We start from the raw sequence: 288,358 nt of genomic DNA, 5'->3' as shown, positions 1-288,358 counted from the left end.
TTTTAAATCACTAATGATAGACATAGCAATACATTATAGAGATTAAACAGTGGTAGGAGTCCGGAAATATCACTGATCCCTTTTTAAATAAAAATAACATGGAAATGTTGCTACAGATGCTGCTGTGTTGGGAGTAATTCTGTAATAAGAGTAGAAGAGGCAGCTTTATTATACTCTTATTTCCAACACTGATGGTACTTGTGAAAAGTAAGCAAGGAAAATGAACTTTTCATGACTAGCTGTAAAATGATTATAATGATGCCTCCAGTGTTTAGAGGATCTCATAAGATTGAACTGTCTTGGGACTTCTGGATGAAAAGCTTATGAAAAACAGCCTTTTACTGGACACATGTCATACAAATGAATATATTTCATGAACAAATTACTCTGTTTACTATTTTGTTTATTTTGGAGGCTGTATCTTAGATGTAGGGGTGCAAGAATTTTATAGGACAGCCCTGACTGCTTTTTAGCAAAGTGAAATAAAAAATTGCTTTACTAATGCATTCAGGGGAATTAAAGTGAGGAACATTTTCTGTTGGGATGTAGCTAGATCTTTGCAATAAAAGCTGTAGACTCTTCAATGAATTTAAGTGGTCAATGGTATGATTTTTCCATTGCATACTGAAATCTGGCAGTGCATTGTCCCTTCTCAGGGGTCATTCAGTGGAGAGAGGGCACCAGCTGTTGAATCATGCAAGCAGAACTCCCTCTATCACCTAAACTGTTGCTGACAATCAACAACAACCTGTTGCATAAGTGACTTCATTTGGGACTACTGGAACATGTACGGTGATAAAAACAGTTGCTCATGGTAGCACATGATGAAGATGACAAATTGCTAGTTCTTGAAGACAGTACAGTAGAATGTACCATACCTCATTTTGTTTCAAGCCTGTGTCTAGGGGATGAGGGACTAGGGTAGAGTAGCCAGAATCCAAGAAAATGCCTAAATTTTTGAGGAAGTGTCCCGCTTATGTAAATCTGTACGGACTGTGACAATACAGGAGGATGGTTCTTAGCTCCCTTTAGTTATTCAGCAAATAACCTCAGTGTTGGCTAGCAAAACTGAGAAGCTTATAGTGTCTATATTAGAAAAGCCATCATATGGGTATTCCAAACATCAAGGAAAAGAAATCAATTGCGGGTCTAGTTGCCAACTGACAACTGAAAAATCTGAAAAACTAGGCAATCATTTTTCAGTTGTATGGCATCTGTGTCAGTCAGATGTTTCTTCAGAAGATGGAATTTATTTTACATCACCAGCAATGGATGATTTCAACAGAAGCTCAATGCAAACTTCTAATTCATGCTACCAATAGTTCACGAAAAGATAATTCAGTCTAGACTTCGGTACAGTTTTAATTGGATTCCACGGATTTTAGATAAGCCTATGGCTGGAAGCCTAATTCTAAGAACCCTTAAGGAGTAGGAAATGGTAACTTTTATTTCAACACCTGCTAAAGAATGCCTATGGAGAAACAAAAAAATTAAATTCCACATGTGTCTTCCACATGTGTCTGGCTGGAAAAAACGAAGATATCCAAATGTGGCCTAATGTTGTCTTGCTTTTGAATATTTTGAAATGTGTGGAAGTCCACACGAAGGTTTTCTGAGGTATCTCTTGTCCATCTCATTGCTTACTTTGCCATAGTGCTGATTTTAAATTCAAGCCTTGAGATGAAAGGACGGAGATCAAAGTCATTCGTGGTAACTTACTGGGTGACCTTATTCAGCCTCTAATAAATGAGGGAGGGAAGGACATTTATTTTACCTGCTGGTAGCTTAAGACTGACTGTTATTTCTTAGCCATTTTCATTGTAGATGAAACCTTCTAGGTTTTCCACACACTAGCAGTATTTATCTCCTCCAATATATAAGGGCACAGTTATCTAGAATGGGGAATGTAATTTGTGGAAGGCTGCTGAAAGAGCAGGTGAGCAGTGAGTTACTGTGAAGACCTGTGCTATCTGATGGCAAGAAGTGGGATGGGGATTCAGGAGACTTGTCTATTCCCAGCTCTGCCTTGTGCCTGTTGAACGACCTTCAGCAACTCACTTTCTCTCTTTTGTCTCAGCTATCATTTTATCTGTTAAAATGTGATAATGAAACACTTTTTTTTATTATTTGTAAAATGCTAGGTGCTGATGAACAGCACTGATGAAAAGTACTGTAAAAAAGCTAAGTGGTATTGAATATTTGATTACACTTGGCTTCATTGAATTATGACTGATAATACAGATACTGACCAGCAAGTAGCTTTATTGGTCCAGTAGATATCATTATATATCTATCAAATTTTCTATCTGTCTACCTTTTTTAGTCTCAAAAATAATGCTTCACAGATGACGCTGATTGTGCTTTCTGCTGCAGTCTCGCAGTGAAGATAAAACTTTAAAATCTTTTCGTCAGCATTTATTCTGTTTGCTGACCTTTGTAGGGGATGGAGCTCAAGATGCCTATATGATTTAACTAGTTTAAGATTAGTCAGTAGTAGGCCGAGGAGTCCAGCAGACTTGTATTTAAGTGAAATTTCTTGTGCTGTGCAAACACAAGACATACAGTTTCTTCCAGTCTTGAAGCAAGTTGCTCCATTGCTCTACCTGACCCACATGTTGTCCTGGGTGAGTGGGAGCCCGGCACTGTCCCCACCAAGCTAGAGGAAGCAGAAGTGACTGACGTGCTGGCTGGGTCACCCTTGCTTAGAAGTGGTAGGCAGGTTTAACACACTTTTCTGTTTCTGCGTAATCATGCAAAGGCCTGCTAAAGACTAGAGACGGATAACATTAAGGTAGTTCACATGTTTTGCCAGAAATCTGTGCTGAAATAAATGTAGCTAAAATTTAGGGGACTGCTGCAGGCCTCTTAGCAAACCAAGAAGACCAAAAACCCAGGCCAAGGACCCATCATACCAGTAAACAAGAATATTGCTACTAATCTCAAAGGCTTTTTTGTTTTAAAGGGCTTTATCCTGGTGCAGTTTTCCTCTGGCATTTAATTTCATCCTGAGATTCTCAGCTGTGAGTACGTTGAGGGTCTATTTATTCCTAACAATATCTGAAGGTTTGGTAAAATTCAGCCCTAGAATACCAGCTACGTGTTAGTGTTTCTTAATACTAACCTATATATTTTCAGTAGTAAGGTACTATGGTTATTTTATTAGGGGATTTTTTCAGAAATCCAGAAAACAAAAAGCTTCATGTGTACTTCTTTGGTGTAAAATTTGTACTCTGCTATTTTCAGTTCACTTGCTGAATTATGGGGTTAAATTTGTTTAAAAAACTGTCCTTCATATGTCTGTATTTCTCTGAAACTGGTATCTTGGACTCTTGGATCCTATCTCTTGACTGGGTGGTCAGCAGTATAACTTTAACTTTGGACATGATACAGTAGGGAGATACAGACTTCTTAATCACAGACAAATGATAGGACTATCCTGAAAAAAGGTCCAATAGCTCTGAAATTACAAAGTCATAAACCTGACAAGAAAGAGATATTCAAAAGCTCAAATAAGTAGTAGGTGCTCAGAGTCCATCTGTTCTCAGTGGCAGGTAGAAGTTTATCACTCATGCCTTTGAATGTCATCTTTCCCTCTTAGAAATAAAGATTGCCCTAAGGGATCTGTATTTTAGTGTTTCTGTCATAGACAAGATGAAGTTGCTTCCCTAGTTATGCAGTGTGCTGCAAGAACTAAAGAAATGGAGACACTGAGTATAATAAAAATAGTGAATCAATAAAATATGAGGCTCTGTTAATGCTGGTTCAATCATGAGAAACAGAAAATTCCATAAAAACTACTCATGTATCCGTATGCTTGAAAGGTGTGATTTTAAAATATTTTCTTCCTGTAGCTAAATGATGAAAATCACCAGGATCTAAGACTGTCTTATTTCCTGTCTTTCAAATACGAAGTATCCTTATAAGATAAAGGGAGTTTTTATACCAATGCCATTCTTTTAGTTTTTGTCTCTGTCAAGAAAAAAACCTAAAAGTATATACACACACACACACACAATTTGTCCCCCAAGCATAAGAGCATGAAGTTTATTCCCTGAGTTTATTGCACACCAATGTGCAAAGATAAAACTGTCTCCCTGAAAGTCTAGCCTGAGCAGAGGGAATTCAGAAAATTAATGACTGCTGACCACCTAATTCCCTTGGGCTCCTCTTGGCTTTTGTTGTTATAGATTATTTTCCTAGTTGTGGAGATATACATTCAGAAGCTGAACTCCTTTACTTCTTTACTTTCCCACAAAAATTCTTATTTTCTTTGCAATCTCAGCCAGCCAGTGACTTCACAACAAATAAGTATACGAAATCCGATAGAGTGATTCATCCTCAGCTGAGTTAAAGACTTGAAGCCATTGCAAAAATGTATTATTTTTAACCACTACTATTATGCATTTGCACTATAGTAAGAAATGAAAACTGTCCAATATTGGGACGCCACTCAACTAAGGCTCCTTTAAACACTTAAAAAGAGATGATGCCTGTCCCCGAAAGCTGGCAAACTAATACACTGATTAAATATGATCTTGAAAAATATTGGCACTAAAGCTACTTTTAAGGAAGGGTGATTTCTAATTTTACTTCTCATTTTATCAAATGGTTTACTACATGCCTCTCTCATACCTTATTTGGTGATGTTACATATGAATTTTAATATATATTGTGCTTTCTGCAGTTTAGATTTGTGGATTTGTGTAGAGGCTGTACTAATTTTGTGGAAAAGGATAAAAAGAAGAGGTATTTGGATTATTTGAAATTCTTAGGCTTGCATGTAATTTCTAGTATATGTGCTACAGCATTCAGAGACCCCCTGGGCAAGAACTTAGCATATGGATATAAATGTATGTGTATCTACATGTATCTATACTATACCAGCTGACTTCTGTGTTCACTCAGGATTTCATTTGGGTCTTTGCTACACTAAATTTACAGGCTCTTTGCCATGCACAAGGTTTTAAGGGTTTTGTGAAGGTGCATGGGTTACATCTCAGTGGCACCTGGGGCAGCCGTGGGCGCTGGTGCTCGCTGCCCCCTTTGCGAGGGCAGAGTGCGGGGCTACTCCTTGTATTGCACCCCTTGCTCCCACAGCCTCAATCTGCGAACCTCTCACCTTCAAGCCACAGCATGAAGTGTGTCACTGTGTGTACACGGGCTGACACCGGGAAAGTCATAGCTGCCTGTAGGTGACCTTCCTTCACCTCCTTTTCCAAGAGGGTGAACTGAAACCAAATGAAGCTGAGCATTAGCCAGCAAACAGACTACTCTGCTGTTCTGACTTTTAGATGTGCTATTTCTTTAACCTTCTTGCTTTGAACTGAGAACATTTTATGAAATAGTCATATTTTTCTCTAGAGCCTCTTTTGTTTACTTTTCACTCACAAACTGGTGTTATAAGGAGCTGAACTGATATCTGCCATCATTTCCCTACCTCAACAGAACAGATGCACTCAGAGCAGAGTGCAGCAAAGAAAAACTTTTAGCTTTATTATTCAACAAAGCAAAGCTAATCTCTTGATTAAAACATCCCTACCATAATAATTAATTTATTTCATAGCTCTCCCTCCAAGGCCTGCCTACTTCCTCTGTTCTTCTCCCCCCCCCCCATGACTTACTTGTAGATATGGCCACGAGGAACCTCGTGGTGCAGTTGCGGCACAGATGACATGACTGCTTTTGTAGGTCCATTACTACGAGGCAGCTGCTAGTTCCAATTAACTTTTGAGAGATAAGGACTCAAATTAATACAAGTTGACCAATACCCGGTAGTGGCAGGAGGATGACTGTTTTGATTTATATATTGTTACATTATGATCCAGCATATATTACTGGCTAAATGATCTGTCTCACAAAGGCCATGCATGGTAATACATCCTCAGGAGAGTTATCTGCTGCAGGTGGTCACCGTGGCAGTAAGAGCAAGAGGGACAGGGGCCTCCACCTCTGTTGGGATAGCCAGGGGGGGCTTGAAGACACTGTGTGCAGGAATAGGAGATGCTAAGTGGTTTTGTGAAGGAGGACAGTGCTGTCAACTCATGGATGGTGGTAAGATGATGCTGGGAGTGTCCAACCAGTTGGAAACTTCTTGGAATTGTTTATAGCCTTCTGTGTTTGTTGTTCTTAGCAATAGCTCTTCCTCTGCTAAGAATTGTATTATTAGGGAAGAATCTTGTTTCCTGGTGTAGGGCGGAAATGCAAATATTCATAGTGGTAGATTCCAGGTATTCCCACATGGGAGAGTGGATGCATTTCTTCCACAAAGGTCCATGAACCAGGCAGAGTCAGTGCTGCTACAGACTTGGTTTCAGTAAGCAAAGAAAGTACTACTTTTGAAAGGAAGTATGAGAAATTATTGCTGGGTTAGGAAATCCTGACTTGCTTTCGTTAAAATCAGCTAAAAGAGTAAACACAAATGGTCTTGTCGTTATCATTAGCTTGTATTTGGAAATAAACTTTGTTAAATTTAGGGAGATATTATTCAAGTCCAATGAACTAAAAAGACCAGAAATTTTAATACAGAGGTCATGCAAAACCTGTTTGTCAGTGATGTAAAGTCTGTCTGGAACTTCTATTTCTAGCAGAGGAAAAAGAAAATATAGACAAGGGCTCCAGATCCAATGAGAAATGTATTCATTTCTGAAATTAAATCGATAAACAGAAAGCCTGAGAGCAATTTTATTAAAAGAAATCTGTCTTGTAGTTCAGAAGGAGTAGGAATATATTGAGAACTTCCAGAAGTCAGCCAAGTTTGACATGCAAACGAGAGTACAACAGCAAGAAGAGCTTTTTAGCTGAAGAAACGAAAAGACTAAGAAAAGAAGAGGGGCTTAGAGAAGAAATGCATGAAGCTGGATATCCTTCCCCCAGCCAGCCACAGTCCCCTTGTCCCTCACAGGCACCACACTACAATTCTCCTGACATTGCTGGTAACAAAATGTCTCAATGTAGAATGGGGAGAGAAAAGAAGCCTGAATTACAAGAGAAGGTTACCAAGATGGGCTTTCTCAGCATCCCCCCTTAGCTTTAAATTTCTCTCCATAAATATATTGTGAATACATACCTGGGTTAGAAGGAACAATTGAAGCTAAAGGAAAATACTGACTAAAAGTGAATGAGTAAAAAAGTGGACATAAACAAATGTAGGCTGAAAATAAGAAGGTGAAGCTATTATAGCAGTGACAGTCATACAGCTTCTCTCCTCCTATTTGTATTAAAGCTTGACTAATTTTGAGATAGAAATGCACAGTTTTTAAAGTGGATTATATGGGATGGTTGTTAGCCATAGCAAGCCACAGACCTGTGACCCAGACCGCTCCTTCCAGAGTCGTGCATCAGAGCCTTATCCAGCAGTAAAAATGCAAACCCATAATGTTGATTTTTGACTAACTGATAATCAAAATGAAACTGGGAAATGAGATGATTGATGTCTGACCTGCACCTGAATATCCGAATAAAGTAAGTTAAGCTTCTTAAAATTGGCATAGATATTATAGGAGGATGTTTGGTTCTTGCTTCAGTTGACTGCAGAGCATGAAGAGGAAATTTAGGTTTTTTGAGCTGCACTGGCATGAGCTCTAGCTCTTTTTTCACCTCTCAGCAAGTCTGTGGCTTTCTGTCTCCAAATTATGTATTTCTTACTTAGTTTTCTCTATGCTTTAGAAAGCCAGAATTTCCATTATCATATTGAAAAACTGGACTTGTCATTTTGTCTTTACTCTTTTGGCTACTTAGAAAAATTATAGCAAACCTCCATCTGCAAACAAAGGAGCTAAAGAGAGTTTGTCATCCACTTCATGTAAAAGCGTACGCTTCACTTGTTCAATAGATTTATTTTCAGTACAAGCTCTGGACCGTCAAATTGACATACAGTAATTGGTTATTATTTTCTTCATCTTTTGAAATTTGGCTTTTCTTCAGTGTCAGTTGCGGTCTTCTGAAAAAAAAAAAAATCAGGCAGCCTTAGCTTGAATCATATGCATTCACTAGACCAGGAAACAAGAATTATGACATTGCATATCCAGCTTTTGGACATGGCCTCTGCTTTTAAGACATTAGTTCTGTCTACCTCTGTAATACAACCGTGCTGATACCTAGATAAACTATGAAATCTTTATGGAATCTCATCAGTAATGCAAAATGTTACCTTTCACAATTTTCAGTGACAAGCAGTTACTGTGTATCATTCATTAGGCAATTTTTAAATGATGTTTTTGGAGCATAAAGACATCTATTGAAATAAGACAGTAATGTAACCTTCATGGAGATCTGCTTCCTTTCTCTGTTGAGGTTCTCTGTTCTGGCATCCCTAGTTCAGGCGAGACCCCCAGTGCATTTCACCAAACACAGAATTTGCTTTGTATACAGCAGAAAGTGACACTGTTGAGGTAGTTAGACACACGTAATTGAATAACAGTCCTTAAAGCTTCTAGTGTCCAGTCTATAGCTATCCTACTTGATCTCCATATATGGTTTTCTTTCTATATGAATTTAATTTTTTTCCACTTTAGATCTATGCCTTATGCTCCTATAGTTTTGCAATATTTTATCTGAAAGAAAGAATAACTCATGCCTGTGGGTAATTTGTTGACAGGACCTGTGAAAATGAGACATGCTGAAAACTATTGTTGGACATCAGTAATATCAAAATGGGAACTCATTAATTCTGAAGTTTACTTATGTTCAAGTGGCCTCTATAGACACAAAGAAATGAGTGCACAGCCCCAGATTTAACTTTTAAAAAATAAAACCAACCTATGATTCAACAAAACCATGATTCAAACCCAGTGTACTGTTTCAGTCTTCAAGGCTTTGCCTCTAATCCCATAAGGCATTTCCTCCTGTAGTCTCTGATCACCTTTTCTGGGCCAAAACTGAAGGTCTGGTTATTTTCTCATCCTCCTTCATCAATTTTTATATCAATAGGTTACTCCTTCCTTTCCTTTTTTTCTGCTTTTAAGGTTCATTCCTCTTACGAATCTGTTCACCTGACAAGCCTGTGTTCAATATTTTACTAGCCACACTTGCATTTCTGTCAGAGGCCTAGTGTCAATTGCACATGCAGCATAAATGCATGAAGACCAGAGGGAAATGATGTTTAATTGACCACAGTCTGTCAGATCTGAACAGTTACCTGGGATTGTGTTCACCAGAAAACATTGAAGTTGGACAAAAAATTCCTGAGGTATCCAGGGAGACAAGAAACTTCTGTAGAAAGGCAGATAAGGACAGAGGAAGCTAATCATCTAAATACAGCAAAGAAATTTGATTGATACCTCAGCTTGGAAGTAATTGATTTTATAATTCTCATCTTACTAGCAGTTAGAATGATTTACCAAAAGTTAGAACAGCCACAGCCCCTCAGTTAAGCTCAAGGCTAACTTTAGTTACAGGACTCTGCTTTTAATCATGATCAACTTGTTAGTCACCACCATATAGCGCAGACCAATTTCCAGTTCTGGAAGATTGCTGTAGTCAGTTCATAAATATCCACATTTGTCAGAGAAATTGAATATCAGATAATATCTGAAGTGGTGAAGACTGAAAATTAACGTCTTCATCAATTCTGACAGCATCTGGCATTTAGTAACAGCTACTAATATGTTTTAAATGTAGGGACTATCAGAAAACGATGCTGTAAGTGGACATAATTTTAGTTCTCTATTTTGTACTGAAACATAATTTCGGTTCAAAGCAAGGCTATCACTAATGGTTTTGTATATAACTATAAACTTAAGATAGTCTTGAAACAGGTAATTTACGGATGACTTGTTACAAAGGAATTAATTTCAAGATATTTTTAACTGACAACATTAGAATTATTTCAAATATATGTAATTTGTTACTCTTTAGAAACTTGCTTTGTACTATGAGTAATTTTGTCCAGTTTTGATGAAACGAAGTAAGTCAGTTTCTGTTCCATACTTAAAGTTTCCTTTACTTACGCAATTGCTAAATATTTTTGGTGAGGACTCTTTCTAGACCAAATGGACAGGAGTTTTCAAGCAGCTGAGTGCTGCCTTGCACAGACATAGATTGATCAAGGTAATGATTTTTTAAATGTGCCTTCATACATGTTATTTCACAACAAATATTTCTCCTCCCATTAGGACTGTATGAGTATGTTGTATGTCTTGTTTCCTAAGTCATCCTTATCTCAACTATTCTGTTCTCCTTGTGCATTTGGTTTCCCCTTATTGTTATCCTGGGACGCTGCAAATCAAAGATTTTTTCCCTTGAGTCTGATATTCTAGTTTCCACATCTTCCAGTAAAGACAGATCAAGTTTGATGGCAGTATTGTGTAATCTACTGCATGCCAGGAATATCTTACATACAGTTCTTTGGAAGGACAATCTGGTAATACGTGTCACCACGGTGTATTTTAAAGATGATTAATGGGCTTTTAAATGATTCCTCAGGTGAGCTGTAGATCTTCATTATCTTCTCCGAGGACATTGCATTGGATTTATTTGGAGAAAATGAAATTAGGGTCATGAACTTTCTTAAAAGGCTAATTTATATCTTCTGAAATATTGAAAAACATTACACTCTAATGATGTGATATGGTTGTTGATATTATAAAGACAACTGTCAATAACATCCAGAAGATAATTGTTATTTCTTATTTAACAAATTGGGAAGTTGCTCCTGTCTTCAAAGCTATTTTTAATAGCTGTGGTTCCTACTTCAATATCATCTGGAATCACCTGAATTTTATCTGACTACCCAATAATTAGCTGCTGTCAATCCAATCAGTGTAAGATTGGCTAAGCTCTTTTTTTCTAAAATGCAAAAGTTGACACAACACTGCTTGACAATATTATGTCATGATGACGTTAGGTACTTTGCCACCTCACCCACTGCATAATGGCTGATTTGAGTAATATTAATTGAATGATAGGATTTGGGATTTTGATGAACCAGAATTTGCCTAAAGAAGTCTTGGCACATAGAATATTTGTATGTAGTTTATTGAGATGAAGAACATCACAAGGAAAAAATTCTGTCATTTCCTATTGATATATTAAACCCTTCCAAGTAAAACAGAACATCTAGATCTGAAAATAGCGTCTCTGGCCTATTTTGCAAGCTCCTCGTTAGCTGACTGGGAGTTTAAGTAGAGAGGAATCTAAGTGCTTGGGTTTTTGATGCTCTACCGTTATGTGTGGCCGTATATTTAATTCTGTCAGGGGTGTATGGAAAACTTTGCACAGCAGATGCCTTGTACCTCCATGATGTTTGGGAAGTGGGTGGTTTGCCTGGAAGTATAATTCTGTTTTTAAACTTTTCTGCTGATCTTTTGGGTTCTCCATGGTTTTCTTCGCTGCAATGATCTAAACACTTCCAAAAAGCTATGTTAGCTTTAACTGGTCTTTAGTGGTCTTAAACATCCTCTGGTGGTGTGTAGAGGCTCTGCTATTTGGATTGCAATCTTTTAAATACCCAATACATATGTTTTAATATATACCTGAGATTAAAGAGGGTTTTAGCTGTGGACTGCTGATTAAACTGGCATGTTCTAGAATTTCTGTATGTCACCACTCAACAGTACAGCTCCAAGCACAAGTCAGCTGCTTGGAGAGAGTGGATGTTCTGTGAAACTCCATTGATCCTGTTCAAACTGAATGGCCTTGTCTCTGAAGAACCACAAGCACCCATGGAAACCACTGGTGCACCTAGGTTTAACCATGTTGCCCTCTCAAGGCTGGAGTTAGTGCCTATCACTTGCTTGCAGCGCACAGAACGTCTTTCCTTTAAAGACTGGCAGCTCTGGCTGTGTTTATATAATGGGACTGTCAACCCCATAATAAGCGTCATCGCACAGTGTTTTGGGCGAGGAGATCCATTGTGTGAGCACAATGTCTGCTTGAGGTAAATGTTCTTAGTGCAATGGCTGTCAGAAGAATAAGTGTTATCTCCTGGATACTGGCAAGCACTTAAAGGTCAGTTTTTAGGTTTTCAGATCCACAATGGTGTCTTGCTAGGCATGGACTGTCGGTAGCACATGTAACTCTTTCAGCCAACCCTCTCTGAAGATGGCTTATTGCTCTTCACACACATAAGATAAATCTACACCCTCACTCCTACACGACGGCTTTCACGGCTCCTTCCAAGTTTGATCCAGGTCCCCTTCCTTTCCCAGGACACATCTTCTGTGTGGTCCCCTACGAAAAGAGCCTGAGCAGAGGAAGGCAGCATGAACTATGAGCATGCTGGAGCCAATTAACTTTCTGTTCCCTTTATGTGTGTATTTCTGTTTGGTTATAAAGTCCTCAGAAATATTAACTTGAACTAATCCCGTCATCTTTGACATTTCTTTTTAAACTGAATACAATCAGTTACCCCAGCTTACATCGTTTGCTGATTAAGGAAACTGGATAGAGTACTACAGTATATATTTTTCACCTGAGGTATTTCCAACAGCCCTTAACAAAGAGAGTTACTGTGGTGAGTCTCAGCGTAGTGAAAAAGAAAAAGACAGACATTTTGTGTACCACTGTAGAATAATCGTGGTAGAACAAGAGCCGAGCCGCCCCCCTGTATGCTGCTGGGCATGTCACTGCCTGTGATTTAAAGCTCTAGAAGAAATGTACAGCTTTTTGCTGAGCGACTCAGCAGCAATGGTTAAAACACCCTCATACCGCACTATCACTTTCCTTTTTAAAAGTCAAAACAGGTCAGCGAGGGTGACAGAAAGCTCTTTCTCCCTCTTGCCTTCATTAAGCTTCTGCTCAAAAAAAGAAGAGAGAAGGGACTGAAGCATGCAGCAATTGCTTCAATAACCTTGCACAAAGTGCCAGAAAGTTTTCCAAGGCTTTCGTGCAATTGAACCTGGTGAAAGGAACCTACTCCCCTACTCCAGCCCACAGCCTTCCTTAATAAAGTTGCTGGAAGTTGGTTTTTTTTCTGAACACTTAATTGCACAGGTCTTCCAACAAACCCGTGCCAGCCTGAGAGAATCGGAGCTGACGTTGCTATTGGGGAAATGAAAAAGCCGAGCTGAAGGAGGACGCTCAGGGGTGCATGGGAGACTGGGGATCTGCAGTCTCTGGTTTCTACTGCCAGCCAGCTACAGAAGTCACTGGTTATGATTGGGTTACAGCTCATGGCTATTTACACTTGGACATGGACTTGAAGCCACTTCATGTCGGTACAAAGGGAGGAATGTAACAGTGCCAGGGGGGAAGAGATTTGTAGGTTGGTATGTGACCTTCACTGCTGGCCCATGCAGGTGCTGTTCAAAGGCCCTCCCCATTCAGCTCTTGATACTGATACTAGATTAAAAAGAGAGAATGAAAAAAGTCGTTGTTAAAAACGTTCCTCTCTGTTTTTTCCCTTTATCTCTGTGAACAAGTTGTCTTTTGATTTGCTTGGGTTTGTGGGTTTAGGAGGCTGTTTTCCTTTCAAGGACTTACTCTTGTACTATGTATTTTTTCCTTCAGTGAATAACATTTAACTCAGTGAAAGAAGATTTGTCTTGAGGCAATTCTTGGGTCATTTAAAAAAAAAAATTGTTTTGTGCTCATGCTGTTTTGTCACACCAGTTTTTTACACTTTAAATTGGAGCTCCTTAATTTATACCTGTATTTCAGTGTGTGTGTTAAAAGTGTTGAATCAAGGAAAAGAGAATCATGCAAAGCCAGCAAATTCACATCACCAGGGCAATTAAAACAACAGCTAATAATAATCTTACTGGCTGCCGATCAGGGAAGGGACCAGCATCCTCTCTGGTCTCTGGCACCATTTTCTCAGCATCAGTTGTATTTCCGAACAGCCCACTGTTCTGTGCGCTTGGGTAATTCACGGTATTCAAGATGTCTTCAGAGATGACGTGTTTGAAAACTGGTTAGAGAATGTGCTATGCTGTCCTGTAGACGGAAGCAGAACAGATCAGCCTTCCTCACCCTGCAAAGCAGACGACAGCTATCAGCGAAGGAAGACTTTATTTAGTGCAGATGTTTGGGACTGACTTTTGGACTAGAAAGATCACAAGGTGTCTGAGGAGCTGAAGTGTGCAACAGAGCAAAGTTTATGTAAAAGTCTTATGCTAGTGAGTGCTTAGGTCAAAATTTTTCTCTAGTCCTCTTTGGAAGGCTGCAGAATTATGATGCCCTCTTTTAAAGACTGTTCGTTTCCTGTATGCGTGCTAAAAGGACCAAAATACGTAGAACAGAATTGCTCCCTCTGTTTCCAAACTCCCTCTGTGGAATGCTACGCAACAGAGCAAGCCTGCCCAGCCTTAGCAGCAATTTTTTCCTAGCCCTTGTAGGATTTTCCCATTGAAGTGGTTCGTATAATTAAGAAGCAACTTGGCCGCTGTAGATTTTCTTTGTTTTATATTTACTGAAGAAAACCACTGGGTTGTTGTTTTTTGAGTTTTATGTTATTATTTAATTACATTGATGGACGATTCTGCATTTTGGCCAATTTATTTTGAGTGCAACATTTTCCAGGTCCTTGTTTAGTTCTAGTATTAATCCCTTTCCTTCACAGAAGTTTGCATATTGCTTTGGATTATTTATACTTCACTGTGCTTCCAAATCCATTATTAATCACACAGGTATTGAAATACATTTCACAGATAATACTGGACATACTGTTGTATTGTTTGCTCACATAATAGTCATGCTTTCACTCGGCAGGTTTCTCATACATCAAATTATCATTAGATAAGAAAAAATGTTACGGTGAAGGTTTGCCAACAATTTAATGCTGAATGCTCAAGCAAAACCCTGATGTTCCCGATTCCAGGTGATGACTCCTGGGGACAATAAATGAGCAGATGCTCTAGTTAGATGAGAGCATATCACCTTCAGGGATGTGAATGGTGCAAGGTTCTGCTCAGTGGACTTAAAGGAAACCTCTTGTTCATTTTTTCTCCGGCAGCAGTCCAGATGACTAAACAAGAGAGATTTCTTTTATGGTTGCTTTTTAGTTAGTATAGAAAGGGACCATATTTTAGTTTTGAGACTGTTCTGCAGCTATCAGTGACTGCAAGCCTTAGAATGTAGGGCTAGAAAGGGCCACCTGGGTCATGGTGTCCAGTTTCTGAGTCATCCAGCCTCTAGCAGCCCAGAGGCTGCAGACCATGCTTCCCCAGGCTTGATTGAATCATTACAACCTCATAGTAAAAACTCAAAAACCTCAAATAAAAAGAAAGAAAAATCAAAGGAAAAAAGCAAGAGTGATCAAGAGTTTTAGCAATACTCTAGACCCCTACAAGAGGAGAAAGTATTTGATAAAGCTCCTTGATGATCCCAGCAGTCAGCCCTAGCCTACTGAACAGATAAAGGCAAATTCCTCTGTTCCTTGTTTTCTTTGCAGGCTTTTCCACCTGAACCCTTGAGTAAAAATTGGTTTAACCCTGAGAGTTGGAATAAGTGCATCAGCCAGCTCTGGGAGATCTTAACACCACTGGGAGCTGCAGCAGTTTTCACTTTGTGCATAGTCACTGTTTACTCGCCACACCAATGCAAGGTGTTTTAGAGGCAAATGAGAGCACAACTTTGCACATTGGAGACAGCTAACCCATGAGGGTGTTTGCACCGTGCAGAATAAGGCTGTTTGGAGGAAAGCGATGCACCAAAGTTGCATAACATCGAGGTCCAGGTTGGGTCCCTGAGGCTGTTTTTCCATGCTTAGTCTGGTAGAGATCTCAGCTGTGGTGCTGCACGGCACAGACTCAAAAGCCTTTCTCAGCTGGCACTGGTTTAGGATACTTAAAACTGGGCATATATACAATGCAGGAACTAGTGAAGAGCACATGAAAATTGGAGGTCCCAGTGCTGTTTCAAAGCCAGAGAAGAATCTTCAAATACCTCTGTTTTTCCACTTCTACATCTATACTTAAGGGAAAGTAATAGCACTTTGACATAAAAATGTTTTTCTGGTCCTTGAATGGTTGATGCTGACATTAAGATATAAATCTGTTAAAGCTGAGGATTGGTTAAACAAGTAAAATACTGTTATTACAGCAACTCTCTTACCTGTTCAAAATGACCTTCAACACAAGTGAAAAAGGGATAATTATCTTCTGTCTGCCCACACAGTCAGGCACACGTGAAGTCCTCTGGGTTTATCAGACTTCACAACAGAACAGAGGGGATCCACTGTGTCATCCTCATTGGTTTCTGCAGGGTCTGGCTTTTTTTCAGTACAGTAAAAGGCCAGTTTCTGTAGACAAATAGCAACAATAGTGTCTACATCATTTAAATAGGATCTCTTATCTGAAATTCATAGGAGTAGCAACACAGGTTTACAGGTTTTTTCCTTCCATTCATCTCAAAGGACTCTGCAAGTGGAACAAAAAAACTCAAAAAACCCACCTGCCACTCAGACATTGGGCCCCAGAGAAGTGTGACTATTTTGCAAGTGGCAAAAACATGTCACAAGCAAGAAGTGATTCATCAGATACACACAGGAGAGCTGGGGCACAGCAAAGAGCAAAAGAACTAGACTTTGTTGCCTGCCTGTGCTAAAACCTAATCTTACAAAAATGGATAAATGCATAGAGTAAAAATGGGGATTTGTTTCTGTTGCTCTTTGAATTTCACTTTAAGTCCTGTGCAGATGATTCTGTATCCTTCCCTCTAGTGTAATATCAGCTCTAATTTGGCTTAGCCTGTGGGAAGGATGTTTGATTGGCTGAATTAGAGAAGGAATCTCTGTGCTTGGGCAACTCTACCGAAACCATCTTAAAGATTAGCTTAAGTTCAGCCCATTTTGGGGACTCATGAAGTCTCTTTATATGGTGATATTTATAATTTATGTGAAATGATCTTAATCTTCATAATTTATATAATTACAAAATATTAATGTGGTTGCTTGAGATTAATTTTTCTGCAGACAAGCACCACTGTGCTTCCCAGTGTACAGAATTACAGCTGGGCTCGGGTAGGATCCTCTAACCTGTCACTCTTCTAGCTCAGAAACAGTTGAAAGCAACAACTTCAGCTTGCCTTTATGAGTTTCTCAGTGCATGGTTTTTCCTCCCAGAACTGTGTATGAGCTCTCCTTGTTTTACTTGCTAGTTCAAAATTCTCTACACTGCCTGCTTTTAGACTGTTAATTCTGGACTCAAAATAATGGGTTTGCACAGAGGAAGCAAAGGGTTTCTTGGGGTGGAATGGTGTCTTCAATGCATCTAGATGGAGAGCCTTCTGGGGACAGCACCATCTTCCTGATTTGTCTGTTGAGTGCCCAGCTCGCTAGAGGACCTACTCTGGGGCAAGAGATCTTGCCAAAAGGCAATTGGGTGCAATGCAAGACAGCTTTAGAGTAAAAGAGCTCAAGAGTTTGTTTCCTGTACGAAGGGAAAAGGTTATCAAAAGGAAATGGAAAGTTTTACTTGGGGGGAGAAGGTTGATGGATTATTATGTTTAAAACAGCAACATCATGACCCCTTCTCTGTTCATGTGTCGATTCTACTGTGAAAATTCAAGCTATCTCCTCCATGTTCAGGTTTGCAACATCAAAAGAACCATAGAACAGACTTCTTTGATGTTAAATTTTTCTGCTGATGCCGTCTGTGGTCAGGTAATACCGCATGATTAATGTGAAAAGATTTGACCTTTGCTTATTTTCCCATGTTCACTAGCAGGGCAAAGATGCAGTGCATCAGTTGGATATGAGATATAGTCAATCAAGAAATTCCCTAGTATTAGAAAACATATTTTTAGCTTCCTAAAATCAAACCCGAAGTATTTTCTTTGTGTTTGATTCTTTTTTTGTGTGTTTGCATAATTGTTTAATATTAAAGAAAGGGAGTGTGGTTTGGTCATTTAGTTAGTAAAATCAGGCCTTAGGACTACCAGGATTGCAAAGAGCTGGCTTCTTTCGCTCTGCTCACCTTGGCTATTGGCCAGCCTAAGCAAGTCACTTTGCCTCTTTATAAAATGAGGATGATCATTCCTCCATTGTAAAGATGTGAGATCTACTGCTGAAAAGCTGTATGAGAGTTAGGTAATATTATTTCTGGCTCTCCTACAGATGTGCTTAGTGTTCACTTTTCCCATCTGTAATGTGGAGATGTTAGAACTAATCTACCTCCCAGGGTTGTTTTGCTTAATTCCATAAAGTACTTGAAAACCTCACATGGAAAGAGTTATAGGAGCACAAGGTTTCTTAATAAAGCTCATTCATGAGTAATGTATTTTTGAAGTAAGTGACTTGAACCTTCACCCATAGTTGGAAACCAACATGAGCCAAGTCTTCTTTGTTGTTCAGCAAAGGTTGGTTGATATTTTTTTCCTTATATATTTAATTCTCATAAAGCTTCACATTTCTGGTTTCTGGCTATGATTGAAAGCAGAAATGCCAAAATACCACAAGAGAAGACTGGAGTTTTTTACTTTTTTTTTCCCGACCCTCTCAGAAGCTGGAAGTTTTGAAACACAGAAGAGTCTTCCCCATCATCCCCAGTTCTCACTTTCCCTCTGCAAAGACAGATGTCTGAAGTTGTTTTCTCTGAAGACAGAGATTTACCCAAATGCAGTTTGTACCCTGCACCTTTTGAGACCTGCCCAGCCATGTTGAACATGATGTGCAAATGACTTTTAGGTGTATCAGGGCTGCTCTGTTCAGAATAACCACTAGGTGCTTTATCAGCATTTATCTACCCTGCCTTAAGCTATACAAGACCACATTCAGTCTCATCCACTGCACAATTATTGTTGTTGATTATGGCACAGGGCATGGTAAGGATCTTCTGAGGTGCTGCATGAATGCCGAGGCTGAGATGGTCTTTATATCAAAGGGCTGTAAGAGAAAATCAGCCAAAACTCATTTATCTCAATGTCAAAATTCCTACTAACTGGGGAGGAAACAAAGTTGGACCAGCCCGGGAGGCTTTGAGAAAGCCTAGCCTTTGCACTGTGGGATGCATTACAAACCCGGATTTACAGGATCTCTGCCTGCAAATAATCCATACTCGGAGTGCTCTGAACATATCATTTGATGTGTGTAAAAGAGGGATCGTGCCAGGAGCACAGAAGCTGACTTGGAGCTTGGGGAAGTTTTCAATCGGTTTTGCCAGGGTTTCCCTACGTGGGAAGGCACGGACGGCTTTCTCCTGCCCCCTCCTGGTGCAGCCCTCAAAATGTGGCTCTGCAAGCACAGCAGGCGATGAAGAGGCTGAAAAAATGGCACCTTCATTTTTCAGGGGATTTGCACCTGGAGTATATGGTAAATTTGGTCTGTTTTCATGGCACAAAAAGGAGATGTGGTTTTTTGGGTTTTTTTTTTTTGCTTCTTGGCATTGTAAATCCACTTGAATGCTGTGACAGTAAACCGAAGCTGGGTCTGGTTAATACACTTCCAGTCAAATGAATAGCAAAATTAAGAGTCTTTCAGGTGTATGATGTAATGCCCTTCATCATGGGAGTACATTGTCTTAGGAAATATTTTTTTTTTATTTCTTTTTAAGCTGGTCTGATGCTTAGCCACCTGAAGAACAATGTAATGCAAATAAATTACAGAGGGTAGATAAGAATATATAGTCCTCCACCAAATGTAGGGACTTCATTCTAGGGGGTAGCTGGAGCACCAAAATTTAACCTCAGGAATAAAACTTGTCAGTTCCCAGTGTGCATTTGAACAAAAGACAGCCCCTAGGCACTGCACTACATGGAGAGATAGGGCTGCTTGACGGTGCGGAGGCTGCTGGGGTCTGCAGCACCACGGGGGGTATTTCAGCACAGTCGGGTGGACAGACCAATGTACTCTTCTAAGTTTTGCAATGTTTGCCCACAGAAACAGTAAATCAAAGCATAGTAAGTCAAAATAGCTAATGTATGGCGTTGTTCCACACTCAAACCCTTTAGCCTTTTGGATTGAGTACAGATTGAATGCAGTTAAAACCAAACCAAAATAGAGCTCCCTAAAGGTGGGCATCCTAAATCTGGGCTATCAATCTTCATCTCTGTATTAAGTTATTCCACTTTAAAAATTATTATCATTCACCAGAACAGAAAAACATAGTACAAAGACTTTCATGCCTTTTGGTTACTATATTTGCTTGAAATAAAGCTAAATCTTCCTGTCTCTGGACTAGAAACTCTGTTGTGCTCTTCATGCAAGTTCCCTTGACACCAACATGTTTCTGCAAAAAACCTTACTTTCACAAACTTAGACTTTTCTAATCACAGCAAAAAGAACTGATGAAGAGTTTCTGACCATTTTGTTAAATATCTGTCCCCTTGTCACGCCTAAGATATGCCTGTTGCAGAGGTTGAGTCTTCTTCATTTTCTGACAGTTTTGTAACACTTTTTTTTAAAAAAAGTACATTTCAGCCAGCTGTGATTGTGTTGCATTTTCAGAGGCTGTTTTATATTTCATGGGAAGGTATTGAACTTTCCATCAAGTCCCATGTGTTTGTCCAAACTGGTGGGAGCACTCTCTCTGCACAGCTATATCCCAAGCTGAGCTGAAGCGGTAGGTGTTGACTAGGGTATTACCTTTCTTCAGTATATGTGTTTGAAAAACATGTCTTGCAGTATTATATGGACAAGTCTAATGATATGGATACCTTTCTATGAAAAATAACATCTCTCTTTTACATGTTTTGGCTGAGAAATTTCTATATGAGGTCTTTCAACTTATCTCCCTCTGGATACCGGGCCCTCTGTCCAGTAGTTAGAGAAAGGTGGGTGACAGGCTTCGTGGTCCTTGTGGCTGTGTAGCTGCAGCACTGGAGGGGAGACAGAAAACAAAGTAATTCCCACTAAATAGACAGTATCAGGGAGGAGAAAAAAAAGGCAGGACTTTCCATTTTCTTTTAGTCATGTCCAGTAGTTTTAAGGAGAAGGTTTTGCTGCACAAAGATCTTTCTAACTAAATGGTGTTTTTTAGGGAAATTTCCAGAGATTAATTCCTTTCATTCAGTTTCTCTGGGCTTTTCCATTGCAGGGTGTATCTGGCCAGTTTTTGAAGGGCCATGACTCTCTGGTTTCATTTTGATACTATCTGCATCCAGCAGTGTAGCTGGTGAAGCTGAAAAGCATAGAAAGGTCTGAACAAAGCTACAAAAATTTTGGGGGGTGAATCATTTGTTCACCACTCAAAAAATCCATTATGGGTTGACTTTTCAAGAAAATTTTCCATAAATGTATGTTTATATGCAACAGACCACAAAGATGAAAAAATTTCAAATCAAATGAAAGAGTTTAGTGAGTCTGAAATAACTTTTTTTTTTTTTTTCCATAGTTCTTTCCATCAAGAAATAGACATGAACTTCACTTCAGGGCAATTTGAGTGTTTTTTCTCCCTTCAAGTTCACCTGGCAAACTGAAAAATTAGTTATTTGTACAGCCCTGGTTGTGAATCATCTTGACTCAGATGTGTCCCTGCTGGGGAAGACACGTTAGCCCCTGCCATCTTTACGTGGTGCTTTTGATTTTCTGCTTTTCAAGTTCACCATGATCCAGTTTGGCCTCAGATGGCCTGAAAAACATCATTTCTCAAAAAGCACTTGAACAGCTACAGGGCTTCAGGGCAGGTAAGTACCGAGATAGGTATTAGATAACCAGAACCTCCATTTCTGATCTTTCCCAGACACTAGCACATCCAAAGACTAATAAAAAAGCAGGCAGACTTCCTTTCTAGATGGAGTGATTCAGATATGGAAGTTTTGTAACATCACATAATGTTATGTTCACATATTCATTCAATTAGACCTTCTGCATAACACAGGACCTATCCCTCCATGTTAGTTTTATCATCATGCCTGTGACTTTTACTTGAATCGTAGCACAGAAATGATAGCAGTAGATGGGACCTTAGGAGGTAATCTAGTCCTATCCCTGCCCTAAGCAGAATCAGTGACACTGAATTGAATAGACTAGACTATTTCAGTTGGAAGGAACCTACAACAATCATCTAGTCCAACTGCCTGACCAATTCAGGGCTAACCAAGAGTTGAAGCATGTTGTTAAGGGCACTGTCTAAATGCCTCTTAAGCACTGACAGGCTTGGGGCATTGACCACCTCTCTAGGAAGCCTGTTTCAGTGTTTGACCATCCTCTTAGTAAATAAATGCTTCCTAATGTCTAAACCTCCCCTGAAACAGCTTTGAAACATTCCCACGTGTCCTATTACTAGATCCCAGGGAGAAGTGCTCAGCACCTTCCTCTCCACTTCCTCTTCTCAGGAAGGTCTAGAAAGCAATGAGGTCGCCCCTCAGCCTCCCTTTCTCCAAGGAACTGAAAGTGTTCCTCACAGAGATTTGTGTAAACAAGTCTGAAAAGCTCCAGTGATGGTGACTCCACAATTTCCACAAATAATTAATCTGTGATGCTTACAGCTAGAAAAGATTATTTCTCTCTCTCTCCTGTTTGGTTGTTTTTTTGGTTTGTTGGTTGGTTGGTTTTTTTGGTAAGAAATGCAGCCCAGATGTACAGTTGTTGGAGTTGTAGCACCATCAGCATGTCTAGTAGTTAGAGTAATTTTAATATTTTTAGCTCATTTTCAAGTTTGGTTTTAAAATCTTTTTCCCTACTGGATTGCATTGCTGTATCAGATTAGAGGTATCATTCCTGCAGACATCCAGAGCTGCTGCAGTCAGAGACGACTGTTCAGTCATCACTTTTTCTCTCCTACATGCCATAGGCTTTTATATTTCATGCTCTTACCCAATACTTTGCATTTAAATTAAGTATAGCTTTTATTTTGGCTAAAATATATTTTCTGGAAAGGCATCTGATTTTGTTACGAATACATCAGGAAATGGATAATCAATCATTTCCTATAGAAGTTTGTCACAGTGGTTAATTGTCGTCACTCTTTGAAAAATTGTGACCATTTTGAATTTCAGATTTCAACTTCCAGTCACCGGTTCTCATTATGCTTTTTCTCTGCCAGATGTAAGAACCCTTTAGTATCTACTACGTTCTTGTCTGGGAGTAACTATGCAGTGCAATCAAGACATTACTCATTTTTTACTTTCTAATAAACTCAATAGATGGGTCTCTAAATCTCTCATGGTCAGGTGTCTCCTTCATTCTTCAGGTCATTCTAACACTTGTTCTCTGTTGCCGTTTAAGTTGTTAATAGAGATAGGTAAAAACGGAACTCCAGGCTTCTGTAACAAGTACTGTGAGGAGGTAAAATCGAGTTATTGCTCACTGCTCCCTAGTTTGTAGCTGTGTGGATCATGGGAAAACTTGCCCTTTTTTTAGTCTTTCTGGAATTAGTAATTTCATGCTGCCTTACTTGCCCACTGTGATTCTCAAATCACTCTCCAGAATCACAGCTTTCCAGGGTCCCATCGGCTTTATTTTGTTCTCTGCCTTACAGATCACATTTGTACTGACTGCATTTTGTTCAAATGGGCTCCCTTTAACAAGTGACCCAAAATACTGTCTGTGTGAGTATTTTCTCCTCATTGTTATTTACCAGGCTGCTAATATTTGTGTCAGCCATCTGTCTGTCAGTGCTGACTTCATATTCCCTTGCAGAGCATCAGTGAAAATGCTGAATAGCACTGAGTATACTTCAAAGACCTGCAGAAAGCCAGTAAAGCATCCTCATTTGATGATGGTCTGATTGACGCAGCTGGGTTTTGAGTTATGCTAAACAGCCATGTCTTAGCCATTTAACATAAGTTTCCTTGATGTTATATAGTGTCTATCTAGTAAGTGTGTCATGCACTAAGTCTAAAGCCTTGAGAAAGCCTGCTACGTCTGTACAGTTAGCTTTTTTGCAGGCAGAACATGAAACCACTTTTATTTGAGAGGAGCTATTTTCCATAAACCCATGTTGACTGGCAGTAATTAAAACTGTGTTCTTTCATGTTTTGGCAGTTCAATCCTGTCTCAGCTTTTCCACTATTTTACCTGGGATTGATGTGAGATTAACTGCTCAATAACTCCCCTGTAATTGCACTTGATTTCCTGTTCTCCCTCTTCCCCTCCCTCTATCTCTCTCTCTCTTTTTTTTTTCCAGTCTACTACCCTGCTTCTAGTCACTTGGAATCCCTCTGATATTAAAATTTATTAAAAATTAACATTAGCAAGCCAGAGTTCTCCTCAGTCAAATATTTTAGGACCCCTGGGTGTGATTAATCCAGGCCTGCTGATTTAAAAATGTTTATCTCTACTAGATGATGTTTAACATCCTGCTTATTTCCTAATGGGCTGGAAAGTACTTATTCAGCCTTGATCTCATATAAATACCACCGTACTATTACTCTCCAAAATACCAAACAGAAACATTTCTTGAACAAGTCTGGCTTTTTGTATTGTTGTATGCAATTTTACTCTATGCAATTTGAACACTCTCCAAAAGATCCTGCTTAGCATTGCCACAGACTGATTTTTCACAATCTCTTTATTTTCCGATAGCAGTTTCTTCTACATCGTAACTCTGAACTTCAGATAGTTGCTGTATTTTTCCCATTTGTTGAATCTTCAAAATACTTTTGGTTTACCACTGAAGTAGCTGGGCCTTAGCCAGTCTGTTCTCTATGATGCTGATGGACCGACTGTAGTTTGAAAGAACTTCTGATTTTCATTCATGTTTTCCTCTCTGATTTCTTCCTCCCACTCACTGTTTCCTCATAATTTTCCTCAGCTGGAGCATGTAAGCCATCGGGAAGCACCAGCTACAATTGTAATCATTTTGTCCACTTTTAATTACAAGCTCTTAGGATAATGTCACTTTCCAGCTGTATGACTGATATACTCTTTTTAATCAGAATGAGTTGTGAAATAAGTAGTTCGTGTTGGATGTAATGTCTTTTCCTTATGTAAATGCGTAAGCGCATGTTGTCATCAGGTCACTTCCTCACTCTCATTTCGATGAACTGCATTGCATCCAGGATTAACGAGATTATTAAGATTTCTCCAGAAACATGGGGCAGATCTGGGAATCCCTGCACCGCGTTCAAGCCTGAACCTCAGCTTTTCTAGGGGATAGCAGACATCAGACTTGACTTTTCATTCTGGCTTTATCTCACATTCGGTTCATTCCTCTCTGCCTAAAGTGCTCCATATTCTGATGCCTTCCTCAGGGCTCACTGCTGCAGATGGTGTATTTATATTAACTTAAAGATTGCATTCCATCTTTCAAATGAGATTAATAAATTTTTCAGACCATTGTGGTTACCCGACCTGACCTCCTATAAACGCAGCCTATAATTCTTCACCCGGATTCCAGCATCTGGCCCTATAACTCATACTTTAAACACAGCATATCTTTTTTTAGAAATGCGTCTCGTGGACATGTAAAGCCTCTGTCACTTGTACATTTTTCCTTATTTAGAATAAAATCTAGTATCTTGACAATGTATGGACATCACAGAACCTATGGCTGTTTGTAAGTGTGTGACAGCGACATACTCCTAACTGTATTTGAGTACCTACCATCTCCCTACCTAAAAAATTAGTTTCTTTCAAGTGGATATTGTTCTAGGCATGAAACATGGGTTCTGAAAGCCACTGGGAGTTACAGATGGTTAATGAAAGATGCATGATAAAACCCAAAATAATCCATTTACCTATGGTGATGTCCTTCTTAGACACACATGCAGGGGTATGTTGACTCTCTGTATTTCTTTGATTGCTGTGTTTTACTCTTCTATAACGTCTTTCAGATGAGGATGAAGCAATAGCTACTGGAATTAGAAGGGCACTGCCATTTGCTCTGTGAAAAGAACATATCTTTTTCGTATCTATGATTAGTGTCAGAAAGCCGGAACTAGGATAGAGTGTTCAACCTCTTACCAGCACTCCTGGGTTTCACACTTATTTTTTTGTTTCATTTAATTTCTTCTTCTATGGTGAGATTTTACACTGAACCCTAATATACTTCTGCAGAATGACATTCTCCTGGGCCTATTTGAAATTCTTGATCTTTTCTGCATCTGTTTAAATCCTGCGTTCATGCACGTACAGCACAAGGTCAACCCTTTTGTTTGTTATTTTTATGGAGTTTAAAGAAAGTCCAAATACCTGACCGAGGTACCTGTCTGGTGCAGCCTTGTGACAGTTGCAAAATCTTCAGACTCTGAGAGTCACATGATTAACTGTTTCATGAGGAATACAAGAAACCACAAAATCGGTGGGTTTGCCACATAAAGGGTATGCGTTACAGCTAACGGGTATTTAGGGCTGGCTCACCACTGATCAGAATACAGAAGGTGGCGAATCCTATGATCAAAGGAAACCAGCCAAGCAATATGTTGCTGACTCATGCTCCAAACAGAGCCCCGCATACAGGGAGGTTAACAGCTTACAAACAAACCACAAAGCTCAGCTCTTCCTTAGACTTATCATCTTCAGATTCAGTCTTACCCCACAGCATGGCTAACAAGCTTCAGAGATCAAAGAATATACAAGTAGAGATGATCTGCCAAGAACATTTTGTATTATTTGTGCAGAAGTTACACTTGAGTCTGGTACCAGCACTTTGCAAGTCAATATTGAATCAAGACACCAGACTGGCGTTATTAGAGGTATCGTGCTCCTAGGGGGTTGTAGTTCATCTCAAATACAAAGCTGAGCTGCCTGTTGTGGAATTGCCTGCACTGCTGAAATCCCAAGAAGTTGCTCATGAAAGGTGTCATTTTGGCATGGCTACAGTTAGCCCTGAAATTATAATTACTTTCAATTTTTATCTTTTTTTTTTTTTTTCTTCCCGAAAGATAAACTCCCTTTAGACTTTTGAAGGGATTTTTTTATGTTTCTGCTACATTTTATTGGTGTGAATCTTTGGGGAGAGGCTGATGTCTAAAGGAAATTTATTATTAAGAACTAGCTATACTGTTTCCCAGCAGTGAGCTTGTAACTGCCACATCTTTGCCTAAACTCTATAATTGGTAATTATGTTTGTCTGACCTACATTCTTCTGTGTAATTGTAGCGAGATATGGTATTTTTCAATTCCTCAGTAAAAATGTCCACAGCAGTTGTGGAGTGTTGCTGGGCAGAAGCTTCCACCCTCAAAAGGCAATAGCATTTTTGTGGTGGAGGATGCATTTTTTTTAACGTATGTAGCATTAGGATCCTATGGGGGTAAAAGCAATGTAGAAATAAGTTAGATATAATGACATGATTTTTCAGAACCTAGGAAACTAATGGTCAATTAAATCCCAGTGGAGGGTGCGTATTAGCTTCCTAATTTGTTTTGGACCTATGACTGGAACGTGTACGCACATGCTATTCAGTCCAGAGCATTCATGTGAAAGATCCTTTGGGTAATTTAGCAGCTACAAATGGCACTTCCACTTAAAATTGTTATTGTGTTGTGTTTCTGCACCAATTGAGTCTTCAGTAACAGATCTGATGATCAGGTTAGAAAATTGTCTCTCTCCTGCTGATTTTATCATCTGAAAAAGGAAAATTCAGATTCCTTCTGAGGTTCTTCAGAGGATAAAAAGCTTTCCTTTCCACTTAACAAATAATTTTTGATTTTCCATAAATAATATGAGAAATACCTTCCCTACTGCTTCGCCTCAGAAGTTTTCAAAATTTTGCACCCATGAAGACTGGAGGATCTAGCGGATCGTTAGCATTTCCCAGTATGTGGACTAGATAATCTGACCACAAACCTTGTTTCTGAGCCTTTCACTCTCTGGCTTATTGACCCAAAAGTTTTTCATCTGTTCCTTGGGGGCTACTGAGAATTCTGATATTTTCTCCATCTGTTTCTTGAAATTTCCCCTGTGAGCACTCGGCATGTTTCCCTGTTCCTTCCAGATGACCCTCTCTTGCTGTTCCCACTGGGTGTCATAAACTCCATGACTACTTCCAAGAAATGTTAAGGTGAGTCGCATTTTATTTATTGTGCTGAGTAATGCCATTAACACGTTTCAAATTGATCCATCAAAGAAGTCAGCCTGGAGAGCCTGCTCAGTGGCAACTTCAGGTCAAATATTTAGGTGGGGCAATGCTGTTCACCTGAGCACTACACGAAGCTGTTATTGAAGTATATTGCCTAAAATACCCCTCTGGGCTCTGCTGGAGATGCTGGCCTATTCCATGAATTTGACCAGCTGCTTCTTTTAGAGTCCCCTTCTGAAATGTGTACACAGGACAGTGAAATTGCTGTCCCGCTGGATCATTCATCTGGAAGATACATTATTAATAAGGAGCGATAGATTTCCCATTGAATTGGGACAAAGGTATGTTTATTTTATCGGTGTTTTGTTTTCTCATTTATTGAGCCCAGCCCTGAGCAAAGCCTGGCTGAGACTGGATCTTGCTTTAGGGGAAGCTCACACTATTGACACTTCCAATGGCTGCAATGAATGTTGGCAAAAGCAGTCCCTTCGTCTGAGGGAGACCAAAGTAGTAAAAAAAAAAAACAGGATCAGATATTCCCTGTGATGCATTAGAGATATGAGGGCTGCTGTCTGGAGCTTCTCAGAAATTGCTTTTTGGTCCTCAAGCTGTCTATGGGGAACAAGGAACAGCTATTTGTTTCCTAAAACCCCCAAATAGATTCATTTAAAAAAACACAGTCTTTGTACTAAACCTATTTCTCCTTATGTACTTTACCACGCAGCTTCACTGAAACTGTGTTGTGGGTTCTTATTGATTCTGTTCTCTTCCAGCTGTGCATCCTCTTTGGGCTGCACATACCACGATGTTTCATGGTCTGTACTTTGGGAGAAGGGGAAGCAGCCCCTAACAGGAGTCCCAGCCACAGAAGTGCTGGGCAAGCAGGAAGCCTGGCACATGGGGAGAATGGGAAGAACAAGACCACAGAATGACAGTGTCCCTGGTTACCAGGGAAACACTCCTAAATTGGAGTGCTTTTTATTTCAATCAGAATATTTGTTTTCATTTGAAATGTTTTTATAAGGGTTCTGTTTTTCGATTAAAAAAAAATATTTTTCAGGGTAAAATCTGTTTTTAAAGTCTTAACGTTTTTTTAATCAGTCTTTTTAATATACAGATTAGATTTTTAAAAAAATATGGTAAGTTAAGTCATCATCATCTTTTCATAAACACTTAACCTTGTACATAACTTCACAGAAATACAGACACCATTGATGGAGCTGGAGGGACTTAGAGGGGTCCACTGGTACAGAACAGGATCAGCTACATTTGAATTTCCCCCAACAGATATTTATTTAATATGCTTGTAGAGAAGTTCCCATTGTGGATATTCCCCAGTCATCTTAGGTGATCTTACAGTTTCCCTACCCCTACAGTTAGTAAGTTTTCTCCAATATCAATCTACATTTTTGCCACAATTTTAAAGAAGATAAACACAAATTTTGACTTTACTCTGTAAAGCAATCTTTTGCATGCTTGCCAACTATCAGGTATCCCCAGCCTCTTCCAAATACAGTAATGTCAATATTACTTTCTTGGTCAGAGGTCTATAATCCATGACCTTTCATGTTTATTCTCTTCAGATTCTGTATCTTTCTTGAAGTGTCATGCCCACAGCCTACATGAATGGTTTTATCCCAGCATGCACGTTTCTGATTGCAGAAAGGATCCTCCTTTTTAAGCAATATCTGCATCTTTTCCTTTGAGCTGAACAGATATCTCACTATATCCAAAACTGTGTGTTTAAACATATTTTACCCTTCATGCCTATATAACAACAATATTTTGACAATGTAATTCGTCAGTAGCATCCTCCTGTTAAGAGCTATCATCTATAATCTGAAGAAGTGATACAAATCTTAAGTACTCATAACCCTCTTGACTTGTTCATCGAAGATGATCTTACGTAGCCTTCACACCTGCCATTTCTCTGGCATTTTCCTCCACAGTATCCATTTGATGCTCATTAGGTTTTCAAGTTATTTTCCCAGCTTTTTAACTATGTGTGCAATCTTGTATTCTAAATAGGGTTGTTTATGCCCCATGTGTTTCAGTGAGTATTTTGGTAACAGTACACATGCAGGCGATATATTTGTCCTACACATCTTTGTCCCAGCATTCTGCAGTTCCTTCCCACTCGTGCCTGAAAATTGGAGTACACTGTTTTTTTCCTTCAACTCATCATTGTTGTTGTATTTTTTTTACCCTCTAGCATTTTTAGAACATAACATATTTTCATGTAAGTAGTGTTAATTATGTAACATCAATTTATCTCAGATAAGATCTTTTATTTTTGTTGCAATTTGGCAATTAGAATGCAGAAAATTTCAGGCTTTGAACCCTGCCTTTTATGTCAAGTTGTCTGCCCACAACTGATGAGTCTAAGTATCTTATGCGCCTCAGAAAAGGAAGTGAAAAAAGTACCATCTGCAAATTTATTGGGAATTTAAATATCTTGGAGGTATGGCTGAAGGAATAACTCATGGAATAGTCAAAGTGTTGCTCTGTAGTAGTGACCACAGAATACTTCTGTTCAGTACTGTAAGGACCGTTATCAACAGGCATCAAGAACAAAAGCGGATCTTGCTTCAGACACGTCAGAATAACTGGCCAGTGTCTGATGGGCAGAGAATTGTATGCAGGGGACCTAAATGAATCTTTTTTGCTCATGCATCACAATTTACTGGTGTTCTTTGAAGGGGTCAGCAAGCATGTGGGTAAGGGAAAGCCAATTCATATAGACTACCTGGATGTCTAAAAACTATTTATAGTGCTTTTGTGGGAACTGAGTAATGGTCAGAGAAGAGGAAAGGCTACTGCATGAACTAAGAGAGATTAAAATGTGTAAAATAGAAAAGTAAATAGCAAATCTCACAGTGGACTACTACAGGGATCTGTTTTGACCTCTGATCCAACACTGAGCTTATAACCACTCTTAAGTTCTATTTGGTCGATGCACTATGGGCTTGATCCAGGACTTTTGACTGGATGGTAAGTCTGACTTCATGTGTCCTAAATATGTTGATTCCACACCAACTCCTTTAAAGGGACTTCACCTTTTTTTGTTAGGGACCCGAAACTAGTGAGGACTGGGTGTTGTATCATCTTTAGGACATGGATGTCGCATTAAGAGACCTTGCTGCAGTGTCACAGAGCAAGCATGCTAGGCTTCCCAGTACTGGTGGTCTTCCCATGGGAGGAGCTGTAGTGCTCTGCTTTAGTCTTTTAATCTTATGGAAAGCATCTCTTAGATATTAATCTGTCTCTTACCATCCCCCAGGGTACCTTAGTGACACAGAATTATCACAATTATGGATCCTAATTTAAGTATTTTTTCCATGTTGGTAGAACACTAAATTCCATGTTCTCTATGAACTGCCATGGTGCTTCTGGGCTATGGAGGATATTCCTCACTCTGGTGTATCTATCACTGACAGATTCGACTGTTCTCATCAATCGATCAGCTGACAAATAGACTGTATTGCCTTGAACGTCAGAGTAGATTTTTCTAACTAGGTCTAGATACTGAGCATATGCAGGAGCCAGAATAGCAGTTGCCTGCCTTTATTTCATCCTCCTCCTCTGACAAAGCTAAACTAGCTGATGTTCCCTGCCCAAGATGATCTTTCAGGCCTTTTAGCATCCTCTATTCAAACAACTTCTAATGCTCTGAAAGAGAAATTGTAGACCCTTCAAGCCTGCTGGGTGGGGATGATGGAGAGGAATGACCCCAGGTGGGTAGACACTTGTGCATATGTGACTCAAAGGATATCATGTATTTCCAAGGCATATATCCTCTAGACAACTTCAAATATATACCTTTCTGACCTCAGATGTCCATAGATAAGCATTCTTGTGATGCTCTAGGCTGTTCATCTAAAAAGAAGTGTAACTTCATCAGAGTCGACTAAAGAAGAGTCTGCTGTTGTTTTAAATGGGCTAGCATTGCTGGCTCTCTGCTGATTTGCAGAAGAGCTTCCCGGTGTACACAAAGTCCTAATGACACAAAGTCCTGATGACCCTCACTCTTACGCCCTAGCAGTGGCAAATGCTGCTCAGCATGGCAAGAAGGCAAGTTTTTGTTTTGGGACCTGCATGAGTTGGAGAGGAGGACATTTCCCAGGGATACACAGTGCTGAAGGACATGAGTGCACTTTCACTGGGTACTGCAGTGCTGTGAAGAACATACCTATTTGGTATGTTTTCCTCATATAGCCAGGTTTAAATCAGTCACTAGATTTGTGCTGAGGGAAGACTATTTCTACAGCAGGTACCAACATCTGTCTCTCTTCTTCCTATTGTTTTGTCCTTTTCTGCAACACGGGGCACAGTCCATTTCCCAAGGACTGTATGTCACAGAGCTTGTCTACTTTATCCACCTGTATTAACTGGTCAAACAACAGTTATCAACAATACTGGTCTAAGTTCACCTACACATTTTCACCCACAAACACCTGTGAGTCACAGTGTCCCACCCCCCACCCCCAAATGGCTATGTCATTAGTTTATCCTATTCTTGTCCTCTTGCATAGTTCAGGCTCTGAAGCTTTTGATCTTTGATGCTGAAAGTCTAAAATGGATATTGAGAACTGTTTTGTGATTAGAGATGTCTAGGGCTGGGGGGAAGGTAAAAGAAGAATATGTATTTCTTTCCTTACTAACCGTTCATATATGGCAGCAGGGACTATAGAGACCTGGTCCTGATGACCCAGCTAGACTGTTCCAATTCTGTTTTTCCTCTCTCTTGAAGGACGGTGGTTCTTCGGCAAAAGGTAAATAACCCTGTTTCCTCTGACCCAGAAATACTTATATGAGTCATAATGTTCTAAATGTGCTTGTCGGTGTAAAACTACATGCCGACGCGAAATTCTTCTTTGGGTTTCAAGGTTGTTTCAGAACAAAGCGGATTTTAATTCTTCACAAATGGTTTGCTTCATTGTGCTTAGAACTGGGGATGAAGTAACCTGTAAGTGATTTGATCAACATGGAGCAACTATATGACTTCTGATCTTGTAACTAAACCCTAGTGAGGAAAGAAACAGGAGATGAGAAGAAGAGAGGGCAGAGATTTAAGCAATTCTGACAAGGACAGAAAAGAAATCAGTGCTTCTAGAGAGTCTCTGTCTCCTAAATTTTTCTGTAGTGTCTACTGGACCATCCGTAATCCCCACAGAGCAGGATTTTCAGAACTATTGGAGAGGCCATAGAGACTTGAAGTCTTTTATAAGAGATTCCCCCTCAAATACCTTAATGTTATTCAGCATAAGGTTATTCTGACCCAGTTAGGCAAAGGGAGCTAACCTTCTAATGAACTCAGGTGGACAAAACACTATAACTAAAACTTGCTCTTAAAACTTAAAAGTTCCTCGAAACAAACTCCTTTCTGAGTGGAAGAGGAGCAGGAGAGAAGGGGCAAACAAAACTGAAAAATTGTGGGGAATATGAGAATTATATAGGGCCAATAATGAGTTTATCAAAAAGAAGAGCTGGCTAAAAGCTGTAGGAGGACAGTGACAGCTTTGCCAGGTTTTCTTGCATTTTTTTATCACTATTTTAAAGCTTCACAAAAATGATCTGTTCTATAGAAATAATGCTCTGAGATACTTTAAAATATATGGTAGCCAGAAAAGCCTCTTGCAACTCTAGAAGTGTTGCTTTCTCTCTCTGGAGAAACTGTAACTCTGCAGGTCTCAGGTGAAATCCCCTTGCAAGTTTTTTTGTTAAACAGTACAGTCTAACATGGGCATTACAGAGTTGTGAGATGTTTAGCTAAGTTTGACAGCCCAGATCTGAACCTTGGGTGACTGCAGAAGGGAGAGTAAAGGCAGTGAATGGCACTGTCATAGTCATGCAGCAGGTATTTAAGGTAGTGCTATGGAATGTGACTCTTTTGCCTTGTGCTCCCCTTTGTAAATAAAGTGATGAAGACAAGAATTCCTCATCCTGCTGCAGATCTAATGTCGACTTACGACTACAGGTAAGCAAAGTGCAAGGCAATATCTGGTGCACCAAGAAATTAAGACTGAATGAACACCTGGATCATGACAGACCTCAACAATCACAAGCAACCATGTTAATATACATCAGCGTTTTAAGGGTCTATATATGCCTCTTTCTCCTGTATAGAAATCCACATCATGGGACATAAAATACTATAAGAAACTTAAGAGCAATAGTAAAAGATGAAAATAAAACTATAATATATTGCAGGATAAGAGCAAGAAAGAGACAGTTCTGCTGATGTCCAAGGTCTCTGTGATAGCTAGAAATCTCTGTCAGAGAAAGCTCACCAACAGCTACTAGAAAGCAGATTACAGTCCAGGGTACAGAGAAGGTGAGGGGGGAACCCGATGGCACCTCTCCCAAAGAGGTTCTCTCCACATCCAAATCTGGTTGGCTGTGTGCATGAATACCCTGACTATGCACCAGATTTAGTGGTTGGGAAGACAGGGGTATGGGATGTAGTGATCTGCTCCAGGCATGAAGCAGAGACATGAGGAGATCCCAGTTCCCATCTCTTGTACTGATTTTTTGCAATGGTAAATTCAAGAAGAAAAGAGAAAAACTTTGATCACAGAGAGCTGTGATTTTGTTCACACCTGAGCGTGCAGGGATCTGGGTTTTACTATGGTGAAATGATCATTAACAAAGATGTTTTTGAGCTCAGATAAGGTCAAACAGAAGGGCTGGAAGCAGTGACAGCAGTGTGAAATTTGGGGGTTTTTTGCCTTGTGACTGTTTTTGCACACACTGTAACTGCTGTATATTGGTGCCATCTACTGCCTGGCCTGTGGCTGTCCCTTTCTGGGCCTCCATGAGCATCACCAGAGCTATGTGTGGCAAAAGGGCAACACAGGTAGGAAAAATTCTACAATTCTCTGTTGATGCCCTGGCATGAGAAGAAAAATTGTAACTATCTGTCATGATGATAGCAGCACTGATTTAATGAGAACAGACCTGTTAACCAGAAATACAGCTTACTGGCTTTGGAGTTAGAACAGAAACCATGGGTGAGCATCCCTTTGGCCTGGAGGAAACAACAGGGAATCAATTGCATTCCTTAACTACGCCCATGTGCTATGGCATGGTAAGTCTCATCTGATCCCATAGCAAACACCACCAGCAGTGAGACAGTACCCCCGACAGACAGGGAAGGAGGTGCTGCATTGCAAAAGGCTGATGGTATATGGCTGCTTCCCCAGTGTCAAAGCAGAGGCTCATGTGGCAGGAGCCAGACACCAGAGGATAGTCCCCAGCTCACACCCCACAACTGCTGTGGTTGTCATGAGCATCAGGCAGCTCTGCACCTCTGAAACCCCTCTTTGCGTGCCAGGGCTTCTCTGTAGTTCATGTCTCTTTTAATGTCATTACAATAACCCGCTCGTAAAGCTTTCGTAGTGATCCCTTAAGCTGCTGTTCATGGCTGCTGTGAAATGAACACGTGTGAAGGATGTCTTGATCTACTGGACTGAGCTGTACAGCACAGTGCACATCATTACAGTTAACTTGACTGAGGCTGTTCCAGAAAACATTGTGTGGACGGGAGGTGGGAGAATGTTGTTTAAATGTGAAAAAGAAGGAGTTTCTGTTTGTACATATGGTTATGCTATCAGGGGACTGAATAATGACTAGACAGCTCCTCAGATATGTTGCCTACTTAAGTAGCCACAGAAATTGTAAAACCTCTTTTAATCTAGCACAATTATTCAGAATAAACTTTAGTAATATACGCATGTATATCGAGTTGATCTACAGGATCCTTGTTAAGAGCCTGCACACTGCCTCACATTCAGCTATAGCAGTGTCTTCAATGAGTAATGGCATCTAACAAAAAATCCAAAAAATATGACAAGGGCAGAGGGAAGCAGAAGGAAAAGTTAAAATGTCCCAGAGGAAGAAGGGTCTGACATAAACAAATGGAAATTCAGCAGGGTGTGCTTTGTGCCTTGTATCCTCAGAAAAACCTAAGGAGGAACACTTCATAAAATTAAAGGACAGTAAATTTAAAATCTGAAAAGAAATGTCTTTACTTCACATATTGCTGATGTAACTCACTGTCCAAAGAATTGGCTGAGAGGGAGAGGTTATGACTGATGGCCAAATGACTTTGACACTCAGGAGCACACTGTAGCATCCAGCTCCTGAGGAGCTGGTTGGGCTAGTAATGGTGTGCCCTTCAGGTGGGACAGCTGAAGGGACCAGGAGAGGGACCTGGCATCCTTCCCTCAGAGACCAGGAATAGGGTTAATGTTCCTCTCAATCCATGGCATTTGTTGTTCTTAAGAGCTGTCAAACTGAGTATTTACAAGGTCCTTAGCACCGCTGTGGTCAAGGATTTTATCATATTCAATATACTGTGCCCTCTTTGTGAGTGTGCTCTCCTCCTTTTACAGGCATTAGCAGCCAAAATCCTGAATCCCAAGTTTATGACGAGCCACCAAGTCAGCACCCAAGAAACAAGAGCGGTGGCAGCAGCACAAGCAAATGCCACCTTCCAACAGAAGACCTGCCCAGAGGAAAAGGGAGAAGAGTGCTTGAAGACAGACACAGTGTTTTCCTGACTCACAGTTCAAGGTGAAGTCTCATTTAATGACACAGGTCTCCATGTTTACTTTGTCTCAAGAGATTGTCTCAAATGTTTTCAACCTGTGGGTAAATGCTGACTTTTCTAATGTGTCATTCTGAAGCCCTGCTTAATCATTATGATTACAAGGTAGTAAACTCATAGCCAAAGGTTCTTTTAAGTGCTTATGGAGAGCCTGGGTTCAAAAGGATCTGTCTCACTTTCTCTACTCAGTTTCCTCTACTTCAAAAGAAGATCAATATTAATCATAAATATCCCAAAGCCAATTCCTGTCCATGGTTAAAATATTTTATATAAAAGATTGTATATTTTTGTTATTATGGAAATTACCATTTAAAAAAAAAACCAAAACAACCCACAAATAGAAGGGGATTTATTCTCCTTTTAAGAGGGAAATTCTTTAGAAAGTACTCAAGATAACCTTTCTCGATAATTCAGTTTTATACAAATTTAACATAAACTCTTTCTGAGAATATGAGAATAAAGAAAGAACATTTTCTCAGAGCTGTGTATCAGTGGAGACTGCCTTTCAGAAGAAGAAACTTGAGTTTCCCACTGGGAGCTGATCCCACACATGACTTTCAGGAAGACCAGCCGTGGCCACCAACAGATACACCATCAGAGCCAAACGTAAGCATTTGGGGGAATGTGATCTGACAAGCAGCTGCCACTGCTGAAAACTTTCTTTGTAGACCCTGACATCTGGCTTCTTCAGCTGCCAAGCTTGGCCTCCTCCAGGGTGCCACAGGAGACAAGTCACTGCAGCAGGTAGGAAACTGGGAGGACAAAGATCACAATTTGATATGACCGGGAGGTAGGAGTCAAGGTTGTGTGGATGTAAGGCACTCATTTGCAAGCCCTTTGTGACTTCTTTTATTTTCTACTTGTTTGCTCACGACTTTGCAGTTCTAGATGCATAAATTATAGTAGTGGAAGAAGAGAAAGGTGAAAGAAAAGAATGGAAAAGCTTGCACTAGAACTTTTAATCTATGTCCGCATGTTCAAAAGGTTGGGATAATTGTGGCTTCAAACCAAAGCCCCAGATCCAAGTGCCTCGCTACATCTGAAAAGAACATGCACGGCAATATTGAAAGCGTCAGCAGAAAGAAGTAAGATGGGGCAAGTAGTCATGCATTAGTGATACCTAAGTGTTAGACAGTGAGGATGAAAATGAAGGTTGACAGGGTGGTGGTCTCTTGAGTGACCCTGGATATTTGGGACCTGGTCACTTGAGACTCACCCAAGCTTGACATGTCATGGCAATGTTCAGGTCTGTGTCTGGAGCTCAGCTCCCTACTGGTGTACAGGTTTTTCGTTTGATGCACAGAGCACCAGCACTTCAATCCTTTTTCCAGTGCAGGTGAGACCAGGCCAAGGCTTTTTCAGATACTGAATAAGCCAAGATTTCATTTCAAGAGGTGGTCACTTGAGATCTGAAAGGTGAGACAGGGTGAAGGGAAGTTCATGTTGTTATGCTAGGTGTGACTACATTGTCACGGTGAAAACAAGGTGTTTGTTTTCCATGGCTTGCCAACAGCTGGCTGTACAGGGAGGGAGGAAAAGACCAAGATGAGTCACTCTGAAAGCAGGGTTTCTCACTCCTTTCTCTGAAGTATCTGGTCCCACTGTGGGAGACAGGCTAGGTCACTGGTTTCAGTGAGGATAGCACTTCGTATTGCCTCTTGGCACTGTGCAAATATTTGTTTCCCAAAAAGTTTAAATGATTCTTTGCTGTACAGTAATATTTGCATATAATTGACTGAACTGCTTTGTTTAAAACTTGGCTCCTACTAGACCTCAGTGAGGAGGAAAAGAAATTGCCCGAGTTTAAATGCTCCCCTGCTTATAATCCAAACACTGCAGCATGAGATCTGGGAAGTGAACCTGACTACAAGCCAGCTCCTCACAAATGTGAAACAAATGTCAACCTTTCGTTATCCAAGACAAAATGTAAAGCAAACAATTACAGAGGCAATTCACTTTTTAACCTATGTCATTGAAGGGTGGAGGTATTCCTAACAATGCAGAAGAGTGTCTTTACCATAAATATTTTAGCTTATGGGTCTTTAGCAAAAATCTGTAATAGCCAGTATACATACTTATCACCAGAATTTATTAAAGGTTAAGCAGTACCTTTTAAAATCTACCACGAGATGGCAGAGTTGGACTTAGAACGATTACATTTTTGTGTAAACGAATGACAGAAACTTCATTCCATAAAAATGTTTTTGCGTCCTGCAGAGAACAAACAAAAGCCAGTCATTAAAGAAACATCTTCCCATGGCATAGAACTGCACATCTGTATAAAAACAATAGCGGCAAACAAACTAACTGGCTCTGTCAAGACCTTAAGTCAGACACAGAAATGTGGGCTCCCTTCCGAATACCCCTGGCCACAGTGGAGGGAATTACCTGGATCATGACATATAAGAGAACCGAGGAGTGATTTAGTGGTACCTCTATTTTTTTCCAGGGTCAGGCAAAGCAAAAAGCTAGCCAACAGCAGCTGATAGCTGATTTCCAAAGATGCCAGAAATGCATGTGATGGCCCACAGCTAACAGCCAATGTTACTGTTAAGCTTCCATGAATACATTCACCATAAAGAGAAAGTTGAACACTTCCTGGAAAGTGCTGACCCTTAGAGATTGTCCCTGTTAAGCAGATCCCTTCAAAAATAGTGTCTTCCCACAGCTACAGTGGTGTTTCCCACACAGTGAAGTCGCTGTCTTGAGGGGTATCCTGAGAATCAGATTTCCTGTGCTTCAAAATGGTCACATGATCCCCAGCACGCTGATCACCAACGCGTTGTTCACCAGGTCCCTGCTATTTCTGCATGCCAAAGTAAGGTAGGGACAGGGTGTGTGGAAGTGATGGAGATACTTCACTAGTAGGAAAGAAGTTAGCAACATCTACCCAGGTCTGCTGACAGTAGAACAATACAGGCTGCTATGGGGAAATCCGACTCTGTACACCTTAGGACTGCTCTGAAACCATGTGCAGTTTCCCTTAGCTGTGTGAAATTCTGTTGTTGGATAGCTAGAAGATAACTTAGGCCATGCTCAGTTACCACGTCGATGGGATGGGATATGATGACTTTTAATAAACTTCTGGCCAGTTATATTGTAAACATGCAAGCACACATCCACACACACAAGTAATGTTGTGAGCACCATACGTGGTACAAATACTTTATACATATATGTTTAAATTTCTGACCAGATACACTGTTCTTTGGAGACTGAAGTCCCAATCTAGGGTTATTTATCCACAGGTAGCCTTGCTTGTGCATCTCCTATCTTTCTCAAATAGCTCATTCCAATCTTCCCAGGTTTTGGGAATTTTTTTTAGCACTTTCAGCGCCTGGTTGAGTGCGATTTTCACTTTTCCACTAGATGGCAGATTGTCATATTTGAAATACTCGTTCGTGTCTGTTAATGAGCAGTGTCTACTCACCAGCTTTGTAGTTGAACTGTTTCATGTACAAAGAAAACATTAAAACCAGAATAGATGTGGTGATGTGCTCTTCAGCAATTTGTTTAAAATTTGACAAGTTTGTTTGCTTATTTATAGAGCTTACTATACATCAGCCTGACATTTCGGTACATATGCGTGCTTCCTGAGAGCATCAGATGTAAGCGCTTTGCAGCATCAAGTACCTGTACAGCTACTTCGAGCCTATTCAGAAAGCAGTGTGTTGGCCAAACCACTTTTGTAGAGATCTAGGACATGTGTGCTGTGGCTTTCTGGGATTTCTGGACATAGGGCATCTCAAAAAGTCCAGCACTATGACATAAAACAATTTTTTTCCTTCCTGAACCTTAAAGGAATTTAACCCACTTTCTAAGAGCTGATAGCTCTCCTGGTTGTATATTGCAGAGTTTTTCAGTGCCCTTTTCCCTTGCAAGTGGTGAGCTTCCTTCGTTAGAGCAGGTCCAGGTCTTCAAAAAGTGCCAGTGATAAAATCTGCATTCTTGATGCCTCTGTACTTGTGTGACGTTCTCCAGGCCTCAGTTCTGGCTTCAAACTCTACTACAGCTACCAATTTTTCCTGTTCCACTCAAATCCGTAAATTGTTACAGACCCCTGGAACAATGACCTTGAGTCACAGGACTATTGACCTGGGTCCAGGTTTTCTTCTCTGGAATTTGTTATTTAGAACCTTAAGAAATTCTGTGGATGGGCTTGTGCTAGTGTCATTCAGTGAGTTTAATGGATTTGTTCCCGCTTTACTTTGGTGTAAGAGAAATCAGAGTCGGTCCCATGGATTTCTCCCCTACCAATAACTGAGTTTGCTATAGTGCTCTCCTGACTTCGCAGTCAGTGCCGAGGAAGTAGATTAGCTGTTTCAGTGTCAAGGCCTCTCCGTCTAAAACCACAACACAGAAGACTTCACATGCCCAGCTCAAGCAGCGGTGGGAATTTGAGCTCCATTAGTCGTGAAGCAGCCACTGGCAGCTGAAATTTCACTTCTGAAGGAAGATGTGTGAGCTTTGCATACAAAAGCAAATAACAAATTACAAGTGGAAGTGTCAGGTTTGTCACGTGCTGTTGCCTCCGCAATGGGGGCCTTTTAACAGCCCCAGGGAGGTGCGATGTACTCACACCTATCTGTATCTGTTTTCCTAAGTCCAGTGCAAGTCTTTCAAACTTTCACTTGGGAGGATCAGTGTTTCCTAATAGGTTTTCAAAGGCTTGGAGCAATCTCCCACTTTCCTGTGACCTAGGTAAGGACCCTGGCATCTTGCAGTGCTAAATGGAGCCTATTACAGCTGGACTGACCCATTGGACTGTGGCAATGTCAGGCAAACAACGGTTACCCAACCCTTTTTTGGTTTTTTTTTTTTTTTTTTACAAAGGATGCCCGGAGGTGGCCGTGTCCTGGAAGGTGATGATCTCTCTTCTTCACACATTTAATTTGAATGATTCCTGTCGTAGTGCATTAGCACTGATTGGACATAATAATCAGGACAAACCTGCTGCCCTGTGCTGCTGGGAGCTTCCTTATCCCTGTTACATGGTAATCTTTTCCATGCACTTTTGTAGATGTCAAGCTGCCAAAGCAATTCTCTGGGTTTGTTTGTTTGTTCTTTCTCTGCCCCAGGATCCTACTAGTTTGTTAATATAAAAGGTGGATTTACAGATCCATCTCTTAGGGAGGGTTTGGCTCCTCAGAGAGCTGTACAAGTCCAGCAAATACAGCCGTGTGGAAATTCTTCATTTTCCCCAGATGTAGCCATTCCTTCAGGCTCACAGCCTGTTTCAAGCCCATTCTCATTTGTGTCCATCTGTAACGTGCTGCAAGAGTCTTTTGTTGCCAAATATTGTTTTGACTACACACAAACAGAAGATCCCTAGAAACTATCTGAATTGATCTAATGGAAATCTGAAGACCTACGGCAATGAAAAGACCGGTTATACGGCAGTGACAGGTTTTCTGTGCCTAAAAATCTTGTGATTAGAAGTCCCATACTTCACAGACTGCAGAAAAGGGAGCTTTATATCATTTCCAGCTCACTAATAGTGTTGCCAACTCTCATGATTTTATCATGAGTCTCATGATATTCTTCTCAAAAGCTTAGTTTCTGGAGTCAGGCAATTACATGAGAATCTTTCTCTCTCTTTCTCTCTTTTTTTAACATTCTTTTCTTAGCAGCAAGTTTCTAGTCCTGCTGCTTCCAAGGGGGGAAAAAAAGGAAAGAAAAAAAAAAAGAAAAAGTTTTAAAACATGACCAGGGTTTTTCCTGAGGACTCAAAAAACCCAAGAATGCAAACCAAAAGAGGTACATAGATATCACTCTTTGCTTGTTTCTTTTTAATCTTGTGGGTTTTTTAAAGTCAACCTCGTGCCCGACTCACGATTTTGAATGCTTGGTCTTGGCAACATTATTTTGACAGACCTAATACGTATGTGTAGCACTGGAAGCCTTGTTGTGGCATTTATTTTTAGAAAATCTATTTTAGCTCATTTGGCACATTCTTTACAGCTCCATCTACCTTGTGTAGTTAGACTCATGGGGCCAGATCCTTCACTGGAGCAAATTAGAGCAAGACCAGTGATTTAAACCATCTGGAGATCTAGCCCATGGTGCAGTCATCTGGCTTTACTGGCAAAGGGATTCAAAATGTAGTCCCAATAACATTTTTTAAAACTCCATAAAATGTGCCTAAAATAGTCTCCCGTCATTCTGGAGCAGATGTGGTATACACAGAGAACACAGGATGGAAAGCTTCAGAGGGTTTTCTTGCTGCTTATCTGAGAGCATCCCCGTAGCTCACTCCATCAGATCTGCCTCTTGTGGGTTTTGTACTCTTCCCATGCGCTGCACCACAACTGAGCTGCTGCTTAAGCATGTCTGTGCTGGGTGCCATAAAATCATCTTCACGTGTGTGATTTGCACACTAGGGAGTTACCTACCGTGATTTGTTTTCTTCATAACCTTTTACCTATTGCAGTGAAACCATGCAGCTGAGCATGCATGAAGGAGCCCCTCAGAAAATAAGCCACACTCAAATCTCTTTGTGCTGGGCTCTCAAAAGTCCTCTGAGGTCAGACAAGGTCAGTGCCGCTCTGGGGTTAGATACCTCAAGGACCACAGAGGAGCTGCAGGAAGCGGTCTTGGTGACTCAGCTGATGGCAGTCCTCCCACTGGTTCAGCATCGAGATGGTGCCCCAGCATGACATGAGAAGGCAATGTTTGCTTGGACATCCTTCAAAGTGAAAGGTGGGGACTCTGACCACTTTGTTTCCAAAAGATCTCACAAATCTTTTTTTTGTAGGAACAAAAATTGGAGTGTCCTTTCTGGAGACTGAAGTGGCCAAAGAAATGTGATTGCTAATTTAAATCTAGGGAAATGTATTTAAAAAAAAATATATATAATTCATTCCCAGCTCTTCCTCCAGATGTTCTGCAGTAAGAGTCCCCACAGCATCATGCAGAGCTCCTGAATGTAACTAAACTGTTCCGCTTTGCTGGCTGCACTTCATGAGACTGAGTTTCCTTTGCTGAACTGTTACCAGTGTTTAATTAGAGTTGTTCAAAGCTGCTCTTTGACTTTAATTTCTGTGACTGTATTGTTGGCGCTGCATTAGAAGCATGTGAGCCCCTCTCCTACTATTCAGTAATTCCAGCGACAATCACCAGAGGAAATTAAACATTAGTTCTCTGAGCCTCTGTAGTACCTTCTGTTCGGCTATTTCAAGCCGCTTCATGGAAGCCAAGTGTTTTGCAGCTCACAAAAACCCTCTTCAAAGATGGTGGTAGAAAGGAGACCTCAGCAGCTCAGTTTCAAATTGTGCAACGCCCTGAACCACACTTGTGGCTGGAGCAATTTGCTCCCAGGAAAGCGTTGTAACTAGGATGGCCCATTTCCTCGGGGACAGTACCCATGCAAGACCCAGGGCTCACTGTGGTCTTCTGAACTGCAGGTTTTGTTTGTTGTGGGCTTTCTTGTGATTCTGCCTGCGTCACTCCTTGATTGATTTATTCTCCTACAATACAGTTTGGGCCCTCTACCTTTTGACCACAGGGTATACGCTGTCTCATGTTACGTCAGCTCTCCCCTTTTTCTTTTTCCATGTTTGCTTTGGGTTTTTCTCTGGACTCATCCAGAACCTGATTAAATAAATTTGTCCTGGGCAGTAAACCGTTTAGAAAAGCTGGAGAAAATGGTTATTGGCCAGAGAGCATTTGGAAAGAAACACAAAGGTGGGCTGTACGTAACATCCCCAGGAGTGTCAGAGATCCAATGCAGGCTGATGGAAAGCACTGTAATACTCCATAGACTCACTCTCGTCTTGTCATGGTCTTCGAGGCAATGCACACTTGGGGCAGTAACAGTGATGTTCTCTGAAAACCAAAGAAAAGGCTGGGCAAGCACAATCCTTCAGGGTATACCTGATTGCTTTTACCATTAATATTCTTTTGTGGTCAGAAGGGGAAAACGTAATTTAGTGGCATAAGAAAATGTTGGCCGGCTTAAATATGTTCAAGTCAGAATATTGTACATTTTTCAGACAAGTTGTGGGAGTTGTGTTGAGAGAAGTCTCAGGATGGGGCAAACTGTTGGGCTGCACCAGGATCCTGTGAGTTACCAGCCCTGTTCTGGGAAGACCATATACTGCTGCTTAGGGGTGCTATGACCAAATGACAGAAGGACCTTAGACAGTATTGTTTCTGATACTTGGAATTTATTAATGTCAGGACTACTGGGCTGTATTCGGTGTTTGTCAGCATCTTGAGATGATCTTTGCAGAGAAGAATGTAGTCCTTTGCATTGATTACAATCTGCGTGGTCAGTACGGAGGTGTTCACACTGTAAGCACCTGGCTTGGGGAAGCTCAGCTCCCCTTGGGGCTGCCTGGGCGGCTGGGGGGAAGCACACCTTCTCCAAAGAGGGTTTCACAGCAACAGCCTGACTTACATGCTCAGACATGACTTGTGCACAGGTCTCTCCCTCTGCATTGATACACAGGAAATCTAGAGCAATACCCTTCTAGATTAGATGCTCAGCATGGTGCCCACATTCTCTGTCATTCTCACCATGTTACAGTTAGTTTTTAGGTTATGTCATATTGGCTCTGCCAGCTGGAATTGAGAATTTTGCAGTGATGCTAGAAGATTAATTGGCCTATTAATAGGTCATATTATCACAGAACCAGATGTATCCCACATTTTTATAGCAACATAATATCATGGTTTTTTCCGTGTCTTATGTTAAACAATTTTGTGACTGCTGATTCTGAGGAAATCAAGGATTAACAAACTATATATTAATAAACATAACCTCTCTTCTCCTTGCATGTAAGATTAATACTACAGTATAATTTCTAGGATATGTCCACTCCAAGTTTTGGAAGTCTCTAGGGATGGAATTTATTTGGTCTTGGTTTGTTTATTAGTATAAATATTGCAATTTTCATTCTGCTTTGGATAACTCTGTTTGAATCCATACGTTGGAAACAATGGATTGAAATGACTGAACGGTTAGAAGGTGGTAGAAATGCACTTCAGACTTTTGATGAAAGTTTATGTGGTGCTTGCTAGCCACCTTCTGCTGATGCCATTGTTCTAGAAATATATTAACAGATCTAAACTGTCTCAGATTATTAAATAGCTGCTGCACTTAAACCAAAGACACTTACATTGCAGTGGTGCTCAATGTGATTTTAATGTATAGAAGCTGCATGTTTATCTTGTGTGTGGCTGCATGATCTAGTATATTATCTACCACTGAGGGCTATATCCCATCTGCTTAGCCTGTAAGACATGCACAGATCACCTCCTGTATGTAAAGCCAGCAGGATTTAAGCTCTATTTTGGAAATGTTTGGGATCTTTCTGGAAGAAAGGAATGATATTAGCATTATAGAGCTGCCTATCTGTACATATTGTCCTCAAAAACAGTAACAAAGAAGAGAGAGAGAGAGAGAGAGGAGTGGTTTAGCTCTGTGGAAAGGTTTGATGCTCTGCATTTCAATGGAAATAACTTTTGTCTCTGTGGATCTGTAACTTTATAGCATTGGTTTCCTAAGTATATGTAAAAAGTATTCTGCCAGTAAACCACTTCTGTGTAGTCAATATGCATATTTATTGTTAAAACATATGCACACTGGCATCTGTCAAATGTTTTACGTTACCCAATTTCAAATGAGTAGAGTAAAATAACTGCGTTGGGCTGCAGTATACTGGTAAAATATATCTGTTTCCCTACCATACAAGGAAGTTCTGAACCTCACTAGTGATTGTGGTTCGTAACACTAAACCCTATTAAACAGGGTATAAAATCTTGCCACAGTGGTAGTCTGGGTTCTGTTCCCTTCATGAGGAGAACTGAGCAACACATTAAGTTCAGCAGAGAATCTAGAGAAAAGGGGTATCTGAGCATTAATCATTCATTGCAATGCTTCATAAAAGAAATCTCGGTGAAAACAAAAGCAGGAAACTCAACTATTCTGAGAAGCACTTTAAAGTAGCACTAGTTTCAGCTACCAGGTATTTGCACTATCAATCAAAATATATTTATTTATCCATTGAATCATATATTAAAACTCCAGGCTATGCAGAATAAGAGGCAGAAGAGAAATATTGGATGTATACATACAAAAAATACTGAAGCCTACACTTTCTGGAAATAATACATAAATGTCATTTGCTGACAGAAAAACAAATTGTTGTAAAAGGAACTCCAGAAATGACCTGACATCAGAATCACAATTTCCTGTGTCACAGGTTAGTGAGAAATTGCTTCTTTACAGCCTAACAATTCAAGGAATAATGACCTAACATTGTTCCACTGTGAATTGGGGCCAAGAGATATATTTTTGCAGGTAGCAACAAATAAGAACAAACCTTGCAAAGAACTAGAATGCATAAATCCTAAAGCACACCAGAGAATTCACCAGTTTTGACATAAGCAATCTATAAACAATATAACCGATTTGAAAAATATTAGGTATGATTGCAAACATTACTGATCTCTTCAGCAAAACCAGGCTGGACCTCTGTGGGCAGTACATAGGAGGGCTATTATTTAGGGATTTGTGGTCCTTCTGATTCCAGATGTTGATGTCACTCATTTATTCATCAAATGTAATGAAAATTCACATTGGCTTGATAGAGTTTTTAGACACATCATGCTGTTCAGCCACCAGTTTCATACATCCATGTCCACATTTTTTGCCCGTCATCATAAGATATTTGTCAAGATTTACAGTAAAGGATTGGTATTTTGCATGCCTCACAGACACCTGGCTTTCAAAGAAGGTAGGCTACCTCTGAAAATTTGAGTACTGAAAATTAGGAGTCCTTTCCAAAACTCTCAGCTTTTATACAGCTTCGGCTGCCATTCTGCGCCCTTAGAGATGTTGTCTTGAGAAAGGGGCCCTCAGTACACAAGAATTCTGAGATGTGGATGATATGGTCATATTCTTGTTTCTAAACTTTTTATTCCTTTACAGCCTCCTAAAACTAGGACTAGTGCAACAGTCCATGCTTCTGCTGAAACACCACCTAGAAGATTCGTAATTCTGCTGAAAGACTTAGAAAAAGTGGCTTACAAAAGCAAATAAGGTAAGGTGTTTTCAAACACTTTAAATACTCTGAAAATCAGGGTGGTGGAAAGAAGACTAAGCTCCGATAAAGGATTTCTTCTTGAGAAGACACTATCTATTAGCCTGAATTTGGGTCTAGGAACTGGGATTTCCTTTCCAGGTTTATCAGGGAGTCTTTATCCGGCCTTGGATGAGACAAGCGTTAGATATCTTAATTAATGCTTATAGAATCATAAAGCTTAAATGGATAAAGTTTTTTTGGCTGGGGGAAAGCGCAAAATTTTATTAGAATCACTGGTCACTGTAGATCACGTTTCAGCAGTCCAACCTCAGGGAAAATCAGTGCAAACTATTCATCTGTGTATATACACTGATAGACATGCAATATCGTACAATGTGTAAAGCACCAGATTATACATTGTGTATTGACAGGGAGTTCTGTTTTTCTGCAAAACCCAACAAATTTTCTCTGCCTGGAGTGAATGAAAAGTCTTCTCCTTAGTTTTCCCTAGTGAAAGATAAATACCGCTTCAAACAAATGTTGTTAACTTCGTATCAATGGCCAAGTTTTGCTTTCTGTGTGTTATCAACTCCAGTCGTTTGCAGTTCTTCACACAATGCCATGTGCAGGTACTCCAGTTACTATTTTCTGCAACCCACCTCCTGCTCTCCTCTCCTCCCTCTAAGGAGACAACACACTTCAAGTAACCCAATCAACCGTGGACAATAAAATTGCTATCTGGCTCCTCATCAAATCAAGCATTTTGCTGGGGACAGATAAAGTCCAGAAGGAGCCCCATGAGGCTGGTGTGCTGCCCTTCTCCTTTCTCAAACCCCCCCAGCTAGGCAGAGTCCTGTAGCCCATCCAGTAGCTGGCAGAAGGGGCTGCAGTTAGAGGGACAGGGAGAAGAGGAATAAAGAACGAGAAGCTGCAAAGGATGATGAGAAAAGACTGTCCCTCAGAAGCTGTGCATTTTGTTTTCACATCCACAACAAAAAGCAATGCTTCTGCAGTGTCACTTATTTTCCTTTACTCACATAAGCACAATGTACTGCTTATTTTCTACAACTGGAAACACCATGAGAGGCATAGACCCGAACCCAGCTTTTCATGTTAAACTTCCTGCAGTTTGGGTGCTGGAGCTGGGAGTTCCTACCCTTAGAGCAAAACGTACTTTTTTTCAAATCTGAATGGGAGAAGGGAACAATCACTGTTCAAGGACAGGCTGGGTCTCGCAAGAGCAGCAGCAAGTGAGACACTTCTTGAAAACTGTGAAGACATGAGGGGCTCTGTTCATTTTGAAGAAGCTTTTGTCCTTCTGCTAAGACAGGTAATGGATGGCACGTGTATTCCTATTCATGGTGAGTGCACGTTCAAATCGTTTGTTTGTCATTTTACAAGCACTAATTTCAGTGTATGTAGTCATGTGAATAAGGTCCTGTCTTAGCATGGCATTTCATTTTGTGTTTAAAGTTGAATAAGACCCTATATGCTCTCTGTAATGAAAGGCAGGCTTCCACGCCAGTTTTGCAGTAAATAACAGTACCACCTCCTTTGCTGATGTAGCATGGAAGCGTCCTTTCGTAATTATGGAAAAAACATAGAAAAATTTATGGCATTAGCTCAATATTCATGATCCAATATAGATGAAACCTGGCAAGAATGGATCACTCCAGTTAAAAAAAAAAAACAAACCCACAACCAAACCCCCCCCCCCAAAAACCCAAAAAGTTTTCAGGAAATTATCATGGAAGTTGCACTTTGGATATACTTTGGACAGAGGAAAAGTAAAACAAGGCTTCATCAAAATGTAGGATGCAGGAACATGGCATCTGCCTCAAGGAACTTACCACTGAAGCTTCAAACATGAGAAAACACATACGTGGAGGCAGATAGGAATCAGAGCTGCATATCATCCTGATGAGTATTGTCTCATTGTCTACCCACAGTTACAATTTCCCCCAGGAAACAGGGCTACTTTAAAAAAAAAAGAAGGGAATGTATTGTGCCAAAAAATCTTTCCCATTCTCCTAGCAAATTCTGAGCCAGCATTGCACACCACATTGTTAATTTATTAAATATCATTGCAAGTAATTATATTCTATAGATATGAGGTGCATTCAGACTCGGTGCAACTTCATTGACCTCAGAGCTGGTACAGCTGTTTAAATCAGGGCAGAACTGGTCATGTACTGCTTCCCACTTGGACTTAAACCAGACATCATAAAGATATGAGTTGCATGAAACACAATTTTAGGCCTCTATCTCCTAGTGATCATCCCACGTGTAATTATTAACTTCATTGTAGAAGAGAAGCATATTTAAATGTGATTTTTTTTCTGGTACCTTCTACCTGTGAGTATCCTTTGGAATACTCAAATGGGCCTTTCAATTTTCATGAAGATCTGTGAAGATTTATAGAAATAAATCCCATAGACATGAACAGAACAGAATGGAGCATCCCCCATTGGATTTCCAACAAGTTTCTTTAAACACCTTCTCTAATAAAAAATTACAGTCTTTCAGAACTATATCAAACATTTTAAAAGGCACATTTGTGCCTTTTGAGGCTGGTCTAATGTCCTCTGTGGTTAATCAGATTCTTTCCATTGACCTAACAGAAGTGGGACAGACCCCAGATTAGCAATCCTGGACTGGTGGTATGTCAATCTTTCATCATTGTGAGAACTTTTTTTAAAATTGTGATTAAAAAACCATCTTCCCTCAGTCCAGAACATTTTTGAATGTGTCCTCTATATCCACACATTCATGCTACAGCAAGGTACAGCAAGTGTACGTTGTCATATATCTTTATATCCCTACTTGGTTTCATCCCCATCAAGTTGTACAAGAGCAGGAGGGAAGACCAGAGGGAAGAGCTGCACTTTGACCCCTTGTTCATATTTTGGTTCTTTTATGTATACCAAATGTCAGTCATTCTGTCATCTATTTAATCTTGGACACCTATGGAAGATTAAGAGAGGGCAGTTCAATGAGCAGAGCAGGAGAGGGAAGGATGGATGAGCTACAGCAGTCAGATAACGTAAAAGCCGACTCAAAGTTCTCAAAAAACTCCAGCCGTTGCCAGCCACTATCCTTCTGACAAAAAGGAGGAGTTTCCATTCAGGCTTAAAAATCACCATCTTCTAAAGGATTCATATATATAAATTGTAGAAAGGAAAACTGTCTTTAACTACACAACAGCTCTGAATTAATCCATAAAATCTTCCTTCTTTTGGTTTTAAAACTGTTCTTGGACAGCAGTCTTGGATGTACATGTGTTTGTAACTATGCAGAAAGAATTTAGGATTTATCTAATGTTAAATTTTTGCCAGCTTCTCTTTTTGGTCCATTCAAAAACCTTTTATTCTAACCCATCTCTGGAGCTGCCATGCCACCTTTCCCCAGTAAAGTAACTTGGGAATACAAGTGGGCATTGTTTTCTGGAGATCAAAGATTTAGTTTGTTCCTACTTTTGGTAACCAAAGCCCCCGTCTGCGTTGTGTGGTGCTCTTCAGTAGTAGGTGCAATGCAACTCCTGTCAGCACAAAATTATCCACCTGCATGGGGCAAGGTTGTGCTGCTGTGCCAGCACGGACTGCATACATACCATGGGGAGAGGAGGGAATTTCTTTGGATGAGAATAGTGGGTGCATGCTAGTGCTAGATTTTGACAAAAAAAAAAAAAAAAGTTGAAATGTTGTTGCTTGGCAAAATAACCTGTTGCCTCATAGTCCTCCCTAAGCTCTCTGAATGGAATAAATGGGATTTGGGGGTGCATGCCAGTTGTCACCCTCAAATATCAGCCTTCAAAAAAAAAAAAAAAGGGAGGTGTGCACAATTTCAGACAGAAGGCACCGAGATTAGTAGCAGGTTTTTAGGATTAAAATTGTACTATTGAACCTGGGGTCCAGCCAGGTTGCTTTGCACAGACTAGAAGAGGAAGGTTTCTGAGTGGCCTAAAGCTCATTTTCCACTTGCCCGGACTTGGGCTGCGTGTCGGGCAAATCCGCGGGCAAATGTTAACGCTGCCCAAGGGACTGAAAGTGAAGCTGGGGGCTGATGTGGCATGCGGTTGCCATGGTACTGGCCATAATCCTGCCGGAGTCAGATACCCTGATGATACGGCGAGTTTCAGCTTGCTCTCGGGTACAGAGCTGTGACCCTCCCCAGCAGCATCTGGTTGTGTTTTAAACTTTTGATAAATTCCATAGCCAAAGAAATCAAAACAAATCAAATAACAAGCCCAGGATGGCTGAAGTCCAAGTTAAAACTGCTCCATTTCTCGTTGATATTACTTGTTAATGCACCAAATCAGTGCAAAAGCGAAGATATTTGGGGTTGGAGCAGGGTGCTTTTTGGAGATTCTTTTTCCTCTCCTCGTAGTCTCGGTCCCAAACTACGAAGACTAAACTAGATTATCATGTGAGGTTGGTTGTAGTGTTCAGGGAACAATCTTTACTGGAGGCTTCTCCCACCGAAGATGTTCCTGGAGGCTAAAGCCGCCCGTGTGCCGGCGCTGGCTCCTCGCCGGGTTACGGCCTCAGCCCGGGCCGGGCTGGCTGCGGAGATGCTCTGCGGGGCGGGGGTTTGAAAAGTAGCGCAAACTCCCGCGGAAAAAAAACAAAAAACAAAACAAAAAAAAAACAACCCACCCACAACAAAAACCAAACCAAAACAAAAACCTAACCGCACCAAAGTTGGAGGAAAACCACCCGCCGGCTCCATCCCCCGCCTCTGCGAGAGTGGAGCTGCGCAAGGCCAAACTTTTGTTGTTTGGGGGAGGAGGGGGGCTACTTTCCCCGAAGAAGGGGGATTTTTGTGGTTTTTGTGGCAGATGCCCTTCAGCTAAGCGGGGGGGCGCGGGGCTGCCGGCGGCTCCGCTCCGGAGCGGCACGGCGGGGCCGGGTGGGGGAGCGGCTCCCACCCCGGCTCCGAGACAGCCCCGCACCCAAAATGGTGCGGTTCGCCGAGGCGATGTAGTGATCCGGGATGAAGGGGGATGGGGGGAGGAGAGAGAGGGTCTGGAGCAGCCTGCTGCTCCCGCGCTGAAAGGCTGGGAAGGTTTTGGTTTCCCTTTTTTTTTTTTTTTAAAAGGCGGGGGGTGGGGGTGTGGAGCGAGAAAACAGACCCTACAGCCAGTTTTCCTCTTGTGTCAGGGCTTGAAAGCACTCCAGCGTCTTCCCTGCAGGCTGCTCAACTTCAACCCGTGCGTATGTGTGTGTACACGTATATATCTATCTATAAAAGTATGTGTGTATGTGCGCGCCGTGTCCCGCCGCCGGCCCGGGCTGATGGGCAGCAGGAGCCGCCCTGCAGCCGCGGCGCTCCGCACCTCTCCAAACTGCCCCCGGCCCTCCCTCCCTCCTATCATCCCTCCCTCCCTCCCTCCCTCCCTCTCTCTCTCCCTCCCTCTCTCCCTCCCTCTCTCTCTCTCTCCCTCCCTCCCTCCCTCCTCCCTGCCCGCCCGCCTCCGCGGAGCTGCTCCGCGGCAGCAGCCGGGCAGAACACCGCGCTGCCGCCGCCGGGATTCGCGGCAGCTTTTGGCAAGGAGCGGAGCGGAGTGGGGGGGGAAGAAGCACAAAAGGGAAGGACGGAGGGAAAGTCCCTCCCACGCCCCCCTCCCCCAAGTTTATGATGGGGGTCCGGAGGAGCAGCGCTGCTCCGTAGCAGCCGCTCGCCTGCTGAAAACTTGCTGCTCTGCTTTTTGGGTAAAGTTGATGCTTATTGTGTCTTTTTATTGTGCTTTTAATTTTTTATTTATTTTTTTTTCCCCGTTTCTCCCGCCTTTGTCGGAGATGCCCTGCGCCGGGGTGGGGTGAGGGAGGGTAGAAATTTTGCGTGGGGCTCTCCTCTCAGCGGGTGCCCGCGGGCGGGGGGAGGGGGGGGGATGTCCCGTCCCGTCCCGTGTCCCCCCCGGCAGGTGAGCGGGTGGATGCGGCTGTGTGGGTCCGGTGTGTCCCCCCTTCTACCTCCCCGGGTCCGGACCTGGACCCCGCCGGGACCGGGCTTTGGGCCGTTCCTCCACGGCCATTGTGTTTCCCGGGGGGTGCGGTGACAGTCCCAGCCCCGAGCCGCTGCCGGGACCGCCTGGCCCCGGAGGACAGCCGGGGTCGCCAAAGCCAGCAGTGAGTTTGCCTTTTATTTTAAAAAATGAAGTTGCCCCCCCTCCTTCTTGTCATCTCCCCCCCCCCAGCAGGGGCAATCTTTCGACAAGTATATTTGCTGAGGAATTTAAAAAATTCCCTGCTGCAACTTGATCCCTGTGTGATGAGGAGCGGCTTGGAGAGACCCGGGCTCCAATCCTATTAAGGACTTAGAGAGTTGAGAGTTTTTCCCCCGGACTCGATGGCTTTAAAACAATCAGGGAGGAGGGGAGGGAGATGGGCTCATCTAGATGCCTATTCTGCTTCCAGTGATTGCCATCATTTCCTGGGAAACCTGACTTTTCCAGCGTAGGGACTTAGGATGGTTTATCAGCGGTCCTGCCGCTGGCCCTGCTGCCGGCTTTTACGACGGTTACGGGAGTTTATAGATATATTTATATTTATTTATTTATTTTGCTAACCTGCAGCCTGGGCTTCAAAATTTGGCGGGCCGGGGCCGCGCCTCTGCCGCTGGTGCGGTGGCGGTGCGCGCAAAACCGTGTCCCCTCCGCGGGGTCGGGACGATCGCACCTGGGTGAGGCAGGGTCGGGGCCGGGGCCTGGCTTGGCCTCCTGGTACGTGCTGTGAGGGTGAGCAAACGTCCAGGCGTGGGGGTCACCGCGGGCTGAGCCGGCGAAGCTGGTGCCTTCTTGTAGATGCTGCGTTTCATACAGCTCCCGGCAGCGGAGACCTGTGTGCCCACCTCGCGCGGATAGAAATTAGAGTTTTATTGGCACACCGTGTTTGTGTTTTTACAGCCACAGATAAAGAGGCTAGTTGTAAAACTTTGTCTACCCCCTGCCAACCCCCTTCACTTTATTTTTTTTTTTTTTTTTTGCAACTGAGGCTATCGGGATGTATAAGAATTTGAAAGTAAACGTTTGACTAGCATGCTGCATAAAACAGCATTTAAACAAATATTGTATTGGCATGCACTGTGGAGTTGGTGCCAAAAAAGTAAAGTAAATAAGCCATGAAATTCAAAATATACAGAAGTAGAATAGACTGATTTTTTAGAAGACTTGCTGATTTGATCTGTTTGTTCTAGCTACCTTGCTTTTTTTTTAAAAAAAAAAAAAAAAAAGTTTTGGGTTTGTTTTTTTAGTTCTAAACCAAATTCACTTCCCTAGAAAAGAAACTACATTCACCTGGAAAAGAGGATCCTGCTAAATAATTGTTTGTGCTCCTGGGATGTTTGAAATGCGTGGTAACTGCTGCACACAGCAACTACAGTTGGTGACTTGGTGTGGTTCAACTTTTCTGATGGGCGGATATGGTAATTTGTATTTTGGCTGGAACTTCAGGAAATGTTGACACCTGTCAAACTTTGAATTGCAATAAAAATGTCGTATTGAACGTTATTGCAAAACTGACAACTTTTAAGAAGTGAATGAAATTCATTATGGCTTTTCCTCTGTAAACAACTCTTGGAAATTTGTCACTTGATTGAAAACATGACCTATCTGTAGCACTGAAAAGTGCCTGATCCACTGAAGATGAACTGTTGATCTACGGCTATGTGTATATCCAAGCCTCTGGTGTATGTTTGTGAAAGAGCTAATCTTTAAAGCAAGGTGAGGTAAGATTCACTTGATCTTGAATGTTGTTATTGCTTAAAGTATGTGACTTTGAAGTGCCCAGAAATGCAACTGCTGTTCTTCAAAGAAAAACAGATCTCGAGGACTGTTTCCAACTTCCTTTCAATGTCTTTTTTTCAGTGTGTCAAAGGGGATGTATACAGATGGACAAATACTGTTTGTGTTAGGTCATTCATTTAGAGAAAAATTAGAGCCATAGCAGAATTTGAACTAGCTGCATATGCCAGAATAAATCTAGTGTAATTTCATTGAAGCTACTCCAGCTTATACTTGTGTAAAAGAAAACAGAACTTGACCTCAGATATCCAATACACAGCAGACTGCATTCCCTAACGTCACACTGATCACTGAAGGCATGTTTAGAAAAGACTGCCTTTTTGTGATATGTGTGTGTGTGTGTGTATGTGTGTGTGTGTGTATATACACACACGTATGATGATCAGGGGTTTTGGCATTGTTTTGAAAACTAGTTTAAACTTTCATGGAAAAGAACCATTTCTGACTATGGTTTTGACCGTGATTCTAATAATCTCAAAGGTTTATACCACAACTTCCCTTTCAGTGGCACATTTGTATAGAAGATGTACAGGCTCTGGGGCTATGCGAGCAGCTGTATAGGGGAAGGGTTATGTGGTCAGTATAGCATTGTATAACTTGGAAATGTTTTTCAGGATCCTGATACTTTTTTTTTTTCCTATTTAGAAAGTTTGGCTTTTTCTAGCAAGTTTTCCAGTCCTCTGGCCCCATCTTTTTTGTTTAAGGATGTGGTAGAGCATCTGACCTAATATCAATAGCATTATCCTCATTCTCTGCTTGTAAGTACAGAGGACACTTGGTTAACTGCCTGCCCCTGGTTTTGGTGGCCTACTGTAAGCCAGTTGTTTGCCCTGTAGTCTGAAAGGTACACAGATACTTCATGCTTTTGTATTCGGAGAAGTGCTCTGTTCATAGTGAAGTTTCCAGTGCAGATTAGCGAAGGCCGTGGATTCAGTAAGCAGTCACCAAAATCTGTATGTATTTGTGCAGCAAACACCTATCTATTGCTCCGTCACAAAGCCTCCACTTAATAATCTGGCCAAGGATTTCAAGGCAGCGAGTTTTTTCAAAGAAGCTACTTAGGAACATTAGATGCGACTATAGCATCAAACTAATTAGTTGCCACTCCATTTCTATGAAGCTTCCAGGGCCTTATAGAAATGCGTTATTTGCACTTCTCACTTGCTGCTGAGGCATTGAGGTTAAGCAGTCTCTGCTTTTTGTCTGTTTTTTTGCTGATGGGAAAGATTCCAGGGCATTGTTCGAGAGCTGCACGACCCCCTTATATACCTGGGTAAATATTTTAAACAGTTGCGCATTTGGACAACTTGCCACAAAGCATTAAGTGGTATTTAGGGTTTGGTTCAGCTCTGTTCCCAGGGCCCTTTTAAAGAAAACCAAAACAACAGGAGATATTTGGGAATTAATTAAAACAACACTAAATAAAATAATAGTAAAGAATGAAACCTATTATGAATGACAGCAAGAAAAATTTGTGTTCAAAGGCAAATAAAACATGTATGCCTATGCATCTCTACGTGGATGTACACACATATGTGTGTATGTATGTAATATGTACAATTCTTGACCCATATATACAGCAGATCCCGTATAAGTGCATCTTCTAGAAATGAACTGGTATTTGATGTACAAGTAATGAGAGTTGGATATTGCATGGGTAATCTTGATAGTTAAAGAGGCAAAATTGCAGTTTTCCCTTGTGAACGAGTGACTGGAATGGAAATATTGGGTAATCAGGTCTAATTTTCTGCAGGCCGGTTCGGGTTAGAAGTGAATACGTGGTAGATGTGTATAGTTCAGGAGAGACCACAGAATTTCTCTTCATTCATGCTCATCTACTGTAAAACCGCACCCCATACCCTTTAACTTCTTATAAACAAAACAAAACCAAACCAAATAAACAAAAGCTGAAATGTGTTGCACAAAGGGAACAGGAAAGTTATTGTCCTGTAATTCAAAAGTTCAGAGCTGTAAAAATTTTTTTTTGGATTTGTGAATATTCAGTGCCATTGAAAAAGTGGCCTTGGTACCTGGAAGTGGACACCTAAATTAGAAAACATTTGAAAATAGGCTCCTTTGGGCCCCCATTGTAATGAATGAAAGCGTTTCTGGTACTGTCATGGGCATGGCTGCCCAAATGCATTAGTCACTGGTGAATCTTTTCTCATCGTTTCACAATTATTTGCGATTGGCTGTCACGTTTCTGCAATTATAAATATTCTGGGAGGAAACAATACAAATTAGAACTGTAGGTACCAGGATCTTTGTACTGGATGTATTTCTTTTTTACTTTCTAAGTGTTCTTTTTCATATGAAAAGAGTTTAACAGCTTTATCCTTATTCAAGTCTTTTCTTTATTTATCTGCTGGGGAGAAAACCATTAATTTTGAGGAATGGTGAGAGTAAGACTTAAGCTGTCTTTGACATTTTAGTTTAACTTGAATAGGTTATTTTTTTTTTTTTTTTTAAAGAAAACAAGTTGGTGGGAAGTGTGTTTTAACTGTGAGCGCCCGATTTCGACCATTAGCATAAGAAAAAAAGTTTTAGTGCATTTACTATTGTATTGAATGAAGAGTTCCAACAGTCAGGGAAAAGAAAGTAAAAGGCTGTAAAGAAATGATGGTCTATTCAGATTATTCAGCAGCCCAAAGCTCTGGTCATCTGCCTCTGAAATCTGTGATCGGGATATCACTTTTATCTTCCTGTGCCTTTCTCTCGCCTTTTTCACATGTTCACTTTTGTCAAGGTTTATTGATCACGTTTTCTTCTCTGCAAATCTGTGGAAAATTTAATGAACCAAAAACAACAGAGAAATAAAAGGAACTTTTTATTCATTAGCACTAGATTGAATTTTGTTCTATAGTTACTACCCTCTTGCCTCCCATGTGCGTCATTGTGTCACTCCTGCAGCACTTACAGTACATACAGTGGGGATGGCTGCACTATTTATTCTCTTCCAGGGAAAAGTTTGTTTAATGTTGTGATCTCATGGCAGATCCAGCCCTGCTGCTTGTCCCTTCTTCTCTGCCCTCCTGACATTCAGATTCTTGACTGTGGTGCTTCTGCCGCTAAACACCTTGAAGTGTGTATTCTGCAGAGCATTTACCTCTTCAAGAATGAAATGTATTTCTGCCTAGCAATTAAACCCAAATTTAAATGATTGCAGATTAGTAGTAGTTATTTACAATCCTGATTGTTTTGGTGCTATGATCCTTGTTCATTACACATCTGCTTTGCCGTGGTGCTGCCCCAGAGCGCTTTGTGATGCAAATGCTTTTGTTAACTTACAAATAGTTTCAGTATCTAGATCATCTCAGGTGACATATTTAAGTCTCTTCTTTTTTCCCAGATGGACTTAAAAAGCTGTAATTAAATGTGGCTTCCAGTATGATTAAGCTTTGCTAACATTTTCCATGGAACGATTTATTTGAACTCTGGCACTTTTTGATCCTGTCACTGGAAGATTTTTTCAATAAAGGCCCTTTTTAACATTAATTTCATTTAATTTAGTGCAGCTTGTAAGTGTAGGGAAATGAGTTAAAATGGAGCGTATATCTGCCTGAGAGATTTCCTTGGTGTTTCTTGATTCCAAAGAACTTCACTGCTACTCTATGTTAAATGCTAAGGTGTAAATCCCCAGGGGAAGGAAAACTATACAGTTCTGTAGAATAGTCCCGGATACTCTCGTAATGAGTAGTACCATCAGTGCTGATACTTTAAGGGGTGAGCTAAAAGCCACAAAAAGGCATCCGTACCTGAGCTTGTAGTTTCAGCTACAGTGATGGTACATTTGTGACTGCATCTGTTTTTCTGTGCACTGTGACTCGCTGTTCTGAAGGAATACACACCTGCAATCTTAAACTGCCTCTAAATCTACAGAAAGGACTTCGTGCCCATCAGAGTGAACCCTGCTGAGAAAATCTGGGCTCATGTTGGGTTTTTTTGTTTGTTTTTTTTTTTAAAAAAAAAAGTAATAAAAAAAGTCTTCTATCCCCTGTGAAATGTGGGATTTTACTGTAGATAATTCATTCAAATGAAACTAATGAAAACTCTCCAGAGGAACATGCCTTCTCTGGGATGCTCTGCTGCACAGCAGAAGCCACTGTGGGTCCGGCCACCCTGCGGTCACAGCCCCTCACCCCTGCCATGAGGTGCCAAGTACCCCCAGTGGGGGACCGACTGGTCCTCCCCAGGATCTGCAAGGAATGGTCAGCTGCACAGCTTAATTCCTGCAGTAGCAGTGGAAAAACTTGCAGTGTTACAAATGCAATTCAGATGAGTAGGAGATGCTGTAATATCACAGCACTGGGGCTTATATTCATCACTAGGAGCTCTAAATACCTAGTCTTTGGAAGTGAATTTTTTTTTTTTCTTTAAATGTCCTATGTATTTAGTGATTATATTCTCTTTGAGCAAGTGGATCACCTGGAAGTTGTCTAGCACTATGTAGAGCAGTTTGATCCTCTTACTAAAATTCATTGAAAACCCCTTGAAAACATCGCATCTTTTTTTTTTTTCAGCTTGAAAAATGGCATCCCTAGCTAAAATCAGTATATTCCTTCCCTCCGTACTGACCTATGGAGTCCTATTAGAGCCCCTTTTATCATACCTTCTTTAAAAGCAAGGTCTGTTGATTGCGACGGTGTTAAAAGAGCATCAGTTCCCAACACCAAGATAGCTCCTTTTCAGAGCAATACTCAGCAATGCCTCTTTGTGAGGCGGACAATGCAATAAGTCAGACAGGACTTTCTGAGCCACCTCTATAAGGAACTGTAAGGGCTGCTGAAGTACACTTGTGTTAAGTTGAATTGATGGAAATTTAATGGCTGTTAGTAGCTATGAATGGCAATGATTTTCTGGAGTATCTTCACCATGCTTGACATTAATAACTGGAGAGTGTGTATGTGTGACTCTAGCGTGTTACTCATTTTTAAAGATGCTTTCTCCCAGCCCTCTTTCCCATAATTTAGTTGTTTTGATACTTCAGAAAAAAAAAAATCTTCAGCTTCTAAGAGCACGTACATCTTGTCAACATAATTTTGTGCTCATGATTTTTATTTTTTCCAATTCCAACATAAATCAGACTACAATATAGTGAAAGTGATGAATTTGTTTTACATGCCATCATGAATTAATGTTATGCAAATAGAAGCTTTACAGGTGCCATGATTTACTTAATAATTTCAAGTTCTAATATTTAAGCTCATTCATTATGTTTGAGTAAAAAAAACCCACAGCATGTTCATATTTTTAAACGTGAAATGTGAGATTTGTGTGCATTTGCTGTGTGTAGTTGCTGTGTAAGCACATTTGATGGCTAAGAAAGAATCAATCAGTGTTTGCATTCAGCATCTTATTCCTGTAGATGTTACAGAGACATTTCAAAGAGAATAATCAAATATTTGTCTGTAAGGAGAGGAAGATGCTGGTAAAACATCCTTCAAGGACATAAAGAAGCAGAAAACTGCCAAAATAAAGTTTTTGGGCCTTTAAAAATCGAGCCAAGCAGCGTGTTTTTCTATGCAAAGTGTCCTCTATTTCTTCCTGAACAGCTCCCTTCGAGCTGCTCCCAGACCTGCCATCTTCACCGTACGGTGAGGACGAGTGGAGGAGCTAGTGAGAGCTATAGGCATCCTGGGTCAAAGGTGAATATGAATGTGATCGCAGGGTTTTCAGGCTTTGACATCATTTTTAGTGTGCTTCCCAAAGGCTAAGGACAAGGGGGAGAAAGTTTGACACATAAATACATCTTGAATCTCTGAAGATAAGAATAGATTTTGACTTTATTTCTCAAAAAATTGAGGTCACTGTGGTCTGATGACAGGCTGAAAGCCCATCACTCAATATTTTTCTTTTTCTTACTTTTTTTTTTTTTTTTATTTTCCAAATGAACAGACAGAAGCTTATTTTGATACATTGTACACATTGAGTTAGTGACAGCATATTCAGGTTTTGAAGTTTGTGGCCCCAGGGTCAAGGTTTAGTATCAACATCCAGGCCTTCCTGCCCAGGTAGTAAGAGTTTTACTGGTTATGCCACAAAAGAATCAAACCTCTTAAATTTGGTAACGTAGATGAATTAAAAGTGAAGCTTTAGAAAATGTGTTTACTCCACGCAACAGGACCATGTGTTTCCATAATTGCTACAGTCATTAGTCATGGGAGCAGCCTCAAGAATTGGTCCTTGACCTCTTCAAGCCCAGGGGACCGTTGGCCAGGGAGCAGAGTGGTACTTGGCTTTTAGTAATTTTGACAACTCCTTCTTTTGCTGCGTGTGTTCTTGAAGAACTCAGAGGAAAAATTCATCCTGATGCGCTATTCCAGCCAAGGATTTAGCTGGGTGTTAAAGGGCCGTTTGGGAAGTGGTGCACAGTGTATGTACCGTGATCAAGTTAATTATGTTGCTTTGGCAACCACAGCTTTGGTATTTCCTGACAGGGCTCGTTGATGGAGTCATATTCCAATATTTGGCGTCATCAACACTAAAACCTCTTGCAAATTCAGGTCAGTTTTGTCAAAAAGTGGCAGAAAAAAAAGAAATGGGGGATTTTTCTGACAGTGTTAAAATTCAGTTTTTTACAGGGTTTGTGTTGAAATAAATTTCTATTTAGAATTTTTAAATATAGTTCCATTGTAGGAAATACAGTAGCAATACAATTGATCTTCTAGTAGGCTCCAAGTGATTGTTTTAAAAATTCCTTTTGTGGAGCAGCATTTTGGGGTTTTGTTCCAATTCACAGTAAGTCAGATTTTGAAATCTTAAATTCCTTTGTAAACTGCAGTAACTGTATTTCTAACTTTGCTTCTTAGAACTGTAAGGGAATACAATATGTGTGTTACTGAACCATGTCCATGGCTAAATTTTTTGACTTCGATTTATTGTGTGTGTTGGTAGGGTCTTTTCCTCAATATTTTTTTTTTTTTAAAGAAAAGGGAATGAAGGGGAAAACATTGCGCGTATTGGGGTTGCGTTGTCTCAGCAAAGCCTGCACCTAACAACTGACCCTGCTTGCAGCACTCTTAATCTCTGTTTTCTATATGAGAAAATGTTCCTATTTCTGCATTTTACTCCAAGGCCTCTGGCAGGGCTTGCTGAAATTTAAACTATGCTTTGGACTTATTCTGAGAAATTCACTGGTGCTGGAGATGAGTTCATCCCTCTGGGACAAAGCACATGGTGGGGAGGTGGGCGGTGAAAGGCAGGTCTGGATTTGCATCGAGGGGACGGGGATGAAATGGGGCAGTGCTGGCAGCTGCTGGAGATTGCACCATTCTCCCAGGAGCATGCAAGGTGAGGGATCCTCCTCCTTTGCTTTCCAGAGGGCATTTCCAGAGGTGCAGATGGCAGTGAGATCTTTGCCAAGACATTAACTTCCTTTAATCTCCTCTCAGGGTAGAGATATCCGAGAGCTAGGCGCCATCCAAGCTATTGAAGGTGGGAGATGAGTAGGGCTTTCTTGGTGCGGGGAACTCGCTGATAGTGAGCTGGTGTTGCTGTCTGCTGCCCATTCTGTGCTGACCCGTTTCAGGTCACCTTGAGTACCTCCACACTGCTGGGTGGTTTGCTGGGGAGGCACTGCCTCAGATTAGGCTGGAAATTTTTAGTGCATTGAGTGCAGTCAGCTGATGACGTGCTCCAGCTGTCAGGCTGAAAGAAAGGAGCACAAAATAACTTGGGACCCCTAGCCCTGGTCATTTTGGTGTCTTCCTCCTTTGCTGTTGAAGATGCAACTTTGCAGCCTAAGCAGACCTCTTGGCTTCACCCCAGTCCCCCCCCCCCCCCCCCCCCCCCCCCCGTTGCTGCATGTGGAGTAACCAGCACATTCATGGGGTTTACCGGGAGCAATCTTATCAGTGCAGTGTAGGACCCTTTGGTGGAGGTGAAGAAAGCAACCACTCAGGATGTCCTCTTCCAAGTGGCTTTTCCTTCTTTTTCTCGGCTCCTCTTTTCTCCTGGTATGGTGTGGCTGAGGGGCTGACACCCTGGGGATGGCTGGATGTTAGCCCTCCTGTAATGAAGGGGGAGCAGTTGGGTTTTTTCCCTCTCTTGCTATGTGTTGCTAGGATGAGGTCTGTGCTTCTTGTGCGCCAAACAGCGTGCCTTCTGGGTGTACTAAATCACACATCCCCATGAACCTCCTGTGTAGGCTGGACCAGGAGCCGTTGGTGCAGCAGTTCAAACAAAGTGCAGTGCTGCAGGTGCTCTTTTGCTGGCTGATTGCTTCAGATGTCACACCTCCCCTCGGCTTAACGTCTACGCTATTTCAACATCTCCTGTGAGCTAATGGAGTTTAGACATCACCCATTTCACCCTCTCTCCCTGGAGGTTGCAGATTTCCAGACACCCTTGAGATGGAGTTTTAAGGTCATTGGTGGCATTTTTAGGTCACGGAACTGCAGCAGCCTGTCTTCTAGCCAGCTAATCAAATGACTAATTAGTTCTTATATCGCTGCCGTTATCTTTTTCTCTAGCTTTGGTTCAGCTTTGCAGAATGAAGCCTGCTAGGAGACGACATTTGCGAATTATTTGATTTGAAACTTAGAGGCAGATATGGTCAAGAGACTCCATATGAGCAATCATTGGTGCCTGTGTTCCTCTGCGTACCTCAATTCATTCTTGTATATTAAGGCATCCGTTAGAGCACAGTGTGTAAGAGCCTTCCTATGATTATGGCAGTGAAGATACCAAATACACAGCACTTTTAATTACATTGTAATTTGAGTTGTTTCCACAAGATTTTTTTAAGAAAGGTAGCTGTGTACGTACGTTTTATTTTAGTGCACGTGCATTTTTGCATCAGGGCACTTTATCATGTACCTCCAAAATGCTCATAAATAAGGACTTGGGCAGTGCAAACCTTTGTGTGTATTACAGCCACATTAACCCACTTTATTTCCCACTTTTCTCAGGTGTTGATGGCATCTGGTTGTGACAGATGCTTTCTGATAAAGCCTTCAGTTCAACATGCCTTTGGAGACATCAGTGCTCTGTGTTGGTACTTGCAGACTGCTGTATCCAAATACTCTTCTTTAATTGTCTTATTAAGTAGAGAATTAAGCTCTGTGCTTTGACTGTTTTGGTGCCAGTGATTCTTATTGCAGGCTTTGGCACGGCACCTCGTTGTGTTTTAAAGAGACAGCATCACTTTAATGATGTGGGAATTGAGTTGGAGGATAGAAATCCGCTGAGAACAATGGCTGACTGAGAGTATGGTATGTAAAATCTGATTTTATGTTCTTCCCTTCAGACTATTAGGTGGGGGGTTTAGTTCAAATGCCTGCAATGATTTAAGAAATAAAAAGCAGAAATTCTCACTGCTGCCAGACCACAGGCTCCTCAGCGCCAGACTTGCAGACGAATGTCACATGTTACTGTATGTTTTGAAAGAATACCATGTGTTATTCTTTAGCCGTCTCCATCCTCCTCCCAGCTATATCATCTTCTCCCTAGCTGATCTCATAGAAAAACTTCAAATGAAATAAACTTTCCTTTTTGTCCCCTCCCAGGCAGACACTGGGATGTGTTCCACCGTACCTGTCACTCCACACAAAGGTCTCCGTCCACAAACTTGCAGAAGTGATTGTTAACTTAACTTTGTGTAACTCTGCCCCTCATGCTTTAAATCAAGCACTTTTTGACACTGATATTGCAGCTTATGTTGTGTGTGAGGATCAAGAGCTCACAAATGACTAAACATATGGTTAAAACATTTTTTTCGTGGAATATAGTATGTTTCAGTTTAACTCGGCTGTGGGTCTAGATAACGAATGTTTGCCATTAGAATCATTGCGTTTCCAGAAACAATTTTTTACTTCATCTTTTCTACTGTCTTGGATTAATGTTTCCTCCAGCTAATGACAGGACCGGACATGCAAACTAGATTAGAGCATAGTGTGAATAGTACGAGCTGAAAATGCTGGCATCTCACTTTATTGCCTACAAGGTTAAGCGGTTTACTGCGGGGTCGCAAGAAGTAAACTGAAAGCAAACAGGCAAATTAATCCAGATCTCTTGGGTCCCTCCCATGGCGAGAGCGGCTCCCAGGGGATTTGCCTCTAAAATGTTCTTTGAACCTTCCCCCCTTGCCCATCCCCCCAGCCCGCAGCGATAGAGATTTCCCCCTGATGGCCAAATTGCGTACAGACGGGAGGTCAGAGTCCGGCCACCCGTGGGATACCTGGGTGTCGCTCCAGCGGCGTGGCCACGGGATGCTGATCCTCCTCCTGATCTGCAGCGCCAGGGTGAACGTAGCAGAAGAAGTGGTGGCAGCAGCAGCCCGGCGCTGAGGCTGTCATGGGTGGTAAAGGCTGCTTCACATTAGAGCTGCTCCCCGGGGCTGCCTTCCGCAGGAGGTCTGCTCCTGATTTCAGCAGGGGCCGGAGGCAGCCACCGCCTTCGCTCAACATCTCTATTAAGTTCGCTGCACCAAAAAAACCCCGCAGCTTGGGAAAGCCTGCTGCTTGGGTTCCTGCACAAAAGAGTTTGATTTGGTCCAGCAGTAGGATTTCAGATCTCATCTCTGATAAGCAAGAAACTGTTGGGGAGTTATGTTAAAATAAAGAATAGATGGTGAGGGCTAGGAAGACCAGAGCAGCCGGTACGAGGGATCACACATGCATACCTACAGGTGCTAGCTGTAGGTATGTTCTAGACCACTGCTGAAAATTCATTGTATTTCATTTGTATTCCTTCTGTGTTTCCTTTTTTTTCTTTTTTTCTTTTTTCCTTTTTTTCTTTTTTCTCCTTTTTTTTTCTTTTTTTTCCTTTTTCCTTTTTTTTTTTCTTTTTCCCTTTTTTTTTTTTCTTTTTTTTTTTTCTTTTTTCCTTTTAAACACTGCCATGAGTGGGATTTATGTGAGCACCTGCATCCAGCTGTACCTTGTAACTGCAGGTGGTGTTCCTGCCAGCCTAGGACCTTAGGTGCTGGGTATGCTAACTGATGTCCCGGTTTGCAGCCATACTGGGGATGGGATGGGTCTGCATACTTTTTCTACTCAAAAGCTAAGATTTGAATCCACGTTGAGAGGCTGGATCCCAGCCTGTGTCTTGGGTGTCAGGCTTAGAGTTCTCTCTCCAGAGAAATGAATGATTTATTGGTTTTCTATGAAAACCAGACAATAATAGAAAGTTTGTGTTTCACATTTAGGTGTAATTACGAGGGCAGTTCTTGAATGATGAGGTGTACAGTGTTCAGAAAAAAAGCTGGCAGCATCCCATGCGACTGCAGGTTTTCCACCAGACTGTCTCTGATGGATTAGTCTGACAAGTCCCACTGTGCCTCGGACCTCCTCTCTTACCAGTTCCTCATGTTTATTGGGGAACTGCAGTGCTCAAACTGAGCTCAGCAACCAGCTGTGTTATAGTGGCAGATACACTGCTGGGACATGGCAAGTGCCCATACTGGGCCCACCAGCCTAAGGGAGAGCAAGTGCTGTGTCCTGCCCGGCTGAAATACATAGCTTGTGTCTATGGTGAGGAAGAGGAGGATCTTCATCTCCCGCAGGGATATCACATGGGAGACTGCAGGAGGACAGAGGGCAGATTGGGTTACAGTAGAGTGAGGGGACCACATGGAATCGAGGTTTAAAAAATGACAGAAAACTATGAGAAAGTGGGAGGAATGATACTTCTATTCTCAAAACAACTTGCTATTTTTTAAGTGATTTTATTTCAGTTCAGGACTGAGTTGTGTTGCTTGTAGCAAGGCTCTAAAACTGCTTGATCTTAGCCTTGTGCTGCTCACTGAGACAAGGTAGGGGAGAATTTGGGCCAAATTTGGAGCTAGGCCAATTTTTTGTCCTAGTGGATAAAAGAAGTATCTAAAAAAGCATTTTAGCCTCTGTCAGGGTACAGTTTTCCAAATGTGCAAGTCAGGTGACACTGGTTGACTTTATCAGTAATTTGTAGGGATCTCAAGAAAAGATTTCTGTCTGCTGCCATCCAAATGTAGCCTTCCTCCCTTGTGAGAACTTGCAGAGGAAGGTGGAGGGTACAATTCCCAGGCACTTGGAGTCCTCAGAGATATGGATCCGAGATGAGGAGTTGGAGCAGAAAACTCTGCTGCTCATATGGAATAGTTGCCTACATCTGGCAGCAGAGTTGGATGAGAAGTCAGTGCAGAAGCTGTTAATGCGAGCCCACATTTAGCATCTCACAGGATGGTTTTGAGCTCTCTGGCATCATTTAACAGTGCTGGCTTAGTCTCATTTTCTGCAGAAATCCCAGAGGTACAGTTTCCCAAACATTTCTGCTCCCTGAAGAGACTCTAAGGAGCAGTGCTGCACGTTGCCCTCTCCTTCCTGCTGCTCTGGGCTGCTGTGGGTAATGGTGTTGTATAGGGCCATTTGGAGCATGTTTGCAACACCAAAGGCATGAAGCCCTAAATCAGTATCTAACATATCTTTCTAGAGGCAGGATAATGGGTGACCAAGTGTTTTCATAAGATAGGCATGTGAAAGAGGGTATCTTGACTTTGTTAGAAATACTGGTGAACGTTGCCCGTCTGGCACCCTGATCAAGGGAGCATGGCTGCTTTTTATAACACAGGTTCATAACAAAGAGCCACCTAGTGATGACTGCTTTGTGAGATCAAGCACGACCAAGAGGGCTTTCTTCCAGACTCATGTATGTTATTGTTTCCCTCTCACATGGACCCCTGTGACCTGTTTGTACTAATGTGTTAGACATGGAACTTTGCCTTGAAACCATCCAGAGCTTGTGCTAGAGCAGAATGGCCACTTACCCTGTAGCCCTCCCTAGACAAGTGATACACGTGTTCTCTAGCATGCCTTGTCTGAGTACAAGTATGAGTGCAAGTGTCTGAGTTGTTCAAGATAACTGCTATAAACTAGAAATGTCCACCAGGTTTGGGACTTGCATTGCTGTGACATTTCTTTTGCGATGTAGTCATGGTGGCACATGAGAAGCTACCTGAACTTGATAGCTCTGATTTCTGAAAGAGCTGGTTGTAAGTTTCCCGTGGAGCTTCTCAAAAAACAATGTTTTTCTTGCCTTCTCCTTATCTGAGAAAACTTTTCCTGTGGTCTGCAAAGATCACCTTATCTTTCAGGGCATTTGTGGGGCACATATGTGGTACAGCTCTGGTTGGTAGTGATGCCTGTGTGGATTATCTTAGGCAGAAGAACTACTGTATTATTATGTGGGAAGTTCATAGACTCTTTACAGTCTGTTTTTTTCAGGGAGATTTGCTTAAATTCATTGATCTTCACTGGATAAGCCAGTGCCCCATAGAGGAGAAGGCTGGAATGTGAAATTATCAGCTCTCTGCTCTGCTAGACCTGTGGGCTAGTGCAAAACCACATTTAGCTCCCAGCAAGCTAGGGCATGTGCTGACTCTTGGCTCGCGTGTAGTTAAGGGACATGAAGAAGTCCCAAAGAGACAGGCTCCCAGACAACCTGCTGGCAGCTGGGGTAAGTACCCTTGTGGAAAGAAGGAATGTAAGACACCAAACATGTAGGAAACCAGTCTTCATTAGTTCTGTAACCTGTCAGGCAATTTGCATTCGTTTATTAACTTTTTATTACGGCAAAAGTGACTAGAATAAAAATAGTCTAGGTGCCAAGGGGATAAACAGTGAATTAAAAGGATTAAGGTCTGAACATTTTATTGCTTTTAGAATGATGTTATTAGATTTACTAGCTTAAGCTAAATTTACATGACTGAATTACTTCAACTTAGTAATGAGTTTTGTGGGGAAAAACCCATCTGTTTAGGTGTTTTAGGAGGACTTAATCCAGAATACATCGTAACTCTTTAGGCCATTGTGAAAGAGTAGAGCAGCTATCCTTTCTGTCGTAAGCTGAATGGATGCTGATTGGGTATTTGAGTCTTCTGGAAGTCATTGTGACCCGCACATTGTGTACAAATTGATAGCAGCTCCAGTGGGTAAGATAGCAAGGGAACTATTTTCAATGTTATGCTAATCGTATTGCCAACTACGATATTTTAAATTATTTCAGATTTCATGAACTCTTGAGACACTTTAAGATAACTTGGGTTTTTTGAACATATAAAAGCCTTTGTTTTCTGAACATAGTTCATGGCAAATTGCTGACTGACAGTGGTGATTCTGTTTGAGGTCACCTGCAATAAACTTCTCTCCTGATACCTGTCGACACAGTGAAGTCCAGCCAAGCTTCAAACTCCTGCACTTTAGAAGGGTTCAGGGTTGCTGGAGCTGTATGCGTTGGCTTCCCTGAATCTGCAGTGCTTGCGTGTGGCTCTTTTCCCCCCAACAGCTCCTCACGCAGCACACTTGCATGTTGGACAGAGTCCAAATTTCCTCCCTCCTGGGGATTCCTTTGCTGTTAATTTAAGTGATGGCAAATGCAAACTTCTTGCCAGAGCTTGCTGTGTGTTTTTGGATGCTTTTTTTAGCTGTTCCCTGAGGGGTCAGCTTTTGTCCTTCTCCACCATACTTTCTGCTGTAGGGAGAGAGGCCTTGAGCTGGAGCTGATCTGTCCCACCTGGCTTTGAATGCGTCACTGACATGGTTTTGGTACCTAAGTGTTTGTCACAGTTTTTGAAGACTTTTGCTTTGTTGTCGTCTGCTGGGCTTATAATAAAGTGAGTGTATATGTAATCTTTAGTTTAATAGCAGAATAAATAATTCATGCCTATAATAGAGTGTGTCTAATTTCCTATTAGATGCTTGTCTGCAGCATTATGACTTTATGATTTTTGATGCTGAATGGAAGTTAAAATTAGGGGCAAAAATGACTATTTTTAATAGGTATGCAAAATAGCTTTTCTCTTCAAAAGTCATGTGGTGAAGACATGGTGTTAATATGAGACAGAGTGAATGTGTTGAAGACAAGTGAGCGCCCATCTGCTCTAAGTCCAAACTGAAGATTTATGGGATGTCTTCTCAAACTGGGGATGTGCAGATAGATCAGACCATGGTCTGGAAAAGCACTCAGTGGCCACAGTTTCCTTCTAGGTAGATCAGCGGTAGCCAGGAGTATGTGCTAGCTGGGAAAGCTGTAGGGCAGCTCTTCTATTTGAAGTCCTCTGTGCTTTTGCTCACTTCTCTCTGAGGGGTCTGCCCTTGTCACCGGAGGGGGCTTTGGCGCCTGCTCGCGCACTGAGCTCTGCTGCCCAGGGTTATTCTCCAGGGCCTTTGTCCTGCTGTGAGGCTTGTGCTTGCACAGTCGAGTCGGTTCAGTTGTGGTTTTACCCCCTGTCAGCTATTTTCAGCAGTCCTCCTCTTATTTGTCCAGACGGTTTTGTTGGAGGAACTGTGCAGCAGGACACGTTCACAGGACAGGGAAGAACAGCACTGGCTTTATGATGATGCAGGTGTTCAAGCAATGTCATCTGTTTACGCTTCGTTTTGCACTGGGCTTCTGCGGGGCGCTGCATCTTCTGTGACCATCCAGGCTGTTTTTAAAAGCAAAGCATTTGGCTTAGCACAGAGGTATGCGACACCAGTCAGTGCATAGGTGGAAAGGCCTGGTGCAGTCTCCCCTTTCCTGGTGGGTTGAAAGTCCCTGGTGGAAGAGGTGGTGCATAGAATTGCTCTGATGGCGCCTGGTAGGCAAGTGGAAATGATGATGAGGGAGTGCTCCAGCACGGCCTCCCGGGTAGAGGGATAAACCCTTGAGACTGTGAGAAGCATAGCAGGTGGACTTGGCATTTGGCAAAGTTACCAGGTGACTGGTGGAGAGCACACAAGCAGCAGCACAGCACTTCAAAATGGGATTCAAGTAAGAAAAACACCTAGACTGCCTGGGGGGAAAAACAGAGGAGTAGATGTCTAGGAAGAAGCATCTGAGATACCAGTATCCTCAGGAATCAATGGCTGAATATGAAGAGGCTGCAAATTTGCCGCTCTTGGTAACCTGAAAAGACCTGAAGAGAGTTAGGGTGCTTGTCCTGCGCTGAGGAGGCAGCTGGGACTGAAGATGTAGCACTGGTAACTGCAGGAAGCGTAATGCATTCAGGTCTGCTTCACTCCATTACAACAGAGATTGACAAATTGGAGGGAGTTCAGGAGGAAAAAAAAAATAACATGAGAGCTTGAGGGATTGACTTATGAGAGAAGACCAAAAGAGCTGAATATGGATAACTTGGCTAAAGGATGACAAATGGGGTGGTTGAGGTATAAATCTACAAATATCTGAAGGGTGTAAACACCAAGGCTATGAAGAATTATTTAGAGTGGTACAATGGGGTGTAACTAGAAGTAATGGGATTAAATTTAAGAGAAGGCAAATTTCAGTTGAATGATGGGAGAAGCTTTTTGACAGTGTGATGTATTAGGCCACGGGATGCTCTTCCAGCAGTAGTCCTATTTATTGCTACTTAGGGCACAACCCTGTTTATTAAGAAGCCAGAGTTTTCCAGAGTCTTTATTAAGGACAATTTCAAATTATGTCTTTTGTATTTTATGTATTTGATGTGGAGGCATGCAAACCATACACCAAAACTGCCATGCCCCTCAACACATGCACTGCGTCTGGGTGTGATGGAGCGGCTCTTGGTATCGCAGCAGTGGAGGAAAGGGCACAGGTCTGAGCAGCCCCTTGAGCCGCAGCTCAGCCCAGATGGCCCCACTGGCATGGAAAGTTCAGCCAGGTCAGTAGTGTCTGCTCTTTGATCAGGACCTCCTTTTACCTCCTGCACTTCTCTCCATCCGGGTGTTGTAGTGTTACCATTTGGGGGTTAGTTCAGTTATGGTCTCTGGAATAGACATCAAAGTTACACTGCAGCTCTGTGTGAAAACTGAAATCTCCCACTTTGCTTCAAAGAAATCAGGACAAACAAGATCCATTGATGCACATGGTCTATGGTCTTTTAGAAATCTATAATACTGTACCTTAACTTTTTCTTTAGAAACTCCCATTTCTTCTCCTGCTTTTCACTTCACTTGAAATGCAAACGAAGGTCAAAGGATCACTTTCCTACTGGCAGAGCACACTGCATTGTCTGTCATTTTAAAATGTCCTCCACAGTAACTGAGGAAAGGTTCATTTCTCTACTCTTTATGCTTAAGAGTGACTCTCTTGAATGTATTTTGCTTTTCCTTATCTTGAAGGGCTAAATTAGAAAATTAGGTAAACTAGCTGTGTAAATCAAGTTAGAGCATCTCAACTAAAATGGTAGTTTATCTTCAGCATGGGGAAGATGGCAGATTCATGTAATTAGAGAAACAAATGCAGCTGTAGCACTTAGCATACACTGGCAACTCAGCTATTCTGTTGAAGAGAGGGAGGACAGAAAACTTTAAAGCATTGGCATGCTCAGAGCATAAATGAGACAAGAGCTGAAAGTGTCTTTTATAATTGTTCTTAAATGTGTTTTGTATTGCTCATGCTGTCCCTGAAGAGGTCTGTGTCTGTATGCTTCAGGGAAAATTCTGAATTATATCCTCTCTCAGTCTGTGGGAAGAAAGAACCGCTGAAGGGTTTCATTCTCCTCTGTATGGGGATGAATATTTTCTTTGCTGAAAAATGCAGTTTTGGTCTCCTCAGAACTGGATTAATTTGGTGAATGCTTTTTATAGGGAATTTTGTATGTGGGGAAATGTCAAAACAATTGTGTCTTCGTTGCAGCCCTTCCTGTCACTGAGGGCTGTGGTGAGAGCACACTTCTGGATAGGAGAGCTTTGCTTTGAACCACTTTTCATATCCAGACCAAGGGTAGATGTGTGCTCAGGCCCCCTTGTCTCAAGAGAGCAGCATAACCACTAAGCTGCCTCAAGTTTGCCACCTTAATCTAAGTGGTTTCCATTCAGCAGAAATAAATCATTTATGTCAGTATGACTCCAGAATTATTTTTTAAAAAATGTTTGGTTTCACTGCTGTGCAGGAGTATCAATTATTCTCCCCACCTTATTTCTGAGGTGACTTTAAAAAGGAATCTTAATTATGAAGCTGGGGGTCACTAATAGCGTTTGCAGGAAACTTTTTTTTTTTTTTTCCGGAGTTTGATTCGTGATACTTTTGCACCTCTATTAGTAGACTTGGGCCCTACCCATTTACAAAGCAGACTTTCCAGCCATGCACTCCTCACAAAGAGGACAGGGCAAGCATGGCCAGGTTTCTTTTAACTGCTGTCACAAACTCCTCTGAACCCTGTTATTGAAGTACATCTTTGCAAAGCCATGGCCTGGAGCACACTGAGAGAAGTGTTTGTGGGTCACGACTGTTTGTGGGAAAGGGCACCTCAGAATAAACTGCAGCAAGTTTTGGGGTCATCACAGCAGTCTAGGCCACTTTCTTTGGTGCCTGCAGGTGTGTCTGTACCGGCCAGTTCCAAGGCTGGTAGTTTAGAGATAATCTTTCAGAGCAGGGCTGGATCATGACCTGGAGCGTTTGGAGTATTTCCACCTTGTTGGTCTACGTTGATTATCTGCTGCTGAAGGGCCGGGGAGATGGTTGGGAGCCATGAAGTCCCAACAGAAGCTGCAGAAATTCAGCTCCCAGAGGCCTGGCTTGCAAAAGCCAACCTGTGCAGTGTGGCAGACTATAAGGCACAGTAAGAGCACTTTTATCAGTATAAGGAAGAAAAAAATGTTGCCCTCCCTCCTTATCTGTTGAGGGCAATGAAAAGTCTTGAGCCAGCTCGTGGTGCAGTGAAAGGATTAATTTGCTGTGGACATTTGATTATAAAGCAGTAGTTTATCTTCTTACATTTCCCCATAGCAACTGCAAAAGAGTTTCAGATGTGCGTGGCCTTTCCTGCTCTCCTCCTACTGTGAAACAGATGTTTCACTGATTGCCCCTCAAAAGGACAGACCAGCACCCAGACCCACCTTCTGGCAGGATATGAAGAGAAGCCCAAATGGAGGGAGTCACCCTGCGTGCAAGGAACACACCTTTCTTTTTATTCTGCCACATGGGAAAACACATAAATCTGTGTACACGAAAGCCATGTTATGGGATCAGATTATTTTGACTTGCAATACACTATTCATTTTCTTCAGCAGCATTTAAAGGCTGGAGAGTTTTTAGCTTATTGTACTGGAGGATTGCACAGTTTGTCCGCTGCCTTTTCCTGGGCTTTTATCCTCCACTACTCCCATACTAGTGCCTTGCCTTTATCTCCTTTAAGTCCTGCTCCTCAGCCCAGCACTGAGGGCCTCTGAGAGTAAATGTTTATAATGTTCGTTTAGCTTTCGGTGAAATCTCTTCCAACTTTCAAAGAAAGCTCTTTAGTTTGATCTGCACAGATGTAAACTTTCAATAGGAGAAATTCCCTGGATTCAACTAATGGCTTCAGGCTCCAAGTGCTGCTGATGTGCTACAGTTCAATGTCCTTGTAACGCCATGTAAAATTGTGTGCTACCTCTGATTTTGAGTTTAAGCACTCCACGAGAGTGGATTTATGCTTTCTATACTTGCAGCATACACTAATAGTACCTATTTTTGTTTACATATAAATAAGATGCCTCTCCGCAAGATCTGTCAGAGGCCAAGCTTGGGGTTTAAAAAGGAATAAATAAGCAATGGAAGAGTTATTCTGTCATAAGGTACATTGTGTCAACAGAAGGTTATTTTATTTACCTGTTAGAGTAGGAAGCGCTCTGACTTGTTACAGTTTGTTATTGCTTTCTGTTTTGTTGGGTGCTAACATGGCTCTCAGTCACTTTTGTGTTCTGTTTTCCCAGGAAAAAAATTAGATCAGCTTCTTTTTACAGTTATTTTCCTTGGCAAAAGTTAGTATTTTATTTATTGTTAGCTGCCACAGGCTACAGATGAACTAGCTCATCCTTGGAGGTACATAATTCACTCATTTACTTTGCACATTTATTAAAAAAAAATGAGAAGGTAGCGCCAGCCATAGGTGATGGAAGTTTTTCCCTTGTTGCATTCTCATTTCACAACAAATCCAGAGCAGTAGTGACTGAAGGTTGTGATAACTAAGGGCTGTTCACTCTGCCCACTGATTGATACTCACACAAATACTTTCCACCCATACCTCTCAAAGCGCTTTTAAAAAACGCCTGGACATTATATGCCGGATGCACATGTTAAGAAGCTGAATCACAGCTGGACAGTCGGGGGTATGAGGACACTTGATAATAGTGTCTGGGAATGGGGACCCTTGGCTCCCTGTCCTGGGAATCGGACCACTGCTTCATGGCACTGTGCATTGAGTTTTCTTTGAGGTCAGATTCTTGGTGACTGATGGTCCCCACCTGTGTCCTGCCACATCCTGCAGAACTTGGAGGTACATGTCACTTAAGGTCTCGGCCACCTGCCAGTGTTGTAGGGTACTGTATTCTAATGCAGGACAAATTTCCCAGGATTTATTGGGATGTCCTGAAAAATCAGCTGTCTTTGCAGTACATCCACCCTGGATGAATGATTTCTTGTCACTTTTCTCTGACAAGACAGAAAACTGAATGGCCGTGACTGAGCTGTGTCCTTAGTGTCTCTGGTGAGGGCCAGGAGGAAAGGGCAGCACTGGAGCCGGGCTCCATTGGTCTGTGTCGTGTGCTGCAGCGCAGCTCCAGCACCTTTAAGTTAACATCAGATAAGCGAGCAATAAGGCAGGTTTACAATGTCCTGGGAGCTTGCTGACGAGGTCGTGCAGCCTAGTACTGGGCTGCCTTGGACCGGAGAGCCCCAGCCTGGAGATGTCTGACATGCTCTGTTCACGGCACAAACATGTCTGCAGATGACTTCCAGAGCTGCCAGGTTGGGGGCTTTCTCTGGGCCAAAACTCCCTTGGAAATGTAGAAATGGAGGTGAAATAATTAGCAATCAGCCAGTGCTGGTCCCCTGAACCAGTCTTCCTTTGCTATGGTTTACACCCATAGGTACTGATAGCTATTGTAGGGGTGTGTGTGAGAAGGGAGAGGAGGAAAGAACTGCCGGTATTTATCAAACTGGATCTTAAACTCTGGTTTGTGTTGAGCCAGGGGGACTTAATCGTATATATTTAACATGCAGTGAAAAGCAGCATGGGACTTGGGTAAACCATGTGTATTAGTGCTGCATTGGGATGACTGAGAGCTGCTGAGCTAGGCTTTAGATTTTGGAGATGCGATTCAGACACAGAATCGTGCTTGTGTCCCTAAACTTTCATTTTGAATAACATTTTTCTAGCTGAGGTTTTGCAAGTATGAAGCCTGAAGCCAGCTTAAGGAAACTTTATGATGTGAAAATTAAGTTTTCTCTAGTAAGCTGCAGTTTGTCAAAACAACAGCACACATTCCAGTTGGGCTACAATTTGGCAGGATGCAAAGATTTCATCTCTCCCTTTGAATAGCCGAAGAAAATGGAAACCTGGCATCTTAGTGCTGCATGGATTTCTACATATCCCTTTCAACAGCTGGGATAAGCTACTCTGCTTTATCACACATTTCCCTTGTGTTATGAATCACCACCTTCTCTCCAGGCAGTTCACATGTAGGATTCTTCAGTCTTTGCAAGCTCATGTGTTTGGCTAAGGGGAACAAAAAAAGGTTGTAAAGGGACTTGCCCAAGGATAAGATGGATCTCAAATTTGGTAGTCTGACAAGAAAGGGATTGTCATATAATTGGAGCTGGTGTTAACTGATATTTCTGCTTTTGGAGGAAATATTTTGGGAAAATTCACTCTGTTTCCCAACAAGGCTCTTAAGTGTCTCATGGAAAGGAAATTCCATACGTTTTTTTGCTCTTGAAGCTAAAAAAAAAAAAAAATTTGTTTTTAGCTGATTATTCCAAAATGGAGAGCAGCTGTCTGCCCTGACTCGCAGAGCAGGGGCTTAAACCCCCCCTAAGCTTTATGTAGAGCTTGGACTCATGGAGCTCACAAGTTTTCTGCTCCTGCCAGCATCACGGGATGGGTGTCCGGGCTCCCAGCTGCAAAAGGCAGACCATGAGGTGGGGCTGCCTGGGAACGGCAGAAGCTGGAGGCTTCGACTGTCAGCCTGGACAGCTGGTGAGAAATTAGGCAGTTTTCTGACCCACCCCACCAGCAGTTATCTCGAACATTTCCAGTGTAGACAACCTGATGCTTTCCATTGGAAGGCTTTTGCAACAGGAGGCTCCTGACTTCCGTTATGTGCATGTTGGTGCATATGCAATGTGTAGCACGTTGCTAATAAGGTTTGTAAAACCATTAAGTTTTGGAGTCTTGCTGGAGCGGAGGTTTGTTGGGGAAGCTGCTCGAAAGGTCAGTTTGGACAGGAGCTAAATGGAGGTACCCAAGCAGTTGTCAGCAGGTAGTCAATAAACCAGAATGTCTGGGTTACTCCTTTTCTGCTTTACAACCTTGGTATTTTAGAGCTTCCCACTTTATGAAACTCATCCCTGGTGAATTTACTCACAGCTGTAAGAACAGTAGTTCCACTCATTAGTGATGAAGTAAAGGTACATAATAAAAAAGAAAGGATAACGCACCACCTAATGTATTTTGTTCCTGGGCTTGATGCATACAGGGCACTTTAAAGTATTAGTTGTTTCCAGATATAGTAGACGTACTGTTGTGTGTTTTGGAAAACCTAACTGTCTAAGTAATAGGAGACCTCGGCCATAGGCTCTGCTATTAAGTCTTTGCTGAGAAGTATGGAGAAACTGGTTTGCTTGGCGTGTGTTTGTGTGAATTATGGGCTGTGCAGATCAGCGAAGTGCAAATTAGCAGTCCCCTACTGTCCTGTCATATCTTGACTCACAATAACAGAGTTCAGAAGTTCACTGCTTGGGGGAGGCAAAAAAAAAAAAAAAATTAAGAAAGTTTGCTCTGACTTACTTGTGCTTTTAAGAAGACTGTCTGGAGCTGAATAACCCCTGGTGAACTTGTATCCTCCACCGCAGCTGCAGCCTTTCAGCTCCAACAAAGACCACTCACTAAATCCAGGAAATAGAGCGGCGCGTGGGTGAGTGACTGACTCCACAATCACACCCTGCCTGCTGTCGGGGGGAAAGCCGCTCCTCCCCGGCCCGCACTCGGAGCCTGCAAGCAAAACCCTCCGCATGTGTGTGTGGAAAAAAATAATTCTTTACCATCCACAGAAAACTGCATTTTCCATTGAGTTTTTTCCACCAGTGCAGCTTTTTAGAAACCACAATAGAAACTCCGGGCTGCAGGATTTTTATTCTTTACATACTTCACTGCACAAAAAGGGGTGCCAAATGTTTTTCTGGAAGCAGGATTTCCATCCATGAGCTATGATTTAGGACGGTGAGAATATCAGTTTTCGAGAATGTTTCATTTGGAAAACTTGGAGATTTACTTGAGACACCACCAATCTATTTCCTCTGCTTTGATTACTCCGCTTCCACCACATTTAGCCACTGGCTGTTATTCTTTTACCCTCCAAAAATCTGTTTTGATGCCCTGAACATCATCATCTTTGTTATGCTAACGCGGGAGATGGAGCGGCGTGCAGAGAGATAAAAGCAGTGTTGTTTTATGGATCCTACGCAGTGTACTTTGCAGGAACTTTTTACATACTTTTCACAGTGCTGCTTAGTGGGATAAATGTTCTTTAAGACCATTTACAAAGCACGAACAAAAGAATATTAACAAAGAAGAGTAAGCACAGATTTCCTCACTTCACAGGTGAAGAAACAAAGCTCAGTATAACTTATTTGTTGTTACAGGGTCTCCTCTGGTAAAAGTGGTGGGGCTCAACCTTGCGGGGCCATCATGTTCTTGTGTCATGGTAGATGGAGGGAGATGGTAGTTTAAAGTGATTAAGGAAAGAGGTAGATATTTAGTAGTTTAGTCATTATACTTTGCTGCTTGTGTGACATGATGTGTTTAGGTGACATGGATTTGTACCATTGCAGTATGAAAACAACCCAGAGCCTCAGCTGCCCTCACCAGAATCTGTAATATTTTGGATTAGTGAAATTTACGTTTTAAACAAAAATTTAAATTTTGTGTTGCTCAAAACCCAGAAGTTTTTTTGGGAACCTCCAGCACTACAGCCTGAAATGAAGAGGGTGGGCTGTTGGACTGAGGGGTGGAAGGTCCCCGAAGGAGCAGCTATCAAGGAGGAGTGCCTTAGTGGCCCTGTGAATTCCCTGAGCGCAGCTCTGTATAAAAGTCCCACTACCCGGTTTGCAGTTTTTGTTAAAACCAGTAGTTAGTGATTTAAAAATAGTTACGAGAAAGCTCATGAGGAGAGGTTAATGTGGAGTAGTTAGAGCTTTGCAGGTCCCCTGCTGACTGTACTGTTCTCCAGCTGCTGCCTGGTGGCCTCTCCTGGGAGGCAGAGGACTTTCAGACACCCTGCACTTGGAGATGCTCTTGATCAATGGCAGTTTTTCAGGGGCACTGTTAGGAAGGGACTCAGAGCCCTCATAACCTGTCTGGAAACCATCACAAGTCCCGCAGTGCAAATGCCAGCCTCTGAGAGGCTGAAGAGTTGTCGCAGGTGCCTTGTGGAGGCACGTTCAAGGGCCTTTCTGGCGCCTCCACTTGCAGCAGGATTCTCCAGTCTCTGCTGCTCGTGTGAGAGGATGTATTTTGGATTTTTCCTCTGCAAGGTGTTGGTCAAAAGCAATTTAAACTGATCCAGCTGTTAGCAGTCCTGTTTCCATCTTCACCCCTCTGGCACTCATGTGGTCACACAATATACACATTCAAATGCTGAAAACTGATCTTTTTCTCCCCCTCCTCCCCCTTGCTTCCCAGAAGTAGGTTTTTGGCTGGATCAGTTCCCTGAACTGATTGACATTGTAATTACATTAATGTGAGTGCAAGAGAATGGGAGGGAAGATGGGAACAGGAGGGACAATGGGATCACAGCACCCCAGGCTCAGTTTGTTGTAAGCTACCTTCTTAGTTGCTGGGACAAGGCTGTTTTGTGATGGCCAGTGGGGCATAAATTTGAAGATTATGGGTGCAGGAGAATACAGCAAAAAAATTCATTGATTGGCTTTGCAGGCCACTGGAGGTAATCCTGTATGACAGCTACAACGCAGCCTAAATAATACTGTGTCTTAGACTTTTGATTTTGGTTTATTGTTTGTTTTTTTTTTTAATCAGTTGGCCTTGCAGTGGTTTCACTCTACGTCATCCTCACTTAGTCTTGCTTCTGCAGAGTGACACTGCTGCTTATCAGTGACTGGCTTTACACTGCAGCTGGAGCTGAATCTCTCATTGAGCAGCTCCAGGAGGAGAGCTGGTCCCCAGGGGCTGGTCCGAGCAGATGTACACCAAGAGTTCTGCAGCCTGCAAATGTCAGGCTGATGTTTTTTCCTCTTCTGGCTGTTCTTCGGACGTTTCTATGACCCTGTAACTGTAGGTGCAGCTGCCTTTTCTTCAATTGCCTACAGCATCAGGACACAAACAACTTTATTTTTCAGAGCTTACAGCTGGGTGATTTTCTCCTTACCGTTTGCACTTGCATCCGGGGACAGAGACTGACCGTCCTGGTCCAGGCTGCTTGTGAGCTGCTCCCTGCATGCTTTTAGCTGTGGTTCAGTCATGTCTCCCAGCAGGCTTGCCAGTAAACTGGAATCATCTGTCTTGCAAATGGTCTCGCCTTTAATTAGAAAATCTTTAATGTCTGCAAAGTCACATGTGGGTGCCAGAGTTTGCAGCTTTGTAATCTAAGTTCTGTTGCCTTGCTGGTTTTAGGCGTAAAGTTTTAAAAAATAATTGCTTGAGCCTCAGGATAACAGTACCCATTGAACCCTGCTAGCAGATGTTCCACAGGTTAATTCTGGCCAAAAAAAAACCCTCTCACTCACATTTTTCCTCCAGTGAAACACTAAAAAAAGCTTTCAATGAATTTTCTCATCTTTATCCCCTATGTCCAGCTGTATGTTCAGACTCTATTTTTGTTTTCACTGTCTCTGTGCAAGTGTTAATGTTTTTTTTTGTTGGGGTTTTTTTTTGGTCCTGTAGTCCAGTGTCCTGAGCCTGTTCGCTCTGTGTCAAGCATTAACTTGTTTTTCTATTAATCACATGTTCTTCCTGGCTGTAGCTTTTGCTATCTGGCTACTGCCATCAGGTTTTTTATATATTGTGTGCTGGGTAGTACTGAGAGAGCAGCATGTGATCCAAACTGCAAGCCCTTTCTGATAAGAGAGCTCTGCGGGAATGCTGTGGCTGCAGCCAGTACAGAAACTACGTAGGCTTCTTGGTGTACCCTCCAAATCTCTCTCTTCCATGTCCATCCTTCGTTATGGGAACCTACCTTGTTCCAGACTTAGAAGCAGCCATGTCTAAGGGCAACACCTTGAGCAAGTTCTTTACAAATAAAACCCTTGAACATTTTTCTGACTTTGTAGGAAGCAGAAAAGCCTGACCATGATTCAGTTCGTCGGGTTGTGGAGGAGGCAAAGTTGTTCCACTGAGATTTAACAGGAGCTCCCCTGGAAGAGACATAACCCAGGGCTAGATGGACCACAGGTCTTCTGTTTCATATGTCATTCCTCTAAGATTTTCCTATATGTTGCAGCATCAGGAAAGGATGCTGCCTCCTTCCAGAGACTAAAGCTTCCAACTTTATGGACAAAGCTCATTGAGTTGTGCAGAGAAGACTACTAATGAAATAAATCAGCTTCATGAGAAGCTACACTTAGTGCTTTGTCTGCGAAGGAATTGGTCTTTCATGAAAGACTTTGTGTTCCCCTGATTTATTTATTTATTTTTCTATTGAATGAGCAAGATTGTTTAAAAAGGGTGGTGGGGAAGGTCACTGGGGAAAAGCCCCCTCCTCTACTCACTCATCAGTTCTTATAACATTAAAAAAATTAATTTAAATTGCCACTTTCCTCAAAATGAAGTGTAAAGCTTTCATAGTTCTGTTGTTTAATTTCCCAACTGGATATGAAATTAAGGAAATTGTAATTGTTTGACCTCTCGCATCAGGGAGTCTAGGTATTTTTTCTTTTGTTTCACAGGAGTACATCTATATGAGAGTAATGGCTTCCCTAGAGGCTCCATTTCTTGTAAAATACAATCTAATGAATTAAAATATATCTCCTCTTTTCGGTGCTTTTGTGCGCTCTGACCTGCCTTGGGTTTGATTTCAGGGTGGCTCCCACTGAATTCTGAAGGCTCTCAGCACACTTCCTCCTGGTGAATTGTTCTTCCTGAAGTTTGTGCATTGATTACATCCTCTGGATTGGGTTGGTTGTCTTTTTTACATGGTTCACTAATTTTTCCTCACTAAGCATTTCTAATGTGCCTTCCATAAACTTGCAGCTTTTTGAGCTTTGATCCAGGAACCTTTCCAAATTTGGCAAAAAGAACTAAAGAAGTGGGACCTTTTTTTTCCTCTTTCTTTGTGTCCTTTGTTACTGAAGAGGGCTGAAAATATTTAATACCATTTAAAGCCAGACAAAAAAACCCTCTCTTTTGGTAATTTCTCCAAAACACCAGTTGATTATTGTTGGCAAGGACATTACACTGGAAAGGACTAGCTGTTCTGTGTGGTTTTTGAGGCCAGAATACTGCTGGGATTGTCCCTGGTGGCTGGGTGGAGCTCGCTGGGTACCTGCCCAAGAGCCACGGGGTCCCCACACAGCAGATGGACCTCTTTTGGGGGAAAAATAGGTTGACACCAAAGAACAAAGCTCCTCTCCACTGAAGGGTGAAAAAAAATTCACTGACTGTCACTGAGGAAGCGGCAAATGTTGGTCTTGAGATCTCTGTGCTCTGTATGTCAGATGCATACGAGGTTTTTCAGGGGATCTAATATACTGCCTTTTAGACAATAGCTAGACATGTCAGAGTGTGGGATGAGGATGCATTTAATTTGCAAAGAAGTTTTTGTCCTGAAGTCAGCACTTTGAGAGGTTTCTCATGTGGTAGGAGTGACAGCTGAGCTGACTTGCCACCAGAATAGGGATAGTTTGCTCTAAAAGAGAAAAGGTGAGCAAACGTAAACCTCACTGATATGTTTAGCTCTCAGTGATTGTAAGGATGAGTTTAACTAGGTCTGTGATCTCTCGCTTATTTCCCAAACAGGCCACACAAGTGGCCTTAAGCACACCCATAGCAGCTGGTAAAACAGCTCTGCTTGCGCAATGGGTAGAAATTGGCAGGGGAGGACTGTTGGGACAGTTTTGCCAGGAGTTCGTGGCAGAGAGTGACTTTATCAAGACCACAGAAGATTTGTGTCCAGACCCGATCAGAAGTTGAGACCTGCTCTGTCGCATTCGAGGTATTAGAAGCTTTGGCTTATGTAACATGTGCATCCGAGGTTTTAGTATGTAAAAATCCCTGTATTTGTTTCCATTTCTCCAGTCCTAGTTGCTTTAAAAGGAGAGGAACATTACAGCGTCCCCCAAATAAGACAGTGATGGAAAGCAGAGGGTGGACCATGCTTCAGGGCAACCCCCTCCATCCCAGGCCAGCAGAGGAGACCCGGCAGGCGGCAGCGGCAGCAGGAGCAGAGGGAAGGCAGGGCTGCTCTGTGCCGTGCTGCCAGCCTGCGTCGGTGAGCGGCGGGAGCGAAGGCTCTGCCCATGGCTGGCAGGCAGCTGTGAGGCAGGCAGTGGCGGCCAGCTCGCTGACAGCACGGCTCTGGCACTGCGAAGAATCAAGCCCTTTGTATTTAACCATCCAGACCTAATATCCTGACATGGTCGTCAGCAGATACAGTTGACACATGTTTAAATGGTGTATCTCGCTGCTTTGAACAAATGGGAATGTGTTCTTGGACTGCTTTGCTTTCCGCATTTCTACGGAGTTTCCCACTGTCCATTTTCCATAGTTACTTACAGCAATTAACTGGAATCCAGGGCTGCAGCGGCTGCACACATAGTCTCTCAAACCACACCTGTGGCTTTTTTGTGTCACATATAATTCATTACTGAGTGACGCTTCCTGCCTTGTCATCTTTAGTCCTAGATGAATGAATGGTGTAGCTAAATCAGCTTAGCGCCGAACTAAAGAGGTGGTTCATGTTTAGCTGTGGCTCTTGCACAAGTCGAGCAGAAACTTATTTGTGTTGGTATGGCTGGGTGTTCACTGGAGGCTCCAGCTCTTTTGATATTGGATCCACTCACAGCTTGCATGTCCTGCCTCAGCTTTATTTTCCCTTCCAGAGACATAGATACTGCATGATTCACTGTGTCTTTGCAGGGGCTCCAATGGGCAAAGGTATTTGTGCTGAAACCTCACCAGGCTGTAATTAATCTGTAGACGAAAGGAAATGGTTTTGTGACAGCTAAACGAAGACCAAATAATGCAATGTGATGAAAGGTATGCTCAGCAGTCTGATTCAGGATCTGAAGTTTATATGCTTTTAGCTTTATGGTGGGCTGAAAAATATTTGAAACAAGAATTGTCTCAAGTCCCAGTTAGTAGCAGACCAAAGTAGACAGAGGAAACCCTGCATGTAATTATATATTAATATGCAGAAAACTGAACAGAGATTTAAAAAAAATACACCCTGTTATTCAGTGTATTTGAAAACATTCAGAAAGCTTACATATAAATTGTATACAAGTGCTGTACACAAAGAGGCACGTGCTTTATCCGTTAGATCTGTGAGATTACGGTATGTTCCAGTGAACAAGTTGTCTCTTCTTTAGGCTTTAGTTATGCTGAGATAGAAAACATCTGATAACCTTTAAAAAAATATTGCAGACGTTTGAAAATTAGGCTGGGGGTTCTTGTCCAAATTTGGACTGTTTTGCAGAAGAAAAGAAGTTGCTGATCATCTTGTTTGCAAGTTAAATATTTCTGGAGTGAAATGTTTTGGGATTTATTTTGTTTCATTTTTAAAGAAGAAAGTAGTATTTTGAATTCATGTTTCAACTTGTCCATCATCAGTTGCACCTTTGATGCAGGTCCTCTCACATTACTTCATGTGTAGCTGAGATTGTTTTTTAGCAAGAAGACACGGCGGTAAACCTGGCAGCTTCCCTGTAGATGACAGTGACCTTTGGAATAGGCACTCTGAAATTGGTTGACGCTGAACATTTCAAGGGGTGGCAGCAGTGGGTCCTTAGCTAACTGGATGATCTTCAGGAGCACTGAGATTTCTTAACTCCGCTTGAGTAGAATCACAGCATCCTAGAAATTTCAGGGGGCACAGACCTATAGGGGCTCTAGGTCAGCCTCCAGCCCCAGCGGGGGCTTTTATCACACCAGGTCAAGCTGGCTGTGGCTTGTTTAGTGGAGTCTTAAAAATCTCCAAGATGGAGGTGCCGCAGCCACTTAGGGTGGTCTGTTCAAGCACTGCATGGCTCTCCTAGAGAAAAAGCCTTTCTGAATGTCCAGCTTGAACTTCCCAAGCTGTGTTATACCATCTGCCACTACCAGGAAGGATTTGGCTCCATCAGAATTTTAACTGCAGACTCTCGTGCTAGATCATGTGTGTACACTTATTTTAACTTTTAATCTAAACTTTTGATAACAAAACAGCAGTCAGATTGTCTGTATTTAAGCTAAAACCAGATCAGGCCTATAAAATATTTATGAAATCTTAATTTTAACTGTGGCTATATCATACATATATACCTTAGCAGCATTATAAGACTGTGACAGTCCTGTTGTTATTACTACTATTGTTATCATCATCAGGACCTCTATACTTAATATGAACATATCATTTCAGGTTGCTATCCCTGTTGCAGAAAGTAACATTTTTTTATGACTGGGCAGAGTTGCATACTAGTAGGAGAGAGTTGGATTCTGTTATGACTTTAGCGTCATCAACAAAATGATCAAGTACTGTAAATTTACATTATAATTATGGTGTCAGTCAGAAACAATATAACTTGATTTTCAGGTTGACAGAAAATGTGCCCTGGGAATTTGGAGGGAATACATATGTCTCGTTTGGAAGCTGAATAAGTCCTGACAGAAGTATTTCAAGAATATATATGTAGTTCAGTGATGTTATATGCAGCAAGTATTTTCTAATTAGCCCAAGTTTGAAGGCCAGAACATTTAAATTTTGGTTCCTGTTTTATTGTCATTAATGAACCTAGGATTCTGCACCTTTTTTTTTAAATTTAATTTGCACCCTACACACCTACAGCAATACTCAATTTCTTGGTTGTTGTTTGTTTCTGTCTGAGGTGTGAATTACTCTTTCAAGTAAGCAGGTTGTAGATAATTTCTTGAGAAAAGAATGATGGAGGAAAAGCTCTGTTTTCAGTACTTTGGTTAAGACATATGTCAGTATTTTCAAAAGAGTATAGTGAATTGGCTGATGGTCTTCTTTGGGACACTCTGGAACACCTCATATATGTGGAGATGGGCTGGACACCTAACTCCTCCTGGCTGTATATTTTCTTGAAAACATCTTGTCGTGGACATCCAAAATCCTCCACATGTGAGTGATGGTGACACCCAAGTCACACTTCGGCTCTGTTAGAGAAGATATCCAGAGCCATATAGGACCCTAGCTTCTTCTCAAAGTCACCTGGAGGGGTTTATTCTTCTTCAAAACAAATCTTTGTACATCTGGTGACTTAGAGCTTCAGAAAGACTTTGTCTTTAAGATCTTTCTGGTTCTTCCTTATGGAAGGCCCCTCTCGGTCCTGCTCAGGGTTTTAGGCGTTCTCCAGGATGACTTCAAGGAGACAGTGAAAGCAAGGGGCCCAGTAACATGGGGAATGACCCTGTCTTTCATACCACAGTGGGCATGTGAACATACCTACTGTGATACGAAGCAACAAGTCTTCTAACAGCAGCTGGTTTTACTTCTGTTTGTGCTGGTGTCTGATACCAGTCAGCTGCTTTGTGAACAAACAGCACCCACTGGAGCTGAGCACCCTGACTGCTCAGCAGCACAGTTCTGTGAATTTGCTTTCTTATCTTCCTGCCTCTCTCTTCCCTTCCCTTCCCTTCCCTTCCCTTCCCTTCCCTTCCCTTCCCTTCCCTTCCCTTCCCTTCCCTTCCCTTCCCTTCCCTTCCCTTCCCTTCCCTTCCCTTCCCTTCCCTTCCCTTCCCTTCCCTTCCCTTCCCTTCCCTTCCCTTCCCTTCCCTTCCCTTCCCTTCCCTTCCCTTCCCTTCCCTTCCCTTCCCTTCCCTTCCCTTCCCTTCCCTTCCCTTCCCTTCCCTTCCCTTCCCTTCCCTTCCCTTCCCTTCCCTTCCCTTCCCTTCCCTTCCCTTCCCTTCCCTTCCCTTCCCTTCCCTTCCCTTCCCTTCCCTTCCCTTCCCTTCCCTTCCCTTCCCTTCCCTTCCCTTCCCTTCCCTTCCCTTCCCTTCCCTTCCCTTCCCTTCCCTTCCCTTCCCTTCCCTTCCCTTCCCTTCCCTTCCCTTCCCTTCCCTTCCCTTCCCTTCCCTTCCCTTCCCTTCCCTTCCCTTCCCTTCCCTTCCCTTCCCTTCCCTTCCCTTCCCTTCCCTTCCCTTCCCTTCCCTTCCCTTCCCTTCCCTTCCCTTCCCTTCCCTTCCCTTCCCTTCCCTTCCCTTCCCTTCCCTTCCCTTCCCTTCCCTTCCCTTCCCTTCCCTTCCCTTCCCCGCCCCCCCCCCCAGTTTCTACTACGCTTTCTATTGTAGACGGCAGTATAGGATCAGACTGCTTTTCATTTCCATCACTTTTCCCTGCTGTGACTGAATCTGTTGCAATTAAATTTTAATTGAGATGCACACTGCTTAAATAGACACAAGACAGCTACAGCTATTGCTAATTAATTTTCTTCCAAAATGACAACATTTAATAATTATATTCCATGTCACTTACATTATTTATACAAGTTTAACTCTGGGAATTTTTTTTAAAGACACGTCAGCTGTGAAAGTGCTTTATGGTGTTAATCTCCTGTAAGGCAATTGTGATTAACTTGAGAAGTGAAAGTATGTTTATGGTGCATTCAGTAAAATAGCATGTAGCTTTGCAAGTTGCAAGAAAGATTGAGATGTTTCTATGAAAAGGTAATGGTGTTTCTGGTTACAGCATTCAAATCTAGAGAAGCCCTAATGATAATAATTTGTGCTTCTGTATCATCTTTGATCTGAGGATCTCTAAGTGCTTTCTGCCTACTAACGAACAAGCTCACGCCTTATGACAGAGATTCCTCCCCAGTTTCTCTCTTCACCTTGCATAGCACAAAGTGATCATCTGCTGCCCCAGCTTGCAAAATTCCTCACACTGTGCTATCTTGTTCTAATATCAGGCAAAGAAAATGACCTTTTTGTATTTTAGTCTGAAGAATCCATCACTGGCTGCTGTCAGACAGGGTGTTGGGTGAGCAGGACCATTTGTCTGCAGTGATGTGACAGTTCTTAGGCAGCGGTGTGACAATTTGGGGAGTCTGTCTATGCAAGAATGCATAATTGCTGCATCATGGCATGACCTGGTGTTTGCGGAGAGGCACATCATCAACCTCCAAACTTCAAATGTTCACCAAACAGGTAGAAACTTCTCAAGATAGCTGTGAGGAGAATTTTTCCAGCCTCTCCTGTGGTGGTGAACAACAGTGATGCTCCCTTTGCAGAACAAAGGAGCCAGCTATGGAAGGTGAGATGCATCAGCCCTGGGGATTTACTGGCGGAACAGGAAGCTTTGGGAAGGACTGGAGAATCAGAGGGCTTTTTTTTTTTTTCTCAGTGAGGGTCCTGTCTGAGGTGAAAGTTAAAGCTGGAAGCTACAGCAGAGGGATTTTGTGGTCAGAGATATAAATGTGGGAGGGAGGGACAGGTAAGACTTTTTGATCCCACAGAGGACCCAATATCAATACAAGTAGAAACTAGATGAGATATGTGTGCCTATTTCCTCAGCTAGCATAGAGTAACTCTTTAGAAACCTCCACATCTTTCTGGTTGTCACTATCATGTATCAGTGCTAAGTTAAGCTGCTCTGGGAACAGAGCTCTGGAAAAGTGGATGTGTTTGCATTTATTAAGGACGTTGGGGATTAGTACTGATACCACAGAGCAGAATTAGTTGGGTGGTACAACCCCCTTCTAGGAAGGCACAACAGAGAAATCTTCCAAGGATCGCAAGAAACGCAGTTGTGCTGTATGCCGTTGTGATCAGGGGAGGTTAAGGTGTTGTGGATCTAGAGGGCTGATCAACAGGGTGATCGGAGCGTCTCAGCCGAAGGAAATTTGATTAAATGTATTAAATGTGTATAGTGAAACTCTCTTGTTGGATATGTGGGACTATCATATAGTATTCACCTCGCATAAATTTTGGTGTCTTCTTGAAGCTAGTCAGTTTTGTTCCTTTCATAGTGAAAATATAACAAAAAAGCACCTCCAGAAGCATTTCACTCTCTGTTAAGATGGATTTGAATGAAAAGCTGGTCATCTGTCTATCCTCGTGTACTGTCATGGATGCAAAACTGCATTAAAAAGAAAACACTTTTCATCGTTACTTCACTCTATTTTCCGCTCAGCTTTGACAATAACAATACAGACTGGACAATAATTACATCTAATTTTGTGTTTATTTGGTTTCTTATTCACTGTTGCACAGTGGCAAGGTTAGGTACTTCAGGAGACTGTATCTTGGGGTATTTAGAAGTAATGGAAACTTCTTGCGCCTTTATTTTATCGCTTTTCTCAGTAGGTTGTAGCTTATTCTACTCTCCTCCTAAGCAGGTACTGCAGCTAATTATATACAGATTTTTGTGCTTAGCAGTAATACAGTCAGGATTCTTGGCAAAGACACAGTGTCTTGGTAGAACAATAGGGTGGGACAGCGGTGCATGCAGCCCCCTTTCTCCCTGGAGGACCTGTCCTGGGAGCTGAGGGCTGCTCTGTTTCACCTGATGAGACAGGAATAATTTATTCTTCTAACAAATAGACGTCTTCCTCTGTGTGTTTTCCCTGAAGTTATTTACACATGATGTTGTTTGCTTTGAGGTCTCGTGCGCACTGTAATTTGCATATGGTGCTGGAGTTACTGACGGTTTTTTTTTTTTGATTGCTGATTCTCACGGTCTTGAAATATGCCTTTAGCTGCCAGTGCAGTTGTGTAGCTGTAGGGGCTGTAACCTGAAAGGCCACAAGTTTGGTAGAAGCTGGAAGATTTTTCTCCAGGGCGTATGGTATAAGTGGTCATGTCCAAGTCCCAACCAAAAGACAGGGCAGGAGCCACGTGGCTTTGGGTCTGTTTTGTATTGTTGCACTGGCCAGCAAAAGGGAAGGCTTAAACATTAATGAATATTCACAGCTACCAGTCCTCTGCTCTAAAAATCTCAGTGGTGTGCAGTGATGAAAACCTAACTCTGTGCGTGCTTCAGGTCCGTTTCTCTGAATGCATTGGCTTGGATATATTCCCACAAATAAAGACTGACCTTTGGTTACAAGAATGCTAAGGAAAGACATCTAATGTTTTCTTAGTATGCCACTAACGGTTTGGGGATGGCCAACAATTTTTGTTTTCAAAAGTTACACTTTCTCTAACTGTTTTTCTAATAAACATTTTATAAGTTAGCAATAAATCTGTGAAAATCTGAGTTTGCAGTGGAGATACTGGCTCCAAAATAGAAAGTGTGTTGAGCTGTCTCACTTGTAATGCATGAAAGACTGGGAGAAGCCTGAGGGGACAAAGTGGTACCAAATGCTAGATAACTGTGGACATGGTTTAAAGACAAGAAATTCTCTGGGCATCTATAGCTGGTGACATGTCCCCCATCCCTGTGCCTTCAGTTCTCTGAAAGTTTGGGCTCAAATGGATGACTGTAGAGATGGGAGATAACATATGTTTAATTTCTTCAGTAGAGAAAAACCTAACTTGCTTTTCAGTCAAGTGCTAGGTTATGACAGCAATTAGGATTGAAGAGGTGTTTCAGTATTTCTAGTGTATAATTTTGAATGTCGATGTGCCCTGACACTGTGTGTTATGTAAAGAGCAAGGGGTTATAAGAAATATGCTCTTCCTTTTAGTGAGGGACAAGTGACTTATGATGAGTTATGCAAATGATTATTCCCTTATTTGAGGAAAAATCCAGTGCAAAGACAGTTAACTGAAGAAACCTGTATTTCTCCTAAAATCAGAACAATGGATCCTAACAGATATCTTCACTGCTTCCTGATTTTTCTGAAGGGTTCTGATTTGAATCTTGGAGGCCTGTAATAGAACAGAAGGCACTCAAAGTCAGTAGTTTCACTGGTGAAAACTAGTTATGAACGAGACTGGGAGTGGACAGATATCTCTGGTCTGTATGACCAAACCGACTCAAAGAACACATATTTAGGCCCTGATTGAAGAAAGTGCATATGCATTTGCTGCAGTCTCCCTGAAGCCAATGAGATTGAAAGCATAGTATGGTAGGCTTTGAAGGGCTTTGAAAGAGGAGACAATGGTTGAGGCAAAACAAAAGAGCATGCCATCAAAGGATGTAAAGCGAAGTGACAGGAACAAAGTGACAAGCTAGGAAAATGCTCTTTGCTCCCACATTCTGAATGGCTGTGAAATCAGCTTTGTGCTCATTAGAGCCAATGTAAAGGAACTGGCTGTAAATGAAAATGAATGGCTTAGAGGCTGGTGTTTTGAGTTCAGATGTGTAGGTGAGTGGCAGGAAGCTCAAGGAAGCACCAAACTCTGAGACATTGTGCAGAAGGAAGAAGCAGGAGTCAGAGGTGGCCTAGAAGCAAAATCGTACAGTGAGGTTGGAGGAACCTGAGGACCACCCCAGGTTTCAGACTTGAGTAACAAACAAGATGCTATCCACCTCCTACAGCATTTGGCATCCTTTGCCACTTTCTAACCACAGCCAGCCTGCTGTGAGAAGATATTTGAGAGGCAGACCAAAGTTTCTCTGTAGTTGGGGTGAATGAGGACTGAACTAGGTTGATCTGTGAGTAAAATGTAGGAAAGATTTAGTGGAAAGAAATCTCAGAGGCAGCTGGGTACGGAAGATTAGATACAGCTTGGCTGTGAGCAAGGAGGAAGATGGAATGAGAGTTACAGGCACAAGCAGGATTTTGTTTTTAGAGAGAGGCAGCCCAAAGCAGGCTGGGTTTGAGAGGAAAAAGAGCAGAAAAAAAGAGAGAAAGGGCAAGGAGAGTAAGAAAAGTGGTTGTGACATGGTTATAGAAGATTGTTGTGGAGGAGTAAGGTGATTAGAGGAGAAGACCAGATGAAACTTTAGGAGCAGAAAGGGAGTTGTAGATAGGAGTTAAAAGACTTGGTTTTGACTGTTTTCTCTGGGAAGAACTGAACAAGCTTGCATGCAGAAAAAAGGTACAGAGACAGACTATAATGATGATATACATTAATATACAACAGAAATAATGTACAATAATTACAAGGTAAGGAATAACTATTACTAGTAGTACTAAAAAGCTATATATGTATGTATATATACACACTCGTGTGTGTATACATACATGCTTCTGTAAATTTTGTTTTAAATTGGTAACAAAGAACAAAAGCAAACAAGGATGAAGTATTTAGAGGGTCTTCTCAGGATAGTGTTCATGGTTTAAATCTTATGTAATGAAATAGAAAAAACCCATCTTTTTTCGTGTGTGTTGTCTAGTGGCCACAGCAGTTTCCAGTGCTCAGACTCCGGCCTGTTTACCACAAACACAGTTCTTTTGCTTCACTTGCTTCAACCGCTCAGTTGCATACACACAACGTGGTTTCTAAACCATTCCTCTGAGCCATAGCAACCTGCCGACATTTGCGAGAAGTTTACTGTTATCACGGGTTTTGTTCCAGTAAGTTTTGTGGACATGAGATGTGTTGGAATGTCAGCCCAGCTTGTTTCATATGTGAAACAGATACTGAAGGGCAGCAGAGGATCAGATCTCCTCATATTTCCAGTCTTCTATAGGCTGTGGAGACACCACTGCTGGGGTTGAGAGGGGTTTTTTTTCCCTTAGGAGAGGGGCGTTTTTTCCCTTAGCTTTTATAACAAGAGAATGAAATAAATTACAATGTTATTTCTTTCCTTTTTTGATGCTGGCAGCTACTTGCCAGATGAAGAAACCAAGTCAGTTCTTGTAGGCTACCAAGTAAAAATTGCATGATGTTCCATTGGTGAACGGTTTTATATCTGTCTCAGTCATCAAAATACTTGTAGCTTGGTAGACATAACTGCATAGTAAAGGTGTAGGCTACCAAGTAAAAATTGCATGATGTTCCATTGGTGAACGGTTTTATATCTGTCTCAGTCATCAAAATACTTGTAGCTTGGTAGACATAACTGCATAGTAAAGGAATGTATACTCAGTAACATTGCCATTGGCAGGACACAAACACCTTAGAATTTATCATTGTCCTGGGAGATGTTTATTACTTGAGTCTCACTAAGTCCTTATCAAAAAAGAAAAAAAATAGGGAAGTTGGAAGGCCAAAGTTAGTTTCGCTTATCAGCAGGCACAAGCATGGTAAGATTCAATCGTTATAAATGCAGATGTTTTGATCTGTGAAGGTATGGCAAATCCACCATTTATTACACACTGATATATAGGTGCCTAAGATCACAGAGGATCCAGGTGCTGATCTAGTCTAACTTTCTCTATAACACCATCAGAGGACTTCCCTGTACTTAAATCCATCCATATCTAGTGATGAGTCTTAGACTACAGCAGATCTCCTGGAAAAATATTGGAACAAAACATCAGCTCTGCAGTGCTAGAGAGCCTGGCACCAGCCTGAATCCAGTGCTCTTCTCTGTTGAAACTGCGAGCCTTTTTCATCTGAATTTCTCTAGTTCAACTTCTAGCTTTTAGTCTTTGTAATTGGTATAAGGTAACTGTAATTGGTTCAGCCGTAGATTCTTATAATGTCCCTTACCTCTGGGTCAAAAAGCATCTGTTACCAAATTTTTTGTTGATTATATAAGTATTAATATTACTGATCAAGTCCTCCTGCAAGTGCCTCTCTTTTGAGCACTCTCATTTTTCTCATGGATAGTAATGGAGCCTTTGCAATTGCATCTTTCTGCTTGAACTGTGGATGCCAGAGCTGGGCATAGTGTTTCATTAACAGTCAATTCAGAGTCAGATAGAGAGGCATTATAACCTCCCAAATTCTGCATAGACAAATACATTTTGCTTTAGCTTTTTGGATACCTGCAACCTCCACAGAGCTTGTCAGACACTGTTTGCCCACCATAAACTTCAAGTCATCCCCAGTCAATGTTTCTCAAAACACAGTCTTCATTTTAATCGTTTTCCAGATGTGTGGCCTTGTACGTGGTTGCTTTAAAATATATAATCTTTGTACCTAGCCCAACTAGGGATAGAGAGCAGGTCATTGGTACAAAGAAATCATCTTTATTTACCATGTCCGCAGTCATTTGTCACTGACAAACTTCATGACTCTGCATTTGTTTCCAGTCACTGATATGCAAAATGATTGTAGCTCTCCAATCATATGAATGTTTCCACTAGATTCAGTAATACCAGTCAAGGCTAATTTGTGTATTAAATGAGCTATTCCATTTCTTGTTTATTACTCAGGTTCACAGCGTTAGAGTCTACACAATTAAGGAATCTCTTCTCTTTGAGTCCCTTGGTACCTTGATTAATTTTAATCTTGACATCTTGATTTCTGGCTAAATGAGTGCTCATTTTCACCCTTGTCTTTTGTCATTAGCTTAATACCCTCCTGAATACTTCAGCCTGTCTCCTGAAAGACTTATTCCCTTCCACTGAAATGACAGCCAGCCACGTACAGTCTCTTTTTCTCTGCAGAAGATGGACTTGCACTGCTGAAAACTGAGGGCTCTACCTTTCAGCACTTGGTTAACCATCAATTTTTGGAATTGTATATAGCCCTGGAATCATATGTAGCCCTGTAACTTCAGTCACAGCTCACAGAAATGAGCACTGTTCAGAGTATTAATTTCATTCTGCCTCGCACAAAGTTCCTTGCAAGGACTCTTGGTTGTTCTTGAATCTTTCTTCACCTTGCAGACTAGGCTGATTACAGTTCATGGGTATGTCCCATATACCTCTGTCCTCTCCTACTACATTGACTGTGAAATATTTCAACAGTTTTAGGGTTTGCAAATGATCTGTGACTTGTGAGCATGAGGCTGGACTTGGTGACCTCCATAGGTCCCTTCCAACACACAATACTCCATGATCTTATCAGAAACTCTGCTCCCATTCCCATCTGGATGAATTTTTCTCCGTTCTCCTGTTTATGAACTGCCAACCATTTTATGTGGTCTGCATCCTGCCTTCAGCTGGCAACTGTAGTCTTATAAAGACAATATGTGTTTCTACCCAGTGTGAAGTAGCAGCTTGTGTGGTGTATGTGTTCAACAGAGGAAAACGAGCCAATTGAAGTGTTGCTTTTTTGTTTTTAATTACATTCTTGTTTCCTTCCCAGGCTTCTCTCTTCTACACACTCACACGTGTGCCTCTGGAGGGAGGATTCAATAGGCTGATGAAGTGAACTGGAATGTTTAAAAATAACCCAAAATTTCGTAATGAAACATGTTCTGAAAGAACTCAGTTGCTATAGGGATTTTTGCAAGGATGCAGTCCTTCATCTTTCATTGCTCAAAATAAAGGTTTTCCTTTCTTGAGCCAAATGAGGGTTTTCTTATCCAAGCTTTGGAGCCTGCTCAGTGTCATCTGGATGGACTAGTCACTACAAGACAATATTACTCATCCCACCCCTACATAAAGCAAACCCATTAAACTTCACTGCATGTGGTTTGTGTTTGGGGTTTCATTCATGAGAGTTGAAAGTGCCCAAACTGCTGCAGCACGGAAGTGAAACCTTGAGAGGATTCTCCTTCAGTCACTACCAGCCAACAAAACAGTCACTTCCACATTCTCAAAAGCTCCCTCAAATCTGATTTCCTCTTAGCCAAATCTCCTGCATTGACCCTCACTTGTTGTGTGGAAGCTGCAGGCACATCTTTGATTAGAATCAGAGTTTCTGCTCTACTTATAGTACATGTGATTTACTTTCTTAGTATCTTTTACTCATAAAACTGCTGAAGTCAATAGGTTAATTATTACTGATTTGGAATTAGAGTCTAATTTTGTTGTAAACAGTTTAACTGCTGGTCTTCCACTCTGGTCTTAATACAGTCTGCGTTTAGCTGTTACCCACCCTGGTATATCTGCCAAGCACCACAGACATTTTACCTGACCTGTTAGTTATTAACAGTTTCTGCTCTTGTTGGAGCATGAAGACTTGATGAAGGGGGTTTTTTGGTTTCTTAATTTTAGGTTTTGGGGTTGTTTTTCTTTTTTTCTTTTTCTATGCTGATGTGCAAAGGTTTCCTAAAATGAAAACAATACTTTTTCATTAGAAACATGTGCACACATATAGGCAATATTTCTCTTTTTTTTTTCTTTTTCTTTTTTTTTTTTTGGAAAATACCCAAAAAAATCTGTAACAGGAAATTGAAAACTTCTTTGGATTTACATCAAAAAAACAAACTTAGACAACTCTTTCGCCAAAGTTCTCTCACTCTTACAACAAAAACAAACAAATAAACAAAAAACAAGTGAAGATTCATGGACCAGTTATAATGGTGACGCATCACTTTTTTGAGCAATTTTTGTTTACCTGATGGCATCCTCCCATATTTTTGCAGCATGTTAACACAAAGTCTGAATGCAGGAGTGTTTTGATTATCTTCTTTGACCGTTTTTCGCATGTTGGAATTCGCATAGTAAAAATTTTCTCATGATAAGACATGTAGGATTGGCTTTGTAAAAGTACAAGCATGACTTTGTTTTCCTGTTCCACCACAAAAGGCTCTTCCCTCCAGCCCCCACTCCTCCATCTTCTCAGTTCTTCCAACATAAGAAACAAAGATAACTTCTGAGAAAGAGGAGGGAAAGTCATGTACCCCAGCCTGCATGTCTCAGCATGGACCAGTGCCGAATCTGTGTCTGGCTTTGAGCTTTTATGTCTGCTCGTGTGTTTTGATGATGTATTGTAATTGTTTATAACCCAGCATCTGAAAGATAATTTCTGTTCAAGGCTCTAAGGTTGGCAACTTGAAAATGTACTCGAAGTGGGGAAACAATTCAAATTTATCTGATATTTTATAAATCCGTCTTATTTGTAAGGAAGCAGCAACATTAAAGTGACATCAGTGAAAACTATGAACATCAGGCTAAACCCAAAGAATGGGTGAAATGTGAGTTTATTTTTTTCAGTATCATCTCATTTCCAGTAACCACAGCCCAGAATGTAAATGGCTTTAGAAAGGGAAAAAATATTTATGTTTCAATTCAGTGGCCTCAGTGTTGTCATTTGGTGCCATGGAGTGTTTTAGGATAGCCTGGCCTCTGGTTGACATTCCTGAAGGATGCATGTCTCCCATAGGTCCTGTGCCACATCTGTCAGCCCTGCCCAGGACCAGGGGTCCCAGGATCCTGGGTGCCCCTATGCAGACACCCCCTTTTCACCTTTGCTGTTCAGGGCCCATTAGTGTCTGGTCCCTGCTGGAAGGTCTCCAAGTAGCATCCATCTGGTGAATGCTAGTTCTGGAGCAGGGAGCTGAGTACTTAAAGACCTACCACATGGTCATAATTTCTGATCATCACCACTAACTCCACTGGCCTTGTTTGATATAAGTGGAAGGCCACTGTGGCGGCCACACTCTTTCTGAGGTATCTCTGACATTGTTTTGTTTCATATGCCTGGCACCACATGAGGCAGTGGATTGTATCCTTGTGCGTAGGTTCTCCAGCTACAAAGAGTGATAGAGCACACTGGAGGGCTGCATTCCTTGGACAGTTTGCAGGGCATATTTCTTCCATCAGAGGCCCTTGCATCTCTAAATTTGCTTCCCTGCAAGGTCCCTGGATGTTTTTTTTTTGTCTCTCTTCCCTCTGTGCCATGCCTCCCTGCCCTGTCCCTGCCATGCTGGATGTCGTGACGTGCCTTCCCCTGCCCCAGCAGGGTTATGTATTTCTATCTTCCATGGTACCATGTCTGCAGCCTCTTTCTTCTTCTTTCCCATGCTACTCTTTTCTCTGTCCGCAGGATTTGCCATTGTCTGTCTCGTGCCTGTACCTCCATTCATTCATATTCTTCAGTAAGGCCTTACCTACTCTAGTCAATAAGGTTATCCCTCTTTCCTCTTATTTCTTCTCTGTCTTCTAGGCTCTTCCCCATCTTCAGGACTTCTCTGTTCTTTCCACATCCAACCAAGGATCCTTGCAAACATCCCTTCTTCACTCATGCCTCCTTCCCATCATACATTTTTCCATACTTTGCCTCCTTTCTTGACTTCCCTGGGCACAGTTGCGACCATTGGTTCCTGGAATATCCCCAGATCTTCTGGAGCTGGCTGGAGGTGATGTTCTGAAGTTATCACATTACAAAGAAATGCTGCCAAGCACCAGGCAGTCCTGGGTGCACTTTGACCCCTCACAGTAAGGCAAGAGTGGCTTCTTCCTTGTGCTTTTGGGTTGCCGTTGCCATATGGAAATGGCAGATGGTGTTGATCAGGAAGTTAATCTAGAAGTGTATCCGTTTCATGCCGTACGCAAAAGATTTGTTCATTAAACTTAGAACTCTAATTTAAAGCCAATTAACAGAGTGATTTGAAGAGACTTGTTGTTTTTGAAGTTCAAAAGAGATGCTAAGTCTCTGATTTCAGCCTTTGTACATTCCAGAACCTGTATAACTATTGCAGTGTTGCCAACTCTCCTGGGGTTTTTTGTCTCTTTTTTTTTTTTTTTTTTTTTTTTCCCCTCATAATTTTTTTTGAGTTATGCATCTTTTGCCATGAGATGGAACTGTTTGGTGAAGCCTTATGAATGCCCAGCTTTCTTAGCAATTTTAGCCCTCCATTTGGGGGTGCGTTGGCAGAACTTGTGTGCTTTTCTATCCTCTTTGTTGAAAGCCAGCACAGCTCCCTCCTCACTCCCTTCAGCAGCTCAGTATTGCTCTTCTCTAAGCAGGAGTTAGGGAAGGAGGTAGAAAAATGGAAGAAGACCTGAGCAGCTTTGTGCCCTTGTAACACCACTTCTGTCAGCATGGGATTGTCTCTGTTTCCTTTACTCCCTCCCCATAACGCCTCCCAGAAGTTGGTAGGGACCCACCACAGGAGCTTTCTCAAGGCTGGAAGGGGCAGCAGGGACCTCCAGACAGACAGCTACTGCTCCACATGTGCACGCCCCAGCATACAGCTCTAATTTCCATGTGAAATCAACCCTGTAGGATTGGCCCAAACAGACAACTCTTAAAAAATGTCAAGATGGGAAACTTTGTGTCAGAAGGATCCCAAAAGTCATTAGTTGTGAATTAATATTTATACTGCTTTTACCTGAGACTGATATTCTGTAAACACTTGTAGATCCTTCAGCAACAGGCAGTGTTTGGATAGTCCCAACATTTAGTAGCAGCATGTGTAGAGAAAAAAACGTTCTTTAATAATTTGAAGCTGTTGCTGATATAAAAGAAAATAGAGGGGTCAAGTTTTGCTGTGGTATAGAGCCTATGACTTCACCGGGTTAACTGCTGCTACTTCCGTGTAATTGAGAACATAATTTGGCTCAATCCCTGGGAGACTGAAAAGGATCACAGCAGCCACTGTATTAAGCCAATGTTCAAAACAGTTAGCTCACACTGAATTTCATGAGCAGATCATGTATTCAGAAGGTTTTAGCTGTATGACACAGTCCACTGCAAAGGAAGAGGTGGTGGGAGTATCTCTTTGTTTATCTTAGCTTTTCCTGGCATGCTGTTTTAGTTATCAAACGTAGTATTGTACTTAAGTGGGGGGCAATGTGGCAGAACAGATAAAGTATCTCCCTGTGGGTGCGTGAGGACAAACCTGGCAAGAGCTATGCAAAGGCTGCCCTCTGTTATCCCAGCTCCCGTTGGTCGTGCCAGGGGCCAGCAGCAGTGGGGCTTCATCCCAGCTGTGCTGCAGTGGAGGTGGTGCTGGTGTCAGCAGCCAACACACTTCCATCACGTCCCCTTGGGGGTGATGGCACCTCGCTGGCACTGCTGGGACTGTGAGTGATGAGGTCAGGTAGAGATGGACTTAAAATGAAGGAGATGATAGACATCAGTCTGAGAAAGCCCAAAATATTCACAAAAGCAAAATGGCTGTTGGAAGCCTCCTTTAGAAATGCCTTCCTATCACCCCATGGGACTGCCAGGCACGAAGGCATCATCCAGTGGCTGTGGTGGCTTCTGGAGGATTGGACCCATGTCACAACATCACTCATGGCCCCTGCATCTACAGAGGTTTGCTCCTGCGCTGCTACTTCGAGGAGACATGGCCAAAATTTGTGACACAGAAAAGCTCGGGAGGCAGAAATCTATGTTTACTGCTCTGTCTAGGGGAGGAGAAGGGGGTTTCCTGATGAAAGAAAAATCCCAAAGAAGGAAATAATTCATTTTCAAGACAAGGATGTGCAGAGGGTATGGCTGATGAGTATCTGTTTATTCCCAAGTTTGCTGGCAGTCCTGCTCAGGCTGATGCCCTCCAGAAGAGACAGGCATTTTCGGACAGCACTTTCAAACATTCCTCGAGCACTTAGCAGGAGGGATTGTTTTATTAGGAAAGTTTACGGCTTCTTGTTTTCCCTCAAAGGCAAATGTGACTTTGTTGTTTTTAATTCTGTTGGGATTTCTCCCTTTTAATATACAACACAGCTGTTAAAATAGCTGGGGTTGTCTAGGGCAAATCATATAGCACTTTCCTTGTTCAGATCTCAGATGGCTGTCTTTTTAGCGTCGCTGCAGAATTATATTACAGGGCATATGAATAGTGCTGGTATTAGTGTCAAAATCAATTACCCAACCCTCCTCCTGCAGAGAAAGCTACAAACCTTAGGAACAATCTGAGTTATCCATTCTGGGTTTCTAATTCTGAGTAATGACGGAGGGCAGAGACTTGTGCTTGAATAAGTGCACAGGGTCTTTCTCCGTATAGTCACTCCTAAATGAATGCTCTTTACAGGAAAAAGCAGGCTCCCTGTGAAACCCTTTTTCATGCCAAATGGCTCACTGCTAAGATTAATCTGTCATTGAATTTATAAATTCTGTGTGGCACAGAGCAGCAGAAAAACTTTAGCATTGAACAGAAAGCAAACTATGTATTGCTTAAAAAATGAATGTTGTGCTCCTGGATGGTGTGGATTGGCTGCCTCCATCAATACATCTTCCTATACTGGTAATAAAAATACTTCCATAGCCTTGTGCCTCCGAGGATCTCAAAGCGCTTTGTAAATAGGGCGAAGTACTATTTCCTATTTTACAGCTATGGAAACTGTCTGTGAGAGAGGTTAAGCTTTTTGCCCAGGACACAGAGGAGACTGTAGCAGAGCCAAGATGGGAACCTAGATCTTCAGAGCTCCAGTGCTGTGTCCTGGTCACATACTGCACCAAAGCACAGCGAGGGAGGCTGCTGGTCACCGACTCTCAGCCATTGCCCATGAAACCTCAGCAGGTAGGATATGAAATCAGTGTTGGTGCTCCTTTGCTCCCTGGTCTCTGTCCCGGTCTGTGGGTATAGGTGCTGAGCAGGGCAGGATGTAGCTGGGGAGGAGGCTCATGTCCTCCTGGGCTGCGGCGGTCACCTTTGGTTGTGAGTGGCTGTGGAAAGATAATGACTTTTGGTTGCTGCTGACTTGGGAAAAAGCTCAGAGCTTTGCATCCAGCAAAGTTCTGCCCCAAGCACCTTTACGAAGCAAAAATAATTACAGACTTATTACCCTAAATCCTGTAAGATTAGAGTAGTTGCATTCTTTTTTTTTCTTTTTTCTCTAATCCAGTATTTGAGAAGGATTTACCTGTTTAATACAAGAAACACTTGAGTTTGTTGTTGGTTTTTTTTTAAAAAAAAATATTCATAATTCATCTGAAAAGAACATACAGCTACAAAGGCCAGATTTTCAAATACGGGCCTGATCTCTTGTCAAATTCCAGTTGAATAAATGACATATCTGAAAAACTGGGTCCCTACTGAGGTGTCTGTGGCAGGGATTTACAGATCTCACTTCAGACACCTCTCTGGAAAAAAGCGTGGCTCTAACCTGCATGTTTCACAGGAGAACAGTTTCTATTACTAGTTTCTTTCCTCCCCTCACTGGCTGCTGTGCTCTGCAGCCCCCCAAGGAAGCTCCCTCAAGCATGAGGCTGCCCCAAGGGTCAGGGTAACCAGGGAGGGAGGAGGCTGGGAGGGGTGTGAGGGCGAGCGTCTGGTTTCAAACAAAAGTGCAAAGCCTTGAAAGGAGGGACTAAGAAGAAACAGGTGGGGGACTAGTAATGTAGCCTCTGAAGTTTATTTGCTTAACGAACAGAAGCCCAGCCTGTCAGACCTAGGTCAAATACTCCTCCAGTTTGAGTGTATTTATTTCATACGTGATCTGTAACCCAACCTGATTTCTGGATTAAACCACTGTAAAGTCCTGGCCCCCAGGAACCCATCCCATGTTTGCCATCAAGCCAAGCACATGCCAGGGCAGGACCTTGAGGGGCCAGCTCGGTATCCACTGGAGCCTTGTGTCATCAGAAAGACCTGTAATTGTGGGTCCCGTCATTTCCAGTGCAAGCTTCGCTGTTTGCAGCCGCAAATCGTGACCACAGATCCATCACTTAGTTGTCCCGTTAATGTGAGCTGTGCCTGAAAGCTCCCGGGCTAAGCTGCTTGGGCTGCAGCACACAGCCGCTCGCTGGGTCACCATCCTGCTGGAGCCCTGGCAGTGGTGACAATGCTGGAGGACCACATCCACCACGTGCTAGGTCCCTCTGGGGTGCCGGCAAGGGTTGCTCTATGTTTATAGGAAAATTTTAAAGTAGCCCAGAGGAGGAAGCAGTTTAGGACAGCCTGTCTTGAACAGCAGTGCAATGTGGAGGGCCTCCAACAGCAGGTGCAAGGGAGTCTGGGAGCACAGGACCGTGTGCTGGTTGTGGTGAGCCGTGGAGCTCATCATGTAGCAGGGAGAGGGTCTTTGCTTTCCTGCTTGTCTGCCCTGAAGTTACAGCACATAAACTCCTTGAAAACCAGCAAGAGAGTGAGAGCGGAAAAAAAAAATCACAAAATGAAGCGCTTACTCCAGGGCCCTGAACAACTAGGGGGTACAAGCTCCAGTTTACACATGGGAGTTCCTGAAACCTTTATGTGCTTTAAAGTTTTTAACCCAAATGTTCAGGAGTCAGTTAATCCTCCAGAGTGAAGGGAGGGAAGTTTGAGCTGGCACAATGGCAGTAAAACTACCTGCACACAAAAAAAGCCTTTTCTGGTTTCCCAGATGTTTTTTGGCTGATCCCATTAATTCCAGTAAGGTAAACAGCCAGTGTGCTACAGAGTATCTCAGCCGCTGAAAAATTTGCATCTGAAAATTTGCATGTGAAAAATTGCAGATCTGCATTAAAATTAGAAAGGAAAGGAGGAATTAGCAGGTGGGTTTTCCCAAGACCAGCCTGAGGCTTGTAGTGCCAGGTAACTGTGTGGGTTCTGTGAAAACAGGAGTCACGTGGAGACATTTGAAATAAAGTAAGTTAAAACAGGGTGAACAAAAGTATTTGCAGTCAGAAATGAAGCATGCCTCCCCATTTAAGAGAAGCTCTATTTTTATGTTAAATTTGGGATACCCATATGTTTGCTTTTGGGAGACTAATCAAGTTTGAGTCATGCAGAACAAACAATCAAGCTAACAAAAAGTTCAGCAGCTGTTATTTTTCATGGACTTAAGTTTAAAAAAAAAAAACAGGTTATTTGTGCTTTGGTATCTTCTTGTTTTGTGGAACTTTCACTGACACTTACTTCACCATTTGTAATGAGGGTAAAGCTGTAGCTGATTTTCAGATGTGACTGGTCATGATAGAAGAACTTTCTTGGGAGAGAGAGGTATCAACAGCTGTTAGTCCTCACCAGTGAGAGCTGGATGGGCTCTGGCAGACCTGCTGTGGCTTATCTGTAAACACTGTTGAAGTGTTCTTGTCAAGGCAGTGGTTCAGAACCAGGACACAGAATTAGCACCAACTGGGAAAAAGAAGAAACCACCTTAAACATATTTTTATATGATTTTTATGGGAAATTTTTAGCTGACTCAGTTTTTTATTGTGACGGGCTAGGTCATCTATAGGATTGATGAACTGGTTTCATACATGCTCAATTTTTGTGTCTCACCTGTCCTTAATCCTGGAAAGCCCTTTGGACCTGTAGACTTTATTATGTAGCCCAAGTTTAAGTGGGGAAAAAAAAGTATTTTGGTCCTGATCCTTTTAGGTCTTCAAATGCTTAAAGCCAGTGGGATGTGAGAATACCCATCCCTTCACAGGATTGTGCCCCTTTTGCCTGTGACTGCTGTACTGGCTGCGCCACTGGAGTTAGAAATGCAGGAAACCTTTGGTGTTCACCATTTACTTTTGAGCTCTGACAAACCATCAGCCACTTCCTCGTGGAGCTGATTTTGCCTGTTTTGTGAGTGGTGACTGGAATCTGGTTTTGTTTTATGTCCTGTAGGGTTGCTGAGCTGGAAGATGCACGTCTAAGATGGAAACTTCTGCTTCAACTGCTGCTGGGAAAAAAGAAGGGAAAGGTGCAGTTCTGGAGGGGAATGGCTTTACAGAGACGGGGAAGAAACCCACTCCTTTAGCAGCTGCAGGAGCAGCAGTGGCACAAGGAGGTACTTTATGTTTTCCACAATTTGAAAGCAGCAGGGGTGTTTTTCATTAGACTGTAAGACTTTAATAAGTACAGTGGCATCTGTCCTCCTGTGAACATGCTGAGTTTATTGGGGTTCTCGGCTGTCAGAGGTCACAGGAGCAGGAAGCTGTGTCACTGTGTGGCGTCCAAACATCACTGCACCGTGACGAGTCACCGCCACTCCCAGCAAACTGGGCTGGGGCAAGGGAGAGAATGGGTGGCAAGAGGTGGCCATCAGAGAATTGAGGCATCACATCACTTCTTACTACCAGCTGAATGGTGCTGCATGGTATAGGCAGCACGGTGCCTGCCACTCCACGGATGCATTAAAGTGTGGCTGGCGAGGCTGGCTGGAGCTGGGGTGCACCTTGTTATTATGGTCAGGGAGGTTTGTCATGTGCTGGCTGTGATCCTGCTAATGGGCTAAACAGACTGCACCATCTTCAGTCATTGACACTCGGATTTCATGGTTAGGGAGGAATTTGGGATTGTTTAGCTCCAATTCAAGAAGGTTCACAAAGAAACACCCCCTGCTTGCGCCGTTCCTGTTAATGTCAGAAACAGCTCAGGTACTTATTTCACTTTCCGTCAGCGTTTTTGGCAAGATTTTGGTCCTGCTGGTGTTGAAATCAATTGGGAAGCTCTCGTGGATGCCTACGGGCATGGGGTCATTTTTGGCAGATATAACACTGGTGTGTGGGGGGACATGCGGACACAATGCTCCTGCCTCCTCTTGCCCACTACAGCAGGCAAAATACAGCCCTAGAAAACACATCCGTCTCTGGCACAGATGTGCTGGTGGATCTCCAAATTGGTGCCAGGCCCTTCATGGTGACTCCAGCTGTGGAAAGGCTGTGCCCGCCAGGGGGACACCGTGCTGCCTTTGGTGGGGACTGGGCATCCTTTCTGGACAGGGCATAAGGAGACAAACTTAGAAGGGGCTGCACCAGCTCGGATGTGACAAGAGACATCCCAGCTGTGTAAACTTTGCTAGCCGCTTTTTTCTCCTTTTTAAAATATACCTTATTGCTAGCCAGAGTCTACCTCAAAATGAACCCTTCCCCTCCCCTTCCTTCACTACAGGGTGGTTTCTCATCACCCCAGGAGAGCAGCACGCCTCCTCTGCGAGCTCCTCTGTTTCTTACACAGCTCAGCTGGAGAGTTTGTGTTTTCTGTTGGCTGAGTTTTGAAGATAGGTCTCAGCCCAAATTGCTTAAATCTGCTTTATCTATCCTTCCTTTTCAACATCTTTGTTACTCAGTTTTCATTTTCACATTGACCCAGGAAGATTCAGATGTACAGAATAAGGTAGCAGCTGCTAGATTATGATCTATCAGATTAGTTCATGTGTTTGATAAACTTTGTTAGCTTTTGTTAGCCGAAGGAAAGTTTCTCTTAAAAAGAACTAAGAAATCTTTTACACAGAGTTGTTTGGAGGGAAACACAGTTTCACGCTGCTAAATGGGTCTGAGCCACCTTCCTTGTGAGCACTATGCAAAGCTGTAGAAAGGAAGGCTTACTGGGTAGCAGAAAAAGGGGAAAAGCAAAGACAGCAACATGCAGAAGTTTGCCACCCCCCACCAAATTTTGATCGCCGTTGAACCACTGTTCAACGTTGTTGATCCCCATAGGAACCACTGAGGCAGTGCTCTGGAGGCATCATATCAGTGACTGGCAGATCCAAAGGGCTGATTAATGCCAACAAAGTCCAAGCGTGTACTAAAATTCAAAACCCACAGATGTGCTGTTATGAATAAACACCTTCTCCCCACTTGACACTTGCCTTGGGAGCGCCTCCACTGAGGAAGTAGTCACCACGTTTCCAGAGATGCGATGGAAATGAGGATGCCCCCGAGGTGGAGTGTCCTTCAGCCCATTGGCACCCCCAGAGATTTGATTGGTTTTTAAGCATCCAATATTATATGTCCTGTTAGCAGTGTGCTCTTGCCTTTGGAAAGAATGATTTACGGGCTCAATATTTCTCCTTTTATTAAGAGGAAGTGGAGAAGTAAGTGGAGGACTGTTTGAAGATGTCAGGAGAATTGTGATGAAAGTATTGTGTAATGAGATGTAAAGAGCGAAATCTATGTCATGCTGTGAAGAGAAGTGCTCATAAATGACCTAAAATGGCTAGCAGTGAAGCAGCATGTGATCGGATGCTGGCCCTGGGACTCTGCAGATGATGCATGTGCTTTTGTGGTTCGGAGGGCTTTCCTTTGAATTCTGGCTAGACATAATACATGCTCCTGAAAGGGAGCAGCATGGTGTGTGTGCTTGTAAGTAGAAAAATTAATACAAAGTTGTCTTCTAACATCAGTTAACTGCAAGGTGTGATTTAGCAGATGATACCAAAAAGGCTGTGTAGCGATGAGACTGTACTTATGTGGTATTCATGCTAATGTATTTGATTCACTAAACTAGTTAATTACTCATAACAGGCCAGAAATATACATATTTATGCTCATATTCTTATAGAAGAAAGCAAATGAGGTATGAAGATGAATTACGATGTTCCACTTGAGGAGGGAAACAGCTTTAAAGGGAGGGCCTCTGAGCTCCCCACCCTGCTTTGGGGCCACACGAGCAAGTCTTTATTCTCATCCAAGACAAACTCTTGATTTTATTTATTGTAGAGATTTTACTTTGTACTAGCGTGTGAGAAAGTGGCAGCAAGGCTCAGCTAGTGCTGCAGATCACCAAGCTGCTCTCCAGAGCCAAATGTAATTTGCAACACATTTCTTTCCTTTATTCTACTGAGTCACACAGATGGAGTGCCAACATACCATATTTCTCAGATCATAAGGTTTTCTTTTTCCCTTGTAGAAATGAATAGATTCATAAGGTTTTATTTATAATTAAGGTAATTGAAGCAATAAACTGAATATTAGTTAAATAACTGAAGAATAGATATTTTATTATATTGTTATTTAAACTTTATTATTATAAGGTAATAAAATGTCCAGTCTCCATTTCTAGTTCCCTTGCTTTGGATATTTGTCCCAAGTGCTTCCAGCCTTGAACAAATTAAGTTATGGCTGTAGAAAAAGAGATTGGTATTGTTGATGCTGTCAGTGGAGAAGAGTACTTTTGTACTAACAATCTGCATGTCATATTTTTAGTCTACTGACATTGCCATTTTAGAGATCTTCTGTGGCATTTTTTTATAGCAACTCATTGATTAGATGTTCAGAAATTGTCCTCACAGAAATGACATCAGGGAAGTCTCTCTTAATTTTCATAAATCATGCTAGCCAAAGAGTCAAAGCTCCTCTCTTCTGTTTCATGTGTACGTGTGACAGAATTGGAAACTGGTTTTAATGACGGTATGTAGAATCTATAGGCAAGACAAATCTGCAGAAGAGCCTCTCGCTTTTGGTGCCTCCACTTCTAGAAGGGCAACTCATTACATTTCATGTTTAGCAAACTGTTGGTGAATGCAAAAGTGCATATTACTGAGCAGGGTAGGACACTTTGGAGCAGAGCACCATATGAGTGAGACCGGGTTGTGTCCTCTAGGCTGGCACTGTGACATTCTCTGTGTTAGCACCCAGGAGGAAGCCCAGGTGCATGGCTGGAGGAGAAATGTAAATGAGCCACTCTTTCAAAAGCAGAGATATTTAGGAAGATGGGTTTCTCCTCTTGTAGTACAAATTAAATACAAATTCTCCTAAATGCTAACTGCCTGACTTTAACAAGGCCCAGAATGCACCTTTTCCTCTCCACCCCACCCTCTGCATGACACAAACACCAAGTTCCCAAATTGATGGTGTTTATGTTTGAAACATTTTTCTGATGTCTGGCTCTGTCAAGACTAATTTTAGCATTTCTAAAGCTGGGTAAAAATATAGCCTCATTACTTTGATGTCAGAGCATAGTTTACTATTAGTATATTCTGGGGTTTATCATTTTAGTCATGTTTAACACGGCTGCAGCAGGCATGCACTATTAAATCTGGCTTATTTTACATTCCTGTCCGAGATTATTTATTTGGAACAATTTCCTCTCTATCAAAAGACACAGCTAATGCTGAGTTTTAATGTGTTATTTACACACAAAATAACCTATTTACAACTCAGTATCTGCCTCGGGGAGAATGAATGGGGCAGTGCTCCCTTCATCCTGTTGTATCTGAGTTTAACAATCTGGATTGCTAATAGAACCATTTATCACGGGGTGGTAATTTATTTTATGTTAGCTGCACAGGTCTCCCTGCCTCTGATCTATGGAAATACTTTGTATATAATGAAGTTCAACAAGTCGTTTGGTGTAAACGTGGGGAAACCAAGCTGCAGAACCAGGAAGACTCTGGCTACACTTTTTTTCCAGGGGGTAATGACTATTCTCTGTTATAAGACTTCAGTTGATGAAATACAGCTCTTCACCCTGTGTGTGCTGTAAGGGCAGAGTGTGGGGCTTTTCTGCAGTGGATCAGAGATTGGGATGGAGTTTGGTCACTTGATTTATGGGCTGGCGGGAATGCTCAGTGCTGCAGAAGCAGCACACTCAGCCCTTTCATAGGCAGAGGAGAAGGGCAGAGAGCACCTCCCATTGCTCTCCAGAGGTCTTCTGTAAGCAAGCCCCGAGTGGCATTGGCAGGGAGTCCTTGTGCAGTTCAGCTTGCCTCAATGCTGGATTATGGGAAGACCATGTAAATGAGGAGGAGGAAATGCCAGCATCCCAGCAGACCTCAGCACACTGAAAAAGTATATAGTTTGTGTGGCCTGAGACTCAGACAAATTAGAAGGAGAATAGCCCCAATGAAGTCATCTCCTCTGTCCACCCTGGAAGGGCAGGGATCTTCTCCAAAGAATTTCATTCAGTTGCTCACATTTTCCAGGAAAAGGAATATAACCGTTACAAGCACATTCTTAGCTTTCCTGCCCTGTATTGCTTTGCTGTATACAACTTAAAATGTGGTTAACAGAAAAGTCTGGGTTGGATCTAGGAGGGAAGGGGGCAAGTGGTTAAAACTGAATGATGGGAAAATCCTGTAATTTAGACCGCAAAATTCTCCTGACAGCCACTGTCTCTATCATGTGTCTACTGTGTATAGCTCAGTGGCCCCCACCTTGGGTAGGGCTTCAGTGCAGCACTGCCCTAAGAGTGATGGCAATAAAGAATCATATTCCTTCCCTGAGGGTTTCCATCAGTCTTAAATAAAAGTAATTCTGTTGGGTCTTAAAGTGGATTTCTTTACTACCATAGCCTTTCTGTCTGGCCAGATTGCCTGCAGGTCTCTCTTGTGTGCCCACTTGTGTGCCTTTGGGCAGCTGGAGTTCTCAGGTGGTCAGACTGGTGCAATGCCGAGGCTTGTTCCTCAGTCACAGGGTATCAAGGCCTGTGACTAGCTGCCAGCTTTGAATCATGCTTGTTGCCTGACACCTGCTGTTTGGGATAGTTTAGAAGGATCCATGGAGAGATGGATGAAGTTAAAACCATGCTGCACCATTTTTGTGTTCAATGAGCAGTATCTGGTGTGGGCATGGTGGAGAGCACTCTGGGAGCAGCAGGTTTATTTCTTCAGCCACATGTGCTGCATTTCAGTAATTAAGATCACTACAAGCTATGCTACAAAAGCACATTTTTTCTTCTGCCTGTCCTTTCTCCTCTAGCCATGATATGCAGTGCTAAGTCTCTCTCATCTCTTTAAAATAGTCAGCTGTACATCTTTATCAGGTAACCCTTTAATTTCCTTAAGTCATTGGAGTCTGATGACTTGGCCGCTTGGGGTTTTTTTCCTCATGGGGGAAAGCTCTTTCCTGAGCCCCTATACTGGGTTTCTCTGTGTGGCAGCCAACCCTGTGGGCAAAGGTGCAACCTCAGAGTGGATAACCATTAATGCTTACGGACTTTTTGGTTCATGTTGCGTAGCCTTTATGGATGATGCTCAAGTCCATAACACCACAGCATCTGAGGATGCAGCAACTTTACATTTGGACTCAATGATCTCAAGGGTCTTTTCCAACCTAAATGATTCTATGATTAGTAACATCAGGCAGCATTAACCGATTATATACCCCCAAACTGTCATTCCAAAAGTTTCTACAGTTTCAGCCCATTACAGATGCTGAGGTACTTTGGAGACAAAGTTAATCTTCTCCTCAACCACATCTCAGGATTGAATGTCAACTTGAACAGCTTTTTTGAGTTTAAAATGAAAAAAGGTATTCTTCCCAGGCTGGTTCTGGCACTGGTGATCCCAGCCAATAAGTACCACCTGAAATACCTTCATATTTTGTGAGTGTATTATTATTGTCATTAATAATAGTTGTAATAGTAATAGCTTCCACTTGTCTACTATTTTGTAAGCTCCAAAAGCTTATTCTGGCAAGTACTGATATATATTCTTTTCTGTGGATCCAGTTTAGACTTCAGTAAAGTGCCTCTCAGAGGGTACCTAAATATAACCTTTTTAACTGGTGCTAAACTTAGCTATTTGTGGATTGGTCATTTATAGTTAAGTAAGAAAATCCAGTAGTCATAATGGATTATATTTATCATAATGCTTTCCTAGACTGTCTCCTCTGTGCTGCCAGCATGTCCCAATAGTTTGAATTTTTAGTATTTTTGGCAGCTTTTTGCCTGAGCATCTGAGAATTTGCACAGGTTTTGTAAATTAATTCTCCCAACGCTATCCATTAACCATGGCACTTGAGCCTGCTATAATCACAGGGAACCAGGAGGGACTGGTTTTGTCTGAGATTGGCTTCCTAAATATCAGGTGTCTAGTTTGGGATCCCTTTGCCTTAGGGTGGAGTAAATCACGTTGCTAAGATGCATGCTTTGCTTCCTTGAGGGCTTCACGCTTGATTTGAGGTGGCTAATGTTAGGTGGACAAGTCCCAGTCTTCCTCACTTGGCCAAAATTACAGAGTGGGGTTAAAGCAAGGGACTAAAGTGGGACTAGATTAATGCTTTAAAGCCCTTCATTTGCGTTCATCAGTCTGTAGCCTGATGAGCAGTCTGAGAGTCCTGACTGCCAGCTCTGAACTGAAATCTCACCCCACGGCTTCTTGAGTCAGGGGCAACCTTGTCACCCAAGTGTCAACACAGCCAGGGGAGCTGCTTCCCAGAGCTGATTTACACCAGCATTGACAAAACTACTGTTGTAACAGCCCGTTCAGAGAGATGGGCAATTTAAAATCCCCACTAAAAAGTCAAGGAAAAGAACTAGTAAATTCTAAAGGCCACAAAACCCTTAAAAATAACACAAGTAGAGGAAGGCTATTAATGCAAAAGTAAATAATTATGTTGAGGGAAGCAACTAGAGAGGCCAGTTGTGTAAATCACTTTAAGGGGAACAAGCCTTAGATAAAATCTATTCTTTTATCACAAGATTAAGTCTTCCTTTTGACGCTAAATAATTGATAGGGTTTGGCAGAGTGTTCCACGGCTGCCTGTGCAGAGCAGTGGGACTGCTCCCGGGGTCAGGCGAGTGGCAGAGAAAAATGTTCTTAGAAATGCTGTGCATCTAATATCAGCACCAAGAAATGGGGCTTGTATTCCCGGAACCCCCTAAAAAATTTCTGCAATGTACACTTCAGAGTCAAAGGAAGACTTGGCATGTCTTGCCTCCTCCTTAAACTGCCCCCCATGAAACCGGGCAGTCTGTTTTAATGTTTTCATGTGATGATGACTGAGGTGCAGAGGCCTGGGAGGACACAGCCCATTCCACTGAAATATTTTTAATTATTTTTTTTTTAATTAGAGAACATGAATTGTGTTGTCTGGTGGCTTCTGGGAGCCCAGGTCCTGTGGGGTGTTCTCGTACCTTGGTCAGCCCCAATAGTGCCAGAATACTTCAGCGTCTTGCAGTTCCCTCCACACGTGAACATCCTGGTAAAACAGGGAGACGGCATTGCTCCCATTCTGCAGACAGGGGGCACAGCGGTTTTTCTGAGGCCAAGGTAGCTGTAATGGGTTCAGCTGTTTCAGAGAGATGTCAAGAACTGGTTCTCTCTGCAACTTTGGAAGTTCATAGGTGACGTACATGGGACATCCATGGTGGTACAGAAGAGGACATAGCCCAGATCCCTTGGGTCACCATATCGACTAGCAAGTCCTTCCTCTCTCAGTGATATGCCATGTAATCATGGTCAAATGACTCAAATTCTCACTCCCATCTGCCAGATGGAGGAGTTGTTTCTTTCCCTTCAGGACAGCTGAACACAAGTTGTCTATGCGTCATATAGTGCCTTTGAGAACATCACGTTGCAGCAGTCATTACCATTCATTTTGGTTGCATAATAGTATGAAATGTTCAGTAGCTCTAACAGAATTTTACTGAATTTAAATGCATTTTTGCAGTGCCTTTGTCCAGCACCTAGCACAATGGGCTCATAATTAGGGGTCTACGATTTCTTCCCGAACGAAGTGGGACATAACTTGCAGAAACTTTAAATTCTGAAATAAATCGATATCCTATGAATTCTGTGTGGGCTCTATGTTTGGCAGGAAGAGTTCTCCGATCTCAGTGGTAATGACAAAATAAATCTCATCCAAGATTGTAAGTTTAGCTCTTGAAGGAATGAAGTGGATATAGTCTCTTCATGCTAACTGTTTAGGATTATGTTAAACTGGTGAGTTTACATGTGTTTGAAAGTGACCTGCCCTGGGTGTTCTGTGACTCCTGTAGTAGTGTTGGGTTGAAATCAGGCAAACCTTGGTGGAGAGAAATGAGCAAAAGTTTGGGCACATAGGCTGACTGTCCAAAATGAAAACAAATTAAAAAAACAGTCAAGTGTGATGCCACATGAACACAAATGAAAAAGTTTTCACACAAACTTGCCTGAAATCAATTCTGTCTTTTCTACAGTTTGTTAGAGAGCTCGATGGGTTTTTTCTTTTTTATACCTCTTTCCTTCTCCTGGAATCTCAGATATTTTTAAGATTGTATTCCACTGAAAATGCTTCCAATTGTTAGTAGATTGTAAGTAAGAACAGGATTATTGCAAGCAAAATATTTATATTTAGTTCCACTAATATCTGATTTTTAAAATACAGCAACATTCACAGGGATTGAATGGTACCATTTTGGCCAGAAAGCTGTTTTCTTCTCTTACATGGATCAGCTTCTGACTCTGACAGATTTTCAAAAAAATCACAGCTTGCAACAGATGCATCCTTAAGTAAACAGATAAAGTAGATGTTTTGATGGCTTCAGTTGTATTGATATAAAAGATCAGTGTCTGAGCATTCCTGAAAACCATCCAATAGAGGAGGTATCTTCCTGTAAGCCCCTGGCCCTGTGTTCACCGCTTCAGCAGTAGCTTAATCATTTAAAGAAAACTGAAATACCTCTGCACCTAACAAGGTGCTCTGAGCCTAAAGAGAGTGGTAAAGGCTCAATACTCCTGACTCTGGATCCAAAGTGTTGGGAAATGTTTAGATTTTCCCAAAGTGAATTTTTTTGCTCAGTTTGTGAGGGGGAAAGATGATCTTTCTCTGCTCCATTTTTGTATCTGGGGCTCACCTTGGTTTGTGGCTGGTCTTTGTTGGGTGGACCAGCAGTGATGGGGGGAACTAAGCAGCATCCTCTTCCGCATGCTGGTTGGTGTGAATATCAGTGTTCTGTGTGAATGCATTCAAGTGCCTTCTTTGTGACGCTCAGGGTTAAGCTATATCTTGCTAATACCAGTTCTCGGGTAGAGCTGGTGATGTTCTTTCTGAGGCATTTACAGCCACAATTTAAAAACAGAGAAACACAGAGGTGAGGACTTCAGGCACTGGTTTGCACTGCCCATTTTGATGAGAGGAATTATTACGTGTTGTGGGAAGCTGACCTGACTCCCAGAGGCTGCTCGTGTGAAGATACCCAATTTTTTGGTGGCTCCCTACGGTGAGAGCACAGAACTGAGCCTGGAGAAAATTAGTTTCTGTTCCTGATTCAGCCCCAAACTTCCTTTATGATTTTGGGAAAGCTGCTTGACTTCCCTTCACTCCCCCATTTATATAATGAACTTGCGTTATTCTTTGGGCCTCCAGGCCCATCCATCAGCATCTGGTTATCATGTTTATGGCATTTGTCATACTGAAGCACTTAACGGGTCAGACCACATAGAGGTTGCCATTCCTCCTCCCCACTGCCTGCAAGAGGGTGCTGCTGCCCCTGGGCGCTGTGTTACAAGGGTGACCTTGTTCATATGTCTGAGGTGTCAACCTGCTGCTGTCAAAGGGGGCAATAAAACAGATTTGCAGGGTTAGGGAAGGTAAGGTTAAGTTCTTATAGTGAAGGTGTTTTCAATATCTATAGTGGAGAGACTGTTTGGGGGTACACAGAGATTGACTATATTCCAAGGAGTCATGCTGTGCTCTGGAGTAAGAAAGTTTTTCAGGCAATCTTACCTGGCAAACTTGGTTGCAGAATATCGTGTTGTTAATGGCTGTGTAAACCTTTTATATTGAAACAAGAAAAAATTGATTTTCTCAGTTTGAGAGGGCTTGCTACATACTAATCTATGGGTGAGGTTCATCAAATCATTTGCTGAGGTTCAAGTACCTGGACAGAGTTTTGGACAGGCCTGGATGAATTTACGGAAACCATACAGACTTCAGCATTTTGCCCTGACCCAAGCAACAGACAGTGGTTTTAGCAAATTCTGTTGTAATTAAACTTTTAGAGAAGGTGTTGTTCTGGGGGCCAGGTGATGGAAGGAGAAGAAAATCACTGATGTGGGATGTGAGCTTCAGAGAAAACCTTGGTTTCAGCTTTCTTTCCCATTAGCCTGATGTGCATATGCTTACTCTAGTAAAGTAATCAGCTGCAGAGGAGCTGGCAATACTGTTGTTTCGTGCAATTTTTTCCCTTTGGAAAACTCCAGAGGAACCTTCGTGTGCTGTTACAAAGATGTCCTTAAAACATCTTTATTGCAGGGTCCTGTATTTCAAATGATAAAGCAGTGACACTTAAAATAGGTACGAGATGACTGAATGTGTGAAAAATGTTTGCGTCTCTTTTTCTGAGCGCTGTGCATACTGCATCACTTCTGTAAGCAAGCCAAAACGGTTGGAAGGAAAAAAAGGGGTTTGCAAATTTCTGTGCTTCTTTTAATTCCAGTTGAAACAATGTCTTAGCAGCTGAAATAAGATCCGAGGCTATCTTTTGACCACATAAGAGTCACTGACACTTGAAACAGGCTGGATTTATATGTAGTTACTAAAAAATATATAGCAAAATGGAAGTCTCAGACACTGAGTTCATGTGCATTGCCCATTGTAAAGATAAGTAACGGCTGTTATAAGATCACTTAAATGGTTACCTTTGGGACATAAAAGGGATCTTTGAAGACAGTAAGTCTTAATACAGAAATGTTTACTCATAAAAAATACATTTGGAATGGGGGAGGGGAACACATTTCCTATTAATGTGGTTTTTGCCTTTTATGGCAGGTTGTAGCAGGTCTTTAACCTCTGTAGCACTTGAGCGAGGATAGAAATGAGCTTCTCTAACTATCAGCCCAAAGGGCCTTTCCTCACTGCGTATATCTGCAACGTCTCTTGTAAAGATGATTTCAGTTTATTTTTCCTTTCTGTGACCCAAATGAAAATCTGTTCTTTTCCAACTTCAAAACGTTCCAGTGGTTAAATCCTGAGGGCAGAACACAAATGTCCTCTTGAATTTGGTTCATTTAACCTTGTGTTTTGTGAGGTACGGGTCTGGTGGCCCAAGCCGTGCTTAGACACAGTGGGAATTTGAAGGCTATGTCAGCCAACTAAGGCATGAGAACAGAAGAGGGAATTGGCCCTTCAACGCCATGGTTGTAGATATCAGAAAAGAGGGATGATGTTTCTCCAGATGCTCACAAAAGGTGCAGATGTGGAAGCCCAGCATTCCCGATCTGACTCTGGGTGCACATGAAGCGGGCAGTGGTTCATGTCGCTTGTGAGTTTTCTGGTACTGGTTGTCCAGGTAATTTTGAAATACTTTTTCTATACAATTGTTATGCTCCTAAGTGAGACAAAAGGTGGAGTGAGCAGTATTTGACAGGTGCTGTGTGAAGCCATAACTAGGGAGGACGTGATTTCTGCTTCAAAGTTTTGCAAAATTATTGCTAGATGAGGTAAGACACAAGGTGCCAGCAGTCTCAGAGTGGCAGAGAGAAGTTTGGAGTACTTTACGGAAACCATGGTGGATTATGGTCAAAAGTCTTTACTCAGATGAGATGATTTATAGAGCAGCAGAGGTAGCCTGAACCAGAGGTGCAGGAGGAAAGCTGAGTTGTATAGGGGGATCGGAAGGTCTTTGACGAGCTGTTGCCCAGAGACGTGAGGTGCAAGACTGTAACTGCAGGGTTTGAGCCAAAAGGCAACATTTTGTGGGATATTCAAGAGGAGAACTGAGTAACAAAGGGAAAAATTGTGAAGTATTTGAATGACAGAGCTACATGCTCATAGAAGCATAAGAAGGAACTGCCTGGGTGCAGAAAAAGACAAAAGGTAGAGAAACTAGAAAAAAGTCCGTGTTTGTTGTGAAGATGAGGCTCCCAAGCTGAGGTGACTGGATTTCTGAGGAACCTTTTCTCTAAGCCCATGGCCCAATGCAAAATTAGCTCTCCACGTGCCTGTAGCAAGGCAGGACTATTGGTGGACTTTGTTATTGTTATTCCAAAACATGATGTTCATCCATGCAGTAATCCTTTAGGTAAGTAACAGAAATTAGGTTTTGAATCACATACTGACCTGTCTTTGTAGTTTGTAAAGCATGTTCTGGTCACGTAACGAGACAGAGGACAGATTAAATGAAAAACAGGCAGGATTTTCATTCAGGAAATTGGTATGGTAATGACATATATGGGGTCTTGGCATGTTTCAGATAGGCTTCATCTAGCCTCTTCAGGTAGCAGATACAAGCACGGCTCTCGCTTATATTCACTCAGTCAAGCATGAGGAGGTAACAAGTTCTCTGGGGAGGCTGGTATTTAATACCTGCCAGATGCCTGCTGGAGAATACTAATACAGATCCCAGGTTTAGTGTGCCCTGGGAATGCAGATGGTTGGTAGCAAGATGCCTGGCCTGACAGCCACATCTCCCTTAGCTCCATGGCAGAGCTGCCTGGATTTTCATCCCCTGCTATTTGGATTGTAAAAGCAATGGCTTGGTCAAAGAAGCCTTTTGCTGACTTTCCTGGGAGATTTTCTGGAGGCTTAGTGGGCAAGAGATGGGGTATCACACTGGTGGATAAGGGAAGGGCAACATCAATTGCCCCAGACATCACTTGGATCATCCTCTCAGGCAGGACAATCCAAGTACTGTGATGCAGTGAGGACCACAGGGAGCATTTGTGCTCAAGGAGAAGCTTCAACCAGCTCCTGCCGTGTATGCATCCTGCTCCGAGAACACGTCAAGGGGAGAAGGAGGGTGGCATCCAGGCCTGCCACAGCCCTAGTGGGAAGCCCCGCAGATCCCACAGCTTGTCCTCAGGCCGGAGTGGGGAAAGGACTTCTATGAATCTCACTTTCTTACCAAAAAAAGGAAAAGAAAAAAAAAACCAACCTCTGCAAGGCTCCATATAAATCAGGGCAATAAAACTGCCTGTGGTCACGATCAAATTATAAGGTCTAAATCTATATAAAAGAAGTGGAGCAGTTCAGTCCATCACTAATGTCCTCCTTGTAAGCAGTGAATGGGGGGTGAGGAGGAGGAGGGAGGGGAGGCACTGAACTTCTGGCACCAACACACCGGGGAAGCAATTTGCTGAGGTGGTTGAAGTACATGTTTTCAAAATCTGTTTGTGTCCATAAGGGTTTGAGAAGAGGATGTCGTCTGCTTACTCGGTAACTTGTGTGTGGCCTGCGAGTGGTTTCAGATGCTTGGCCAAAACCAAATAATCTCTCCTTTTAGGAAATTTGAAAAGTATGTATGCATCCCAAAAAAGAAGGGAGATTTGCACTGATGTCCTGTGCTTCTGCCACAGAGCCTCGTGTAATCATGGCACTGCATGTTGACAAGATGGGGAAAGAGGGATTGCTGAGCCCTCTCTGCTGGAAACAGAGACCCAATATTATGATTGGGCTTTCATGAGACCCTGAGATAACAGATTCTTTTTAATGAGAGAAAAGACTACCGAGGTATGTCGTATATCTTCAGATTTCAGCTGAATGCTGCAAAAATGTCCATATTAGGACATGGTACTTACTAGAAGTGAAATAACACAACTAGTGAACTTTCACAGTGAGAAGAACCTGCAGATAAAGTTGAAATTTATGGTGGTGTAGGAGATTTTTAAACTGAATGTTTTGGCTCCTTTTCTGAGTAGCCTGGCCACACTGACAAGTTTATAAATCTCTGCAGTGTTTGGCTAATATCCTGAGGATCTGCACTGTCCTACTCAAAAGTGGTGGCTGCCTTCAGTATTAATTAAGAGCTGTATTAGGGAAGAGTGGTGGGAGCAAGAGGGGTCTTTCAAGTCTGGCAGCTGCCACTTTCAGAGGAAATGAGCGGAGCGGCTGCACACGTGCAGCCTGAAAGCCGGAGGGACTCCCCGCCTCTGCGCAGCAGCTGTGCGGGGACAACCAGAAGGTGTGAAAGACTCATCGGCTCGGGGTGGGGGGAAATACCAAATCTCCTGGGGCAAGGGGAAAAAAAAAGCCAGGAAGCTAAAAGCAGTAGCAGGTTTAGGCACAATCCATCGAAGACCACTGCAGACTTAGATGAAGGAAATGGCACCAAGAAATTTAATAACCTGTTATATTTATGTAGCACGTTTCATCCTCAAAGAATTTTACGAACTTAATGATGTGCAAACTACGCACGCACGTATCCTTTCATCTGCCAACGACTGTAGCCACCCTCGGTGTGAAGCCTGATGATGGCTGCTTTGCAGCATCACAACAGTATATGACAGCAAGCAGAAAATGCCTTAACTGATTGAATTAGGAGCAGGCAAGTTTAGGGAGGCAAAACTTCACCTTTGGGCAAGACAGAGAGGTTGAGAACAGTTGTGCTGGCAAAGGGCACGTATGGCAGTATCTTCTGTGACCATAATCAATCAGTGATTAATCTTTTAGAGATCTCACAGATAGAGCTTTCTTTAGGGAAAGCTGGAAAATTAACCTTAGTTGGCCAGAAATCTAGTATGAGCTTTCTTCTGTGCCTCTTGACAGTCTCCCACCTCAGAAAGTACTTGCTGACTCCAGCTCACATGAGCTGCTTTTCCACCTGAGATCCAACAGGATCAAATAATGAGGTTCTATGAATGGCGGCGTGATGTCCATTTCTTAAATTTTCCCACTTAATGGCATTCTTGTCTCAAAGGAAGGATGTTTATTTTTAAAAAGGTTCAATAAGTGAACATCAGAAATCCTGGGAGATGTACGAGTTGACAGCATCTTAAATTTGTTGGGAAGGAAAAAAAAAAAAAAAAAAAGCCACACCAGCAGCTTTGCCCCTGTTATTTTCCCAAGGAAGTTCTGTGTTTTCAGGCGTGATAGTTTTCAATGTCACCCGCCCTGTAAGTTTTGGTGTACCGTCTAATCCCCCAGCTTAATGAGTTCTGCAGGGATGCACCATGATAGCTAAAGATCATTTACCTGAATTGCTTTTTAATTTCTGGAATGGGAAGCTGCTTGTGCAGCAGGATAATTACATTATAATTTACAGCAATACAAAATCAATAAATTTAGTCATATTGGGATAGAGAAGGAGGGTGAAAAATCCCCCCATCATTAAATTATTTCACACTCTGTACTTGATGTTCCAAGAACTCAACAATAAACTTTGGGGGATGGGAGAGAGGAATGGAGAACTACTGGCTTCCTGAGACTGGTCAGTAAATCAGATTTGCCTGGTGATTTCTATAGTAAAATAACACATGGTTGTGTTTGCAGAAGAGGGCAAGTACAGCAGACAAAGTCCTCTTTCTGATTTATTTTAATTCCAGAGTATTAAAGGAAAGAAAATGCCTTGTACTCTCGTGTCCCTTATTCCAGTGGGGAAAAGCTGATGAACCATTGCCAGCAGCAAGCTAAACCTGGGCATCCACCTGAGCTTTGCTCCCTGACTGAACGTAACAGCTGAGTTGAATAACTGTTGGGGTAAGCCACTATGGGAGCTAGTGGGATTTCAAGTTCTTGATGTCTTCATCAAGATGAGATCGGAAGATTTTCTCCAAGTTAGTATTTTTGCCAGGTACAAGCTGTTGGGTTTATTGCAGGGAGAAATTAATGAAAGCCCGTGAAGTGTGTTGTAAGAAGAACAGGCTATGTGGCCTCAGTGTTTCCTGAACTTCAAAGCCTCTGCTCCTCCCTACCCTACCCTGTACCCAGGAGGGACCACAAGAGAAATGGTCTTTTTTTCTTTTTTTAGAGAGTCGTCAAAACCTGGCAGAGCTCTGGCTGCTGGAAACACTAAGGGAGGAGGGGTGATGTTACATCGAGAAGGTTGGTCTCTGACCTTTTTATCTGATGCCAGCACCTCTTTGTTGCAAGCCAACCCTGGCAACACTAGTGCTTATCTGGCTGAACACTGGGCCAGCGGTGTCTGCAAGTGCTCAATGTTTTCCAGGGTCCCCCCGCAAAGTCAGGTTCAGTTCCTGCAGGTGGGAGGAACAGCAAATAGACACAGGTAGCCCAAACACACCCCTGCATGATTTAAGAGAAATATTATTTAAGAAGACAGTTCAAAGGGGTTCAGTTGGGCACATGGAGGTTGGAGCTGTGGTTTTGGTTTGTTGTTTTTTTTTTTCCCTTCAATTTTCTTTAAAAGAAAGCTTCCTGGTTGTATTAAATGTCACCCATGTCTTCACTGAGGTATGGCCTGCTGAATTAATCTCACAGGAAGATGTATTAGGTGTTTCTGGACTTCCCTCGCTCAGACTGACTTGATTTTATTTTTCCTTTGAAACCACAGAAAAGCTGTCGATGCTGCACCCAAAAAAGGATGTTGTATGAAAGGAAATCACTTTGTCTCTTGTATTTGAGGAGGATTATGATCGGGCATGACCTCATTATGGGTTAGGCGAGGATATTTCTGGAAATACTAATTAAATACTTTTTCCATCCCTTGTGCCCTTGTAGCATGTGTAGACTTTATAACAAGAAAAAGAGAAAAAAAGCTGTCTGCAAGGAATTTTTTTCAAGCTCTTTCTCCAGTCAATTGAAAAAATTGTTACAGTCATGGTAGCAATATTAAAACCTATTAAACAAAGTTTTCTTAGTTATGATGAACTAAAGGAAAATAATTATCTGAAAGAAGAGAGTAAAGCTGGGATTTTCTAGGTGCTTTGTCTATGCTTGACTTCAGGAGTCTGAATAATTCTTGTAATTTCAGCAAGATCACTCTGGATTGCTGAAAACATCCTTCCTTCTCTGCAGTTTTTTTTTTTTTCTTTTAATTTTTTTTCACATGCAGGTTCAGTGAGCTCAAGCAGCAGTGCACAGCCCCACAAACCATCTTGTTGGCAAAAAGCTCACTTGTGGTGAGCTGTGGCATGGGGTGGCAATCTGCTACAATAGCGCATCCAGGGAAGAAATTACATGGCACCACATCCTAATACATTTATTAATAGATATTCCTCTGTTATTTCTTATGGTGATGTTCTCCTCCTGGGCTTACCCATTTTGCTGCAAGAGCCATGTCCTCAACTTGTGGCATTTCAGAGAGTTTTAGCAGCTCCAGATCCAGCCCTGACAGTCTGAGCTGTTTCCTATTGAGGCCAGTGGGAGTCTTCCAGTTAACTTCAATGTGAGCTGGACTTGGCCACTGACAAAATGTCTTTAAAAATTGCCTTCAGCAAATAAGCTTGTAAATGTTAGCACTAGAATAGCATCGTGCAAGCCCAAATATGTCTGTATTGAAAACACATGCTGTCAGATAGATAAAAATATGTTCTTACAAAACCTTCAAACATCATCATGTGGAGGTTGTAAAGATTTTTTTTTTTTTTATTGTGAAATTATTTTAATTGTATATTTAGCACTTGGGTTTGTTACCCTGTTGTGTGGCACTTCATACAAGGTTGAGTCTAACAAGGAGAACTCCTGACTTGTCTGAATGAGTGGTCGGTGGGTTTTTTTTTTCAGTTATTGTTCTAAATCCAGGGATGTGGCTCTTCTTTTTCCTGTGAATGAGAGATTTTCTCCAAATTGCAGTATTCCACTGGTATGTAACAATATCCACTCCTGCATTTTGTTTAAAATCTCATTGCCCCCATGGATATGAAACAGAACTGCTATATTGAAGCCAAATGAGGAAATGGGTGTTTTCTCATGTTGACTTTGGGAATTTTTGCTTCTTGACTTGCAAGCGGCCAACCTTACATCTTAACATTACAAATGGAGAGATAATCTGGGGGAGTTGCCCACATTTTTACCCTTTTTCTTTCTCTGTCCTTCCCAATGGTTAAGGTAAATGAAAGCTCTGGTTAGGGTGGCTTGGGGCAGCCAATGAGCGGACCGTGGCTGGCTGGTTGCTCGCAAACTTGCCGGAGCAGTTTGTCTGTCATCAGCATCTTGAAGTGCTGCACTTGAGAGAGTGATGGTTAAGGCAAATGGAGCTGGGTGATGGCTTAAATGCCTGTTGTAAATTGTCGAGCCCCAGGAGTGGACTGATAATGGATAACTTGATTCAAGGCAAAGCAGGGGCAGCCGTGGAAGTGGTAACTCCATCAGCCATCCCAAGCCCTGCTGCCTCTGCCTGTCAGTAAGCACGAGGCACCTGGCCTTTGGCAGAGGGAAATGAAAGATTTTATCTGGGCTCATCTGAGATGACTTGTGTAACCATCTCTGTCCTCCAGATTCAAGTCGATAATGTTTGAATCCTCCCAGCCACGCGGGTGATGCAAATGCTGTTGTTGCCTTTGTTTCTGTTTTTCTCATCAGAAGTACTTCTTTGCAGGAGTCAAAATCAAAGCTCTTCCTATGAAGTCTATTAAAATGAGTTGAACCTGACTGCCCAGAACAGGGAATGGGAAAATTTTTGGCCAGGTAAACCCTCTGGGGAGCTAATGGAAGCTGGAGCTCAATGGATAAAATATTGAGATGGCCTGGAGTTTGCCAAGACAAACACTTGGACTTTTCCAGACCATGTCCTCGCCTCCCATAGGACATGCTTACATCATGGGGTCCTGCCAGTCCCTGTGGGTGATGGCAGAAGCAGTTTTGGTGTTGTTGGTTTGATGTGACCCCCTTTCCCCTTGTAGGAGGACTGCTGAAAGAAAATCTCCTGTTCATCAGAGCTTGGTATTTCTGTCATCTCAGCGAGGCTGCTCCAGCCTCATCTGCATCAACAAACTACTCCAGTGGAGATTACAGTTTATACCAGCAGAAGGGCTCTTCCTGCAGCCAAAACCCATTCCCCAACCCAGCACAGAGTACACAGGGAAATGATGTTTTCCCGCTGGCTCTTTTCTTTTTTTTGCTTTTTTTGCCTTTTTTTTTTTTTTTTTTTTTCGTGGCCAGTGCATCTGTCTGTGCTCAGGTCTTCAGGAGGGTAGAGCAGGGTGTCGGGGAAAGGTACTAGGATCCATCCCCCTGCCAGGGAATTGAGGACACCCATAGTGCTTTGCCAATTGGATGCTGGGTGGCTGGTCCAGTCTGAACTCATCATCTTAGAGGGAAATGCATGCAGAGGCTTCTGCACAGAGATTTATGTATGCCATGATATTTTTTGCTTTCCAAGAGAAGGGGCCCCATTCTTCCCTTTAGCTAAGGAGGCTTTTGAGAAGCTCCGACCTTCTTCCTTTCTGACTCTTGAGCTCAAATAGGTCTGTACCTTTCGGTAAATGCACTTGTAGGATAATGGTGCAGATGCTTCAGGTCCTGGTCCCTGCCATCGCAACACGCAGTGAGACTAAAGCACAGCTTAGCACAGACACTAAGCCCAAGCTGATTACATGAAAAAGTAGCATATGAGCAAATTCAGGGTGAGGCAGAACAGTATGGGATTTAAAAATCTCAGCCCTGTTTTAGTTTCTCTGGAAAAGGTGAACTAATGATTCTGCTTTTGATTCATTAGTATTTAGGCTAAAAATACGTTGGCTCAGAAAGAAAATGATAGAGTAAAGGGGAAGATGTAATAAAATCTCCCCCCTCCTGTTACAAAATAATGTTTTGCACAAAGCAAAGACAATTCACTGATCAGAAATGAAAGTTGTAGACCCATGGGGCTAGGCTGGAATTACTGCATACCACTTGCCTTTGAAATCAAGGCCTCCAACCTTCTTAATGTCCAGGTGGGGAATTCCGGTGGCTTTACTCTAATCCAGGCAAATCTGAAATCCAACCCTGTTGGGAGGAAACAATGTGGGAAACAGATTCATCTTGATCTCGGCTTTGTGCCTTGGAAAACGATTAAGACCAACTGTTAAGCAGTTCTCGATAGAGTTCACAAACCTGCTGGCCTCTGCGTGACACAGATTTCTCAGTTCAGGCTTCACCCCTTAAAACAACAGATGGAACTGATCTGGTTAAGCTACAAAATGGGTTTCTCTTATTCCCAGTTGTTAAAATATTATTTCTGTAGTTGCAAATTATTTTTAATCTGATTGCTTTGCTGTGATTAATTTTTTTCACTTCCTATTGTTACATTAAAAAAATCAAACCCAAACATTTTGCTGACAGGCAGCCACACAGATTTCATTGAGAGTGATGCCCTGAGACACTAAATCTCATGCAGTACTGTGGAGGTCATATACATGGTCCTATCAAACTCACATGGTAGGGTTCTTATACCCTTTTTCCTGTCCCGATCTTAGTCAAGATAATCGGTCTTATAGTAGCTTTTGAGGATTTCAAAGTGATTTAGAAAATCAAGTCCTTTGAGGTAGAGACGTATTCATATTCTGCACATAAATAAAAGGGGGAAGCAGAAAAGCTGCTCTTTGTTGAAGCTTATTTTGGTAAATCCATGAAGAAAACCAAGGAGTCACAAGTCCATCTACCAATATAGCTGTTAGAAAAATATCCTCAAGGGAACCTGCTTCCATGAGATTTCAGACCTGATGAAGGCTGGAAGGACAGCCTGACCTTGCAGAAGCTTCCTGAAAATGAACATTAGAAAGTTTTGAGGTGTTTATGCTCCTACAGCACTGGGTAAGGGAGAGTGATAAGAAAAGAAAAACTAAACATTCATGTAATCTTTGTTATTCTTATTTTTCTTACTTATGTTAATTGCATATGTTACAATCAACACCCATGGGTAGCAAAACTTGTTTCTGGTTTGATTCTTGGGCAATTTTGCAAGGGGTTACAAGCAGATTTGTGAAGTTTAGCAGTGGACCATGCTATTTAAGGGTGAGATTTCAAAAGTTTCTGGTGGAATTCGGAGAAGATCCCCTCATTTCTCCCCTGGAAACAGACATTTTATTCTTTACAGTGGATTTATCATTATTGCAGTTTTGGCATGGATGTATTTTGCTTAACACCATTCCTCAGCATTCCATTACTTAAAAGGCATGGGCAGCTTTGTTCTTCTCCTTTCCTTTTTAGACATTTTAGGTGATTTTTAAAACTGCAATTAAATACGCAGTATTGTGCATGTTTTGGGCACTATGTTAAGGATCGAGGGATGGATTCAGCTTTTTTTTTCCTACTTGAAGTATTTTGCTAAGGCTGTGTGTTTGTGTGTATGTATGCACATGTGCTGGCCACCATTCCTGCTCCATGCTGTAGGCATTGTTAATGTCTCTTCTTAGGACCAGGAGGAGCTAACAAGCCAGAAGAAGACCCAGTCTAAAAGTCTGTTTCGGCCTTAAAATGGGGGCAGAAAGTTTTGTCAGTTTGTTGTGGGGGAACATTTTTGCTGTTAGCGGGGTTCCTTGAGATTGGGTTTGCTTTCCTCTTTACCAGCTCCATTTTCTCCAAAGATTGCCCTCTTCTCCACCGAACTGCATCCCTACCCTGTAAGCATCAGTGCTCTGTTTACAGTGTGCTTTGCTGTTGTCCCTGCCAAGTCCAGAGATTTTTAAACGTGTCCTTAAAGTTGAATTTGAGCACAAGAGTTGGGCTGAATGGGGATGTCAGTGTAAAAAATAAATACTGTAACGTTCTGCCTGATTTTAGTGTTCACCTTTGCAATTTTGTAAAGTTGCTTGCAGTTAAGTATGGATGCCTCCTTCTTCTTACATGCTGGGAATGCAGTAAACAAATAGGAAGCGTAAAAGGGGGTTCTGTTAGCAACAAGGCAGTAATCCAGTCAGATAGTCGACGAGAAGTTGGAAAGAGTGAGATAAATTCACATCTGTAAATGACTAGGATTTTATGTAGCAATATACATATTTAATTTCTGCTTGTAGCGACAGCAGTTGCGTATGCAAAAACAGGCGTGCAATTACATGTACACTTCTGCTCGGGATTCCAGGCCTTAAGAATGAAGTGATTATCATCATAGATGACTTATACTGTAACGGCTCTTCATGTTGTATAAGGAGAATCTGTATGCCATATTATGCACATGCGAACTATTTTTGTTATATTAATTTGATTTCCATGGGAGATCGCATAGTAACCATTTGCATTTAATGGCTGCCTAGAAGCTTGTCTTGTAAAGTTTTCACTGTTTATATACACAGGTCTTGATACCCAGAACATACCTAAATGGTTGACATTTACACACATACAGTTAGTGTTTTTACAGTGAAAAATCCAGCTGGTTTGGCCCAGAGGAGTTGCCTCAAGAGATTTTCATTGCAATTACAAACATGCAACTTGCCAATTATTCTACTCAGGTACATTTCTTAACGAATAACAAATTTGTTTTGATAAGAGTTAGTCCTCTGTTCACTGATTATGAGACAACGATTGGAGGCGGATGGCTGTGAAGGAGCTTTTGCAGTTGCGAGTGTGAAATCTCTGCTTTCCTTTATTTATTTAACTGTTTTGAACAATGATTTCCTCTTAGATTTCTCTCCGTGATAAAACTCCTCACTTTTCACAGGATGTAATTTTCTCGTTTTCCTGGTTCTTCTAAGGCTTAGGAAAATATGTTTCAGCAGTTCAACCTGCTGTATTGAGCTATCTCCCTAAGAAAAGGGATGCATAAGACCTTGCCTCAGAAGCAGCAGAGTATTTTAGACTTCTTCCTTTCCCAAGATCATCCTTTAACTTGGTTATTTATTGTTTGCCAATGTTGTTATCCATACAGACGCTCAGGTCTTTTATGACTTTTCCTGAATTCCTGTCCCTGCTAATTTCTTATGGCAAAAGGTTCGGCTGAGGAGCCACATGCTAAAATCTCTTGCGTTTGCAAGTGGTAGTGAGCGGTACATTACAGCTGACCATCTCTATTTCCAGACTTCAGACAATGACACATTTGAACAGCCACCTTTGCTTCTGACTGTGCTTTTCCCAAGACTCACGGTTTCCAATTTTCAGATTGCCTCTGTCACAACCAGGAATTTTTTAACTTTAAAAAAACAACTCAGGAGGGAGGGTGAATGAATGATCATCTCTTGATGGTTTTCATTCTTTGCAACACAATAGCAGAATAAAGAATTTACATGGAGAGAGATGGATTCTAAATAATTCTGTTGATTCAGTACACAGAGGTATGCCAAGCCTTGCCTCAGAGGTACTGCTGCTCTGTTTTATGTGGCTTTTACCTAGCATAGGGGGAGCCCTGTGAGCACCACAACAGGCTTTGAAAGTCTTTCAAGGGCTGTTCCAGAATACTACCAGTCTACTTCCACAAGAAGTGCTCAAGGGGAAGGGGGGAGGACAGGAGGTTGCTGAGGACTGCAAAGAAAATTCATGTACATTAATAGATTTTAAGAATTTTTGGTACAGAGTTTAAGGTTATTTTTGGCACTGGTAAAGTAAATGCTCATCTGTGAGTTTTGTTAACAGAGTATGTAAACTGTAGGGGTAGCCTAGTGTTGATATATCTCTCCCCCGTGGGGCTTTCCCATTCCTTTTCAGGCTCTGGGTTTAATAATAGTAATGTTCTTCTCGTATTTTAGATAATGGTCATCATATTTGCCTATCTCTGTAGGGACGCCTTGAAAATTAGTTAGCTAGTGTTTATAACAGAGGACACTCAGATCCCCTTACTCTGACTAATTACTCTCTGAATACCTGTATTGACTTAGCAGGAGTGTTCCCAGTATGGGATGATGTTTTGCAAGGAGAAGAGCATCCAAGTCTGGCCAGAAGAGCCTTGAGGATGACATATGCTGCTGGTTTCCCAGCCAGCTCTGAGGAGTATATTGACAAATACCTGATACTTAAATATGTCACCTTCACTCCTCCAGGCTCTGCGGGATGCATTTATTGCAATTGATTATCTCCACGGTTTGTTAGACCAAATAAAACATGCCTTGAGGGGGAAATCCTCAGGTTTCAGGGTCTGAATGTTAGGGAAGGAAGTTATCTATTGTAGGCTAATATGTGTACAAGTGTGTGTGTTTGGGTGCACAGATGATGTTCGTACATGTCAGATCAGGAGAACTGTGTTTCAATATGTGTATTTTTTTTCCTGAACTAACAAGTACAAACTTCAACTGGTGGTAAAAGCACCAGTTTGTAATTGTGTTTAATAACAGGATGGCCTGGAGCCAAGCACCCAGAGATCCCAGCACCACGGGGTTTGGGAATGAAGAGGTCTCAGTCAGGGCTCTGCAGTGCAGACACAGCCCTTCCCCATGCTCTGTCCTGGGGAGGGCTCTGGCACCCACTGCGGGTGACAGATATGACAGCTCCAGCTGGATTTTCTGATCAGAGAAACTGGAGCTTTAGGCAAAAACTAGGACAGAAGAACTTGAGCTGAAAGGAAAAATCTAATGACTAAGCAACCACCACGTAATACAGTTCCCAGAGTTTAGCATTTAAACCCGTTGTTTGGGTAGCAGCAGCAGCAGTTGAACCTCAGCAGCTCAGACTGCAAAATCCACACCAGCCCTGTGCAGAATTAGCCTGTCCCAAGGCCAAACAATTACGCTTTATCTTGCTACTCAAATCAAACGCAGCTTGTCCTGGCCACCTCGCAGCTATCAGTACAGTTGAGCAGGTCTCCCTGACGGAGATGAAAGCACTGCATTTTTACCAAGGGGCTGGAAAGCAAACAGCAGTCAGTGGTGTAAAGAGTGAACCATTACCCCTGGGCATCACCAGTTTCATGGCTTGCAGTAATCTAGGCCAGCAGTGCAGACCAGAGAGCATACAGAGCAAGCAGACCAGCTCCTCTACCCAGCTCTAGAGGTCCCGTATCTCATCCTTTGCCTATTACCAGCCTCTGAACGGAAGGAAAGTTTATCTCAGGCCAGGTATGGAGAAAAGGATATGCATTTCTGCCTGCTATGACTCAGAGGCAAAGTAGCAGCTTTGGTCTGGCGGAGGTGGAGCTGGGTATATGTTGCAGCCCAAGCATAATAAAGGTCTGGAGGCTATAAGTGGGGAAAACCATTCACAGTCCTGACTTGGCAAAGCTCTTAAAAAAAGAGCTCTTTGCCCCAAGCCGCAGAGCCTCCCAAATCTCAGTTGGTTCCCAGAATTCAGACACCAGTGTTCCTACAAGAAATGAACACATAGAATTCATTTTAATAAGGATCAAATTGGCAGTTGCGTGGAGTATTAGTTACAAGAACATAATAGACATAGTAGAGAGAATTTTTAAGCCTCTAAAAGTGACTACAGGGATGTCCTGTCACTCCCGGAGTCCTTTTCCTTTGGCTTCTTTCAAACAGTCATGCAGCAGAGATCTGTCATTCCAGAGAGGTGAACACATGAATGTTGTTTCAGTGTGTCGGTGTTGCTCTTGGGGCTTTCACTACTTCCTAGATTTCATTAAGAGTTGCACTTTGCTGCAGCTTTTAGAGATACCTTCACTTTTTCAGGCCTTTCCCATAACTGCTGCACAAGTCCAAATATATCCTGGGTGTTGCAACCTGACTACACAGCACGTATTTTTAGTGTAACTCTTGTAATATTGCCTCATTTAACTGTAACGTGGCATCATCTCAGCTTTGCAGACACAAGGGTCAGATATTGTGATGACACAGCTGTGGCAGGACAGCACTGCTCACCATTATGGCAGTTTCTCTATGCAGAAACTCTGAGTGTGTGTGTTCATACATACATTTGCATGGTTTATTCTTCTTTAAGCAGCCTGAAATCTCTGTGGATCCTTGACTAGATGCAGGGAAAGCATAGATGTGACTCGATTCTAATTTTCTTTGGAACTTAATGGCTTTGCCTCTAGGAGTGAGATATATGTTGTAGCAGAAGGGCCTTAGATGGGACTATTTCTGTGCAGCTGAGCACAGAAGCTTTACTGAAACCACATAAACCCTATTTGGGGCACGCTGGTGGTGGTGTACAAATAAGCAAACTGAAGGTTGAAGAGGCTAAGGTCATGGCATCAGAGGAAGAACCTAGAAACTGTGAGTTTCAGCCTCTTTGACAGCATGGAAGAGAAGAAACTGAAGTTGCTGGTTCTCCCTATTTGGCCACTAAGCACAACGGCTCATATTGTACTGTTGCAGCAAAATGTCTTCATCAGAGGTGGTCCCCTACATAGCCTGGATAAACCACTGAGGATTAAACCACAACAAAATATCCTCGTCACTAAGTCTGCAGATCTGGAGGGGAAAGAAATGAAGGATGGAAACAATGGATGTTTTTTGCTGGTTGCCAAGATTTATAATGATGATTACGAAGATGATGAGTAGCTGAAGGAATGTTGCTCACATTGTAAACCGCTGATCTCCTGACGCTCATCAGCAGAATTTCAGCTCTCAGATATTTTAGCGCTGGGGAGTTTTCTATAGTTATCCAAGTGGTTTATTTAATACAGCTGCAGCCAAAACCCCAGCATGGTGGCTTCCAGCTGCAGAGCCTGCAAGCCCCCTCTCCAGACCCCCCCTCGAGCAGCTGCCAAGTTGATAGCCCAGCATGGGGATGAGGAGGAGAAGCGGCAGATGACACCATGCAACGTATCTTGTTTATCTTTTGTTTATTGCAGGTTTTAATACAGGGCAGGTCTTGCTGCTTCCTGCTCACAACTTTGCACCAGCAGCGGCCGCCGCTTGCAAGGCAGAGGCAGGAGGAAGGCGAGGGAAGGAGCATGAATAATGCAGTGCAACGTGTTTATCAACATTGTCAAATTGAGCCTTAGATCAAGTTTAGTAAAGAAGGCTTTGAATTCCCAGCATACAACACATTAAGATTCAGATAACTTGATTTTGGAAAATAAGCAAGTCCAAGAGGCTGAAACCCAGGAAGTCTGTGTACAAAATGTAGCTCTGTTGGGTTTTTTTGGTCTGTCTTTTTCCACCCCCCCACCCCCCCTTCTTGTGTCGCTAGTGTGGGATTTGAAGTTGAGGGGGAAATTGCCTGAAAAATATTAGCCGGCCACAAACACACTTCTCTCCTTCCTCTGCTGCACATCTCTCCCACACTGCAGGACTGTGCATTGAAGGGTTGTTTCTGTGCCTCCCGAATCCTCACGCAACTTTTGGCACTTCTTTAATGTGCACCAGCATTTGTAATTGTCAAGGCAAAAGTAATAAACAATTCCAAGTCAATAAGCCTGGGCAGCCAGATCAAAGGTATTTCAGCTACTTAAAGCCTCTGTTGCCTTTTGTAAGCACCAGCCCCAACGGGGCCAGGCAGTGAGCCGTGTGCCCTTTTGACGCTCCCCAGAATCCTTGAAGCTGCCATCAATGGCAGTGTTGAACTACCAAGCTCTGTGTCGTCCCCTGGTCATTGCTCCTACCCCTGCCAGCACTGGGGAGCAGAGCTCAGTGGAGATGAGTGATCTCAGAGTAAGTCCTCCCCGGCTGATCTGCTGTTTCCCCTTTCTCCTCTGGCTTTGTGCAGTCCTTTCCCCATTACAGTCTGGAGTACACCCGTCGCTCCTGGTATTATCTACGTATCAGTGGCTCTCTAACCTCGTCGTTGGTACATGTTCCTGGGGATGGCTGTTGTGCTCTGGCAGTGGTGGAGCAGCCCTGCCTGCATCCCCCTGCTTACAGTGGCGTGGGCTTCCCTAACTGCCCCGGTCATCTGCAGGAACAGTACAAACTGCTCAGGCTTAGAGAAAAGTGATTTATTTATTTATTTCTCTATCTATTTATTTATTTATTAGACCACTTGACTAGGACTCAAGAGATATGGTCTGTCACAAACTACTCAATTTGTTTTGAACAAGCCATTAGGGCTGGGATTTCCTTAAAGCACATGGCAATGGTTTAACTCTTCTGCTGTTTGAAAAGAATGACAGTAAGTCCTGAATAATATCATGGAGCGAGGAGGAAAGAAGCGAGGGGCAAGTTAACACCCTTCGTGTTCCTATTTTCATCTCTGTGCAATGGGAGTGACGTTTCCTTACAGCACAGAGAGCCCCGAAACTTAAACCACCTGTTGCTGCAGTGGCTTTGCAATGCTGTGGACGTGAATAATTTATTTGAGCAAAAAGTCAGTATATTTTTATATAAAGAAGAGTGTATGTAATCTCATATTAATGTAAGTTGCTTGTAACCTTGACAGCCCCTGTGTTTTGGGTCCTGAACACCAATAGCCCTATGCCCCATCTTTTTGATGTTAAACCTTGGTTCATCCCTGGAGTTTGGGGAGGCAGGTGCTGGTCTTGGTCTCCAAGGTTAGGAACTCATCCGCAGCTGCTTGCCCATGGGTAGTCATTCATTAAGGCATAATTTAAGGGACATTTATTTACTGGTATCACTTTTGGCTGCAGATAGTAATTGCAGCTGGAAAAAAAACCAAACTAGTAAATCTAGGTAGAAGCCAGCCTGACTCTTGTGTGGTGTGCAATACTGGTTTATAGTCCCTGTTTTTTAAATGTCTGCACAAGGACACCTGGTGGGGATGTGTTGTCCTGGTTTGGTTGGGACAGAATCCCAGCCTAGCCGTGCTAGGCAGGCCTTTAGCGGTTTTGAGGCAGCCAGGGCAGCTGACCTGAGTGAGCTACAGGGGTAGCTCATACCATAATGTCATGGTCGTTATAAAGTGGGAGGGTTTGCTGAGGAGAGGGAGCTCCTGTGGGGTTCCTGCTGAGGTTCCTTTTGGTCCTCCTCTGGCTTTACCTGAGGACTGTTCTCTTGATTGTGATGAGTGACTGGATTTTCATTTGGTTGAGCATAACTCTTTATATCACTGTTGGTACTGGTGGTGTTTCACTAAATCTGTTTCACTTCTACCCACGAGTCTGCTCTCCTTTCTCCCAAATCCCCTCCCTGGCTGGCAAGGGGTTGTTGGGCAATAGAGCAACTGTTACAGTTTAGCCCCAGGTACAGGCTACACATAGATGTGTGTGTGTAATATTAAAATGGGATTGTTATTTGGCCTGCATTTTAAGTGTCTAACCTTTCAGTTTTGAAGACAGCCTTCTGCTTTGTGGGAAAGCTCATACTCCTTAAATAGTTTTTTTTTATTGGGGGGAAGCCCTCGGGGAGTTTCGTGGGTAGTTCACACTGTCAACTCAGCATTTTTGCACACTCAAAACCCATAAGTCTTCACAGTCAAAAAAAGAGCCCCTGAAGAGATGATTCTTAGCAATTTTTTTAATTTAAATGTGAAGGGTCTAGGCTAGGGGTTTTTTTGGGTTTTTTTTGGGGGGGAGTGGGGGGTTTTGATTCAAACAGACAAATGTTTTCCAGAAAGCAAACATAATTTCACTCTGTCTCCAGCACACAAGGGAAAGAGAGAAGAGACTACTTGACCCCAGGACAACATGATGCTCTTTTTTTTTTCCCGTTGTCTGGTTGTGGTGCAGGAATGTGCAATCTGCAGTCGGAACTGGCAGATGCACAACTTTTGTTTGTAAAACTGATTTCATTATTCCTGCTGTAGGGGTGGGCTGGGCGAAGATGTTTGGGATGCTGACAGTTTCTGGCCTTCCTGTTGAATCATCCGTATATTTGGCCTGGACCGAATGAGCAGTAGCGTGGCTAAGCTTGGATACAGGGTCTTGGGAATGAGAGAGCAGCTGGCAAGTTTTAACCATCGCTTTTTAGCACTAGTTCTCATTATCTCAGCATTATCATGATTTTACTCCACCCCGTCCCTCTGTTTTATTTTGTCATCTGCTGAGACCACAGACTTTTTAGACCGGGGTCATCTCCTCACATTGCATGCAAAGAGTGGGGCAGAGATGGTTTTTACTGGAGCTTTAGATAGCACTATCACGTTACAAATAACTATGATCTAATGTTATATATCACCCTAGAGCTAAAAATCCCAGCCGCCCACCAGTACTAAGCTATATTTTACTTCTGATGGCTTGTGTGGCACTGTACCTCCTGCTTGTATCACTCTAATGACTGTCTTCCCTTATTTACCTTCTCAGATGTCTGCCCTAGTCTGAAGCGATTCCCTTAAGGTTAAGACAAAGGCACTGGGGACAAAAATGATGTGTGATTATGTAATTAAAGCCTGCATTAATATATGTGAGAGAGTCTGAGTAGCCCAAACTTTTTATTTCTTTTGCAGATCTTGAATCGATCTTCTCATTTGTCTAGTAAGACAAAATATTTTTTTTCCTCATTTTCCAAAGTGAAATTTCTTTGTTTTCTTAATAGAAAACCCCAGTTCCACTATGCCCAGAAATTATATTTCTGTTTCCTTTGCAACCACCCATGGGGTTTGAACCACAGACCTACAGCACTGTAACAGAGGTCTCCATCGTGTGCAAATTAAAGAGATTAAAACCAAAGTTAGACACAAGGGCAAAGTAGCAGCTCAGGCATGGGTGTTAGAAACAGGGGTTGATGCAAGGACACATTACATCCCCTCCATGGCCATCCCCAGCTGATCATGCTGTCCCCATGAGTGACCTCTTGTGTTCCCTCATTGCTGATCAGACTGCTGACCCTCCCCATTTGTTGCCTGTCCACTTCCATGTCTCAGCTGGAAACTTTCCCTTCCCAGTGCTGTGGGACTGGGTCTCTCCTCCTCTCTCCCTCTCTGCTGTTATTTATCCCTCTAATTGTGTAAAACGTTTTGTGCTGTAGTTTCCATGAAGGATGCTATGCAGAATAAAGTTGGTGCTGTATATATGAAATTGTGATCTGTAATTTGCATTTTCTCCACAGTGTAACTCAAGATTATTAAATAAGGATGTGGCTGGATGCAGCTATTGAGTAGACAAAGCAGTTTGTTTTTGCCATTTCCTTTTGTTGATCCCTCTTTATTACTTGTCATCTGACTTGGAAACACAGAAAGCTTGATGCATGGCTTTGTGAGCATCATAGCAGTGGGTCAAAGATGCAGGACATGGAGAGGAGTTTAGGAGCATGATTTGAGTGTCTGTGACTCGAAGTGACCAGCAAACTCCGTGGGGAAAGTTCGGTGTCTGCGAAGCTCATTAGGTTGTTTACTTTATCTTACCTTCCTAGTGTTTGATTTTTGCTAGCACTTAGAAATCTTGCACTTCTGAATCGTGTTGGCTTGGGATCTGAAGCACTGAACAGCTCATTACTATGGCAAAGCTCAACTCCTTTGTGTCTCTTGACACTCCTACACCGCAGTGACCTGGGTGGTGGCCCTACCAAGGCCTCTGATCCTACCTTTTTGTTAGTATAGAAAGAAAAAAAAAAAGAAAGAAAGAAAGAAGGCATTAAAATTAAAGTCTTGTGACTGTAATGAAAAGGTTATTTCCCCTTCTCTCGCAAGTTAAGTTCTGTGCAATTGCAGCTCACTTTGTCCTGTCCATCTCGTAGTCTCATTAGCTGCTGGGCCACAGAGGAATTGAGGAGAGAGAGTTGGGGGTTTTATCTGCATGCCGTTCTAGCGTGGAAGATTCAATGAGACGATAGCTTGTCATTTTTTATTAATGAGTTGAAGCCTGATTCATTATAGATGTGTGGAATGAGCTTGGTGTGGCTGCAGGGGGAGGGGAGGAACTCTGCCAATGAAGAGGTACCTCCACCTCAGGTCTTCTCCTGCTTAGTCCTAAGCAAATTGACTTACCAGTGTTTCTTGCTAGTGTGCTATGGGGCAGATGAGTTAGCATGTGGCTCCAGTTTTCTGCTGCCCAAGCCCCCATGTTTCAGCTTATGACAAGTAGCCCCAGAGCAGAAATGAGTATTTAGCAATGCTGAACAATCCAACATTACAAAGAGGTTTCTAAGGGACCATCCCTTAGGGGTGGGCTGGTTGGCAGGTTGGTGGCTGAGAAGAAGGTTTCCAAAGTTTCTGTTTGAGGGTGCAGATTGGCATGGTGGAGAAAATCATGTTCTTGCCAACAGAAGCAAACAGCTATGTGTCTTTCAGTCCTTCCTTGCATGCTGGTGGCATGAATCATACATATGTGTGATATGTGTATATATAGATACACACACATATATGTAAAAAAAATTCATTTTATATATATATATATTTACATAAAGCCACGTGGTCAGAAAAACCCGTTTGTATTGAGAAGGATGTGTATCACGTACTGGGGAGGCTGAGGGCAGGTGACTCTCTTGCCCTTGGCAAATCCAAAAGCCCTCGAGCAGAAGTGGACAGTGACACTTTGAGGACCCCCCAGCTGCACCACCACAGGATCCCTCTCTTGGTGGGTGCAGGCAGAGGCAGCGTTATCCACTGCGGCTGTTGCCCCTCTGCCAGCAGCTCCTGGCTCCAGGGGCCCTGCCAGCAGGCTGTGCCCATGGCATGCCTCTCCCTCGCTGACCACACATGCCTCCCATGAGATGCTTCCTTGGGCGGAGGAGGAATTTGGATAGTAAGAGCTGTTGAATGTTAGAAACTAGGATTAAATACTTAAAGAGTATTTAAGCCCAGTTTAAATAGTATTTAAACCAGCTTAAAAAGCCCAGCCCAGGCTCTTCTTGCACAAATTTAATGAATCCTATTTTTGGTGCTTCTGTGTTTTAGCCTATCACTGGAGGAAGCCCTGAAAAGCTGCAAGAGGGGTTCCTCTCTTACACTTTTTGTGCTATTTCTATGGGCCAAAGAAGTGCAAGTAAACATCCCAGCTTTTGGAAGTGTCTGTGACAATAGTCTGGCCTTTTGGAGAGTCACCAAATTGCAGCTAGAGGCATAATGGGCTTCATTTAGCTTGCCTGTTGTATTGTGTTTATTATGTGTTTAAATTTGTAAGTTCTTCGCTCTTTACAGAGATAGGTAACCATTCAGCATTAATCTCAGTGCAGACTGTCAGAAAGAGACCTGCAGTTAGATTTGTCTCTCGTGTTCTTCTTAATCTAAAGTGAAGGTCGTTCAGATTGAAGTTATCTGGCTGCTCTTTGTATACAGAAAAGCATAAATTCTGCGTGTTTGACAGTTGTCTCCCACTGGGAAGGTATGGTATGTACCCCTGTGCCATGCTGGTGCACTGACTTGTGCACAAGTTTCTTCTCTACATCAAACCACCAAATGGGAGTGATTAAGGAAATATTCTTGAGCGCCTTAGAGAATCATTAATTTAATAGCTCTTGTTGAATAAGGGAAATTTTTCCTGCTTTGCATTTACACTTGCCTTTAGATAAATTCTGGCTGAGGTTACGTTCTGGTGATCTGCAGAGGACAGAACATGCTGTTTTCCAGTATTGTTATTTATAATCATGCAGTGTGGTTCAAATATTTTAAAGGTAGCTGCACAACTGGGTACACACAGAAATAAAGATATGCTGGTCCTGTCTTCGGTGAGAGCTTTCTTTTCCAACACTTTTTCAGGCCCCCAAGTCTTTTCAAATGGTTGAGTGTACTATGTAGAAACTTAAATAAAAACTCGGGGTGCTGTTTGTTATTCTCTGTTTGCAAGGAAAATAAAAGATCAAACTGTCCTTGCGGTAAAAAGTGCGGGCTTGAAAGGGTTAATGCAACAAACAGACCTAAAGGAATCTTTTCCCCTTGTAAAATATGCAGCCGGCATGACAGCAGTATTCCCAGAGTCAAGTTATCTTTTACATTAGTGAATATTGTACCTAAAGCTTTAGCTGGGGTAATAAATGATTCATGGTAACCACACCTTTGTGCACAGCCGCCCACTTGATGTTCAGTCCATACGCGACTTCAAGAAGCCTTGTGCAGGAGCTCTACAGCTCCAGTTCAGCAGCTTTCTCCCAGTAACTGTGACAGGGTGAAAGGCATTTGAGTGACAAATGGTAAGTCGAAGAGAAAGGTTTCTCTTCTGCCTCTTAAAGTGTAAATTAGCAGTGGTTGTTTGTGCTTTCTGTGCAACCCAAGTTTGATGCATGCTCCTGAGAGTCTGGATGTGGAGAGGAGGCTAAGGAGGAGGCAGCTGAGTCTATTCTCTTTGGAAAAGAAGAAAATAGGAAGGGAATTTTAAAAGTTGTGCATCTCAGTTCTCCAAGTGCTTTCCCAACATGCAACTAATGAGACCTCCCAGTACATCTGTGCTGTGAGGGAGCAAGGGAGACCCCCTTGAAGAGAAGCTCCAAGTCAGATGTCATTCAGAGTTTGGCTGGAGAGCAGGTCTCCCACTTCCTGACATTCTGGTCATGCTGTTAAATGTCCACTAAGAGACTGAGCTGCTCCCAGCCCCTTCTGGACCCAAATGCAGCTGTAGACCCAGGCTCCTTCTTCTGAGAGAAAGCGGCTGGCCCAGGTGGGAGCTCAAGTCTTGGAAAGCCAAGGCTCAGTCCCTGCTACCTTCACATTTTATGCTGCTGGGTTAGTCAATTGACAGTTATGTCACTTGATATGATATCTTAGACACGTTAACTTGGCCTGACCTAAAGCACAATACACGGTCTATGCTAAAACAGTTAAGCCACTGGCATAATTAGAGATGCATATCTAGAGGGTTCTTCGTCTGATCCGGAGGATAGATTGTAAAATGTTTGGGAAAATTGCTTTTGGAAGTCTCTTTCCACAGATGGAAGGGAACTAACAAAAGGTTACACATATGAGAGATGAACCCTATCTTTACTCTCTCTGGTTGCATCTATACAGGTGAAGAAATCAGGGCAGGACATATTCTCTGGCCCTGTGGGCCAGTTTAACAGCACCACTCATGTCCACAGAGTTACACTGCCTTCCTCTCCAAAGCAAAGTGGTCTTGTCTGCACCACAAATGGTGAACAGCCCCAAGCTGGTGCTCCCCTCCCAGCAATGCCCACTGCTTCCTGCGAACAATGCAGGAGGGAGGTTGTTGTCAGTTGAACAAAGCACCCTGATAGTTCCCTGATGGGGCTCACAGCCCCACTGATACTTCTCCAGTGGAGGTGACTGAGAGGACAACTAGACTTTGAGACCTTGTGGTTACTAAAGACAGATTTGTCCAAGCAGTAGGACTCATGCAAGATTAAAAAAATTTAGAAATTTTCCAACTGGGACGAACAAGGCGGGCACAAGGTTTGACCCAATTAGAGAGTGGACATTGCTAACAGGCAATTATGTCAGGACACTAGACAGTGATTTACAACACTCATTGTGTTCTGAAATCCAGTGAGAAGTAAATGGAGAGAGGAGGTATCTAAAAGTGAGCAGCCTGAGAAGTTTCTAAGCAGTTTAGAGAGGGGCCTAGAACTGCGCAGGACAGCAGACATCCAGGAATGACAAATACTGATGAAGACAATTTGGCCCAGTTCATTCAGTCTTCACCGAAAAATAACGTAGGGGAGGTTTTTGGTTTTGATCTTGAGTCGACTTCCAAACAGATAGTGCTTATGTCATTCCCATTATGACTATCCCCTATGCGAGCATGAAACACTGTGCCAAGCATTCAGCTGACTTTCCCAGAGTCTGGTTTCAGAGAGCCACAGCTCTCTGGAGCAGTAAGCATAATGTATTGGAGACCTGTGTTTTATGTATCTCTCTCTCCAGCAGTTCATGAATAGTAAGTACGGTGGGTTTTACAAGGACAGATATGGAATAGTCTCCATTGCATTTGAGCAGAAAGTGCAGCATACAATTGACATAGCTCAGTCTTTGGTGTTTGCTGGTTTAAAAGAAAAAACGATTTCCAACAATTGAGGTTTTTTTCTTACCAGACCAATCACAAACTTTTGAAGCATGAAATGAATTTCGCTGGTCCTTGCCAATAAGCTTCTTTCTCTGATATTGGTTTTTATGAAATGGCTATAATCTTTGCAGGTAATGAATGAAAGCTACACTATGAAGTCCCACCTAACATTCTTCTTCTTGATTTATGGTGTATTGGTTAAAATAGTAAACTGATAATGATCACAAAATAGCGATAAATCACTACGGGCTGATGTATCAGAAACAATAGAAAATGTTCTGGAGAAAGAAACTTGGACCAGTCGGGGAACAGATGGGTGTTCTGTAGATATGAAAGATACCAGGGGATCCACAAAAATACAAATTAAAAGATCCTCTCCCTTTGTTTCTGTCAAGATTGTTCTGTTTCTTGCTTCTGTATGAAATATACTCAAGACATTTATGACGAATTAAGGTTCCCACACCCCCCAGTGTATCAAATCTAATTAGAAAATGCTGGTGCAAATCCATTCAGGCCAAAATCCTGTCTGGATCTGAAGTTTGGGTCTGGACATGACCTTTCCATTTTGTACAATTCTGCAGAAGACTGGTATTTAGGTCTCACTCCACTCACTTGTGGATAAATTTATGCATGAGCAGTTTTCTAAAGGTGAAGCAAAGTAATGTTGTTATCTTGTATTGCCTCAACTTCTAGATAATGCAGTTTTTTCTGTCCATCAGATGTGTTTTCAGACTGTCCATATTTTTTTGTTGGGATCATATAATCATAATACATTCTGGCTCAGATGTGCTTTGGGTAATGATATGCCAATAGATAAAAGAAAAGATGGAGCAAAATCACCCATGCCTACATGTACTTTGAAGAAACCATGATGTCTCCTAAAGTCTCCTGAGACCCAAAAAGTTACCTTATCTTTTGGGGACTTGACCTATCCCAAACTGATCTTCCTAGAAAGGTTTTGGGTTAAATTCTTCCTCTTGTCTTGTCTCATAATAGAAACTTTCTTTGGACTTGGTGCTAATCGTACCAATGAGCCAGCTCTGATTGGTACTAGCTTGCAAAAGGCCTCTTTTGTTCTTGTTAGAGTATCTAACCTCTAAATCTATTTAATACCCTTTCCCTGGTTGTCCATCATTATGACACATGATTTTCCAAAGGATTTACTATTAGTTAGCAGCACAGGGCTTTCTCCCTGGGGTAGCAGCTACTTGCAGTGAAGAAAATGCATGTTCGATGTAGCAATTTGTCTTTTTTTATATATTTATTATAAGAGTAAATGAGTTATTGTGGGGGACTTCAATATTATTGCAAATTAGGTGCTACAAGCCAAGCCATGCACATTTGTTATGTTTCCAGGCATACACAGCATGCATAGCAGTTCAAAAATCAGCAGTCATTTTATATCTAGGCCTTTTCCTGGGCAGCTGCTACTTTGCAGGTATTTTTGTAGTGTGACTGTTCCATAACTCTGCTTACTTCAAATGAAGGGAGGGGGGAATCTGTCACAAAAGTGATTGCTATAAAAAAGGTTTTGATGAGCGTGAAGGCATGAATTATAAAATCTCTCAAGATTTAGTTTCCAAAGTAGGCATGGGCTAATGAATATACAGAGAGCATTGCTTGTCATATATTCCTTCTATAATAGTAATTTATGAACTGGGTTTTTTTTTGCTTGCACCTTTCTGGATGTACTTGCAGACTTGGAAACTTACTGAAATTATAAACTGCTCCTTTATTCAGAAAAGTGTACGGAATCAAGCAAAGCACACAGATCCGAATCTTACCTGACCTCTGCTTGAACAAGGGGTTTAAATTAACTGCTGAACTTCAAGTCAGCAGAATTAGTCAAATGTTTTGGTTTGAGCAGCTCGCCAAAGCTGAGGTCTCTGTGTTAGGGAGGGAGTTCTGTCCTGGGTCAAGCTTCTGAGTTTATGGTTTGGGGGAAACCAGACTCTCACAAGAAAAATCTCTTTTCACGTAATTTCATCTCACAAGGATGCACAAATGGACAACTAAGCAAGAGACCCTTGCTCAGAATCTCTGCTTCCCAAACTGAGCCCTTTTTTCTATCTTAGCCATCAGACTAATCCTGGATTTAGGGACTAATCTGGATTCAAACTCTGTTTCTTTTGATGTTCCTGCAGAACAGGTGGTGTCTGGTGGGATGGGAAAGCATCCTGTATACAAAACAGTAAGGAAAAAAATTCTGAAAAAATCTCCTTGGCTCCATCAGCTTTCAGAAGAGAGGAATAGATAAGAAGGTGAAGCCTTCCTGCGTTTCTTCTCTCCTACTTTTCCTTTTTTTTTTCCAAGAAGAGAGAGCCAATGTGTCATATCTCGTGTAACACTGGTTATATTCATCATAGGTGACCTGGATCATTTGTACTTGTGGTTTATAGTCTCTCAACATGCATTGTTTTTTCTAGCTTGAAATATAGCACATTAACGAGGTATGTGTCTGTTCGGATGTATACAGTCAGCTCATGAAAGATGCTTTGGTAGCACTTCGACTAGTTTGTCAACAGCTAGCACTTTGGCAGCTGTAGAGAAAAAAAAATTCCCAAATTCGTAGACAGAACTAAGCAAATCTGACATTAAACTTTTGGGAGCCGTGTTTCAAGATGCTGGAGCTCGCTGTGTAATTAGGCATGTTGTAGCGTCCCTAATCCAAGCTCCAGTGAAGTAGCTATTACTTTGCTATTAATGCACATCCATTTCTGATGGGGCTATATCAACACTTCTGTGCCCTCTTTGCTAGGAGTGGACTGCCGCTGGTGTAGCCGAGAGCCTGAGGAGGTACAACAGCACTGGCAAATAACACCAGGGTTGCATGCTCACTGCGGTTCGTGTTGAAGAGTCAGGATGGGTTTGGTGAGAGGAAACAGGGATGCTGAAGGCATGGTGGGACAGCCTAGGGAGCTGGTACCCGGGCTGCTGCTGCAGCTGGTCCAGGTTGTGGCCTCCAGCATGGGAGATTCACACCAGCCTTCGGTCTGCATGCGACAGCCCATGCAAGCAGTCTGCTCCTCTTGCTCTATGCAAAACCTTTGTTTAACCTGTGCTTTTCTGTTGGGCATGAGCAGCTCACTTGGCAGTGCCCTCCCGAGCGCTTTGCTGCAGTGGCTCCCTGCATGCCAGCTGGTCACTGTTCCTGATATTCCTGATCTGCTGCAGTGGCCCTTCCTTATTATAAAAAGGAGTCACTTTTTGCTATTTTCCTATATAAGATCTGGAGTTGCTTGGTAGTGAGAAAAGAATGCCTGGGAAGTGCTGGGGCTCCTAAATTTAGCTCCTCATTTGGCCACAGGTTGCAGCTTTGTGCTTACATGCTTTAGCAGTGCCTTGGAAAGCTGTTAGTATATCAGTTTATAGCTGTTGACTTCAGTAAACATTGGACTAGGACCTATTTGCAACATGACATTAGATCTACAGGAGCATTGGGAACAGTTTGGATTGTGTTCCCAGTTACCAAGGCAAACTGGAAAGACCTTTCAGACAAATTTGGGGAGGAAAAAACATTATTGCTATTTCTCCATCAGATAAAGAGAAGAAAAAGAATTTTCTTACTGAAATTTTGTGAGGTTTAAGAAATTGTGGAGTACAGTCCTATCGCTGCACATGAATGCAACTTTTTATTATTAATATATAATCGTCTAGAAAGCTGTCTCAGTTTGGCAGAAATAATTTTATTTGCATGTTGGTGCCTTCTGTATCAATGGATTACAGGTACCAATCTGGAGTGGCATATTAAGGACAAAGAACATGAAAAATGGCATCTTGAAATCCATCTAAACTTGAATAGTTCAAGTCTCAAGGGACAAAACTGTGTTATAAGTATTCCTGTTGAGTAGTAACAAGTAGTCCCATTAAGCAGTAGCTAGAAATCAGCATGCCTCCAAGACAGCCCAGCAACATTTGTTCAGAGACCGATTTGTGGGTGAGATGAGTGGCGGTGTCTTTGTACTTTGCTCTGAAATACTTATCCCCTGAACATCCCTCTGAGCTCCCTCGTTTCCAGAGGCCAGGGCTGCCTCTTAATCTTTGTTTGCATTCACCTCTCAGAGATCAGTATTTTCTCGTTACAAATTGCTGTGCTTTTTAAATGACAATAAAGGTAACTTTTAGCCCAGAGATTGAGCCAGTTACTTGATTTAACTGAACTAGCGGTGTATATTTAGGGGCTTTCTGATTCACAAGTTTGTGTGTATACATTCTTAGGAAAATCTTTGCTGTCAGGGACATTTTTTTTTCCTTGTGTAAAGACTCTTTATCAGAGCTCATGCCGTAGACTTTGTAGGAGCTGAGACCATAAGAAGTTTCTTCCAGCTGTACAGAAATCTTTATTGCCTTTAATCATTTAATATTCCACAGAAGTAGTATTGTCGTCATCTTTATTTTTTCCACACACCACTCTGATATAAATGCATCTTTTATGTTCACAGATTTGGCTAAACCAGTATGTTATTTCAGCCACTTTTCATTAACAACTCGGGGTATTTTAGCTGTGCGGTAGCTTTTTCATTGTGTTTCTATGCTACTTTACTATTGAATGAAATTTAATACATTGCTTATAATTAGCAGTGAGGAATGTTACCCTATCATCAGTTCACTGCTATGAGGCTTGCTTAAAGATTTTAACAAAGAAAATATTCTTTACTCTTGAAATTCTTTGCAGTTCCGCCCAGGCTGCTCAAAATAAACATTGTTTTTGAACCAAACTCTTCCCCCCTAGCCCCCCTTCCAAAACAAACAAAATATTTTCAGTGGCCATCAGATAGAAATTTGACCCTAATTACATGCTTTGTCTATTCATGCCATGTACTAGGGGTCCAGAGAGTGATAGTTTGAAACTGAATGCACTTTAACATAGCATCAGGTGCTGGCAGAAATACACAGCATATGTGTTGAAAGGTATAATGAGAGTTATGTGCTCTTGTAAGCTACAATTTGCATACGTGAAGTGAAATGGAATTTTTTTCTATAGTGATTAGCAGTTCTGGGACAAGACCAAAAATCCTTACTCAGCTGTAACTCCTGATGCTCAGTCATTGTTCATATATTCATAATACAAATGGGACTTTTGCATTAGTTGAGTTTCCAAAGACCATCCCATTTCTTGCACCACTATGGATTTCAGTAGTCTCTGGGGCAAATCTCTAGTCCTCAACAGCACTCGTCACCTCCCAGAACCAGGATGCAGAGTTTCGGTAGGGGGGTGTCCTTAGAGCAGCTGCCCAGCTCTCTTTGCTTGTTAAGTCACCATGCCATTTCTCATACTCCTGGGCATTTCTCTGGGGAGCCTGGGAAGCCAGATGGCTTCTGCCACTCATAGCAAAGCCCCTGTTGGTGGCTGAGTGCCTTCAGCCCCAAAATCCCCAGCAAATCCCCCGGAAAGGGGCCTGCCCAGTCCAGGCTCTGCTCAGTGGGACCTGCTGCAGAAATGGCAAAGCATCAGGTGCAGTGGTGGTTCCCTTGGGGTCAACTGAAGGAACATCTTAGTAAATATGATCACAACTGGTAGAAATGAGGATATTAATTTGATTATGTTTTTGCTTATGTCTGTGTGCACCCAAGTGGGGTCACTCAGTGGCTCAGACTTGGAAGGTGCTGCAGATCGATGCTGCTGTGGAAGTGTCCACGTGGAGAGGTGAATCACTCAGCAAAAGGACTTTTTACTCTTCCTTGGGTCATTATGGCCTTGTTGCACTCTTAGCTCTCATGTCCCCATCTTCTTTTACTAAGCTGAGTATGCCATGCTAGGGTCCTGTCTTTTCCAAACTCAGTGCCTCTTCTGAAACCCAAAATAAAAATAACATTAATGTTGTTTAATTTCCCTTTGGTGGTTCTTTTTTTGTTTGTTTATTTCCTTGTTTCAAATTCAGTTTATTACTTTGGTTTCTCTGATATATAGGAAAATTTTGTGGGAGTTTTGCACAGACACTACTAGACAGCGACCTAAAACAAGAGGGAGAGAGAAAAAGGAAGACATTGTCTCTTAGTTACAGAACAGCTAGTTGTTTGTATTGAAAAAGAGACTAGCTTTTAAAGAATGCACTGTAATTTGTATTGTAGATCTAATTTGTGTGAGTCTTAAGTGCAGCCATGCGTTAGAGTGTTTGCAAAAATTAAAACTTTGAGATGTGGGAAGAGATTTGTAATTTGTGCAAACATTTTAATCTCCCTCGCAGAAGACTTGTGAAGTCTGTTCAAGCCCAGAATGTTTAATTGTTCAGACAGAGCTTTTCCAAGGGGCCCAAGGTAAGCAGGGGCAAACTCTCAAATGCAAATCACATCCTTGGCCTCTGTCCCTGTTTTGATAAAGCCTGCACCTTCCACTTCTGCTACATGATCTACCAAAGAAAAGTACCATAGTGGGTCCTGAGAGGTCCATGAGTAATGTCAGCTGTAGCTTCTGAAGGAGGCATGAGCATGCATCAGACAGAGGTATCCCTGCCTATCTCAGCTCTAAATGGCTTTTAATAAAGTGAAGAAATCATAAGGAAAGGCAGTGAGCCAGCATTGCCATTGGAGACTAGAATGAGAAGGAAGAAGAGGATTTGTTCGGCAGCCGTGTTAGATACTCAGTTTTGAGCTGCTTTGGTGGTTCTGTGACTATTTCAGTCAAAAAGAGAAATGAAAATTAAGTACCAGTTTATTGGATACCTCCCAGTCCAAAATGGCTGTGCCAGGATAGGGCAGTGATGGACGTCCATGTCAGTTCTGCAACAGAGGCTTTTCAGCAAGGAACATTCACAAAATGGACAGAACTTTCCATTTTAATTCATTCTTATTATTAGCCTTGAGTGGTGTACCTCGAGGGTACCTACTGGGACCAACAGTATTTACTATCTTCATCAACGACATAGACAGTAGGATCGAGTGCATCCTCAGCAAGTTTGCAGACAACACCAAGCTGAGTGGTGCAATTGACGTGCCTGAGTGATGGGATGCCATCCAGAGGGACCTGGACAAGCTTGAAAAGTGGGCCCCTGTGAACCTCATGAGGTTCAACAAGAGTAAGTGCAAGGTCCTGCAATTGGTTGTGAGGTGGGGGATGAAGGGATTGAGACCAGCCCTGCTGAGAAGGACTTAGGGTGCTAGTGAATAAAAAGCTGGACATGAGCCAACAATCTGCTCTCGCAGCCCAGAAGGCCAACCATGTCCTGGGTTGCAAAACAAGAAGCGTGGCTAGCAGGTCAAGGGAGGTGATTCTTCCCCTCCACTCCGCTCTCATGAGACGCCATCTGAAGTACTTTGACCAGCTCTGGCGTCCCCAGCACAAGAAAGGATAGAGGAGGGCCTTGGAAGTGACCAGAGAGCTGGAACACCTCTTCTATGAAGAAAGGCTGAGAGAGTTGGGATTGTTCAGTCTGGAGAAGAGAAGGCTCTGGGAAGATCTTATTGAGGCCATTGAATACCTAAAGGGACCTTACAAGAAGGGTGGAGAAAGGCTTTTTACCGAGGACAAGGTGCAGCTGTTTTAAACGGAACGAGATTAGGTTTAGATTGGACATTAGGAAGAGCTTTTTACGACGAGGGTGCTGCGACACTGGAACAGGTTGCCCAGAGAAGTCATGGGTGCCCCATCATTGGAAGTGTTCAAAGTCAGGTTGGACTGGGCTTTGAGCAACCTGATCTAGTGAAAGATGTCCCTGCCTGTGGCAGGGATGTTGGATTAGATGACCTTTGAAGGTCCCTTCCAACACAAACCATTCTATGATTCTGTGATTGTAAGTTGTCTGGCTTGAAGCAGGTATGCTGAATATTTCAACAGCACGAGACATAAACTGTCTGAAAACAGCACAGAAAGAATCTCAAATTGGACTTTCAAAATCTCTTAAAATGCTCTTGAAATATTTCCGTGACTGTGATGAGGCTCTGTTACACCCTCTTCAACCTGCTCTGGAGAAGATACAGATTTGGAGCATGGCTTGCCTCAAAGTCACTCTTCCAGACAGTTTGGATGCTGTGCTCCTAGTATACTGAACGGTGTGCCATGAACAGGCTATTTTATATTTTGCGCACACCCAGTCATCAATGGCTTCCTGCTTGGGAACTGTGGTATTCAGACACATTAGCAACAACAGCAGGAAAGACATGTAAACACATTTACACCCATTAAGTCAAGGCCAGAAAAATGTTAGCCCGCCAGGAATATAATAACTTGCTCACTAGCACAGGTCCAGCTCATGTGCTGGAGTGGTTTCCAGAGCAGCCCAGACTGGTGGCCTCATCCCAAGGAAGCTCCATGACGTTGGGGTTGACTGAAGTATGGGCCAATTGCAAGGCCATTGCTGTTCTCATCTTTCTTCTGCTCTGTTGTGTGTTTGAAAGATAATGATCATTTTGGTCATAGTTTATTCCTGGCGTAATGTTTGTTTCTCAAAGTTACCCATGGGTTGCCAGTTTCACTCTTCATGATGGAAAGAGGAGCAGAAATTATGTTGAAACCCACCATCAGGATCTGCTTGGGCAAAGCCCTCATTTCATAATTAGCTCTGATGCTTTTGGCCCAGCTGCTTAGGAATCAGCCCTAATCCTCTTACAAAGCCAAATTTCTGGTTTTTTCTTGGCTCTGGCGGGGCTCCTACAGTAATGTTATGATGTCTGGCTCCAGTGATGCTTACAGTGAGTTTGTATGACTGAGTGATCAGGATGGAGCAATCATACCTAGACTGTCCTTAAACACAGGCTTCAGCGTAGGACATTGCCATGTTTTTGTCTGACACCACAGGGTGATAGTTCTGTGGCTGCAGTGTATCAGTCTTGCTCTGTATCGGCGTCGGTATTTTTCTGCCTTCATATGTGTAGGTGCCAGCATGCCCCACTTTGCAGGCAAATGAATGTACTGTAGTATCAATGCTCACCACTGAAGATTTCCAAAGTATCCAGAACAAGCTCCAAATGGCTGAGAATATGTGGAGTAAACCCAGACTCTGTTTGTTTACTTATTAATTGATCTACTGATTGATTTTTAATGCATTTTGGGGATATGTGTGGTTTTTTCACAAGAGGCGACTTGCTATTGCAGCTCCAGCCTCAGTAGCCTTAGAGGACTTCTATGCATATTTTGCAATGGGTCTCTGAAGGCAATGACTCATAGGTGGGTTTGGCCTGACTCCATGGAAAAGTGATTTTGATCCCCTCCAACAAGGGGCACTACTGCCGATCTGTGTCAGCCAGCGCATGCTCTGTTCTCCTTCTGTGTATTCACATTTCCCGTGAACCCATGACAAATCTGAGCATGTGTGTGGCAGTGTTTTTCTTTTCTAAGCTAAAAAATGCAGTAGCGATGGTCCAAGTCAAGCCAAACCTAAGCACTTAGATACTTTGGGAATGTTCCTGTTATAACAGATAGGAAAACTTCCATTGCAGAGAAAGGATTTTGCAAATCCAAGTGAAAAGCAAGGAATGGAAAGCTCATTAGAATATAGTCACTAATTTTTGAGCTAAGTTAACAAGGTTAATTATAACTTAGTGAGTTGCTCAATGTAGGTCTGCCCAATCCATTAACAGCAGTTTAAAACAAACACTCTGTGATAACCACATTTCTTAATAACTGTATGAAAAGTGCTTTTGCAGGAGGTCAGCCCTGGATCTGTGATATTTTGGGCTACCCCATGCTCTTGGGACCACTTCCAGTGTTTAACACCCAATGAATAAATAAGCACTCCAGAGCCCTCTTTCTTTTCTTCCTTTTTTTTTTTTTTTTCCCCCTGATTGTGGAAGGCTCTGAGATACAATATTGGCAGCAAGAACACCTTGTGCAGATCAGAAGAAAAACCTCTCCTCTGACTTGAGCTGACTCCTGCTAATTACATGTCTGGAGATGGACCTTTAGGGAAGGTGCCCCACACCATTGTCCTGGACAATCCCCACCAAATTAGGGCTAGTCAGGCCGAATGTGAATAGAGTGGTGATTACTGAGATTATTTTCTTTTTAAACATGCTCCTTAGCTCTACTTTGCTGGGTGTTGGTTTTCAAAAGGGACTTATAATAAACGTGGGCTATCTATATATAGCCCAACTTTTGTTCGTTTGCACAGTTCAGAAAGCCTACTGTTTGAGGTTAGCCTTGAGTAAACTTGTACCATTTACTTTGGAGCATTTCAAAGGGAACAAAAACACAAATCATGATGAGGCTAATAAGAAGTTTGGGTGTTTAGTTTAAATGTGTACACAGCAATCATTGTAGAGGAAGTCCTTCTCTTTAGGAGTACATTATTATTAAGCAGCATTGCTGTTTGCCTGGTTTTGTCTGGTCCGCAATTTGCATTCACTTGATGGATTGCCAGGGTCGGAGGTGCACTACTTGGGAAACACTGAAGTGCCGTCTCAGCAAACTCTTAAGAGGAAGGGAACACTAATACAAGCATTTGCCCAAACTCCTTGAGTCTTCTTAGGCTTCCTTAGGCTGTGCTAGATCAATATGACAGTTTGCTAAGAAGCTTTGGACATGCATTCACAAACTCTCTCTATTGGCTTTCTTGGCATGTTATTCAGGAGGTAGCTGCTAGTGAAACATGTCTGCTACCAGCACAGAAGATTTATACATGCATTTTCTTCTCCTGCTAAGTGATTTATTTACTAGCAATAATGCCTTGCAGAGCTGCTTGGTCCAGTTTGCAGAACTCATTATGTCGACCCTCAACAATCTATAGATGAATGGGATCGCTTTCTCTCTCACTCCCTCTCTCTGGTTCCCCCACCCACCCCCAATCCTGTTTTTTTAACTGTGGTCACATGGCTTCAATCCTCCTGTTCAGTGGAGTGAGATGATCCCAAGCTGGTGAGCATTTCTTTCCATACTATGCACAGAGGTAAGTTATCTTGTGCCACCTGTCTCAGAGCAATGAAGGGGTTTGCCTGCTTGCTTGCTTGCTTTAATTGTAATCACTTACTTTCTGACCACTTACCATCAGTTGCTCGCAAATGGATGGGCTTATATGGGAGACAATTCATACAGTTTATTTCCTGTAATCTACAAGCCCTGCAAAACAGAGCAAAAATGTAATATTGTGAAAGTTTTTAGTGGCAAAAACTTTGCACTGGCCTTTAGTCGCAGAGCACTCAAATCTCTTCTGTTCTTGGGCCACCAGATTCTCGTGCTGATGCCTCTCAGCCTTCCCGTTCACTGGCTGGCTTTAATTCCTGCCTCTCCTGAGCACTTGGTGAGATTCAGCCCTTTAGCTTCCCACTGGCAGAGGATGGGAAATTGGCTGCTCCGACAGCTCTCACTGTCGATCCCTCAGCTGAGGAGGTTATGCAAAGGTGAAAGGTGACCAGATTATTCATGTTTTCATCTGTGAAGCTCTAGTAGTGCTCTTCATGTCGCTTACAGGAGGGATGGAGGCAGTCTGGGCTCAGATGCACCAGGGTTTTTGTGTTCCCCTCAAAGCCCTGTGGCCCTGCGTGTCAGAGAGGTGCTGGCCCAGCTGTGGCAGGGCAGAGCTGCTGGCTCCCTCCATGGCTGTGGGGAGGCTGCGTGCAGAGCGGGCAGCGGGACCTCTCCTGCCGCGATGCACCAAGTTTTCACTTAGCGGTAGCAATTCAGTATTTGGGTCTCACTGTCCTTTTGGGGAGTGAGGACCCTCATCTGGTCTTCCCACGTCACCCAAGTCTTTGTTTAGGGAGCTCCCCAGAACATTTGGCGTCGTCCCCTTCCCCAAATGCCTGAACAGATATACGATTCCTCAGACATGTGATTTAAAAATGTTCCAGGGCATCTTAAACTGTTTCGCATTTTATTAGCCCTGCCAAGTTCTAAGCACACCTTGAATAAATTCATAGTTGGTGGTTGTGGCGTATGTACCTTGGCTATCGTGGGTGGATAAAAAATGTTTTATACCCCCAAGGAGCAGCGAAAGAGTGAGCTAGCTGCATGCAGCGAGAGGAGTGAAAAAGTTGGATTAAATCATGTCTGTCTGCCTGTGGTTGAACTAGCAATGAGGCATTTTCAATCAGAGGTCAGGGCTGTGGTCAAATTTCTGCTTCAGTTTTTGCTTGCTGTAATTTTCCCTCATACCAGATTCTCTGTGAAACTCCAGAAGGACCGAGACACTCTCTTGTGTCTGACCTTTCGGGGCAGGATTTTTCAGACAGTCCTGTTTCAATTGAACTGGCTGCCAGAGCATGCAGGAAGGAAGAGACATGTGTTAGTCATACACCTCGGTGTGTGTTTAGCATCCAATTTGTGTACAGTCCAGGAATAACCCGGCATAATTCTGCAAAGCTGGACTCACGCTTAGATTTTTTGATGTTTGGGCTAGGAGGGGATTTCTTCATACATGAAACAGGCTTTCAGTGCTCGGGAAGGATCAATACCTCCCCCTGGGGAGCTCAGGCAATGAAAATATTTTTGCAATAGATGCCGAAAGCTCAAACTGTGCATGGGTGTCTCAGGCTGAGTGAGTGTATTTCAAAGCTGGAGTTTACCTGTGCTTACCCACCCAAGCCAGACCCACCACGGGTGCACACAGGCATTACTGCCCCAGCTTCGCGGGCATCGCTGCCCCAGCTTCATGGGAAGCAGCGCACCCCAGGGATGGCTGATGTATGCCAGTACGGAGGAGAGCGTGTGCCACAAAAGGCAGATTGTAAGAGGTGTGGGAAGAGCCTGAGCGTGCTTGCCTTACTCACCAGCCTTTGGAAATGGTGCTGGGGGCAGCAGCGCCAGGCTTGACATCTTGAAACAACATTAATTAAAAGTAACTTTTTAATCCTTGAGGGAAGAGAAACCAGAAGTGACAGTATCCTGGCTACAGTCCTTCAGTTTTAATCCCAGTTTTGACTTTTTGCCTGGGATCGACAAGCCACAGAGAACAAAAACATATTTTAAAAAGTTTCTTTCAAGGCAGATTAATGTTAATCATGAGGGTGGGATTTTTTTGTTTGTTTTTTTGGTTTTTTTTTTTTTTTTGACTGCTGCTGGTCTGGAGGAACTGGAACAGCAGACAGTGTCACTTTAAATGGGTATTGTTCTGCTCCTTTAGCTAAGACAGTATTTCTGCTTTTTGGCAACCACAGTCATACATTGTGTCTGGCTGTTTTTGGGATATCAGGCTGCTGTGCAGGATGGCCAGTCTTCCTTTGCATCATGTGAGCATGGTGCTGGGATGGTCTCTGTGAAGGGTCCTTCACTGTGGTGCTCTGGTGGGAGGGACTGAGATGAGCCAGTATTTGGGTCCACGCAGTCAGACATCCTTGAAAATGGGCTCTTTGAAACCAAACTGGAAACCATGCAAGGGAGGCAGGAAGATTCTCTTCTTGCTGCAAAATCCCACCTTGTTTTCCCTCTGACACAATGTGCTAGTCAGTACATCTGCTTCCTCACAAGGACTTTGGCCTGTTAGCAACTGGGAATACTTCAGCAGACCTTCTCTTCTCAGCTACCTGTTAGAGCAGCAAGCCCAGGATTTCCACATAACCCATTGATCCAGAAATGTGTGTGTGCAGTACTGCAATTAACATTCCTTCTAAGTGCCTTGCATTAAGCATCTCTATATGTGTCTTGAAGGAAACCTCTAAGAGATTGTCTTTTATGGAGGAGTTATAAGAGATTTCTTATGGCTGAGTTCACCTATAGAAAATACAGAATTGTAAGTCTATGTAGTTCAAGAAAGAAATTGAATTAGCCAGACCCAGACAAGAATAAGTTAACAGTACTCACTAAGGAGCCTTGAGTGGAATTAGAAAAGAGAGAAATGGCCTGCTGATAAAAACAAAAGCCTAAAAACTCGAAGAAACTTCTCCTTCCCCTATCCCCATCTAATCAGTCCAGGACAGAGCAGGAGCAGGGGTAGGAGGGAATGCAGGATCTACTTGATGCCGGTGGTGAATCTCCTCCTTCCCTTCTTTATTTGACCCTCTTTTAGAGGAATGTTTAGCAAAGCTGTTTATTTTGCATAAACCCAAGTAATAACGTGGCCCCGGGTGACAGGACCTGAATGAAGATGACAGCAGTTTGATTTAACGATTAGCCACCTGACCCGATAGCACCTCTGGAATCTCAACTGCAGAATAAATTCCCATTCTTCCTGCATGGGCTGCATGTTAATCACGGGAAGAAAAGCAAAGGGTGGTTGCAATAGGGCCATTGTTCCTGAGGGCGAAGGCTTGAAAAGAAACTGCCCGTCCCTGCCTGCTTTGTGCTGGCTTCACGCTGAGTCTTGGACACTCAAGTTTCTTTTACTGCTTCTGTATCCCCCCTCCGACAAAATACTGGTTTCCAATGGGGCAGATTCAGTCGAGTTCATTCACCGAGGGACTTGCCTTCTCCCTGAATTATCACTATATACTTTCTAACATTTCTTTCAGCTGAAAGTCGGCATTTGCAGCGCGGGAGTCTCTCTTTTTGCAGAGTTAGTGGAGCAAGTCACTGAGGGATCCCTGCTTTTTTCCAAACGTTCCCTAAAGCAGCTTAGCAAAGTGGAAGGGCTTTGTTTTGAGGGAAATCAATTTGGGGAAAATCTTGCTGTGCTTTTTGTTTCCTCCCTCCCCTCCCCCTGCCCTCCCAACTCTTTCAAAGCCCGTGCATTAAGTGCGGTTGTAATGGTACAACCCTCGACTTAGCAGGCTAATATTCACTTACAGTTCAGCTTTCCAGCTTGGTAGCACAGGGAGAGATGTGGCAAAGGGGAATTAAAAAATGATTGCAAAGTCAATGGTTTAAAGAGTAATTACAGAGTCATTAAAGGTTATTATGGGGAAATGTTCAGCTGAGCAGCGATTAGCATTCTTGATACCTCAAGTTCACCACGGTTTGAGGGCACAAGTGAGACGAGTTGTAGAGGTCTCTGCTACAAGGGGGTGGAAGTGGCTCCCAGCTCTGCAGCTCCTCTGGGGCTTGCAGCTTGCCGCTGTGGCCAGGCACTCATTGCCCTCCGTCTGCCTCCCTGGGGGCCACCGGCTCGGCCATCAGCTGCACCTCGGGGTCATAACCAGCTCCAAACTACACACTGCCATGCTCTGGCCAGAGCAACATTCATTCAGGTCAGCTTGTGGCTGGTGATCCCAGCCAAATGTTCAGAGCTGCCTCAGTCCTGCCCTGCTTCCTACCTATGCAAAAAACCTTCAGGTGCCATCAGGATTCATCTCTCTCAGAGCATGGGTGGTAGAGGGCTGCGTGCTGCCATTTGCACCTGCAAATAATTTTGGAGTTTAAAACTCCCAGCAGGCAAATTCTTAAAACCAGCACCTCAGCATCGCCCTTGCCTGGTCTCCACGATGCACTTGCTTGGCTGTGTCACCTCAGTTCCCAGAGCTGCTGGAGTCTGGGGTGCTGTCCTTGACACAGATGGACCTTGCTCAACCCCGGTGGGAAGCTGGGCAAGTCTGGTGTCCCTCTGTATTGTAATTGTGAAAGCCTTGAAGAGCAGCAGGAGCAAACAGTGTTGTCTCTTCAGTGTTTGTGTTTGTCCATATGCAGTGAAAAAAACCACAAATCAAAGTCAGATCTGCTGTATCAGTGCAAGAAGAGTGAAACACTAGCTAGCGTCCCTGACATTTTATAGTGGGGAAGGCTAAGTAAGTATTTAAACAGATAAAACACACAGGTAAAATAAAAATAAGTATTAATGACAATATTAGCAAGTTATAAATATTTAGGTACAAAGCAGGTAGCGCGCTCATTGCTCAGGCAGTTGGCTTCTGGTCTGTGCTGCTGTTTGGATTTTCTTTTGAGCATTGAAAAGGGCATTAATAAGTTGCCAGGAAATATTATTTCCAAGGTAAATTAAAAAAAAAAAAAAAAAAAAAAAAAGAAACTGGTGCATCAAGCCAGCAGGAGCCCCGGGATATGCAGAGGCAGACCCTGCCGGAGCCCGGCATCGAAGCAGGAATGCCTCTTAAAGGGGAGAGATGGACGGGTGCATTCGAGGTGGATCTCTGGGCCAGTGAGGAAGACTCAGCCTTCCTTCTTGAGTAAAATAAAATGGAGATTTGTTTTCAGGTTGAAAAGAGGTTTATTTTTAAAAAATCAGGGATGATAAAAAGGTACTTTTTTCCCCCTCTGGAGGTGAAAAGCACTTAGTTTGCTTACCAACTGACACCTTGGGAGGAAAACACTGCTGCCTTTTCACCGCGCCTCTCCTGCATGTCTCCCCCAGACGGACAGACAAGGCATGTCCCGCCAGCCCGGCCGGCTCCCCCGGGGATGGCAGCCCGGCCGAGGAGCGAGGCTGCTCTCCGAGGCTCTCCGGGCAGCTGGTATTCATTTATGTTTTACAAGAAAGCCTCTCACTGCAAATAGCTTTTGCAGATCTCTAAGATGTCGGAGCAGCGTAGGGAGGGAGGCCGCGCTTTCGGCTGCGCGGGACTCGCTTCTGCAGTGTTGCCCGACGCCAGCCTCCGTGTTTCACCCCCCGTCAGATCCGTGCTAGTCTGCTGCCAGAGGGGGGATTTTCACGCTAACGTGACCAAAGCTCATCCGAACACATTCAGTTAATTCAGTTGATTTAATTATTCTTAGAGTCTGCTTCCACATCTGTAAATCCTGTGACATCTGAGACGGGGAGCAGTGGAGGTGAGACTTTATATCCCGGGTTTTCGACACCCAGAAGCAGCAGAGAGATAACCAGGCATCATAGCTGGAGCATGGTGCATGATAACTGCTTTAAGTCTGAGCTAGGGGCACTTCTGAGGCATCAGCTTTGCCAAAGTATCAAGGATTGAAGCAGAACCTCTTGCTGCTGGTGCACAAGAGCCAGCTCCCAGACTGAGAGCTGGTTTGGGGCCAGGAGTTGGGGGTTTACCACACACTGAGTGAGCAACAGGTTACCCTTCAGCAAGCAAAATAACAAAAGAGAAGGATCACCAGCTGCTGCAGACATCCAGGAATATTTCTTACCTGGTTTTTTTCCCCCGTTGATAGAAAGAAGGACAGCCATGGGGTAGCTCTTACATTTAGCTGAACAAAAGACATTGGAGGTAGGAAAGACCTGACTCAAGCAGGCATTGCCATTAGCCCGGTTGGCTGCTTCCCGGCCTCCCCACTGCTTCCGCAGGCAGCCATGCCATGTCAGGGAGGGGGGCTCCACAAAATGTCAACACAAGAGCTGCAGAATCAGCTTAGGTCAAGGTCAGGGTCCTTCTATCGCTGGCTCTGGCTTCGGACAGGGGCAAGCGCCCAATTGCAGGGCAGGTGTGCAGGCAGCTTTGCAGTGGTGTTTTCACAGCCTTGCAAATATTCCAGTTCAAGGACTGTCTAAATTGCAGGTGGCATCACAGGATTTTTCTTCCATGAATTTGTAGAGTCATTTTCTGAAATGGAATTTCATTTTGGTGCAAGCAGCATCTTACAGTGAGGGGTGCTTAACTTTGCACTACGCAAGGGAACGCATTTGATCCTCTTAGCCTGCATCCTCTCCTTGCTTGTGGCCTGCAAGTCTTGCATGGGAAGAGACTGAGAACTAGCAAACTGTAGTGCTGTCTTGATTCCAGCCACAACTTGCTGAACCTCCTTTGGTTGATTTTTTTGCAAACCAATGAGCATAGGTCTGCTCACTCTCTGCTTTGAGCTTCATCACAGGAGCAGAGCTCAGACCACTGGACTTGAGTAGGAAACAGGTCTCTCCATACCTGCTGAACAGTCAAAGGAGAAAAAAAGCCTCCCTCTGGCAGGAAAGTCAGGACACACAGTCTGATCCCCTCGTCTTTCCTTTTCCTTTCTGGATTGTCTTTATAGGGAGACTATTTATGTAGAGACCTCCAAGGTTCAGGTGGTGTGCTTGTCGCCCTGTAAAATAAACAACTCCTATCTGACTTTCAGAAAGACTGAGTGACTGGGTGCTGCTTCATTTTTTGTAGGTTCCTACCAGCTAAGATATGGTGCTGTTGAGTTTTTTGGATTGTTTGTTTTGGGGTTTTTTGCTTTTGTTTTTGGATTTTTTTTCCAAGGAATGTGTGCAGGGGACATCTCAGAAAATGGACTTCTCTGATAATGTACTGGTGATTGCTGGTCTCCTCTGAGTATTCAGGCTATACTGTCTTTTCTGTTGACTGCTAATGGTATGTAGTCCTGTATTCATAATGAGCCAAATATATAGCTTCGTGGTGGGAGTCCTTTCTGCATGGCTTGCCCTTTTTGTTTGTGTTTTGGTTGCAGCGGACTTGCAGTCAATCCCTCAGATGTATCCTCCAAGGGGCAGTATGTTTTACCTTAGAAACAAGATGCAAACATAGAGACATGTTCCCTGCGTAGTTAGTAGAACCGATGACGCTCAGCGCACTGTGCAAAACGCCTGGGGCCGTACAGAGGTGCTTTGTGCAGACCTGCGACCTGCTGGCTCTCCACTTTTTCCCTGAAAATATTTTGCGTGCGTGATGGTGCATGGGGAAAATGGAGGAGCCAAAGGAAGCGCAGGAGCCAGGGATGTTTGGGCAGGCACTTGGCACATTTCCACCCGCTCAGCCCCTGCCACTGCCTCCTCTCGCCTTTGCCCATCCTGTCTACCTGGCGGCAGTGGCAGGGCTGGGAACACAGGCAGGCAAGAGTGGGAATCTGCAGCCCCTCTTTGAGTTCGACCCACCCGGGCTCTAAACTCAGGTCTCCATGGGTGAATGATCAGTGCCTTAAACAATCGTGCTGTGCTCTCCCAGCATCTAATTACCAGGACAAAGCAGCCCATAATAATGGATATGGCAGAATAGCTTATTCTCCTGGAGGATTTGATCCAAACCCCAATGAAGTTGGTGGAAAGACTCCCATTGATTTCAATAGACTTTACGTTAGGCTGCTAGTGTGCTGTTGGTTGCTTTGCCGTTAACTGCAATACGCTTTTTCAAAACTTGTTCGTTTAAGAAAAGATCTCAAGATCATAAATGATTTACTCCGAGCAAGGAAGTGCCACTCTTTTCAGAGTGACTGCCTATCTTTTATTGTGATGTTGATTGTTAGGAAAATAGCATGTCTTTTGAATATTGCCTAGTTTAGCTTTAGTAACGACAATTGGTAATTGCTTGCATTTTTTTATTTTCCAGTAGGTAAAGCTGTGCTGAAGTTTGTCCTAACATCATACCATTTCAGGAGCCTGGCAAAGTATTTTATTTGCTTCCTCTGTTGAAAGCATACATGAGGGCTGACATACACACTAAACCACTGTTCTGCTGTGCTTTTGCTCCTTGTGGCTACAGTCTCATTAATATTACTGCATGTAAAAGACTCCTAAGACTTTTTTTTTTGTAAACTAAAAGTTTCCTCATCTGATATTTTCATGAGTCTCAGGAAAATATTTTGATATAAACCAATGAAGGAACAGTGAAAATTTTTATAATTTGTATTACATACGTCTTTAAAAAAAAAAGCAATGCTTTAAAATTCTTATAGTCCCATGGGATTCCCTATCACCACACTACTCTGGGAAAAAAATACTCATGTCCACCTAACACAGACATGTCCTTTTAAATGGACAATTTTCTTTAGGAAACTAAAGTTTTAAAATTTGATGATGTTCATTTGCTGCTTCCTGGTTTGACTCAGGTTAGCAGGAGGATGTAAGATGACCATGCCTTGGTGAGAACTTTGGCTGAAGGTTCACAACGTAGAGGGTGAGCCACTGAAGTGCTGGGGGAGGTGCAGCTTTGACCCACAGGGGGAAGGTGTTGGTGTGGATGGTGAACATCTGGAAGAGGGAATGATTTGGGGTGCCTGAGGGTGGTGGAGGTGTGCCCAAGAGCAGTGGCAATGTGCCTAAGAGGTGGAGAAGAGGTATGATGTGGGGACTGGCAAGTGTTGACACCTTCAGAGCTGGGAATCTCTCAAGGAAGGAGCTGAAGAGGGGTCCAGAGGTGGAAAAATGGGACACCCATTGTCATCATGTTTAGGGATATGGTAGAGAGACAAGAAATTAAGCAAAAGGAGAATATTGAGAGCAGGACATTCACAACTACCTTGGGGGAGGGTGCCTGGGAGAGGATGACTTGTGGGTGGTTTCCTCTCAGCCAGGTGCCACCAGTGAAGGTCATGCAGCTGCTGAGCGTGATCGCATACCAAAGCCAGAGTATCATGAGCTACCAAAAAGAGAGCAAGAAAGCCAGTACCAGGAGGGCAGGTTTCACTGCCTCTTTGAACCTGCTGGGCCAAGGATAGGGGCTATTGGCACAAGAAGAAATCCTCTTTGATCCCTGCACAGGAGCTCATCCCAACTCAATGGGCAATATTGGGCTGTGTGTAAACTTTAAACTACAGCCATCCTTGCCCATGAGTGTACACGCACCTGGGTGGTGCTTTCTGCCTGGCGGGCAAACAAGCCCAAGGCACGAGCTGCACTGAGCGCCACGCTCAGCCCAACTTGCCGAGTCCAAGAAAAACAGTGCTCTTTGCAGCCAAGAAAGTGACAGCTATATTTGTCTTCAAACTACAACGATTTGGATCAGGATCCCTGCAAGGGGAAGCTGGTTCGTCACGGTTCAGAAGATTATTCAAAATGCATGAAATTTGCGTGGAATTTCCTTAATCTGCCTTTTACAGGAAAATTCCTTTCCCATTTCCTGAGGGCAGGCCCATATTGTTGAAGGGAGCATTCTTTAGCGGGGGGATATCATTTATTATAAAGGATCACGGGTCAAAGTATCTTAACCCAGATCAAGGACAAGGTCTGTGGGGACTGCCTGGAGCCTTTCGTGGCAACTCACAGTAAAGAGCCAATTATAGAGAGAGCGGCTGACACCAAACCCATGCCACGGCTGCAGATGGCAAATGCACCTACTTGGGTTGTGCACCTTGTAAACGGAGAAATTACTGTAGGTTCAAATTCTTGAGCTGGGTGACCATGACTAGCAGGCTAGTTATGCCTTTCCAAAGAGAAATCCATGTTACTTAACAGTCTCTGTATTTTTCTCAGTAGTTTAACCTTGATATCTTTCCTGGGATTACAGAGTGTTGAAAGGTTGAATTATTTGTCTCTGAACTCCCACCGCGAGTAGTCTGACTGCATCTGTTCAAGTTCCTGGTTTCTCAATATTGGTGTTGCATGCGATGCTCTGAGGGTGTTAGGCACTAAGATTGTATCACTCTAAACTACTGTTACTCACTTGGGATGCAGTTTACTGGTTTGAACAAGACAGTAGTTCCAGGAAAAAAAAAAAAAAAAGGGAGGTAGGGAATCCTGTGTAATTAAAGGAAATTTAAAAATTAAGGGTTTTACATACATACACATGGATTTCTGTCTAAGCTTTTATGAAGCCATTTACGAGCATTGGTATAGTTGTTAAAAGATTTTTGTAAAACTAAAGGCAACTTTTTTTTTTCTGTTTTGTTGCTGGGGAAACTGAGGCATGGCTTGGAAGGGAAACTGCTCAAAGGTTATTAAATACAAAGACACACCTTTGGCTCAGGACCTGAGGTAGGAAATTGCCTATGGGGAGTATTCTGCAGTATTGTGGTGTACGTCTTCTGGCCTTAGGATCTTCTCTGGGAGATGGGCACTGCTGGAGATGGGACACCATGAGCCTTGACTGACCTGGTGGGGCTGATTGGAGGTCCTTGGGTATTGCTGGGTATCACAACTGCTGGTCAGGAGGTTGGGAGAAGGAGGAGGAGGGCACCAAATGTGCCATCCACTTCTAAGTAGTAACATCTGCTTATTGAGCAATTTTGGAAAGCCAAACAAAACTATAGACCTGTGTTTCATTCCTGTTGTGCGCGTACGCTTTCAATATGTCCAGCTAACTGGCCAATTCGGGTGTTTGCAAACATAGCCTTGGTGCATGGAGAGCTCTGCAGGGGAGTGGAGGCTGAGGGAGGTTAGCAATGCGTGGGATATCTGTAGCTGCTCTTAAGTGCCAGGCTGTGCTAGGAGGTACTGTAACCTCTCCCTATGTCATTAATGCTTATCATTGCCACAGTGATTGGAAAAGGCTTTTTGCAAGGCTGAACTGTAAGCAATAAAACTTGCATTCTGATACAGGCATAGTGCACTTAGCTAATAAAAATAGCCTTGGTGTCAAAAGGTTTCGGTAAATGTGGCTAAAGATATTAGCAGTTGCTGTGTTCGCCTTTCACTTTTCTGTAGACCCGGGATGAGGTGAGGTGATAAAAATGGGGTTTTTGTTTCCACTGGGAGCCAAAGTTGCAGAACTTTACTTAGGATGCTGAAGGAGCAGCCCTGATGTTTCCCAACGCGGACCATCTCCTGGCTCTTTTCCCCCCTTGGCAGCTTTACTCCCATGCACGAAGGGTTCAGACTTGGGTGTGCTGGCGTGGGCAGCAGAATTGCCCTTTCCTCCTGACCCTGGGTGGAGGGCTGGAGTGCAGGTGACCTGCCTGACGTGGGTGGATGGAGACCTGGCCCTGCCTTTCTCACTGCCTGTGTGTGACCAGGCTTAGATGCTTGCATCATGCCACTTGAAAGTCCAGGCTATGAAAAGAGAGGAATAACTGCATTGTGATGGGCACAAGGACGTACACCATCACTTTCCTGAACTGAGTGCTGTTTTCCAAAGTGAAAATTTGCCATCCAGCCCCAGCTGGAGCTCCATTAATTCAGTGGAACTGCTTGCAAACTACAATATAACTGGACATAAGTAAATGTAGTGAAACTGGACTTACAACTGATAAATTAAGGGTTTCTTGGGACCAGATGCTGATAAAAAAAGAAACATCACGTAGTTGAAGGCGAATGTTTATTTGACAACAAAGGATTATTTGACAACAGAGCAACTAATGTCCCTTGTTTGCCTATTAAGAGGTTTCTTTCATATGATCACATAGTCTTTTGAGTCAGAGGAAAGTGTATTAACCAGTCTGCCTGCATTTCCCAGTTGTATGTCAACCCCACGGTGTTTGCCAGAAGAGGTGACAGGGTGCCTGTGAATTGGATTATATTCCAAAGGTCCCTTCTCAGCTGGGAGCTGTGGTCACAACAGTTTAGTAATAATAATTAGCGCTTATATGTACTGGCAGAGCAGTGTTTGGCAACTCTTTTGGGCTATGGATGTGGCTTGCGTTGATGAGAGAAGATAAGAATGCACCCTGAGAAATGGAGAAAACCCAGTAATCTGGAAAACAATTGTGCCCACAAACTCATTGCTGGCCAGCTGAATAACTGAAAATCTCATAGGGAAGTGTGTGAATAATTAAACATAGCCATAGCCATTTACAGCCATTGTAGCTCAATTAATAATTTAGAAAGGTATCCGCAATAACCTGCCTTACCCTTCCTTCCACATGATATCTTCTCCCACTCTTTTTCTTCCTCCTCTTCTTCTCCCCCACCTTTTAGTAAGTGAACATGGCAGGACTTGTGGTACCAGCTGATTCCTGAAGAAATGTGATAAGCTTCTGTGAACCCACCAGTGTGGTTAAATGTGCCATCACCTCAACCAGTTGTGGCTTTGACAACCAGTACAGTGCTGGCATGGGTTCGTCTGGTCCCTTTGTTTCCTTCCTCTTCCTCAGCAGCCCCAGCAATGTTTCGAGGTCCTGGTGCCTACCTGGCACTCTAGGTCCCTGAGGAACAAAGTTACTCTTCTTGCAATGTGGTTTCTTTGTCTCCCTGGTCCCTGACCCAGATCCCTTCTCCTTTTAAGTGCACTCAGGCATGTTTACCTATGAGTGGAGTTGTGAAATCAGGGTTGGTAATGGGAAAATGCTCGTTCAGGTGTTCAAAGGCATTTGCTGCTGGAGCTTTGCTGCTCAACTGAGGATGCCTATGGCTCTCCCTGGCAGCAAGTGCCCCATCCAAGGGACGTGTCCAGTTTATGCTGTTATATGCCCTAGTGAGGCTGGGTGAAGGAAATCGTCCTCAGACTGGGGGTCAGGAAACTGAGCCTCCGTGAGACCATGGACCACTGCTGGCGAGGTGGTGTGGGTGATGACACGTGATGTGAGTGAGGAGAAAAAGGCACTGCGGCTTCCTCAGCTGTCAATGTGGCCTCATTCACACGCATTAGAAATTCACTTGTAATTTTCAGAAGGATATGTGGAAAAGTTCCTCTAAAACGGCTCTCAGTGAGATTGTCACTGGCTCAGAGGACAAGCGCTCATGTAGGCCATATTTGAGTTATCAAACCCAACAGCTAGAGGCAAATGTCAGCTTATCATAACTGCTCTGTAAACAGAAATCATCGCATAATCTTTTGTCTCACCCATCACATCCAGGTGACAGCCTAGGAAACCTATTAGCAAATGCCAACACGCCTACTGCACCAAGGCGAGTTACATGCCTGGGTTAAACACTGCAAGGGGAGTATGGGAGCCTCAGCAGGGTAACAGCAATGAGTCACCTGAAGTCAGGGAAGTGCTAAGTGATTTTCTCATGGGAAAAACTGAGATCTAACATCACCAGAAATGAAAACCTTTTTTTTTTTCTCCCTTTAAATTTTCTTGTTGAAAATATCATGCATTATAAAAAGGGAGCACAGAAAGAGGGTGCATATACCTGTACCACTCTGGATGGGCATATTACAGTCTGAATTTTGCAGTGGGAAGATAAATTGTAGAAGTATCCAGAGCCAAATGAATACCAGAGCCAGGAGTAAAACTGCAAGAATTACAGTACATACTTCAAAGTAAAGTGCTTGTACTAATAGCCTGATAGCAATACCCATTTCAAAGTTAGCAGTGTGTTGTCAGTAAAACACAGCATTCACAGATGTTTTGATCTGCCAGTACTGCATTTCTGAAGAACTTAATACGCCCATTTCTGCTGTTGCCCTAGTTCAGGGGCCCAGTACACAAGCGGTTGTGCAGACCCAATCCTGAAATGGCACAGTGAGCCCCAAGCAGTGGGTCAAAGCAAATCTAAGGTCTTCCTCAAGCCTCTCCTACCAGGATGTCTGGCTGTTTTTCCTGTCCTGTGCTGCTCTGCAGGTGTTGCTACAATGCAGTTCTTGATTTTATGCCAGAACAGCACTGAAAATGAGAGAAAAGTCCAGTGTGACACTGTGTCTATTGTGCAGTGGCTTTCCAACTCGAAGCCAGTGATAATGTTGCTTTCAGCAGACAGTGAGTGAAAAAATAAAACCTAAATGATACCTGAAGCTGTTTGCTGCAGGAGGCTCCCCATCTTGCAGATATCTCAAGTCAGTTTGAAGCTATCAGCACACATCAGCCAGGCTCTGAATTGAGAGTGGGGAAACAACTCCTTTTTCTGCTCGCTGAGGACAGATGCTAATACAGGAACATACTGCAGAATCACCCAAATTGGAAGTTAAACATGGTCTCTTAGAGGTAAGGAATTTACTGTCAGTGGTAGGTAGAGTTTAAAAAAAAAACCCAAACCATTAGTCACAAATTAATAGAGCCATCCCAATTTATGCAAAACACGAGGTTGCAGGGACCTGTTTCAGAGTCCATTGTGTTATTACAAACACGCCTGCTGTCACAAAACTCTTTTGATTGGTGTCACATTTTGAAGATCTTTCTTTTTGTGTATCCTTTAGGATTAGATGTTTTTAATAAGAGACCCTCTTCAAAATTGATTGGGGGGGGGGGGGGGTGTTGATTGTGTGGAGTGTGCACCTGCATTTATTCCATATCCAGGGATAAACTATGACAGTTGCTCTGTCACCCAATGACCCCTCACCAGCCAGGAAGGAAAATCAGGAAAAGGAGAGGAGACCCATGGGTTGAAGTGAAAACAGGTTTAATTAAACAGCACTAACACCAACAAAGGTATACAAAGTTATATTCAACCAAATTAATACACAGCAGTCACAATCAACAGGAGAAGTAGTCATCAGGAACAGGAAGAAGCCGGAGGAACCCCAGCAGCAACCCCACAGAAGCTCCCCTTCCTCAGCAAACCTTCCCCCTGTATAATGCCCATGACATGATGGCATGAGCTACCCCTGTAGCTCACTCAGGTCAGCTGCCCTGGCTGACTCCAAACTGCTAACGGCCTGGCTAGCACCGCTGGGCTGGGATTCTGTCCCAGCCAGACCAGGACAGCGGGTGGGGGTGTTGTGGTGATCGTTACATTGTTTCAGTACAGATATCATTTCGTTTATTCTAGCTTAGTTTAATACTGTGCTTAACTTTAGTCCCCCAAATTGGTACTCTTAACGCAAGAACAAGGGGTTTGCACAGGTTGTCTTAAATAATAAAATGCACTTAATGAAACAGCACAGGTTTTGTGGTTTGATCTGGCCAAAATAATCTGCTTCGCTTCCCAAAGTTATGGGATAGATTGACTGGCTGAATTATTATGGGGAGTGATACAGGATATTTGAACTCTTGTCAGTTATTTCATTCTGCTTTTTCCCAGCAGTAAAATGGATTTGTTCTGAAACCTGGAAAAGAAAGAAAGAAACTTGGCAGATGTAACCAGTGTATGATTTATTCTGAGTTTGTAGCCTGATCCAAACGCCACTGAAGTCTACAGACATCTTTTCGGGGATTTCAAAAGGAATCTCATCAGGCTCTTGATTAATATGCCGGGGAGTTAGGGGGTGGGGCACATGTTTGGGGCTGAGGGAGTCTTGCGGATCTAATCCTTTTTTTTCCAGGGTTTGCATTCTCTTGGTGTACATCCTTTCATGCAAGTCTCTCGGTGTTCCCTGAACCATATGTATTTGGATTAAAAGGTAACATGAGAAGTGCTAGGAAAAGCTGGAGCCAAGTCCCATTTTATTGCAGGAAGGCCTCGAAGTGATGTGAGGAGGGACTGTGTCTGACATCTGGGGCTGTGGGAATGTTACTTAGCAGTTGCGATAGAAACAATCGGTCCTGCTTCCCTCGTGTCCAAACTCCCATACTCATGTACCAACTCTGAGCAAATTTAGGGCTGGAAAGGAAACGGGGGATGAAGGAGGAGAGGTTTGCACTGTGTGATCTCCTAGCGCAAGTCGCACTGTGCGGGGTGCTCAGCAGGCAGGCATCTTGTCTTGGGGTGTGGGTGGACTGAGGCGAGTCGCAAAGCCTTGTGATTTGGTGTAGTTTGGATCTCGGTTTCGCGAGGCAGCACAAGTGTGTGACCTTAATCAAGCCAATTAAACTTGCTGAAGCATCTGGAAATAGAGATGAGTAAAAATTATAGCAGAATTTAGCATGCAGCATCTTTTAACTTTACAGTTATCTGCAGTGTTTTCTAGACTGGAAAATTTCCAGATTTTTCTAGGATGTGAAAGGCCATTACATGACGTATGGAAATGAAACAGCCTTGCATCTTGATTTATCCCTAATCTTATTATTGTGTGACAGGATCAGTTATCTCTCAAAGGGTGGTATTAATTAGTGTTTACAAAATATTTACAGTTCTTTGTGAAAAATTCATCACAGAACTATTATTACTTGAGCTATTTATTAGATGACACCCAAGATGTGAAACCTGATTGTAACTCTCTGCAGCCGCGTTTCAGTGCACATAGTGAGCTTTCAAACTCCTTTTGGAAAAGCTTGTCTTTTAAAACCTTATTATTTTTCTTTTTTTCCCCCCTTAAAGTGGGAGGGAATCACAGATGATCTTTCACATGATTCTTCCAACACCCAGTCATTCATCAGCATAGACTTAAAGATAATAAACTTTTTGTTTCAGGCAATTACTTAATCTCGACAAACTCCTGTGTTAAGCAGGGCTATTAACTGAGCAGGCCATAAATCAGCATGTTGCCAGGTGGGTGAGTCTCCTGAACTGCAATCACTCTTCAGGACCTTCCAGAGACCCCTTACAGTCTTAAGCACCCTCATTACACAAGCAGCATGCTAACAACCAGCACTTTGCATGAGCTGCCCGGAGAATCCACTGCGAACTGCACTGGGACCATTTTTAACACCAGTCGGAAAATTTTCATACTAAGGCAGGATGATACATGGGAGTTATTAGCCTGCACCAAAACCACAGCTGGGTAAAACAGATAACTTCCTCATCCCTCTCCTCATCAGACCTTCTGCTTAGTTAACAGCAGCAGGCTGCCTTATGCTTGGTTAAAAGCCAGCTTGTGCAGTATCCTCTTAGTCTTTATGGACTAGGAGTGCTTTGGGGACGGATGTCCTGAAGCACAAAATCTCCCAAAACTCTTCTTTGAAGGCTACCAAGATGCTTATCACCTGGGTATAAGTGCAAGAAAAAATTTCCCAGCCCTGCAATTTTATCATGACTAGTAGAAAGCAGACGTATTTGCTTCCATTTCCAGAAAGAAATTTGGTCAAGCAGACTTTGCACATGGTTTTTCCAGACTAGATTTGTTCAATTTTACAAATAATATAAACAGATCTTTCATACGAAGGGGAAATTTTTCAAGCCATTGCCTATAGGAACAGTTTGATTTTAGTTTGTTTTAATGCATGGAGTATCATATGCATAAAGAAAGCAAACTCACTCCTGTGGTTTGGATTGGAGAGGCTAGAAATGCCAGCACTGAATTTGAAGCACAGCCTTGTTCTGAAAGATTGAGAAAGTGTTTGTAGTGCGAGGGGGTACAGGTGTCCCCGTGATGGCATCAGGCAGCCCTGCGACGAGGGAGACCATTCAGGTAGGTCTGTGCTCAGGGCGGGCTGGCAAGCCCTTTCTTGTTGGCACTGGCACCTGAGCTTTCATGAGATTTAGGCATATGCATGGGAGTTTTTCTTCTGCAAGGCGGCTTTCCAGCTCCTGCAAGTTATGCTGGCTCCTTGAGCAGACATCTCAAGCTGGTGCACTACCTTATGGATTTGGGGAATTGTATTAAGTTTTCAATGGCTAGTCAGGCCAGCTACCCCGCACACGTAGTTTGGCCAATACTAGAAGCAGCTGTGCCCCCCAGGACCAGCCACGGGGGGAACCTGGGAAGCCAGGCTGTGAACATGAAGTTCACCCAGCTGAGCACCAGCCCTTGGGAAGGGGTAAGTTACCTTCCAGTGGGATGCACTCCTCAGTCCAGTCAGCCCTGCAGCCACTCAAAAACAGCCTGTCCACCATAATGGAGTGTGCCGTTACATGGTGACAAGTGGCAGGAGGAGGTCAGGACTTCTGCTTTCAGTGGTAGACTGGGCTTGAAGGGGTTGCTGAACAGCAGCCTAAGGGCCTTTGCACATTTGTGCACCAGCAATCTCATGGTAAACTGGTTCAGGGAGTTAATTCAGCCAAAACCCCATGCAATAAAATTCTAGGTGATTAGTTTTCAACTGGATGAACTCCCTGAGCTGGCTTAGTGTGTGATTGCGTGAGTGCCAGTGCCACCTCCGGGAGGGGCGTGAATGCGTGGCTGGGGGTGTGAGGCAGGGTCAATTTGAATGCTAAAAGACATCCCCATCTGTAGACCTGCTCCTAGGTATGCAGCTTGGGATGATGCTCCTCAATAACCTTTTATTTGCATGAGTGGAAGGCACACGGTCAGGGCTTTGCTGGATTTGCTGTTGGATGAGAAGTGTCGCACAGAGAGCACTGCGTGATAGCAGATGCACTCTGTCTCCTTTTTCAGTCACTAGTTTTGCCCTTTGGTGCTTAAGCAGTGGTGTTGTCTCCAGTCTGAGGCTGGTGAACTTCCCCATCCCTCTGCATTTAACTGCTGGAGATCCTGGGCTTGGTCATGTCAGATGCAACTGAGGGCATCAGTGTCCTCTGAGGCTCCTGCTGCTTCCTGGTCATAAATGCCAATTAGTGCTTTCTCCCACAATGCCTCCATCTAAGAGCAAATTACAATTTAGCTTTGTATTAAAGACGATCTGAAGCAGTTGCACTTTTGAGAGACAAGGAAAAGTTTGCTCGATGTAAAATCAAGCTCCAGGAGCAGCTGAGCCATATCAAGCAGCAGCTTCAGCTGCCTATGGACTCACACTCCAGTCCCCTGCCACGGGAGGTAGAACTTCTGTTAGGACCTCATTTGCACGAGCATCAAATGCATTTCTCTCTCATTGGGATACCCAGAAAAAGAAACCTCTTGAGGACTTGGGAGGTCTCTCACAGACAGGTATTGAGGACCCTAGGAGAAAGGGGATATTGGGGAATACACTGGGGGCTCAGCAGCCGGCTGAGGTTCACACATTCCCTTTTCACCAGCCATTTCAAGCGATGTGGCTCTCACTGTGAAGTCAGCTTTAACATGAAATACATGGGGGAATGAAAGTGTTTGCCATTCATCGATATGGTCACAGAGCAGTCAGTGGCAAGTCCCCTTGGACCATTGTTTTTTCAGAAATCACTACATCAGCTGAAGGTGCAGGAGGTGGCTGAATCCAGAATGCTACTGGCTTCCCAGGAAGCAGGATAGTAACAACTTGGAGAAAACTTCTCCCCTTAAACCTGTTGGCATTTTTTCTTCTATGGCCATATCTTTCTTGAGGGATCCATAAGTTTGCATAGATGGTTTTGACATACTGGTTTTGCTCCTACTGCCCATCCAGGCAGGCACAAGCTGAACAACCATCTGGTTCGCCTCCACCTCCCTGCCTGCCCCTCGCGCACCAGGGTTTCTTCCTCTCTGGTTGGGATTTTTTTTGTTGTTGTTCTTTTTCCTTTTTCCATTCTCTGGCAGCAGCTGTTGGGAGAACAAGCCCCAAGATCCATCTGGCCCTTCGAGCTTATCGGGCTGTGTCTTTTCTCGACAAAGCGGCAGTGGCCGCGCTTTCATACAAGAGTTACATTATATAACAGCATCTTGCTCAAAAAGCAAACTGCCTTTTATTCGCTTGCGCTGCCTTTCTCCCTTTAGAATTGCAGCCGCAGCCGAACCACAATGTAGCCTAAGATCTGAGTCAGTCTAGAGGGCTGCTTTTCTCTTTTTCTTTTTTCTTTTCTTTTCTTTTTTTTCACTTTTTTTTCGTTCCCTCCTCTGCTTTCTGGAGGAGTTGGCACAGTCCTGTGTTATTAGGACATAAGCCAGCTTGTTCTAGTGGAATTTCCTGTCTGATTTTAATTTCCCCCTCATTTTTTTTCCCCCCCTCAAAGTGAGAGAGAAAAGCTTTTTAATTGCACTGCCGTAGGTTGGCCTTTCGGGATATTACTCTTATTAAGTACTTCCTGTTGGGAGGCGGCACATGAGTAGAAGTAACAAGGATCTCGGTGCAGTTGGGGCTTGTGGCCTCTTTGTTTGTTAATAACTGTCAGATTGGCAGCGTCCTCAAAATACATCTTGGCCTGACAGCCTGGCAATTAAGTGATTTTCAAGACTCTCAACATTTGCAGCTCAAGACCTGTGGAATTAATAAGCTGCATTAGGACTTTTGGGTTTGTTTTCTACCATTTGGTAGTCACAGCTCCTTGTCGATCTAATAATAAGTCTCGCTCTGGAAATCCTCAGCATGGAGGTAGAAACTCCTGATCAGGTGTGGTGGGGTACACTGGCACATTCCCGATGGGATTTGCATCCTATTGTCCATCTCCATCCCAGCCTCAGTGGCTTACGTTTCAGCAGGCTTGCCAAGTGCCTGCATAGCGTCTAGCAATGAGCCTGGGATGCTTCTGGCCATCAAAGCAGAGGGGCCTTGACAGTAACCCTGTGCAGGGCAGCTCAAGAGACTGAAACCTGGGCAACTTCTCCAGCAGTGGCACGTGAGTGAAGCGGGTTGCCGTGTGCCATGACACTGCTGATGTTTCAAATTTCATTGTGTCCCAAAGAAGAATTCAACGCTTACTTAGCAGAAAAAAGCAATTTTATTTTCTTTTTAATTTCCCAGGAAGAAAAATTTCTCAGCAATCTCTTTCAGAAACTTCCCATGTTGGCAGATATTGTTGCAATAAAGTCAAGGCATTTCAAGTTCATCACTTCCACGTTCTTCTTGTGGTCTAAAATATAATAGCTCATAAACCATCTTGATCTCTTCTGTGCTGCTTTTGACAGCAGCTGCAGGTTCCTGGAAAATGTTTTCTGATGGAAAACTGTTCTGGCTTAAACCTTCCCCCAACTCAGGCTATTTAGGACTGAAGATGATGGCTGATGGCAGCAAGACTGATCAAGAGACTTTTCTAATTATTGCTCTTTGGAAAGCCATCAGAGCTTCAGTGTTCAGCGACCCTGCCGCAGGAATTCCTCATGCTGGTGGGATTCCCCCTGGCTGCAGGAGAGCTCTGCTTTCATGTTATTTACCCTTCCCAGAGGTATAAAAAAAAATAATGATTTGTCCTCTTAAGGCTACCACGTACCAGTAAACCAAAGACCCCAGGAATTCCTGTAGAACAATAAATAATGTGTTGCCGCTATTCACAGAAGCACTGAATGTCTGAAAATACTTCCACAGAGTGAATATGTTCATCCTCCCGACACTATTTTGAAGGTTTTGAAAGTTTTGGATACAACCTGTTTTATAAGAGCAAAGCCAGAACTTTCCATGAGGGTTGTCCACAGGCTTCATAAAATTCCTTTTTTTTCACCAAGAAGCAAAGTGCCTCATTTTGGTCACGACTGAAGCATGCTGCAAAGCCAGCTACTGCATGGGAGCACATTGCAGGGTTTCCTGGCGTCCTCGTGTCCCTGCGAGCAGCAGCTGGGCTGTCCCCACTGGGACAGCTGTCCTCAGCCTTTCAGTGGCTGAGGCAGAAATCCCCTCATGCATAGCTTCAGAGATGGTAGATAGCAACTGAGGTATTTCAGGATTGATTTCTTAATGACAATTCTACGTTCTTGTAGAAAATGTCAATGAACTCTTACATTTTTAATCTAAATTTTCTATGTAGAGGAAAAGGCCATTTTTAGCCTCACTGTAATTGTTCCAGCTCTTTTGTCCAGGTTTAATGCCCTTAACAAAGGTCAGGTGGCGCATGGGAGAGAGCTGAGGAGAGCTGCCAGGACCTCCAAGATGGGTTAGACATCCAGATGAACAAGAATATCCTACTTCCATTAGGGCCTGAGTTCATTTAAGCACGCCACCTGCTTCTTGGGGTGGGGAGGAAATTTATGGGCAAATTCCTTCGATGTTGCCTTGAGTTGGCTACGGGACTGCGGGGTAGTTCACTGATCTAATCTTGCCCTGTCCTAGCTGCAAGAGCTAGCTCACTCTGCAGATACCTGTGTGCCTGCCCTGCTTTTGGACACGGCCTGCAGCTCAGCAGCACTGCCCAAATGCAAAAACAGTGGCCGGGCTGAAATGTGTCCCCAGCCTGCTTGGCCACCAGGACTATGTTTCTGCCTGCCGTGTGCCAGCAGTGCCCGTGTCCGAGGTGGGGGCTGCGTAATGGCAGCCCTCTGCATCTTCAATAGACTTTTTCTTTGTTCTTCCACCTGAGCTGAAGTAGAATAAACTTTGTAAGAGGATAAACTCCTCTGAGCCGTTCCCAAGAGGGTGGATGTTTGTTGTGATGGCTTCCAAGGAGGTTTCCTCTGGGATGCTGGAGAGAAGCAGCCTTGCATTTGCAGTGTCTGATGGAGATGTTTGCTGTGTCTCATGGCTTTTATAACAGCTCTTATTATGCAGGTAGCCCCAGGAATGGGCCTTCTTCTGCATAAAGTAAGTACTGCATCCACATGGGCATCCAAAGTCTGTGTCCCCACAGGGAACTGAGGAGCCACGTGTACAGTCTTGCTGCCGGCTGGCAGGGAAACAAGCAGCTCCCTTTCTGTGGTGGTGGTGTGCATGCAGGGGACTCCAGCAGTACTGCTGGAGAAGCAGCAAGTGGAGATGCAAGCCGTCTCAGTGTTGTCCTCTGCTCCTCACTGCACTTCAGTTTCTCCAAGTGCGAAGCCACCCTGATGCAGTCCTGCAGATGCTTTGAGGTATCAGTACAGCAACGCTTGTTTTGAGGCTTTTTTGAGATGATTTTGTGGCTGAAGGGCAATATATTTTTTATTATTTCTTGTTTACTTTTGACATATCTGCATCCCAGCAAGGCCCCTTCTCCTTCCAGCACTCCTACGAAGTATTTACCATTACCTTAGCCGTTTGTCCAACACAAGTTAGTTGTGTGCTCTTTATTGCTTACCTGAAGTGGAAGCTTGGCTTGCTGTACCCAACCCACAGCTAAACTAAGCACATTGCTTTCTCCAGCATCCTCACACGCATTGTCTGAAAAAAATAGTTCTGTAAATCAGGCTACCACCATTTTTCTTCATTAGGTGTTTTAGGAGAGAAAACTAGTTCTGTGTCCCTCTGGACAGAAACAGCTGGCTGGATGTGTTTCAAAATGTCCTGTAATGCTCGGGGCAGGAGAGGGATCTCTTGTAGGTGAACTGGTGGGAGCCTGCCTCCCGTTATCCTTGCTATGATGTTCGCAGCAGGCCAGAATGAATATTTGCTATTATTTTATCTGTGTAGTTTCTCTTTTATTTTTGTCAAAGCCACTGAGCAGGTAAAAAAACAATGCAATAATTAACCAATAATAATTGAAGTTTGCTGTATGAAAACAAACCCAAATGCTAACAAGCCAAACAAAAGGAAAGCACACATGATGCAGCCCTGTTTATAGTGCTGTCTGCTGGAATCATTGTATAGGTTGATATAATAATACTGAGCACTTAATTACCACCATCATTTTTAAAGTGCTGTATAAACATTAACCAAACCTCTGAGGTAGGGAGGTATTATTATCTCTATTTTAAAGAAGGGAAATTCTGACAAAGCGAGGTTAGTTGGTAATTTACTGTCATGAAGCCAGGCAGCTGGCAGGGCAGGAGATGAGGTTGCGGCTCCGTGGCCAGTGTGCTGTGATTTTGGAGACAGAAAAGCAGAGCTGCTGAAGCACCTGAGATGACTTTTTGTAAAACACACGATGCTGCCATTCGGGATAGGCAGATACTCCCCCAGACACCTCTCTCTGCTTAGAAAATATGCAGATTGGTGTAATTAGCAACCACATAATTATCCCTTTTTGAGGTAGTCACACAGTTGGTGTATTTTGCGAAGTATCTAAACAACATTAAAGGGAAGCTCTCAAACAAGGGCTTGTGGGGGACTTAGAGGCAGCTACTGTAGCCTTGTGTTTCTGCTCCCCCCGCCCCCCCCTTATTGATCCAAGCAGTGGTTCTGGGAATGGCTTTCCCTGAAAAGCCCTTAATATTCTGCGTGGTGGTACATGACTTCATCCGAGGAGAATCCCACAGGCGCATCAGCGTGATCTGCTCTGTCATGTTTCTGTGACCCAATTTTCCCCGTTCTTTGTCTCGGACCTTCCCTGACCCCAGGCCTATTATCTCTTCCAATAATTCACCCGGGCCATTATTAATGGTGCATTAACTTTGGCTGCGCTTTCAGCGAAGATGTTTTTCTTGTGCTCATTCATTCGCTCAACTCACTTAAACAGCGAGATCATTATTCTGGGGACGTCACACAAACACAAAAACAGCTCCCTTGCCGACACCTACAGCCCTGCAGCACATTGCCGGAGGGGCGGCCATCCGAATACAACACTGAAACGCCCAGGAGGGACTATCAAAGGGAGTCAAGTAGCCACACACACACTAAGTCGCCGGGGGCTGGCTTTGCCTCCCCTGCTCACACGCTGAGGCTGTCTGGGGATGCTCTGAAGCCCACCAAGCCAGGAGGAGCTCTCATGTGAGGAAAATCACTGCAGGAAGGCTGGGGAGCAAAGCATGAGCACCTCTTTGCTGTTTCGAAACAAACCTGACGTTTGCCACCACAGTCGTTGAACGCCCAAATGCATCCGTTTAAAATGTATGCTGTGGATGAGTAAAATTGGGACTTTAAAAAGTATAACAAGAAAATAAGTGCCACCTACAATTTATTTCTTACCTGATGCTTTGGGCTTCTCTGAGTGATGACTGAGTGAAGGACACTTCATCTTTGCTGTATCTTTAACCCTATCCTTGAGGAGAGAGTGAGATTTGGACATCTAGGAGACTATGCAGGCAGCAAGAAGGGCCTTTGCTCTGGAGAAAGGGAAAACTAGCAAATGCCTCCTCTCATGTCTTAGAGGTTTCTGTGTAGTGTCTAGTGCAGACAGCAATTATTTTCCTATTGTTGTTTTCAAAAAAGCTGGACCTGGGGGAAAAAAAAGCAGAAGCTGTTGCAAGCTGCTGTGTCACACCAAGCAGCATCCCACTACCCCCGGTAAAAGGGATGCAGTCCATGACAACACAGCACTGCTGCTGTGAAGGCACCTGTGGACACTCACCGGCATCTTCTGGGACATCCTCTTCCCATTTTTTTTCTGTGTCAGCTGCTTGTGCACAGCTGCTAGTGACACCGCAGCGACAGGAGTGCATGAGCTGTTGTCTGGAGAAGTTTTTCTCCCACTAATCCAAATCAATCCAATACCCTGGGGCTCCAAAGCCTTTTAGAGATAAACTTGCAGCTTCTGCCTGCTTTGGTTAAGGTTTGCTGGGGAACCTGCTCTTGTTTGACTGCATAGACTTGGGCAAGTTACCCCATTTCAGCCCCTCTTGAGTCAAAAAAAGGGCTGTGTTTCAAATGCACCTTTGCTTCTCTTCCTAAGGAGAGGTGAAGCTTTTTTAGTCTTTGCAAGGTACCTTGTGATCCGTTTATGAAAGCTGTGTCCCACAGATCACTAAAACCATAGGAAATCAAGCGAAAAGCAATTTCAAGAAGTCAGTATTTGTTTTTCCTCTTTTATAAAATGTTAATTTTTTATGAGTGTTTTTTCAAATTTGTTGAGAAAAGCAGTACAGGTACTGAATTAGCCAGACAGCAATCTTCTACTTTTTTTCCTCAACAAATGACTTCTCCTGTTGATTGCGAAATGTTTATACTCTACTTCCGATGGCAAAGAAGCCCACTCACAGCCTTTACTGCTTGTTCCCACAGAAGACTGTTGGACATCTGTAGGAAAACAACATTTTTTTAGCCCACCTGGTGGCCTGCACAGCTCACGTGTGCTTTAGATAAAGCAGTGGGAGCCTGGTAGATACTGGACGGTACAGGGTGTGTGTGGGAGGGGCATCTAGGGGTGTCTCCCCAGCCAATCTTGCTGCAGTACCTCAGTTGCAAGTGGGAACAGAGGACATCCTTTAAATGCTTTCCCAAGGGCTTTCCGTGTTGTTTTTGTCCAAGCGAACTGCAAATGAAACCTGATTCAGCGGCATGGGGTCTGATTTTTTTTCTTCTGCTGCTTTTTTTTTTTAGAGATCATGTGTGGGCTGAAGTATTTGGAATAGAAAAAGCTTATTTGACCCTTTGTAATTCTCCTTTTTGGCCTCAAAAAGAGATACTACTGTGAGTGATGTCAAAACGGCTCCTTTGCTTGCTACGCAAACCCATACGTGCAGTCTGTGTTTCTGTTGAAGCACAGGTTTATCTGTGGAGATAATCACAAGCTTGCATCATCCTCAAAAAATGCCTGTTCCTGATGCCACCCTCTCCGATTCCTGGGATTTTCGGCAAAGGGACATCCCCTTTAAACCTGTGTTTCTGCTTCATATCTTTTCTCTTTGAAGCCAGAGGGTTGGCTGGCCTTTGAATAGACAAGGATGAGAATATAGCAGTGGGAGGTCCGTGTCTTGCTCATAAACCTTGGCCAGAAAATCAGCTCTGACAAGTGGGGACAGGTAGCAGCGTCTTTCCCCTTATCAAACAGCGTGGCGGAGCAGACGCATTCCTGCACGAGCAGCAGCTGGGTGGAAGGTGGGGCCTCCTGACTGCGCCTAGCTGCTCTGCCACTGTGCTGCACCCCGGGAGCTGCGTGCCATGGACTTAATGAAGAGCCGTGTTGTTACTGTATGAAACACCCTATTTTCCCATCATCCCTGCCCTTTGGGTGCTGCTTTGATTTGTTCTTTGGTTTTCTTTTCCTTCCAGAGGAGCCAAAGAAAATGTTTATCCGTCGTTCTAGTGCTAGGGGACTTTTGGAGGTGCCATGTTGTGCCTTCGCACCCCAGCACATTGTACCGTATGGCTTGGCGTGGCCCAGCTTTTTTTCTGGGGGAATGGTTTCCCCAGGCCTCCTACTAAAACCTTCCTCTCTTTGTGTAAAACAATAGCTGTTAGTGCTAATTGGGCAGATTTGGGTTTAAATCTGCAAAGATTGCTTGGGTTTGGTAAATCCTCTGCCACTGCAAAGCAGATAATGCTAAACAAAAGATTGCTTTGATTAGATTAAAGTTGGCAAATTCATTGCCCTAATCATCATATTGCCCTTCCCGTGGCTATTCAGGAATACATCACCGTGACTTACTTGAAGTAATTGAATATAATTGTCTTTTTAACTCGTATGTGTAAAACATCCATCTTTGTTAGCAGCGTGTGTTGCTGTCCTGCTGCCAGCTCTCTGTCCTTTTCGGGAGGGGTGGGAACAAGAAGCAGAGCTGGGCTGACGTTTATGAATTGGTAGTTGATTGCCTATAAAGCCATTCATTATTTCTGACCAAGCACCTGGAAGAGGATAAAAAGGAACAGCACCAGCCACTGGAGCCCATAGGCTTGGCTGGTGCTCCCAGGCATAGGAACGGAGGGGAAGCCCTGAAGTGGGTCGCTGCAAAGGGACATCACTGAAAACAACCCTTCCCCTTCCCCTGGGCAGCAGCAAAGCACAGAGCACATGGTGGGGTTGGAAATGAGAGCAGCAGATTGAAACAGGTACCCAAGGCAGAGGCATTGCTGACCCTCCCATGGTCCAAATAGGTTGAAAAGCTAAAAACAAATCAATGGTGCCAGTGGGAGGGAGGAAGTTTGTGGAAGTTTTTCTGCCATTAGTAATCAGAGGTGTGAGGAAGGAGAAATTCTCTTCAGATGTCATTTTTATTCCAACAGATAGCTAGGAAAGGAGGCCAGGCAGAAAACACACTGTGTTTTCTTTTTCCCAGCTCTCCTGAGTGACAAGGAAAGATCTCTTTTAGCACAAAAATTTCAAATATTACCTCAGCAATCAATCATTTAGAAATGCACAGTTACAAAATAAAACATATCTGGCCTGGGTTTTGGGAGATTCAGATCGGCCTGTTGTTCTTAATGGTTTCATCATTAGCAGTAAATTAAACTGGTCCAGGGAGTGGGCCCAAGGATTAGGATATGACTCTCTGTATTATTAAAACACTACTATGATGGCCAACACAGTTTCAATCCATGTCAACTCACACTTTCCTGCAGCTTGGGGGTTAACCCAGCCATGGACCTGCCCCTTACAGGCAAAGTAGCCACCAAGTTTTGGGAGGCTGCAAAACTTCACCTATAGGGATGTCACCAGCCGGGCTGTGTAGGTTGGTCCCAGGACCACAGAAAAGTCCCTGCTCCTTTGGGTTTGTTTGTACGGCACAAAAACAGTTTGAGTGCTGCAGGAAGCCCAGCCTAAGGGCTCAGGCTGGAAGAGATGTTTGTGTTGTCTGGCATTGAATGTCTGTGCAGGGACAGTTGATTTTGTTAACATGCTTGGTGTGTGATGGTGTAAAACCTCCTTGTCCCACTCCCCCTAGTCCCTACAGCAGCCATGCGTTGTGGCCATGGGACAGCAATGTCCCCAGGGAGGAGGACAGCAGCTCTAGGTGACTGCCAGCCCTGGGAGAGGTTTAAGGAGACCAGAGGCTGTATGGTGCTGGGTGAGCAGGGAGTGGGATGTGACAGCTGAACTCTGCTGCATTTCTGACCTGGAAAAACACTGGCTGCCTCTTAAAATGAAGACTCCTTACAGCTGTCCTTATGTAACACATCATGCCTACCCAGGACGGTTAAAGGGTGCATCTTCCTCCTGCCAAAGCACATCCTAAAGGATGCAAGTTTATTCTCTCCCTGAGTTGCTTGTGGGAGAGGAGGGGAGGGGAGCAGAAGGGGGGAAGGCGGTTAACAGTTACCCTACTGTGTCCTGACATTAGGCGAGCTGCAAAAATGCTCCCAGTGTATCAGGTAGTGAGCAGTGCCAGCCCTTCGCTGGAGCACGGAGAGAAAGTCTGCTGCAGAGCCTTAAATACTTTCCACCCCGACTACCTTAGCTTAACGCCTTTCAGCAGAGTTGGCAGGAGGGTTGTTTTTGTGTAGTCTCTCACCTCTCCCGGCAGCCTGGCTGACGTGCCTGTGCCGCGCTGTGCTCGGGGATTGTGTGTTCCAATGGGAGTAGGAGCCTCAGATCCTCTTGCTGATATGCCGGGAAAGACGTATATGGGGATTTCATGCAGGCTTTGCGCGACGGACCCAAAAGGAGGACAGCCTCGCTGGATGGAGTCGGTGTAGCTCTGTTGCAGCTGGAGTCACAGATGTGAAACGCTGAATTTTAAGTCTTTCATCGAAAAAGAGTTTGGCGTTTACTGGAATTTGCTGAGCATCAGCGAGAGACTTGGCCCATGCCTTGACACTTTGGTTTTGGATGGTGCTTCCCCACTCTCCAGAGAGATGCTACCTGTCACAGAGGCAAGTCACAATGAAATAATGAGTGGAGCGCAGACTGGGTTTCGAAATGCTGGCTTAGGAGGTTGGTTTTGTTTTGCTTTTAGTCTCCAGTTAGACAGAAAGGCCAAGAAACCAGAGGGAATGGGAAGACCTGCGACAATATTAAGAAATCTTTGATGAAGAACTTCTGACTGTTTGTAAAGGCAGAGCAAGACCAGCCTTTTATATTTAAGCTGACCGCTAGTACAAATCTAGAAAGCAGCATCATTACAGAAGCGACGAGCCCTGTCAGAGGGTGATTGTAAGGTATCGTTGTCGAGGCTCTGCTAATTGTATTTCTTTAGCTTCTGTAATTTTATCAGGAAAGACCCAGGTGGCCAGGCAGTGTTGTCGGGGGTGGTGTGGAGAAATAACCTGATAAATTTTCCATCGGCTCGGCTTACTCAAATATTCTTGCCGTTAACTTTTGGGGTCAATAATAAATATTAAAACCTGTAGATTTAATAAGTCAATGTAGGTGTTCTCTGCCTTTTGAGACCACTTTATCTTTCCATCAAAGATGAAACAAGCTTCTCAAATGAATAAAAAATAGGGCCTCAAGTGATTACAAGTGAGAGCAATTTGGGCTCTTCTCTCAGAACCTGGCAGTAGGCACTTTTGAGCCTCTTCTGACTGCCTAGACAGTCTGCATTAGCACCACTCTCACTGTTACATTTTTAGGTAAATATTTCCAACCTGTGTGCGCGGACCTTCAAGAAAGGTGTTTCCTGCCACTCCAGGCATGAGGGACGACGCAGGTCTGGATCCCGCCAGGCTCTGTTGAGTCTGATTTGCGTTGCAAGTCTAGTTTTCCTTGGTGCTTGCTATAATCTCCTCAAGTTCAAAGAGCGCTTAGCTGCTTGTCTTTGTCAAAAACCCTGTTGGAGATCTTTTATGTCGAAGATGTAGGATTTCTCCGCATGACTTTGATTATTTATTCATTCCACTTCTCTGGTGTATGATAGCGCTGATATCATGAAGACCCCTTGTCTTGCACTGCTCTTGCTCTGAAATTCATGGAGATTTAGTGCCTTTGAAATTGTTTTAAAAGGAAAGGAAAAGTTTTTGAAGTCCTTTTTTTTTTTTTCTTCTTCTATTCCCCTCAACAGTGCCGCAGCACATTTTTCCGGCCTTCCACGCTCCTTTGCCAATTGACATGCGCCACCAGGAAGGACGATACCATTACGAACCTCACTCTATCCACGCTATCCACGGGTAAGTCTTGAACCTCTGCTCCCATGCCTTGCTAAAATGTCGGCCGCCCGCGGTATGCTGAATCCCACTGCTAAGGTGCAGGAGACTCACTGCCATCCTGGCAGGCTGGCCCTGATGGCCACCCTCCACCCCACTGTCCCCTTCCAGTGACAGTACTGACCTGCCTGGCAGAAAAGCTCTACAGCTCCGTTAAACGTGTAGAAGTGCTGTATAGCAGTGGGATGGGAGTACAGAGCTTCTGTGTCGTTATCCGGCTGAGGTCCCGGGGACAGGCTTGACTTGCATTTTTGCACCCGTGGTGTTTCTCACATCACGCCATGCCTGGGTTGTTTTTGGCATCGTCTTGGTGAAGACCCAGCGCTGCTCCCTCCATTTGGAGACCTCATGTACCACTCCTCCCTGCCCAACGGTTGGGGGGACAGTGGCAAAAGGCTGCTGAGAATACTGTAGTTCAGTTTGATTTCACCAGACAATGGCCCAGACAGGCTGCGTGGCATTTCCTAAAATGTGGTAGAGAGGCAGGTCCTCAAGCAGGTGTCCGTGCCTGCTCTGGAGGGGCAGGACCCTGAGTTTCAGTGGTGACCTCGTTGTGAGAGGTCCTCCCCCTCCCCGGGGCAGCTGATGGGCAGCAAGCAAAGGCACCACTCATGGGCTGTACCCCAAGAGGCAGGAGTCATGGTTAGTCTCCTCACCCAGGACAGGACAGCTCCACAGTCTTTGACACCTTGCAGGACATGTTTCTAGAGAGATCTGGGTTCACCTCCTGTGAGCCTTGATCAGGGCAGGGAAAAAGGAGCCAGCGGGGATGTGAGCAGAGGCTGTGGCGACCATGCAACCAGAAGGGTTTCTCCTTGTCCCTGAAATGCACCATCCCTGTGGGAGGTGAGGAGCAGCCTGATGGGGTTCGTGGTCCCATGGCTGCCTCAAAATCCCTCAACCTGTGTCTGTAACACAGGGCTCAGCCATCAGCTGAGGGACAGGTCCCAGGGCACTCAGTGTAAGGGAACCAGTGAGGGCTGGAAACGTTTTGCAAGAAGAGCAAGGGAAGAACAAATCAGGCTCATCACTTTAAAAACTCTCATTTGATCACCAGAGCCCTATTGCCGCCTCACTGTCCGGCCAGGGTTAGTGCTCAGCTGGATTTTCAGGGGTTGTTTGTAGAGCTGTGCTTATTCTGGATAGGTGTGAGCGGGGGAACAGTCCCCGTGAGGCAAGTAACACAGACAGCAGCAGCCAGGAGATCTGTGGAGTCCCACAGCTACCAGGGCTTTATTCCGTTTCCAAAATGCTGCAGGAAAAAACGATAGGGTATTCCCCTGGATCCTACCAGAAGACAAGTCATTGTCTTTTGGCTGGCAGACAGTTTGACTGGATGTTTAAAGGGGCAGAGCAGCTCCTTCCATGCTATGTGCAAAGGGGAAAAGACAAAGCAGGTTGCTAACACGGGAATTGGGAGGACAAAGCTGGGCTAAATGAAATAGTTCTGGTCTTGCATGCAAGTGCATGCAAAAATTGTAGAAAAAAGAAAGACAGATTAATAAAAAAAACATACTGGGAGACAGTTAAGAAGCCAGAGCTCTGGCTAGTAAAGCACATACTGACTTCTGAAAGGGCCAATATTCAAAACAGTGGTTAGAAGAGAGAATGGCAGATGCCCAGATGTTTGGCATGTGTTATTTGTGTGCCCGACTTGGTGCTCCCCTTCACTTCTTGCAAGAAGAATCGGATGTACTGCGTCTGCCCTGGGGCTCCACAGCATTTTCTTTGGTGGGGTCATGAAGCAGGATCTTCTCCAAAATGCAACCGAGAGCTCGCCAGCTGGTGCTATGTACCTGTGAATCGTATCCCAAATGACAGCAGCCAGTATTTTATCGTATTGGGGTTGTCCAACAGATCAACCCTGGCCAAGTGTATGGTGCTGGCAGATCAGGTTTCTGTTCATCTGCACCAATATTAATAATCTGCTGGTTTAGCAGTGACCACATTTGTCTGTCAGCAGAAGAAGAGTGTCCTGCTTAGTACTTGGGTAGAGTTGGCAAATACCTATTGCCCTTCACCTTTGCAGCAGCGTCTCTCACAAAACTGACTTGTAAGGTACCAGAGAGAAAACTTGGTTGCTGGTCTTAGAAAAGGAAACATAGTCTTCTTTGAAATTACCTGGGCATTGCACTGAAGGGTGTTTCTGTGGCTGGCAAAGCACCAAAGCTAAGCAGCCCACTGCTTCTTAGCTGTGGGGTTTTTTTAGGGTCAAGGGAATGCCACTTTTTTTTGGCTCTTTTCCAGGTGCCCTGGACTATGGCACAACAACACTGGGAAAATTCTCACCGGCTGTGGAGTTAGTCTCTCAACCATTTTTTTCTCTTTCAATTTTATCTACAAACATCTTAACCTCATCTTCTGCCCTTTCTTCATCTAGTTTTTGTTCTACTTTTCTCTCATCTTCTTGCTGCAGGATGTCCAATATGAAATCATCCAGAACATGGCGGTGGAGCTGGGCTAGAACATACTTAGTGGTTGCGTGTCTCTTGTTCCATAGGCTGGGTGGACTCTGTAAACAGAGTTGAGTCTCTAGAAATTTGTTCTCTATCTTGATGGTGCAGAAATCCATCCTTCCTTTTAAAGCAAACAACTCAAAAAATGTCATGTGCATATTTTCACTCTAGAAAATCATGGCAAATGTTTGAAAGAAAAATTATGTCACTGAGTTTTGGCTTTATGATAGATGTGATCGGTGCCTGACAGAGAGGCCCCAATTCATCAAGCCCGTGTTCTAGCTGTCTGCTGTCTTGCCAGTACCAAATTTATCTAATTGCATGAACATTGCACAGCAAATTAAGTGTAGTCTCATTTGTTGCTAACTATGGGGTCTTATTATTTGCCTGCTGCATTATGTCAAAGGTTTGTTTCCTGATTGCTCAGTGTGACGTGGCAGTACATTCCCCTTCATCACTGTTTGCGTTTGGCCTAATGAGAACATACGTTATTTTAACCTAACTGGAGGGAACTCATCTGCAAATCTCTTTTGAGCAGCACCACCTGTGGGACCCTTTTCTTGAAAATATGAATGGGAATATGGAAAACTCAAGTAATAAAAGGCCCACATACCAAGACGGAGGCCTGAAAGATTTGCTGCATTTCTGCTCGCTGTTGTCAGTTTTTATGTCTCAGTGATTTCCTTGTTAAGCAGCAGCACAAATAATTTTCAGGACTTGAGTCTTCCTCCCAATCACTGACTATTTATTATATACATCCAGAAGCAGATCATGTTGGTATTTCCTTGAACTATACTTCTAGAGGTTTTTTTCCAGGGTGTTTCAGTGTTTCTCCAGTACCCTGGTTTGACTGGGACACAATCCCATCCCAGCCATGCTAGGCAGGCCATTAGCAGTTTTGAGTCAGCCAGGGCAGCTGACCTGAGTGAGCTACAGGGGTAGCTCATACCATAATGTCATGGTCATTATAAAGGGGGAAGGTTTGCTGAGGAGAGGGAGCTTCTGTGGGGTTCCTGTTGGTGTTCCTTCTGCTCCTCCTCTGGTTTCTCCTGAGGACTGCTCTCCTGTTGATTGTGATGAGTGGATATTCATTTGGCTGAGTATAACTCTCTGTATCTCTGTTGGTATTGGTGGTGTTTCATTAAATCTGTTTTACTTCTACCTGTGGGTCTCCTTTTCCCTGAGTCCCCTTCCTGTCTGGTGAGGGGTTGTCAGGTGATAGAGCAGCTGTAATAGCTTAGCCATGGGTACAGGTTAACGTAGGTATCCAGTCATTAGGACAGCTCACTTTTATGTACAATCTCTGTTGGTTCTACTTATTTAGTGATAAAGTTTTTTTTAGACATCTTTCATTTTTGGACTTTTTTTGTTTGGCATTAAGAATAATTTGGCAGAATAATGGTACTTGATTGGGTTGTCTAGAAAAGTGTCTCCTTCAGATGATCCTTGAGCTCTCTGCAGTGCAAACCAACAGGAATATTGTGGATTCAAGGCCTTGTCCTGGATTCTGATGCTTGTGAGCTTGGGGGCATATGGAGGATGGGGGGCAAGGCAGGATTGGAGCCCAGTGGATGCTGCAAAAGAATGTAATGTAGAACGGAGTAAAACTGAATATGGGTTGGAATCTATTCCAGGAGTGTAGAACTAGGGAAGAATGAATAAATGAAATTGTATTGGTACATATAAATCTTATAAGGCACCACTTCCACAAAGCAACATTCATTTAATATTAAGGTTGCAAACCACAGCACTTGGAAGTTAAGAAATGACAGAAGAATAAATTTGGAGATTCTGACTCGCTTTGGACAATTGTGATTATGTATTAAATTACAGAGCCACATACTGGTTTTCCCTGGGTTCCTCACCTCTTCCACAGCATAAGATGGCCCGGTCTCTATGGAAGAGCAGTGGTGGATGTTACATATATTTTCTGCATGCAGCTTTTATTGATTTGCCAGAGATTCACTCTGCATCTTTAGCTGTAGGTGGACCATAGATCAGCATTACTGGAGAGCAAGTCATCAGCCATGGTGTTTCAGCAGGTTCAAAGCTGAACCAAACAAACTCACTTTGTAAGTTAGAACAGGTTGTTTTCTAACAAAGGGGATATTTTGTATTTTAGTGAGCTACCTTCTACTGCACAGGGGCCTGGTCTCTGCAATAACTCTATCTGCTTTAAACCAAGGTGACTCTTAGCATCAGCTTTGCAAAATCAAGCCCTTGACCACAGAGAAAAGCTGCTGGCAGGTGATTACTGATATCTCCCTTCCACTCCTAACTTTTAGGTGTGCTTAGCTACTCTCAACTTTTTCTTTAAAGCACAACAAAAATAACTAAAAACTCCTTAGCTCAGCTTAAAAGTCCCTGCCAATGCAAGAGCCTTCAGGGCTAACCCTTGTAAACAGCATGTCTAGGCTTGACTCAGCAAGAAGCTTTTTAACAGTAGCTCCTAAACTGTGGTTAAAACCCATCAGGCATTATGCAGTGTAGCAAACAAAAGCAGCCTTGTTTTTCTACTGACATCCTGGTGGTGTTTCAGGATGTAGTTCTGACATTATTTATTAACAAAATATTGTTGTTGCTCTTCTGTCCACACATAAAAATAGTAAAAAAAACCTCACCAAAACCCTGAGCTAACAGTCACAAATTCCATGGCTTTCGTGAGGACTGAATTGTCCCAAAGACCTAAACATAAGGAACAATCCATCTCCATGATAATATGGAGTTGCCCTTAATTTCCCTCTGGTAGGGATTTTATCTGGTTTAATTGTGGCTCTTCCTCCATTTCCCTGAGATCTTAATATATTACAGATTTTCCCTGATATTCAGCCTACACTTTTTTTCTTTATCTGATTCTATTACCCCTCCTTGTTGAAGTTTGTTTTCTTTTTACTATGTTAAAAATTACAGAATAGCTTTTCAGAACCAGTTCCAATGTTCCTGAGCTGTTTAGGCAAGGTAATTCACAGATGGGCAAGGTGACTGTTAAAATTTTCATCATAAAAAGACTCTCAAGTGTTTACAAATTTGCCAAATTTAATGTCAAACCCAAGATTTTCCGTGTTTAATATCTGTTTCAGGCTGATTTTCTCTTTCCTTTGTTGTTTTTGTAAGATTCAGCCAAGGGAGGCCAAGTGGGGTTAAGGGAAAATATGTTGTTTAGCCATACAAAAAATAATCATCATCATCTTATAAACGTGCTTTGAGAAACGCCAGTGTCTCTTGCTTTAGAGTTGGAATTTGCTGTTGTCACAGATGTGCCTTTTGCTATTTATATTTCAAAAAAACACACATGAAAAACTCCTCAATTTTGCCGGATAGAAATAATTTGAAAAATCTCACTTCCGACACGCTCGGTGAATGGGTGTTTGAGTTTTGCAGCAAAATTTTCCGAGTGCCTGCATGACCCTGATGACAGTCTAGCTGAGCCCTGCCAGGGCTTCCCTGCCAGTGCTCCCTGTTTTCTGCTGGGGCCTCTCATTCTCCTCCTCCGCTCAGGGGAATTCATGACCACAGCTGATGGCAGAGAGGAGCTGGTTGTATTGCATGCTCACGGAGCTGCCCTTTGCATATTATTGGGCATGCATAAAGTGCCTTTGGTTAACCTCCATGGGACACAGCTCCTGTGAGGCTGCAGCTTTGATCCCATCAGGCGGTTTAGGATGGGACCCCAGGTAATGGTTATTCCTGCAGCAAGGACACCACTCGGTTGAGCCACAGAATGTACATGCCAATAAAACCTCTGTGTTTTCATATTTACTTTGCTACCGGAGTAGAAAATCTTTGGCAGGTTGTGATTGATGGTACCATGCTGCTTTGGAGATAGAGCGAGCTCCCTCCGGAGTCAAAGCAAACAGCTGCTCGGAGAGACCTTCTTATGTGTTTTGCAAAGTTTTACGACTTTCACCAAATAGATACATTGCTCATTTGGGAAACAGGTTTGGGGGCTCCCACATCAAATTTATTCTGTCCCTTTCTTTCCCACATGCTTCTTTTATTTATTTAAAAAAATAAGAATGTGTGAATATGCAATGGTTTGCAGAGGCTGGTCCCCTCTAGAAGGCCGGTTCAAACCTCTCCCTGGTCTGTAATTAACAGGAGTGTGTTGCTTTTAGGTGGCTCTTTGGTAGCCTTAAGGAGGTGGTTTGGGGGACTATCAATACCGATCTCACTGTAAAACCAGTAATACTTGATGGTCACTTGATCCATCTCCAGGAGACCACAGATTAAATACTGGGCTGCTGCTGTCCTGTTTCGGGAGCTGCAAAAATTGCTTTAATTCCACCTGTGCTGTAGTTTTCCCATCTCTAAAATGCCGTTACAGTAATACTCACTCTCCTGATGTTCTGAGAGCTAAGGAAAGTCACGTGGTCTGTGACTCATTTGACTCCCCAGAAGCGGCTTCTGGCATGTTTTCAGGCATCACGAAAGTAGTAAACAGTGCTACCTACCTGTGCAGAAAGTGAGAAGGCACACACTTCTGACCTCAGTGGGAGGACAGGCTGATCAGGCCTCCTGAAAATGGGGCAGACAATTCAAAACACTGATCAGGACTAGAATGTTTCTATAGGTTTTCTCAATCTGATAAACTTCTATGGGAAAAAAAACAAACAACAAACAGTGAACTAAGTACAAAACCCTACAGCTTTCTCTTTTGATTCTTATTAGCAACTTTCAAGCATTTTCCATTATGACAGATTTGCACATCTATGCTGTTCCTTAAATTGAGGATAGTTTAATCATATATGTTTAGTTAAATAGACTTCAGAATACTCTGAAAAACTCAAACCTGAAAAGCTCAAACCTGAAAAGCTCAAAGGGACCTGAAGGTGTATGGTTTCAGAGTCACTAAACTATGCAGTAAGACACAAGTCAAATTTAGAAACATTTGGGTTGGATCTTAAGTTGCTGAGTGCTGGTGGCATCGCGCTGGAGTGAGGGGCCTTGGTGAGCTCAGATGGAGCCCATTAGCACTTAGTAAAGATCTGGGCCACTGAGTTGCTGGTGCTCTGACACCACAGCTTACTGAATGAAAAACTGCAGCTCTTAATTTTGCCTAATCACCGCCAGAAGTGTAAGACTGGCTAGGAGGTTTTAGTATTGAGAACAAGAGCCTGATCTCTGAGGTATTTTATGTAAACCTCTGGCATGTGTTCGTTTAATATGATGTCACTCTGTAATCCACCATTGCTTTTAAATGTCATTCTCAGAGCTTCATGTCAGCAAGTCTTAAGTGATAATCCCTCTGCTTACCTCACTTTATAGTAGATTAAAAGTGACTTCATGCTTCTACCTTATCCGCTGTTAAGCCTGTGCTTTAGGAAAAAATTATTTGAACTCTATTCTCCCGCTACTTTCTAAAGAGTTTCTAAACAGAGAGTGCAGGTCTTTCAGAAGCTATCTCGATGGTATTGCTGATTCTCCATTGCTTTCAGCATCCTGTGAAAATGGATAAATGATCAGTGCCAATCTCCTGCCCTTTTAAACTTGGTGTTAGGAATTTGTTTCTCAAGTTTTCACTCTGCTAAATGTGGAGCGCTGCCCCTCCTGGCCTCTCCTTTTCCTTAATCCTCAGTAAATCCCCTCTCTAGATGGTGTTTCGCCTCTCATCAGCTTCTTACAGTCATGAGAACAAGAGATGATGAGACCTGTTGTGGTCTTTTGCCCCTCTGTAGCACTTTCTCCTGTACAGTATAGGGGTGTGAGTGTTCGTACTTTCTGGTCCTGTATCTCCTGGCTAACTTTTACCTTATTCTGTAGCAAATCCTTTCTGCGTATAAAAAGCTCTCCATGCGGTTCACCTTCCTAGTCCACTCTCCTTTTTTTCTCTCCCTGAATTTCACCCTTCTGCTCCTAGCACACCTCCTTGTGTAACACATCCCTCCAGATACTTGCTGCATGTTGTCATATCCTTCCTCCTCGCACTAATGAACTGGCCAGGCTGCAGCCTGCAGCATATACTCAAATATCAACCTGCTCAGCCTCCTCATTTTCGCTGTGTTTCTCTGAAATCCTTCCAACGTGTGGGGGTAAATGGACAAAACCCATCTACCCCATTGGCTTGTGAAATGAAGCTTGTGGCACGTCACTTCTCAGGTGCTGGTTAATCTGGGTTCCCAGCTACCAGTGAACATGGGAAGCAAATAACACAAGGTGCTGAGAGATAAAAACTAATGGCAGGAGTGCTGGCTTGTGATACTGGAGGAAAAATGTAGGATTTTTAATGTCCATACAGAGCGGAAATTTTCAAATCTCTTCCAAAAGTTCCCCCCACGCAACAAAGAGCAGAGAAGTCAATTTACCCTGGAAGGATGAAGGACTGAGTCAACTCTGCTGGGATTAGAACATGTGGTTCGAGGGATCCTAGGTATTTTGGGTCTGATTCTCAGACCACCCAGATAGCTGGGGGGAAAGGAGAAAAAAAATGCTAAAAAAAGGATCCTATTTGGCAGAACTGTGGATCTGGATACCCTGCCTGCAGCTAACGCTGTGCACACACATACACACAAACCAAAGGGCAGAACTGGGTGCTGTTACTCTGGCAAATCTCAGATCTGCAGAGCACTCCTGCAGGAACACATGCATTTAAGTGGGCTTTCTAGATCGCTGGCTTCGACACTAAACCATGCATGTATGCTTTTCTTCTGGGTGCCAGACCATTTTGAGAATTTGTGATTTTATGCAATTTTCTGCCTTGGAGGCTTTTCATGCCTGTTCTTTTATGTTTTACCGTTGATATTAGAGACAACTAACTGAGCTAAAATTTAGAGCATTACTCAAGGGTAAAATTTTAAAAAGTGCCCGTATGATTTTGGATTGTAAATGCCACTGTATTTGGTCCAGTTAAAAACATTATTTTGAAAGTGGGTGTCATGGGTTTCAAAATAATTTTAACCCTTAGGGTTGGCTTCTCAAGTGCTTGTAATGCAAAGCCACAGTGGGTTTTTCAAACATGCCAGATCCCAGTTACTACCTAACTCCACCAACCTTCACTGAAACTCAGGACCCCAAAGCAAGCCCTGGTAAATGAGTTAAGTCCCTAAAAATTAAGAGAATGGGTGGAATGGAGTCAAGAAACTTGAACATATTAATGAGCTGGTTTGTGTGTGCTTGGAGTCCATTGTACATGCCCAGGTCATACAGCTCCATACGGGATTGATGGGGAAGTTTTCTGCCCTGTCTCCTCTCAGATGTAGGAGCATGCACATGGCAAATCTTGTGAGAGGATGTGCTATGCAAAAACCATATTCAAGGTTTAGTTGATATCAATTGGCCAGACTCTACTTCAAGAGCAAGTTTACTGCATTCCCTGCTCTCACTTTATTGGCATGTATGGGGTTGGGTTTTGATATAATTGATCGCGGTAGCTGATAGTGAAACCAGGAGACTGGGAGCCTTTTGATGATTTTTTTAAAGCTGATATTTTGCGGGGCAGGGGGGGCACCTTACAGCATGGCAGGGACCTGGGAGGTAGGAGCTATCTTTTTCCACCCCCTGGGCAGCAGAAGAACCAGTACCATGGTCTCCCTGCTGCTGAGCGCCTGCTGTTAGATTAAATGTGAGAGCTAGGCTCCTCCCCCACCTCCTGCCCTTTCTGTGAGCGCGGCAGTGTGTCAGTGTTTCTTTCATACAGGTGGAGCCTCCTCATGGCAGAGGTATCTCTTCCTCCTGCAACTCATTTTATCTCTTTCTTGCACCTCTTCCTGCCCTGCACGCGTGTACCCAAGTCACTTACAGCATCTGGGTGCAGTCAGGCATGCTTGAAAAAATGCGTTAGGGCTGTATGAAATGCAGTCACATTGAGCTTTTTGAGTTTAAGTCTCTCTGAGAAATAAATGTGTGCTCCTAAATCTTGTAAGGGACTTTGAAATATTTTCCTTTTGATCCTGTAAAAGCATCCTGTAGAAGAATTTGTCTTATTCCTCCTCTTGCCTCTTCATGACGGGCTTTCCTAGCTTAATTCTGGAGCTACTTACATTGGGTTTGATTTGCAAAACAGCTGCTGGACATGGTACCTGCTGATTGACTGCTTCATCTGAAAGCTTCGTAAGATCTCACAGAGTAACCACACATCCCAAATTAGCACTGGTAGAGGAAAGACTACCAGAGTGTGGTTAATACATTAAAAATAGGAAAGTTTCGAGTTTACAGCTGCATTAGGGCAATGTTCTTACATGCTTGTTCAAGACTATTTGTCTTCACTGTAAGATAAAACACTTGATTTCATGTGCTGTCTTTCATCCCCACTCAAGTGTAGTATGATAATTTTTACAAGAGAAAACTGCATTGTAGATGACAAAAAGCAGGGTGTAGAAAGCTAGGGTGGTGAAGGAATTAATGCATTTGTTATCAAATCAGTAAATGAAAGGACGATCAACCTAATGGGGATTAGCAAAGAAGGAGAAGAGATATTTGTAGAAGACATTTGAAAAGAAATGATGAGCTGATGAGGCAGAGGGACATATAGAAAGTGATCTAGGGTACAGAACTGTTTTTGAGTCTCTCCCTGTTCAGGAAAACACAGAAGTATATGCTTAGTTCGAAATACCTGCTTAGGTCCGTTGACTTCAGAGGAACTTAAATGCATGTTCTCATACGGCCCTGGAGGGAGGTGTTCTTTTGAAGATCCCATAAAATAGAAATGTTTACTCAATCTCACCTGAGTATTCATGCTGTAAAAATAGTTTATATTAGAGATTTTTCTTGTGCCAAGATGGACTTGGCAGTTGACCTCAGACCTGTTACAGTAATGGATTATTTGCTGGTATTCTCATGAAGGGCTGCACTTCAGTTATGTTTCTTCAGATGATTTTGGCAAAGTAGAAGTCAAGGCTTAATGAAGAGGGACTAGAGCTCTGCGGATACTTCCACATAGCATTGTTGCGAGTCCAGCGTCATCACGTAAGTCCCAGAACTGGTGTCAAACAGGCCAACTTAGAGGAGCCTAGCCACTATGGTACCATGTGGACAAAATGTCCTGGTGTTTGGTTCATAGGAAAAGCAAGTTTTCAAGGAATTAACAGTGTATGAGGTGCTTGAGTAACTGATCACCACTCACGTCGGACAGTGTGGTGGTCCTGTTTGAAAAGAGCCTCAAGGAACCAACTATGTTTTCAGTTCTTTGGAAGGAACCAAAATGAGATCTTTGCTGCTGTTTTACCCTGATCACAAGGCACCCATTTTGTGATGGCATCTTGTGGGGGCCAGGGTACAGCATGAGAGTTAGTGTATGTGAAGGACCAGGTCAGGGTGAATAACTTTATTATCTGTAGACCAGTGGGATTTTGCAGTCAGTTCCCAGGGGAGTTATTTCTAGCTTTTTCCCTTTTTTCCTAGTCCTCCACCCCAACTGTTTTTCTGTAAGAAGTAATGCCAGGAACTGATGAAAAGTGAAGTATCTGCAAAGTTTTATCCAATACATTTGAATGCTTAAATAGTTATTACCTCTTTATGTATTATTTCCAGTAGAAGCCTCTAAACAGAGAAATTATCGTAGTGAAATCAGTGTCAGCAGACACCAAACCACTTTATTCTGTTGAAAAAATAGAAGACTTCCAAACTCCAAATAAATTTCTAGCCATCTTTGGAAAAGAAATCATACACATATGCATAACCAAACCAATTTTCAGGTTAAGTCAGGAGAGTTCAAACCCTCCCTCAGGGCAGACAGCAATGAGATGGCTATTATGTAGGAGACTAAAATGGAGTTGAGCCAGGCTAGATATTTTACAACCCATGTCTTTTAAGAGTCCCACAGGACCTTTCCTGAGGACAAATGCACTGGACTTTTGGGGTTTAGCGGGTAGAAATGACAGCCACTCCGTATTCCTCACCAGAGCATCATCACGTGGTTTTGCCTAATGAGTCAGAGGGAACAGCACTCTCCCACCAACACCACTTCCTCCGTGTACTGGGATTTTCTTTGCAAGTCATCTATTCAAGGCTTGGCTAGGTCTTGACCTTTCTTGGCATGTGAGATCTAAACCTGGTATGACTCCAGACTTCCCTCAACCGCGTCTGGTTTGAATCCTGTCAGTGCAGAGACGAGTGTTACTGCAAGAATAAGAAACTCTTCAAAGAGTTGTCTGTTTGTTTGTTTAAAAGCCAGCTTCTGACAAAAGTGAAGAAGGTAGGAGCACTGTGAGCTATAGCTTCTTTCCCTTGAGTTTCTAATGTGCTGATGGAGCTCAGGATCCTATCAGCCTTGTTTTTCCATGCTTGATATCTGCAGAGCAGGGTTTGCATTTCTGGTGAAATATGTGACTGTGTCTGATAAGGACAGATGGTGAGCAGAAACTTGGGCTTCGTTTGTGCATGGATGTCACATTGCTTCAGGTATGTCATACTGGTGCATTGTTGGGTGAGTGACTTTTCCTAGGGTAGTGACTCAGTGAACAAACAGCACAAACTGAGGGACAGAAAATTCCTCGAGGAGCCTTGCATTGAAGAGCAGGTCGTGCTTCCTCTCAAAATCTTGCACTGGATGAAGTGGTTTCCTATCCCTTCATTTGGTTTTTGACTATGTTGCCAAACTGGCCTTTATCCAGACTCTAGTTGTTGTGATTGATTTCATTGCTTTGCCTTTTGTAAACCCAACCCAGCCCTACCAGCTCTGTGTTCTTTGGTGGCTTTTCTCCCAGGCAGTGCAATTTTGTGGTTCACACATTCACCAGAAAAATTGCTGTGATCTATGAACTTCTAGCACAGTAAGGATTTGTGTGTACGTGTGTTTGTGTGTGGGTGATCTTCCTTACCTACCAGTGCAAGGTTTCAATCTAGTGTCCTCCTCCTGTTACCATCCTCAGTGGGCAAAAGCTAGGTTGAAAGATAGTCTCCTTGACTACAGTGCATCGTGGTCTGCACTGCCCCTGATTGCATCTGAGTTTCAAATGAAAGAGCCTCTAGAGTTCAGGAGCAAATCTTCAATTAAAATGAAACTGGAGACTTTTAGAAGCTGTTCTTGAAGGCTGAAAGTAGAAGATAGAGATGGTGCAGCCAGGGTATTGTATTTGTCATCATTGGGAGTGTCACAAGAGCTTGACATGTATGTCAGTAAAAATCCGTGGGTACAATAACATGAGCTGCATTTGTTGTTCACTTTTGGCTCGTCAAACTTTTGTCTTGCTTCATTGAACAGCGGAATGAGAGCTTTCAAGTGGGACTTGTGTAATAAAAAGTTTATCTCCTATCCATAGGTCCTTACAACTCCTCTTGCACTTGCTCTGTTCCTCAGATACTCTATGACTGAGCTTAGAAAATGGCCTGTGCATTTTTGTATCTTTTTTTTTTGTTGGCTAGAAGCTCTTTTATAGCAGTCGTGAATGGTTGTATTACTCCTTACAGCGTTCATGAGTTCCAAATGTGTACTGCAGTGCTGGGTAAGAGTAATTATTTTGCCATTACATTATGAACAGCTTTAAAACTTGCACTGTAATATGATGTGCATAAAGAGAATTGTTAATATTAGAAGTTCAGTTCTGGATCGTTTAATTTCCTTGGTTACTAATAACACTATAGATTATTTAAACCGTAAAATATTTTTAAACTCCACTTTATTTTTGCTTGTTATGTCCTTTGCTTATTTTAACAAACCAAGTGGCAGATACAACCACAAAATGTGCAAGTGCAGGACCTTAAGTCCTATTTTCAAAGTAAACTCCAAGCCAGAACTATTTAGACACCAAAATCCCACCAGCAGCCTTCTCCTGCAATGAATGCATGTTGGAGCTTACATCCCACTGAAATCAACTTGGGCTGCAAAAGATACTGTGAGGTGCAAAAAGATGACTGATGGGACTTTCAAAAGCTGCTACCAGGTGGAAAACCTCGCTGCTGGGATTTCAGCATAGCTTCGGTTTCCAGGGTTGTTTTGTTCATCACTGTGTTGTCTAAACAGGTAAAATAATCCACTGCACCTGGTCAGTTCTGTTTTCTCATTCCTAGACCACAGTACAACGACCCTGTGTTTGCCTTTTCCAAAACTGGAGAGAAATGTTTAAATAAAATTTTGTGCTGAATTATTAAAGCCACTGCAAATGCTTTCATTAAAATTTGAGTATGTTTAATATTCCTTCTCTTGAATTTTAAATAGAAGAAATACTTGGTGACTGAATTATACAGCAATCTCTCTTTTTTTTTTTTTTTTTTAGATTTTTACCTTATACTAATAAAATGAGTGTATTTACATAGTTCCAACCTAAGCACATCTTATTTTACTAAGTACATCATTTAAAGGGCACACAATGTTAACACCTTTTGGCTCGCCTAAGACTACATCATGCTGCACGCTGAATCCCATAGTGAACTTTATCCTATGGAAAAAAATGAATTTCTCTATCCTTCCTGATAAAATGTTTAAAAAACCCCATACAACTCTCTGGTCATTTTAAACTGTCCCCAAAACAAACCTGCTTCCATTAAGGTTATATTCAGACAGCCTAGAGTATCACCTCAGACAGACTTTGGCTGCTGTTGTGAAAAGCGATGGCTGTAACATGTGAGTTGAGCACCTGCAGTTGGCCATGCAAAGACAGCAGCCGCCTCTTCCTTGGCTCTGCATAGTTTGAGGGCTTGACAGAGTGTATAGAAATGAGTCTGGAGGTCTCATCTCTCCCTTTACTCATATGCCATGACAGGAACATAAACTGGTGTTTGGTGAGATGCAGAAAGGGTGTGTTTTGAAGTTTGTAGAGTGATGAGGAACCTCATGTTTCTGCTCCTGGTCCAGCAGTATGGACCATCACCAGAACTGTCAGTGTGAGGAGCATGTCTGGGGGCCTTTGGCAGCACTGATGCTGTAAAAAAACCCCTGTTTTACAGGCAGCACCCCAAACCCACCTGCGGTTCGCTGGAAAGGGGTGGTTAAAGAGTGGCTGTGCCTCTGCTGTGGCCAAATTTAGGAGAGAAACCGCTTCAGTGACTTGGTGTCAACCTGGTGCCTTTGGGAATTAGGTGCAACATATAAGGTGGGGTTGGGGTCATTTAAGGCTCAGCTGAGGACTGAAGATACTGAATTTCCTACCTTTACCCAGCTGAGCTTAGTGCCCAGTTTCTACCTGAGCTGAGGGAAGGTTTGGGGCACCTAAAATTGGTGTGGGGCACCATGCAGGCAGAAAGGCAGGCAAGAGTGGTGGCCAGGGAAAATGAGGCCATGGCATAGCCATGAGGACAGAGGTCACTGGAGGGTGGTGGTAGGGTGGTGAGCTGCACTGTGCTCAGTTCTCCTCTCCTGCCAGGCTGGCAAGCACCAGACCCGCTGGACCCTGACGCAACCACGGCGGATGTGCAAGGGCGGGCTCTTTGGCCTCGAGAGGCTGTGTGTGTGTGTGCATCACTCTCCAGCTAAGACAACAACGACTCTTTGAAATGTTTTTCTGCATTTGCATTTACAAAAGCTGGATAAGCCTTTTTAAAAAAAAAAAAAATCTGATAAGTAGCAGGCAATTGAATTAACCACTGTTGACTGTATTGCTGTCTTTTAACAAACTCCATCTGTATGGTCTCCCTTTGTAGACACGATTTTATAACTTAATTTCCCTACCAAAACATCAGTGTTTACTTAGTAAGAAATCTGTTCTTTGTCAGCTTAAAACAGTGATTTCTTTATTACCACTCTGCGCAAGGAATGACAGCACAGAATTGGCACTGGAGCAAGTCTGGTTGAGTCTACAGCGTTGTAATGGAAACAGGGTGAACTGAGGGTCAAGTATAATGGGATTTGTATACAGAAATGTGTCTGCATAAGGAATAGCTGCATGAGATAAGAGAATGAAAGATGAGGCCCGCAGGTCTCCCTTTGCATGGCAGTGGGAGGGAGGTGTTGCCATAGGTATACGGCGCTGCTGACATGGGAGACGGGGTTTCCTGTGCACCGGTGCAGCAAAGATGCCTAAATCACGCGCGCATGCTGCAGCGCTTGCTGACGTCAGTGGGTGTAGGATGGATTGGGGCGGTGGTCGGTGATTACTCTAAGAATGTCTCATATGTAATTTTTATTGATTTTGGGAAGCATAGGGTCAATGAGGGATTTTCAAGCTATTACAGTCTGTGGCCTCCCTAAAAATTTTCCAGCAGGGTTGTCAAACATGGTAGAATGAATTTGGCCTAAATAACAAGAATCTTGCAGGTGGTTTTTTTGCTGTCTTTCACAGCACCTGAAGGATTTATTTTTTTTTTTGCGATTCTCAGGGGTTTTGCAAACCACAGGTTGAAAAGTACTAGTGTAAACTTTCAGCAGTAAACAGCTGGAGAACACCAGATCCCTATTCCTTACTTGATAAATATATTTTCCTGTGTCATTGGAAGACTGCAAGAATAGAAGAGACACTGTAGAGAATGACACAAACGGATCTGGGAGCAAAAGGATATTGGAAGCAACGCTTTTCAGGTGTGGATGGATGATGAGATATAAAACACCTTGTACTTTCTTACCATGAGCTGATGATTTGGGATTGGGGGCAGCATCCTGGCTCCTTTGAAATCTGTTGGAGTTGTACAGTGCAGTGAGTAGTGCTGGGGTTTTACCATAGGACTGGACGTCTGTTTATTGCATTTAGTTTCTGCTGCTATAGAAAGTTTGTCAGTCTCACACTGCGCACTAGAGCTGGTAGAGAAATACCAGTTGTTCTGCTTTCTCTGAGCTACTTGTGTTCATCTTTTCCCTATGGAAAATTAACTTCCAGCTGAATGTTTTCTGGATTTTAAAAAAGTCCATGTTTCATTCTCGTTCACTTTCTTTCTAATGTTTAAAAAAAAAAAAAAAAAGAAAAAGAAAATGAAGTGATAGGTTAAAAAGAAGAAATTCAAATTGAAGACCTAACTAATTGTTAGTGCTCTTATTTTGTACAGAAAACTCTAGACACTTCCAAGAGAAAATCTTGTTTGGAATAAAAAGGGTTTTTTCCCTGCAGTCGTATCAGTGAAAAACTTTTACCTAGTTCTGCTCTTCAGCATATAATTGCTTGCTTTTCAGCATACTCGTAGCAGAGGAAAGGATGGTTAGATCAGCCAGCCTGCTGGATCAGATCTTACATTACATCTTGAGCTCTTTGAGTGCCATTAGCATTTCCTTTTAGAAGTGAAGAAATATTGACAGTTTGGTAGGTTATCTTGCATTTTACTGCACGTTAGGGCACTTCAAAGTCTTTATGTAGTGATGGGAACTGTCATGAAGTAGATGTGAAAAGGGCCTTTGGTCCAACTAAACCTGTCAGCAAGAAGATTTAGGGCAGATGGTTATTATTAGAAATCAATGTATTTATTATATATTGTTCAGAAATATTTCCCTTTGGAGGTTGCTTTGAGTGCTGTTGCTATTTAAAATGTGTCAAATGCCAGTAAAATTAATTCCTGCAGAAAATCCAGGGAGCCCCGACCAAAAGGTTTGCTATTATAGGAATGCACGTTTTTTACTACTTTGTGCTGTGATGCACCACAGGCAGGTACACACACAGCACACCACCAGTGTGCCTGGCGTGTGTGGACATGTGTGTGTGAGATATGTTTCTGTACAGCTATCACAGTCACATCTCCATACAGAGCTCCTCTGGCTGCTGTGTCTAGAAAGGCTTTGTAGAATCCTGTGCTGTACCTGTTCCAATTTTGTTTTATTCCTCTCTGTAAACCATGGCTTTCTGGTTACTTCCAGTTGGTTACAATAGCTTACTGCTGCTTAGAGCAAGCACAACATCTTTCTGAAGCCTGAACACCAATGGTTTTTCCCTGTACTTCAGGAAAGAGAAGTAGGACATTTCAGGCTTTTTACAATTAGTTGGGTGTAGGTTTTCCTTCATTTGTGTCTTGTTTAGTTATATGATTTAAGTTACAGGACCTTGGATTATGGGAAGAGGACATTCCCAATAGAAAAAGGAGCATATTAGCAGCAGCACTAATGCTGAAAGTCGCTGTCCTGGAACAAAGATTCATTTTCCATTCACCCTGTGATTTACAGCGCATTCCAACCAAGTGATTTGGCTATGGTCTTCTGGCATAACATTGTTTGCCCTTTCACTGACATTTTGCATATAAAGAAAAGTTATGAGCTTCTTGGGCATTCAAGGTACCAGGAAATGCAGGAGCCTACCTAATTTGTTAACATGAAATTAGAGATGTCAGACATAGACTCTGTTAGTTAACGTTGGTTAGAGTAATGCTGCAGCCAGTTGATTGTATTACAGTCATGATGAAGAGGAATGGTCCTTTTTTGCTTTTCTGGGATATGACAGGTATAGAGCCAAGGCAGATTTAAAGTGTAACGAATGAATAAGCATTTTCTATGGTTTGCCTGACTCTTCCATGAGCTCCACTGCTTTGGAGTTGCTGCCACTGACTTGCCCTCTCCACAACAGGTTAGTGCTGGCATAGCATGGAAAGGGACCTTTCAGAAGGACAATAGGAAGAGTCTTTTAAATGTTAAACCCTTCTGTAGCACTTGAATGTTATTTCCTTTTAAGGAAGAAAAGCCCCCACCCAAAAGCAGCATGGCAAGACACTAGGCAGTGATCAAAAATTCAGATTTCCTCCACACACACGTACACTTCCCATTTGTTTTCCCAAGCCCCATGTCTTCACAGCTACGAGCAAACTATTCACTTGAAAGTGCTAATATCCTCAACATGTGTCCCAAGGGAAATCAATCAGATGCAGAGAAATAGCTATGTCACACCTGGCACATCTTTCCAACACCCAATTCCCACACACCCTCATCAGCATTGAATCCTCTCAGATCTCCCTCATCTTCCTACTCAGCTCTGCCATCAGGATCTGGGCCATGTCTACACCTCTCCCAGTGTCATTCCTCACCGCATCCCACCTTGCTTTCTCCCCCTGCACCCACCATGCTGCTGCCTGGCCCTCATCCCTTCCCCACCCTGAACCCACAGCGATTTGACACCCCAGCTCTCAAATTTTGTGACTACTGGAATCAAGTTCTCGTGACTGGTGTTTTCAACCTGAAATTCACATGCCTCCAGGTTTGCATCACTCCTTCGGGCTGTTGGTGTACCAGTTTCATTGGCTCTTGCACTTTTATCCATGCTGTGTTTCATGCCTTTTCTCTCACTCTCCTTCCCTCTCTCCCCCTCACCTACCTTCCTTGAAGTTCCCTTTCTTAAAATATGCTTCTGCTCTGAAGGCTTTCATCATTAATCTCTCAAGAAACTTAGAGACTCATCTGCTGTGCTTTGATTTATTCATTGTGGGGTTTCTTTTGGCGGGTATCTCACAAGAACTGAGCTGGTCATCCTTCTACCTCCGTTGCTAAAGGAAAGCTTGTGTGAAAAGGTGGGCTTTCAGAACTTAAATTAAAAGATCATGTAAGTAAGATAATTGGATAAAAAAGGATATTAGGATCTGAAACAGAATGTTTACTTGCTTTGATGTGCTTTGGGAACATATGTCTGCACAGTGGGCTGTGTGGCTGATTAAGTATAAAACAACTCAAGAAAAAATCACCACTATTAAGCTTAAATCAAAGATCTCTCCTCAAGACACTAATTTGATTTGGGTTTGAAGGTCCCATATCAACTCTAATTTCCACCTTTGAAGTCTTGGTTCTTTGTGTGTTGTATAATAGAGGGCAACCTTACTTATTAAAAATTTGCATTTTTCTTCCATTTTAAAAGCAAGTATTGATATTGTTGTTGTTAGTGTGTTGCAGTTGTACCTACAAGTGTCAGCCAAAACTAGACTTGCATTGTGGTAAATGCAGCATAAATGCAATAAGAAACCGTATGTGGTTAGGAGAGTTTCTAATCCGACAACCAATTCCTGTGCTCATGCTCCCAACTTTTCTCCCTCCAAATGTTTCCCTTGTCTCCACTAAGGCTGCTGTCAACCTGTGAGCTTAAGAACATTGTTAACTTCTGGTGGAACTTAAATGAAAAAAAAGTTTCAAGCTCTAAACCAAAATACTTCTAATTTCATTGATAAAAAATAATAATACTCTTACATAGGGTGAAATGAAATATTCTGTTCTATTTGTTCTTGGGTTTAGATATGTTAAAGTTAGGATTGAAGTCAGATATGTTTGAAAACAGAATGGTCTTTTGAAAGGAAAAATTAAAGATGTTTACCTTTTTTTTCCACTTTTGAAACAAAAAAAAGTCCTTTTTCTTACCTTGGGCAAATATATTAAATTGACCTCATAGGCTAGAAGTTGCATTAATTGTTGAATATATTTTTTTAACTGTCATAAAACAGATTATGCTGAGAAATTGTAGCTACCTTAGATTATGATACTGTTTCCATAGTGTAGACAAAAAGCAGAGGAATCGACATATTGGAGACCTGTTCTTGCTCAGTGGCAGGGCTTCCTTTGACTTCAGTGGTGCAAGATTAGACTTTAAAGTGTGATTTTTTAAAGGCGTTTAGACAACTATGATTGCCAATGGATGCAGAGTGGGATTTTTCATAATGTCTATCTAAATCCTTCTCAAAGCGGTGCCCTTAACCACAAATCCACAAATAAGTGATTTTATATTCGGAGATTTGCATCTGTTAAGGCCCAAAGGAATTACCACAGTTCTTAGCTGACGTCTGTGACACTGGACATAGGATTCCCCCCCTTTAATTTCTACAGTGGGAAAAATTACTCTTTCCTACTATTAAAACTCCAAACCTTGCAGTACACTTAGAGCCTATCTTTTAGAAAAACATCTAGCTTTGTCATAAAGTGGCAGCACTGTATTTAGCGCTTCTGTCCGTAAACCCATCTAATGGGAACCTGCCCTCGCTGTTAAAATTTTTGTTTTTCATGTTTTCCATGCCTCAAATCCATATATAAGGGGAAAGGAGAAAATGGGAACTGCTTGAAACATACTGGTTAAATTTCTGTGAAGAAGCTCTAGCAATTTTTGTCCAGCTTCACAGGCTTCATAACAGCTTCTTATAAGTGAGTGCATTAATTGCTGAATTAGCAAAGGTAGCTCTGATCTTCTATGTATTCATCTTTGTGAGTATTAAAAAAAAAAAAAAAAAAAAGAAGATATTATTAACCCCATTTTAGAGCCAAGAAAGTACAGGAAAAAGAAATAAAATTACTTGTGCTGAGCAGTCCTGCAGGGGAGGGCTGGGGATTAGCAGTGATGTCTCTTGAGTCCCCATTCCGAACTCTTCCTAGCAGGATACATAAGCTGGCATCTTCAAATTGATAGCCCTATATTCAAGCATCAGGTCACTTTACTGGATAATTATCAACTTGTTGCAGTGCTGGGAGAGCTAGGAAGTGTGAGTGATTCCCCATCGCCTCATTACGAGGCTGCCCCACGCTCCCTGGCAGTGGCTGGGAGGGAGAGGTGGCTGCAAGGCAGCTCTGTACCGCTCCTCCTGGCGCATTCTCCACTCTCTGAGCTGAAAAAATGGAAGGGGAGGAAATCTTTGTGAATGATCAAATGCCATGTGAATTTGATAGCCATGGCCCAGGTTTGACCTCTGAAAGGTACCTTGTTTTGAGGGACCACATGGGGTTTGATCCTGAGGGTACTGCACAAAGTGTCACGACCTCTCACCTTTCCTGTTGTAAGGGACTTTAAATCAGAAATAAACAGAGGTGAAGTTAAGGGGCTGGCGAGAGCTGTTTAGACTAAATCGTTTAGCATGAATTCTGGGACATTTTAGGTTTCCTGCTGGATACAGCTTTGGTATCCCATACATAGAGTGTCTGCCATGAGGGCAGTCCATTTTTCAGTCATCCATATGGCTCTCCTCCATCTCGTGCAGACACTGGTGGTGTTCTGGGTACACAGGGCTTGCAAAAACCAGGCCAGGAAGTTTTTTATTTAAAACAAAACAAAACCAAGGGTTTTTATGTGGGCTTTAGATGGGATTGTTGGCTTTAAAAGCTTTTTTCTTATAGAAAAAATCTACCAGGCTATGATACCTCTCCCCATGAGCAGCTCTGTTCCTAGCTTCTGTCTCTGTGTAGCAGCTATGGAGTTTTTTTATTGTACAGCAAAACAATTGCCTGCAAGTGTCCATATTCCATTAAGCATATGGAAAAGTATTCAGCCCTTTGTTTTCCACTGAATGAATATATTTGGCACATAAGTGTTAGTTTAGACTAGTCATGGGACTTTAGTGCTGGTTAATTGTCCCCATTTTTCTGGGGTTTATTTAACTGATGGAGATTATTTCAGAAATGTGCAACTTCTTTAACTGTTGCATTCATTGCCGAGTGCCCAGACGCACATGCAGCAGTGGGTAGATGGTGCCACATCTCCACCAGCAAAGATTTTGGGATTGCTGGTGCATGACCACAGGGGGAGAGCAGGAGGAAAAAAAGTCACCCCCAAGGCCCTGTTCATAACAGCCAGCACTGTTTTTTCCAGTTCCTGAGGGCTTTCCCTTCCCGGGAGCCCAGCCATCTCCTCAGAGCCCATGCTGCTCCTTCGCCATGGGACCAAGAGGATCATTTCTCAGCGCTGTATCCAGCTGCAGCACACCAAGCGCAGCACACACATCTCCTTTAAGCTGCGTCATCGGAGATGAGTGCTGGCAGGCTCCGAGGCAAATGCAGGGACCCACTGATCCACCTCCCTAAAAACCACGGGCTGAATTTTTTTGTCATGCTTTCTAAAGAAAAACTATCAGCTCCTTCCCCTAGACTTCGGGGTGAGACTGCGGAGCTTTGGACAAGCTGGTGCTCCTTTCAGCAAAACCCAAGCGGCAGGAAAATTAAGCAGATCTCTTTTCCCCAGTGAAGGACAGTTAAGGAGTGACCAGCTCTGGAAAACCACCAAAAAAATCTCCTAGTGTCCCACTGGCAGCATGCGTCACGTCTTGGATGCTGGCAGCTCTCCTTGTGCTGGTTGTGCTCCTCCACTGCTGTGTGTACCCTCTACCCCACAGTCCCGCTCTGCAGGTGGCTGGAGTCAGATAAATAGTGCAAGGATTTCTGATCTCCAAGGGGAGTTATCCACTGCACTAGTAAAGACCCGCTCTGCAAAGCCTTCAGTAGCATGCATTCCCCCAGGGTCACCATGAGGCCCTGCAGCCCTTAGCTGGGATCAGGTAATGTTTCTCCCACCTCAGTGTCTCCCTCTGTTAGAAAGCAGGGAAGGAAGAGCCTCTCCTGGGTGGGGGAGGAAAATAATCCAGGCTCGCATGCTTCGTCAGAGATGCAAATTGCTCTACAAGTCCTGAACATTAATTATAGAGCCTGGGCTTCACGCCGGAGCCACGGGGAAAACAGGCCCCAGGCTCCCATTAAATTTAATGGCGTTTGGACACCCAATTCCCTTAGCCTATTTGAAAACCAGAATCCCAGTTTCTTCAGAAATATATGTGGTCAGGTGAAATCCCTCTTCCTGCTGCAGACAGCAAGTTTTTTACAGCCTTGTCTTCAGCAAAGGTGGGAGCTCTCCCCTAGGCACTGGAGTGTTTTCTTCGTGCCGTCCACAGGACCCAGGGAGGGAGCAGGAGTGATGTACAGGAAGCGGAGGTCTGGGCAGGGAGCTCTACGGACACACTGAGAAACCCAGCTCTGGTACCACTGCAACATTGCACAGGCTGGTTTGGGACATGGGGATGGGGAGCCCCGCTTGCCTTGGAGGTGAGCTGGGCACGGGGGCTGAGCCGCCTTCCCCCGGTGCTGCTTCATTCCTCATCCATTTAAGCATTGCCTCTAAAAACCAGCAGCTAATTGTTCTCCTTTGCCAAGAGCAGGACTGTGAGGCTATGGCTGCCTCTTGATGTGTATTTTTGAGTGCTGGTGCAATGGCACAATGTGGGACTTGGGGATTAGCTAAGAAATAATGCGAGTGGTGCAACTGGAAAAAAAGGGGGGAAAAATCAAGCTTTTGGAGAGTTAGGAGCAGAGGATCCCTCTGGCTGAGTAAGCTGTTCCTGGTAGGCAGCTACTGGAAGCCACATTATTTTTGGGATGTGCTGCACCATGGGATGGTGCTTTGCTAGAATTGTAGGTATACCATGGTGAGAGGTGGTCGCTGCCTGAGATGGCTTACAGGAGCCAGTCCTGGCTGAGAGGACGGCTGTCCTGCTCCACAGATGGAGAGATGTGGCAAGGGGAGGCTTTAAGCAGAACTGTAAGAAGCAGCCTGCTCTCCAACCCAATCTTTATGCAGAGCCTCTTATTGAAACACCACCCAGGTTTCCAGCTGCATGCATTTTGGGTGAATTCTTGATCTTTTTCCCAGTGTTACCTTTTTGGCCAGGGTGGAGTTTTCCTGTTCTGAGGGACTCCAGCAATTCTATCCAATTTAGCATGGAGAAAATGAACAGCAAACCCTTCATATTGTTATACACACATTTTAGATGTCGGCCTCACAGTTTGATCAGCGGAGGCTCCAAAGGCTCGTAAACCTGGTAATACATAGTTTCAAGCCTGCATCAAAGAAGTTCACAACCCTTTTGGGAGAAGCTGTGAGTACTGATGAAAGAGGGAACTTATTGTATATGTAAGAAAACTTCTTTCATGGCTTATGTATTAAGGCAGGCTCTGTGGCCCAGGGAAGATTGGGGCTGCTTTTAATTTACATCCCCCCTCACTTATATTAAGTCTTCGTCAGAAGAAAAATTAGTCAGATGTTTTCTTAGTGACATCATTTTTTTTAATCCTGTTTCATTTTTTCCAGATGAGGCGGTGGAGATTATTAGAAATGAATTGAAACTAAATCTGGAACAGAGACTTTGATTCACTTCTCCCTCCTCCCTGGTAGAAATAAATTGGTCGACTCCGTGCTCGGCCTCTTTTATTAGCAGCCTCAACAGAAACCAGCCCTGGCGGCCTCGGCTGCAGCTTTCCCAAGCTTGCTGCCGCCGCAGCTGACGTCATGGCGAGAGGCACTGGAGAGTGACTCGGAGAGGTACTTTGGTTGCCCCATAATTTTGGTAACGAAAGGCCATGGTAACACAGGTGGGGAGGTTATGAGGTCTGAAATAGCCATGCCATCATAAGTTTGTCTTTCAGCGCCACAAAAGAAAACAGGCTCGATGCTGGTGGGTGTTCCTCTAGCGAAACCCCTGCCTGGGTCTGGTGAGTGTTGGTGTGCTGGTGCATGTTTTTTGGTGGCTGTGCATCTCCGCAAGTCCTTTATATCTGATAGGTTTTCACTGCATTGTATTTCACGCCAGTGAGCTACGAAGAGTATTGCTACAGGGAAGTACTTTGAAGTATAAATATTTTAAAAGGCATTTAATTTACTACCCATCAGCAGAAAGTGTTCAAAAAGCCACAAGGTTTACTAATTTATCAGAAAGACAGAGAAACACGCGGAAGATCAAACAAAGACAAACATGCTCGTAAACTGCTGAATAAGTCTGCAAAGCTTATATTACATTTCTGTGTGGTTTTGTTGATATGCATAAATAAATTAAAATGCACCTGAATTGTTGATAAGGCAGGGTGGGACTGAGATCCTGAGGTGCAGGTGGCATGTCTAAACTGCTCAGACCCTCGTGTTTGTGGTTGTCTGTGCATAGAGAGACAGATCTTGCATGCACTCGCTAATAGCATATTTGGATTTTCTTAGGGAAGGACCTTTGTAATACTGTCACTTAGCTCAGCCCACGTCCCAGATACCTGACTTCTGAAACCCCAAATCCCTGTAGTCTCCTGTGCCCAGGGTGCTGCCCCATGGGGTGCACATGCATCTCTCAGCTTTGCTAAAGCACCCAGCCAGGGAAGAATGCTGTCCCTGCTGTGACCTGTGTCTCCACACCAGCTCTGCTTCCAGCAGTCTGTGAGTACAGAGAGAGATAATGCAAAGCAGATTTTGCTCTTTCATTTTGCTCAATGACAGCTCTGCCTCTTTTGGTGTCTAGCTCAGTTTTTCTACTTCTCAGATCAGGGTGCATAACTTTTTCTCCCATCCTTGCACCCTCTGTGGTTTGTCTAAGAGGCTGGAGGGTACAGTAGGAGAAATATCCAGGAGATGTTTTGCAGGCTTACCCTGCAAAAACTGCTCAAGTGCCAAAACATACCTGTGATTAATTTTTTTTTTGTTACCTGCTGAATCCCTCAGCATTTACTGACTTCTTTCTCAGGTAGCACTTGGCCTCAGGAAGACTTTAAGGATTTAACAGAAGTGGCCCTCACAAAGCATGCAATAAAACCTCTCATGAACTTTTGCCCTCTGAACTGTACCGCTGACCTGTCAAGGAGGTTTGTGCAAGCTGTGATGGACGCAGCCATGCATGCTGGGCCAAGCAAAGCACGTCCCTCCTCAAGATCATCTAAGTACTCCTTGCGCCATTTACATGCTTTCACAGGCAGCCCTGTCTGCAACTTTGTTTGTACGTGGCAGCACTAAACATCTGGATGTCCAGGGGAAGCGAGGAGCTTGCAAACCCTGGGTTTGCCTCACAAAGTCTTCATGTAGCCAGTCTCTCCGTGCAAGGAGATGGGTCGAGATCTCTCACATGGGGCATGCTCCATGCAGCCTGCATGTGCAGGCACTGCCCGAAGCAGGTCATGCCCCTTTTCACAGCAACCCAACTGGGATGAGCCGCCTTGCACAAATATACGTTTAGTGCAATGCAGGTGCGGGTCTGCAGGAAGCTTGCACTGGCTTCAGGCTCTGCATATGTTAAGAGGGGAGGTTTTTCCCACCACATGCTCGAACTCCTCCCTCACTGGCAAAGGCGGTGGGGTGGGAGGGAGAAGGGTGTCAGGCATCCATGCCCACCCTGGGTGGCTATGAGTGACAGTGCGTCTCTGTTTCCTCCCCAGGCCTCCTCCTCTGAGCGGCAGCCCCGTCATCTCCGACATCTCCCTCATCCGCCTGTCTCCACACCCCGCCGGGCCCAGCGAGTCACCCTTCAGCCCGCCGCACCCCTACGTGGCACCCCACATGGAGCACTACCTCCGCTCTGTCCATGGCAGCCCAACACTCTCTGTCATCTCTGCTGCCAGGGGCCTCAGCCCTGCTGACGGTAAGACACTGTGCTACTGGTACTGCAGTGATTTTGTAGCTCACCAGCTCTGAATTCCCTAAAACCCAGGGATTTACAGCTGCAGAGTCTCCACAGCTGCTCTCTGAAGTGGGAGAGCTGTCTCTTTTTCTTTTTGGGGTTTTTCCCGCCCCCCCTTTAGCTACACATTTGTTTTGCATCACTGCACTGAGAAAGCAGAGCGTGAGAATAGCTATTACCACTGGATCATATTATAAATATTTTGCTTAAAGTACGTTCCTTTCTGCAGCACTCTCGGCTCTCTTACAAGCTTCCCTGCTCCTATGTCTCTACTGGGAGCCCTGCTTCCCCCAAAGAGGGTCACAGTTGCTCCAGCTGCCCGGCCTGTCTGGGATTGATGTTGCAGAGATGAGGCAACACTGGCTGGGTTATCCCCTGTTGGCTTTCTGTCTGGGGGCAAGATGGCTCCCAGGTGAAGAAGAGGGGACATATTTTCTTCCTCCTTACTCCTGAGCTGCCTTGCAGCAGCTTTCAGGGAAGATGAGGGTGTACAGGGAGCTGGCGCTGTATGTACGCCGAGGTGGTGATTCTCTCCAAACCCCAGCAGACCCTGTGTTGGGGAACTGGGAACAAAAAAGGCCAAGCAGGGAGAGGGGAAAATGTACAACTCTGCCTTCACTTGGGGAGGTGCAAGTCATGTCATGCCTTACTTCTTCAGAAGTACATTACGCGGTTGCAGGCAGTTGGCTCAGAGCCCAGGGAACAGCTGGGGTTTGGGGACCCAGTCTCTGCGCACCCGGCGAACCCCAGCATCTCTCAGCTCCCGAGCTGCTGCAGGAGCAAGTGGCCCTACGCTGCCACAAAGCAAAGCGTACTAGAGAGCAACAAGGCTCCCGACTTAGTATCTGGCAGCATAAAACCATCTTCTATGGCTAAAAAAAACCATCACTAGGGTGATGGGAGTTGCACGCATCTTCTTCCCTCCCCTAAAACGTCATCCGAACTCCCAGCCACCCGCTGCAGAGAGGTCTGATGGCTGGCGTGCGTGTGCTCTGCCCCATACTCTCGTTCCAAAGCCAGTTTTGTTGCTTGCTGTGAAAAAAGGCATTGTGTTTTGGGCTGCTTTCTTTTCTTTTTTTTTTAAATTTTTTTTTTAAGGCGGTGGTAAATAAGTTAACGGGGCAAGCGGGTGGGGAGGCAGGTTTGAAAAATTACAGCTGGGAGAAAGTGAGCGTAATTGGCTTTGGCAGCTAAAATGGTTTTATGCTGCCAGACACTAAACCTAGCTCTATGCATTAGACCTTGGCTTTAATTTCCTCGCACTGCTATCGGGAACTGGGCTGCATTTGTCTTTCCTTCCTAATAGGCAGGGAAGTTAATGCTGACAGGGTTACTGCTGCTGGCGGGCTGGGCCCTCTCCCCCCTCCCCGGGGTGCTGGCTGCGTCTGAACGGGAGGATTATTAGAAGGGGGAACGAGAGATTGTTTATAAATTTGCGGAAATGGAGGAATGCAGAGGCCCCAGCTTAGTTTCTTTTGTCCGCAGAAGCACGCCCAAGCGCACGTCACGAGAGCCCTGTGCGGAGCCGGGCGGCTGGGGCTGGTGGGGGGCGCGGGGGGAGACGGGGCCGCCAACGTCAGCGCTGAAGTCTAACGTTGTGGTGGGAACCTTCTCCCCATGTTTTTCTCCTCGCCTGCGGCTCCGGCAGTGGCTCATGAGCACCTGAAGGAGCGAGGTCTCTTTGGGCTGCCCCCGCCGCCACCAGGAGCCAACCCCACTGACTACTACCACCAAATGACGCTGATGGCCGGCCACCCAAACCCTTACGGGGACCTCCTGATGCAAAGTGGGGGAGCAGCCAGCACAGCCCACCTCCACGATTACCTCAGCCCTGTCGACGGTGAGTATCAGTCTGGATCCTCCCTGGCACAGATGAAATTTTGGGGCAGATGGATGGGGCTGTCCTGCAGGTGGAGGTTGCTATACACAGTCACTCTGCCCTGCTGAAACCCACATGCACTGCATTATAATTTTTGGCTTAAAAGGTTGCCTCATACCATATACATGTATAAAATACTTAAAGTATATGCCTTAAGTCCTCTTTGGGAGGATGGCATGGCTGCTGCATGAGTAGGAGATGGGCTAGTCCAGTGGGCAGGGCGTTGCTGCCATCCCGCTGCTTTGGCCATGGGTGACCACAGTGTGCCTGGGGGCAATCTCTATCTCCAGCTCCCCATCCCACCCCATGTTTAGCCTGGTTGGTGTCTGGGGCAATGGCTGGTCATTTCCCTGCATAGCCGTGCTCAGCATGATGGAACTCTTGTCTTGGCTGGGACCTCTCAGGTCCCCAAAGAGAAAAAATATGTTAACAGGGAGCCATGGTGGAAAGGATATGTTAGTACTTTGTGGGAGGAAAAAAAATGCAGGAATGTGGTATTTATGCTAGTATCGGGCACTATAAACCCAGAAAGTTCTCATTCCTGGCTAAATGAAGAAGAAATAAAATCATGTTAGGTGCTGCAGTGCTGAGTCACCCCTGTGGCCTGACCGCTGCCCTGGTGAGATGGGTAAAGTCTATCTGGAAGTGTATCTGAGGTTGAAATGATTTTTTGAGCTGTTAGGAATTTCTTTCCTTCCACTTTACGCTACGTCTTGTAAGAATTGGTGTTGCGCAGAAATTACAGAGGGCAGTTTGGGGATTATTTCTGCTGTAAGAAAGAGAAGTCTCACCTCGACTTTCAGATTCTGCCTTCTGTTTCCTGAACTGCCTTCGAATTTGCCTGTGGACCATCATAATTTCTAGAGTGGAGATCTGCATCATTTCGTTACCGCTTCAAAGTTTCTGTTGTTGAGCTTTTAAGATGAAAGACTTTGCGGTCTTGCTGCTTCATAAAGTGACTGGTTTAGAATGATAAAAGCTGTTCTGGCTGTTCAGTGATGGGAGTTTATAGATATTTCTAACAAAAAAACACTTTCTCGTCTGCAGCTGCTGCAGAAGTTTTACCTGAATAGTCATTTTCTGCTGCCGGTTCCTAGATTAATCAGGAATCTGGATCCCAGTCTGAAAAGGAGAGCACATGCTCCTTGGTATCATCCTGCCACTAGCACCCAAAATATATCCTGGGCTTCTCTGCTACAAAGCCAGCTGGTCAGTAAGACTGCTCTGTCTTCCCTCCAAAGGGTTAATGTCTGTGGTTATAGCAGATGGGTGCAAACGAGCCCTGCCAAATTCTCTTTGGGCTCATGAACTAGACTCCTTCCTCCTTGCCTCCTTATTAGTCCATCTCTGACCAGCAATGCCTCACTGAAGTGCCAGTTAAACAGCCAGTAAGGGAAGCAAACACAACTGTTTTCATGCTAGCGCAGGCTGACTTTCAGCACACCAAGATGCCTGTCTTCTGGTTTGATTCAGATCAGTCTTTATCTGAAGTAGTCTGAGATACTCCCCTTGGCAGAAGACTCTCTTACTGCTCGCTTTCTCCTGAAGACGAGTCTAGAGTGAATCACGTATTAAAGGTCCTGGTTTCATGCAGTCAAGCTCATAACCATTATTCACTGCAAAGGCAGGGCACATCAACATTTATTTTGATCTTTCGCTAAAGCTTTGGAAAGCCTTTTCTGGGCCTTCACATGCTCTGCGTGAGATGAAAACTTTCAAACATCATGAAGATGTGACATGAGATTCCAGAATGCTACTTTTTAAGAATGTGAAAAGGAGCAGCAGCCCAGTGCCAGTCTCTGGTCTATGTGTTTGGGTTTATCCATCAGCTGGAGAGAATTGTGCGTTGTCAAGATGGAGATTAAAACGGATGGCTCTGAAATGCTGGCTGAGGAACCAGTCTCCCTCTCTTTTTAGAAAGTTATTTCAAAAATTTAAATCAACGGGGCCTAAGTAAATAGTTGAACAGATAATTTAATAAAGCATCCTCTTATGGTGCTTTTCTAAGACGAGAATATCAATAGCATGCATAAAACCCCAATGAGTCACTGCCTCACAGTATCTGTCATTCAGAGAGCCCTTTTCTTCCCAGAGGGCCCCAGAATGTAAGAACTTTACATAAAATAGTTTGCTGAAAATGCAGGTAGCTGCTGTTAAACCACACGCAGCACCATCACACATCTGTGATGACACTGGCACCTGCAGAAGAAAAAGCAGCAAATAAGCATATATTAAAATTGGCCTATTCGGTGTCACATCACCTCCAACATCTGCAGGTCTGTGGGAGACCTAGACACTAGGTATGCGAGTCCTTCCACAGACATATACCTGGACCCTTCTGGTGGCTGTAATTTTATTTCCTGGAGAATTTTTCAATGCCTCCATGTTTGTTGGCATTTTCTGCATCCCATCAGGTGTCTAGGGTCAGGAAAAGTAGTAGGACATAAGTGTCAGCTGGAGTTTGTCGGTATCAACTATGGTACTATTGAGTGTTTAAATGGTGACTGAGCTACGGTGCCCCAGAGCTGCATCCCTTCAGCAGAGTTTTCACTGTGCAACTAGAAGTAGTTACGCCACTAAAGTAGACTAAATTTAAGTTTTACGCGCAGATCACCGGGGTCTTCAGGCCAGTTCCAGTGGAGACTAAACATTCCTTCTGTTAGCTGTCCTGTTTCATTCTGTCATCCAAACAGGGACTCTAAACCTGAGAGTGGAGTTTGAATCCAGGCTGACATCCATTTTCTGGAGAGCCTACACTTTCAAATCAAAAGTTAACTGCTTTCCAATGTCACAACATTGCTGGTGGGGCACTTTTGAGGGTAATTTACAGAATCTATTCACTGGATCAAAACAACCTTTTGCATTTGTGTTCTAGAAGTGCGTGCAACAATGTGGATTATTCCAGTGGCAGAGTGGTTGCACGAAAGCATCACTGGGGCAGTAAAGACTGGTGAGGAGCACAGATGAACCTGGAGATGACTACAACTTTCTGAGCATGTTTAGTACATCCGACTGTTTTTTCCCTAAGCATCAGGTCTCTGTGATTGCCCTCAGCCTTTCAGGAGGTACCATTTGCTCTCAAGAGAGGTGTATCCAGACTGACTCAATGCTTGTACTGTTATAATAGTCCTGTACATCAGAAGATCTCAAGGCACTGTACAAAGCAAAGTTACTTCATCACTGGACACCCTGAAGAGAAAGGAGATCAAATGATCGCTGAGCAGAGCAGTGGCAGCTCTAGGAACATGATCCAGATCTTTGGAATAAGACTCTCATGGACAGGGTGGGAATCAGAGATCATCTTTAAATCCATCACTTCTGTTTGCACAGTGTTGAAAGTGTGATTGAGTTGTCCAGGCTGAGTCAGGGAATGGGGGAAAAAACACCTTGAGTTCAACTTGCATCCAAGTGGCGCTGCACAGAGGTAGTCACTCAGGTCAGGAGGGCTACATAGATGTGTTTGTGCATTCTTACGGTTACCAACAGCAGGGATGACCCTGCAGTGCTGTCATGGCATTTCACCCAGTTTTGGAGCTAGAGGGGGCATCCTTGCCCTGTTTCTTGCTGCCTGGTGCATGGCACTCACGAACGTCTTGATTCACAACCAGCAGTTTAACTGGGAAAAGTCTTTGTTCAGCCCAGCATAACCAACAAGCCAGTAGCTGTCACAGTTGCCTGGGGTACAGGCAAATCATCAAGCAGGACTTTATATTTCCCCAAATCAAACAGTGATTCAGCTTCACTGGCCTCTTTCAGTCAGTGTTGCTGGAGACATTCTACTTCAAGAAAATGATTTAATAACTATCCGGGTAAGAAGCAAGGCTGGCAGTGCAGCCCGGTGGTTACTGCTGTCAGCAGGCATGTGTCTGTGAGAGGTGAGCTCAGAACTCTCCTCCAGCAGGTTTATGTGAAGCAACTGCTCCATCGGGATGGATAGGGAGACCCCAGCCTCACGGCAACCTGGGAAAGAAGTGCCTTGCCTGGACTTCCAGGGACCAGCAGCTCAGGGTTTGCAGGCTGGATATGCTGGATCTCAGATGACTTCCCAAACAAGCCAGCTGTTGGCTACCCTGGGCAGACGGCGCGCCCTGTAGTCGCTTCCTTAAAAACTCTGAAAGATTTTTTTTTGTTGTTTTCTTTGTCCCGGCACAGAATGGAAACTTGCTGAAATCTCAGAAAAGTTTCAGAGAATGGGAAAAGCTTTCCCACCCATTTCTAGCCAGCGATACTGTTTTTCTCCCCAGAAAAAATATGGGCAGAAGAGAGAAAAAGTCCCAGAGCATCCCATAAGTACTCTGCCTGGAATCTTGCTGCACTCTGGTTTCTAAAGAATTCAATTTACATACGCAAGTTGGGTCATCTAAACAGTTACCTTGTGGACTGGGAGTAGAAGAATGCAGCCTTGTCTTTCAGCGAGGATTTGAGGGAAGCATTAGTATTCCTTGAACTGCAAAGATGATCAACCCAGGGAGAAAAGAACGAAGGGTCCCAGGACAGCATCTGGTGCCAGAACAAATGTCCAGCATCTGCTGCAGTCTCAGTAAGACGTGTGTTGCCGCTGCAGAAGGGGAGAGGGGAATAAGGAACTGGTTATGCAAAGAGTGTTTGTAGTTTATTGCTGCTGCTTATTGAGTAAGAGATCACCCTGTGTTTTTATGCTGCCCTTGAATTTAATTTGAAGATGGGAGGAGGGGGATATTTCTGCATGCTTCAGGTGGAGTTTTCTTGGTGAGTGGCCAGGAAAAGGGACCATTTTGATAACGCTGTCTTTATCACAGGGCTTGGCCAGGAGATGCAGGGGAAGTGGTGGCTCTAGCCAAGTTTTGGTGAGGAGGGGGACTGAGCCATCTGAAGCCCATGTGCCTTATGGGCTCAGCCGTTTGGAAGCAGATTCCCTCAATGTCCCTATGCAGTCAAGATCACGGCAACGTGTTTGTCTGAGATTTCCTTGCACTGAAGGAGCCTCAGAGGAGCTCCCACTGCATGCTCAGTGTTTCCTTTCAGGAGGGCTTTGCTGCCACTATTTCTAGTGTGATATTAGGTCTGAAATCTCCCTCCAGGAAAGCAATCTCTTGTAATGTCCCTCTGATGGCCCATGGCCATGGAGAGTGGTCAGAGCAGGAACCTCTGCTCCCACCTCCCACGTGAGCCAGGGTCTGATCCTGCTCTTCAGCATGACAGCGCTGGGAACAGCCACAGGAGTCAGACCAGAAGGTGCAACATGTGTAAAAGCTGACCATTTGTCTCATCGCTGGCCTGTTGCAGATAAATCTAAATTTGGGAAGAAAATCCCAGTTTCTGAGCAACCCATGGATATGATCATTCGTAGACACTGTAAGAAGCCGCCAAGGAAACTTTTACATTTTTGTCAAGTAATCTGGACTTTCCTCCTAGCTCTAGGCTGGCTGGAGGATTGGGCTGGGACTTGAAAATTCAGCCTTAAATTCTTGCTAGTTTAAAAATGGGATATTTAAACGCCTCCCAGGAGACTGGCTTTCAGTTGTGAGCTGTGGCATTTACATTTACCCTGCAAACATAATGCTGCTGTAAAGCCGAACTTTTTTTACTGAAAAGTTATTCTAGGCACTTTTAAAAGGTTTCTTAAAATATGTGGGTTATATTTGTTCTCTAGCATGTAGAGCTGAGCCTGTGACAGTCAGTGTATCTGGGTCTGTGTATGAAATGGTATGGAAAGGCCAGTGCACACCACTTAAAACACTGTAAAATGTATCCAGAATTGACTTTTTGTAAGAAGAGGTAGCAGGGGCCAAAGGCCTATGGTAAATGTTTTATTGACCTTCATGGGCTGCCATCCACATGGCTATCACCAATGCCCAGAGCTTTGGGCTCAGCCTTTACCGAACCCTTCTGTTCACAGTTCACATCTCAATTTTAATCTCCTCCTAACTCTGAGAGAGAAGGGAACAGTCTTTTGGCTTAAAATTTCCTGTGTCTTATTTCAGCCCAAAGGATATTTTTGTTGTTGCTTGAAATCTGAAACAGTTGGGAACTCTGAGAAGGTATCTTTAGCTTTTACAAAAACAACAACAAAAAAATCAGTTTTCTTCCATTTGTAGCTAATTAGTTTAATATACACAGAATAAATAAAACTCAAGTTGTTAGTATGTCCAAAAAAATGAGTGCATGAACATAGCATATTTTCCAAGTGGGAAAGAATTAGTTTGAAAGTACAGATGAGATATCTCAAAGAAGGATGTCTCTAGGTCAGCTTTTAAATTCATATTTATTCCATGTTCCAAAGTCCATGGAAGTCAATGGAAAGCATCTACTGGCTTTCTTTCAAGGTAAGAGGTAAAAGTAGCAGAGCAAATTGATACAGGAACAGCCACCACCCACCTTGGGCATGCTGTAAATGTACTTGGCTGAAAATACTATTAAACACCACAGGAGACAACGATACAGAGTTTTTCATGGAGTTGTCTTGTTTCTTATTTTGGCACGTGGGTTTTGGCCCATCACTTCTTTCTGGACCTGGGTGAGAAAGAGTTTTCCCGTCTCTCAGTAGTATTCCCCGGAAAGAACCTGAAAGAAAAAAAGGCCTCCACCTAAGGCAGAGAGGCACAGAGAAATTGATTTTAAAAACTGAAACACTGGTAGATGTGTGGAATTAATTTTAAAATAATTTCCTACTTCTATTTCAATGTGTGACTTTTTAAAATTCACTTTAACCTATGATGATTTTAGGTTTCTGAACAAAACATCTTTTAGAATAACAACAGAAAAATACTAGATTTTTTTTTCTTTCTGGAGTGTTGAAGGGTGTGCTCTGACAGTTTGGAAACTTCCCCCAACATATTTTCCAAACATCAAAAAAGTATTGAAACAAACCCTGTTCGTTTTGATAAGTCAGCATTTTTGAAGGGGAGATGAGAGAGGGAGTGCTAGTGATAAATCCTCCCCAGGCTCTCTGTCTCTGTGTCTAGAAAATGGATCCCGCCTTCATTTACTTCTCTGGGCACAGACACTGCTGAAGAAGTTGTGTGTGGTTTTTCCTTTTAAACATCATGGGACCTCAGACAACAGAGAATTTTGCTTATATATTCACGTGGTTGTCAGTCAGCCTGTGTTGAACACCTAGCCTATGTGTACAGCTACACTAAGCGTATCTTCGCTCCGGCCTGGTATTCAAAGTTCGTGCTCAGTGTCCTCAGATCAGGGGATTAGGTCAGAACAATTTTATTATTAAGAATGGTCCCAGTGCTGCTAATCTGCTTTTGAATAATGATTTTGAAAATATTCCCTCTTCCTAAATGCGCTAGTGCTTCTTTGTGTGGTCAAACTCCTTTTCTGTTTCCCAGATGCTTCCCTTCCCAGGCACCTTGGGCAGGCTGTCATTGAGAAGCAAGGAATTGTTCATCCATAGCACGATTTTAGGTCACAGCTTTCCCTGGAAGCCCTCAAGACCTAAGAGGTTTTTGTGTAAAGCATGAGCCCAATCTATTGGATCTGCTATCAAATATTTCAGATAGGCCACGATACTCAAAAGGCCTAAATTTGAGTGGACACTAACAATGCATATTACTGGTTTAGGGCTGGAGAATTCCCAGGCCAGCTTGCAAATCCGACAGCTTCCAGCAGAGTTTTACATGATGAAAAAATGACGTACCTGTGTGCAACGGGGAGGGGTGCCCACGTTGTCTGCACTGCTAAAACCCAGGTTTAGTTGGACATCAGGACTTCTTTCCTCTGCAAATTAATGGTGACCAATGGCTCAACCAGTACTGTGGACATAAATCACAGGAAGGAACAGCGAGAAATGAGTACGAGGCTTTTCTTTCTATTTAGTAATTTATCAAGGGAAGTGGCACATTAATAAACAGATCTCCCTTGAGGTGTGGGAGTAACAGAGATAAATATGACTGTCAAATCTGGCCTGTTTCCTTCTGTTAGAAAAGGAGGAGACTGTGGGAATGCAAATGCAGAAAACAATACCTATATCTGGAAAGACTGATATTATTTGTAGGACAGAAACACTGAGAACTCAGCTGAGATAGAGTCCCATCACACTTGGTGCAGTACATACACAATAAAACACAAACCCTATCTAAAGAAGCTCATCTGAATAGATGACACTGGGAAACAGGGACACAGAAAGAAGCAGCAACTTGCTTAAGGAGGTATGGCCGGGGAGGACTGGGAACAGCAGCCAGGTCTTTCCAGGTTGTGTCCCATGTATTGTATCAAGATGCCTTATGGCCAGAAAAGTAGTGGTGGGGTGTTAATTAGTTCAAATCAGTTGCATTAATACATTAATATGTTGTAGACAGAACACAGTTTTGACCTTTATGATCTAGACTCAAGCAACCCTCATATTGCTTGGTCCAGGGCTCTGGCAGGGCCCAGATTTCATGAACCAGATGTGAAGTTCAGGAATGCTCCACTCCAGCCTTTACGCAGGGCCAGCCTTTGCTGAAGGGAGTTCATTTACTCATTTTGATTTTGGATCCATAGTACCTGTACAAACTGGCTGCTCCTTTTCCAGCTCCCAGGGGATGTGCCACTCACTGTAGCAGATCGCAGCTGAAGTCTGCCAGCCACAGGTATTAGGAAAGTTTCAGTCTAGTCCCTCCAAATCATGGAACAGCTTTAACACTCGGGAGGTGATTTTTATATATTGCTGTGTGCTCTTTCTGTTTGCTACCTGATTTTTGAGTAATGCTTTCTAGCATCTCCCTGCCCCGTGAGGCTACAAAATGTAGTTACACAAAATGCTATAAGAAGAACACGTTCAGCGTATATGCAACAGTCTGATTTATAGGAGAAATTCCCAATATGGTCAGTACTGCAGTACAGGTATTGCAACTAGCAACTCTTGAAGCTTCTTAGGTGTAAGACAAAAATTGCCGGAGTGCTTGGTTCAAGTGCCAACTTAGCCTTGGACTTCCAGTGAGACCTTGGGCAAGTCATTTATCTTGTGCAGCAAGGGGTATTACGAGTAATAAGGGGACAGTGGTACTAAACCCCGTTGATTACACAGCACCCAGGCATGGTAATGACAGAGCCACTTAGGTATACGGGTGAGTCATGTGGACACTGGGAGACTGCAACCCAATCACTGGTCTCAGAGAAATGTTGACACAAACTTCTGCAAGCCAACACATATCAAAGAATTATGTGGTCACTCTGGCAGGTTATATTTTATCTCCTTGTACATCCCATTCACCCTCTCACATACCAACACTGTCATCAGGACAGAAAGTTTATGCTCTTGCAAAGTGCTGGGTGATATGCAACCAAAATCAGTCCCTCCAACCAACTAGAGGAAAATAGCTCATATTGGCTGAACTGGGCAAGTTACTGGTTTATTCACAGTGTTTAATATGATTTACCCACAGCAGGATTTCTGGCAAGACTGCCACTGGAAAAGCCAGGTAGTAATGCAGTGGTGCGCTCATGGAGGAAAGGAGTTGGAGCAACTGAGCCCTTCTGCACCCATGGGTGGATGATGGGGATTAGCAGCTGGACCCCATGGCTGAGTGGCATATTTTACCCTTAGAATTTTTTTTTTTTTTTTTTTAAATAGACTAATCAAATGCTGCTGTCATTGCTTTGGAGGGATGAGCTGTTCCAGGAAGAGCTAGGGCTTGGGCAGGCTTTGGATCTGGTACCCTGGTGTTGGGAAATGTTGTGATAGGGCCCATCCCCAGCTCCTGTCCATGCCACCCTGGAGTTTTTCAGGTGGGCCAGGCCTGGGCAGAGTTTCCTCTGGATGAAGTCAGTCATTCCAGTTAGCAGTGCCGAAATGCTGGGGGAAGCCAAATTTGTACAGTAGTAACTCGCCGTCTATTGCAGATCCACTAACAGGACTGGCAGGGTTGGAAATGACTTCATGCCCAAAGAATGATTGACAATTGCTAATAGGGTCCAGGCACTGGCAGGTCCCCTCGGAGCGGGAGAGCTTGAACTTTGTGCCTGAGCTGCCAAATTGGTTTTCTTAAAGCTCTTAATTTACTTTTGGGGCTCCTGGAGCCTCGCCTCCTTCATTAATTGGATGCTCAGCATTGTGCTTGCGCTCGTTTGGTTTCCGCTCCCTCCGCACACAAGCACACGTCGTTCTAGCTCTGATGTGCTGTTCTTCTCGGCCGCTGCTCCTGCCACCGAGTCAAGAGGGACAGCCGCACTCATGGAAACTTTGCGGGCCTTTTCTCTTTTAAGTTAATTTAGTGCCCATGAAAGGGGGTGATGGACAGGCTTCTGTTTATCCCCTGAGGAGGGCGAAGCAAGTGGGCATTCATGGTGCTGCCTGACCCTTGTCATTCAGCGCCCAGCAGAGAGGAAGCCTCCCGTCAAAGTACAGCTGGTCCCTGCGCTACTCCCAGCTCCTGAACATCCCACAGCAGTCACAAGTGCAGCAGGTCTCAGCGCCTCCCTCCCCCTGGCAGGAAGGGAGCAGCCCACTGGTTTTGTCTGACAAAGCCTCTCTTTCCTGCAGTGTCACGGTTTTCAAGCCCGCGGGTGACCCCAAGATTAAGCCGAAAACGAGCCCTGTCTATCTCCCCGCTGTCCGATGCCAGCATTGATCTCCAGACGATGATCAGGACCTCCCCAAACTCTCTTGTGGCATATATCAACAACTCCAGAAGCAGTTCAGCAGCAAGTGGCTCCTACGGCCATTTATCTGCCGGGACAATCAGGTAAAGCTCTGGGATGGGCTCCGTTCAGCTGTGTAACCATCCCCCTGGAAGGAGGGGTGATCCTCTAGCAAGGGACACCTTCCCTTCCTCTGCTTTCATGCACTGGGCTGTGTAGTGTATTAAATCAAAGTCCCGTCTGTTTTTGCCTGTAGGAGGGTACTTCATGGCATATGGGGCGGGGGGGGGGGGGGGTGTTGTTGCTGGATTGGGATTATTTGTTACCAGGTTTCCAGTAATTACAGTATGATCACACCTCCCTGCAAACAGAAACAGAGAATAAATTCATCTAACAAAATGCTCTTTGTGAGTGGTTGGACTGGTTAAGAAACCCTCTGATTTAAGAGATTGCCCCGAAGTATTCACCAAATTATTGGCCCACATTCTTAAAAAAAAATGTTGTCTGGGCAGATTGAAGACCCTAATTCTAAAAGCATATTTAAAACAAATCTAAGCCCTTGAGTAAAGTTTTTGTTCAACTCTTAATTAAAAAGCACTTATACTACGCAGCTCACTGTTGTCAATTCCTGCCGTGATTGCTTCACCCGAGTTTCACAATGTTATTATTCTTTTTATTACTTAACTGTTAAAAATGTGGGATCTAATTAACACTGATGTTGCAAAGCAAGGGTTTATAAAGATCATGCACTCCTAAAAATTGTTGGGAAAAACAGAGATGTTGCCATTAGTAACTATAACATTAATTTTATATGTTACTTTATCCAACAACAGCATTAGAAATTGATAGTAAAATCAAACATAATGTTAAGTTAAACAAATTGCAACTCCTTGTCTGGTAATTATATTTTTCTAGTCTTTTCACTTGTCATTAATTAGGCATACCTATAGCATCTCATATTATACTCAGATTTTAAGCTTTTCAGGGTAGCATCTGGTATTTTCAACGAATCAGTAGAGTGCAGTTGGTCAGTTGTTGGCCTCTGAGGGAATAAGCAAGTAATAATAAAGAATTTGAAACTCTTATTGGCGTTCTAAAGTTGTATTTTAAATGTCAGGAATTGTAAAATGGGTTACAGATATAACAGGGTAACTTTCAGCAACTTGGGATGAACAACTTTTTTGTTATTATTTTAACAATGTCTTAGTGGCAGGAATGAAATCCTTTCTCACCCGCTCAGACCCAGATCCTAGTTGCACTTCAGAAAGTCATTTTTGGACTTTGCTGTAACATAACAAAGCCGTGCAGCAGCCTGCTATCACACCTCATTTGCTGCAGCACATATTTAACTCCCAGAGCCCTTTCACACTGTAGTGATTTTTGCCGTTTATTCTTTTGGTCAAGTTGTCATTAACTGGTTTGGAACAGAAATATAAATTGTATGGTCATAGGCAATACGTATTTTCTCTAAAAGCAAAATTGGAAATGAAGCATGTAGCTAATTATGGCCCCATTCTCTGAGCACTCACACCACGGGCAGTTTTAGTGATGTGAGAGAAAATACTATGAGGGTGGCCACCTTTTAAAGGTGGCAAATAATCGATTTTTTGGGCTGAGTCGATGGTTTGTGCATCACCCGCCTAGAATACAGGGAGCAGACCATCTCCTGTGCTTCTTCATCTCTGCCAAGGGGACTCAGCCCTAGGAATGAACCACTTCTTCCCAAAAGCAGAGCTTCGGTTTTGGTGCTGTCAGCTGCTGCATCCTGGCTCAGAGCTGTTGCCCCCAGTTAGTGCCCAAGCAGCCAAGAGCTGGTGGTGTTTCTGGTCACCACTGACCTAAATTGGAGCTGAACCAGTGACCTACATATGAAGGGTGACACACTTCAGCAGTCCCCTGAGCCAGCACTCCCCTCACCTGACTGCAGAGTAAATTGCATGGGTTTGGACTATGTTAAATGGATAGTTATTCATCCCTACTCTGATATGTGCCAGGTGAGCCAGGTGATGCTGGGTTTTTATATCCAGGGTAGTGTAACCCCAAGGTTGTGAGTCTGCAGATTAGGTCTGCCTGGGAAAACCCAGAAGCCTCAGCAGCTGCAAAGCCAGATATGTCCAAGTCCCTTCCTCTTCTGCACTCCTTGCCAAGAGCTTTGGCTGTTTTTAAACAAATGAAGCAAAGAAATTACAATCAGTCTGATACGTGGGTCAAAACGATTCACAAGTTCACTGAGTCACGCATGAGATGAATCCTGTCTTTGCAGCAAAGCAAACTGTCGGGCTTATTGAAGGCATCTAGTTGGGGCATTGCAGCCTGTCTCCTGGAGCCTCCAGGAAGCCAAACTTAAATCAGTCACTAGCTAATGTGATAAATATTGTTTAAAATAACTCCTCATAATTTTTCCTCCTCCTACTGCTGCAGTCCAGCATTCAGCTTCCCCCACCCCATTAACCCCGTGACGTACCAGCAGATCCTGACCCAGCAAAGAGGCCTGAGCTCAGCCTTTGGACACACTCCTCCCCTGATCCAGCCATCCCCAACCTTCCCCCCACGGCAGCACATGGCTGTCATCTCCGTCAACCCACCACCGGCACAGATCAGCAGCAACAGCAACTGCATCTCTGACTCCAACCAGGTAGGGACAGCTGTCCTGGGTCTCTCCGTGCACGGCACACAGGGACGTAGAGGCACATTCTCCATGGGATGAGCGCTGCCCTTCATGGTGGCTGTGGGAGTTTTATACTTATTCTCTTTTTACTCACTCTCTCCCTTTACATTGCTTTTTCTTCCTTCTGGCAAAGCATTTCTGGACTAGTCACAGGCAAATTTTGCGCCCATCTCCCTTCCTTGCACACACACATACCTACCCATGCAGGAACCAAAGGCCTTGATCCATCAAGACATTGAACAAGATATGCAGGGTCATCTCAGGCAGCAAATCTCCTTGAACACGTCTTGTCTGCTATTGAAATGAAGGGAATTCAGCACATGCTGGAGTATTTTGCCAGATAAGCACCTGAGCACTGTGAACCAAGCTTCATCAGTTCCATCACCAATCCCTCCTTCCTTTTTTCTACTGACTTGAACCATGCCTATGGTCTTAAAACACTTTATTCCTTTCCTCTTTAGCAATAAGTGCAACCTACTAGGACCTCTAACCATTTCACTTTTTTTTTGTTGTTCTTCATTCTTTTTCAGTAGCTTCTCTCTCAGGGTATCCCTGCTGTTGATTTTTAAGGTTTGCAAAACCAGGGGCTAGATTTTGAAAAGTAGGAATGCCTTGATGTGTATGAAATCCCACACCCCAAATGCATCCTTGCAAATATATGTGAGTTCACACAGGCACATGCATGTGTATACAAGCCCTTCACATGCACAGGGTTAGTGAATATGTCTAACACATTTTTAATCATTTTTCCTTCCCATTTTCATTCCTTGGAAGTTTGAATTGCAGTTGCTTTTCTCCCCAAAGACTTATTCACCTCATTTCACACCCATTTCAAATTGTTGGTTTAGTTGTATCAGACTGAACTTTTCAGACTGGTTTATTGTTTTAGGGCTTCTCATGGCTGCTGCGCTGCAAACTGTTTGTTATTGAAGGTTTATTTGATTGATAGGTTTTGTTTTCTTCTTACAAACTTGCTACCAAAATAATATGGCTGGCAGGAGTTATGCCTCTGTTTAATAACTTGCAGGACCAATCTTGGGCAATTAGCAAGAGTGTATTTAAAATGTTAATGTTCCAATTTTATGCACATACAATGGGATGTTTTTCCTCCTGAAGTTATTCTCATTTTTAAAGAGCTTAGCAAAATATACACACAGTGTTTCATGCACCCAGCACACTGGAGCCCTTGCACGTAACAAGAGCCCCCGCTCTCCCCAGGAATTCATTTTCTCAATAAATCATTTCATCGCATTGAGAAATAAAATCATGTCTTGGGTGGGGGTTGCGTAAGGTTTTGATGGCTTTGCAGGGACTAGATCACTCTGAAATGGAGCGACAGTGGTGAGGCCAAGCTCACTGGTGAACCTACAGAAGCTGATGCTGCCCTTAACTCTTCCCTCTCTTCCATCTCTCTGCCTTGCACAAACCCAAACGGGCTAGTTTTCATGTGAAACCCAGGCCAGAAGGCAAATACCCTGTTGTCCCCACTGAACTTCCACTCCTGAAGCTCAACCTTGGCTGATTTTTAAGTTAATTTTTAATGAGAAGGTGGACCGCAGTCTGCCTCTCGTCCCGAACCCTGGTGCCATATCTTGCCTGGTTTTCTTTCCTAGAGCAAGCAAAGCAGTGAGTCGGCCGTGAGCAGCACAGTCAATCCAGTAATTAACAAGCGCAGCAAAGTCAAGACTGAAGTCGAGGGCTTGCCCCCAGCATCCCCAACCACACAGGTAACCTTCCTGGTGCGAGAAGTGTTGTGGGGCTGAGGCAGCGAGCTGCTGGGTCTTGTTGTCCTTGGGAATGATACTCCTGGCACGATTTGCTGCAGCTGGGAGCAAGGCATCAAAGTCTGCCAGGAAGGCAAGTGTCTCTTGAAGCATGAAGCCCAGCAGGGTACACGGCAGAGCTGCAGTGACCGCATGAAGTATTCAATGGGTGCTTGGGACTCAGGTTGCTGTTGCTGTGCTTGGATAGAAAAAAAGGAGGGAGGGAATATTTCAAGTGTGATAATTTAAAAATGATGTCTGAGTTTTCTGTGCTGCAAAGCAAGCAGCATTAGTGTCTCAGAGCAAACATAGATTATGAGGGAATCTTGCATGTAGGTAGAAACCTTGTAAAAAAAGGATGACTTCTTGATTCAACAAGGAATTGCTCCTAGAAACATCCTTTAAGCTGGTGACACAACATTTGACACCAAGAAAGACCCAAAGGCCTTTGCTTTCTTTCCGGAGCTCTGTGATTGCAAACTGTTTAATGGCTGACAGTATCCATCTGACCGTCCTTTATCACAACTGTAAACTATCAGGAGTGCTCTGGGCACTTCATTTTCATGAAATATTAGGCCGTGTTATTGTCAAGCGAATGGAAGAGTTGATGACAAATTTCTCCTTCTGCCCTGGTTCAGGAGCAGGTCTCAGCATGATGCATGGGGACAGCAACGTGTGCAGTCATCAGGGGGCTGGTAAAATTGATGAAGATAGCATATCAGGGAAAGATAAACATGCTGTAGTCAGCACGATTAGGGCAAAGAGGCACCTCTCTGGAGCTTTGAGTTTAGAAGTGCATCTACACACTGCTGCAAAAGCACACGCCCTGAAAAACCAATCTGGCCACCACCCGGGCTAATAGGGCCACGTGTTTATTTCTTCCAGCAAATGAAAAAAGATTTGAAAGCTATCACCTGCTTTCTCAAGGCATCTGTAACAGAGGAGCTGCGGGATAGATAGCTGCTTGCTCAGTGACTGTCATCCTCAGTCCTCTGCTCCGATGTGAAGAGGTGTGCACCCAACCACGGGGAGTGCTTGGATAGCATCAGCCCAGCTCACCCCTGCAGCCCTGCCCCAGAGTTTCATCCACTGGGTCTTAATGTGAAATAAGCACTGAAAGAAGGGGGGGGATTAGTTTAAAATGGTGCAAGGAGTTTTGATTAGAATAGCAAGGTGAAATTAAGAGAAGGAAAGTGCATGCTGGTTGTCTAATAGTTCCTAATGAGGAGACGTCTGAAGTAATACCCCAAGGGAAATGTAGGCTTCATGTCTTGAGGCGTTTCAGTATTGACTGGAAAAATACTGGAAAGTACCTTGTAAGAGACAGTCCATTCTTGGCAAGGTGAACAGGTTAAAAGACTGAACGTAGTGGGTGTCTCCTCTTCAGCTGGTCTAAGCGACAGCAACTTGTTAAATTTGGGGATTCTTGTTCTGCAGGAGACTGTGCTGAAATGTTGAATTACAGTCAGTTAATTATTGACTGATACATTTTTTGCAGAGTATGAAGCTCATCCATCCCAAAAAAAGCATGCATGTGTGTGTTTTGTTTTGGAAATCCTGTACTGGAAACGCCTCATGTGAGTTGTGGTTTGGGTGTTTAAAATCCTTGGCCAGACAGTATCTCCCATGATGGCTTGTGCTATAAAGAATGCAATCCAGACAAGATTTGTGGGACATAGTGGAGCACCAGGCATGAGGGACTTGAGTTATTGTGCTTTTACAATACCACAATAGCTCCAGTACAGATTCGAATTAACATTGAACTAGCCAGAAATTAAACAAGTCAATCTTCTTCAACAAATTAAAATGGTTTCAATTCCATTTTTCAACAGGAAGTCTAAACATTTTGGCAAAATAAGACTTTTAGTAGAAAATTTCACTTTTCCAGAAACCGCCCTTTGCATGGAGAGAAACATTTCAACAAAAATAATGTTCACAGTTCAACCAAACAGGAATTGCAGGAGAAAGAAGCAGTGATTTGAACTTTCTCAGACTATTGCTATGGGCTCTGATATGGTTTGAATCGCCAAAAGTCTTTCTGTAAATTACTAGTTTCCTGTCCCAAGAGCCACCTTACAATATTTTTTTTCTAAATTAAGAGCTAATTAAAACAAATGTCTTCCTCTCCATATCTAAACTGTTGAATTGAAAAGTCACAGCTGGCATGTATGTCATGAGCTAGTTAATGAAAATTGTTGAACTTTTGTACAGTACATCTCACTTTCCAAGCCATGTAATGCCACGAAGTCATTAATCATTACAGCCCCTCAGTAGGCATTGGGAAGGTGTTGGTGAGGAAGGAGATGGCAGACAGATAGGTCCATTTGGGCAGGCCAGAGGCAGTTTGAGACAGGTGTGTCTGTGTCTACACACTTATGGGGCCAACTGGAGCATCAGATCATGAGGAACAACGTCTTATGTGGTCAGTCACCCCAGACACTCCTATTTAAAGGTGCCCTGGAGGCAGGATGCTCTGTGCTGGGCAGTAGTAGTAATTGGAAGGAAAGGGAATGAAGGGAGTCAAAACCTAGAGGGGTTTGTATTGCTAAATTCCCAAGCCAATGTTGGCTGCTGCTTGCCTTGTCTGTAGTGCAAGTGTCTGATGCACACAGAGCTGACAGTTGTCCTTAGCTCTGAATTGTACTAATTATATTGTATGTTACATTACTGTGTAGGTGCCGATGCTTTAAACCTCATAGCAGCCATAACAAAAAAATCTCCTGTGCTTCATTTAGCACTGAGGAGCTAGCTAGACAGAGAAGTTAAGGAGAGAGCTTACAGCGTGCCCAGCATTAAACTAACTCATTTATGAGTCCAGAGCCCCTGGAGCTCTGCTCTGCAAGCCACTCATCATGGTGTCTTGCCCAAGCTTCCCAAATTTGCTGATCTCAGAGGAGTGCTTTGGGGTCTCACCACTTTGTCCCTGTGGAGCACCCTGCAGGCGTAAATCTTTGGGTAGGAGTTAGGCATAATTTTCTTATCTGTTGAAAGATGCAGAAAACAGAAACCCCCCTCCCCAACCCATGTCAGGTGAATGTGGTAACCACTAGGCTTTGACTGCTTTGTGATTTCTTCAGGCTCATATTTCCCCATTCCCCCCAGATCAGAAGTTTTGCTCCAAACAAAGGACAAAACCAAAGGTCAAAAGCCAGCCTTTTCCTTTCTCCAGCCTTTCTTGGGACTGCCCACAACCTGGCTGGAGCCAGCTGCCACTGCAACCATGGCTTCGAGGTGTTTTCGTGTCTTGTCATGGACTCTAATCCATTTCTACCAAAATTCTGTAACTCTTTATTTCACAGTAATCAAGGATGCTATGTTGCCACAATAAGCACAGTTTTGTGATCAGTTGATACCGGCCCTGTAATCTATGAGTGACAGAGGAATTCAGATGAAAGAAGTTCACGTTATACAATGCACTGTTGTGTGTTGCAGGAGCATCTGACAGACCTGAAAGAAGATCTAGATAAGGACGAATGTAAACAGGAGCCTGAGGTTATTTATGAGACGAACTGTCACTGGGAAGGGTGCACAAAGGAATATGACACTCAAGAGCAGCTCGTCCATGTGAGTAATGGTTGGGAGGAAACCCCAGCGATAAATTTGGGTTTCTGTGCACTTGTCCTCATTTTTTATCGCTAGCTGCTGTACAGCCAGAGCTCACTCAGGGAGCTACTAAAGGTGCAAATCAGAGATACGGTGTGTAAACACTGCCAAAGCAGGTCGCTGCTCCCCAAGGAGTTTAGCTGCAAGAAGCCTCTCATAGATTATTTGATGTTGCTCTCTTCTTAGCTGCTGAGGCTGCAGTTTTGGTCTCCCTTGTGCATGACCCAATGACAGAAGGCTCTGTGCAGAGGACCTGATCAGAAAATGGGGAAGGGAGCTGAGCCCTTCCCTCTTCGCTGGGCATGTTCACTGGGCCTCCTCATACACCCACACCAGCTATGGGTCAGGGATCATCTATACTGTCCTCAGTCCTTGTCCAGACTGTGAAAGACTTTTATGCTGCTGTGAAATGAACTGTGGGGCCATATCACTTAGGGGCTGTTGTTCTGCTCAGCTCATCCCTCCCACAAAAGTAGAGCATTCCCAGGGTTTGGAAGCGTGCTCCAGTGTGTGCATCAGGGCCCAAAATATAGAAAGTGGGTTGATTTTTTAAAAATTGGGAAGTAGGTTTTCTATAATCACAATGATGTCCCCAAACCCGTGTCAAAACTGCTCTCTGAAGGATCCCCAAACAAAGTCATTAATCAGATTTTTAGTTCTAATTAATTCCGAGAACCTTTTGTGTGCTTTGCTTCGCCTGGGAATCCACCATTTGGTTTCCTTTGGCTTCTGGGGTTGACAAATTCCTCAAACTCAGAGTGAGTGCCTGTGAAACCCGACATGATCTGTCTTGAGTCCCATCCTGCCCCCAGCTCAGCACCCTCTCAGTCCTCATTTTAGGTCTGTGGTGTGATCCCCATTTGTTTGAAGCCAGCCCAGAGCTGATGGGAATTCACCAGCCGCAGCAACCCTGCTGCTTGCCGCAAAATGTTGGATTGAGCAAATTTCGTGACAGGACCCGCTATCTTCTCCTTTCCCTTCAGCCTTTTGTTGCTTGCTTCAGCGGGGCTCCAAGCTTACCAGGGACCACTCATGTGTGACCCACGTGTAGCCCTCTTCCTGAGGGTTCATGTCTGCTCTCACCCTTTTTTATGTATCTTCATTTTAGTCTAAAGATGCCATGAAGTAGGCATCAGTCTGAATTTCCCCAAGCTCTGCACACAAACATTATCTTAACCCAGAGAGACCACACTCTAAATGATAATTCTGAGCATGTTCTCTTCTTCCATCAAAGGCTAGCACCAGCTCACCTCTGCCAGAAGTCACTGGTTCGGTGTAACAAGTCCTTGAGTACAGACAGATTTGGAAATGGTTTTCAGGGCCAAATGAATGATAAGATGCTTAATGGGTTGCACATTGCATGCCACAGGGCACTGCTTTTCTGGGGTTAAACCACAGCAGCCCTGTCAGATGGGCTGGGCTCACATTTGTCCAGCAGTATTTGTTTTCCCTCTCAGACACAAGAAAAACTCCTTAACTCTGCCCAGAGCAAAGTGAAGGGCAGATCCAGGCAGCTCAGCACAATTTATTTCCAGAGAAAAACCAAAGAATAATATTTGCTGGAATGTCCCAACATTTTCCTAAATTTGGAATGTTATAAAAATGGAGGCTTCAGTACCATGATTACTAGCAACATGGGGTTGTGGATTTGGGATGCCCAAAATACACATGCAAATGAAATACAGATGTCGTGGGCCAACTTCTGAGAAGGTAGCATCCCACCATGCATGGAAAAACTATAGTTTGTGGGCACAGCAAAGTACCTGGGCATGCAGGGTCAATTCTTCATACACAGTAGGCAATGTGCTTGTGGGAGAAGTGCATGTCAATGGGGAGCAACAGGGGTGAGGGCATATTTTTGCAAGCACCACTGCTGCTCCTAGTCTCAAAGGTCACATTTAATTTGAAAGAAGCCCAAGGAAAGCCTCCAGCCAGGTGGGAGGTTTGATGGGGGCTATGGAGCCATAGCTGAAGTGTGGCAAGTTGTGCAACTGCTTCTTCACTGTGTGATGGGAAGCAGATGTTGCCCAGACAGGGAGTCAGAAAGCCTGAAGGGGGGCTACAGTTCCCCTCCCATAAATGTGTCTTCCTCTGGCCCAAGCAGGACCAAACAGGCGAGCCTGTGCACACCTCTACTTCTAGCACTGCCATGTGTAGTCTTGGTTACAAGTCAGACTCCCATGCAGACAGAGCCAGGAGACATATCTTCTCAGTCTGGTATGGACACAGTTTAGTGTGTCCATGGGTCTCCTGGGGGTTCACCAGATTTTCGCCATCTGGGCCTAAAACCTCACACCGATCCCATGTTATAAAACCAGAACCTTAGGCAGCTGAGCTCCAAACCCATAGGAAACATCTCCCAAACCCAGCCTCCCCTGACCATCCCAGCGTCCAGCTTTGGCTCTTGGTGTTTTCCCACGGTGCCCGAGTGACCAGCTGAGTGCCACGCACCTCCTCTTGCCCCTGGGTAGAACTGGTGCCCCAAACAGCAGGTCCTTGTCCCCAGGATTGGGCCACAGCACACAAAACGCTGGGGTTGGATTTGGCTGGGAACATGAAGGTCAGTGATTCTGTTTTAATGTGTTTTTGTGTCATCATGCTGCCTCACCACCTCGAGAAAGTCTTGTCCCGAGCCACAACACATGTGCCTGGTCTTGCCTGTGGGGACAAAGGTGGGGGCTGGAAAAAAATCTCAGCACAAAAAAAAAAAGCAAAACCCAAACTTAAAGTGGTTTATTTTAGGATTTCCTGTCAGTGAATGTCTGCTGAAAACACAGGAGCAAGGACAGGCATTATTTTTGGCAGCGAGACCCCATTCAGAATACAAGGCCACCACAAGAACAGCGCTGCCGATGGGCTGGACTCTGGCTCCATGTGTTTTCGGCAGGGTTTCATCTTCCCTGGGCTGGGAAAAAGTGACTCTCGTCTTCCTCCCAGCATGGTTGAAGGCACCATCCTGGGTCTGGCTTTTCAACACCCCAGCACAGGATTTCACGGACCCTAGTAATTAGCAGTAATTGAGGCCGCCGAGCTTTCCTTGGCGCATAGCTTGTAGATGCTGTCATTTCCTGCCAACCGCCAGCGCTGGACAGCAGGTGGATGTCTTGGGGCCGGAGTACGGGCTGGTGTGCAAGCAGGGCTTAGAATCATCTAGGTCAGAAAAGACCTTTAAAATCATTGAATCCAACCAAGGTTTGTCTCCTCTTCCCCATCCTCCAGATGTGTAAATGTGGCACAGGAGGGTTCAGCAGAGACAAAAATGACTCTGCCAAATATACAAAAATGACTGCCAAAATCCTCCCCAACGGTGGCATCAGGCAGCCCGGGAGATACTAAGAGGGCTCATCTCTCCCTGGCACCATGGGTCCCCATTGCTTTTGCAAACCTGCTGTTTATAGCTGCTTTGGACCCAGCATCCAGTGTGCTGGGTGCTGTGCTCTTCTCCTGCAGGGCACACCAGCCTGCAGAGCTGGCTCCCATGTCTCTAGGACCCAGGTGAAATGCCTGACCACAAGCACTGGGGATGGAATGGCTGGCTTTTGGAGCACTGTGTGGGTTTCGCTGGCATCAGCTCTTCCAGGAGTGACCTGCTTCTCCCTTCTCTCCTACCAGCACATCAACAATGATCACATCCACGGGGAGAAGAAGGAGTTTGTCTGCCGCTGGCAGGACTGCACACGGGAGCAGAAGCCCTTCAAGGCTCAGTACATGTTGGTGGTGCACATGCGAAGGCACACCGGAGAAAAGCCACACAAGTGCACGGTGAGCTGGCAGGGACACATGGTGCATCTCACATTGGCGACTGGAACACTGGACTTTGGTGGTCACACATGTGTGTGCAGACACAGGCATGGTTTCAAGCAGAGCTCTCCCAGAGTACCTGCTGGTACCCAGCTCAGGACCAGTCCATCTCTCTGTGTCTGGGTTATAGCTACTTGCAGGTTACACCCTGGAGACAAGGCAAGGGATTGAGGACGGTGGTCAAAGTGTTAGTGGGCAAAACTGCATGTCCTTGGGCAAAATGGGTTCAGCTTTACCACAGAGATCTAGAGTGACTCAGGACAAGTCACTTAAGGTGGAAAACTGGACAGTTTAGTTGCTTATATCCAAGAATGAAATCCAGTAACCCCACACTGTGGGGAACCACCTAATCCTGGTCATGTCTAACTCAGCATCACCTGGTACTTCTGCTGGGGCTGCAAGTTTCCCTCACCCACATACCCAAGTGTGCACGCAAGCCTTGTTCCAGTCTGGGGAGCTGGGCCAACACCTTCTGCCTCTGCTCTCTTAATCCAGAGGTGAGATCAACACCTGGGTGCTTAAACCCCAAGAGGAGCTCAGTCCCCAGACGTTCTGCACGCAAGCAGCACTGTGCCTAGTGTTAAACATTGCCTGAGGAAGAGCATGGGGTGCTATTTTGTATCTCAGCCCTATGGGTATAGGTTCATCTAGCACATGGGAGAGCACAGCTCACCTCCTCCTCAACCTCGAGATACTAAAGCCCATATCTGCTCTCACACATGGAGTCTCTCACCGCATTGATGGCTGACAGAAATCAGCCAAGGATGCCTGATTGTGGGCACAAGAGTGAAGCAAGCTGTGGAGTTGGCTGTGGCCAACTGGCAGGAGAGGAGGGGTGTTCACCATCTCTTTCCACATATGCTTCAGCCCTTTTCCCTCGCAAAGGCCTATCCCTGTCTTTTGATATCCTTTGCTCCCTGCCTTCTCCCCCTGCCAGTTTTTCTTACTTTCTCCACCATCAGCATTAAGCTGTTCCTCTCCCCAGAGTGTCGGGGATGAGTCTCTCTTGCTGCTCGGCAGATGTCTGAGCCCTCCTCCCATATCTTCCTCCTTTTCTGCTCCATTAGTCACTTCCAGCTCTGCTCCCTCCCTGGCTCTGCCCCAGCTCCTGCTTACAAATATTAGGATATGTATGATTTGCTTGTTGCATGACTCCTTTATCAATCTTTAAGCCCTGTGTTCGTTTAATTTAGAGCATAAGCTTCCCAGGGCACAGGGCCATGTCCTTTGTTTTAATCTTCTAAAGCACTTTGCCCGGTTCTAGTGCTTTACCAATCTTCCTTAAAAGTATCAAGGAATATTGATCATTGATGTGCTACAAAGTGAGCAGGGAGGGAAAGTCTAGCCCTACCCTTGCAGGTAGAGGGACTCAGAAGACAAAAAGCAGCGGGAACTGCATCCTCTTCAGTGCTGTAATGGAGCAGGAGAAAGCACTGTTGCACAATCCTGCCTGTTTCAAGCCTTGGTTGTGTCGCACTCAAACAATGGCAAGGGTGTGCTTCTCAAGTCATCCCCTGCCTCCTGGAGAACTGCAGTCCCTCCATGTGCAATATGTCGCAGCAACTGTCCCCGAACTGGAGTACCACTGGATTCCAATTGCCTGGGATACACAGCAGCTCTGCAGACAGTGCCTTTCTGTGGTAGAGCATTCCTTGTCCAAGTCTGGCGGTGATTTTTCAAAGCTCCATTTGTTTCAGACAAGAAGTTTGTGGTGTACGTAAAGCTACAGATGAGCCCAGTTGCAGCCTGGGATTCAGTCGAGGATTATTGCAACAGATGACAGCCAGAACTCCCACTGACATAATCAAATCCACAAGTAAGAGTGGGAACAACCGCTTTGAACATGCATAGGCTGCTTTGCTCAGTTCTTATTTGAAAATGTTGCCTCAGTACTTTTGCTCTTAGTAAGTGCATTTTTGTGTCAGTATCCAGCAAAACCAGAATGGATGCATGAGTCGCCTCATGCTGAGTTCCCTTTGTTTTCCAGCAAGTGGAATGATGTATTTCAATAACTGTAAGCAACTTGAGTTGTAAAGGACTGTTTGCACAGGGCAAGAGAAGAAAGGGATATACTGTGCTATCTCAAAGTTGCGGCATGTTCTATGGGCCAAATGGACTAACAAAAGTTGTCTGAGGAAGGGGACTGGATCCATCCCACCCTGACAAAGCCGTGGAAGGAATCAGCTCTTGTGGTATGCTCCTATGTCCTTGAAGAGATCTGCATATGTCTAGAGTGCAGAGCAAGTTTGCCTTCTGTCCACCATCCCTATGCTAGACCTTAAAGGGAACTTAAGTAACTATGATTCTTTTCCAGCACAACAAAGTTATACAGGATCGGCCTGTGCCTATGTGGGCGGGGAGAAATTTAATGAAATACAACAAGGGCAAGTGTAGAGTCTTGCATCTGGGAAAGAACAACCCCATGTACCAGTGTAGGTTGGGGACTAAGCTGTTAGAAAGTAGCATAGGAGAAAGGGACCTGAGGGTCCTGGTGGACAGCAGGATGACCATGAGCCAGCAATGTGCCCTTGTGGCCAAGAAGGCCAATGGCATCCTGGGGTGTATTAGAAGGGGTGTGGTCAGTAGATCGAGAGAGGTTCCCCTCCCCCTCTACTCTGCCCTGGTGAGACCACATCTGGAATAGTGTGTCCAGTTCTGGGCCCCTCAGTTCAAGAAGGACAGGGAACTGCTTGAAAGAGTCCAGCGCAGAGCCACAGAGATGATTAAGGGGATGGAACATCTCCCTTAGGATGAAAGGCTGAGGGAGCTGGGTCTCTTTAGCTTGGAGAAGAGGAGACTGAGGGGGTCACCTCATCAATGTTTATAAATACATATAGGGTGAGTGTCTGGAGGATGGAGCCGGGCTCTTCTTGGTGATAGCCAATGACAGGACAAGGGGCAACAAGTGCAAGCTGGAGCATAGGAGGTTCTGCATTAACATAAGGAAAAATTTTTTCACTGTGAGGGTGACAGAGCACTGGAACAGGCTGCCCAGAGAGGTGGTAGATTCTCCTCCTCTGGAGACATTCAAAACCCGCCTGGACACATTCCTGTGTGATCTACTCTAGGTGGTCCTGCTCTGGCAGGGGGGTTGGACTGGGTGATCTTTCGAGGTCCCTTCCAACCCCCAATATTCTGTGATTCTGTGTGATTCTGTAATTCCTTATCCTGCAAGTCCTACGCCCATGGAGCACAAGACAGGTACCATTGCTATTGCGTGCAGCTGCCTTTGGTCTCTGCCCAAAAGGGCCAGATCTCTGGACACGTAGGAGCACTCAGCTGTCCACAGGGAAATCAGACACTGAGCTGTGGCATGATCTGTCCTGCTATGACACCAGCTTCTTCACTAGCCAAGAACAATGTGAAGTCCTGTACTGAACTTGCAGACATGTCTAAGTGACCTGACTAAAACACAACACCTTGTGGCTTGTGTACATTACAACAGGAGGGCCTGCTTGTTCAAGTTTAAAGTGTGTTTTAAGGTGCTTGCATAGGAAGTGCAGCATAGTCTTTTCAATGTTCCCAGCTGAACAGTGAGTGCAGCATTTATCTAGAATTTAGAAGGGAGCTTTACATTCCTTAAACCTTCTTCCAGTGTTTGTAAGTTCCCATTTGTTTCATCAAAGAGCATTTAAGACTGCCTCCTTGGTTTGAGGTGAAATCCTCCCATGCTGCAGACAGAGCAGGTGCAGGGAAAAGCCTCCAGCCCAGCCAGAGTGGACAGTGGCAGGACTTACATCACCTGAAGCCTCACCATGTCTCCCAAGATGCTCCTCGTTGTGTGGGCAGCTGGTTTCCTTCCAGGAGGAATGTTCCTGGCCTGTTTTGTCATCCAAAAGTCCATCTGTCTTCAAGGCTGAAAGTCTTGGTTTTTAAACTGGTAATGTCAGACATCCTGACCACAACATCCTCCAAGAGTAGACCCAAGCTGTAATTTGGGAAACTTCAAAGCTTGCTAGGTTTCTGCTGGTGTGTTAGAGAATGGTCTGGCTTTTCCAGCGCTGGTGCTAGTGAAGTTGCAAGGCTGGTCGAACTGTCAAGAAGCCATCAGTTCACTGGGTGGGGAGAAAAGGACCTCCGTTTCTGAGTGTGTTTAGCTGCAGAGGGATGGCAGGAGAGAGAGCACTGCAAGGAGTGGAGGGGTGTTCAACCCTGCGGGAAAAAAGAGTTTCTTGTTGAAATGTCAGGTGGGTACCCAACAGAGAGCAGCACCTTAAGTATGACTCACTGCTGAAACACTCAGCCTGCCTAGGGAAGTGAATTCTCCCAACAAAGTGTATCTTGTTCCTAACACACAAGCCCTTTAAAGGGAAGAAAAAAAGAAAGAATGAGAAACAGATGAGAAGGGTTTAAGCAGGAGGAAAATCAAATTTTTCTGGTTAATTTATCACTCTTCTTGTGTTTTTTTATTTTAGTTTGAGGGTTGCTCCAAAGCCTATTCCCGCCTGGAGAACTTAAAGACACACCTGAGGTCCCACACTGGAGAAAAACCCTATGTCTGTGAACACGAGGGCTGCAATAAAGCCTTTTCCAATGCCTCGGACAGAGCCAAGCACCAGAACAGGACACATTCCAATGAGGTAAGCCTGGGCTCACCGCAGCTCAACGGAGGGCTTTTTTTTAATTTTGCTGACAATAAACATACACGTTACATGCTGGACTCATGTAAAAAGAAACCTACTGTAATGAGAGGTTTTTCTTATTTTTTAATGGGATTTATTTTGCTGGAGAGCCAGACCACATTAGCTTTATATTTATGAAAGCCATGTTTGAAATCATAAACAGATGTTAAAGTATGCAAACTTTTTTATCGGCTTTGGAAATTAAAGCAAGTATTTTCCAAATTTATAATTTTGAATAGCACAAATAGGATTGTACAGTTGTGCATGTGGTGTTTAATATTACTGTGGAGCAGGCTTGCAGTAGTATAACAGCAACCCTGGATCCTGATGCTCTGGAAATAATACTCCCTCCATCGTTTGATGTACAATGATAGAGCACAATGCAACGCTTTGTTAACCTTGGCTAATTAAGACCCACTATTAGGAGCTGGGGAGCAGAGGAAATTGCCTTTATTGTAACGCATGTGATGGTCTGTTGCAATCAACCACGGCCGATGATTGAAATTTATATTACCACTAATTAGCTGACAGGGGAAGAAAAAACAACACGCTGAAGTTCTAATATTGTTTGCAGCCATGAAGAATTCAGTCTGTAGCCTAATTTGCAACAGTTAAATATAGACTATTGGAGAATGGAACACAATTGCCATGGATGACAGCTTTTTAAAGCGATGCTGTGTCTACAAAGGGCTTGTTGGGAGCATTTCTATCCCTGGCATGGTATCAGTCAGTGATAACCAAAGCTCTGTAGGTTTCAGAGATTCTGTTGGAGTCAGAGTAAGGACTCAAAGTCTAGGATGCACTTCCACGCTGTGTGATGCTGAGATGGACCCTGTGAATGACCTGGATCCCAGTGTTATTTGAATTGGTTTGGGTATGAACCCAAATATCAGGATTGTCCTTTGCCAGTGAGCCATTTCCCCAGCAGCACACAGGTTAAAATTAACCCGTATCCGCACTGGCACTGGGTAGTTTGGCGTTGATTTAAGGCTACACTGACCTTGAGGCCAGGAGGGACCAACAAGACAAACAACCTCCTGTCTGCTCAGCAATCTGCATTCCCAGTAACTGGTGTTTGGCTAAAACATCATTTGCTTTCTGTTAAAGCTTATTCCCCTAAAAGGTAGACAGTCACAATTTAATATCACATTTCAGGTATTAAAGATTGCTGGTTTTCCAGCCCTGGATGCTTTCTCTGCCTGCTTCCAGTGCTGGATCCAATGCCCTTTTCATTGTTGCTATTTCCACCTCATAACACTACAGTGTTAAGTCACTCTCCGTCTTGTTTCTCATAAGCTAAATAAGTCAATCAAGCCACTGAAGATTCCCATTACTGCAGCATTTTTTCCTGTCCTTAAATCAGTTTTGCATCTCTCTTCCATCCCTAAGGATTCTTGTGTGGATGGATCAAGGCTGCTGGTACAACTTTCAGTGCTGGATAAAGACTCACTCTGCCCAGTTTGTGCACACTGAAGCAGAGTGTGAGCTACTTTTTGCCCATAGATTACTTGAGGTCAGATCCCCAGAGCTTTTCCAAAATCCTTCCTAGGCATGCCAGAGTTGCCCTTCTGTTGGGCCAGCTGGTGTTCACACATGTGGAGTCTTGGCTTTGGCTGTGTTATTAAATGTCATTTGTTTGATGGGTTCAGTTTCCCAGGTGATCCAGATCAGGAGCTGCACTGGATCTGGGATGACTTCACTTTGTCTGAGCAGAGCTAAGACGCATTTGAAGGTCTCCTCCTTTGGGTTCGCATTGTGCAAGACAGTGAGGCTATAGGGCAGGACCATCCAACTCCTTGTCTATGGTGGACCCTGATCTAATATGCTGACACTTGACACAGGCTGCATCCAACAATACAAAGACTCAGATAATAGATAGAGATTTTATCCTCTGCTGTTGCTTCCCCTGGAGGATGCCAAAGCCTTCTCAGGTGCAGAAACAGTATAGACGCTAGTGGAGTATTTGTACCAGACCAGCTGAGTCTTACCACGGGAACTACATGACACTGCATGGTCTTAGATTTTGTGATCATGCTCACTCCTGAACTGTTGTTCAACCCTCCTTGATGCAATACAAGCACACCCCAAGCCTTATGGGAGATCTATAGGCTGCATATAATGACTCGCTAGGTCATATATTTGACACCCTCTTTTTGAGGAACATATCCTTTGCAACAGATGACATCCCTCATGGCAAAGCTCATTGCATTGGGCAGCAGGCCCAGGTGAGGGTCCTGCAACCAGCTGTTGCAGCACTGAGTCCTTAGTTCACAAAACCATGTGGATGCAAAGCAGGATTTTGTGGCTGTGAATATTTCCCATTACCCATTGGTAATTCTACTGTGGTTCCCAGCTACCTACTAAATATTTTCCTCTGCTTGCAGTGTTTACTTGGGATACACCACAGTTTCAGAGTTAGTCATCCATGTCTCCTCTAAGGGGTACGTTGCCGGCTCCCTGTATTTGTCTGTCATTCTGTGACAGGACGTAGGCGTATGGTCCAAACACGCTGAAGTTCAAGGGTGGGGGTATATTACCACACTGGTTTTTGTATGATTGTTGAAATGTCACAAACGCTATTTCATTTTAAACTTTCAGCGACTATGTGAATCACTTCAGGGGCTACCTTCAAAGTTACTTCTCAGGAAAGGACTTTCATCCCATGACCACTCTGCAGTGCATACACAAAAGGGTGGCATGAGTTCTTGGTCAGCCAAAAGCACAGAATGACATTTTCTCCAATTCAAGCTAAATAACGGTAAAATGCGGGAAACTCAGTTCTGCTGAGTGCTTGGGGAGTTCTCCAGTTCTCCCACCCTAAGAAGTATCATGCTGTATGTGTATGCGAGTAGGAAGGAGGCATCTGAGATATCTAAACTGTTGACTTCACTAGGGGATACACTGCATTAGATGTCAGAATCTAGATAATCCAAGTGATATATGAGGGCATGCCAACAAAACAGCAGTTGTGCTCCATTCAGTTGCAGGAGGTATGGCCTGATTAAGGGGATGGTTTTACCCCATTAGGGGGAGTGTCTGCTGTCCAAGCAACAGTGATCGTGTTACCCTAATTACTGGTGTCTGAAAAATCAGAACTATTGGGCCTAAAGGATCTTTGTAAAAAATCCTGTAACTGTTTTATGTAGGGTTTTTTAGCATGTGTGGTGGGGGTTCTGTTCTTTAGAATGGATTTTAATGGTAGCAATAATATTTCTATAATGCCTTATCCAAAAGGTTGCATGAGATTTATAAATAAACTATTTTATTTTTTGTGCTTTAGTTTACCCAGCTTTAAAATATATTAAATATTTATCACAGTGGGATGTTACAAGCATTTAGTTTGTTCAAGTGAAACAAGGATTTAGTTTGTCCAAGTGATGTGCCAAGATCAGTCAGGAAACATGTTTTTGAATAAAAAACAGACTTCCGGTGTTTTTCATGTGATGATGCTGGCTTTCTGCAAAGAATATATACTCCTTTGTATTTTTTCATTTAAGCTTCTGGACAAAATTACAAAACAGATTGAAAAAAAATAGGAGTGGTCATTTTGGTTAGCCTTCAAACAACATCTATCTGGTTTTTTTCATAGAACTATGCTAGTGCTTTGGCAGAAAAATACTTAGAGTATCTGTGAGGCTGAAAGAGGAACTTGTGATGAATTCAGACCTTCCAGCGCAGCAGCACCAGCTCAAACAACTGCGGTGCTAATACACTTTGGAATGGGAAACTCAATAAAAAAAAAAGTTAAAAGAAGAAAAGTACCTGTTTGCTGACTTCTGTTTTTCAGAAGCATGGCTTCAGCCTTGTTTTCCTGTGGCAATCAATGATTCATGAATTCGGGACTAGAGTGCTATCGTCTGAAAAAAACATTGCATGCCTGTGGTTTGTTTTGCACAATAACAGATTTCAAGGTGACAGGTGCTGGAGTGGTATGATAGATTGTGTAGGATGAATCCAGTCTGGCTTGGTTGCACTGGAATTCCATCAGCCAGAAGGTCTCAGACATTTTCCTGGTGTAGACCCCACCTTAGGAGAGAGAATGTGTTATGGCCAGTCCCCTGCATCACCTCCCTCCCATCTGTAATCAGGAAACATTCCTGTGGCCACCAGAGCAAATACATACATGGGAAAGTAATATTAGGAAAGTATTTCATGAATTCTTAGCTGTCTTTTAACCCAGAAACTGAAAACAAGGAGTTTAGCCAACATCAAATGACTGACCAGATCTGTGTGGATCAGCAGCAGCCCATATATCTCATCTCAGAGATCTAAGTCTTAAAGAATCCTGTGGAGCGTATGCTCCACATTTTGCTGCTGCCAGCCACTATGCTCATTGTATTTTCTTGGCCCATACACTGTACCTGGAATATTTGGGGTTGTTCTAAATATAACCCAAGATTTGCTTGTATTGACAGAAACCCTACGTCTGTAAAATCCCTGGCTGCACAAAGCGGTACACAGACCCTAGTTCCCTCAGGAAACACGTCAAGACTGTGCACGGGCCTGATGCCCATGTCACGAAGAAGCAGCGCAACGACGTTCACCCAAGGCCACCTCCGCTCAAGGAAAATGGGGACAATGAAGCAAGCGCCAAGCAGAGCAGCAAGGTTTTAGAGGAGAGTCCCGAGGCCAAGAGCACCATGAGGAGCATGGAGGATTGCTTACAAGTCAAAACGATAAAAACGGAGAATTCTGTGGTAAGAGCAGTTGCTCTTGGCAGAAATGACACAGCCCCTAATTTCTCCAATGCAATGGGGGCGTGAAGCATTTGCATGCCATTTACCTCTCCGGGCAATTGCCCTTCACCTGCCAACACCCTAGAGTTCAAGTCCAGAGATGGAACTCTGCAGGTCAGGGCACAGTCCAGTACATTTTGCACCTTCCTATCCAGCACCACAAATTCCCGCCCTTGTAGTCATGGGGGCCATGTGATGCCTCCCTGTGCTGTGCAGGTGGGTAAAACTCAGACTGTTGTGGTCAAATGAGCTTTACCTACCTCACCAATTTAAACTGAGCAAGGAGCATAGGGCACAGATTGATGAATGTTTCTTAAAGCAGAAGTCCTGGCTTAAGCAGTTCCTTTTCTCCTCCTCACCGCACCTTCACTGTTTTTCTTTCCAGGCTGCTGCTGCACAGCAGTTTTGCTGGCACAAGTCTGTTGTGGGCTGTCGGATGAAACCAGTGGGGATAGAAGTAGCTGTTTTATTTTTGTTGGGTATCTTAAAGCAAGTTCAGTTCCTTGGTCCTGTCCACTATGCACAGAAGCACAGAATCGCAGGAGTTGGCAGAGATGTCTTGAGATTGTCTAGTCCAAACTCCCTGCTCAAGCAAGATCAGCTAGAGGAGGTTGCTCAGGGGTGCATGAGTTCAATATACAACTCCCAGCTGCCACAGAAAATTGCAGTGGGACAATGGGTCAGGGGAGCAAAACCAGGAATAAACACGGGAGCAGTGCTGTGGCTTGCAGTCAGCCATGATCATGCTTTACAGCCCCATGAGCGGCTACCAGCTGAAACAAAGACCATTTATCAGCCTTCTGGCCATTACAACAGCTCCACAGTAGGCAGCAGTGTGGTCAATGGTGCTAACAAGGTACATACAGTGATGGGTTCAAACACATTCAAGCCTCTTCCATCCCATGCAGGGAGCCCACCTGCTTCTCAGCATACCACTGCTGGTGGAGGAAATGAAGCATTGCAACACACGCATCACTTTTGCCTTTTGATGTTTTTCTTCACCTTCATACCCAGAGTTCTGGTCTGCTGCATCAGCTTGGCATGGGGCAGAGCACAGGCTTGATACAGCAGAAAAGACCTTCACCTGCAAAGGAGAGTGTTCACATAGTCCCCAGACTTCTCACTGGAGCTTAAAGGACTTTGAGCTCCAAAATATATTTTTTCTTTATTTGAATCCAGGCTAAAAGGTTGTTATTCTCGTGAAACAACATGCCCTGGAGCTACAAAGATTTTTTAAAAAGGTTAAGGGATGTGTTGTTGGACAAATTACTAATGAGCAGCGTGTTTCAGTTAGGAAGGAATTGAGTATTTTCACATCCAAAGTGACTCTAATTGACTAAAGGAACAGTTTTACTGTGATGAGGCTCTCCATTGGGTTACAAAAACTGAGTGTGAGAACCACTGGACAGAATGGCCTCTCTCCAATACTCTTCCTCCATGTGTTGTGTTGGGTTTTTTCTATGAAAACACAGACAAGATCATGGCTCCCCATCACATTTCTCCCAAATGTGTGGGGTTGTTTTCCTAGAGCTCTGTGCTCCCAGGGTTGCAGCCAAGCCATGTCACTGTCGGCAGAGCCACGGGTCAGATGTTCATCTCCACTCACCCCGTCCAGCGCTGCGTACTTCATTCGTGCACGTCTAATGGGCAGCATCTGACCTGGCAGGCTCACGTCCAATTCCTGTTTCGTGGTTAAGGTCAGGGCAGTGGGAGGGATGAGATGTTTCACTGGTTCACATCACTCCGAGGCCCCTTGTTTTGGCCCATCTTTGGGTCTCATCCCAAATCCATGGAGATGGGTGGGTGGGAAGTCTCTCCTAGGGGTTTTTAACTGGGCCCCCAAAGAGGGAAAGCAGGGACAACAGGGTATGGGAGAGGGGGAGGTCTTGGCAATTCGTGTTGTATTCTGCACTCCCTTCTTCTTCCTTTTACTAACATGGTCCTTTCTGTTAATGCTGTCTTTGTCCTAACAACCTGTTCTTTATTTCCACTTACCCTTCTTTCCTCTACCTTCCTAAGGACAGTCGGTACTAAGGTGAGCAAAGAAATTCTTTGTATTAAAATATCTGTATAAAGCATGGTCTTCTGCAGACCTCCTGTCTCCAGCTAACCCCCACCAGGCAGAGGTGTGCAGAGCCATGGGGAGGGACAGAGGATATTTGCTTGAGTGCAGAAAGGGGGTGTGCCCAAGGATTCCTTTTGCCGCCTTTCTCCCAGCATCGCAGTTTGACATTAAATTATGGGATTGCAATCTCTGTCATCCCAATTGATGGGCAATGAGGTCATCAGAGCCAGTCAGCCCTGCCTGTGAGGGCTGCTGCGGAGCAAAGTAAAACACTGCATCACCCTACACTCCCACCTTGGCCTGGGGCAAAGAATGTTGCCTTTTCAGCACTCCCATTTTTTGGTGGAGCATAGGCCTCGAGCAGAGAAGCAGAGAACCCAGGCATCCTGGTGGGTAGCAGCAACAGCTGCCTCAGAGCAAATTCACAGCACTTAGTGTCTGCTGCAAATAAACTACTCAATGTGAAATGCAACTCCTAATGTAAATAAAATATATATTTATTGTGCTTATCTGCCTTATCTGCAAGTGGGATTTTGCAAACAGTGAACCAGGTTTTTATCTGGCTGAGAAGTTTGTCAGCTAGCCTAATTATATGTTAGGGAATTTTAAAGACAAAAATACATTGTGTCTGAAATACTTAGGTCTTGATCCTAAGTTAGATAAGCCAGTGCTTGCTGCAATATACCTTGCACAACCAGGTAATGTGCTGCTTTTCTTCAATAAGCATCTGTCCTTAATCTTTTGGAGGAACAACATTTAGTTTCTCTCCATCCTCCAGTTGAACCCACCATAGGTTTTTCCAGCTGTGGGGTACTGCCCTTCCCACCTCCCCCAGGGAAAGTGCCCCTGCCCTCTGGTAAAGCTGAGATCCTGCAGCAGGGAAGAGTAACAAGAGAGGGGAGAGCCTGAGATAGGGCCAAACATGTGGAGCCTGCTGGGGATGTTGGGGTCCTTGTTTCTTTCCATCCATGTTTTCACCTGCCAAACTCCCTCTCTTTTCCTTCCCCAAGATGTGTCAGTCCAGTCCTGGTGGCCAGTCGTCGTGCAGCAGTGAGCCGTCACCCCTTGGCAGCACCAACAACAATGACAGTGGAGTAGAAATGAACATGCACAGTGGGGGAAGTCTGGGAGATCTGACAGCGTTGGATGACAACGCTCCTGTTGTGGACTCAACGGTCTCATCTGGTAATTCGGCAGTCAGCCTGCAGCTAAGGAAACACATGACGACGATGCAACGACTTGAACAGCTCAAGAAAGAGAAACTCAAGACAGTCAAAGATTCCTGCTCATGGGTGAGCCCGGCTCCACAAGCCAGAAATACCAAGCTGCCTCCCATCTCAGGAAATGGTAAGTCCTGGGCCTGGGCCAAGTCCTGTAGGAACCCTCCAGAGTTTGACTCTGGTTTCCTAACCAAGAGTCTGCCCTGGAGAACAATCATTTCTTACTGCCTCTAAGTCAGCCCTTGCTGGATAGAGATGTCAGGTAAAATAGAGAGCTTGGGTGTAACACAGCCATCTGCTGTGCCAGCCAGCAAAAATCTGGAGGTAGAATCCCAGATGCTCAGTGCTACAGAGCTATGAAAGGAGGCAGAGGTGTTGGTGTCCTTGTTTCTGTGCTTGCCAAGGACGCAGACACAGCTGTCCTCACCGTCCCAGTGGCAGCCACAAGACTGCTTGGGTTTGTTCCAGCAGTAACAATTCCCCAAGGGCTAATGTGCCTCCTGGGAGACTGCTGGAACACAGCAGCAATCCAGACGCCCTCAATCCCTCATCTTGCTCTGACAGACCTTTTGTCACTTGAGAGCTCCTGGCTATTGCCTACAGGTTCGTGTGCTAGTTTCCCACTGGCTGGGGATTCCTGATAAAGGTGTCTTTATGATTCCTTCAGTGCTCCTCTAACTTTGCCAAAAAATCCCAAGGCATAGGGCCTGGGTTATACTAAACCTCAGGGCTTAGTATATTGGAACTTCTTGGTTTACTCTGGGAAGACCCTTTGAGTGTCAATTTTAGGGCTCTTCAGCCTCCTATCCCTGACTGTTGTGCATCTGTCCCAGTGAGCAGCTGTGGTTGTAGCTATGTGCTGTCCCCGTGGCACTGTTCACACCAGTCCTACTTTTTTCCTACTAAGAGAAGCTCATGTGCAGGCACTTCCACAGCAGCTGAGTATCAGTGAGGTACACGCTGCAAAGACTCTGCAGCAGGGACTTCTTGTCTTGGGGTCTTTGGGCATGGCCACAGAGCTGGTGATGAAGCTTTGAATTCACTGGCAGCAAATTAAATTCACTGCCATCCCTTTAAAATATTTGGGGGTGGCTTTGTGTATCTGTATTCTGGCACAAAACACTACCAAGTGGAATTTCTCAGCTAACTAAACCTTTTCCTTCCCTGCAACCTTTCTCTTAGGCTCTATTCTAGAAAATAGTGGTGGTTCTTCTGCCACGCTGCCTAACCCCAGAATAATGGAGCTGTCTGTCAATGAGGTTACGATGCTGAACCAACTCAACGAGCGCCGTGATAGTACAACAAGCACCATCAGCTCCGCCTACACTGTCAGCCGCAGATCATCAGGGATCTCCCCGTACTTCTCCAGCCGACGCTCCAGCGAGGCTTCACAGCTCGGGCACCGTCCCAACAACACAAGCTCTGCCGACTCCTATGACCCGATTTCAACAGATGCCTCCCGTCGGTCGAGCGAGGCGAGCCAGTGCAGCGGGATGCCAGGTCTGCTGAACCTCACACCAGCTCAGCACTACAGGCTGAAAGCCAAGTACGCTGCTGCCACAGGGGGCCCTCCTCCAACTCCCCTGCCAAACATGGAGAGGATGACCCTGAAGAACAAGATCTCACTTATGGATGGACCAGATCCCACCTTGCCTTCCATCCGCCTCCCTCCAGGTCCCCGGCGTTGCAGCGATGGTAACACCTATGGCTACCCGTCAGCTGCGGCGTTTCCCCATGAGGTGCCAGGCAACTGCACGAGACGGGCGAGTGACCCAGTGAGGAGACCTGCCGGAGAACCCCAGGCCCTCCCGCGAGTTCACCGCTTCAACAGCACCAACAGCATGAACCCCTTCCATCCTCCCCACCCCACAGACAGGAGGAATTTCGGCCTCCAGAGCTATGGGCGCTCAGACGGGAACCTCCCCCGGCACACCTACTCACCCCGGCCACTGAGCATCAGTGAAAACGTCACCATGGAAGCCATGTCTGGGGAGGCAGAGGTGCCCGTTGGAGATGACGACATTATGCTACCAGATGACGTGGTGCAGTACATCAAATCCCAGAGCAATGGGGCAGTGGCCGAGAGCACTTCCATGGGGTACAGCAATGAGATGCAGAGCTTCCAGGGAAGCGGGAAGCTGCAGCCTCCAGCCTTGCCTGGCCAGCGCAGGATGGCAGTGGCTGAGGCGAGCATGAGCCACTTGGGACCCATGATGTCAGAGTGTCCCATGAGCTTTGATGCTTCCTCAGACATGAATAAAAATAACATGCCTGTCCAGTGGAATGAAGTCAGCTCGGGTACAGTTGATATCATGTCCAGTCAGTCAAAGCAGCAGTTTTCACAAGGGAACTTAGCTGTAGTCCAGCAGAAGCAGAACTTTGGTCAGTACCAGAACTACAACCAGCAGCAGATGCAGTTGCCAGAGAACAATATGAATGTAACACAGCAGAGCTTTATGCAAAGAAATGTGGGCATGGATGGACAGAGGTTAAACTGTATGCAGCTGCGGCAGCAGTCGATGGGCCTAGGCCCTGGTATGAACCCCGATCTGGGCTTACACGCAGGGTATAACCAACCTCATCAAATGCTGAGCCCCAATGCAATCAGTGGCAACCCAAATCAGATCTCTCCTTCTTGTAGCAACATGGCAGCAAAGTCTGGACCCCACATTCACCCTCAGCAAATGGACATGGCAACCGACCCTTCTTTAATGGTTGGCAGCAACAGCGAGCGCACGATGCTGGGCCAGGTCATGCATGAACCGAGTCAGCAGAACTACTCATCTCAGTCGACCCACCTGAACTTCCCCATGGCTCAGGAGGCCTTTCATCAGCCCATCATGACCTCCAATCAGCCCAACTTCGAGCCTCAGCAGAGCATGATGGGCTCAGCTGCACAGGTGTATCCACCAGGCATGGTCCAGCCTCGTCCTCCGCCCGAGCCGAGCCCGGCCAGCAGATCCCGAGGCCTCCGCACTGTCCAGCAGCTGGGCTACATGAGAACTCCCCACCCCACAAACACCATCAGCTCAGGCCAGGAGGCAGCAGAGGCCATGCATAAAAGAACCAGCGACATGTTGGCAGCACCAGCCCAGCAGTGCGCAGACGGCACAAGGGAAAATAATTTGATGTACTATTACGGTCAAATCCACATGTACGAACAGAACAGCAACTTCGATAATCACGCGGACTGTCGGGTCAGACAGCAGCAGTGTGCACTGAACAGCAAGCCAGCCGCTCTGCCTTCCCCGGGCGCGAACCAGGTGTCCAGCACGGTGGACTCGCAAGGTCTTGAGCCGCCCCAGATAGATTTTGATGCCATCATGGACGATGGGGACCATTCGAGCCTGATGTCGGGAACCCTGAGCCCCAGCATCCTGCAGAACCTCTCCCAGAACTCCTCTCGCCTCACAACTCCACGAAACTCTCTGACACTGCCCACCATACCTGCGGGAATAAGCAATATGGCAATAGGCGATATGAGCTCCATGCTAACCACGCTGGCGGAAGAGAGTAAATTTTTAAACATGATGTCATAACAGTAAAGCACAAGGCCTTAGTGCTATCCAAGGGGCTCTGCATGAAGCAGTTTTATGAATGTGCTTTTCAAAAATAATCTGTTTCAATAGAGTAGATTTTTTTTATAAGTATTAAATACATTAAAGGGATTCAAAATGAAATTTTTAAACAGTCTCTGTACAGAATGATGTAAACTATATCCAGGCAGATCAGCACCGCAAGGGTGCACCTCTAGTATTATTTTTTGGCTTGGTTTCCCAGAGCACTGAACAGTATCACCACCAAGCTAGGAGACAGCATGAGCGTGGTTAGAGATGAAACCCTCCCTCCCCAGCAGGCCTGTAAATAGCACTCCCCATCATTTTCCGTTAGTTACATTTGCAAAGAATTCCATTTTCAACCCGCCCCAAAAAGAAACAGGAGGATGCGGTTTTGATCAGAATAAAAGCCATACTATGTAATCTGCTCTGATGAGAGTAGGGTTTAGTTATGTCTCCAAACAAGCCCTCTGCCAGCAGTATTGTTTTATACCATAAATACCTTTATACCTTGCAAAGAGTGCTGATTCCAAACGGCTTCTCAGCAAAGTGCCTTACCATGCTTTCGTGTTAAGTAGCCAAGGCCTCTCTTACTTTAAAAATCAAATATAGTGTATTGCCAGAAGCGTATATAGAATGTACATTTATAAAAACATAGTGGTGTTTCTGAGAAAACATTGGAAAGACACATTGATGAGACACATAAAAGGTGAATGCACACTTTGATCAGATGTGTTTACAACGTGGTTTATATCATGCGCAGAGTGGAGCAGAGGCCTGGGAACAGCAATCACTGGGAAATAATCCCCCGTGGCAGGAAGGCGCTGGTGTGCAGACTGACACACATGCATAACTTTGCGTCCTCTGAGTGCAGTGACTTTCTGCGGGGGCCTCGCATGCATCTTTAATGTCAGATCTCTGAAGCATGCATTACCATATCCCTGTGCAGCTCTGCAATGGCTTCGCTTTTTGTTGGGTTTTCCATGCTGAGGTGCTCACATACAAAAGTGATGGTGATGGAGAGAGTTTTATGATCATTTCAGCCCAGTCTCCACTGTGGCAGCATTGTGGGAGCTGGTTTACCTGGCCAGGGTTCATCTGAGGAATATACTCCATGCAGGGCTCTGCCTGGGCTCCATGCACACAACAGGCACATGGCTGCACTGATGTGAGACCAAGCATGAGCTAATACACCCTGCCCCGCAAGCAGGTTTGTTGGCATGCACCCAGTCCTGCATTAACGTGTCCCACAGCTTTGGTCAGCATGAAAAGAGCTGCTGTATTCCACAAAATATACCGTGGACAAGCCGGGGCATTAGTTTGGCTAGTGCTTTGTGCTACAGTATATAGATCCTCTTTGTACCCAGCCTGCTTCAGTTCAGCACTGCACCTGCAGTCTACAGCATAGGCAAACATCTGGATAGTCTCAAAACAGGTATTTGAGTCAAAATGGTAGCTCGGTCAGTGAGAATGTCTTGGAAACGTAATTGGGGAAGAGGTGGGAGGAGCAGGGCCTCCTAAAGCCAAATCCTCCACCAAAATATAACTGCTTGTAATAATGATCAGCTGTTTCCAGGCTTGTCCCACCTGGCACTGAGGTCAATCTTAGTTGCACTATTTATTTTTGCTGTTGTTAGACAAAAGGGTAGAAGTAGTGGGGTGCACGTACTTGGGCAGGAGGCCTGCTTAACTTCTGACTGCGTTGGACGAGGACAACTCTCCTCTTCCTGCTCTCATAACATTAGATACTTTGTACCCTGTATGTTGAAGGGCAGGGGACAAGTGTGACATCCCCCCCCAGATTCTCAGTTTGACTGGACAAGCATCTGCAGAGCTTCACTCTCTTCTTTTCTGTCTCTCCTCCTCCCCCCCCCTCCCCGTATTGATGCGATGTTCTCACTTGCGTGTGACTCCGTCTCCTGCACGGGACAGGGACAGTGCTATAAAGGTGCTCTCTGGTGTCCCTGCTTTCCTTTTGCACAAACTGATGTCAGGCTCACCGTTCCTGGCATGACCGGGGCTGGCATGAAAATGGCACATGTTACCTCCAGGCAAACTTTGTGATATCAGATAGGCCGGCAGCCATGCTTGGCAGCGGTGGCTTAGGACAGTGCTGCTGCCAGATAGCCCCAGGTACAGCCGGTGCAGGGAGGTGCTGCTCAGTATCCTGCAATCTCACCCGTCCTCATCCCAAATGCAGAGGGTGCGCACAGGACTCTCACTCCTGCCCTACACACCTTGAGGCCCCTATGACTCCTGCTGATGCCCAGGGTGCATGAAGACAAGAAAGAAAAGCAAGGCGCCTGGCTGTTTATTTGTGTCTCCCATGAAAGTTGTGTTTAAAGGGAGTGTTTTATAGTCCGCTGTATATATTCTCCTGCAGTTACTGACCTTGACCTTGCCTTTGCATTTATGAAAAGAGGGCAGTACATGTTTTAGGACATTGTATGTTGTCCTGGACGCTTGGATTACAACTGGGCATCTCTTGTGCTGAGATGGATCAGGCTTTCGTGTGTCCTTCAACTGCTAATCTGATTTTTTCAACAGCTACATAGGGCAACGATGGCTACTGAGTCCCTCTTCACAGATATCTCATTAGCAAAGATCAAATACAAAAACAAAACCAAATCTTCAATGACTTGAGATTTCTCAGACCTTCCAGTGGTGGTCTTCCTTCATTTGCTGAAAAAGTATTATAGTAACCATTCCAGCACTGTATATATTATGTATAGAAGACATCATTACTAAAAGTACTGTAGGTGAATTGTTCTGTCAGATTTATATCTTAAGAACATTTTTAGCTGTTTTCTACATCATAAGAACAGAGGTAACATGCTGAACCTGTATATAAACTTTTTGTACATTAAAAAGTAATTTTTTTCATAATTCCTTGTGCCTGTTGTTGCATTATATTGGCAATGATTACTGGGCCTGGTCTGTCATTGCCACATCAACTCGGTCGGTAGGACTCTGGTGGTACTTAGGAACAGCTCATGAGGAGCTGGATGGGCCTGCTGTGTGAATCTCTGCATGGATGTGCAATGTCTTGCCTTGAAGAACTTCCAGTCACCAGTGGGACAGAGTGGCAGAAAGAGGCAGCAAGGCTGGGATGCTGCTACAAGCACAGCCATGCTGCTCAGTTGTCTTTCATTGGTCTCTTGGCAGAGGTGATTTGAAGAAAGGTGACGGTGCAACAGGGATAGCACAGGAGAAGAGCTCAGAGTAAGGGCTGGAGAAATTTGACAAGCGGAAGATTCATTGCAAAATAGCTTGTCGACCATCTTCGTCAGTGTCCAAAAGGAGACAGAAATAGGACCAACCAGCAGAGCTGTGATGGTCCATGACAGCAACAAGTTGAATATTGGGTTTGGAGAAAGGAGAAATTAGTCTGTCCACTATGTATGTGATGGGAAGCAATGATAGGATGAGCAACAGATGCATTGGTCATGATCCAGTTAGAGCCTGGTCCGGTGCACTGATGAGAAAGATAGCATTTGACTGTAGCAAGAGTTAGGTCAGCCACTCAAGAGACTGATATTCAACTTGATTTCATAAAAATGGGTTGGTGTGGACATGACTAGAGTTTAAGGGAGAGTGGGGAAGCTGTTCAGAGGTGATCCTCACAGGCACAGCAGTGAGTTTGGAATAAAGTCAGCTGTTGAGCAGAGCAGCTGGCCAGTGAATTATCCGTGACACTTGGTCCAAATGATCCGGCAGCTTCATGCAGAACCAACTGAAGGGGATGTCCTCATTTTCCTCCGTGCAGGATCCCTGCTGAGCTAATTGATATGATCAGGTAAGTGGACAAATCCTCACCCTATCATCAGGGTTCCCTCGTAGCCCTTGGCAAGAGATTGGCATATCACAAGATTTAATCTTTCCTGATTTAGACATATAGGATGGGGGTGAATTTTCCTCTGGAAGACATCTGTCACTCTTCTCATTGGTTACAGAGAGACCCCATGTAGCCAGCTTAGATTAGATACCTTCCCCAGTAGGGTGAGATGAATCCTATGCTCCTGTGAATCTTTTGCACAGATCTAGTCACCCTCAGCGTAGTCTGAGATTGAGCCAGTGAAGAAGTTGTTGATTAATGTGTTAATGATCCTCTTAGTCCACAAATTCATTGGATAAATATCACACCCCTCTGTACTGTCCAAGAACTACAGAAAAAAATATGCAGTAGTATTATTAAAAGGAAATTGTTCAGAGCTTTTCTATTGACAAAAGGCTTTGGAAACTCAGATCAGCTCCTACTGTTTTTCTACTTCAAACGCTCAAAGTGGGTTTCTAATCTAGATCAAATGCTGCTTTTAGCTGGTATTTCACTTCAGAGTTCGATCAGGGCACACCTCTGCCTGTGTAAGAACTTAAACTGGGCTAAGATTTCCTAAGAGCCCACCCGAGGTCAGGTACCAGCATGTGCATTTTTACTACCCAGCCATCCTGGAATAAACAGGGATCGAAAGGCTCATTGCTCCAATTGTAAGCAGGTAATAACCCTTCTGCAACTCATGTTGTTTGTAAGCCAGAGCTTGGAGTTTATACTACTGTGGCAGCTGCACAATATTCAATTAACCTTCTTTTTAATCAATCATATCCCTTATGAAAACAAACCATCCTAAAGCGGCAGATTCTGACCCTCTTTGTTGAGTATTAACCTCACTCCGCTCCCAAAATCAGTGAAAGCATAGGAGGAGTAAGATCGCGCCCTGGGTAAAACCATCACAGCTCTTTAATATTGCACTAATATCTCAGGTTTTCCTGGAGGGGAGAAAAGGCCCATAAAAGCTACTGTTGCTGGATCTGATTGCACTTACTGAGAATGGAGTCATTCCAACGTCTCTTTATTGCAGTGGTCTCAGTAGGGATGACATAGGAGCTCTTGTTCTTTACGAGCTGTTGGATCTACTTGGAAGAGCATACGTGTTGTAAATAAATGGTGTGTTTTATATTATTGGAAGGACAATTTATGACCAACCAAGGCCTCTTACAGACAGCTATTTAACTTGTGAGTAAAATGACCTAACACTTAAGAAATTTAAAAGCTACAAAACAACCTATGTTGTGGCCAATATACTTATTTCTCCTTGATTTATCCTTCATGTAAAACTTGAAATGGCTATATTAAATATGTTTTCTGTAGAAATAAAAAGAAAATTAAAAAAAAGAACAGAGTGATGCTTTCACACATGCTAAAGGTTTGTGACTACTGTAGCTTCCTCCAATTGCATTAGCACCTCTGATTCATTACAAAGGTCCCTTCCCTTCCCTATCTCCATTTTCCCTGCACTGGCCTGTCAGGCAGATAAGTTGGGGGCCTACCTGCTGTCAGCTTAGAAACTGTTGCTGCACTCAACTACAGTGCACTTGCTGGAAATGTCTCTCTTAAGTATCAAAGGCTTGCCAAAAGGCAAACTCTGTGGCTGCTATATCTGTCCATCACAGGTTATTTTGCCACCTTACCTTTACCATCATTTGTAGGGTGGGAGCAGCAGGCATGGCAACACACCCCAAAAGGCAGCTTCTGCACCAGGAAACAGGGCATGGGGCTATATAAGTCTTTGGTCTAGGTTGCTCTGGCTAGTTCGAACTCTTATTAAGTACAGCCTGGGCTAGTGTCCATAAAGAAAGGATGTTTAAGGAAGGACTTCAAAGCAGAAGCTTGGTCTGATGCTCTGAACATCTTCTAAAGGAATTTCTCTTTCCTTTTCCCTTTGTCTCTCCATTCGGTATACGGAAAACCTACAGATAAAGACAACCTTCAAAAATACCTCCTCTCTCCTCTGTCTTTATGCCTTTTCTGTTCATCTTCAGGAAGAACCCCAGAGTGCTCTGCCCATACAAGCATCCTCTCTGCCAGGGTTTGACAGACGGTTGCATTTTTTGACTCAGGAGCGTGAGGAACAGCTTTCCTGACACCTGCAGAGGGAATCATGCAGAAGAAGAGCACACATTTCACAGCTGGATGTTGGCCAAAGCACCAAGGTTCGTGCTACAGTGCAGTGGCAGTGGTTAAAATAGACCAAATGAAATGAGGAGGGCAGCAAGGAAGGAAGCAAAACTCTGGACAAAGCAGGGCTATTTTTTTTCATAGTTTTGTGTCTCCTACCTGCAAAATTTCAGGGGCTGTGAGGAGTTACTGGCCATGATGAAAGCAAAAGAAAGAAGTGGTGCTTATGTGGGTATGAGAGAGATTTATTTTTGAAGACTTTAGATCTGTAGGGACGAAGGGCTTTTTGGGGAAAAAAAAAGGCACTGTTTTTTGCTCTGTTACCTCTTTTGCCCACTACTCGGTTGACTGGTCGTGCAATCAGCCATCACCTAAAAAGGCAGTGTGACTGGTGGCAAAATGGTTGTGTGATATCTGGAGGGCTTCAGCCACCTGCTTGGATGGAAAGGACCGCAGCAGCGATGGCAACCAAAGAATACAGCTGGGTCTGATTCTCAGCAAGCTTGGAAAGGCGAAGCAGCCCCAGGCCTGGAGTCTGTAGGTGGGCTGCCCCACCCTTTGGCAACACCAGCATCCTGCCTTTGGCTGCAGACCTCGGAGCAAAGGCGCTCCCAGCCTCTGCAGCTCAGCCAAGCTGCAGGAAACAAACGTGCTTCTCCCTTTCTGCCCACTGTTATTGTAAGCAAGAACCTGGTAATCTCCAGGTGGCTTTATTGGCCCCATTTCCCAGCTGGCAAAGCAGCCCTCTCAGAAGGTACCTGCCTGCTGCACTTACCCATGACTGGCATCTGAGCAAAGTGTCTCAACTGACTGAAAAGTGATATATTAATTTTTTTTTTTTTTTGAGCAAAATGTCTTCATGCGAATCGTTTAACCTCTGTGTCACTCATCAATAATGACGATAAGTGAAATTCGATAGTGCTACATGAAATGCACAGAGGATTAAACATCACTCCAGGCACACCGAAAGTGGGCGGTGTTAGTGTATCTGGGAGATCTCAAGGAGGGGTGAGAAAATGAGTTTTGCTCTGCAGTCCAAGAGGCTGCACCCCTGTAATACCAGCACTGCCTGGGGAGGGTGCTCCAAATGGTGATCCTAATCGCTTCCTGCAGGCCAGTGAATTTCCCTTGTTAGGAGCCATCCAAGAACTGAACAGGTCTCGCCTTGCTTGTGGAGCTCTGAGGAAATGATCGCTTGTCTTAGCAATGTCAGGAGATTTGTCAGTGAATATGAAAAATGTTTTCAGGGAATAGAAACTGGGGCTGAGCCAACTGAAGGTTTCTGCTAAACTGAGGAAAAAAAAAAATAGATCCCAGCATTTCCATCACTAACTGGAAGGAAGTGGGAGCATTTTGAACAGATAGCAGTGGTCTAGGTGTTGAAAGTAGCAATGACACTGAAGTAGCTGAGAAGGCTTTTTTTAGAGACGAGAGCCAGCTTTATGGCCGTTGAACACTTCCAAAAAATGGCCTGTAATTGCCCAAATGAGAAGGGAAATTTAAAGTCTGATCCCATTCAAAAAACCTCCCCAAAATTTAACACATACTAATAGTACACCATGAAGTTTAGCCTAAAAAGCTCCCAAATCTAAACCTTGAATTTAGAAGAGCATGGGGCTGAGACGTGGCTTCTCAAGTAGTCTTGGGAAAGTGACACAAAAAGGATTTGCAGTTAAACCGTTACCAGTACACTACTTCATTAATGTTTAACTGTCATTTACAGTTAAAAAAAAAAAAAAAAAAAAAGAGCATGCAGAGAGCTGGGCTGGCTTCATCATGGGTTCCAGAAAAAGTCAAGTCTCCAAGGAGCTGTTTTCCACCCCTGCTTTTCCTACAAAGCTGTTCCACTGGTAAGAAGTTGGGATCGACCAGATCTCGCAAAAGATGAAGGTGTAAAATAAAGTCAGGGGCTAAGGGCCTTTTATATTAGCATCATCCCTTCTTATAACAGGAAAAACCACATTGTTAGTGTTGTTTAAAATTATTCCAGCTAACACACAAAGTATTGTACTGTGTTGCAATTAAACATCTTTCCCAGCCCTTATTTCAGTGCTGACACAAGGTACTTCAGGCAAAGCGCTGGTCCACAGATGTTTCATCAGAGTCAGCAGGGCTCAGAAATGGTTCATTTGGGAGCACAACTGGTGAACAAATGGCGTCTTTTCTCCCCTCAAAATAAACACCATAGATGGAGGGGAGGAGGTTTATTTTAAGATACTTCAAACACCTTTACTACTACTAAAAAGAGACATTGCCTTTTTTTAATAAAAATAACTGCAGAAGCATCAGGGGATTGCAGCTGTAAACTTTGTCTTGTGTATGTGCATCAGTGATCTCTATTAGATTAAACAAAACCTACTGAAATTAGGAAAAAATCCTCAAATGAACCAAACTGGGTATTATGACGAAAACCAAAGGTTCTCCTTGAGCATAAATAGTGCAAGTGAGGCAGCGTAATTTTTCTCATTAGCTATATCACCGCAGGGCCATCCTATCACATGTGAGGACACAAGGAGAGTGCTTTGGCTGTGTGAAGAGTGGAAAAATAGGTAAAATGTGGAAAGACCCTATTTTAACATTATATATTTAACATAGCATTATGAAGGAGGAAGGTGAGTATAAGGATGAGGGTAGAGGTCCAACCATTGAGATTCTCTGCCAACAGGACTGTTACCCTGAGGTCTCCACTGCCTTGGCAAATGGTCATCTCTTCCCATCTTCTCCAGGGTGGCCAGTAGCCCATGGAAGGTTGAGCTCATCCTACACTTTGTAGCTACCTTTCCTCTGCAGAGGCCTGCTGTTCATTCTGCCTGTTCCTTTCACCCTCTGTTCCTTGCGCTGATGCATCACTTTAATCTGACAAAACTTCTTCCCTGTCAGAAAAATCAGACCCCCCTCCAGGGGTTTTCTCACCACACCTTATCAGCTAGGAGCATTTCTCACACCAAGTCCATACAATTAAGCCAGGAAAGGTCTTGAGGCCCAAGCTGTGTGTTTCTTTTGGTGGTGGTGGTTTGGGTTGGTTGGTTTTTTTTGAGACACCAAATTTTGAGCCTAGACTCTCACAGCTAAAGAAAGCACAGAGACATGGCACTCACTGGCAAAACTAGCACTAAGGCTGAAACCTTGGCCAAGAAGTATCTCACTGACCTCAAAAAAGGATTTAGCTAATTCTGTCCTCAGAGGGATTTTTGCTGGAGGCAGACAAATGTAGCACCTTAGTTGAGCTGCAAGATGAGGCCATGTTGCTCTTTACCTAGGTGGGCCCAGCAGTATAGGAACCAAAACGCTCCTGTATACAAGCAGCAGCGATGAAGAAGGCATGAAGATGCTGATCCAGCATTGCGCGAGGAGACCAAAACATGGGCCTCCCCTGGTCGCAATTGCTCCATGCTCCTGGGGCCTCAGGGTGATTCCCCTGGGCAGGACATACCATTATTAAGGGAAACTTAACCTGGCCCCATGCCACTGCCAGCAACATGGGCTGCTTTCACTGGCCCGGTGGGGCAGTCACTGCTGATATTTGCAACTCCCAGCTGCAAGGCAGGAGTGGGACTGCTCATTACAAGCCAGTGCTGAAAGATGAGGGTCTGATCTAGTCAAAGCCACATGAACACACTGGTCTTTTTTGAAAACAATTTCTCAAATGCTCGGGCCTGAAAATTTGCTGTTTCAAATGACCTATTTGCTATTACAAGCTGCCTTATTTCAACTTCTGTCTCATAGAGCAACCTACTGCTTCCTTGGAGTGGGTTGGGGTTTTATGAGTTTTCCTACTGTATCTTGGAGCTGTTGTTCTGGGGTGTGGTTTTTTGGTTGTTTGTTTGTGGGTTTTTTTTTAATAAACTTGCATATAATATTGCTTTCCTTTCAGCTACAAGGGAAATAATAGCCTTTGTCCAACCTGGTCAACCAGCAATGGGAAAAGCACAAACCAACATAGTTTAGGTTCAGGGCCCAAACAACACCGGTTGGAGATGACACCAGTGGAGAAGTCAGAGCTTTCCTTCCATTTGTGCAGACTGCAGAAATCCAGCTTTACAACTCAGAACATGAAAGTTCTGTGAAGAACAATGTGACATCTATTGAGAAAAAAAGTATTTTATTTTTTACTGAAAGTTGTGGGAAACACAATCATGAGCATCACATGAAGTACAGCAGAAAGCAAAGAGGCAGAAGTAGGTCTGAGCTTAGTCACTCAGAAATGACAAGCTGCATCACCCAGGTAGGACAGACAACTGAAAGATCGCTGAGATGTACAGCACAACACATGACAGCAGGCTCCAACCACCTGCAGCCTTCGCAGGATGCTCAAGGTCACATACAATGAAGGACAGCTCAGTGTGTGCTCCCTGTGTCAGGAAGCAGGAGATGGAGCATGTCAGGGTATAGCCCAGTTATGTGGGAAATCTAAAAGACCATACAAACATATTGGAGGCACAATGGCTCTTTGGATAGGGTTTTCTGGCAGCCATGTGAGCTTCTTTTTTTGTTTTTCAATGTACAGGATGAGACAATGCTGGTACCATCAAGGCTTTAACCAAGAGGCAAATATCTCATTTAAAAGTTTATTTTAATGAAGTCACAATAAGGCCTCCAGCTGGAAAGGTTATTTATTAACCTCTTATTTACAAATTGAGCCCTGATTTGAAAATTAAGGCATTGTAATTTAATATTAACCCACATGTCAGAAAATAATGAGACAAACTACAGGGAAAATTGCATTCCATATTGCAAAAGACCCATTTTATTTATAATGACCAGGATTACAAGTCATGCCAACATTGATGGATCATACTTTAAAAATCTTGATAGCTCATTCATTTCTGTAATTATATTTATTACAAATTAAATAAGTTGCGGACACCCTTGATATACAAAGAGACAAAATTAATTTGTGAATCAGTATTAATCTGTCATCAAACTAAATGAACGCCCTTTCTGGCAGCCTACTGAATATAATGTACTGTACCAGACTTTCCGTGATCCTCGGGACATGAAAGCACTGGAAGTCCAAGCTGTTGAAGGAATATCTCTTCACTTGCATGTATGTCATTTTTCAGTATGGCTTTTAAAATCAAGAGATGAAACTGCAATAGAAAACTTTCTTGTCTAATTTCTGGAAATCAAAACAAATTCTCACATTTCTGTGAACCTGCAAGGGCTCTGTAGCCATGGACCTCAATGCAACCAAGCCCTGCAGCCAGCAAACTAACCCAGCAGTCATGGCTGCTATATGCCACCACTCAGGTCAGCAGCAAAATGCGATGTGCAGCTGTTTAGCACTTTTCCTGTGATCCCTACACCTAGATCACACTGTGGAAGCTGAAAAGGCTTGTACGTTACTGCTGTCCTTTCCTGACAACACAGGTCCTGAGGCCTTGGGGCAAAACCCTGCTGTGCGCTGTGGCAGCAGTGCAACGTCATTTGTGATTGATGTCAGCCTGAGCAACGTGGGTGAAGCTTGCTCCCCTCGGCTGAGGGAGAAGCGAAGGTGGCTGTTCAAATGTTCCTGGATGAGATTACAGACCCTAATGCTCAACAACTGCCACTATAGTTAGCCGAAACATGTGCCCATCTGCTCTGGGGTTTTGTGCCTGTGGACAAGGAGTTCTGCCAGCTTCAGGAGGACTCAGGCTTTCCTCCAAAGTGGTAAATTTGGAGGAGAGAAAAAAAGAAAAAGGCTCAGTGCTGCAGGCTTGAGCACATTGTCCCAGCGGACACAAGCAAAGTGCAGTAAGAGGGGTGGTGGCTCTGTGTCCCCTCACCACCAGCCTTCCCATCCCAGCATCATCCCCAGAGTCAGCACTGACAAGCTAATGGTCAGTCTGTTCCTCTCCTAAATAGTACATGACTCATCTAAGGCAGCAGAAGTTCTTGCTTGTCTCTTTGCAGAGCAGAAAATCATCCCTATGTTTACAGTTTTTTTATTTTTAAGTTTTTCACCAAATTTTCTTACTTTTTTCTTCTTTTCTTTTTATTTGCCTCCCCCAGAGATCTCCCAGAGGAAGGAGCACAAGCTCATCATCTCAGAGGCAAATTTTCAACTCTGGAAGGTTGGAGCCCATCCAAAATTGGCCAAAACATACTGAACTCCCCTGCCATAGCCTGCTGATCTCTCCGTCATTTAGCAGCTAGGATCAGCTAATAAAGTGCAAGATGTAGAAATGTCGTTTAGAGTTACCTACCCGTAACTAACTAACTTTGTAATGAATGAAAGGCCATTTCGAGCTGATGCCTTAAAGACTAACTTCATCTCCATAAAGAAAGAAATATGACTTGAACAGCGACAGCCCGCATGTAGCTTTAACAAACCCTCTTTGTGTTTCATTAGGAAAGACTGACACCAAATGAGTTGTGCGCTTGCGTCATCTTCACCTTATTTTGCTTTAATACTCATGACTCCACCTCAAAATACTCCTACAGATTTAGGTCTGCTTGCAGGGAGCTGGTGGGCCCCTTCTCTAGGAAACAGGGAGCTGGAAAGGTGTTTCTGAGCTAAAAAATTTCTCTTAGGTTAACTTCAGCTATAGAACAAGAACAGCACCTGGTTTAGTAATATAACAGTAACTAATTCTGACTATTCATAAAGGAAAACTCAGTCTTGCCAGAAGAAATGATTTACACTTCTTCGTATAACGGTGTTTTTCCATTCACCTTTTTTGGAGCATTTCCTTCAACAGACTTTAAGCCCATACATTACTATTTAAAGAGCCTAATTCAACCCAGGCAATAATGATCCATAAATATTCATGATTTTGTTTTAACATTAAAATAACATCTGTTTCAAAACATCTGCAATCTGTTTTCAATGCTTCAGTAACATTTAAATTAACTGTAACTAATACAATAAACCACTATTAGGGATAATGATAATGAAAGATGCCCTATTAAGAGAAATGAACAACATGGAATTGAATGAAAAACAAAATGAGGGGTGGAGGGGACAAGCTCAACAGTCAGATACCAAAGCTCCTTGGAACTTAAATTCAGCATTATGGGACAGTTTCCTGTGTGTAGGACTATTGTTTAAACATCTCAGCTGCTGTGTCACAGCTCCACTTGGGTCTTGTTCAAATTTCCACTGCTAGAGCAGTAATTTATAGAGCAGGCAGTGTGACTACTTTTAATGTGTGTGGGGGGGGCTCATTCTCCAGCTGAGGGGGCCCACAAAGTATTTCTTTGCTGGAAAAACCAGCTGCAGCATGCCCAGGGATCCCCCCAGCCAGATGTTGTTAATGAGCCCATTAACCTCCCTGTCCGCCAGCAGGACATCCCCGGTGAGTGGCAATGACACCCGGTGGCTGCGATCACGGGTGCTGCCATGCTCCAGGGCGTGGAGTTAACCAAAACTGGCTAACTTCCCCCAAAATAGGGCTATTGTTTTCTGCTATGAGTTCTCTTCTTTTTCACCCCGTGGCTGGGAGAGATGACATCATGCACATCTGCATATCGTTTCAAGGGTGAAGGTGAAGGTCGGTGCGTGGTGGTGCTAGGGCTGGGGAGGAAGGTTATCATCCTCTGCCAGCAGCTGCCAGTGGGCTGACACTTGGCACCAGCCTTTGCGAGACCCACACACACCTCGAGCCTGCAGCCCTGGCTGGAAAGTTTTACTTTCATGGAAAGAGTTGGTGGGTCATCAACCATAAATCAATTTGTTTAAAAATTATATTTAGGGGTTTTGTGGTTTGTTTGTGTTTTTTTAAGCCAGCCCTCTCTCTTTGCGTCTCCCACTCCCCAACAAAAATCGAGGAGTCATTTCTAATCTCCTGGATCAAACGCAAAAGGCCGGAGCAGCAAAAAGCAGGGATTATAACAGCTGGGTTTGCTCTTATCTGATGATTTCTTTAAAAAAAAACATTCTATGTTTAAAAACATTTTTTCAGTGAAAACACAGCCAGGATTTGCCACACATCTGTGCAACCTTGACGCAATAAGAGCAGCTGTTTATGCTGCCAGAGTGACACCTTTTTACCCAAAAACCCTCAAGCAATCTGAAGAAGCCATTGCATTGGTACAAATAGCCCCAGGAATAACCCCACGGCTGTTCATCCTCGTTGGTCCAATACTGCAACCCCGGCACAAACCCTGTGCCCTGGATATGCTCCCAGCCCCTGGCACCAAGCTGGACCAGATCCCGGCGGGCCACCACGGAGCCGTGCCTCTGCGCCTTTCCAGCAGTGACAGGAGCCTGTGGAAAGCAGAGCATAAATCCAAACCATTTAAAGTGTGATTAAGACTTCCCCTGATTACTGCTCTGCATGATATTGAATGCTTCGGCTGTTGGTGATTTATTGAAGTAATATATAATACGCTGCATTCAGTTAACAGTCCCCATCAAGCACAATCTAGCTGAATATATAAAAAAAAAAAAAAAGAGAGAGACAGAAAGACAGCATGCTCTAAGAGGAAATCTCCCTGGATTTAAGGGAAATTGAAATATGCACATGGTAATCTACGTCCAAAGCTTTTAGCACTTCAAAAAGTGCCAGTTGCTAATACCAGCGGCTAAAATCAGCGTTGTTTCCATGGCTAATGGTCCCAATGCCATCCTCACCCACTCCTTCCCTCCACCATTGACAACTGGCTCCTTCACTCAGGCTACTTGGAGGCAGACACTTGGCTTTTTGGTTTTTTAAGCTCTTAGGGGTTTTTTTTTTCAGTTTTATTCCAGAGTGAACTTGCAGTTTCAGGTTCTTTAGCAAAGGGGAGCTGTGCCACAGTGTTTTATGCATCACCACTCCACTAGTACCAAGCCAGAGCAGAGGAGGTGAAACTGATGGTAACTAACTTGAAAGGGAATAAACTGGGGCTGACATTCAAAAAAAAAAAAAAATAGAGAAAATAGCAATATAAGCACTCGATATAGTTTCAGCGCTTTTAATGCAGCAGTCTTAATAGCAGAAAAAGCTGTTAGTTATGCAGAGAAGAGGTTTATTTATTTTCATATATGATATTTGTTGTATTATCACTCCTTTAGAATCTGATTCAATGAGATACCTCCACAGTGAGCTAATTTTAAGGTGTCATCTTCAATTACCATGGATCTCAATCACTAGCCTTCCAAATGAGGTGGCTAGCTTAGAAATGATAAGATTATAAATCAAAAGTTTTGTTTGACTCTTGTTTTTGTTTCCCCTCCTTGAAGGCATAAGCATTGGAAATAACTTTTTAAAAGCAGCAACGATGAAAGCAGTTACTCTTACACAAGCACCCCTACTCCACCTGAGGCTTTCACAAAACCCAGATGCAATGTCCAGGAGTCACAAGCTTTTTCAGTGCACTACTCAAACTTCTCCAGCTCACCAAAAATGGCACCTGAAAGCACATATGGGGTTTGGTTTCTTTTCCTCAGTTTCTAAAACTTATGAAACTAGACCCGGTACCAGACCTGATACTGATGAAAAGGACTTTTCTTCAGCTCTGAAATTCTTGCATGAAAATCACAGAGTTGTTTTCTACAGCAGGTAGCTGACACAGAGTCAGTGCGTGGTGGACATCAGTGCCCATGTGCACTTCTCTTCCAGCAAATGCATAGTCCCGCAAACAAGGGAACATTCTTGGCATTGCCCTGGTTCAACTGGCAAAGAGCAAGACTTCAGCTCATGTCTTTAGTTATTCTTCATCCTTCCGGATGCTGGGCAGATGACCTCCATGGTGACTGTGAGGACACAGTCCCTGGAACAGAGTCCCTGCTGTCAGCTGAGATACCAAACACACTGCCACCTGCAGAATTGCAAGTCCTCTTTACACACACACCACAGACCAGGGATGCAGGCTTGGTCTGGCTGGGGATGTGGTACATGCATATTTGGGTGGGGGCTGGAGCACTCATTGAGCTCATGGAGATGCAAAGTTTGGCTGCTGAGTTCTAACATCTCTCAAGTACAGACTGACAAACAGATTTTATTTTTTTCCCCTGTAATTAATGTGGGTGCATTTTGATGGGAGCAGCAAAAGTGCAGCTCTGACCTGAGAGTTGGCACGTGCCAACTATTGAGGTCTTGGTCCAAGGTCCAGGAGCCCTAGAGCTTCTCCGGAAAATGTCTGCAGGAATATTTTAGCCTGGGCATCATATTTTCCCTTAATCTCACCCTCAGAAATGACATCATAATTTTAGCTGAAAATTTCCAAATAAAATTCAACACTAGGCACGGACCATTAAAAGTCTGGCAAAGTTGTAGACTGCCGGGTCTTCAAATGGAAAGACTCAGGCAGCCTTGCAGAGAGAGACAGAAGCCCCAGCTCTGCCGACGAGCTGCGATACCGCGCTCCTCCTGAAACCCAGAGAAGCGTCACCAGCCCAAAGCCTGGACATTATGAACCCCAGTATTGCAGCAGCAAAACTATTGCTATTTCTCAGCCCAATAAAGCAAAAAATGCATATGCAATAAATTGCCTTTTTTGGTTGTTTTTTCACAGTTTGATTATCCGTCATGATAAGACATTACTTAAAGCAGTGGTGACACTGTCTAATCATTCTTGTGAAATATAGACTTCTCTCTCCACTTCAGACAGAGCCGACATTAATACACATTTATGCAAAGCAGAGCTGGAGCTGTCAGGGGCTAATCTTTACAAGTATGATAAATGATGTTTATTTTCAGTGATGGAACGAAACACCCGGGCTGACAATAATTGTAATAAAAAGGACAGATCAACTTCTATAAAGTGATTGAATTACCAGTCTATTGCATTAATGCCTGATCTTGGCTCTGTCATAAACCTGCTTTAGGTTACCAACGACTGCACATTAGGAAGCATCCACCTTCAAACAGACACCCTGCCCTTGACCTGTGGGAATGTAGGGAAGTCACTGCTGGATGCAGGTTTCGGTCACTATTACTTTGTCTGCAGTAAAGTAATGTTTCCTCCTTTTTGCAGAAAAGTTGCAAAAGCTCAGCAGCTGCACACTTCTCCCTCCTCCACGCACACATAATGCCCAAGCTCCCATACTCAGGGACATCGATACTGAATTTGCTGCTCATGCCCGCAAAGCAGGTCAGATTCACCAACATCCACAAGGACCAGAACAAGGACTGTGGATTGCCAAAGCCCCCTTGAAAGCAAAAAAATGGAAAGGGGTTAACCTTCCCTACCTACCCTGCAAACAGCAGCATCCTGCACTGGACAGGGCATAATGCAGCCCAGAGCTGTGGAGAAAAAGAGGAGACGTGTCAGACCACTGGATCAAACACCCATGTCCCTTGTGCAGTCAGACCAGCCTCTGGCCCAGTAATGGGCAGGATACACCCTCCATAGCTCCAGCAACAACAAATGTTTAGGAAGTAGCTTTGGAGGACAGAGCTCCCTTCACCTTGATCTTTAGTTTTTCAGAGAAAGACATTTTGATAAAATGTGAGCTCCAGAGAGTCCATAATATGTCTTAGCTTTACCTGTTGGTTTTGCTGAGTGGGTGTTAACGCTAGATTTTCTGTGGTTGCCCTGGCTGTGACATGAAGGGGAAAGAAAAAAAAGGCACTTGAAGCCCTTGCCAGGCATCCCAGTGAGTGGGAGTACTCACAGGTAGCATGGAGACATACATGTTAAGCAAACCTAGCTAAGAGTGGGGCTTCTGCAGCTTTTCCAGGCTGCAGAGTAATTTACTCTAGATTCAGTATTCAGCCACAGCCCACCAAAAAATGAGCTAAACTAGGAGACATCATGCTGCCTGCCTGCTCTACAGCTCATCTTAGCATCCATGGTATGAGCAAAAACTGTCATAAATAAATGGATCAACCAATTGATTGGTAAGTAACTCTGTCACAGAAAGTAAAAACATTTTAAGTTTTCAGAATGGGACAGGTGTTGTGGGAAAAAAAAGGACAGACAGACAAACGGAACAAAAGATTGTGCAGTTATATCTGTGTATGTTTATACAAATGTTCACGCATCTATTGCCCTGTGTTTCTCTCCAACTAGGATTTCTGACATAAGACTAAAAACTGAATAGGAAATGTAAAAATGGGCCTCATCAATAATCCCTCACAGAAATAGAAGTGTTCTGGAAACATTTTGTTTCAGGTCAATTGAAACATTTGTTGGCATTTTTTTGATTATTTCTTTTACAGATTTTTCCATTCTATTACGTTTATAGTTAGTGTATATTTCATATCTCGCGTATTCCGTGTTTCTATTCCAGTCCAGATTTGTATAGTATTATTCTGTTTCAGAATTCATTTTGCATTATTTCATGTAAGAATTTGTACTATGGTATACATTAATGCATAGTGGTGCCAAAGAGCAATCATTTCAGACTGAAAACTTGAAATGTCCCATTCTGACAGCTGACTGCTATGAGTTTATTGAAATGAGTTATTTTGATTTTTTTCCCCTAAACTTAAGTTTGTCCGAATTGACACACTCCCATGGGATAGTTCTGGTTTAGCAGAGCAGTGTTTTCTGACAGCAGACATTAAGCAGGAAATTTTCAGCCTTTCTCAGTCATGTGTATTTGTCTGCACATGAGTGTGTGCAGTGCCAAGGGCAAGACCCCACAGGGACTAGGAGCTTGTGACCACAGCAGGCAGCAGGAGCTCTGATCACAGCCCAGATGATGGTTTCCAGCAGCCCTGGCTCCTGCCTGGCTGATGCTGGAAGGGTGGTGGTGCTCCTGAAGGCCTTAACAGAGAGAACCATGATTTTGAAGCGATACAAAGCAAGTAAACACAGTTGATCTAGAGAGTTGGCTGGCTTTATTGAAGAGCATCCCCTGCATCAATTCCTTCATTAAATAAACCTTATTTCCGCTGGATCTATCTGTTCTGCAGTCAGAAATGCAACAGACTAACCTGCAGTGTGGGTCCTGTGTGCAGACCTGGATCCACCTCATGTGAAGACAACAGATGTGGAAGGTTCCTAGGATGGTCCTTCAGCTGTGGGGAGAAAGGAAGAAGATAGGCAGGCAGCTGGACCTGCTCATTCAGCTGGGGCTGTGCGGAGGGCTGTGCCTCAAGGTTGGAGGCACTTCTGACCAATGGATCAGGCAAGACAGATACATAAGTGCAAATATCCCCTGTCCTACTACCGCAAAGGGCGATGAAATCTGCTAAACGCCCCCCCCCCCCCATGCCTTTGTCTCCCTCTCATTTCCTACTCTGAGCACTGAGATTGTCTAAATACTCCACTGTTTATTAAAAGGGGGATATGTGCATAGGATGTGCATGTCATAACGAGGGCAAAAACCCCCAAATTACATCATAGCGCAATTTTACACGTCACATAATGCTATATATTCTCCAGGGTGAACAATTGTCAGAGTGAAAATCAACCTCATTTGCAGCTAAAGATTTTTTTCCCCAGACAGCAGTGAGAAAAGATCCAGCACAAACTCCTGATCATCCAGCATTGCCTGTGTCTATGCTTTGATGGCAGAAGAGCTTGAGGGCTGAGTCAGAACAGCTATACCTGCTTCTGTCATGTTACACACATCAAAAAGACAAGCAGGGTCCCATTGTCCCATCAGCCGATAATGGCAGCAAGACGCTGGCATCCTCAAAGTATTGCTGACCTTAAATGTGCTGGAACTGGTGAGCCAGCCATGCAAAGTGCACGTTTAGCTAAAAGAAAAAAAAAGAAAAAAAAAAAAAGTTTTTGTAGTCATGTATTTGAGATTTTCCTCCAGCTGGCTTAGCTCAGTATTTCTGAATGCACTGAAGAGCACAGAGAAAGCCCTTGATGGACAAGGGTGGAGCAGCAGCCAGGCACGGGCAGAGCTTTGCAACAAAAGCAGCAACCCAGGTGGAGGTTGGGGCTAGAGAGTGGCCTTTCTTCCTGCCGTGCCCAGGTTCTGGCATTGCCACAGGGCAATGCTAGCTGGGGCACCCTCTCCTGCCCCTGGCTTCCCCATCCCTCCCATTCCTCTGGTGCAGGAACAGCCCTGGGCTGTCTGTCACCAGCATGGCTGCGTTTCCCTGCCCTCCTTGTAGGCCACCAGGATGCAAAACGAATATGAAGTGGCAAGAAAACTTGCGGTATTTTCAGAGAAAATTCCTGGCTTGCTTTCTTTGGGTACCAAAGCAGCCAGCCTGCATCCCTATGCTGCTCCTGGTAAGACAAGAGATAGGGCTAGCCTTACAAGCCTCCCTGGCACTTCCCAGGAGGAGGGCAGGGAAGCCTGAATACTTTAATTTCTAAAATAACTTGTTTACCATCATACCGGTAATGTTCTTACTTTTGTCTGTTTTGTTTATACCAGCAATCTGTCTCAAGGAAAACTAAAAACACCTTCTTATTTGGCAAGGGCAAAGACATCCTTCTTACCCAGACGTGTGGAAGGAGAAGAACAGAGCAAAAATCCAAGTAAAGCCCCTGAGTGGTGGGGGTTGATGACTGGGATGGCAGCAGGGATAACCTGGGGGCTACAGCATGCAGCACCCAACAGTTCCCAGCCTTGGTGTGGGGCAGCAAGAGCCACCACCGTCCTGGGGGCACTGACCTCCAAAACGCACGTCTCTAAAGTGGTGGCAAGCCCAAACAAAGCCTATGCAAGATGTTGGGCTCCTGGCATGAGCACCATCGGGAGCTGCTTGAAGGGTGATGGGGAGCAGAAGGACATGTGGGAAGAGGTAATGTGTTAGCAGTGGCCATCGATCTGGTCCCCTTAAACCACAGGACTAGGTCTCCAAACTCAGAGGGGGCCATATTTCAACACCAGGTGTTGGTGAAACGGGTTGTGGTCCCCAACACCCGCTCCAATCCCTCCAGCAGGAACTACTGCTCTCACAGCTCTGCCCAAAACAGCCTGACCCGCTCACACTCGGTATGTTACTGATCTGAAGAGACTTGGGTGGGTTTTTTCTGAGGGGAAGGAGGGGGCTATCGCATAAGTTGCTCCCTCAGCAGCGATGCAACGACCCTGAAAAAGGGAAAAGCAGGAGGAGGCAGAACACAGTTCTCATTCACTGGCACAGACCATGACCAAGGCATCTTACTGCAGCAAAGAGCAGCAGTGTGAGGCTGGGGGAGAGCAGGGCCAGGGTGTTGGGATATGGGTAGGTGTGCTCACAGGAGTTGCACAGTGCAGGGGTCAGGCATGGGGCTTTTGCTGGTACTGCCAGAGTGGGGAAAGAGTTTTCTGACACTTGAGAGCGTCAAAAGGCAGCACCATGATAAAAACTGTGCAAACAGCAGGAACATTTCTTTAATAAGTCTCCAGACAGATAAATCACAGCTTAAGGAGAGATTGCGGTGCTATTTATTAGTCATTTGTGCATGATTTGCTCACACCATTGGTAGTGGAATTTCTTTTTCGGGTATTTAATTTTCATCAGAAATGATTTGTGTGCTGCACAGCAGTTCATACTGACACCACCACCCTGCAGTGCACACGCACCTGTAACCAACCTCCTACAGACAGTTCCAGCCTCGAAGAAAAATGCTGACGATGACCTTCTAAAGGAAATGCCCCTGTGGTTAAATGCATCAGCTTTCACATGCATCTTTCTTATTTTTCGGAGCATAGCTGAGCAATACCCACCAGGTAGCATGTGGTCCTTTAAGCTGGATTCCTTATTTCTAGCCATTTCCACATCCCAGCTCCGCACTGGGAAAAAATAGGCTGGGTGGTAACGGGTGACAAGGCACAGAACGACAGAGTTAAAAAGCTGGTGTAAAGGAAAACAAACAGAAATCATTAAACATGCACAAATGACTTTTTAGAAGACTGAGTTAAATATCACCCCAATTTGTACCTGCTGTTACTCCAAGGGGTTAAGTCAAAGCTGAATTTTCCCCCTGTATCTAACATGCAGCAATACAATAGTGCAAGGACTAAAGTGACATTGCAGAAGCTCTACAGCAATTACTGCTGTACAGGAGAGATCTCACTCTTTCATGCTTCTCCAGAGCAAATATTGCCAGGTTTTGGAGAAAATTAGCTGTCTTTCAGAGATCTTCATTGCGGGACCTAATGGCTGGTTTGGCTGCATATTCATTGTTGGGCAATTTTTGCATTTCCACTAGCAAGAGGTAGCAAAGCAAGACCTTGCAGGATAGCCAGAAACTTTCAAGCTCTCCAGGACTAGCAACAGCAAAGGCTACCTACTTGGAAAAGTTTAACTTACGTACAAATTAAAAATTATCCCCATCTCTTGTTCTTCTGATAGTTCATTTCACTCAAATCCCCACTTACCAGAAGAAGTTGTAAACCAAAGAGTTTGGACTTTGGAAGCCATTATCTGAGAAGCATGAGGAACCCCTGACTAAGGCTCTGCCATTGTGTAAAATCCATTTTTTACCTTAATCAGGCACAAAGAGGAATTCAGCCCCTAGTCTACTCACTGCCCAAGTCCTTGAACTTGCAAGAAACACTAGCAGATGTTCATTAGTGCATTGGTAACTAGAGAATTGGAGGCACTTGTCGACTCTGTATGTGATGAATAAATGTTGGAAAGTTTCTGCTGGGGAAGAACACTTTTGGTTTGGGGCCAACTGGACACATTCAAAAAAAGTGTGTGAACGGCGGGGGAGTTATGGCCAGCAGTTCTGCTTTGTTGTTCCTATTATTATTAATTTTAATTGTAAGTGTGAGCTACCAAAAACCTGAGGGTATCTACCCCTTACATAAACATAACAAATAGCAAATATTTGGGTGAAATAACTGATTTTTCTGAGGTTTAATAAAGATTTGGCTGCTCATGGGTGCGCATATTATGCCCACCATAAACGCCTAGATGTCACAGTCATCTCACAGACCAAGAGCCAAGAAGAGCAGAGCTCACACAGGAGCACTGCAAGCATCAACATCACTTGAGGTTGCAACGTGCCTCCCAAACTCATCTTCAGGCAAGCATTTACCTGGCAAGTTCAAGATGTTTTCCTTCCCTGCAAATACCCCTCCAGATCCTGAGCCCACCATGAACCCCTCCAAAATCCAGCAAACATCTCCAACCCCTGGGTAGCTGTCACTCACACCAACTAGTCTCTCTTAAAAGGAAAGAGGTACTTTCTTTAGGATTAAACTATGTTGTGTGTTTCCCAGGCTGGCCTGGGACTACAAGAAAGGTACTACACTGCAGAGAAAACTCCTGAACTGCTCAAGAGAAGAAAGGCTTGATTGTGGAGAAATTGTTTCACTTTGAAAGACTCATATGTTTAACTTCTTGTTAAAGTAATTCAAAAATGCAACACTGGCCCAGTAGAAGAGAAGTCAATGCTTCTCCCAAGGCAGTTGTCTGGGCCAGAGCCTTCGCTGTATGTGGGAGTGAGCAGCTCTGTTCAGTCTGTTAGCAGAAAAATAATTGAAAGTGATCTGTTGGAAGCTGTCTCCATACACACAGGCATGCAGACACACACACACACACACACAGCTTTGATATGTGGGTCTGACTTAATTATAGCTGGCAAACACAAGGGTTAGATATGTTTGAGAACGATGCTTGACAAAACTATACTCTGCAAAGGAGAACTTGGTTTCCCAGAGAAAAATAAAGCAGACAGTGGTCACATCTGGATTTTTTCTCACTCTCACATCACACTGCATTTCCTGGTTAGAGCTCTGATCTCCCCAAGGGAGGCTTTTCTTGTGGTATTTCTAGCTGGGACTGGACACGCCACAAATCTCATGAGAAGGTCTTTCCTTCCAAGATTCATGAGCTGGAGGCTCATGAAGCACAGATAATTCAGGAAAGTGACCAACTGTGCGGACGCTTTCCAAGCTCCCAGCCTTTTGGGAGGTCCAGCAGTACTTGCAATGATATAGGGTCCCACCTCTCCCCCTTCGCACCAACAAGGACACTTGATGTTACAACTATCTGGAAAGTTCCTTACTTCAAAAAATTAAAAAGGGAAAAGAGAAGTCTCACTGTCAGAGCAGGCAGGCCTTAGAGGTCTGCCTGACTGCTTCAAGGTCACAAAGCCGCCTTCTCAAAACTGCTGCTCTAGTTGGTAATATGCCAGAGAGGGACACCCCAAAATCACCCAACTGCTGATTTCCATTTCCAGGGGACAGGGGCTTTCCTCCATGCTGGGAGGTGAGTAATGTCCAGCAGGAGCCTCAGACCTTCTTTTGCATGAAAAAAACCTCAAGCCAACCCAAGCCTTTCCCTCCAGTCAGTTCTGGGTCTAATCCATCTCCATAGCACACACCACAAAACCATCCAAGAAAAACAAAACTTCAGAGCCCTCTCCACCCTGGCTCATGCCCCTCTGTGCTTTGTCTCTGGGTTTTCTGAAAAGGTACAAAACAAGCACTTTGGAAGGCATTTAGCTGACTGTGGGACACCTAGGATCTTAGTCCTGCCTTGCCAGGGGTTTTGCTGCCTGACTCTGGGTAATCCACTTAATTGATCCGTGCCTCAGTTCCCTATCCATAAAAACAAGAGGGAGAGAGAGGTAACAGCATTTCCTGGCATCCCTGGGATGTCATGAAGATTAATGCATCAAGATTCTCCAAAGGAAAAGCAAGTTAGAAGGTCAATATAGCATGGAGAAGGTTTATTTATTCCATATTGCTCCTGTCCAAGGAAGATTTGAAGGTTAAAATTAAAGCAGAATGAATGCATCTCTTTCTGTGCACCAGAGGTGTGTGGACACATAGGAATGCTCTCAGGAATAGGAGGTCTGGAAACTATTGTGAAAACTGCAGTCAAGAAGTATAATCTACTGAACTCCCCCAAGGATCCTTTACTGCCAAACACTCAGTGATCTTCTCGTGGGCAGAGGCTGGTCGATGCTGAGTTCCCTGCTCTTTGACCCAAATGCAGAGCCTGGAGCCACGTAGTCTGAATAGGCTCAGCCACCAGGTGCCGAAAGCTGTCCCTCCTCTGCCTGGATCTATTGTGGCTTTAGGGTAGCTCACACTGAGCCCCCAGAACCCACCAAGCACCTCTGAAAAACCTTGGCACAAACCTCCTGCAGGGTTAGGATTAAAGACTCCTTTGCAATATAATCCCACTCCTGAAGCACACAAACCTCCTTCCTTCTACTTCATCATCATTCAAACCTGAAGGCTTGCAGCTCTGCCTCTCCTGGAGGAACTCTCACTCTAACAGTGTGTTTTGGCACAGTGTGCGTTGGCCAGGGTCACATCACATGGGGACTGTGGTATCGTATTTTAGCACAGGACAATGGGGCTTCCAGGACCTTTCCTTTTCACACGAGGCAGCTGCTGTTTAAGAAGCGTGGAGCCAGCTGGGAGCTGAACGCCCTCCAGTTCAGTCTGCAGCATCATGCTCCATGTTTATTTTTCTTCTGGACCCATGAGACACATATTCCTGAGAGAGGACCTTTCTCTCCAGGGAAGTTAATACTATGTATTCAGACCTCCTTCAACTGACAAAAAAAGCCTAAAATTCAGATCCACCATCTCCTGTGCTCTGCTAGGAAATGTCTACCATTATCATGAGCCTATCTGAAGAAAATTGAGCTATTTCTATTTAAGCACTCATCCTGGACATCCAAACGCAGGACACCTTGCCTCTGAAACCTCATACCATGAAAACAAGCACCTCAGGGCTGTAGGGACCATCCAAAGTAATTGCAGGTACTTCTTTTCAAACATATCACTGGTGCTTTCTCTCGGCTGGGTTAGACCTTCATCACACCCCATCCCAATCAAGGCTGTCATGCTTAGGAAGTTTACTGCATGGGAAACGTAGGCATCTGAGCCAGCATTACACATGCCAGAGCAGTGCTGGGGTCATGAGCACTCCAGGAGGACACCAGCCCTGCCTGCTCAGCTGCACAGCTCCCATTCATCCTGTTTGCCCAGAAGAGCTTCAGGGAGTCCCTGCTTTCATGCTATCACATGTTGCTCATCCATTTAGACTTCAGGTTATTCAAAGAAACAGAGCCAGTGCTTCCACCTTCCTCTGAATTATAGAAGTGTGCAAATATAAACCCAGGCACAACGTCTGAGTGACGGGCTCTTGACATACCCGCGGTCTGCAGCACCTGTCACTCTTCCTCCTTTGAAATATTATTTTAGATAGTGCAAAAAATTCCTAAGACCAGAGCCAGGGGAGAGCATGGGATGGTGAGGCTGGTGCTTCACACCCTGCCTGAGCTTCTCGCTGGGGTCTAGTTTTCAACTCCCTCAAAGGAGCCTGGCAAGCACAAACTAAAGCGAGCAGGGGCTAAAAATTCAAGACAGTATTTGGTCTATCAGGAGTCAAGGGTCCTGGGTGCTGACCCATGATTGTATGTGCCACTTTGCCCAGTCCCACTGAGCCTGAACCTCAAGGAAGATTTGGATGACAGGAAAGAGCACATGAAAGATGAGCGCGAGGGATACAGGACAGATCAGGAAATACTTATTTTTGAGTGCAGGTGCAGTAGTGGATTTCAGATCTGCAATAAACTACAGTGAAAAGGAAAAACACTGTTTTCCTGCCCAGGGTGTATTGCACAAGAAGTTAGGGGCACCAAATGCAGCAAAAAAGATTCAGGTTAGGCAGCTAGAAAATCTCTCCTTCTCTGGAGACATTCAAAACCCACATGGATGCATTCCTGTGTGATCAACTCTAGGTGGTCCTGCTCTGGCAGTGGGGTTGGACTAGGTGATCTTTCGAGGTCCCTTCCAACCCCTAACATGCTGTGATTCTGTGATAAGGGTAATTCAGACTGTGGGGAAGCTACAGAATTTCCCCTATTAGAGACCTTTAAGAACAGGTCAGCTGAATAAACATGTCAGGCAGGAGGCAGGTGCATTTGATCCTGACTTCAGGTGTGAATTCTTCAGGCCCCTGCCACTCCTCTGATCTTACAGGGTGCGTTGAAGCAGCCCAGGCACACCAGTCACCTGGGGCTGCTGTGAATCCCAGCCCTGGGTTGTCACTGGGAATACTGAAGATCTCAATGGGAAACATCACCCTCTCGAGGTGGCAGGGCTCCTCCGACCAGCCTGCTCGTCTCTCCACCCAGGCTGGGTATGAATCCTACCTTGGAATAAGTCACATGCACCTGATTAAAATTGCTTCCAATGCAGATGCATTTGACTTGTGGGAGGGGAAGAAAGGGGAGATACAGGGAGTTAACATCAGTAAAAAACCACTAAATATGCTGATGCATGGTAAGCAGACAGCACGGACATCGAGCGAAGCTCACCAGCTCCTTGATGGGCTGCAGCGGTGCTAGGCCCCCTTGCAATCAGCATGAACGCTTTCTCCCTCCACCTCTGTTTCTTTTTAATAGATACAGCCCATTTCAAACTGTATTTCCTAAGACCAATCAGTAAAGGGTCATAAAACACCCACAGGTGTCAAAACAAATGTGCTGCCTGTGCCTGGTGCAGGCAGGGACAGTGGCTGGTGGTGAGTGCGACCTGGGCTTGCTGGGCTGCTGGCACCTGCACCCTGCCCGCTCCCTGCCTCCACATGCCTTGCCTCTCCCTCAGCACTCTGCAGCAGCACCCCTGGTTTGTTTGGGTCTGCTAGAGTCTCGGCTAAAACAGAGGTCTTTAGATTTATATGACTCCCCTTCCCTTGGGCTCAGCTGGGATGAGCAGGAGGATTTTCAGCCAAGCTCTTCTCTACCACCTAGTGGGAAACCAGATTTTTTCCCACCATGGCAAGGATGGTGCTGAGCGGGATTGCTTGCGTGACGCCGGGACAAGCCCTTTGCAGCCCATCTGTCCATACCCACCAGGGACACCCCAATGGCCCCCAAAAGCCAGAGCAGCACTGGGGCAATGGGTTGCCTCCTGCATCTTAGCAGCACCCTGGCTTAGGTGTCAGCAAGGCATGGTTGGGAGAAGTTGTCCCCTCCAGCACTCACTATTTCTACTAGAAATAGGGACTATCCAAGCCTATTTTCTGGTCAATCACCAAGCAAAAGGGCACCTAATTTTGCAGCATCTCAATGCCTCTCAATGCAGCAGCAGCCCCCCAAAAAAGCTGAATTTCCCACTTGTGCATAAATTCTCCATGTTTTCCTGCCTCCGACCAATCCAGCCAAGGTCTGGGCATGACCCATGTTGTCCCAAGCTGCCCGCAGCCTTGGGAGCTGTGATGGCCGCGCAGCACCTGAGCACTGGCCATCAGCGTCGAGCCCTTTGGCAGCTCTCGGAGGAGCAGGGCTCTGGCCAAACTCCGGCGCAGGTAATTGCAGTCTGCGTACTTAAATTCCCCCTGCAGATACAGCCGCCTTAATTTCCTGTCCTAAACTGTAGGGCAGTGTTGCAGGGTGTTGTTAAACAGCTGCCATGCGCTACCCAGAGGGGCTTGTATTTCAGCGGTGGGTGGGTTCGGCACGCTTCATCTACAGTGAGAAAACAGGCAAGGAGCACACTGGGCTAGGCTGTTGCTTGCCTCCCTGCTTCCCTGGCACAGTTTAAGCATCGCCGGTTCTCCATGCTCTTTCTCACACAGCCAAAATCTGGACACCCCCTTCCCCTTGCCTAGTAAGCAAGCACCAATGGGGAAAGCTGATTTTTCCTCCAACTGCTGCTGAAATGGAGAGTTCAAAGGGTTAATGGTGTGGCCGCCAAGGGGTGGTTCTTCTTGCAAACTGGAGACCCCTGTGAATTTTATGGGGAGGGCTGGTGGGGGTGGAGGGACGGGGCGGGGGAAGAGAATTTGCTTTATGGCTTTGACAGGAACTCCCATCATGGTATAATTATGGAAGTGAGAAGTCTGCATGTAATGAAGACCATATGCTGTGTTAAAACACACATGCACAAATATTAGGTCCCTGTGAGGCCTGCGGGGGAGCTGGCAGGGGGGATCAGGAAGGGGTGGTGGACCCAGCCCTCACCCCAAAGCTCCTCACAACTTTTCCAGCCTGGCCATAGCCAGGGCAGAGGGGATGCAGGGCAGCTGCAGAACACAGTGCAGCCAAACACAGACAGTTTGGGGTGAGAAACATCCAGTTTAAACAACATATTGAGCGGAAGGAAGTACCTCAATGCCCAAAAAAAGGACTTTTTACCCTGCATAGCTGCAGACAGCCCCTGAGAGCAGGGTCTTCAGCAGCAGTTTTTCTCCAGGTCCCACTACAATTTTTCCCTTTTCTTTCAAACTATGCCCTTGCTGCTCTTCCCTCGCTGGAAAACATCTGCACACAGCTGCCTGTGGAGGCGACCAGCCCGCCTCCTCGCCCAATCCAGCTGCACCAGCAGGAGCCACGCGACATCTCCAAGCAGCTCCTGGGCTGGGGAAGATGACTTCGGCAAGCGACAGGGCCACCCAGCTGGTGTTTGAAGTCCCCATGCCGTCCTTCCATCACCCCGCCTGTTCTTTATAATGTGAAGCTTTCTTGGCTATGGCATATCCATCTCTCCTTTCTGGGTCTCACATGTCTTCTGCTTCACATCTCCCACTCATTCTCTTTATGGGTCCTTTTGGCTTCTTTGAGGCTCTCCCTCTCCAGGACTGTCTTCTTCCCAGATCACTTTCTGGGTCTGTCACCCTGCAAGTCCTTGTGACACCCACACTCCCTCACCCTCATGCCTACTCTGCCAGCCCACTAGCACACTCAGCTATCCACGGCATCTCTTAGGGACCCATTCTCCGTATTAACCTTCATAGGGATGGGCATGAGCTATCCATCATCTGTCTTAAACCCACTTACAATGTACACCCCCACAAATTTGTCCATCCTTTTCCCCACTGACAGGACAGACCCTGATCTGGAGCAGATGATCGTGTTTTTCCCCACTCCAGACCAATTTCTCCCCATTGATGGTGCCTTAGCTGGGAGCCCCTGCTTGAGCTGCCTGGCACAGACCCATTTTTCTATTCCAACTATTTTGCCAGCAACAAGGGAGCTCTTGCTGTTGTGTACCAGGGCTGGAGGTGAGAGCTGTGCAGGAGTTACTACAGGCTGCAATGCTGCTCTCCTTGCCAAGCAGCACCAAGAGTGTTCAGCTGCAGGGCTGGGGTCAGCAGGGGAATGCAAGTGTATGGGAAAGCAAAACTGATTAGCTCAACATAAGCTTTCCTGGTATCTACGGGGTGAAAAATGCATCCCTGTTGCCTCTCTGAGAGGTAGAAAAGAGAGGTAACAAGAAAAATCCCATTGCCTGGGGAAGAACTACTAGATGCAACAGTGGATCATTCCAACTGGTTTCACTGGGACTGGAAAGGTGCAGGAGAGAAGAGCCCATAAATAATATCTGCCTTATCTTTCATACAGCTCCATATAAAACACTCTTTTTGTTCATTTGTACATACACCATTTTGTGTCCTCTTAAAAAAACTAACTGCTTTCCACCACCCAAAGCTGCTGCTGTAGATTCACTACAGACATGGGGTTTGGGAGCACGACTCCCATAGCATTGGTGGCATTAGAAGAGGGTTATCCACTCCAGAGGGAGAGAGACCACGTTTCCCAGGCATAGAAAGGGGATCCACCAAGAGTACAGCATAGAAAGTTCCTGGATGAACGCTGCTGCCAAATGCATGCTCATTTTAGGATTTATCTGTCCTCCCTGCTGTAACGGTGTATGTTCCTCCCACTCATTTCCCATCTGCATCTGCTCTCAGGCAAAGCAACAATGAGCATTCGGAGTTGGGAGAAAAAAATTTAATTGTTTCTCTAACTAAAAGTATCCCTCACCACAGTGGCTTAAAGATACTAACACTCAGGGCTCTTCCTCCCTAACACTCACTACCCACACACTGCAAACCCTCCCCGCCGCTGCCTCCACACCTGATAAGAAACAGAGACATCCCTGGATGGGCCCATCCAGCCCAGCTGTGATGCAGTGAATTTTCCAAGGCTCCTGCAAACTTTTACAGCCGTTTTTACAGGGGAGAGCTGTCACACAGAGGTAAATCACAGGTGCAGTACAAGTGGCCTTCCTCCACCAGGGACAGCAGGGTGAGAAGTGACCTCTTCTTTTCCTGGTGTCTGCTGCGATCCGTGATTCCCGTCATGCACAGTGTGTCATTTCCCATGAGTACCTGCTTGTTTCTGCCATCTGCCATGATTTATAGAAAATGGGCAGTGATTAATAGCCCAGTCAATGCTGAGTGAAGCCATTTTCTTTCATTTACCTGCTCCCTGACCTCCCCGCACAGTCCCAGACAGGGGCTGGGAAAGTGTATTAATCATGCGCTTAAAAAATATTTAAAAGGGGAGATTGGCCAGGCGCTCAGTGGTATTCATGGAGTCATTTTCTACAGAGGGTGCAAGCTAATTGCCAGATAAAACAAATGGGCTGTTAGAAATGGAAATGAGTCATTTGGAGGTACTCAATATTTGGTCCTTGAGTGATGCCCAAAACCCACCTGGGACCAAGCCCAGTGGTGGCCATGGCTCTGACACAAAGGATGGGGTACAGCGCACCAACCTGAAGTGCAGTCATGGTGCTAAGAGGTCTCTGTCACCAGAGAGGTCTGTGCTCCCACTGTACCATGATGGTGGCACTGGGGCAGGGTGCAGCAGGAGTGCCAGCGGGCTTGTCTCAGGCTAAAGCCCACCTGAAGAGATCCTGCAACAGGGGAAGGGTATTTGGGGAAAAGACCTTGACTTCCTATGACACAAGCTGCATTTCCAGAGCATTTGAAAGCATTTGGTCCCTGTCTGGACCAACAGTATGAACAGTTAGAAGTGCTCCAGTCCACCTCCCCAGACACAAGCTGAGCTCTCCACACCAGTTTTACCATCTCAGAGCAGCAGGACTGGCCCTGGGGCTCCTCATCCCCCAGAAGGTCCAGATAACTTTGTGGGTATAAGCATCAGCATCTTCCACTTCCCCAGTCCTGGGAGAGGAACCCCTGTTCATCTCTGCCCTCTGTGGCACAGAGCCATGATGCCATCCTCTAGAGTGGCACCCCCCTTTGCTTCAGCTCAAATCTGACATTTCTTTTCCTCGTGCTACAGCCCTGGGGCAGCATCACGTGCACCGTGTCCTGTACGGCTCTGCGTGGCCTCCCAGAAAATGCCACTCTGACGTGGGCCCCTAAGGACAGCCGGGGTTGATAGCAATAAAACGAAAATCCCCTGTCAAGCCAAACAAAATTATTGAGTTACTCTCACCCGCCAGAGACCAAAGCTTTGTTGACAACTTAATTAACTGTGTTTGTAATGAATTTTTGGCCACATGCAACAGACTAATTATCAAAGCAAACCTTAATCTCTTTCTAGGCACATCAAAGTATTGAGAGCACAAAATATTTACATGAGTCTCAGATAAAATTCTTTGCACTAATTCTAACATAATTAAAATTATGTTGGGGCTAAGGTAATTATGCAAGGTGCTTATATGGCATAACAATGTAATACAAGCCTGTGCTTTTTTTTCAAGTGTAGTCAATCAGCAAAGTCCTTAAATGTGTGTAACTTCTATTAAGTGCACTTTCAAACAAGAGGAAACAGCACCACTTTTAAGCTCAGTTAAGATATTTAAAACTGCCTACTAAGGCCAGATTTGAGATAAGCACCTTTATTATTTGTATTATCTGTGCTTTTCCCAGCAATAACTAGACATGAATAAAATTGGCGAGTTTTCAATGGCCAATGCGCCATTTTCAACTGCCTCTATGCAACCAGTGATGGTTTTCTTTTTGTTTCCTTCAAAGTGTTGATGTGAATTTGATGGCTGAGAGGTGGAGAGGACTGTGTCAACATATCCTTTCCTAAGGGATGTCCCTCCCAAGAAAACGGCTCGTGATAGGGAGAGAGAGAAGAGTAGGAGAGGGGAAAGTCACCCACTTTCTTCCTGGGGTGAGCTGCGGCAGGACAACTATTTGCTCCGGAGGAGGAACACTGTGATGCAAGGCTGACATGTCTACCACAGGACACATCCCAAAAGCCCCAGAGAGCAAAGAGGGTCAGAGACCATCCCTGTTAGTTTCAACTTCTCTGCCCAGCCCTGCACAACTCTCCGTTCCAGCTGTCCCTGTGGCTGTAGGGACCCTCTGGCCACAGCAAGCTCCACCTCGGCTGCACATACCACCGAAGAGCTGCCTACAGTGCTCCAGCTAACCCTGGGCAAGAGAAAAATACCAAAAGGCAAGGTCATTCCCAGGTCCCACCTGCCATCTGCACCAGGAGTCACTTCTGCTGTCACAAGGTGACCTACTTTCAGGGAACAGGTCCTGGAGATGTCACCCTGCATCCCCTACCATGTCCTCCTGTCCCTGGGACTGGCACACCTGTGCTGCGGTGACCCAGGGCCTCATGGTGCAGGCCATGTGGAGAGTCTGTGATGACCCAGAAAATCCTTCAACTGATGAGCTGAGACGGCAAGTTGTCTGGCTGAAAAAAAAAAAAATTGCCTTAGATCTGCATCACTGAACTGCAGAGACAGCTCCAGAGGTCCCTGGCTTTCTCCATCCTTAATGTAAGACCAAATGTGCTTGTGCTTGTCTGCCTGATGGTCTGACCTCTCAGGGTGAGCCTCCAGCACTGGAGGTGGACACCTTGACCCTCCATGCTGGCACTCCCGTTAGAAAGTTTTTAACAATTCCTCACTGGTATTTGAGTTTCATGTCCTGCCTACCAGTGGTGGGCAGAGCTGGAAACCTCTATGGGTGCAGCAGCCTCATTCCTCCCAAGATGCCCATCCAGTGCCTGACACCCATCCCAATCTGCAACAAGGAGGGGCCCCTCAGTGTGGGCTGTACTAGGCTGGAGCTTTCAGCAGCTGTTAAAACTACCCCTTCTTACCAAAACACAGAGCTGAGCTCCCTCCTCACCCACCATGCCAGGTACACCAGCAGCAAGGCCACAGGGTCTTGTGCTGCACCACTGTACAGTGCCTGCAGCTGTGAGGAGCACCCAGTCCCAACACCATCCCTGCCACAGATTCCAGGGCATATGTTCTTGTTTTCTCTGCTACTAAAATCAGCTCCTTTCCGTGGCCTTTAGAGACATTTGCCAGCAGAAAAGCTGCCTTGAACAGATTTATGCCTAGGTTTGACTTCATTAATCAAACAATTTCTTGACCCAAAATACTGAGGACTTGCTGGAGGTGCACGGCCAGAGAGCGGGGCCGTGCCGAGTAGCTCCAAGGGGTTGCGCAGAGGCATTCCCACAGACACGCAGCTTTGAGGAAACTGTTGAGCTTTCAGCTTGATCTGCAGAGCTTAAAAAAAATTAACAGGTAAGTTTGGAGCAACAACTCCCCCCAGCCCTGTTTTCCCCACTATCGCTGTTGTGCCAGTGGGGCTGCAGTGATGAACCCAGCCCTGACTGGTGGGTTTGCGCCCGTCTCTGCAGACAAGGTCACCCTAGAAAAGCACATGGCTGGGGCAGGTCTTGGTGGAAACCCAGGCGCACACACACCCCAGGCACCCCCAGCTCCTTCCACCTGGCCTGAAACTGCCTAAACCCACCCAAAATTACTTACTCCCTGTGGCTCACAAAGGTTGGGGCACAACCAGGAGCTTTCTTACATTTCAAGATTTGCATCAACCACAAACCTCTCTGAAGCCAAGCCAGAGTTTCATTTTCTGACTGGACCAGACCTCTGATTTAATATTTTCCAGTTTTCCTGCCTCCACAAAGCACAGAACATCAGTCTGAACAAAGACACAGACTAAGAGGTATATGAACGAGCAGAGAAGAGGCTTTCAGAGGCAACAAGCTTTGTTGTTCCTCAGTCTCAGCAGGTGGGGTTGCTGAGAAGACTTTTTGCTCAGCTTCCCATCAAGAGAGATGAGGAACACCTCATGGGTAAAAAGAGCTCTAGAAACAGCTCTCTTACTGGTACCAGTATCAGCTGGTGTTACTATCTGCAAGACAACTAACTTTACACTGAGAAAAAAGAGCAATATCACATCTCAAGCTCCTCAAAAGGTGAATGAGCTACAGAGAGACTATATGAATTTCTTCCATAGCAGTATGGGTTAGCCTGGAGTTACCCAGGGGACAAGCCCTGCTGTTTGGCCACATGAGTAACAAACCAGCTAATTGCTCTGATGCATCTGATGGAAGGGATGGAGGAAAGCCTGGTCATTAAATCTGTGTGCAGGGGAGGGCTGTAAGGGCCCTTCCTCCCCCTGTTTCTATGGCCAAACAGTTTTGGCATTTGTTCAGAATTTGAGTAGATGAAGTCAAGTCTGAATGCTTGGCTGGCTCCTGTGCAGTGCTGCTCTATTATGCTTGATCACCTAAAAGACACCTGCCTAAAAGACAAGTTTCTGAGCAGCTTGATTACTTTTTTTTTAAACCTTCAAAGGTCCTGCAGGAATAGGGCTCAGTTTAACCTCAACTAATAGATGCTTTAGGAGCTGGAAAGATTTTAGGTCTCTTTGTCCTTGGCCTCTCAGCAGAGGCCAGGACCTTTACATTGCTGCCACCTTCCAGCAGGAGAAGAGTCGCTGGAGGTGCTCTCTAGTGGCAGCCTGCAGAGAGAGGAGAGGAGCAGGGTGCAGATGTTACCAACACCTGGAGCAGCTGAGATAAAGCACAGCTGGAGAGGCAGGCAAACTTTTGAGGTGCAGGGGAAACCAGCAAACATTATTTAAAGGAGTGGCAGGCTGCAGGATGGTATGAATATCCTCTGCCCAGGTTGCTCTTGACTAAAAGTTGTAGTATTTTCCATTAGTTGTCCAAAGGAATTTGTGAGATCTGGTCAACATGCTGGTTTTTTGCTCCTTGCAAAAAGAATGCTCTAGGTGTCCTTACTGTGGTACCCAAGCAGCTCCACATCTGTGTTCTTTTTTTTTATCTTGACAAAACTCTTTTGAGATTAGGGAATATTAGCCCCATTTTAATGACAAGAAACGGAGACAGAGAGGGCTAACTTTAAAGGTGTTTTAGCACTGGCATGGAGGAAGTTATTCAGCATCAGTAGAAAAGGTGCACAGAGCACACCTCTGCATTTTAAGTTGTTAAAATATCTGCAAATTCTGGATCAGAGCATGGAGAGGGTTAATTTTAAAAGATATGTTTATAGCCTTTTCATCATCATCTTTTCCAGTTCTGAATAATAAAGACTTGGAATTAAACAGACTGATGAAATTCTCCCACTACCTAGCAGGGAAACAACCTGAAAAGTTGTGGGCAGAAGGGCTTGTGAGAAAATAAACTAAAAAAAAAAAAAAATCCGTAACATTTTCCACTTTATAGCTATGAATATTTTTGTCCTTTTCTCAGTAGAAAATAGTAATCCCACATTATTCCCAAATTATCTCACTCCCATCACCCTGAAAATCATGGGATTTCTTTATTTGACTAAAAACTACAAGACTGCATTTTGGGAGAGAAGGAGGTTGTATTCCAGCCTCTACACCAGCCCCTGCCAGCAGCTGACCCCTTCTGAGGCTGCGCATGGAGAAAAGGGGTTAGGGTGGGCTTCCCTCCCAGGATGAACAGCCACTGCATCCATGGGTCCCCGGCAAATTCCCAGGGCAGCATCCAGCCATCTGAGGGTTCTGGGGGTGCCCTGCACCTCCTCACTTCCAGCCTTCCTCAGAATACCAAACTGCTGGCCTCAAATGCTGCTCTGGGGTTGCAAAAGAACTTGATCAGGTGGGAACAAGAGTTGGGCTTTTCCTTCCAGCTGAGTTAGAGCTGAACCATTTTTTCCTGGTGCAGAATAAAAGACATGAATCTTTATTCACAATTCCTTAAGCCCCTTGTGGTGAGATAGCAAATCTAAGCCTAATCCTTACTCCAGGGAGGAAAACACAGCGGCTCAGCGCCCTGCAGTCCCATTTTGGGATGCACACAGCGACAGCAGGTGGAGCTGCGAGACCAGGAGTGAGGGTCGGCGATGCCTGGTGCAGCTCCTCGCTGCTCCTGGCGAGCCGGGAAAAGAAACGTTGGGTTTTGAAGGGGAGATGGAAAGTCTCAGCTCAATATGGCTTTTTGAAGCTTCCCCTCCCTTTCCCCCTAAGAAAAGGAATTTTTTTTTTTCAAGTCCAGGAGGAAAGGCTAGGAGAGGGCAGAACCTGATGGTTTTTGCAGAGAGGATGGGTGCATTGAGGTTGGGAAGTGTTCTCCCAGCCCTGCTGCCACCACAGGTTTCATGCACAGCCTTGCCCACATCACTCAGGGAGACACCTGAAACGGCCTTTCACCGTTTTCCAGGGAACTTAGGCATCAGCCAAGCAAATGAATTCTGGAGCACCCCTCAGTTCCTGTCCCCCCTTCCCCTGGCAGCCCCTCAAGAAACCCTCCCCCCTAATGCCTCCTGCAAAAGCTTTCAAAGGTATCTAACATCATCCTTCAGCTCGTAGCCGAAAGGTAGAGCCACAGCTTACCTAGGTGATTTGGGGATTCCTGGAGTTGGCCCCCCACAAGGGCAAAGCTGGGGTTTGCCAGCTCTGAGCCTCCTGAACGCAGGGCTCCGGTGCTGGCTCCAGCAGGTGCTCCAGCAGCCCCAGAGGTGGTTCTTTACATGTGTTGCTTCAGGAGGTTATAAAACTCCCTTAAGAAGTCAGTGATTACGATTAACTTAAGTTTTATGGATGTGGACTGCTGTTCGATGGTGTTTGGGTCACAGGAAGGAGTGAGGAGAGACTAATGCAAGTGTGCCCAGGCCAGCAAGGCCAGGCTGACCTTGTGACAGATGAGGGACTCATCCGTCTCCCCACTACATGCTCAACACACTAGTATCCCAGGTTGTGAGAGATTTTATTGAAGAAATAAAGCAATAACTTCTGTGTCATAAGCTCACACACAGCCCTCCTTAGCTTAATTTTTAACTGTGAAGGTGACGATCAACCAGCAGAACAACCTCCATGGGCAGCGGGTTGATTTGTCATCCTCAACAGATCAGATCCGTGTCCTCCAACGGGATTTTTCAGGAGTGGCAAACTCACTTTCTGGGGCAGGCCTGGCCAACACCCCAGCATCTAACATGGGCATACTCAGAAGAGTTTGAAAAGAAGCACATTTAAAAATAAGCTGTATGCATGCCGTTAGATTTAACATATTGCTTCTGTGATAACTGCAATGTAGTTACATGTACACTACACTGAGCTATTATACCATCCTAAGAATCTGCACCAGTGCTCAGCGCAGGGCTGGATCCCACCCTGAACTATCAGCAGCCCTACAGACCCTGAGAAGCTTGGATGAAACTTCTTCAGGCCAGGTCCAAGCTATCCCAACTATCTTATTTATGGGCTCAGAGCAGCCAAAACAGCAGTTTTTGGCTCGGGGCACATGGGAGCCAACATATGACTGCAATGGCTCCTCCTCACTTTTACATCTCTAGAGTGCTTCTGCCACATGGTAACAGTAGGGAACGAGTTATTTGCTCCACAAGCATAACCACAGCCTAACATTGCATGAAACACGTAAAAACAAAAACAAAAACATGTTCTAACCATGTTGCAACTATTGTTCTTCAGCAGGATTTTCATCTCACGGCAATTTCTAAGGGAGTTGAAGTCTTTGTGGTTTCTTGCATTTGGAGGGAAGAAAAGAAAAGATCAAAGCACAACACCCTCTGAGATCTGGCCTGAGTGACACTGTCCTCAGATCACTTACTGGCATGTGACATCGTAGCCTGCAAAACAGGCTTTAACAAGGCAAGATGCATGAGCAGCTCAGTGCTGCCTGCTCTGTCACCAAGCTGAGCAGTGAGATGAGGTGGGTAGTGGCACCCAAGCCCCCCCCACGGCATAGCAGATGAGATAGCTGTGTCCTGGGTAACACCAGCACGATGTAAAAAGCGTACCCTTTGAGACTTCTCCCCCATTGCATGCCAGTACCACCTGCCCTGGGACACGCAGTCCCTTCACACCCCAGGTTGAGTCCCCCTTCCCAAGAAAGAGAGATTAAAAAATCTCCTTGAAGGAAAACAACTTAGGAGCTTATGGGCTGGTGGAGTGGATGTCTTGCGGTGCCCTGCCCGCCTGTACAGCCTATGCAAGTTGTAGCCATCCAGCACTTGTACTTCCAGCACAGGGCAGGAGTGCACAGTGACCAAGGAGCCTCTCAGCCTT

At 44.0% G+C, this 288,358-nt stretch overlaps 1 protein-coding gene across 4 annotated transcripts; it reads left to right on the top strand.

Annotated features, from left to right (window-relative positions):
• The first annotated feature begins 104,433 nt into the window (after positions 1-104,433).
• On the top strand, positions 104,434-249,601 carry GLI2 (GLI family zinc finger 2). 4 transcript variants are annotated; one of them, XM_086465024.1, is made up of 14 exons: positions 104,434-104,566; positions 181,630-181,735; positions 208,913-209,115; positions 210,281-210,283; positions 210,803-210,994; positions 221,487-221,688; positions 224,006-224,219; positions 225,866-225,979; positions 229,448-229,579; positions 233,231-233,380; positions 237,835-237,999; positions 242,457-242,738; positions 245,853-246,189; positions 247,245-249,601. In XM_086465024.1, the coding sequence occupies exons 1-14, from the start codon at positions 104,434-104,436 to the stop codon at positions 249,599-249,601; spliced, it is 4,590 nt and encodes a 1,529-aa protein (XP_086321150.1). The 4 variants fall into 4 exon arrangements, with proteins under 4 accessions (XP_086321150.1, XP_009958098.2, XP_086321149.1 ...); XM_009959796.2 differs by lacking the exon at positions 210,281-210,283; XM_086465023.1 differs by lacking the exon at positions 210,281-210,283 and having other exon boundaries at positions 225,866-225,991.
• The last annotated feature ends 38,757 nt before the right edge of the window (positions 249,602-288,358 follow it).

Source organism: Leptosomus discolor, chromosome 5, assembly GCF_034619465.1.
Source record: "Leptosomus discolor isolate bLepDis1 chromosome 5, bLepDis1.hap2, whole genome shotgun sequence".
NCBI classification, from domain to species: domain Eukaryota; kingdom Metazoa; phylum Chordata; class Aves; order Leptosomiformes; family Leptosomidae; genus Leptosomus; species Leptosomus discolor.
Note: the sequence above shows the minus strand (reverse complement) of the source record. Positions and strands in the feature narration are given on the sequence as shown.

Excerpts from the sequence above, each read along its gene's own strand:
- GLI2 (XM_086465023.1), top strand. The coding sequence starts at position 104,434 with ATGGAAACTTCTGCTTCAACTGCTGCTGGGAAAAAAGAAGGGAAAGGT. Across the intron at positions 104,567-181,629 it reads AGCAGCAGTGGCACAAGGAG|TGCCGCAGCACATTTTTCCG; the intron begins GTACTTTATGTT and ends TCCCCTCAACAG. Across the intron at positions 221,689-224,005 it reads TTATCTGCCGGGACAATCAG|TCCAGCATTCAGCTTCCCCC; the intron begins GTAAAGCTCTGG and ends CTACTGCTGCAG.